This window comes from Sinohyriopsis cumingii, chromosome 5, assembly GCF_028554795.1.
Source record: "Sinohyriopsis cumingii isolate HCF-2022 chromosome 5, ASM2855479v2, whole genome shotgun sequence".
NCBI lineage: Eukaryota > Metazoa > Mollusca > Bivalvia > Unionida > Unionidae > Sinohyriopsis > Sinohyriopsis cumingii.
In genome coordinates this window covers 150,296,541-150,584,898 of record NC_142965.1, presented here as the reverse complement: position 1 = coordinate 150,584,898, position 288,358 = coordinate 150,296,541, and the positions used below count along the sequence as shown (strand labels likewise).

The window sequence follows — 288,358 nt, the reverse complement described above, 5'->3', positions numbered from 1 at the left end:
CCTTCTCTTGTGATAGTGTGTTTTTATGTTGCAGAGGGCACGTTTTGTGTGAAAGTGTGTGTCTATTGCATCCCCTTCTTTTAAATCCTACCCATTCTTTTTTTATAGCATTTTTATATATGTATTTGTGAAAGCATGTGTATAAACACTACATACCCTTTTCGTTGGATACGGACGGAGATGGGTAGATATTAGGTATGTGTGTTTGGATAGTCGATAAAAAATGTAACATTACATTTTCTCTTGCCTCTGTAAGCTGTCGACCATTATATTCCTTTTTCCTTTTAACATTACCATTCAAGTTTTCCCCGTAACAACGTTTGTCCCCATAAAAACTTTTCCCCTATAAAACCATTCCCATTTTAACTTAGGCCCTACATAATTATCATCTGTCTCCTAAGAAGCCGTAGCAATTTAACATAGCACACACACACACACACACACACACACTAACTTTATTATGAATTTGACTTACATTCATTCATTAATAAAATAAACATTTTTTCTATCTTAGAAGAAAGTTATCTTCATAATTTTGGCTACAGTATATCTACCCCACCTCCTTTCCATTGCAACAGAGGAATAAAGTGAAGTAATCAGTGGATGTAACTATTGGTAGGCTGTAACTAACAACGGAAACTCAGCTAACCATACAGGCTATGTGATTTCGTTGTAAACATTCTTTGCAACTCTGATATACACTTGTATATTTGTATTGGTAATATCATATTTGTACCTCTAGCTATGGTCATTTGTTGTCTACTATCACTATCATTTGTCGTTCTTTGTTCCCTATTTTTCTTGAGCAAAATAAATAAAGTTAACATGATTGTCTGCTTGATTCTTTCCATGACCGAAAACAAGAGATTAGATATACGATAATTTTGCCCTTGTATAAGGTACATTTTAAAACACTAAATACTATAGCATAACTCATGCGTGTTCAAGTTTGCTGTTTTTGTTCCAGGTCGCCGAAAGTGGTTAAAGGGCTGATAAATATCTTGAACGAAATGAAGCTATCTAAAAACTTTCTTCAATACTAGTATTTTTGTTTTCGTTTCGTTAGAGAAACACACTTCAATTTAGTTCTATTTCAACAGTCCCGACTCCATCACAGGCCTACCAACTGAAATGTTGGTCCGCGAAATTTGAAAACACGTCGATTTACTCGTGTGAAAAGTAGAATTTATTAGAAAAAAAGACAAGTAAATAAAGTCCGCATAAAATAAACATAACTTTAATTTGTAGAAAACGGTCGATATGTGCTTCCAAGTGTGTGAGACATTTCTGAACATTTGGCCTCTCATTCTAATATCAGTCGACGTTGGAACACCCTACACAAAAAAAGTTATCTATAGGCAGTAAGACGTGGCACCCAAAAACATAAATATTAGCGTGACGTCTTATACTGTAGTACTAATATGGTGCGTTCAGGTGAGCACATCGTAGTCAGACATGGTCGATAATGCGCCAAACTCATTTATTACTGGTAGCTGCCTGTGCTGAGATTTTCCTATTTCTCATGAATACGCATAAACAAAATTTCGTTATCAACATAAAAATTTAACCATATCGTCAATGGAAGTTCGCGTATTGTGCAAGGTCATTACTGACTAACATTGGCAAAGCGTAATAAAATAGTATGGTAGGTTATCTCCCATAGCCTTTGACAATAAGATGTGCCGTTTTCAAAATGTATGTCAATCAATAGTACAGTCGACGCATATACTTGAAGCAGACGATCAGGAAGCGAAGCATTTATGTATCGAGAAATTGTATTGTGAATATTCTGGGCGATTTTAAAAAATGAGTCATAGGCAATGCGCATGCCCCATTAGCTAGTAAAAAAAAAACACAGATGGAAGATTTGAAGGATGTTTTACCTAACTTAAAACTCGTCTTCACAATCATATTCAATACTTGAAAGGGCTAAGATCAACGGCAAAGTCACAGTGCAAAGCAACACTTATTTAGAGTCTTTAACATGTATTATCAGTTGTTGAAAACGAGCACTGAACTGTCTAACATTTTTCAGGGGTGAGTAATCAGTAAAGTTGAACAACTGAACACCAGTCAGAGGAGCGTCCAGTCAAGCGCTCTTTTGGAAACGAAAGTAGGTCGGTATAAAACACTAATTGTCTGAGTGGCTCTTCTTCGGGACCAAAATACATGAAAAAAGGTAAGAAATATCAATCTGCTAGCTTTTTACTTTGTTAATATCAATAGTTTGCTTTTAGATACCATTAACAAAGAAACTAATAAAACTGCCGTTACTGCGTGGAATAGCAGCTTTGTTTGACCATAATTTCTTAGTAGTAAAAGAATATTTATCCACTACCGCAAGCATTCAGTGGCCTATAGACAAACAGCACCCGTCTTCGCCGTAATTTTAGTTTCTGCATTTGTAAAAGTCTGACTAACTAGGAACCATTTGCCTCGAAGACTAATTATTAACGTAAAGTACTTTAGTTTACCAGCCAATTTTTTTTCTAGCACTGGTCTAGCCTATTTAAACTAGATCTATCCCAACTATACGCGTAAAGTTTTATTTGTGAAATATCATAAAATAAATCAGAGAACTTTATTTCATGGTGACATTTTAAACAAAAAACAGTATATATCACTGAAAATGATCCATCGTGTTTTCATTCCAATTTCTACATGTCGTGTTTCGTTTCCAGTTTGTATTTGTTTATCATATCCACTGCATTAATTTAGATCCAACTACTATAAAGGACATAGGCATACAATTTTACATGCGAGACAAAGAAATATACCTATTTATTTCCGCTTAAGCCTTAAAATAAAAAAGAGCTTAATAACGCGAACAACACGACTGAAAATGTCACACGCGTGAAACGACCACATCTTTCTTTACATTGCGTCAAAAACCAAGTGTTTATTGAAGTTGATGGCGATAATACCTTTATTTTCATTACACATTGCGGAAGCCATGTATGCATAGCCTAACAAACAATACTTTAATTTTGGCTTAAGACATGATCTATCGTGGCAGTTTTGTAAGTAGTATATAATATGTGCGTACTTAGATCAAGAGTACTGTTTTTCAAGATTATCTCCTTTCTTTAACCAGTGTAACCATATAGAGCAGACAGTGATCATTTTCACCATGAGTTGTGAGCTACGATATTAGCTTAGCTATGGAAACGAACTTTTGTCTGCATAATATGTTATCTGAAAAATCTTAAAGGAGTGCTTGGCAAAAGGTATACTTGAGGCTCACGATTCCACTTATAACTTACTATATTTGAAGTATATATTATCTTGTTTAGACAAAATGATGGCAGATGAAATCAGATGATAATATTTTCTATACTATTGTACATAAAAATGTTGTCTAATCTATATTTCTACCTGTTCATATAACGTACATGCATGGAGCACATGTGTTAATTTCCCTGGTTGCAATTTATTTTCAGCAACACAATTATGAGAATTTTCCAAACCATAAACTAAAGTACTTATTAATATATGATTGGGAGCCTATGTGTAGATAGCTCTTGCATGGACTGATTACTCACGCGGTTGGTGACTCTGTCTTGACAATCGGACCGAGAGACAGTTAGGGGAACTGCATTACCTTCCGACATGAATACAACTAATGAGCTGCAGGAAGTAGAAGACGTTGTGGGTTAAAATCCCACCTCCGAAGCCAATCACACTAGCGAGCGGGTTCAGGTAGATAAGCGAATTCCAATAAGTTCCTTATCTGTTGAGGAACAAAAATATTTTAGCTGGGCTAGCACCAGTCCAAGACTGGTATTTTTCAAAGATTTTGTTTTCTTGTGGATGACTCCACCAGTAAAATCATATTAGTGTTGCCAGTTACCGCCTGTGAAAGATGTCATTTAATGATGACATATTTCGGTTGCCTACATCACCAAGTGCATAAAATATAAAATTAGAGATAGAAATATACTTATTTATCATGGTTTCGAAAGAACATCCAGTCTACAACCTGTATGAGTCGAACGAGAGATGTTAGTCATATCTTGGGGCGTTAAATTCTTACCAAAAGTCCTTACAACAATGGCTACGTACTAATGGCCGTTTACATTAGGAACAGATGTTAGAAAGTATTGAGCATACGTTGTTTAATATTCAAATACTTTAACAGCATCGTTCCAAGAGAAAATATTGTAGACCATGATAACGGAAATAAGTCAGAAATAGGATAAAAAAAGATCGAGGAAGTAACACGGCAGTCGAATAATTTCGGTGGCGAAATTGGCAAACATAAAAGAACAGTACGTCCAGTACAATATATATATATATATATATATATATATATATATATATATATATATATATATATATATATATATACTGAGACGCGTGAAGAGGAAATGATTACTTCCATGTTCAAGGTTGAAAATTCTTTTTGCAGTAGCCGACGTTCTGTATAATTTTTTGTTGCAACGGAATAAGAAATAAGTCTTATTTGCCAATTCGCGATTGCTGGTTTTCTTTTTTATTGAGGCAGCATAAGGTTGTGCCATTTGTTTATTGCGTCCTTTGTTTTATATATTCGTTTTGTTTATGTCTGACCAAAGGCGTCTAATTACAGGCAGTATTATATATTATGACTAGAAGAACACACCCTGTATTTCATAATTATGAAACGAGTGAGCTAAGGGAAGTAATACACGTCAATAGAAGAAAAAAAAAACATGCAAGCACATAAATTTGTACACAAGCTGTATTGTCATTCCGGAAGATCATGTTTTGGATCATGTGAATGACATCAAGACAGAGAATAAGCTAGAAACTCTCGAAGCAGTAGCACTACAGTAAATAAACAGTAGAGACGAGCAGCAGAGGGGGCGAACAGACCGACCTTAGGAGGGTCCAAAACCCGAAATAAGGCTTCTAACTCAAAAAATATTTCGAGCTGAACATTTGCTTGAAATAAATGATTGTCTAAACAAATTGAGGTCTCCAGTTCATTAGACCATTTGCTTTCCTGATCTGAAAACTCGTGAAATGAACCAACTTGAGGTCATCGCCCCCTCTGCTGCTATTAATCTATCCAAATATTTTATCAAGTCCAATACGATATCTTGTTCTAGGATCGTGCAAAATTTATTGTTATAAACCCGTGCGGAGTAGTTTGCGCTCGTGAAAAGAAGTTTCTGAATTTAATTATATCCATGTCACCGCTGCACCAGGTTTGATGAATATTTCGCAACGTGTGTGTGTCTACGCCATTAAACACAACTAAAATATTACAGTTATCTCTGATCACTTTTGGTATTTGTGTGTATCGTTGAGTAACATAAATAACATCGGTATTTTTAAGTCTACCACGGGAAAAAATCCTAGCTGGATTTGACTGTTTATCTAGCATCACATCATCATACACAACTAAATTATTAATAAATCCGTTTAAAACATCAACGGACGGTGCTTCATCAATATCTGTTATAAACTCTATAACATCATTATTTTCGTCCAGTAATCGCGCGTTTTCGTTAAAATCTTTAAGTACTTCATAACATCGTTGATCATCAGCGGATGGTGCTACCAAATACAACTTATCCCATTTCAACCATCTCATTATCAGATTAAGTAATAATTGCGTCTTACCCGATCCAGATGGTCCTATGATAATCATTCTGATGGAATTCGGTAGTGCAGGATGGTGTTTAACTGGCTCTCGCTGCCGAGTTGCTGAGAAATCAATTATATCCATATATATTATAACATGAATTTATATTGTTTACGCTGTAAAGTTAAAACTCCAACCACTGATTTAGCTACGGTTATAACAAAAAATAAAAAAATAGCGTATGGTGGAAAATGTTCTGTATGCGGTAGAAAGAAATTTTCGTTTTTACCTAATAGGCGCGGTGGTGATATTGCTAATTTGATGTCAAAGTTTCCAGGTGCTCCATGGGCTAAATACAGCGGAGAAAAACATCTACCAGGATATAATTATTGCGGTCCTGGTACTCGACTCGATATCAGGCTTGATAATCAGGATCAACCAAAACCAGGCGAGGAACCAGTAAACGCTATTGATAAAGCTTATCATGTTCATGATGTAGCTTATAAGAGTAAAAATCTACAAGATAGGCATATTGCAGATGTGAAATTAATTCATGCATTAAGTTCCATAAAAAATAAAAATATCAGAGAATCATTAGCTAATTGGTTAGTAAGATCTGCGATGAAAAGTAAATTAGCGCTAGGGGCTGGTAATATATAATGGAATCGATTTATTATTCACCAATTGGATACTGGAAGGGTAAAGCAGCAATTAATAAACTCGCTGATGCAGCAGCGGTTAAACATTCTACTGCTAAAACGTGGTTGTCCAGGCAGGCAATATGGCAAATTTATCTACCACGTCCTAAGCAAATTCGATTTGCACATTTCAGTGTCAGTGTTCCTAATGAAGTTCATCAAGCTGATATTCTGTTTCTACCACATGATACTGTACGTAGAAAAACGTACAAATACGCGCTAACTGTTGTTGATGTTGCAAGTAGATATAAAGAAGCAGAACCGTTAACGACTAAAACAGCTGCTGAAGTAGCCGACGCATTTCAACGAATTTATCAACGAGGTGGTCTGCGATGGCCACAGCTGCTACAGGTTGATCCTGGCAAGGAATTTCTTGGTCCAGTATCATCGTTGATGAAACAACATAATACCAAAATACGACGAGGGCATACTGTAATTCATAGTGATCAGGCAATTGTTGAGCGATTTAATCGAACACTTGCCGAGCGGTTATTTGGATATCAATACGCGAAGGAATTGATTCAGGATAAAAGATCTCGTGAATGGGTGGCAAGATTACCAAATGTGATAGCAGCGTTAAATAATGAAGTAACTCGAACGACCAACATGAAACCTATTAATGCAATTGCAAGCGCGCACATACCTACACAACGACGTGATCTTTCAGTGCAGCCAGTATTAGGTAATATCACCGTAAGGTATTTATATGAGCCCGGCGAACTCGAAGGTGGTAAAAAAAGAGCGACTGATCCTATTTGGAGTGTTACCACACATAAGATATCCACCGTAACTAGATCCTCGGGTAGACCCGCAATCTACAGACTAGATTCGGCTGCTCCTCAACGCGGATTTGTACGTGAACAATTACAAGTAATCCCCACGGATACACAATTACCACCAAAATCACTTAACTATCACCACGACGTCGATTACATTCAAGACAAGTCAACATGATATTTTCTCGTGTATGACCAAGATTGTTATTTTTTCTATCTATGGTAAATTGTCTTGGATCATTTTTCAGATACCGCCATAACATTATACAATTACAACTTGCACAATGATTATTCTATTGTTGTTTCAGCGCATTAATAAAATCAACATCAAGATCAAAATTGCGTTTATTTTTTTTATCACACTGTTTATAAAAAGATAATTTTTTTCTTATTATATCACCGTCAACATCGTCATCACTAATCACTGACGAGTCCATGACGATCCGTCTCAATTGAGATATTTTTCTAACTCGAGACACTGCAAGATAAACCAAGTTCGACCATTCGATGTGATCATCAACGATCCAAACAACTGTATCAGTAATAGTTAATCCCTGAGATGAATGAATCGTCATCGCGTATCCGAGCGTCCACGGGGATTTATCAGCACGTAGAGCATCTTCAACAACATCAACGTCGACTGCAACAATATCATTCAATACAAGATTCTGTTTCCTCCTTGACTCTCCTGGTATATCAACGTCGATATTTTGCCGTCGCGTATCTGCTGATCGATAACATAATGGAACTGACAACGTTGGAAACTTTTCTCGTTGTAACTGAAACAACTCCCGCTGAAGTGTATCACGAACTATCTTTCTACTTGCAACTATCAAATCGTTTGGTCGCCACGTTTGCAGAAAGTCTTTCATGGGTGTTTCTGAAATTATTTCGAGCATTACTTCACACTGTATTTTATTCGGTTGTAGTCTGATTAATTTTTTAAATTCCTTCAACGCTGCATCAAGTGCTCTATGATCATCAGTTATTTCTTCAGCGTGATCAACGAAATTTTTCAGCCAATCATGTGGAGATGGTGCAGCTACAGGTGGTGGTTGACCGTGATCGCCGCACATTATCACGGCAGTATTTCTTGTTAACAACCAATCAAGAAATGTTTTTAATGTTTCTAGCGGCACAGTGCATATTTCATCCCATATTATAATCCTTGGAATGTATTTCTCGCCCATCCTTAAAGATGTCCATGTATCACCCTTCCATCGAAAAAAGCTGTGATAAGTACAGGAATTAACACCGCGTTGTTTCATCTCTCGCGCGAGTCTATGTGTGGGTGTTAGCACGATCATATCTGAATTCTGAAATAGTTCGATAGCTCGAGTGGTTTTACCAGAACCCCCAGGTCCGTTTAGATAAACCGTTTTGTGTCCAGTTATTGGATCGTATACCGATGGTAACAACGAAGTTGTCAACGTTTGATATGTTTTACAGTAAATATCTTTAACCGCAACATCAGCGGATTCGGAATAATCGAGCATATATTCCTTTTTTATTCTCCACGAACCCCACGATGCATAAGTGCCAATGTTTAATTTTTCTAACAGTATTGAATGTTTTTTACTTATATAGAACGAATCAGTAGCAACTCTGACGGCATGCGTAGAAACCTTATTTATCATCGATAATAGATTTATTGAAACATACGCGAGCATCGATGATCTTAAATGAGTATACTGTGGTGACTCACCGTCCATGTAACTCACAATGGTACCTAGTTTATTTCCATTTGACAAGAAAACTGTTTCTCGACTTATAAACGTGTTCTTGTTCGTTGTATCAGCGATTATAAAATCTAACTCAGCGTCGTCCATGATCAATCTTGTACAATGTCGTCTGTGATCATATGCTGCTCCTTGGGTAAATTTGCCAATTATTTTTCTACCAAGATCCTTCGAATCGGCTTCATCCGAATGTGGTAACCAAACTTCGGTTTGTTTTCGATATGATATAATTGCTTCGCTGATCGTCAGCGATATTAACATCATGCAATCAAGCATATACCGTAATAGTACTATTGGTGTCCACATTGTTTCTGAAAAATGTTTTCCAAACCAAACATAACAAATTGCATGGAGTCCTTTAGACATTTCGAATGACTCGATACGAGCAAATCCAGTCAGGTCAAAATCCGGTAATGGTCCATTTATCGATACTCGCGTCATTTCGTGCGTCGGATGACCGAATCGCTCAAAATACACAGAACAATCTCCGTATCCAAGAAAACTTCCCGGATAACACGCAACCATATCAACTGAAATAACATCTCTGTGATCGTATTTAGTATTCCATAGTCCGCCGTGTCCATATTCGACACAACTGGATACTATGTCATTGAGAAAATCAAACCGAGTTGGTTTCCACGAATTTTTCTTTCTAGCAAAATGAGCCGCAACTGACGGAACAGTAAAACAGTTGCTCAATAATTCGTCAGTGTCATCAGTATATTGCAGTGCAAGATTTTTCATTTTCTCGTGAAGAGGATTTGTTCGATAAATAACACCATTTGGTCTCACAAACTGATCAAATTGATTATTTTCTTCCACGCAAGACTGAAATAACCATACTGACACAGGATCGTTTTTACTTATTTCGTTAATAAAATCAAACATGCCTCCATCAGAATTATCTATGGGATAACATTTAACAGTTCAATCTCGTGGAAATATTGTTACTGCGTTAGTCCACGCGTGTGCGTTATGATCAATAATTTCGATCGAATCTCCTTTTGATCTATATTTTGATTCATACAAAATTTCTCCTGTTATCGTCGCTACGGTTATTGGAAATTTTAATTTTTTTCCTAACTCAGCGACATCTTTAATAGACGCACCAGTATCTTTAACTATTTCTCCCCACGTGTTTATTATTTTACGTCTTGTATCCGTTAGACCGTTTCCACGAGTCGAAACGGTAAAATGTTCTGTTACTCGTTCAGCTACACAATTTATTTTTGAAAATTTCATCGGCGCTAGTTTATCAACGCTAGGTTTTTCATTTATCACATAGATTCCATAAATAACCGCGGTCGCAGGATATGCTCGTTCATAATACGGTTTGTCAATGCCAGTCAATAGACCTGGTTTGGAATCTTTACTTAGTACGACAGTTTTTTTATTACCGTGGACAGGATCATATTTGTCACGGATAATCCAATCATTTGTTTCTGTCATCACGACGAATTTTATTCTGAAAAGATACTTGCGATTATCAAGATAGTTAATGATAATTGCTGCTCGTTTGTCGTTCATCATAGCGTTAATGATATTTTTTGTCGCGTATAATCTTGAACGTTGACCATGTATGAGATGCACCATCTGTGTGAAATTCTTTCTTGGCGTCGTGAATTTTATTAATCAAACTTTTATTTTTCGGATCAACCAGATCTCGTACTGGTAAGTCTGGAGATATTCTGTCGAGGTTGAATTTATCCACGCTCCAGGGCTTTATTCGGGATAATCTATCGAATTCGTTCATACTATATTTCAGACAAGTATTTAAATTAAAATATTATGTATACAGTGTCTCAATGCAGATGGCTCATGGTGGGTTCATTGACTCGTTGTAATAAATCCTGTAAAAAGGAATTCTGCGGACAGCACATGCAGTGCGTTAACCGTGGAAGCTTAGGACCAATACCATGTCTGCGATGTAGTACTGGAGTGCGAGGAAAAACATAATTATGTGGAAAGTGCGGTGGTAAACGATACAGAGAGCTTAAAAGATATTATGACAAAAAAAATAATAATAGTGAAAATGCTATAAAATCCGTGAAGGATTATCTAAGTTTTCAGACAAACAATGATTTAAACAAATAATATTATCATATATGGAGCAAAATGAATTTGTCCAACATCCTACAATAACAAACTACGAATCAAATATTGATGGTATGATCAGAAATTGTCGATTGAAAAAACAAGTTGGTTTTATTAATAATCATGGTTATCTCATATTTACTGTTGGGAAGAAACATTATCGCTGTCATCGTTTCACATACGAGTGTTACAACGGATTGATCAAAGACGGTCTTGTGGTCGATCACATTGACGGAAACCCTCAGAACAATAATTTATCCAATCTTCGAGCTGTCACACAAAGCGAGAACTCTGCATGTGGTAATACTGAAAGATGTAAGACAGTTTCTAGAAGGGTGATCAAGGCTACAAATACAGAAACCGGTGAAGTAATTATATTTCGATCGATGTATTCAGCTGGCAAATACTTTGATATTAATACATGTTCAGTACAATTTGTCGCGAAAAATATATACAGATCTGCTTTCTCTAAAGTATATAAACAGAAAATCACCTTTCAATATTGTTAATGAGAATTATTACCTTTATTATTTGGAGTCGCTGTATGTCCCCCTTATACTACTGAATTTTTAATTATGCAAAAGGGAGATTACTTTGTAATATATAGTTTTCTTCGTAAATTTCCGATTTTTATGGTCAGATTAACCATTTACGTCGTAATTAATTACTCGTAGAAGTATATTTATGGTTTCTAACTTACAAAATAGAAATTTCCCATCATACAACATAGCGAGAAACTGAGGTAACTTGACCGTTGTTATTGATCCGCAAGTAGTTGTAGGCAGAACATGCTGCATTTACAATCTGCTTAGAAACCGTTGTCATGCACAAATCGATATGCAGGTGTATTCATACCGCTTAGGACTGATACGCAGGTTTGTATTTGCAGTCTGTTACGAAAAACGCTGTTATAACACAGATATATTCAGAAACCGTTGTTATAATACAGATATATTCAGAAACCGTTATTTTAATGTAGAAACAGTTATTTAAATGTAGAAACTATTCCGCTGTTTTAATTCAGAAATGCTGTAGCTATATATTAACTTCCGAAACATATAGTGTTAGATAAATTCGATAGCTCAATCCGTATCGTATTGGACTGCGACGCTCGCGGTCCAGGATCGAATCCCATGACTGACAATTGGTCGGGTGGTTACGCATATTAGCGATTTTTATCGCTCCGCCAGTCCCTCTCCGCTCTCAGAACCACCCAAACCACATATCACCGGTGGTTAATACATGTTTTGTATTACCTGCGGGTTGATTATTGGGGTAGGTGGTTCTGTTGAGCGGAGAAAATGGCCTCATTCATTCATTTCATTCATTCATTCATTCATCTCATTTCATTCATTCATTCATTTCATTCATTCATTTCATACTTAATAAACCTGCTAAAAGACTCGAATAGAGGTTCATTCATAATATATGTTTGTGCCGTCCTCCTTCTTGGGCCTGTAGACCGTTGTTTGACGGGTTAGAAGCTCTCGTAGAAGGAATATTTCGTGTGCCTGATGAACTTGATAGAATGCGATGGCAAGCTATGAGTTCTTGGTTGTACTGTCTTTCATTTATTGCATACTCACATTTCATAATATATGTTTGTGCTGTCCTTGAAACATCCCGACGAACTCGCTAAACACTCGCTAGGGGTTCTATAGGGACAATTTTTTTATTTTAAATATATATATACTAAATAATGAACTACGAAAATATCAATGATGTAATTGTTGCTATTAAAAAATTGGAAAAAGATGGAATTATTATATCTAATGAACTAAATCCTGAAAAAATAGTTTCTGATTTTGAGATTTTACAAGAACGTAAAAACCAAGGAATACACACACTATCATCTGAATATAAGCTCATGAAACGGATTCAGGCGGCAATGTTTCAGTCGCTAGCTACCGTAGAAGATAATCAGGTGAAGGAATTCGTTCCTCTCTCTGCCGCAGTGGAAAGAATTAGATCGCTGTTATCCCACGAGTACGAGGAAAAGAAAACAATTAGTACTCGCATAAGACTATTAAGAAAAATTATGTTAGCGAGTAACCTAGTTGGTGAAACGATCCAAAGTAATAATTCTGATGAAGATGACTACCTGAACACGTAGATCTTTGATCAGAAATATTATTCTGGGATTATTTTGCAATTTTGATGGGTTAGTTGGTACTTAGATTTATGCAAATCAATCACTTTTGCAATTTTGATGGGCTACTTGGTACTTAGATTTATGCAAATCAATCACTTTTGCAATTTCGATGGGTTAGTTGGTACTCAGATTTATTTCTGAATTATTATTTATTTCTGAATTTGATGGGTTAGTTGGTACTTAGATTTATGCAAATCAATCACTTTTGCAATTTTGATGGGTTAGTTGGTACTTAGATTTATGCTGAATTAATTTATTTGTAATTTTGATGGGTTAGTTGGTACTTAGATTTATGCTGAATTAATTTGTTTATTTACTGAATTAATTTATTTATTTACTGAATTAATTTATTTATTTACTGAATTTATTTATTTATTTACTGAATTAATTTATTTATTTACTGAATTAATTTATTTATTTCTGAATTAATTTATTGTTTTACTGAATTAATTTATTTATTTCTGAATTAATTTATTTATTTCTGAATTAATTTATTTATTTACTGAATTTGTTTTTTTACTGAAATTTAACAAAATTGTACAAATTTCTTAATTTTGAGTACCATTTACCCCATCAAAATAAAGAATTTCTTAATTATTTCACAAAATACAACAAAATTGTACAAATTTCTTAATTTTGAGTACCATTTACCCCATCAAAAACATAAAATTGTAAAAATTTCTTAATTTTGAGTATTTTACAAATTATTTATTTACTGAATTAATTTATTTTTTTTACTGAATTAATTTATTTATTTACTGAATTAATTTGTTTTTTTACTGAAATTTAACAAAATTGTACAAATTTCTTAATTTTGACTACCATTTACCCTATCAAATTTAACAAAATTGTACAAATTTCTTAATTTTACAAATTAATTTTTTATAACTGTTGGTACTCAGATTTATTTATTTATAACTGTTGGTACTCAGATTTATGCAATTTATAACTGTTGGTACTCAGACTTATGTGAAATCAGAAAAAAATAAAAGATGAATTTTTTATTTATTTAAGTTGATCGTCTTTGATGCAGGAGTGTGCTGATCTGATCATCTAACTGTTCTTGTGTTAATAAGAAATTCTCGTTTCCGTGTTCATCAATGGCTAAATTGTTCTGTGTTTTGTGAAAACGCGCGTTTTCAAGTGTATAAAAACCTTCACATTAAGATTTCACATACAGATTTATTACAAGCTCTTCTCCACGTAGGTCAATTAAGCGATTAAGGTGGTCTGTGAGTTTGAAATTTATTCGTGACAAATACTGATTATGTGTGCGTAGATAAACAGGATTGGTTGGTACTTGCACGATCAAATCGCCAGGGGGAACTTGTGGTGTGAACGTGTATAGGATGTATCCTTGTTGAGCCTGATTTGATTTTCCAAGATCTATTTGATAACTGCCTTCGATTACGTCACAAACTAGATTAACCGCGACCGTCGACGTTATATTAACGATTCCCGGAGATATGTGTCTACCGCCGCCGAGTGGATCATTATTATATCTAAGAACAGTTGCTGGTGGAGTTATTTTTTTCCATGCATTAAGTATTTTAGGAAAGAACTCATCAATGACATCATTGACAGATTTTCTTAACTCAACTACACTATACCCGGGAAATTTAAAATTTGGTACATTGGCTTCTGTTAATTTATATTTATCTAACCATTTTTTTGCATTAGATCCTTCAAAAAATTTTAAACTAACCATAGCTTGAACTATTCGGTTATTAAAATATTCCATATCTGATACAAGCTGATTTAATATTTCCACGCGCGTGATGATTTTTTCACGTGATGACGCTGATATGTCAAAAATATGTTCGTTAAAATATTGATTTAGTTGATCTAGTTGTTTTTTACATTCTTGATTGATTTCCTGAAAATATTCAACAATATCACTTTGACGAATACGTAAAGTAGTTATTTCCCCAGGATTTTTAAAAGTCCACATCTCAATATCACCGATGACGACAAATATGCTAAGCAGTGATTTATTTTTTAAATTACGTAGTAGTTCCCGGTATGATGGATTAATTTTATGATATGATTGCCTATCCGTGACATAATCAGACTTTTTCGGTTCTGGTGGTATCTGTGTTATCGGTGGTATATTTCAGGCGATCCTAGTACGGATCTTATCGTGGAATGATAAATATCAACGGCATAATCAGGCGAGTTTATTTCAATCGTCGAGGACAGCGTCGGCTCAGGAACATTAATTGATATTTTGGCTTCTTTTCCTGTTATTGATTTTATTCTACACGCAAATTCATCATTTATTTGTTCGACCTCATAACTACCAGTTGGTATTCAAACAACAACCCAGTCAGGTGTTCCATCGGGTTTGTTTTTATCAGCAAATACAAGCGAATTATTTGCTGGTGTACCATTAAATGATTTTGATCTGATATTTGGCCAGCTGTAATACACTCGTAATTGTGCTAGTGCAATTTCATTCGCGCGAATTGCTGTTGGAAAATTGATGTTAAAATCAGGATTAATCGAGCTTAGCGAGATCATCGTGGTCTTGTGCGGGGTTGTGTTCGTCACGATCTGCTGCAGTAATTCCGTCATTATTGATACTCGTACCTTTAATACCAGCGCAATTGTATACGCTGATCATCATTGAAAACTCAAAATCGGATATAATTCCATCATTGAGACTCGCTGATAACAACGAGGATAACCTCGTGTATGCGACAGTTGCTATGTGTAATTTTATCTTGTAATCGGATAATTTTTCATTCGTGCAAGTACATATTTTTTTTTGCAACGATATTAAGCACACCTGCAATTGTCGTACTTGCACAAACACAAATAGTCACAGCTACTGGTGCCATCATTGTTACCGCGGATAATATTATTCCGCTTCCGGCAACAACAGCGGATACCGAATAAACAACAACGTCGATGATATCCAATCGTCGTTGATACTTTTTTATTTTTACTGTATATTGTTCGACTCGATCTTTCAACGCTGCCTGCCATTCACGCGCTTGATTGTACCTAAATCTTTGAACGTCGATAGCACTCATTATATTTTATGCCGTAACCAATTGAGGTGTTTCAGCTACAAATTCCAAACACCATCAGAAGGATGTTGAGGTTAATTTCTTATCAGCTGCTTCCAGAATAAATATTTCCTCGGTTCCGTTATTTAATATGACAGATACAACCCAGGAAAACTTATCAGTTGAATGACGCCATGGATACGTTGTAAATATTTCAAATTTTTCAGCACTAAACACAGACAGCCTGTACACGCCAGTGACTGTTGCAGTATATTTGATCGTATTATTTTGCTGCGACCATGTTGCAAATCCCGATGATACCGTGTATACGATGTTGGTAATATGCCCGGAAGTTATTCCGGCTGCGATTTTAATCAGACTTTTTATTAATGATCTCAGGAATTCCCGCTACAATGTTTTGCTGTGTTTGTTCGATCGTGTCTAGGTTAGTTTTGATATCAACGAGTTTCATGTCAACGGCGTGCGGAGTGCCAAAGAATTTATCTATGGATTCGTCGGTTTTTTGAAAATTTCTTCGAAATCTTCCAAAAGCGCCTACGTGAACATCATACTCGGTTCGCAGCGTGGATAATTTATTATCTACGATACCATAGCTAATGTCAACATAATTTTTCGTTGCAGCATCTTCACCGGATGTTGGATCTCCTAAAACTACTATTTTATTTCCGTTCATGCTAAGTTCACCTGTCATTGTGACACCGGTATTTTTTACGCGATTAGCAACAACTGCCGTAATTTGATTTCTGATGGTTGTAAACGATATACTTGAATCCCTAATTCTGCCGCTGTCAGTAAACACGGGTATATTATCCGTAACTGCACCAAGTACTCGTCGAATTATATCATTCCATTTGATATTGCTGGTTTTTAGTTTACCATGTCTATCCTGAAAAATAACAACCTCATCTGGGTCAACTTTAGCCAGGTTCATAATATCAGCGAGGTCATCCTTAGTCGCGTACTTCGATAGATCAACGTCGCCGGGATTTTTCTTAACGCGTGAAGAAGATCTTACGTAAATATCAACCATTATAATAAGACCTGTTGTTTAAAACGCTTTAGCGGTTGCTTGTATAATCATGCACGACTTTATGTGGCGGCCTGGATGATTTTGATATAGCGTCAAGTACATTAATTACTTCACGGCCGCATATTGGCGGATCTGTCATTGTTTGTGTGGGTAGCGTTGAATACCAAACTTGCGCGTGAAGTGGTGCAACATACTTGATAAATTCAACAGGTGGAGCTAACCCGTATGAATCAAAATAAACGATTCCACGTGGATCAACCGCGTATGATACCCAATGAGTACCAGGTCCGGAACGTTCGTCGAGATTAATAATACCTGTTTCGAGTTTGTTTGGTTGTTTTGGTAATTGATCTCGCATGAAAACACCTCTAAAGGCTTTTATTTTTAATTGTTTAGCAGCATCAAGTAAATCAAAATTTGATGCTGGAACGTCTAACGTGGAAGCCTTAGACCTCTTCCCCAACGAGATCCTGGCAATCTTAAGCCGCGTCCCTTTTTCTGTATCCACTTCCTGTTGCTTTCTTTAGAGCCATTCCAGCAGCTGTTCCAACAGCACCTAACGCGGCTGCTTTTGCTACGGCTGGCGCGGCAGCAGCTATTAACGCTGGAATAGCCGCGAGGAGTGGAAAAATACCGCCTGTTTTAATTGAGTCTTTAACCGCACCCGCAGAGAGATTGAGTTTGACGCCTGTTTTTGATTGTTTAGCGTCGTTGAAATGTTTAAGCTGGCGTTCTGATAATGATAGTTTATTTTGACCACCCGTGATCTGATCTCGCTTTAGTGATATTTTCATTCCGCAGTTTTTTGCTGAATTTGATTGAAGGTTTTTAATCTGACCGTGAGTCAGACTGACACTAACGTGTTGATATGGCATTTTATGATAATACTTACCACGCTCCAAATGGTGATTAAAGATTTTCCACTGGTGCATCAACGACCCTCATTCGACCACTACCACCTTCAAGTAACATGGCTTTATCGCTGAGCATAACCGCGATTGCTTTGTAGGCGCCGCGAACAAGTGGTGGACCAGCTATATCAGGAGGAGGGTTAGTAACACGAGCTCGAAAGTGTATATCAACGACAGATTGCTTGGATAAATCAAGATGTTCCAACGAAAAGTAATAAATCTGATATAGTGGTGTAAAATCTAACTGTGATATTTGCAGCCCAGTATCTATATTTTGATCACGTCCCATGAATGACATCAAACAATGATATGCACGCGCTACGTGATTTTGATCAAAATTTAGCAATATATCCTCAGCCGGTTCTTGATGTCCATTTATCCGCAAGGAAACTTCATTAACTCCAAGGTTGTCAAATATCATATGCGAGTGTTGCTGATTATTCGTCCGATTATTATTTTGCAGCGCAATAAAAATATGTCGCGGGGCAGAAACGCCTTGTTGTGATGCTATATTCCATGTAAATAAACCATTAACAGAACTTTGAACAGCATCTGTAGTTACTGTTAACCATGATAGCAATGATTTACCGCCTTGATCCATAAAAGATAGTAATTTTTATTCTTCAATGATAGATGGAATCATTACTGGCATCCACAATGAAAGTTTTGATATATTTACTTTACCATCATCATCAACACCAACACCTCGCCAGATTGCATCATTATCATCACCTTTTCTTACAACCATAACTGTGTGTTTAGCTCCAAAGATGACCTTTCTGACATTTCTGCAAAATCCAAAGATGTGAGATAATGGAATTGCACATGAAAAATTTCTATTATTTCCTGACAACGCTGCTTGGCGTGTTGCAAATCCTAGGTTGAAAGTCGCGCTATCGCCTCGTACAATATCAAAAGCAGCAGCTGGTCTGGCTGCGTATTCAGGACCTTCATCAATTGGTTGTGAATCAACTGCAGTATCCCGTGGTGTTCGTATTTTAGCATACCTGATATGATCAGCGTTGTTAGTAATATCCTTGGCAAACATTATTGTTGGACCGGCTGATCTTGTGTAATCATCAGAATATCTCGCTAGACCAATTATTGTTGTAGCAACATCAACATCCTTCTGAATTGATTCAATATTTTTTCCATCAATCATGTATGTGGCGCTCTCAAACAGTGCCATAATCCCGTTCTTGACAAAACCAACACTCAAATTGGCACCATATGCCGTATTATCCCTCTTTACAAGTTCACCTTCTACTTCAATAAACGCCTCAGCGGGCAAGAAATATCTGCTTGTATCATGAACATGTAATTCGATTCTTGCCCGCTGATTTGGTTGTCTTGCGTCATAGGAATAAAATTGATAATCACGCACTGATTCATCTTTGAGGACCGGTGCATCCATGTCAAATGCTGGGTCGGACATGCGTTTAAACATTTTATTGTAATTACCATTTTTCCAAATGGTAATCATCGTCGACGAAGACCGCTTCCTGCTATTAAATTCGCTGTTATATTTCTTTCTGCTTCTTCAGATAATTCCGCTAGTTTTTGATTTGCAGCCTGATTTATTATTTTACTGACATTTGCTGGCATAACCTCAGTACTTGCCATCTTCACTGGTGGTTGTTGTTTTCGTCTTATTAATCGTGCTAGTCTATCTTTGATCGCCGAGAACGCCTTACCAGCAACATTGACAATTGCACCAGGAGCTTTAACACGAATAGCCTCAATAGCCTTCATACCTAATTGTTTTGCAATCGGTATTGCTTTTGGAGCCATCCTTCTAAATAGACCCTGAATAACATCACCAAGTCCATCTCCGTAAATTACTTTGTAATTTGGCAGTCGTGAGTTTACTACCCTGACCATGATCGGTCCACGTTGAGCAGTATGTATAATCATTTTTATATACTGATTAATTAATTGTTTAGTCGCTGTGATAATCATCAGCAATTTCATTAATAAGTGAACGATAAATGCTGCGATCCATAATACCACCTTGAAATAATCTTCGACAAATATCAGATATTTCATTGGTTATTTCTGTTGAGTTATTTCCTGCACGTTTTCCCCCTATAAGAACTTCTAACCGTGACACGTCATTGATGATATTATTAGGACAAACAAAATTATTTTCTCCTGATGCAGTCAAAAAACCACTTCCAGTTGCTCTTTCTTCCTTACTTGTTGTTTCTGTCTTTTTCTTAAATAATTTTAATTCTTCTTCTGATTTTTTAAGTAGCTCTTCAGACTTTTCAGCTTCCGACATCATTCTTCGCTGCTGTGAGAAAAATTGTTGTTGTTCCATGTTTCTTTTTCTCTCTAGATGGTTTCAACATCATCTCTTTCTGCGGTGAAGAAGATTGTTGTTGTTCTATTTGTTGCAGAGGTTGAGGAAGTTGATGCTGAGAGAGTTGTTCTTGTTTTAGTTGTTCCAGTCTCTCTCTATAAAGTCTTTTTACTTCTCTACTAAGACTTTCTTATTCTGAACCTCTAGCTTGTTTTTTGTTGTAATATACGCGATATATCCATTTAATAAAATTATCATCATTTACTTTTCCATGACTGGTTTTTAAAATACCAGATTTATTAAATATACCAAATAATATCATTTCAAGTAATTTTTCTCTTTCAGTATTTCTAATATCTTCAACAACCCCTTCGTTAAATCTTGCAATCAATTCTAAGTTTTCTCCTACTGGTTTGGATTCAGATGCATGTTTTTTCTCACGTCGGCGACTTCAGTACGAAGTTTTCCAATACCTTCAAGTATTTCTTCACCAACAGGTGGAGGTTGAGCTGCAGCTATGTCAGTTGGAAGGTCTCGTAAAATCCTTTTTGTTTTTTTAGTTCTCGCTGCTATTTTTTCAGTCTGCGCTGCAGTTTGTTTTGATACCGGAAGATCTTCCTTGATGACTGTTGTAACTTTCTCAGTAGCTGCAGTAACGGGTTTAAACAGTTTTTTAGTTTCTTCTTCGTACTCAACTTGAGCTTCTTGCTGCGCTTGTAGATTTTTTCTAAATGAATCTCTAACAGGAAGAAATTTTTTAATTGCTTCTAATCGTTCTCGAGCTATCCTTGCAGTATGAGATTCCGGATGTACCATTTTATTATAACATAATGATTTAATTATAGCAGCAGAGGGGGCGATGACCTCAAGTTGGTTCATTTCACGAGTTTTCAGATCAGGAAAGCAAATGGTCTAATTAACTGGAGACCTCAATTTGTTTAGACAATCATTTATTTCAAGCAAATGTTCAGCTCGAAATATTTTTTGAGTTAGAAGCCTTATTTCGGGTTTTGGACCCTCCTAAGGTCGGTCTGTTCGCCCCCTCTGCTGCTAGGCGGCACAGGTACACAAGAGAGGACAGTACGACACCCAGTGCAGGCAAGTAATTTAGAAACTCAGGAGCACGAAAGAATCAACATCAGTGAACAAAGCGAACAGTACAAACGTTATCTTGGTCCCTTTGGCACGTTTACCTGACTGGTCCAGCAACTTCAGCATACACATTTTCTATCTTAGCGCCTTGAGTTGTTGTATGGTCGCCATTTGCTCTTTCTCAAATTTCCAACACTTCTTTGTTATCTCGTCACAGAACCGACCGAACAAAATGGTTCATAACGAGGGCGTCGCGTGGCTTTTGTAGTGGCAAGATCATTACATACTTACTGGAAACGTCATTAGAATTTAACAGGTTTTTGACACCGTCGTTTTCTCTAAAATATTCGCTCGTGTCGATTAGATGAACAAAACTTTAAACATGATTCTTCCTACTTCAGTTAAATGAACTACGGAGGTAAATGTGAAAATATATGTCCAATGGTTTCGTATTTTTTAAATATACTGCATCGATTAGTGACGCTTACATTATACAAAAATGATGAGGTCAAGAAACGTGAGGCATGGTATGCATCTGGAGATATCAGACAAATACTAGTGTTTCATAGATACTGCGGTAGCTTCATTGTCATTCTCTTTCAACACGCCAGAGAAACGAAATGTTTACCGCATTCTGTGAAATATTTGAACTCCCATCCTATTTTAACAAGTTACACATTCGCCTGGCAGCATCTTAGTTGTATACACTTCCACTGTTAAATTTAAAACTGAGATGCAGCATACAACTGATAATCTATGACTAAGAAAGAGTATTTTTTTATCAAATTATATATATATATATATATATATATATATATATATATATATATATATATATATATATATATATATACGTAATTACCACAACAATTTATGTAACTTGGTTAATTGCCAATCCCCTAGGACGTTACTAAAAGAAAGTATCAAAAATATTTTGAACAATCGGGATGAGCGAGTTTAAAAGAAAGTTTAAGGATAAAAATAGCAAAATCTTTTAAATGTTTAGATGCCGCGGCGAATTAAAAAAGAAATTGTGGCCGCCGCGAGTTTCGAACTCGCTACCTCTTGTTTGGCAAGCGTTACTCTTAGAAAGACAAATGTAAGTGTTTATATATAAGATGTTGTGATTCTTACAGCGAATAGCGATGGAATGAAGACAAATAAAGAAGTAATACGTTTAAATCGATTCAGATCTGTTGAAAACATAGTAGAAGTACGTAAAGATTAATATTACTTTATTTTAAAAAAATGATAATGTGATGCTTACATATCTAAATTTGTTCTTATCTCAACTAAAATAGAATACTAATATACACTTTTGGACTGGAAGATATATCTCAATATTTTGCTTTTGAGGCTAATAAGAGTCTTGCAGCCTACAAAGTAGTAATATCGCCAATTTATATACCAAAATTAATCTAAAAAGGATACATACAACAAATATATTTCAAGAGAGGAATAACAAACGTTGTATTTGCCTTATGCAACACTAAGACAATATTGTGTAAGCATTTCACATGATATTTAACATCATAACATAATTATGACATAATTATGTAATAAACAAAGTTCCGTTTAGACAGGAATATGTCACTCTAAATTGTAATAGCAAAATATGACTATAATGCATATTGATCAAAATATTCTTCGATTAATCAGATAAATGTAACCTCAACCTCTTAGTATTTGACAAAGTTCTAATTTCGTCTAAAATATATAATCTGGAAGACAATAGTTTGAATACATTGTAAAATAATGAAAATTTCAGTACGTATCAGAAATATTTTAGTGTCTATAAATGAGTGCTGGTCATTTTCAGTTATATGCTGTTATTATGTATCGTTCCATTATTTTCTTATGCTTGTCCGTCTAACATGCAGTCAAGAAGCATATTGCACAAGGCTATTTTGTTTACTTATCAGACTCTAGCCTGCCTTGAAGAGGTATACACGATGGATTCACTGTTCAATTTGATCGGGTATGTAAAGGCAGGAAATGAAGGGAATGACGCATCTAAGAAACTAACGGCGATAAAGAAATTACTTGAAGAGGGAGAGGTAGTATACACAATCAATTACAAATTTTCAAATCGATCTAAACGAAATATGCAATGTCGCAATGCTAGTAGATTTTTGCAGTGCTCAAGCCAATTGGTGAGAGTCAATTCCAACTAACAATTGCTAAAGTCTAACTGACAATTCTATGTCTGAAGTTTGGTGTCACGTGCACATAACTAATAAAGAGAGGTCTTGCTTACAAAAGCTTAAAGAAGAGAAGTTTTACGCCCTTTACCAATATTATTTTGTGATAAAATCACGTTTTTTTTTAGTCGCTAGCAATTCAAATTACCTGCGTACGTTCTCAAAACTAACCTGCTCAGTAAAGCCTTCTTTTCAAAACGTGCGAGATCAATATTAATTTGCGACAAAAGCTGAGATAATCATTAAAATTACCTAAAACAATAAACGTTTAAGTTCTTTGAAATTGGTGATATAAGCAGTCCGTTTTGGGGGCGCTTGATGAATTAAACTTTGAAAGAGTGACAGCTGTAAGGTGTAGATTGTTTGCATGTGAAGCATGCACAATGGAAAGAATACTGACATACCTCTTTAATACTTTCATGTACTGGCTGATTATTTTATAATTTGTGAATATGGTCATCGTACATGGGCTAAACTACTCAAAATAGTTGTCCCAATGTGCTGAACAATCTGCCTCAGTTAGTCCAAAGTACTGTTATGTATATTTGATTTAATTTAACTGTTTGTTTGTTGGTTATATATATATATATATATATATATATATATATATATATATATATATATATATATATATATATATATATATATATATATATATATATATATATAACTTTTTATTCCATTACATGATATTGTAATGTAATTCTTTTTACTGGATTTTATATTTTCCAGAAATTCGGTTCAGTTTTTCGCAAAACTAATATTGGAACTTTGTATATAATGCTGACCTAGTTCCTGTCCTTATTTCATGATTTGAAGTAAACAACTTTTTACATTGTTTTCTTTTTCTTAGTGTGGGATTTATAGAGTGAAATCCAGGTTGTACTTGGAGTACTAGACTTTAGACATGTAAATAGCTTCAACGTTGTTATTTCGGAATTTAGGTTTTACCGGAATTGCGCAGCACCCAGATTTAATAGTGATGTTTTGAGAAAATATTTCAGTTGGGTTTTAAACACTTAGACGTCAAGGTGTTATTTTCTGTTGTGACCGGTTGGAGTTTAATTTGAATGTTTCTTCAAAATTTTTTGGATTCTAAGAGATTTTTTTTTCTCTGGAAATACATTGTGCTCGGAATTAATTCTTGGACAAAGACAGTTATTGAAATTTACAGAGTTCAAACACCGGAATATTGTTTGATGTGGTTCAGCAAAAAACTGTTTACACTTCAGTACTATACTGACTACAGTATACGTCATCACCTTCCATTTTGGATTTTCCTCGGAACTCGGAACTCAAATTCATTAGAACATTTTATTAAGAGGACTTTTATATTTTAATTCTTAGATTATTCTTGGATTTTTCTTTTGAGTGTTAAAACCGTAAGTTCTTTTTCTCATTATTACCTTGTTTTTCTAGGGAAATAAATTGTTTGTTAAATGCTTCCAAAGCTTGTTGTGTTCACTTTTTCTTGTTACTGTTTATGAGAGCCAAAACACGTAACAGAACTACCTTTAGCAAGTGTTATGAACTAGTTACAGAATATTTACAAATTCAAAAATGTTTTCGGCTGTTTTTACAACTTACATTTAATGTTCACGAAAAAACCAAGCGGAGCTAGCTGGTCTTTGATAAGTGCACATCTGAAGTACGGCCAAATTGTATAATCTGTAACATATATCATCCATATACTAAATTAAGGGGAAATAAAGGTTCTTTTAACAAAACCTCAGATATGTAATTCTTTTTTAAATGGCTAGGATAACTAATAAAAACAAAACTTGGAAAAGTACTTATCTTTAAAATTAAACACCATGCAAAAAGTAGAGCGCAACCATTAAACTTAATTAAGAAATCAGACAATAAAACAAGCGACAATATTCATCGTTAACATTTGATCAAGTAGTTAATTGAATGTATGCAATAATTTGATTAAGTTGTTTCTTTACGCATGAACGAAAACTCTGAAATAAAAGAATGATATTTCCCAAAAGACTTTTTTTACGCCATCTAAAATTATACAGTTATTTTCCTTTATGGATACAGACTATCGCTAAAAGACTTGAGACGGGGTTTACAGCATTGACACAAGCAGTCAGATCCCAGATTGAGGCAAATGATAAGCACGAAAAAGACCTTCAGCACGGACTAGAACGCAGTCAGATTGAAAGGGGTTTTGCTGATGAAGCGTGTGAGGTTGGTATTCAGAAACTATCCACACACACAAAAAAAACACACAAAAAACCCAACCAATAAACCTTCCGGTATCATACGCATTATGCCATCATAGAAAATCCAGTGTATTCTTTATTAAATAGTCAGGATTAAATACGGTCTTCACACTAAAGGAGATTAGAAAGAAATCATAGAGATTCCAGTATAAGATAGGACAGGTCGTAAGCGTACATATTAATGACGTGTCCAAGATATACTAGATCTTGTTCTTGTTAATGGAACACTTACACAGCAAGAGATACAAAGAAATATTTTATCATATTTATAAATCGATTCTTCTGAAGGGCTGTATATACTGGAAGGATCCACTATTAGAAATGAAGCTGGAGAAAATATTGATTTTATGATATATGAGAAAATGTTGGATTATTTCATTTGGCTGTTTCTACATGTTTTGCGATGTTATGTTGCATTTGCTGTAATATAAACATCCTTTTACTTATATTGGCTGCTGATTGTGATTATAATCTGATATATTTTAGAAACACAAACTGGTTATGGCGCAGTTGCAAACTAATTTCCGAATACTACAAAGCAATGAAAGCTCTTCCACAGGAGAAAAAAAAATAAAACGAACATCCACAAAAGAAATGCTTGACAGAAAAAGACTAGAGGAAACGTTACAAACAGGAGAGAAAATGCTTGTAAAGGAAAATTGTAGTCTATATTTTTTTTAAAAAAAGATTAAATAATTAATAAGAGAAATATATGAAAATGGAAAATGTGTGGGCAGGAGAGCAAAAAGGTTATATAATGAAGCCGTTATTTCCACTTAATATCAGGCTATATAAAAAGGATCCAAAAGAAGGAGCTATGAACAGAAATAATAATAATAATAATAATAATAACAATAATAATAATAATGCTTCACGCACATCGGCGGGTAAATATTTTCATAAAGATTTGAGAATTAGTGATATTTAGATGCCTGACTGAAGCTTTGATGGGATTGCGTGTGATCGGTAAGATTTGTTTTCTTTCGTTTATGACAAGAATTCTTCTTAAATTCTTAGTTCCAGTTTATGTTATATTTCGTTCCTTATACGTTCTGTATCAGTAAACCCTGGCCAGACTCTCATTACAAGCATCTAGAGGAACTCTTCTGAATTAGGTGTAGTGGTTCCCTATCTTGAGACTGATTTTCTTACAAATGAAATTCATGCAGTTATTCATTCGTTTTTTTTGATATCTGACATCAAAGTATTTGCCAACATACTGGATGGCACATGTTTTGCATGTTAGAAGATAACTAATATTGGTTGGTTGGCAACTCAACGTTTGACTGATGGTAAATGTAAGTCATGCAGCCGAAGTTATAAAGAATGCTGTCTTCGCAATTGCGTGACTATTTCACCACGGACCCAACAGCAAACTTTTTGTACTCACCCACCCACCCACCCCCCACCATACTGTTACTTTTGTTTCTGGTTGGGCAGGGCTCCCAACACAGCCGGGACCCATAGCATGGCTGTACCTGCTACCACGGCAGTTACGCCACTGGGTCTTCGGCATATGATTGCAGATTAGAGGGCTCTGGTCTTTGCTGTTTTATATTTTGGTATGTGTTCGTTTTGTCTAGTTTAACTTAGCACATGACAATTTGAAGTGTACATTTCGCAATCACTGGGACTTTGAAATATGCCCTTCAAAAGTTCAGAAGGTTCCATCTGGTGAACATATTTCTGTATTATCTGTTGTTAAGTTCGGAATATGTGGCCAGTAAGCAGCCACGAAAGAAAAGCACTTGATTGTTTATTAACAATCGTTCAATCCTTCCATGCATATCATGTATTTGAGGAGGCTTGAAGTAGCTTGAGAGCTAAGGAGTCTAAAGTAAATGACTCCTGGACCTCAATAGTTTCAAAGGTATTTGAGTCGGAATCGTAAACTTTATATTTCAACGTTTTTGTTGTTTTATAAGTTTGAATATTGTATTGATGCATGGGGCAATATATAATCAAGAATCAATTATCATTTCGTATTTAACTAGTTTTAATTTGTATCGTCATTTCGGATTTCAAATCTGAAGACCGATGTTGTATTAATTTCTTTTTGTGAATGAAATTTCCTATTTTGTACAAGAGTCAAAGTCAATAGTACAAATGACATTCGTGACAAAAGGAAGTATGTATCCTTCAGAATCGTCATATGTTCACGACAATATGAATTATATATATATATATATATATATATATATATATATATATATATATATATATATATATATATATATATATATATATATTCGAGAATATACTGGGAGGTATGAGGGACGCTATACAAATGAACAACGACTGGATCAAGAAGTTGCATGAACAGATTGACGAACCTTTCAAACTAGACTCAGCAACAAGGAATAATGCTCTTGAGCAAGAAAAGAGAATGCCAGCACAGTGTATTTCAGAATTAAGAAAAGATTACAAAGCAAATACATCTGGTGAAGATAAAGCTATGGTAAAAATAAGAAAAGACTCTTCAAGCAGAAAGAAGGCTGGTCTAGCGGAGAAGCGCCAAGGTAATCATAACAAGGAACAAATCTGTAACAAAGTTATCATATACTAGATTAATGTATGTAAACGAATTACTCCCCTATTGAGCCTCTTAATGAGACTACCTTCTTAACCCCTACTTATATTTCCCTTCGCCAGGAAGAGAACTGCGCCGATTAGCTGAAATGCAGTTCATGCAAGTCATCTTTAATTTACTACATAATTAGCATGGGTTGAATACGTTAAGAATAGGTGACAACTTTATAAAAGTTATTATACCAATGTTTCTTGACAAATTAGTTCTTTCAGTGTACCATTTCAATATAGATAATATAATGTGTGCAAAACATTTTTATTACCTCTGTGAGTGACCAAACGCTGGTTAGATATACAGCTAATGATTTTGAATAAAGCGGATATTCCGTTTCCTTTGTGGTATATCTAGATTATTAGATGGAACAGAATAAATTTACAATGACACGCAGTGTCTGATATCATGCGTATGACTATATCATACTGAAAGCAAACGTTGGTAGTAGAAAGAAATAGTATTGAAAGAATAATAATAATAATAATATGATAATGATAAACATTATTTCTATTGATAATAGTTATAATTTAATTTGTTCATGACATTTCTTGCAAACTAAACCAAACAGGCCTCACATGCAAACATTCCAAACTATATGCATTTGCTACTGCATATATATATATATATATATATATATATATATATATATATATATATATATATATTAATACAGTGCTTTCCCTGCTATACTGTCCACAAAAACTAGACCTAGTAACGTCTGTTATGAAAAATCTGGATGAAATGCTCATCACCCATCTATCCACACATGGCATCGATTTGAAAATGCAGATCTGCGAATCAGTTCAAGATATACGCGAAGGTATACCACTGATAGTGATTTGTCTACACTCGTCTCGGCTTGGTACAGACGTGACCAATGCACTTAGAGGGATACGAAGTAAGTAGAGTTATGTGACGTGTAAAGTCAGTGGAATGCTCAATGCATTGCAGTATAATTATCTGCTATTAATTTAAAGTATGCAATGGAAATGGTTCATCTTTTTGTTCGTCTTGTTTATACCCTAATAGACTTGTGGACTGGCAACAGCTTGTGTATGGATGATATTACATAGACGAGCATGAGCAGAATTCAACTCTTTTCACATGCTGTCTAATATAATAAAAGGGTGTGAGTGTGATTTGGATGTTTAACGTAGCTTTAACAATTTTTCAGTGATATCGGTACGATGTCTGCAGTGTGACAGTTTATAGTGATGTCTAGCACTGGGGCATCATGCCGCAGACACATGGCATGATGTCCCACCCAATCACATTATCCTGACACCAGGCCAACCAGTCCTAACACTAACCTCATAATGCTGAGCGCCAAGCGAGGCAGCTGCTAGTACCAGTTTTGTAAGTCTTTGATATGACTCAGTCGTGGATAGAACCCACGACCTCCCGCATCCGAGACGGAAGCTCTAACCACTAGGCCACCGGAGCGGTTTATATATAATATATATAATAAAAGGAACTTTTGATTTTAAGATCTCTGTAATATAAATTTTTAAAATTACATAGTAAATGATTAGTGGTTGTATGAAGTCTGTTACATATACAATACTTAGATTTGGTAAGCATACCTTGATATTGAAGTGTTAAGGAGAACAGTCTATGTCTAGGCTTGAGACTCTTCCGAATCTAGATTTACTGGATCGCATAGTCATGATCAAGTGGAAGAAATCACCACATGAATTTCCATTTGACCGACATAAAACTCTGTACTCAACGATATATTTTTTGCTCGAGATGTAACTGGTTTAAGAACTCAATCAACAAAATTAAACTGCATACAAGAAATATTCCCTGTAGAGTAAGCCAGTTTAGATATAAAGGTTGTAAATGCCGCAATTATTATGGAAATCATCAATACCCCCTTAAGGTTCACATACATATGTGGTGACAATTAAGGTATATTTTAAAGGATTTGCGTTAGTCTTACTTGAACAACTGTTCAGCTGCCATAGTGTGTTCCCTACATCAGCTCTAATCCCTGTTAGCACCATATGAAATAGCCATTCTTTCCCGATGCAGGATGTATCGCTTACGTTTAAGAAAAGCTGGTATAACTTAGGTTTAGTTGGATCGCTGGTATATATTATGTATACTATGAAAATTTTAAACAAGACAACATACTTTTGTTTTTACTTATATTTTTTTCGAATTCTTTTAAAACTTCACATATATTTTGTTAGTGTTCAAGCCTACATGTAGTTTTAGCAATTTCTGATTCCTCGTTTTATATTTGTATCATACAAAATCTTAATGCAAGTATGTTGAAACGCTTGGATTACCTTAAATGAAGTATTTTACCCGTTTGTAAATTTAATGAAATTATATTTTATGCAGGCAGTGACTAATAAGTCTTGAATGTCTTATCGTGTTCCTGAGTACATACCTATGTAAACAGATTAGAAAAAGAGGTTAATGACACCAAATTACTCAATATTAATTGCATCTTCCTCTGAATTGCAGTATTTATTTTTAAATGTAAAATTCATCTATTTGCCTGCCTTTCAGCTGGTCCTAATGTTGCTGTAATGGTACTTCATTACAAGGATAGTCATGCCCTACCACACACGAGCAGCGAGAAGATCCTAACGGGCCAAGAATTCCAAAGAGTTGGCGCTATAGTCGACATGGGATTCCTTTCCCAGAAGGGATTTTACACTTGCGATGTAAACAGCAAAGCTATAAAGGCTTTAACGTTGTTTATAACTGGCCACAAAAGCATGTAATAACTGTGCTACATTATTCCTTGCTTGTGCGTTCATAGCAATATATGTCATTGCTGTTAAAGCCATTGTCGAAGTCATGCTCACTTAGTAGGATTAAAGTCAGATGACTGAGTGAACAACCAATAGACTATAAACGTATCTAGTATCTTTGACGCGATAGTGTAAGACCGAAATCTAACAGGAAGTATTCATTCATACAAGTTTGCTATTTGTTTAATTAAACTTTAAACGTTGTCAGTGAGAAAGTACTTTTATTACAGGCTCGAGTAAAGATGTCCATCGTTAATATCAATGTGAAATTAAAGAAGAACTGAAATATTATGTTTAGCATTTTAGTGTTGCCTAGTAGGAATTCGGATAATATACCACAAAGCTTCTGTAGGTAATAAAGCGTTCTAACAGTCGTTTTGCTCTTATCTTGTCTACTATCATGATAGAGTATCATATTTAGTGTAGTCACTTCAAATCGTCATTGATTTTATACTGGTTTCAATAATGTTAAGAGAAACTGTAATGTACACGCCTACTTTACAGTATAGATGTAAGTAGTATACAAGAGGGGAAGGTGTCATTTTTTAGTAATTATCGTTGTCCATAACAATTTCAAGCCTTTTTCAAAACCTAGCTCTGTTGAACAAAAACAAACATGGTGTAATTTGAAAGCATTCTATCAAAGATCCAATTATTTTCTTTTAACACAAGCTGCATCGTTCAGCAACGCTCTGGAAACGCTCTTGAAAGATTAATGTTTCTGTGTAAAACTATATTGACTGTTCAGTAGGGGCCCCGAGTGGCCGAGTGGTCTAAAGCGCTCACCGTTACAAATCACTGCCATCTCACCTCTGTCTGCATGAGTTCGAGTCTCAGGCTCGGCTAACGTTGGTACGTGAGAAAGCCTGTCAGTAGTTTCTCGTGGGTCGGTGGTTCTTCCCGGGGTTTTCCAGGGTTCTTCCTCCACCAATTGTACTGACCGCCATGTATAGCCTATCTTGTGCTGAAAAATGGCGTTAAACCATACAACAACAACAACGACTGTTCAATACCTAAGTACCTACATCAAGTTTTCTTATACACTTCTATCGCGTAATTTGTGAAGTGCCGAGTATAAAATGTACCTACTGTATTAGCCTGTATGTTAGCGGAAGTGACGCTGAAGAGGAACGTCAAAATCTAGAAAGAAATACAATACTCAAAGGGATGTACGGTAGAGAATGGCACAACCAAATGACTATAACCACTGCCGAGAAGGATAGTACTACAGCACTAAATAGCAAAATGTATACGAACAATGCAGATAGACCTTGTGTTTATCCTTTCATACAAGCACAGAAAGGAAAGCCTAAAAATCATTTCTTTAAAAATTAATTATTGTTTTATATATTTCATAATAACTTCTAAACTGCAGTTTATTAAGATGGTAAAAGGGAAACAATTAAGTCCCATTCCATATATGTTCCACATAGCATGCATTAATCTATAATGATTCATGTTCAGTTAGATACCAAGTAGCAGCAAAGAGGGCGAACAGCCTCTCATTGGCTCACTCTCTATTCGTGAAAATAAGCCTTCCTCAATTTGGAAAACAAAATGTTCACAGTGATTGAAGCGAAGAATTTTACCAATCGAGTGCCACGTATGAGACTTCGCCCTCTCTGCTGCTATTAATTAAATTTTTTATCAAGACCGATTCGATATCGTGACCCTGGGTCATGTAAATTTATTGTTATAAATCCATACGGGGTTGACGGAGCTCGACCGAATAAATTTTTAAACTGATTATAATCCATATCACCGTCACACCAGTTCTGATAAATATATAGTAGCGTATGTACACCAACTCCGTTAAACACAGCAAGAATATTACAATTTTCTCTGATTACTGATGGTATTTGTGTAAGTTTTTGAGTAACATAAATCACATCTGTGTTTTTATGTCTTCCGCGCGAGAATATCCGAGCAGGATTGGACTGTTTATCCAACATTAAATCATCGTACACGACTAAATTGTTCACAGACCCGTCAAGATCGTCCACAGACGGTGATTCATCGATATCAGTAATAAATTCAATAACATCCTCGTTGTTTTCATTTAACGACGCTGCGTTTTCATTAAAATCTTTAAGTGCATCATAGCATCTCTGATCATCTACAGACGGAACTACCAAATACAACATATCCCATTTCAACCACCTCATTATCAAATTAAGCAACATTTGCGTCTTATCAGACCCGGACGGTCCATTTATGATCATTCGGATAGAATTTGGTAACGCTGCGTGATGTTTAACCGGCTCTTGTGTTCTTGTCGCTGAGAAATCAATTACATTCATGTTATAGAAATATAATAAATAATATGGATTTATATTGTGTGAAATGTAGGACGCGTACCCCCACATGTGAACTAACAACGTCACAACAAAAAATAACAGGTCAGCAGTTACAGGTAAGTGTGAACAATGTTGTACAAAGAAATTTAGTTTATTTCTGATCCAAACAATATATATATATATATATATATATATATATATATATATATATATATATATATAACGGAGGTGATATTGCCGCCCAGTTAGCCAAACTACCAGGAACTCCGTGGGCTAAGTACCCAGGAGAAAAAACACCTCCCAGGATATAATTACTGTGGCCCTGGAACTCGACTTGCTATCAGACATGATAACCAAGATCAACCAAAACCAGGTGAATATCCAATAAATGCTATAGATAAAGCGTGATATGGTCATGATGTAGCAGATGTGAAATTAATTCACGCGCTAAATTCCATTAAAAAAATAAATCTTTCAAAGAATCATTAGCTAATTGGTTGGTGAGATCTGCAATGAAGGGCAAGCTTGTATTTGGAAACGGTAATTACTCAACTGATTATTATCATAATGGAGTCAATTTATTATTCCCCAAGAGGATAGTGGAGGAGTAGAGCAGCGATTAGTAAACTCGCCTCGGCGTCAGGTGTCAAAAGTTCTGCTGCTGAAAATGGTTAGCCCGACAGGCAATATGGCAAATTTACCTACCGCCTAAAACAATACAATAAGGGCATTTTGATGTCAGCGTCCCTAACGAAATTTATCAGGCTGATATTTTATGTTTTTACCACATGATACTAGACGTCGAGTAACGCAAAAATACGCCTTAACTGTCGTTGATGTTGCAAGTAGATATAAAGAAGCAGAGCCGTTATCAACAAAGACAGCTGCTGAAGTAGCTTCTGCGTTTAAACGAATTTATCAAGGAGGACTCGGACCACAAGGTGGTCTATGATGGACGCAGTTGTTACAGGTTGACCCTGTCAAAGAATTTCAGGGCGCAGTATAATCGCTGATGAAGCAACATGATACCAAAATACGACGAGGACATACTGCAATTCACCGTGATCAGGCAATTGTTGAACGATTTAATCGAACGCTTGCTGAGCGGTTATTTGGATATCAATACGCGAAGGAAATCATTCAAGATACAAGGTCTCGCGAATGGGTTGCAAGATTACCAAGTGTGATAGCTGCGTTAAATAATGAAATTACTCGAACAACTGCCATGAAACCAATTAATGCAATTACAGAAAAAAACATATACCCGTACAACGACGTGATTTTTTCAGCTCAGCCAGTGCTGGGTACTGTTAATGTAAGATATTTATTTGAAACCGGTGAACTTGAAGGTGGTAAAAAAAGAGTAACTGATCCTATCTGGAGTATTAAAACACACAAAATTTTCAGCGTGGTAAGATCCACGGGTAGACCTGCAATCGACAGACTAGATTCAACTGCTCCTCAACGTGGATTTACACGTGAACAATTACAAGTAATTCCTGAAGACACGCAATTACCACCGCGATCATTTAACTAGCGCCGTTACGTCGATTGCACTCGAGACAAGTCAGTATCGTATTTTCACGTATATAACCACGACGGTTATCTTTTCTGTCCACGGTGAATTGTCTTGGATTATTACTCGAGTACTGCCATAACATTACATACTTACAGCTCGCACAGTGATTATTATGCTGGTGCCTCAGCGCGTTGATAAATTCAACATCAATATCAAATTCTCGATTATTATTTTTGTTCCTTTGTTTATAACGGGCTAATTGTTTTTCTTACTATATCGCTGACAGTAACATCACTAATGGATTCTGTAGCGTCTATTGCAACTCTTCGCAGCTGAGATATTCTTCTACCTCGAGACACTGCCAAATAAACTAAATTTGACCGTTCGACACGACCATCTGCAATCCAAACTCGAGTACCCCTGAGATGAGTGAATTGTCATTGCGTATCCTAACACCCACGGGGATTTATCCATACTCAGCGCATCCTCAACAACACTGACATCAACTGCGACAACATGATTTAATACGAGATTATGTCTCCTTGACTCTGTCAAGGGTCCTGGTATATCAACGTTGATATGTTGTCATCGTGTATCAGCTGGTCTATAACACAATGGTACACGTAGATCTGAAAATTTTTCTTTATGCTTTTCAAATAGCCTCTGTTGAAGTGTATCATAAACTATCTTTCTACTTGCCACTATCAAATCATTTGGTCTCCACGTTTTCAGAAAGTCGTTCATTGAAGTTTCTGAAATTATTTTACGCATTATTTCACACTGAATTGTATTCGGTTGTAATCTGATTAATTTCTTAAACTCCCTTAATTCTACATCAATAGATATATGATCGTCAGTTATCTCCTCGTAATAATCCACGCAATTCTTTAGCCACCCGTGCGGAGATAACCCAACAAACGGTCGTGATAGGCCATGATCGCCGCACATCATCACAGCTGTATTTTTCAATAACAGAAAATCGAGAAACATTTGTAATGTATCTAGCGATTCTGTACATATCTCATCCCAAATGATGGTCTTTTGAATATATTTCTCTCCCATTCGATCAGGAGTCCATGCGTCTCCCTTCCATCGAAAAAAGCTATGGTAAGTATATGATTGGACTCCTCGTTCTCTCTTTTCTCTTGCGAGTCTGTGTGTAGGTGTTAAAACAACCATATCATCCGAACTGTGCCGAAATAATCCAATAACTCGCGTTGTTTTACCAGAACTACCTGCTCCGTTTAGATAGACCGTATTGTGTCTGGATACTGGATCATACACAGATGCTGTAGACAATAATTCTAATATCTGATTATTTCTGTAATAAATATATTTGATTTCAACATCTGTCGATTCAGAATAATTATATAACATTTCTTGTTTTATTCTCCATTTACCCCATGATGCATCATGAGCAGTAAATTGAGCCAGTAATTTTGTATATTTTTTTGGGATATAAAACGAACCCGTATAACTCTGACTGCAGTGGTAGGGAATATATTTATCATCGATAATAAATTTATAGAAACATAAGCGAGCATTGAGGATCTTAAATGAGTAACTGAGGTGACTCACCATCAATATAATCAACAATTGTACCTAATCGTGTTCCGTTAGACAAGTAAGCGTTTTCTCGACTTACAAATTTATTTCTCTTCGTTGCATCGGAGATTATAAAATCATATTCAACATCATCCATGATTAATCGTGCATAATGTCGTTTATGATCATATACCTCGCCTTGAGTAAATTTACAGATTATTCTTCTACCGAGATCTTTTGCGGTTTTATCATCAGGTGGTGGTAACCAAACTTCGGTCTGAGAACGGTATGATATAATTCCCTCACTTATAATCAACGATATTAGTATTTTACAATCAAGCATATATCGTGATAAAACTATTGGCGCCCAGCGTTTTTCTGAAAAGTGCCTACCAAACCGAACATAACAGATCAAATGAAGACCTTTAGCAAATTCGAATGATACAATACGAGCGAATCCGGTCAGAGTAAAATCAGGTAATGGTCCATGTATCGACACTCTTGTCATTTCGTTTGTGGGGTGTCCAAATCTTATAAAATATCCAGAACACTCTCCGTAACCAAGAAAACGTCCCGGATAACACGCGACCATATCAACCGAGATAAGGTCACTGTAATTATAGTTAGTATTCCACAATCAATCGTTTTTACTTATTTCGTGAATAAAATCAAACATACCTCCTTGGTAAAATATTACAGTCCGATCTCGTGGAAATACTGTGACTGCGCTGGTCTACGCGTGCGCATCATGATCAATAATTTCAATTGGGGCTCCTCTCGATTTATTCTTTGATTCTTATAAAATCTCTTCAGTTATCGTTGCTACAGTTATTGAAAATTTTAATTTATTTCCTACCTCGGCAACATCATTTATTGTAGCTCCGGTATCCTTGACAAATTCAGCCCATTTGTTTATTTTTTCACGTCGTAGATCCGTTAACCCATTTCTCCGCATCGCGTTTGTAAAATGTTCGATTACTCGTTCGGCTACACAGTTCGGCTTTGAAAATCTCATTGGCGCAATATCATTAATGTTGGGGTTATCATTTAGCTGATAAATTCCGTAAATAACCGCGGTCATAGGATACGCTCGAGCGTAATATGGTCTGTCAATTTCAGTCAGTATTCCTGGCTTGGAATTTTTACTTAGCACAGCGGTTTTTCCATTAGTAAGGACAGGGTCACGTTCGTCACGGATAATCCACCAATCAGAATCTGTTTCTGCTAGCACAATAAACTTTATTCTGAAAAATATCTTTGATCGTTGAGATAATCAATAATCGTTTTTGCCCGCTCATCGTTCATTGTAGCCTCAATAACTTTATCATCAAGTATGACCTTGAATGTCGACCACGTGTGAGATGCCCCATCATCACGAAATTCTTTTTTAGCATTCCGAATATTATTAATCAGATTATTCGTCGGATCAGCCAGTGTTCTCCTCCGCAAGCCAGGAGTTATTCTGTCAAGATCGAATCTGGATTGAGGAAACGACGTTTTCCAGGGCTGGATTGTTGATGATCTCCCAAACTCTTCCATATTATATTTTAAACAAGTATTTAAATTAAAATATTATATATATGATGACTCAAATAAGGAATCAGTGCAAGTATTTGATGATAGTGTCTTTAAGTCCTTGTAAAAAATCCTGCATAAATGAATTCTGCGCACAGCATTTGCAAAGCGTACGACGAGGGAGTCTTGGTCCAAAACCATGCTTATGGTGTGGTGTTGCAGTTAAAGGGAAAACTCATTTGTGTGTGCAGTGTGGTGGTAAAATATACAGAGAACAAAATCGATATTATGATTTTAAAAAATAACAACCCTGACGTTGTCAAGGACTCTGCTCTTGATAGAGTTAAAAGAACCCCTGAAGATTATATAGCTAAATTTGTAAAGACAAATTATAATTTAGACAAATAATATTATATATAAATGGAGCAAAAAGAATTTGTCAGACATCGGATCATCAAAAAGTATGAAGCATCTCGTGATGGTGTAATCAGGAAATGTCGACAAAAAAAGTTCATACTGTTTATAATACCGGTTATCTTAGTTTCAACGTTGGAGGAAAGAGGTACTACTGTCATAGGTTTGTGTACGAATGTCACTGTGGGGTGATCAAAGACGGTCTTGTGATTGACCACATTGACTCTGATCCCAAAAATAACTCTTTACAAAACCTTCAAGCTATTACACAGAGCAAAACTGTTTATTCGGAAATACTGGCAAGTATGAAAAAATAGGAGGAGAGCAGTTAAATAAAAAAATATTAATACCGGTGATGAAATAATATTTGAATCGAGAAATGCAGCTGACAAGTATTTCAGTATCTGCATGACTTCCGAACGACGTGTAGCAGATAAAATCTACAAATCAGCTTTTTCATACAAGCATAAACAATGGATTTCATTTGAATACCTTCCGTTTGTGTTAGATACCTACAACATCCTTAATAAAAACAACGGAGACAACTCTGCCATGGATATGTAACGCGGTTGATAGAGTTATCGTTGTTCCCTTGACACCGTCCTTGATAAAAACAACGGAGAGAGATTTCAAAATACTTGTAAATAAATATTTTTGTGGTTAATTCTGTCCCAAGAGACCATCTCCGGAGTTACACTGGGGAGGTCTTCCTAAAGTCACAAAATCTAACAGTTGAAAAAAAAAAAAATCTGTAATACAATAATGTTAATTTGACAAACGTGTAAGTAAATAAGTACGGTCTGTCGAGCCTGTGTTACACCAGGAAGTACAAACCATAGTATCTACTCAAAGCGTTGACATTTGTCTCCGTTGTTTTCCATCAAGTTCTGTCAGTACAGGTATGTGTAATCGTTTACTTAAGATAAATGGAGTTTTTTTAAGAAACAATATTCTCGTTTTACTGAATCCGTCCGGTTTCCTGGTTCATCTGTATTTTTCTGCCATTATATTTAAGAAAACATAAAAATACAAACAGCAAAAAAGCCACGCCTATCGCGTAACCTATTTTCGAAGTTCCAAGTATTAGTTAGCTTATATACTATAGGACCCGTTTTATTATTGGGAATCCTCTCCTGATTGCTCGATCTTCAACAGATAAACACACCTTCCCGCCATGTCACCACGTTTGCACTCTCCCGGAGTTGATTTCGGGGGAGAATGTGCAAAACTAGAGAATAGTTCCCTTGTGTGTTGTGCTGTCCTTAATTAAAATTGTATATACTACATGTACTGTGCCGTCCTTGTATATAATGCATGTATTGTGCCGTCCTTATTAATTGTATACACTATATGTACTGAGTCGTCCTTGTATACACTACATGTACTGTGCCGTCCTTACTGTAAATATATCTTCTTGAACCTGCTACTATGTCATATGGCAATCTAGGGATTCACGGGAGATTGTGCCGTACTTGTATACGCTACATGTACTATGCCGTCCTCTTGAGCCCGCTAGACTGTTATTTCATAATCGAGGAGATCCCATGGGAGGTTGTGTTTCGTACCCGTTGAGCCTGCTAGAATGTCATATGGCAATCTAGGTGTTCATGGGAGCTTGTGTCGTCCTTAGTGTAAAAAACACCCTAGGAATTAAGATTTAGAATTAAGATTTATGTACTGTACCGTCCTTACTGTAAATAAATCTTCCTGAGCAGGCTAGACTGTTGTTTGACCCTTCTGGACTTGCTAGAATGTCATAGGGCAATCTAGAAGTACACATAAGCGTGTAAAATATTTTTCTTTTAAACATATATTTATTATATAATGATTACGAAAATATCAATGATATTATTTCTGCTATTAAAAAATTAGAAAAAGACGGCATAAATATATGTGATGAACTAAATCCTGAAAAATTTATTTCTGATTTTGAAACATTATAAGAAGGTAAGGAGGAGGGGGATACACGCTACCATCAGAATACCGGTGCGTAAAAAAAATTAAAACGGCGACGTTTCAATCGCTGGCCCCAGTAAAAGAAAATGAGATGAGGGAATTCCTCTCTCTCTCTCTCTCACTCGCATTAATTTTTTTATAGATCAAAACTATCTCGTGAATATGAGGCAAAAACAACAATCAATACTCGCATAAGACAATTAAGAAAAAGTATGTCAGAAACTGTTAGTGGTAATGAAAATTAAAGTTAGACTCATTCGTGGAAATGAAAGTAAAAGTGTGATTCAGATTTTAGTCTTTTTTATACTGATTTTAGTCCATTTGTCAGTATATAAAAAATATCCATCCCAAACGATTTTATCAAGGACAAAGACGGGGATTTTTTTATACTGTTTTTAATGTGTATCACGCGTCAGTGGCATTTTTAAAGTATGTGCTGTTCTTTTTGTCCTTGATAAGGGGAGACAACACAACGATTAAAACTACTCGAAAATCGTAGATTTTTAAGATTAAAAATCATTAAGATTTCACGTATAAATTCAGACTCAGAGTCCCTCCACGAAGGTCAAGCAAGTTGACGGACTGGTCAGTTAGTTTTAAATTTATTCTTGATAATAGTGGATTATGGCATCGTAGACCGGGTTAATTGGTTCTTGCACAGATATCAGGGTGGGGCGTGCGGGGTAAAAGTATACAGAATATATCCTTGCTGTGCTTGATTTGATATTTCTGTGTTTGTCTGATATCTTCCATCAATTACGTCACACACAAGATTGACCGCGATCGTTGAGGTTATATTTACAATTCCCCGAGAAATATGACGGCCCTGTCCGTGTTGTCCATTACTGTATCCGAGAATGTTATCTTGTTGCGGCATTATCTTTTTTCACTCGGCGAGTATTTTAGGAAAAAACTAAACGATGATATTATTGACGGATTTTTTAAAAACTCGTCTGCGTTATACCCGGGAAATTTATAATTCCGTAGATCATCTTCTGTTATCGAATATGCATTTAACATTGTTGTTTATAGAGATCTATGTCATCAGAGTAGTTAATTATTGCCTGAATTACTCTTTGGTTAATATATTCCATATCGGATACGAGCTGATTTAATATTTCAATTTGTTTAATGATTTCCTTGCGTGAACTTGCTTGTAAAGGTGTAGTGGTTGTCTAGGGGTGGGGTTCTTCTTAAAGACTTTAACGAATTCTGAGAAGTTCCCCTGGTCCTTATTCAGAAAGTTAATTCTGGACACTATATTATTTATTGACTAAATATATTTATGGCTACGAGCCCCCAGTCAGCAATGCCGACAGTTAAATTAAAAGAAATACAAAGATGAAATTTAAACAATAACAATTTAATAAATGAAATTTAAAAGAATTTAAAGTAATCAATGTCTCTCTTTCACCCAATGATCCCTTTGATCATCATTTGAGTTCACAGTGTGAGGAGATTTTTCCCTTCTTGAGTGCTACTCATCTAAATCTCTTCGTTCCCTTGTCTTTCTCTCCTTTCGTGATCTCCACTTCCGCTTCCTCTTCTATAATCCTTGTTCCTTGCCGTTATCTTGACTTCCGGTTCCTCTTCTAGTATCCGGAACCCTTGACGGTATCCCTTGAGGTCACCCGAAATTCACTCGGTATCTCTCCCCGTCACCCGAAATTCTCTGAACTTCTCTCGTCCCCCGAAATTCTCTGAAATTCTTTCGTCCCCCGAAAGCTTCCTGTTGAAAGGTATAATGCATTAGCATAGGGTTATAAAAATCTTCCCTCACACTACGTCACTGAACTGAACCATCAGTTTAAGGCGGGACATTTGGGTCGCGCATGCGCACACATCGAAATTCCCATACACTTCCGCCGCTTACAAAAATGGCGCCATAACACAATCACACAAAGGATTCAAATATCTACATACTGAGCCCTATCAGTATATACATACAAAATATTTCAAATATGATTGTACTAAAATATTACTACGATTAGTAATATGACTATCTATATATTTATATATTTATATATATTTCCTACACAAGTGTACCAAATCCACAATATTCACATTCAAATGGTGATAAACGGCAATCCGTTACTCAATGGCAAAATCTATCATTACGTAAACAAATTTCTTGTCTACCAAAATATAACTACGCAAAGAATTACAATATTAATTCTTATAGCGGCTAGCGAGCAATACAATTCTTCACAAATACAAATCGTCCTTTCAAAAGGGCGTAAACGTAATAATCCACGAAATAATATGCACACATATTACTAGCGAAAGAAGAGAACATTTTCGCCTCACAAATAAGGTGTACATAGTAACATTATGAATAATGATGCAACGAATCAACATCGTAATCAATCGTAAACAAAAGTACTAGCTAAAGTCATGAAAAAAATGCAAAATATTAAGGTCATAATTAACTATTCATACTTCAATACAAGTAAAATGTATACATACGACAAATTCTCTTCAATTAACAGCAGTCGTATCAAGCAGAATCAACGTAACATCAAACTTACCTGATCGAAGCTATTTCATGAATTTCCTAAATTCCGCCAATTTTTACGAATGGCTAACGGAGTGTGTGTCACTGCGACTCTTAAACACCAACTGACGAATTTCAGGCTTGTACAAGTCTTATGCCAGTTTCTCGAATCAAGTCCCACCTACAACGCATCCCGATTGGATGGCGACGGACTCTGGTCATTTGATCGAACTGTCAATCATAAAAATGTCAGTCTGTGTGTCCCCATGTACTGTCCAGCCTACCATTGTCGGCTTCCGGCTCTTTGAAGTTGTCTACGTCACGTGTTCCCATGTACAAAGATTCCCGCCAGATTTCCACTCCAGAGCTCAAACAAAGACTGGGTTACGTAAGAGGATTAGCCAACTTAGGTACTTGGAAAAACAAAGCTTACCTGGCTCCACTTACAGACTTATAAATACATGTATAATACAAGGGGTTGGGGTAAAACATCACATTGCTATATAAAAAAGATATTCAGTGAAACTTTGCTGTAGTTTTTTTCATATTTTATGTTCTTGATTAATAATTCTAAACTATCTAATAATTGCATCAGGCGAATAAATATAAATGTATTTTCAGTTGCATCACGTTCATAAAGATACTAAACTGCATGGTTCTTACCCTTAAAGGTAAAACCATTAACCCCCGCTGCATTTTTTATAGTAAGTAAACGATCTTTGTATGATAGGGTAATTTCCCAATATGATTGTTTGTCCGTGGAAAAATCAGCTCGGATTGATTCAGGTATTGGTGGTGGTGCCTATGGGACAACATCAGACCATCCTAGCACTGAGTATTCCGATGACCTGCCAGGCAGGTGCTCCATCTCGTTTATTTTTATTAGCAAATACCAACGAATTATTTGACTGCAGTCTGCCAAACGATCTTGACTGGATATTTGGCCAACTGTAGTATACTCATAACTGCGCAAGAGCAATTTCTTTTACTGGAATCGCGGTTGGAAAATTAATACTGAATTCATGGTTGGTTGAGCTTACTGATATCGTCGTGGTTTTCAGCGGACTTGTATTTGCAGCTATCTGCTGAAGTTGTTGTTGTTGTTGTTGGGTTTAACGCCATTTTTCAGCACACGATAGGCCATACATGGCGGCCAGTATTAAGGGTGGAGGAAGAACCCGGGAAAACCCAGGAAAGAACCACCGACCCACGAGAAGCTGCTGGCAAGCTTTCTCACATGCCCACATTGGCTGAATCCGAGACTCGAACCGACGCAGACAGAGGTGAGATGGCAGTGATCCGTAACGGAGAACGCTTTAGACCACTCGGCAACTCGGGGCCCCATCTGCTGAAGTAGTTCTGTCATTATTTAAACTCCCATTTTTCAAATCATGGTAATGTAAATCAATTACTTCATTGTATGTCTTAACCATTATATTAAATTCAGAATCTGATATCGTCGTATCGTCAAGCCCTGGTGATATCAGCTACGACAATTTAGAATACGCTGTTATTGTCGTGTGTAATTTTACATCATAATCGTGCAATTTTGTGCTCGTAAACGTGGATATCTTTTTCGTGATAATGTTAAAAACCTCAGCAATTGTTGCTGATTATGAAACACATATCGTTGCTACTGTTACCCTTAATGGTGTTAGCGCTGATAACACTACGCCGGTGGACGCAATGAGTGTAGATACCGAGTATACAATGATATCGATGGCAACTACACGTCTTCGGTATTTTTTACTTTCTTTGTATACTTGTCAGTGATGGTTTTTAGTGCTGTTTGCCATTCACGTACTTGATCATATCTAAATGTGTAAACGTCCATTATATTTTATACAGTAACCAATTGAGGCATATCAGCAACAAATTCCAGACACCACCAGTAAGATGTTGCGGTTAATTTCTTATCAGCTGCTTCCAGTATAAATGTCTCTTCCTTCCCGCTATTTAACACAAAAGACACAACCCTGGAAAACTTATTGGTTGAATACCGCCAGCGATGTGTAGTGTATTTACTAAATTTTGCAGCGCTGAACACAGACAACCTGTACACACCAGTGACTTCTGCGGTATGTTTGATAGTATTATTCTGCTGTGACCATGTTGAGAATCCTGATGACACTGTATACCACGTTGGTAATCTGTTTGTGAGGAATTCTAATCAGATTAATTTTGTTAACGATATCAGGAATTCCTTGACATCTTCTAGTGTTTTTTTAATCGTTTCAATGCTCGTCTTGACATCAGAGTTTCATGTCAGCGGTCAACGGAGTACCAAAGAATTCCTCTGCAGTTTCATTAATTTTTCCAAAATCGTGTCGTCTACGAAGATTTGTAAACGTACTTAGGTGAACATCATACTCGGCCCGCAACGTGGATAATTTACCATCTACTGTGTTGTAGCTAACGTCTACATAATTTTTTGTTGCGACATGTTCGTCGGATGTAGGATCTCTTAGCACGACTATTTTATTTCCGTTCATGCTGAGTTCACCTGTCATTGTGTCGCCGGTATTCTTCCAACGATTAGCAACGCTTCTTGCAATTTCATCTCTAATGGTTATAAACTATATACATGAGTCTCTGATTCTACCGCCATCAGTAAACACTGGGATGTTATCCGAGAACTTTACGAATTATATCATTCCATTTGATATTGCTCATTTTCAAAATGCCATATTTATTCAGAAAAACAACAACTTCATCTCGGTCAACCTCAGGTATCAGCGAGTTCGTCTTTAGTCGTGTAATCTGACAAATCTATTTCGTCGAACATTTTTATATACTCTTAGTAGTATCATCGCAGGATTTTCTGTAAATATCTACCATTATTCTTTTCTTTCTGATCTAAATCAATGATTTTTCAAAACTGTTGACTTGTATAATTAGATATGACTCTGTGAGGTGGCAACGATGGCGTCGCTGATACAGCATCAAGTACACCAATTGCTTCACAGCCGCATATTGGTGGATCGGTTAGTGTTTGTGTTGGTAGCGTTGAGTACCAGATTGGCACTCTATGTCTGACTTTGTAAGCAAAGACATAGTGCATAAATTCCTGCGGTGGAGCTAACCCGTACGAGTCAAAATTAATAATTCCACAGGGATCAATCACGTATGCTACCCAATGAGTTCCAGGTCCAGTGTTGTTATCGAGATTAATAATACCGGTTTTAATATTGTTTGGTCATTGTTGTAATTGATCTCGCATAAAAACACATCTAAAAAAATTATTTTTAGTTGCTTAGCAGCATCAAGTAAATCAAAATTTGACATCGGTGAAATTAACGAAGTGTTCCTGGAAGTTTTAGACCCTTTCCTCGATGAGTTCCTGGAAGTCTTAAGCCCTTTCCCATTGCTTTTTTTAATGCCAATGCAGCAGCTGTTCCAACAGCACCTAACGCGGCTGCTTTGGCAATAGCTGGTGTGGCTGCGGCTATTAGCGCTGGTATTGCTGCGAGAAGTGGGAATATCCCGACTGTTTTAGTGGCATTGCTAATGGCACTGGCGGAAAGTTTAAGTCCTATTCCAGTCTTAGATTGTTTAGCTTTATCAAGATGATTGCGCTGATGTTCCGTCAACGACAGTTTATTTTCACCGCCTGTGATTTGATTGTTTTTTAACGTTATTGTGGTTAGTTTATTTTATTGATGCGGATTGAAGTTTTTTAATCTGACCAGGAGTCAGACTGACACTAACATGATGATATGATGACATTTATAAAATACGCATATTTTTAAATCACTGCGCGATTACATGTTTTCTAGTGGTGCACCAAGTTTCATTCGACCATCAGCACCTTCAAGCAACATTGCCTTGTCGCTGAGTATAACTGCGATTGCTCTGTAATCAACACCACCACCTGTATTTACACTCGCTCGAAAGTGAATATCAACACCAGATTGTCTGGATAAATCAAGATGCTCAGGCGAAATAGATCGGATATAGATTTTTAAAATCTAACTGTGATATTTGTAAACCAGTGTCCATGTTTTGATCGCGTCCCGTAAGTGTCATTAACCAATGATATACAGGTGCTATATGAGTTTGTTCATAATTCAGTAGTATGTTTTCTGTCAGTTCTTGTTGTCCGTTGATTCGTAAAGAAACTTCACTAATTCCAAGTCTGTCAAACATCATATGGGAGTGAGTTTTTGAGTTTACTCGATTATAATTCTGAAAAGCAACAAATATATATCTCGATGAAGAAACACCTTGCGAATAAGCTATATGCCATGTAAACTGCCCATTGATGTTAGTTTGCATACTATCCATCGTTACTGTCAACCATGACAGCAATGATTTACTACCTGAATCCATAAAAGACAGTAGTCGCTGTTCTTCAGCGATCGTTGGAGTCATTACTGGCTTCCACAATGAAAGTTTTGTCAGTATTACCCTAGTAGCATCACCAATAGGTCTGCAGATAACGTCGTTGTCGGTAGCCTTTCTTTCAAGAGTAACTGTGTGTTTACCTCCAAAGATAACTTTTCTAACACCTCTACAAAATCCAAAGATGTGAGATAGTGGAATTGCACATGAAAAACTTCTATGACCTCGTCCCAACATTGCTCGGTGCATTAAAAATCCTAGGCTGAATTCTGAATTAGCACCATGAACCACAGGCCACACATCAGCATCAGCGTTATTGTCATTCTTTCTTGGTCGTCTTATATTATATTGTATGTCGCTAGGATGGTCGGAAGTGTCCTTCGCAAACATCATTGTGGGGCCAGCTGAGCTTATATAATCATCAGAGTATCTTGCTAAACCTATCATTGTTGTGGCAACGTCAACATCCTGAATTGTCTGATTGTTGTTTCCATCAATCGAGTATGTAGCTCTGTCAAACAACACCATGATGACAGTATTGACAAAACCAATTCTAACATCATCTGGATATACAGTATCGTCTGTTTTTATAATTTTACCTTCTACCTCAATAAAAGCCTCTGCAGGTAGAAAGTATCTACCTGTATCATGGACTTGTAAATCAATCTTTCCACGTTGATCTGGTAGTCGTGCGTCTTAAGAATAAAACTGATAATCACGTACCGATTCATCCTTGAAAACGTGTGCGTCCATGTCGAATGCTGTGTCGGATATACGTTTGAACATTTTATTATAACTGCATTGATCTAAATTATGGTCACATATGTCTGCCAAACACACGAGGATTACTTCGGGAGACTCCACTTCCTGCTATCAAACTTGAAGCAATATTTTTTCCTGCTTCACCAGCCAACTCTGCCAATTTTTTACTTGTGGCTTGATTTATTATTTTACTGACATTTGCAGGCATTACTTCAGTGCTTGATAATTTCACTGGTTGTGGTCGGACCACTTGTGGTCTGCGTATTAATCGTGCTAATCTATCTTTGATTGCCGAGAATGCTTTATCGGCAACGTCGCTGATTGTACCAGGAGCTTTTTCATGAAAAAGTCATTAGCTTTCATTGAAAATTGTTTTGCTATTGGTGCCGCTTTTGGAGCCAATCTTCTAAATAATCACTGAATAACATCACCAAATCCATCTCCGTAAATCGCACTGTAAACGGGTAGTCATGAGTTTACTACTCTGACCATTACAGGTCTATGTTGAGTGTTGTGTATGATCTTCTTATTTATTATTCATTTATCTAATCAATGTAGTTGTCATGAAAGATTTCATCAATAAGAGATTGATAAACATTAACATCCATGATACCGCATTGAAATAATCATCGACAAATATCAGCTGCTTCATTGGTTATTTCCACGTTTTCCTCCTATGAGAACTTCTAGTCGTTGCATGTCAGAAAGAATATTGTTAGGGCATGGAGTAACAAGCCACTTCCTCGCATAGAAAAACCACTTCCGGTTGCTCCTTCTTCCTCACTTGTTGTTTCCACTTCTTTCTCAAATAGTCTTAAGGGTGATCTTTCTACTTTTGCTTTCTTAAGTAGCTCTTTAGACTTTTCAAGTTCTGACATCAACTTTTGCTGCGATGAAGAAGATTGTTGTTGTTCTATTTGTTGCTGTGGTGGAGGAAGTTGATATGAAGGTTCCTGCTGGGGGGTTGTAGTCTTTGTTGTTACTGAAGTTGTGACTCCAAATAAAATTTATTTATGTCGTTAATATATTCAATGTATACTTCATCATCATTTCTAGCCTGGGGTTTGTTATAATACACGCGATATAGCCATTTAAAATAACTATCAGTATTTATGTTAGTGTACTTAGGTTTTAAAATTTTAGACTTTTGAGGAAAACTATCAAATGCAGCACGAGAAAAATCTTTTTCTTTAACTTTTTCTCTAAATTGTTCAACAACACCTTCTCTAAATTTACTAATCAGTTCAATATTTACTTTTCTTATTTTAGGTTTAGGTGCAAGTTCTTTTTTCACATCGGTGATTTCAGTATGAATATTCTCAAGTATTTCTTTACCTACAGAAGGAGGTTGAACTGCAACTATATCAGTTGGTAGTTTTCGTAAAATCTTTTTTCTTTTTTTTTTTAAGTTCTTTTTGCTATTTTTGCAGTTTGCTGAGTGGTTTGTTTTGATACTGGAAGAAGATCCTCCTTAATGGAAATTGTGACTCCTTCAGTCACTTTTGTAACAGGTCTAAACAATTGTTCTGCACTTTCTGTGAATTCAACTTGAGATTCTTGACGTTCTTGTAGTTTTTGTCTAACAGAATCACGAACAGGACGAAATTTCTGAATTGCCTCTAGTCATTCTCGAGCTAATCTAGCTATATGAGACTCCAATGCTGGTGCCATTTTTTGATATAATTTTATTTAATAATAGCAGCAGAGAGGGCGAATTCTCATACTCGGCTCCCAATCACCGCGATCCCTTTATTTTGCGATTTTTTGCTGTTGCGATTTTCAGGGAAGGCTTATTTTTGCAATTCGAGGGTGAGTCAATTAGAGTCTTCTCGAACCCTGCCGAGTCCAAGGCAAACGCTCTAATCACTAGGCCCCCAATGTGCTTGTCTGTATTGAACTTCCCAGTGTGTCCAAATCCTATAATCTAAAATATCTTCAACGATGAAATTCTTGCCAAGAATTAACAGGCATTACATTTCAGACAGGCTGAGCGACATGCATTAGGTCATAGATTTAACTTCCAGGCAAGCTCCACTACCTAATTACTCTCTGTGCACTGTCACCAAAACACAGAGATGATCAACCATAATGTTCATATTCTGAGAATAAGCAAGTTCATTTATATCAGTGCCAAAAAAGTCTAAATCAAAGTCAATGAACAACCAAAATAAGAAAGTCTAAATCAAAGCCAATGATCAACCAAAATAAGAAAGTCTAAATCAAAGCCAATGATCAACCAAACTAAGAAAGTCTAAATCAAAGCCAATGATCAACCAAAATGAGAAAGTCTATATTAAAGCCAATGATCAACCAAAATAAGAAAGTCTAAATCAAAGCCAATGATCAACCAAAATAAGAAAGTCTAAATCAAAGCCAATGATCAACCAAAATAAGAAAGTCTAAATCAAAGTCACTGATCAACCAAACTAAGAAAGTCTAAATCAAGGTCACTGATCAACCAAACTAAGAAAGTCTAAATCAAGGTCACTGATCAACCAAAATAAGAAAGTCTAAATCAAAGCCAATGATCAACCAAAATAAGAAAGTCTAAATCAAAGCCAATGATCAACCAAACTAAGAAAGTCTAAATCAAAGTCACTGATCAACCAAACTAATAAAGTCTAAATCAAGGTCACTGATCAACCAAACTAAGAAAGTCTAAATCAAGGTCACTGATCAACCAAACTAAGAAAGTCTAAATCAAGGTCACTGATCAACCAATCTAAGAAAGTCTAAATCAAGGTCACTGATCAACCAAAATAAGAAAGTCTAAATCAAAGTCACTGATCAACCAAACTAAGAAAGTCTAAATCAAGGTCACTGATCAACCAATCTAAGAAAGTCTAAATCAAGGTCACTGATCAACCAAAATAAGAAAGTCTAAATCAAGGTCACTGATCAACCAAAATAAGAAAGTCTAAATCAAGGTCACTGATCGACAAACAAAATAAGAATTAAACAATTACTCTATAGATTGGTTGTGACGACATTTGGAGTACATGTACTAATATGGAAGTAAGAGTTGTAACTCAAGTTCAACTTCTTTTCAGCACCCACCGACACTTTAATGTATGCACTGCAGTCTTCTCAGTTTGAATGCCTGTAAGCAGTCGGGCAGGAGAAGTCGTCAAGGGCTGTGCCCGGTCACATCAGGTTGGTCCCTGTTGATCCAGGGATCGCAGTTCCGAAAGTTGTCATCTTAAGCTAATTTTGGAATGTACATGGACTGTGTTTATTGCATATTGTTTAGTATAGATTGGGGAAGAAGAAAGGTTACCATTGGATATAGGCTTCCAACTAACTGTATTTTCTCAGCCTATTCACCTTTTTGTTAGTGTATACTGTATATTTTAATTTAATTTAATTGTTGCTGCCTTGTGCGACTGGCATTGTATTTTGGGTTTTGACTACCTTATACCATATAATTGTTGTGACAATTTGATCACGTGTAATTAGTGTTGCATCCGCTTACTTATATCGCTCGCCTGACTGACCAAACATGGATTATACTCGCATATGGCCAATAGGCTTTGTGTGAGTCAGTAATTCCAGCACCGATGGATTCTTAATTTATTGCACAGGAAGGAAAGACAGCTACACTCCCGTATGCGTTAATGCATGTAACACATGTCATTTAATTAAAAGGTGTACGCCCTGCGCATTACTTTCTCGACGGGTGGAAACAAAGCCATCACCTAGTGAGCTACCCCTATGAAGCACACACCACGTGCTCATTCAGATATTAATAATTTATTACAATTAATCTTTTCGTGTAATTGATAGCTAACCATCTGAGGTCACTCAGTCCTGCCTGCATTATAGCATGGGTCTTGGGCTTCTCTTTGTGTGCATTTCACACTACAGTTAGAACACACGTAAGGGTGAAGAAAACGAGGGAATGTCCAGTTGGAGACTACCAACATCAGCCCATACTTTCTGAAACGCCAGAAAACAAATTCTGCCCAGTTTTACCTAACTGGGGGGGCCCCGAGTGGCCGAGTGGTCTAAAGCGCTCTTCGTTACGGATCACTGCCATCTCACCTCTGTCTGCGGCGGTTCGAGTCTAAGATTCAGCCAATGTGGGTATGTGAGAAAGCTTGCCAGTAGCTTCTCGAGGGTCGGTGGTTCTTTCCGGGGTTTTCCCGGGTTCTTCCTCCACCATTAATACTGGCCGCCATGTATAGCCTATCGTGTGCTGAAAAATGGCGTTAAGCCCCACGACAACAACAACAACCTAACTGGGTGATCCCTAACAACTAAAATCCAGTAAGTTATGAATTTTCTTTACTCCTCATCTTCAAGTTTTGCAATGCACACTGAACATCAGTTTTCCATAATTTCATATTTTAACATCATATTATTTCTCAGTGGTGTAATTATCTTTATGATGCTGATATCAAATAGATGAAATTTGTATTATGAAAGAGTTTAATGAAAAGAGATTTCCAATAGGCCGACAATATAAACCCATACAGTCAGTGATCTTGATCAGTCTGCCGTTGGAAATGTTTCACTCGGCTACTTCTCTTTTTGCCAAATCCTTGGGCAGGCTCATCCAATCATCCAGTCCTATGTGATGCAATCCCAGGCAACTGACGGGATACACAGGTACAGCATGCTCTCACAGTTTGCAGCACTCCATTGGTCTTTTGTTCGCAGGTCCACGAAATGTCTGGTATAATCCAGCTGGTTTGCATTCCTACATGAACTGGATTACATTCGTGGATGAACTGGATGACAGCCGCTTCTTCGCACGATGGATGCCTCCAATATCCGTATCTTCCTACCATTGCAGGTACTCCTATGTTGATAGCTGAATGGCTGGTGTCTGTCTGATCATGAACTGACACATGACTGACTGATCATGGATTATCCTTGCTTTGAGCCATTAGGCCTTGTCTGTGTCATTAATGCCAGTACTCTGGCTTCTCAATTTATTTTCAGGTGGGTATGAGAGACAATTGCCTCTTTTCAAATGGTAAGCATTGCTGTATTTTATTTTCCTCAATCCGACGAATACCGTATGCAGTTTGCTTCAATATTGGAGATGGAAACCTTAAGTGCGCAGAAATATCCAACAGCATTGTATATTTGTCAAGCGTGTCACAAACGGCAAGAATTATCGTGTTCAAAATTACGTTGTTTTAAATCTGTAGACCCATTAAATTCATGTGATTTTTTTTTTCATTTTACTTCTACCACAATCAAATCTATCTATCGTTCATTAGTTCGTTCGCTTGGTCAACAATGTTTCTCGAAAAGAGTGTTGATCTTTTGTATTAAAAGACCCGTCTAATTTGGATCAAATAATAAAACTAGAATGTATCCAATTCAACACACAAATTAGTGATGTAGTACACAATGTGTGAAGTGGTACACGTGTTAAGCGAACAGAAACCATGTGTAATAATGTTTTTGATGATCTCCTGATATACTGTAATTTATCCTGAAATTAATGTTGCTCTATGAGAAAAAAATAAACAAAGTACACCGTTATGAAGAGGTATTTATTCACAGTTAATCTCAGCACGATTGTAAATTGAGTATTCAACACTATAACCTGCCAACCAACCCTCCCTCCTTTTGCATTCACATCGATCCCTTTACTGGTTTTGGCTTTTTTTATAAGTCTCTTGATAACTCGCACGTCACTTATAGTGGGTCGATGTTTTGGGACCCCGATGTGTGCGAGTTATTGAGGGAGAGGTGTATCTATATTATGTTTCTTATCATTAATGATTATAGTTATTAAGGGTTTTAAGTTAATAATATTTTAAATACTAATTTTCCGTAAAGTTTGCACTATTAAAAGTCATTCTTATAATCATAATGCATAGATTTGTTCATGGTTTCAAGGTGGCAAGCTAAACTATTAGCTGAAGTAAACATCATGTGATGTGAATATAAGTCATTTTGACCTAATTCTCCATCAGCTAGTGTAACCCATATTTGGGATATGAATGTGCGACACTGTGTTGCATATTGGTTGTTGTTCTTGTTGTTGTAGGGTTTAATGCCATTTTTCAGCACACAATAGGCTATATATGGCGGCCAGTAATAATGGTGGAGGAAGAACCCGGGAAAACTCCCAAAATAACCACCAACCCACGAGATGCTACTGGCAAGCTTTCTCACATACCCACGTTGGCTGAATCCGAGACTCGAACCCACGCAGACAGAAGTGAGATGGCAGTGATCCGTAATGGACAGCGCTTTAGACCACTCGGCCACTCAGGGCCCCTTGCATATTGGTAATCTAGAAAATAGAATTATTATGTAGAGTCATATTATTAACACTACTACGTCTTGGAAGACATTCAGTTATATTGGCAGAATTTATTCAATGATTTAATTTAATCATTCCTTGGATTGGAATTACAGTCCTTGAAATATTCATATTAATTGGAATAATAGCTGTCACAGAAAATTGGGCACTATTAGTATTGCTACCAACCAGTCTTGGAAGACATTCAGTTATATTGAGATATTGATTTAATTTAATCATTCCTTGGATTGCAATTACAGTCCTCAAAATATTCAGATTAATTGGAATAACAGTTGTCACAGATTTAATTTAATCATTCCTTGGATTGGAATTACAGTGCTTGAAATACTCATATTAACCGGAATAATAGCTGTCATGTAAAACTCATGTATCATTGTTTTTCAAAGTCATACACTCATTAAAGTCCAAGCAAATCTAAAGTTTACATTACAATGCAATCATAGCAATCTGCACTGGATCTTAACTGTAAGAATTAAACCTCAGTAAACCAATCAGCTGTTAACAATTTCTGGCTAAGCTGATGTTATTTTAAATTCGTTATCTGTCAATTAAATTGTTCTTTACTACCACCTGTATAACTTTCTATTTCCTGGAAAAGACATCTGAGAACTATTAAAATGTTATTTATAGAAATAAAAAACACACAAAACAGATCAAATGAAATCTAAGGATAACTGAATAACTTGAGACAAAAAAGTATAAATTATTCATCTTATGAAACCAACAGAAACCTCTGCAAATCTTTCATTAAATACAAACACTAATCTGGATAATAAGCCAATATGTCACAGCTTGTATCTGACATGTAAATTAACAAATGTTGTTCATCTTTTTATTTGTTTATTGATATATTTTTGCTTTGTATTTTGTTGTAGCACCAGTTTTCAGCACTTGGTAACCATTACATTTGCTGGCAGAAGAATGGGAAAAACTCCAGGAATAATCACCGATCTATGGGAAGTTAATAGCGAACTTTATCACACACCCACGTTGGTTGAGCCGAGATCCACAAAGAAGGGGTGAGATATCAGTGATCAACAAAGGCAAGTGCCTTAGACCACCCGTCCAGAGCCCCATCTATTGACAGCGATGTACATCACAGTAACACTATATTTGATATTTATATTCATCAACTTGATTTATGAACAAGTTACATATAATGAGGCTATGGGCAGCATTTTGAACCTATGATGAAATCACTACCTGAAAAACTTTAATCAACCAAGAACAAACTGTTTGCACAATTGCTGCTGACAAAATGACTGCTATGTATTATTTCCAGCTAACACTTATTCAACAATACATATCAGACTTTGTCTTTCACTTACACACACACACACACACACAATCCTATGCACATATTTCCAATACAAAAATATAGTAAGCCAGCGTGTTTTATTTTCTATGCATACTATTTATCACATATGCATTACCCAGACTGTGCAGTATCTTGATCCACTTTTATAAAAATCTAAATATTACAAAAATGCATCCAACAGTCAGCTTTGGTATGTATGTACATAGCATCCAATCCATTAGCTTAACTTGTCCTATGTCATTAACAAAACTTGTCCCATATCAACCTTAAATCAACATGGCAAACCAGGACATAATAAGCAGAAGACCTCCTAACGGGGTGATTCTTCTAATTGTGGTTTTCCCTGTCAGTGCATGATAGTAACAGCTTCCAGAGAAAATGATGATACCACCACTCATCAGTAGACCCACCTGAAATAATAAGAATACAAAATTATGTACAATGAAAGTAAGTTTGTTTCTGATTGGAAAATTTTGTATTGTGGTGAAAATGATAGTTAATTATATTGACCTAAGGTGAGAAGAACCAACTTGATCCGAGTAGCATGGAGCTGATAGAGAACTTCTGACCAGGTTATAGTAGTACTTACCTGATCATAGTATTAATTGATCTGAGTAGTACTGACCTGAGTAGTACTGACCTGATCATAGTATTGTGTGACCTGAGTAGTACTGACCTGAGTAGTACTGACCTGATCATAGTATTGATAGATCTGAGTAGTACTGACCTGAGTAGTACTGACCTGATCATAGTATTGTGACCTGAGTAGTACTGACCTGAGTAGTACTGACCTGATCATAGTATTAATTGATCTGAGTAGTACTGACCTGAGTAGTACTGACCTGATCATAGTATTGATAGATCTGAGTAGTACTGACCTGAGTAGTACTGACCTGATCATAGTATTGATAGATCTGAGTAGTACTGACCTGATCATAGTATTGTGTGACCTGAGTAGTACTGACCTGAGTAGTACTGACCTGATCATAGTATTGATAGATCTGAGTAGTACTGACCTGATCATAGTATTGTGTGACCTGAGTAGTACTGACCTGAGTAGTACTGACCTGATCATAGTATTGATAGATCTGAGTAGTACTGACCTGATCATAGTATTGTGTGACCTGAGTAGTACTGACCTGAGTAGTACTGACCTGATCATAGTATTGATAGATCTGAGTAGTACTGACCTGATCATAGTATTGTGTGACCTGAGTAGTACTGACCTGATCAGAGTACTGTGTGATCTGAGTAGTACTGACCTGATCATAGTAGTGTGACCTGAGTAGTACTGACCTGATCATAGTATTGTGTGATCTGAGTAGTATCATCCTAACCAGACCAGCATTAACCTGATCAGAATAATATTGACCTGATCATTACAGAATTGATCTAACTAGAGTAGCATCGACCTGATCAGAATAGGATCTGACTGGAGCATAATGGAACTCAACAGAGAACTATGGACCTGATTGAGTCGCATGGAACTGATTAGGGTAGTACAGACATGATTAGAGATGCATGAACCTAATTAGAGTAGTATGGACTTGATTAGAGTTGCATGGGCATGATTAGAGCTGTATGGACCTGATTACAGTTGCATGGAACTGATTAGAGTAGTATGGACCTGATTAGAGCTGTATGGATTTACTAGAGTTGCATGGACCTGATTAGAGCTGTATGGATGTGATTAGAGTTGCATGGACCTAATTAGAATTGTATGGATTGACTAGAGTTGCATGGAACTGATTAGAGCTTTATGGATTGACTAGAGTTGCATGGACCTAATTAGAGTTGTATGGATTGACTAGAGTTGCATGGAAGTGATTAGAGCTGTATGGATTGACTAGAGATGCATGGACCTGATTATAGTTGTATGGATTGACTAGAGTTGCATGGAACTGAGTAGAGTTATATGGATTGACTAGAGTTGCATGGACCTAATTAGAATTGTATGGATTGACTAGAGTTGCATGGAACTGATTAGAGCTGCATGGACTTGATTAGAGCTGTATGGATTGACTAGAGTTGCATGGAACTGATTAGAGCTGTATGGATTGACTAGAATTGCATGGAACTGATTAGAGCTGTATGGATTGACGACAGATGCATGGACCTGATTATAGTTGTATGGATTGACTAGAGTTGCATGGAACTGATTAGAGTTGTATGGATTGACTAGAGTTGCATGGAACTGATTATAGTTGTATGGATTGACTAGAGTTGCATGGAACTGAGTAGAGTTATATGGATTGACTAGAGTTGCATGGACCTAATTAGAATTGTATGGATTGACTAGAGTTGCATGGAACTGATTAGAGCTGCATGGACTTGATTAGAGCTGTATGGATTGACAAGAGTTGCATGGAACTGATTAGAGCTGTATGGATTGACTAGAGTTACATGGACCTAATTAGAGTTGTATGGATTGACTAGAGTTGCATGGAACTGATTAGAGTTGTATGGATTGACTAGAGTTGCATGGAACTGATTAGAGTTGTATGGATTAACTAGAGTTGCATGGACCTAATTAGAGTTGTATGGATTGACTAGAGTTGCATGGACCTGATTAGAGTTGTATGGATTGACTAGAGTTGCATGGACCTGATTAGAGCTGTATGGATGTGATTAGAGTTGCATGGAACTGATTAGAGCTGTATGGATTGACTAGAGTTGCATGGACCTAATTAGAGCTGCATGGACTTGATTAGAGCTGTACGGTCAGGATTAGAGCTATATGGACCTAATTAGAGTAGTTTGGACCTGATTAGAATAGTACTGACTTGATGAGACTAGTACTTACTTGATCATCGTAGCATTGACCTGATTATAGTAGTACAGACTTGAATAGGGTTGTATGGACCTGATTTGAGCTGTATGGACCTGATTGGAGTTGTATCAACCTGGTAAGAGTTGCATGGAACTGATATAAGTAGCATTAATCTAATCAGAGTTGAATTGCCTAGATCAGAGTAACACTGGATTGATTACAATAGTACAGACATGCTTACATCATGAATCTAATTAGAACAGTAGTGACCTATCAGGTTAGTATTGACCTAGTCAGAGTGGTATTGACCTAGTCAATGTGGTATTGACCTAGTCAGAGTGGTATTGACCTAGTCAAAGTGGTATTGATGTAGTCAGAGTAGTATTGACCTAGTCAGAGTGGTATTGACATAGAGTGGTAATGACCTATCAGGTTAGTAGTGACCTAGTCAGATTAGTACTGACCTAGTCAGAGTGATATTGACCTATTCAGAGTGATATTGACCTAGTCAGAATGGCATTCACCTAGTCAAAGTAGTATTGACATAGAGTGGTAATGACCTATCAGGTTAGTAGTGACCTAGTCAGATTAGTATTGACCTAGTCAGAGTGGTATTGACCTAGTCAGAGTGGTATTGACCTAGTCAAAGTAGTATTGACATAGAGTGGTAATGACCTATCAGGTTAGTAGTGACCTAGTCAGATTAGTACTGACCTAGTCAGAGTGGTATTGACCTAGTCAGATTAGTATTGACCTAGTCAGAGTGGTATTGACCTAGTCAGAATGGTATTGACCTAGTCAGAGTGGTATTGACCTAGTCAAAGTGGTATTGACCTAGTCAATGTGGTATTGATGTAGTCAGAGTAGTATTGACCTAGTCAGAGTGGTATTGACATAGAGTGGTAATGACCTATCAGGTTAGTAGTGACCTAGTCAGATTAGTACTGACATAGTCAGAGTGGTATTGACCTAGTCAGAGTGATATTGACCTATTCAGAGTGATATTGACATAGTCAGAGTAGTATTGACCTAGTCAGAGTAGCATTGACCTAGTCAGAATGGTTCTGACATAGTCAGAGTGGTATCGACCTAGCCAGAGTGGTACTGACATAGAGTGGTAATGACCTATCAGGTTAGTATTTACCTAGTCAGAGTAGTATTGACCAAGTCATAGTATTGACCTAGTCAGAGTAGTATTGACCTAAGCAGAGTAGTATTGACCTAGTCAGAGTGGCATTGACCTAGTCAGAGTGGCATTGACCTAGTCAGAGTGGCATTGACCTAGTCAGAGTAGTATTGACCTAGTCAGAGTGGCATTGACCTAGTCAGAGTAGTATTGACCTAGTCAGAGTGGTATTGACCTAGTCAGAGTAGTATTGACCTAGTCAGAGTGGTATTGACCTAGTCAGAACGATATTGACATAGAGTGGTATTGACCTAGTCAAAGTGGTATTGACCTAGTCAGAGTGGTATTGACCTAGTCAGAACGATATTGACATAGTCAGAGTAGTATTGACCTAGTCAGAGTGGAACTGACCTAATCAAAGTCATAATGACCTAGTCAGAGTGGTATTGACTTATCACGTTAGTAGTGACTTAGGCAGAGTAGTACTGACCTAAGCAAAGGAGTGTTAACCTCATGAGAAGTACTGACCTGATCAATGTAGCATTGATCAAGACAACTGATGAAGGTGAACTTATTCTCAAATGGATAACAATCTTTGTTTTGTCTGATAACAATGACCTGTTAAAACATGATAAGCCTCATAAATCATCTGTTGTGTCCTTTTCTTGTCAGATATCTCACTAAATTGTCACAGCCTGTATCTGACATGTAAAGCTTGAAAAGAACATCACTGACTAAATTGTCACTGCTTGTATCTGACATGTAAAGCTTGAAAAGAACATCACTGACTAAATTGTCACAGCCTGTATCTGACATGTAAGCTTGAAAAGAACATCACTGACTACATTGTCACAGCTTGTAACAGAGATGTAAAACTTGAAAAGAACATCACCGACTCAGCCAAGTGTCTGGGCTGCTATTTCTCTGATACAAGTAACAACCATAGTACTTTTATCACAAAATGGCACATTGATAACAAAGTGGCAGAGTACTCACTTTACACCTCTAGGGTCTAGGGCTGAACACTAAGCTCCAGCATGTACATGGGACACATCCATGGTGGGCAGTTTCCTCTGATTTCTCAAGATTTTCTTGATGATTAAAGACCACATTAAATATTAGTGTTTATGTAAAGTGGAACTCGATATAGACCACATTAAATATGAGTGTTTATGTAAAGTGGAACTCGATAAAGACCACATTAAATATGAGTGTTTATGTAAAGTGGAACTCGATAAAGACCACACTAAATATGAGTGTTTATGTAAAAAGGAACTCGAAAAAGATAACATTAAATATGAGTGTTTATGTAAAGTGGAACTCGATAAAGACCACACTAAATATGAGTGTTTATGTAAAGTGGAACTCGATAAAGACCACACTAAATATGAGTGTTTATGTAAAGTGGAACTCGATAAAGACCACACTAAATATGAGTGTTTATGTAAAGTGGAACTCGATAAAGACCACACTAAATATGAGTGTTTATGTAAAAAGGAACTCGAAAAAGACCACATTAAATATGAGTGTTTATGTAAAGTGGAACTTGATAAAGACCACATTAAATATGAGTGTTTATGTAAAGTGGAACTCGATAAAGACCACACTAAATATGAGTGCTTATGTAAAGTGGAACTCGATAATGACCACACTAAATATGAGTGTTTATGTAAAGTGGAACTCGAAAAAGATAACATTAAATATGAGTGTTTATGTAAAGTGGAACTTGATAAAGACGACATTAAATATGAGTGTTTATGTAAAGTGGAACTCGATAAAGACCACACTAAATATGAGTGCTTATGTAAAGTGGAACTCGATAATGACCACACTAAATATGAGTGTTTATGTAAAGTGGAACTCGAAAAAGATAACATTAAATATGAGTGTTTATGTAAAGTGGAACTTGATAAAGACCACATTAAATATGAGTGTTTATGTAAAGTGGAACTCGATAAAGACCACACTAAATATGAGTGTTTATGTAAAAAGGAACTCAAAAAAGATAACATTAAATATGAGTGTTTATGTAAAGTGGAACTCGATAAAGACCACACTAAATATGAGTGTTTATGTAAAGTGGAACTCGATAAAGACCACATTAAATATGAGTGTTTATGTAAAGTGGAACTCGATAAAGACCACATTAAATATGAGTGTTTATGTAAAGTGGAACTCGATAAAGACCACACTAAATATGAGTGCTTATGTAAAGTGGAACTCGATAATGACCACACTAAATATGAGTGTTTATGTAAAGTGGAACTCGAAAAAGATAACATTAAATATGAGTGTTTATGTAAAGTGGAACTCGATAAAGACCACATTAAATATGAGTGTTTATGTAAAGTGGAACTCGATAAAGACCACACTAAATATGAGTGTTTATGTAAAAAGGAACTCGAAAAAGATAACATTAAATATGAGTGTTTATGTATAGTGGAACTCGATAAAGACCACATTAACTATGAGTGTTTATGTAAAGTGGAACTCGATAAAGACCACACTAAATATGAGTGCTTATGTAAAGTGGAACTCGATAATGACCACACTAAATATGAGTGTTTATGTAAAGTGGAACTCGAAAAAGATAACATTAAATATGAGTGTTTATGTAAAGTGGAACTCGATAAAGACCACATTAAATATGAGTGTTTATGTAAAGTGGAACTCGATAAAGACCACATTAAATATGAGTGTTTATGTAAAGTGGAACTCGATAAAGACCACACTAAATATGAGTGCTTATGTAAAGTGGAACTCGATAATGACCACACTAAATATGAGTGTTTATGTAAAGTGGAACTCGAAAAAGATAACATTAAATATGAGTGTTTATGTAAAGTGGAACTCGATAAAGACCACATTAAATATGAGTGTTTATGTAAAGTGGAACTCGATAAAGACCACACTAAATATGAGTGTTTATGTAAAAAGGAACTCGAAAAAGATAACATTAAATATGAGTGTTTATGTATAGTGGAACTCGATAAAGACCACATTAACTATGAGTGTTTATGTAAAGTGGAACTCGATAAAGACCACACTAAATATGAGTGCTTATGTAAAGTGGAACTCGATAATGACCACACTAAATATGAGTGTTTATGTAAAGTGGAACTCGAAAAAGATAACATTAAATATGAGTGTTTATGTAAAGTGGAACTCGATAAAGACCACATTAAATATGAGTGTTTATGTAAAGTGGAACTCGATAAAGACCACATTAAATATGAGTGTTTATGTAAAGTGGAACTCGATAAAGACCACATTAACTATGAGTGTTTATGTAAAGTGGAACTCGATAAAGACCACACTAAATATGAGTGTTTATGTAAAGTGGAACTCGATAAAGACCACATTAAATATGAGTGTTTATGTAAAGTGGAACTCGATAAAGACCACATTAACTATGAGTGTTTATGTAAAGTGGAACTCGATAAAGACCACACTAAATATGAGTGTTTATGTAAAGTGGAACTCGATAAAGACCACATTAAATATGAGTGTTTATGTAAAGTGGAACTCGATAAAGACCACATTAAATATGAGTGTTTATGTAAAGTGGAACTCGATAAAGACCACACTAAATATGAGTGTTTATGTAAAGTGGAACTCGATAAAGACCACACTAAATATGAGTGTTTATGTAAAAAGGATCTCGAAAAAGATAACATTAAATATGAGTGTTTATGTAAAGTGGAACTCGATAAAGACCACACTAAATATGAGTGTTTATGTTAAGTGGAACTCAATAAAGACCACACTAAATATGAGTGTTTATGTAAAGTGGAACTCGATAAAGACCACACTAAATATGAGTGTTTATGTAAAAAGGAACTCGAAAAAGACCACATTAAATATGAGTGTTTATGTAAAGTGGAACTCGATAAAGACCACATTAAATATGAGTGTTTATGTAAAGTGGAACTCGATAAAGACCACACTAAATATGAGTGTTTATGTGAAATGGAACTTGATAAAGACCACATTACATACAAATGTTTATGTAAGCTGGAAGAATCTGTTGTGCAACTAATATAAAATAAATAAAATTGAATATTTAAACCAATAGGTAAGCAAACTGCCATGTACATCCGGATGCTTCCTGTCATAAAAACAAATAGATCCAAAAATATTGTATGTTTTGAAAAAAATGAAAATTGAATAAACACGTGTAAGAAAACTTTGACCAATTAGGAAAAAGAAAAAAGCCATTAATCTGATGCAATTCTTTTCTTGCCAATATAAAGAATAGCATTTCTATATGAAATCAGCAAATATATAACAAGGGTCAGTTTCTCTGATAAGATTATACAACACATGCTGGTAATGTTGAGAACGACATTTATCATTTAAATACAGTTTCATGGTGGCATGAGTGGGAATAACCTTGTGGATTTCAATAAGAATGCATAGTTTTATGATGGCATGAGTGGAAACAACCTTGCGGACTTCAATAAGAATGTAGCTTTATGGTGGCATGAGTGGAAACAACCTTGCGGATGTCAATAAGAATGCAGATTTATGGTGGCATGAGTGGAAACAACCTTGTGGACTTCAATAAGAATGTAGTTTTATGGTGGCATGAGTGGAAACAACCTTGCAGACTTCAATAAGAATGCAGTTTTATGGTGGCATGAGTGGAAACAACCTTGTGGACTTCAATAAGAATGCATAGTTTTATGGTGGCATGAGTGGAACCAACCTTGCGGACTTCAATAAGAATGTATAGTTTTATGGTGGCATGAGTGGAAACAACCTTGTGGACTTCAATAAGAATGCATAGTTTTATGGTGACATGAGTGGGAACAACCTTGCGGACTTCAATAAGAATGTAGTGTTATGGTTTATGGTGGCTTGAGTGGAAACAACCTTGTGGACTTCAATAAGAATGTAGTTTTATGGTGGCATGAGTGGAAACAACCTTGCGGACTTCAATAAGAATGTATAGTTTTATGGTGGCATGAGTGGGAACAACCTTGCGGACGTCAATAAGAATGTATAGTTTTATGGTGGCATGAGTGGAAACAACCTTGCGGACTTCAATAAGAATGTATAGTTTTATGGTGCCATGAGTGGAAACAACCTTGCGGACTTCAATAAGAATGCAGTTTTATGATGGCATGAGTGGAAACAACCTTGCAGACTTCAATAAGAATGTAGTTTTATGGTGGCATGAGTGGAACCAACCTTGCGGACTTCAATAAGAATGTATAGTTTTATGGTGGCATGAGTGGAAACAACCTTGTGGACTTCAATAAGAATGCATAGTTTTATGGTGACATGAGTGGGAACAACCTTGCGGACTTCAATAAGAATGTAGTGTTATGGTTTATGGTGGCTTGAGTGGAAACAACCTTGTGGACTTCAATAAGAATGTAGTTTTATGGTGGCATGAGTGGAAACAACCTTGCGGACTTCAATAAGAATGTATAGTTTTATGGTGGCATGAGTGGGAACAACCTTTCGGACGTCAATAAGAATGTATAGTTTTATGGTGGCATGAGTGGAAACAACCTTGCGGACTTCAATAAGAATGTATAGTTTTATGGTGGCATGAGTGGAAACAACCTTGCGGACTTCAATAAGAATGCAGTTTTATGATGGCATGAGTGGAAACAACCTTGCAGACTTCAATAAGAATGTAGTTTTATGGTGGCATGAGTGGAAACAACCTTGCAGACTTCAATAAGAATGTATAGTTTTATGGTGGCATGAGTGGAAACAACCATGCGGACTTCAATAAGAATGCATAGTTTTATGGTGGCATGAGTGGAAACAACCTTGCAGACTTCAATAAGAATGTAGTTTTATGATGGCACGAGTGGAAACAACCTTGTGGACTTCAATAAGAATGAATAGTTTTATGGTGGCATGAGTGGAAACAACCTTGTGGACTTCAATAAGAATGTAGTTTTATGGTGACATGAGTGGGAACAACCTTGCGGACGTCAATAAGAATGTATAGTTTTATGGTGACATGAGTGGGAACAACCTTGGGGACGTCAATAAGAATGTATAGTTTTATGGTGGTTTGAGTGGGAACAACCTTGCGGATTTCAATAAGAATGTATAGTTTTATGGTGGCATGAGTGGAAACAACTTGCAGACTTCAATAAGAATGTAGTTTTATGGTGGCATGAGTGGAAACAACCTTGCGGACTTCAATAAGAATGAATAGTTTTATGGTGGCATGAGTGGAAACAACCTTGCGGACTTCAATAAGAATGCATAGTTTCATGGTGGCATAGTGGGAACAACCTTGTGAACTTCAACAAGAATGTATAGTTTTATGGTGACATGAGTGGAAACAACCTTGCAGACTTCAATAAGAATCTAGTTTTATGGTGGCATGAGTGGAAACAACCTTGCAGATGCCAATAAGAATGTAGTTTTATGGTGACATGAGTGGGAACAACCTTGCGGACATCAATAAGAATGTATAGTTTTATGGTGACATGAGTGGGAACAACCTTGTGGAAGTCAATAAGAATGTATAGTTTTATGGTGGCTTGAGTGGGAACAACCTTGCGGACTTCAATAAGAATGTATAGTTTTATGGTTGCATGAGTGGGAACAACCTTGTTGACTTCAATAAGAATGTATAGTTTTATGATGGCATGAGTGGAAACAACCTTGCGGACTTCAATAAGAATGTAGTTTTATGGTGGTATGAGTGGAAACAACCTTGCGGACTTCAATAAGAATGAATAGTTTTATGGTGGCATGAGTGGAAACAACCTTGCGGACTTCAATAAGAATGCATAGTTTTATGGTGGCATGAGTGGGAACAACCTTGCAAACTTCAATATAAGAATGTAGTTTTATGGTGGCATGAGTGGGAACAACCTTGCGGACGTCAATAAGAATGCATAGTTTTATGGTGGCATGAGTGGGAACAACCTTGCGGACGTCAAAAAGAATGTACAGTTTTATGGTGACACGAGTGGAAACAACCTTGCGGACTTCAATAAGAATGCATAGTTTTATGGTGGCATGAGTGGAAACAACCTTGCGGACTTCAATAAGAATGTAGTTTTATGGTGACATGAGTGGAAACAACCTTGCGAACATCAATAAGAATGCAGTTTTATGGTGGCATGAGTGGAAACAACCTTGCAGACGTCAATAAGAATGTAGTTTTATGGTGACATGAGTGGAAACAACCTTGCGGACGTCAATAAGAATGTATAGTTTTATGGTGGCATGAGTGGGAACAACCTTGTGGACTTCAAAAAGAATGTAGTCTTATGGTGACATGAGTGGAAACAACCTTGCGGATGTCAATAAGAATGTAAAGTGGAATTACACTTCAATGTGTGTTGTTATAGCATGAATTTGGATATGAATTTGCATGGTCACATCAAGAATACTGATTGTTTTGTCACACATCACCTTTACGTCCTGATATTACTCAAAATAATTCTGAATCAATGAAGTTTCATAAAGCTATAGCTTACAGATCATAATTAATGTCTTTATACAGTGATGACAAATTTTCATAAGTGTTTGGCTACCGTAATTCAGATTGCTATTTAAACTGGTAGGTAATAAAATTATTTGTATGCATTTGGGTGGCATTTTGTTTATCCCCACCCACTCATATATGCATTCAATAACCTTCCTTCTATACAACACTTAAATGCTTATAACATGATTAGCAGTTAAAGACCCCACCTATAGCATTATTATTGGAATCCCAAACAGCATTATTATTGGAATCCTCAACAACAGCATTATTATTGGAATCCCAAATAGCATTATTATTGGAATCCTCAACAAAAGCATTATTACTGGAATTCTCAACAACAGCATTATTATTGGGATCCTCAACATCATAGGGATAACCAGCTAAAGCATAACTAAAGGGATCTACAATAACAGCATTAGTATTGGATCCCCAACTCTTTATTACTTATTTCTTTGGAATATATGTGCTTCAAAAGCATTGAAAGTACAAATTACACAGGCATGGGACAGAACTACTACGCTGATGCATGTGCCTAAACTTGAGTTGCCTCCCCTGTCATAGAACTGTACCAACATGATTTGTATCACAATATACCAATACAGTATTAAAAAAATCATAATTTGTAGCCAATTCTAGACAAAAAGATATTAATCATAATTAGTAGCGGATTCTAGACAAAAAATATTTGTAAAATCAGACAAAATATACAAAGCTACAGATGGTTAGATGCAACTTGAATCATACATACTACAGGCACAAAAGATTAGATGACAACGATAATTTTTGGATTATTTTGGATCCATTAAAAAATCAGTAGCATGGACTTGTATTTTAAAAGTTTGAGAATACTAGAGACATACATTAGTGTCTGATATCTACATAAAACTGCATATGTGTTTTGTTCTGAGTAGGCAGAGACTTTGATATGGTGTAGGGATACAATGAGGTATTCAGGCCAAGCATATTTATAAACCACATCATATGAGTTCATCCTCACAAACTTAGAATGAAAGATGAATCCAGTTTTATATTTATTACACATCCCTCTTTTATACTTCTAAAATATTTTTAGTATTACAGTATGAATGAAACTTAAAATTAATTACAATTGATAAAAGTTCAAGTCACTGAAGCTAAAAATATTGTTGCATGGAGGTCAAGAAAGACACAAGTAGTTCCAATAAGGGTGTGTGATAAAGAGATATGAAATGAACAGCTGTATCAAATAAAGGTCAAGCATGTAAGACTAAATGGGCATGAAAGCACCTTATAATGAAGTACACAACACATAATAGTCTTACTACTGGATAATGAAAAACTACTGGATAATGAAAGGGAGATAAATTGCCATAACCACCTTTTATCAGGAACACTGTAATAATAAAGGGAGATAAATGGCCACACCCACCTCATATCAGGAACAGTGTTACAATAAAGGGTATTATAGTGAGGGAGTGCTGTACTTTCATTCCTTGGTAAGAATTTGCAAGCACTGACAAGGACTGTGACTATGAAAAACACTGATATTGTGGGTATTAAGAATCATGCCAGATGGACTTGTTCTGAATTTGAATCATAGCTACATTCATTTATCTAATTTCAGGCAATATAGGAATATTCCAAAACTTACAATATAGGAGGTAAGTTCCCCACCCCAAGTCCATTCCAAATTCCTGTAGAGCAATGTTATGACAACATGAGGGGTTTTAATGAAGATAGGACTTGCAAATATTATGTGTGAGTTTCTAATGCATGGTTTCTTTCTCATCACAAAAGTGTTTTTAAATCAAGTCATCTTTTAGCAATTAGTGCGAATTCATGCATCCTTCAAAAGACACTGTCTATGAATATAAAGTCATTCACCTGGTTGCACATACAAGTCTTTGTGATGCAAAATGGTACACTGGACTCAATTTTAAAAATCAAAAACCAATGTATGTGATGAGTTAGAAAGAGGATCTTCCATGTGTAGACAGGATACTAGGTAAATTTAATTCCTCCGAAATAAAGATATGCAGCTTCTATTTAAGATGCATGAATGTAGGACTGACCAAAATCATGATAAAACCAACGAAATGCAAAAATCAAGACCTATCTTTATCTCTTGAAATCCCTCCAATATTCATAAAAATCCCCTTTTTCGAATGGAAAACAAATTTCCCCACCTATACTTTTAAATGGAGGGAGGAATTTCTCCACTTAAATTTTTAGTTCTAGAATAAAATCAGAATATGAACCATCTACTTGACAAACTGACATATGCTTGAGGTGGCAATGGTCTTACATTTGTGAAAGAAGACATACCAAAAGTGGTTTCTTTGTCAATGGCACGGCTAGCAATGCAGCTGAATGGATTAAATGCATATTATTTCCTACTTCAAATATCTGCAACAGAAAAGAAGAAAAACAATATGAATGTGTCCATTCCTAAGATGTGATTATATATAAAACTCATTATGGTATCAGGCAATGTATAACTATATATCAAACAATTTACGACTATATATCAGGCCAATTATGACTATATGTCAGGCCAGTTATGACTATACATGACTATATATCAAGCAATTTATGACTATATATCAGGACATTTATGACTATACATGACTATATATCAAGACATTTACGACTATATATCAAGCAATTTATGACTATATATCAGGACATTTATGACTATATATCAAGCAATTTATGACTATATATCAAGCAATTTATGACTATATATCAGGACATTTATGACTATACATGACTATATATCAGCAATTTATGACTATATATCAGGACATTTATGACTATATATCAGGCAATGTATAACTATATATCAAGCAATTTATGACTATATCTCAGGCCATTTATGACTATACATGACTATATCTCAGGCCATTTATGACTATACATGACTATATATCAGGCCATTTATGACTATATACCAGGCAATTATGACTCTGGGAAATATATGACTATTTCAGGAAATGTATAACATCATGCAATGCATGACTATATACCAGGCAATGTATGACTATACATTCGGCAATGTATGACTATATATCAGGCAATGTATGACTATGTAAGACTATGTATCAGGGATTGTATGACTTTGTATGACTATATATCAGGCAATATATGACTATATATTAGGCAATGTATGATTCTATGACTATATATCAAGCAATGTATGACTATATATCAGGCAATATATGACTATATATGACTGTATATCAGGCATGACTATATGACACTATATCAGGGAATATATTACTTTAAATCAGGGAATATATTACTATATGTCAGGAAATATATTACTATATATCAGGCAATATATGACTATATATGAATATGTATCAAGCAATATGAGTATATATTAGGCAATATATTACAATATGTCAGGCAATGTATGACTATGTATAACTATATATCAGGCAATGTATGACTATATATCAGGCAATGTATGACTATATATCAGGCAATGTATGACTATATATCAGGCAATGTATGACTATATATCAGGTAATGTATGATTATGTATGACTATATATCTGGCAATGTATGACTATATATCAGGCAATGTATGACTGACTATATCAGGCAATGTATGACTATATATCAGGTAAAATATAACTATAACAGGCAAAGTATGACTATGTATGACTATATATCAGGCAATGAGGCTGTTTTGAACCACAATGAATATGACCTTCTGACCCTAATTCAACAGACCTCTTCCTTATCTTAATTTCAAGCACTTGACAAGGTATGATCACAATACCTGATTAAGAACAAAAATTATAAAGTCAAACCAATTTTTCTTCTTTCAGCTATAATGACCATGACTTTTGATCCCAAAGTCATTAGGTTTCTTACCAAACATGTCAGTCAACCACAAACTTTGGTGAAGATACATGGTTAAGAACTGTCATTTTCAAGCAGAAATCAATTTTTATTCTTTCTCTGACTGTGATATTGACCTTTCACGTGTCGAGCCCCAAAGCAATAAGGATTCTTTCTCACCCAAACTGCATGCCATCCAAAATGCTTGGTCAATGTCTTTGATGTAAGACTAATGTTACTGTGTAGAAACCAGTTCTCTTCTTTCAGTCATTGACCTTGATATTTGACCTTTTTAATCCAGCATTGATTGGTTTATTCCTTACCCAAAGTACAAGTCATCTGTAAAGTCCATGTATGTGACACAGAACTACTGTTACTATTCAGAAACCATTTTCCTTCATTCCTTTAATGGCCTTCACCTTCAACACCAGAATAGATTGGATTCCTTCCTTAACCAAGAACCTGCTTGGCAAAGACTGGTGAAATAAAACTAAGTTATTGTACAGAAAAATTAATGGACAGACAGATAGGGTTATATCTTAATACACTGTGCCAGTTCTAGTATTAGTTCATATTGCCAGTTCTAGTACTAGTTGGTATTATAAGTTCTAGTACTAGTTGGTATTATGAATTCTAGTACTAGTTGGTATTATAAGTTTTAGTACAAGTTGGTATTATAAGTTCTAGTACAAGTTGGTATTATAAGTTCCAGTACTAGTTCATAAGTTCTAGTACTAGTTCATAATATAAGTTCTAGTACTAGTTGGTATTGTAAGTTCTAATACTAGTACAGACAATCCATTCTTTAGTTTATGTTTCAATTTTTTGGATGTCTACAACAAAAATTCTTGGTAACAAGATTATTTTTTACATATGGGTTCATCATAATATAGTATACAAACCTTCTTTAAGTTTTCTGTATCTTCATTTGAGTTTCTTGCAGTAAATGCTGAAAGTAAATCAGTTTTAATTTAAATTTCATATCAAGTATGTAGGAACAGAGCTGTATTAAACCTCTGAATTATTTTGAGAGATATATCAAATTATATATATATATATATATATATATATATATATATATATATATATATATATATATATATATATATATATATTAAAAAAAATTTCTACAGGTATGTTTCCCTATGTTTTGGCAAAGTGATCTTGCTCAATGGTCAAGCCTGTAGAAATTTCAAGATAAACAAGATACTCAAGAAGGCACAATTACTCATCATCAAATATATGCCTCACAGGAAATAAAAGTGCAAATGGCCAAAATGTCTAGATCATCAGGATACGTTTGGTCAAATTTGGTTTTTGTTGTCATTTAGTGGTTTTTCTGTTTTTAGTAACTGTACTTTAATGTAGATCATCATTTGATTAGAATCCTGAAAGACTTTCAAGTACTTTTCTTGAGTAGCTCAAGATAATAACTGTGAAAAGATGAAGTATGATATGAATCTTGATCAGGTGATCTTTAGAATTTCCTATATTTCAAAAAAAAATGTGAGGTATTTCCCTTGCATATATCTTGAGCTGTTTCCCATGTTAATGTTTATTGTGGTATTTCCCTTGCAAACCACACATACCTGATTCTAAAAAATATATGACCAGTACTCTAAGTAAGAATTTGAAACTGGAAGTCCAAGACTTCCACCCTGCTGAATTTTTTGTATCCAGAAGGGAAAACGGGGCTTTTGACACAGAAATATATAAATCGCAGTCCAACAATGTATCAACAATGAATGTGTGTGTGTTTTGTATTTTTTATTCATGACTGAATTGTAGTGACTATCTAATACTAAATTTTGTTTATGTGCATAGGTTCTATTTTAAAGTAGCATGAGTAAGGTTGCATAGAATCTATAAATTGATGCTTACATGTGTTTTATGTTACTAATAATAATATTAGTAGTAAACATGATGACAAGTTTGGGGTTGTTTCCCATTGGACAGGTCAGTCCGGGGGGTTTCTAGAATAGAAGAATTAAGTTATTTCCAATTGGATGGGTTTGGTTATGTATGTTCTTTTACGACGTTGGAGATTTGCAAATTGTCATGTAGTTTACGACGTTGGAGATTTGCAAATTGTCATGTAGGAGTAGTGATAATATGCATGTTTTTACTCTTTTTGCCTGTATATAAGATGCAAGGACTGGACAATTTTCTCATTCTTATTTCTTGTTGTAACATCAAATCTGGAGATATTTTTTGTTGTATTTAGATGTCATTTTTGGGGAAACATTTCTTTTAATTCTTCAACGGGAATAGAAAAATGTTCATTTGACTAGAACATTATTTTGGGACTACTCAAAATTATTCAAAGGTGTTCTGGTCAATGCCATTATGATACGTACATTCAAGAATCTGAAATTCATTTGGAACATTCGATTCTTTTGGACTTTAATAGAACATTTTATGGTCATTTGAATTCCATTCATAACTATTAAGTTCCTCTTACATTTTCATTTTATAACATTGATAATTGTATTGTTCATTGAATTTATTTTTAAATGTTTGATTTTGCTTCTTTCTGTTTCTTAGTTTATGACCACAGTGTCATAACAGAGTGTGTATGCCTGTGTGTGTGTAACATCAAATGAATTCAAAATGTGTTAAAATATTGTGTGTATGCCTGTGTGTGTGTAACATCAAATGAATTCAAAATGTGTTAAAATATTGTGTGTATGCCTGTGTGTGTGTAACATCAAATGAATTCAAAATGTGTTAAAATATTGTGTGTATGCCTGTGTGTGTGTAACATCAAATGAATTCAAAATGTGTTAAAATATTGTGTGTATGCCTGTGTGTGTGTAACATCAAATGAATTCAAAATGTGTTAAAATATTGTGTGTATGCCTTCAATCACGTTTATATGTTTCTCTTTAAAAGAGAATAGGCTGAGTTGGTATGTTCATGCCTTTTAATAGTGCAGAGTTATGTACGACAGAAACATACGAATATGAAACAAATTCTCCAATTTCAGTAAAAAGATTGAATGAACACAAACTCCTCATGTACGATTATCAAGTTGAGCTATAAGTACACATGCTAATTGCTGTCACGGTCCTCTATTCCTGTCAAAAGCTCTATTTTGAATACTCCTGAAATCACACCCTTGGGTCACGATTCTAAAAACACTTGACACAAATATCAAGTGTCATGTTCTCTGTTAGATCTTTTGTTTCATCCAGAATGAGTCCGATAAATTCAACATCCTCGGTGATTTAAAAAATCTACTGATCTCAGTTTGCCCACTTCGCATCAATCTTGACCATGATATATCTTCTCCTCGTGCAGTTGATGCTGACATCCATTTTATCTCTGAAACAACTGACACAACATAATATAACGAGAAAACTGATGTATGTGACAAATTAACACCTGTAAAGGTGATTTACAACTATTGCTTATAATGAATTAACACCTGTAAAGAAAATGTGATTTAAAACACACTTCATACCTTTATTTAATAAATTAAAAATACCATCAATATATTTAGGCCACTGTAAATTACAAATGTACTATATAAAAAAAAAAAAAAATATTAGACTGTAAAAATGCCCAGGCAATTAGACCACCCACACCCACCACACCCACTGGTGACTATAAGTAGATCTGAACCAAAAGTTAGCAATATGGAAAACTTATCATTCCAATCCAGTGATTTCCTCTGTGTTATGAAATCTTCCATTCAGTGTTGAACCCCATTCTATATTTCTTGAGCTCTTTCTTTGGGGAAATCATGCTGTTTAAATCTGGTAACATTAATCCCTAGTCTTTGTTGCGTAGCCGGTAATGGTAATTTAAATTTTCTTTTTTCGGTGGTGTATCCATTTTCCATAAGAATTTACCTAACTTAAAATGTAATGTATGTAACTTTTACAGCTGACAGTGGAAATGACTGAACTATATACATATACACTACTAGTTGATTCCATCTCCAATCATATGATTATGCTGGTACAAAGACAAAACCCACATCAAACAAGCACCAGCAGTCAAGCAAGCCAGGTATAAGAGATACTAGCTACCTGAGTAATTCTCATGGATTAGCTTAATACCCAAGAAGAAGTCAGAACAGGTGCCGTTTAGGTATTACGGCTTTGAAATAGTGAACACAGCATTTTTTTAACAGTTTAATTTTATAAGAAATGCAGGAAACATTAGGCAGTGCAGAACAAGCACAGAGCATAACAGTGAGCTGTCCAGTGTCACGGGCAAAAATTGTAGCTTAGTGAGACCATGATGGAAAATGACCCTGGAGAGATCAGAATCTCATAACCAGATTCATCTCATTATCAAATGGATGCAGAGCAAAATCGTTCAGCGATATGGATGGGGCATTTGTAATTAATTTATATTTTGATTACTACATTTTTGCAGGGAGATCAAATCAGTCATTCTGCAAAAATCAGCTCAACACTTGTAGCCATAAAGACTAGTTTTACCCAATCAAATGACCCCATGACCACTACCAATGCCATCAAGACCATACCCAGTTTTACCAAATCGAATGACCCGATGACAACTACCATAAAGACCATACCCAGTTTTACCCAATCAAACGACCACTACCAATGCCATAAAGACCATACCCAGTTTTACCCAATCAAACGACCACTACCAATGCCATCAAGACCATACCAAGTTTTACCAAATCAAATGACCCGATGACAACTACCAATGCCATAAAGACCATACCCAGTTTTACCCAATCAAACAACCAATACCAATGCCATAAAGACCATACCCAGTTCTACCCAAACAAATGACCCCAAGACCACTACTGCCCAAACTATCAGTGATTCAAGGTGATATTTACTCAAGGATGCCATTTAAATTTGAGATTTACTGAACAGAAAGTAAGCACAACTTCAAAACCTGAAGAATTTATCAGGAAAATATCTCCTCAAACTTTCAGTTTTCTTTATCACTGCCTTTGAAAGGAGTTTAAATGCCAAGTGTGTTAAGTGTGCCTAGTTTTTGAGGATAGCATCTTCAGAACCTGCAAAAGTGTTTTTATGAAGGTGAATAATAAAAATCAAATTTCAAGAAATTGTAATGGAAGAGAGGGGTTGATGGTTATTTTTTAAGCATTTATCAGAACTGATCACATGATTATTCACCTGGCTGTGTTTATACTGTCAGCATGTCAAATCTGATGGTTTGGGGTGAAATAGACATGGCATTGAATAACATAGACATCTGTAACATTTTTTAAAAATTAAGAACATAAATGACAATGAAACAATTTCACAATCATTAGAGGTATTTATCTATTATGTTATTAATCTGTAATGTACTGTTTTTTGTTATAGTGGGCATCAAAACCCATATGCTTGTACATATATAACTGGTAAGTTTCTTCTCAGACCTCTCCAGAAGTACATCATTTGAAGTTTACTAAACAAACGGTGGTGCAAAAAAAACATGCTTTTCCTTCACAAAATCTTAACAAAAAGAATTACTGAGGCAATGCATAATGCCACTAATTTGTATTCATCACAGTAAAATCCTAAATTGCATCAGTGTTCAGGTCCTACTGTGTATTTCTGATAGCTTTGCATTTTAGTTCCATGAAAATGGATGAAAAGAGATCTGTGAATTTCCTGCAATGTGAATTTGAACACCCACATACTTGTTTTAACCTGAGCCATTACATGATGCCATATCAAATATGATATCAGTATCAAATTTAAATGCCTCTAGATGGTTAATTACGTGTTTACTCATTGCATTGTATATTACATGCATTAAGTCTATGCTCATACTCACTGCATATTGGCACAGACAAGACACATGTAATATACATGCCCTTCAAGTTATCCAACTATTGTAGAGACATTAAACTTTCCTATAATCAACAACATATAATACGGAAGTTGAAACAGTAAGTATACATGTATATTTAAAGTGCATCACAGTAAGTATTCATGTATATTTAAAGTGCATCATAGTAAGTATACATGTATATTTAAAGTGCATCACAGTAAGTATACATGTATATTTAAAGTGCATCACAGGAAGTATACAAGTATATTTAAAGTGCATCACAGTAAGTATACATGTATATTTAAAGTGCATCACAGTAAGTATACATGTATATTTAAAGTGCATCACAGTAAGTATACATGTATATTTAAAGTGCATCACAGGAAGTATACATGCATATTTAAAGTGCATCACAGGAAGCATCTGTATATCAACCAAAACATATAATTCGTATCAAAAATCTTAGAAAAGGTTGTTCTATCTCATCTTGTATCTCATCTGAAATCAAACAGTCTTTTTAGCAATGTACAATCTGCATATTGCCCTTGCCACAGTATTGAAACTAATCTTCTAAAAGTAGTTAATGACATTCTCTCTGCTTTGGATAGCGGAAAGATTACAGTCCTCACCCTCCTTGATTTGTCTGCAGCATTTGACACAATAGACCATGATATATTACTTCATCTCCAGCATGTATTTGGCATTCATGATACAGCCTTAGTGTTGTTCAAGTCATACTTGGTCAACAGGACACAAATTGTGTCTGCAAATGGAATACACTCCAGCCCAGTTGATCTATGTTGTGGTGTTCCACAGGGGTCTGTTCTTGGGCCTGTTCTCTTCATTCTATACACTCAGCCACTCTCAAGTGTCACAGATCATCATCCAGTGTCTCACCAATTGTACACTGACGACACCCAAATATACAAACCTAGCCACCCAACTGAAGTTGATGCTACCGTCCAAGGTGTAGAGAGGTGCATTTCTGATGTGAAATCATGGATGACATGTAACAAGCTGCAGATGAATGATGATAAAACTGAGGCCATCCTGATCACAACACAAAGACTTTCTCATTCACATCCTTTACCTCAAACAATAAATATCAGCAACAGCAACATTAAATTCACACAATCAGTACGAAACCTAGGTGTTACTCTGAACAGTACTCTCACATTGAACCAACATGTGATGAACATATGCAAGGCTGCATATCTTGAGCTGAGACGCATCAGCTCAATTCACAAATATCTTTCAGTTTATGTCACTAAAACACTTGGGTGTTCATTAGTACTTTCAAGACTGGACTATTGTAACTCAATTCTGTCTGGTTCATCTCAATATCTGCTCCAGAAACTTCAAAAAGTTCAAAACACAGCTGCTCGGATCATACTTAGAGTACCACGATCAGAGCACACCTCCCCGATGCTATTAACCCTATAATGCATTCCATTCGATCCAGAATCAAACACAAAATTTGTTCTCTGTGCTACGTTTCACTGTCGGACTCTAGTCCAACATCCCTATCTGACCTCACCCATGTGTACACACCAGCAAGATACTTACACTCATCTTCTGACAATCATATACTCATTATCCCACTATGAAAACAAAGCCTTATGGACAGCGTTCTTTTGCATACCAGGGCCCAGCAACATGGAATGAATTGCCCAATGAACTTAGACACAAAGACACAGGGATCACATTCAAGAGGGCTCTCAAAACTCACTTATTTCAACTGCAAGAACATACTTAAAGACTGAATAATGTTTTCTACTTTAAATATTTTCAGCATGTTTTTTAATGTTTTCTAATTTCATGGTGTTTGTTTTTGTAATCATAGCATTATATGTTTTTTTATTTTATAGGTGTTGTCTAATGTTGTAAAGTGCTTAGAGCTTCTAAAGATTAGGCACTATACAAAGTCCTCATTATTATTATTATTATTATTATTTACTGTGCAAATGTATACAAAACATTGCAGAACATAAATGCTGAGCAAATAGTGAGGCAGCTATTAGTGCCATTATTTTAAGTCTTTGGTATGACTTGGACAGGGTTTGAACCCATGATCTCCCATATCCAAGGTGGACACTCTAACCACTAGACCATCAGGGTGTTAAAATTGGTTTGTCCTGAGTGAGTAATGGGAAAAATACATTAATTGGGTTTTCACTAATGAAATTCACTTGATACTTATTCAAAAAATATCTTTTTCAACCAGAGATGAAGGAGTACAATACTGTTTTGAAAATAATGACTTTCAAATATGAAATTAAAAGTAATCAGCTGCCAAAAAATGAGTACATTTGTTAGATCAGGTAAGCACCAGGCATATGAACATCTTTATGCAAATTATATGAAAGTTATATACATAGCAGCCATGCGAATAGTCTTTCCCAGTTAAGGTGCACAGTGGCTGTGGGAATAGAATTGTATTGTGTGTGCTGGACAAGTACATACTTTAACTAGAGTGTGTTTTATGAAGTTCAACTGGACAGGTGTTCTTTTTTTGTCACCTCCATTGAATACAATTATGCTTAATTTAACATTTGTGTTGTCAATTCATTTCATTTGAATAAATTTTAAGTTGCTTTTATTTCATCAAGATATATAATCAACTGATACGTCCATATAGCAACTGGCACTTTCTTGCCCAACATCACACTATTCCAATGAAAACGTTTTATTAAGTAGCAAAGTATATCCCTAATAAAACGTGTAAGTTTTAATATGTTTCGTGTGTGTGTGTGTGTGTGTGTGTGATTTATATTTTTAGCGTAGCTTTATCAGTTTTTCAGTTATATCGCGACGAAGTCTCTGCAGTGTGGCATTTTATAGTGAAGTCTAGCACTTGGACATCATGCCGGCAGACATGTAGCATCATGTCCCATCATCTCAGACCGAAAGTATCGTTCGGGCCGAATCGATCGTTACCAAACTGGCTTGAGGTCCAGCCCTACGATGTAAGACTCCTCCTCTGATATTGTATTCTTTTAGGAGACTAATAAAATAAAAAAAAAAACAAACGAATATCAAGGGCGGCGCCTTAAATAGTATGACTAGTTTGAGGTCGAAATGACCCTGAGAGTGAGACTTAGTAAGGACCGTCCACACTACTGTAGATGTCCTCGCTTTTACCTATTTTGTATTATATATTCATTAAAATTAGTAATACTGTACCATGAGCTCCATACGCTGCCATTATGACAGCTGTAGCACCAGACAACCCGGCCAATATTCTAATGCTGCGGTGGGCCAGCATCTCGGACCGTATGTCGATTTCGGTGATTACCCTCTCGCGAACTTCTTGTCGAAAAATCGGTAGGTAACTACCGATGCCTGAGAAAGCACTGTACACTTGATCCAATATGCTACTCATTTTAAAACAACCACATAGTATGCGATATTAAATCTTCAGGTTAAAATATACTGACAGTCCATTCGATGATCTAGACGGAAAGAAATCAGCACTGTTACGTGTTTTCGGTTTTAAATGAACACACAAAGGGCAGCAACCCGACTAAAGACTCCAAAACACTTCAAGACTATACCAAACTACCACAAGACAGACCCAAAACACCCTCACCTACCCAGGATACATGTATACAATTAAATAAACTCAAACAAAAATAAAAATACAGTGATCGGTTTAATTTTGTATTATAAAATTATCGAATAATATCAGTAGAGTTTGTTTTTTCCCTTGTCGGTAATCGTCAAAGGAAAGACCCCAAAGACATTCCAAAACAACTCAAGACACATCAAATTATATTATGTTTCATAGATGAAATTATTTTATCAATCGAATAGAAAATCGTTTAATTTAATCTTAAGTGCCCATAAATTGAAAATTAAAAACCCAAGAGATGTTTCAGCTGATGATCTAGTCAGCCACAGTAACGAAAGAGTTATAGTTCGTGCGTCTGATTAACGGTACTGAATAAGAGCGTTCTGTTACATGTGGTTTTATGTATAACCAAAATAGGCTGAAAATGAATTAAATGCTCATTTTATTTTCATTTATCCATATACATTCAGGCCACACCGCGAGGATGTGTTCTTTCCATTACCCATTTTTATTGATGTTCTTTGTTGTTGTTGATGTTGTTGTTTTGTTCTTTGGGGTCTTTTTGCCTTCTTTTTTTTATTTTTTTTTTGTGTTAGACACACACACACACACAGATAGATAGATGCTTTTGTCATTGTTTCCTTTCCTTGTTGATATAATTTATCATAACCTCGCCCTCACCCCCCCCCCCAAAAAAAAAAAAAAAAAAAAAACAGCAGTAGTATAGTTGGATGCTTTAGCATCAATGGAAATCCCAGCAGCAGAGGGGGGTGAATCCGACCACTTTTTAGAAGGTTCCAAATACCGAAATAAGCCTTCCTAAAAAAATAAGGGTTTAATGACCTTAAATCTAAATAACTAACTATGTTGACGGTTCTCCGAGAGGAACTCTCAGGGGGTTAGTTCACGCTATTCTCTGACTAAAAACTCATAGCGAAGTATTACAAAACATGAACCAACTCGAGGTCGCGCCCTAGATGCTGCTATAAATTTATCCAAATATTTTATCAAGACCAAATTGATAACGTGACCGTGGGTCATGTAAGTTTATCGTGATAAATCCATGCGGTGATAACTGAGCCTGACTAAATAAATTTCTAAACTTATTTATGTCCATATCACCGCTACACCAGGTCTGATGAATATTTCGTAACGTGTGAGTATCAACTCTGTTAAGCACACCAAGAACATTACAATTATCCCTGATCACTTTAGGAATTTGTGCATACCGCTGGGTTATATAAATCACATCTGTGCTTCTGTGTCTACCTCTGGAAAATATCCTAGCTGGGTTTTATTGTTTATCAAGCATTACATCATCGTAAACAACCAAATTATTAATAAATCCGTCTAAATCATCAACACTTGGTGCTTTATCAATATCGGTTATAAATTCAATAACATCGTCTCCGTTTTCATTTATCAATTTTGCATTTTCATTAAAATCCTTGAGTACATTATAACATCGCTGGTCATCTACAGACGGTGAAAACAAATACAACTCATTATCAAACTGAGTAACAGTTGCGTCTTACCACTTCCAGATGGACCCATGATAATCATTCGGATAGATTTTGGTAGCGCTGCATGATGCTTGACCGGCTCTTGCTTTCTTGTCACAGAAAAAATCAATTACATTCATGTTATGTAAATAAATCATGGATCTATATTGTGTGAAATGCAGGACGTGTACCACAACAAGTGATCTAACAACTATTACAACTATTACAACAAAAAAATAAATAAATCAGCGGTTACAGGTAAGTGTGAACGATGTGGTACAAAGAAATTTAAATTTATTCCCTCACAGTCAGGTGACAAACCAAAGCCAAAGCCAGCGCCGAAGTCAAAGCCAAAGTCAAATTGAAGAAACGAGATATTCATTTTTGCACCACCGAGAATCCCGAAACCAAAGCCAGCATCGTGGAACGTTTTCAATGCAACTTGAAAGAACGCATCTGGAAATATCTTACGCATCAACACACTCTCAAGTACATCGACAATTACCGCACCTGGTCCAAGTGTACAACTAATCTTTCCATGGGATCATCGGATGTGCCCCCCAAGAAGTGACTCCCGACTACGAAGTGACTGTTTTTGAGCGCCTGTTTGGTGGCCGTCCCCGAGAAAGGTGGAGTGTTGGCAGGAGGAGATTGGGTGCGCATTGGCAAAACCAAACGCACTTTTGGCACAGGTTACTTACCCAACTGGACCACCGAATTGTTTCTTGTCACTGGACGAGTGCGTGGCTGTCATCCTGCCGTCTGCAAATTGGAAGACAAGAACGGGAAGTATTAAAAGGAACGTTTTACTTGTCCGGTTTACAACGCGTGACCAAAAAGGAAGACGAAGTGTACGACATTGAACGCATTCTCGAACGAATAACCCGATAAGAGGGTAAACGACGTGTCAGAGAAGTCAAAGTACGTTGGAAAGGTTATCCTCCTAGTTTTGATATTCGGATCAACGCTTCGGAAGCCCTCGACTGTAAAAATAAGTAACCGTCATGCCCATCCACACAGCCTCCACTGTCACTACAATTGAGACCAATCCTTCACCGAATTCTTCTCTGCTAAATCTACAAAAGCAACCCTTGTGGATGTGGTGTGGAGAACGTGTGCCCAAAACGCAAATCGTCTTTTTCTGCCAAGTCTGTGTGGTGTGTTGTGTCATAGGTGTGGTCGTTGCCAATATGAGTTTGCAAAAAGGAGACAAACAATAGTAGTTAAGTGGGATACCGTAGCCTCAATGGGAATTAACATTACAGACACCCCTGGGAACGTATAGCCTCAATGGAAATTTAACATGGAGAAAAATCGTGGGACGATATAGCCTCAAGGGAAATTAACATGGAGAAAAATCGTGGGACGATATAGCCTCAAGAGGAATTGAACATGGGAATAGGGGACTGTATAGCGTCAAAAGGAATTTAAACAGGGTGGGACTGTATAGCGTCAAGGGAAATTGAACATGGGATTTTTTTTTTTAAATTTTTTTAAAAAAGGGGTAGGCAATCGAAAGTCATTCTCTTTTCGAGAAATGTGGGTAGCCCTGAAAAGGGCCTTTGGGTTTTTTCTTCTTCTTCTTCTAACTCCTTAACTTCTTCCACCATCGTCTTATTTTTTCCATCATTCCTTTCTTCTTCTTCTTTTCTGTTTCCGGCATCCAGTCCGGGTGACCCATGGCTCGGAACTTCTCTTGGATTTTCATCCAGTTAGCGTTTAGTTTCTCTAGTTCTTCCTTTTTCTTTCTATTTTCTTCTTCTTTTCTTTCCTTTGATCACTTTTCTTTGATCTTCTTTACCTCTTCGGTCAGCACATTCCTCATTACTTCTTCCGCTTTCTTAAGCTTGTCTAAGCCCCACTTCACAAAAGACCAATCTGTCCATTCTACAATGTCTTCTAAAAAACACCTTACACTCGTCACATAAACTATGGCTTCATTCAACTTGCCCACTTTCACATACGGTGGGTTAATGAAACCTCTGATTCTCTTCTCCTCATCCTCTATCATTTCTTTTACAATATCTATGGCTAAGTGGAGGCTGGTTACTTGTCTTGAGACGAAGTCTTTTGTCACTGCATGCCTCCATTCCTGTTCAAGCCTTTCTGCTACATTCAATCCATCCACCATCCAATACCAACTTCCCATAAGGTTGTTATACAAAGTTGAAGCTGCTGACATCTTCTTGTTTGCTTATTCCGTAGAATGGGCTCCAATGGCAAACACTGTTAGTTTTATAGTTAAAGCGCGGACGTGATGGAAAACATCCCCCTAAAACAAAATTGATCTTACCTATAACATCACCAAACAACGCGCGGACGTTAAGGAAAACATCCCCCTACTTTCTCATTTCATATAATAAAACCCATACTATACTCTCCACATACGCTAAGAAACAATAAACGAACCCATAATCTACTATTCACACTAACTTACGTGAGCAGTTACAAACACAAACACAAACACACAAACACATACACTCACACTATAAAAAAAGAGTCAGTGTTTATATTCACACTACTCTACCTACACACATTGGCAAATTGATTGTTATTTCTTTTCTAGAGTATTGGGTAGCCCTGAAAAGGGCTGGGTTTTTTTTTTTTTTTGAACTTCATGGACACCTGGTTAATGATGGCACCTTCCAGGCCTGGCGCCACATACACATCTTGTTCTCCAGTTGCTTTTTACTTTTTTGGGGGAGAGAGCAGAGGCGGGATAAATAGCTTCAGAATCCCAATGTTCTGTTTCTGGGATTCTGAAATTTCTTCTCTCCTTTTCCCCCTCTTCTTTGTTTCTTCTCTCCTCTTCCTCTTCTTTGTATCTTCTCTCCGCCTCTTCTTTGTATCTTCTCTCCTCCTCTTCTTTGTTTCTTCTTTCCTCCTCCTCTCTCATCCTTCCCTCTTCCACAATGGCTTCCGCGGCCAGTTCGTTCAACAGGCGCCTGGCATATTCCAGATGCACATGAAGTTCCAACAGTTTCGCTAGTCTGGTGTTCATTCTGGTGTTGATCAATCAACAAGGGTAGCCGGACTGACGAGTGACTTTTAATTTATACTAAAAGCGCGGACGTGAAGGAAAACATCCCCCTAAAACATAAAATTGATCTTACCTAGATCATGACCAAACAACGCGCGGACCTAAAAGAAACACTCACTCACTTTTTTATACTACCCATTCCTATTCTAAAAGATTTTTCATTAATCACTTCAATATACTATTCACATACGCAAAGCAATCCAGTCTAACCCAATCTTAATCTACTATCCACACCAACTTACGTGATCACTTACAAACACACAATCCTATACACTAACACATACACTCACACTATTAAAAAGAGTTAGTGTTTATATTCACACTGCTTGGTTTGACACCTGGGGCATTTCAATCCAACTAAGAAACACGAGTGTGTGGTGTGACTATTCCCACTCATGTCTATTAGCCTTTCAGTCAGGTTGTTAAGGACTAGTTAGTCCTACACCTGAGTGGCTAAATTAAAAAGTACTCTTTGAGTACATAAAAGCCTGGGGGATGAGGCTCCTTTTCCTTCCCCCAGGAGTAATTAAAAATCACGCAGTGCGTGAATAAAAAAGTAGTACATGTTCAAAAGAACAAAAACCACTATAATCCAACTAACTAACTAACTCTACCTACACACATTGGCAAATCGATGGTTATTTCTTTTCTAGAGTATTGGGGTAGCCCTGAAAAGGGCTGGTTTTTGTTTTTTTTTTTGTTTGCTATGGCAATCTTTTAGTTTCTAAGAATGCGTCGTCCTCTGAGGATAGACTTTCTGACGATAGGTCTGCTTCTTCTGAAAGAGAAGAAGAACTCTTTGGTGTCGATACGACAATCGACAAAGCCTCTGTCAGGTTCAGGTTCCTGCTGCTGCTGCTGCTGTTGTTATTGTTGTTGCTGTTGCTGCTGTCTCTGAAGTCTGTACTTCTCTGTCCATTCTTCTTTCTCCCTGTTCACTTCTTCTCTGAAGAGCTCTTCTATCAGGTCTTCAGTGACTTTTACCATTCTCACATTCTCTATCTCTTCAGCTTTCGGTATCAGACTGTGTCTGACCCTATGCAAATTCACGTAAGCTTCGTTTAGCTTAGCTAGTTTGGAGCACATCTTCGTAGGAGGATGAGTCGACAATGGATGGTTAGACTGGAAACTACCCCGGTTCTTAAAATCAAAGCGCGGACGTGAAGGAAAATATTCCTCCACGGTTTTCGAGCCGGAACGTTCAATGAGTGACATGAGAGGGATAGTAAGAAGTCAAAGAGCATGAATCAACATTCTTATAGCCAAACAAACGACAAAGGCATTTTTTTTTTCAAAACACAACATTTTTTATTCAAAAATCACTTAACACTAACCAACAACTCTAACATTTTTTAACAATAATCCAACCATATAACATCAAACATTTTTTCTAATGACAAACATTTTTTTCAATTTACAATCTACTTTAAACAGGGCTGACAACGTTGTGAATGAAATTGTGATTTCCACTGTTGGAAGTCATTAGGCCATTGATGGACACTACGTTTCCTAGCTTGAGACAAAAGATAAGCATAATGGTCACAAAACCATCGATCTACTTTCACATCGTTTCTAGAAGAAGAACGAGGATCAAAATGAGTCACTAAATGTTCTAAGGAATAGCCCAGGCTGCGATGATGCAGAAAATACACACAATATTGTCCACACACCAAGGAATCTGTGCCTTGTAATTTCACATTATTGAATCGGGTGGTCTGAGCATTTCTTCTCATAAAGTCGATGATATCGTCTTCCAAAGGAGGGAATCCATACGAATCAAAATATTCCACACATCCTTCTTGAGGAAAGTAAACGGCTACCCAGTGGGTTCCTGGGAGATGACTGTCATCCGTGTTGATCACGTAAGCTTGATGGTCTTGAGGTTTGCGATGAGGGAGTTCATCTTTAGCACAGACTATAGGATTCAAAGAAGCCGTATACGAACTGTGGTTCAAAAGGTAATAAAGTTCCCAGGTATCCATCTTTTGTTTTTTTCTTCTTCACAGGTAATAATATGTCATCAATTCGATCCTGACTTTTTGCTTGAAAATGTCTGACAAATAACCGTTTCTTCGTTTCGTCTCCTCACTTTGATTCAGGAGAGCTTCGATACGATCGATCTCTTGAGTGGTTAATGGTGGACAAGAATGCTCACGCAAGTCTTCATACCACTGATGCAACACGTCTTCGTCCGAGATGAGACTCCAAGCTTCGTCCAGATACTCGTCCAATTTTTCTTCTTGACTCAACATCAGGCATTTATCGTGTTGAATTTGACTGGGATGATCGTTTTGACATCCATAGCAATTTTTCTTGATCAATTCCGTCATTTTTTCCACCAAGTGTTTGGCAAAACCGGAGACTAAATGGGCTTCTTGTTCTGGCCATCGGGACTTCATCATGATAACTTCTTCCACAGCCTCCTCGCATTCTATGTCCAAAGTTTCTCAACTAGGTAAAGAGGGATAACAGTCTTCCATGGCTTCTAATAGTCTAGAATGACTTCTCTCAAACTGTTGATTTCTATGGCATTATCAAATTCGGCATACAGGATGACGTTCACCGTGTCTGGTAGAGCATTAGCAAACTGAAGTTCCACACGAATCTGGCCGGATTTTATAGGGTGGAAATGTCCCTCGTCGCTGCCTTGGTCTGGAGTGAAATCGAAAGCCCACAAAGCATAACCTCCTGCGTAATCTTCGTACGTAATGCCGTGACTGGTGTTGGTCCCTAACTGTCCAGTGGCTTCGTACAGGGACAAGTACGATCTCAAGTAATTCTTCTTCTCAAAGTCAGGTTCGAAAGGTCGGGTACACAAGGTCTTGCCATCGCGACTGACTTCGATCTTGGACACGCCAAAGTGTCGAAAGTGGAAAGGATTTTCAGCGAAGGTTCCGTTGAAGGTTGAATTCTCGACCATACCAAGGATTAAACGTTTGGGTAACTGTCCTTGAAACAAATGATCTTCGATCATGGATCGCTGTCCCCTGGGAATGGTGAAGGTTTTCACTTCCACGCGACGTATCGGATACTTGGCGGTCGTTCTGCTCAACGTCTGACTGATGTCGTTTCCCACTTTGGGTAACACTTCCACGCGTCGTACGTAGAGTTTGGCCTCCTCGATTTTGCTTTTAGGAGTGCCAGCAGCAGTATCAGCCAACAAATGGAAAGCGGCACTGCTGAGATTCAGTCTCAAGCGGATATTTACCCCGTTCAGCAAATATTTCTCTTGCAACCACATGTCCAAATGCAAACGATCCATCAGTTCTAAACTCTTTCCATCTGTGATTTTGTTTCGTCTTTCCTCAAAGCCGTCATTGTCTTTATCTATTAAGTCAAACTTGGTCGCTTCGTCAGGTTCCCATAGCACACAAGCATTGAGATGAGTGTTCTTGGCATCTATTCCGTACGTCAAGAGATTTTCCAGGTAGGCACGATAAGGGTAAGTATCCATGCTGCTGCTGACCAGTTTGTTATTCAAGTACAAGTCCACTGAGCTGAACAAGGAATGCATGAAATTGTTGACGGGAGCTATATTCTCAGTGTCTTCTACTCCACCATTATCCTTATCTAGAACTTTGACTTTCAAGTACAAGTAACTGCTATTCAGATCGATGTAATCTTCGGGCTGTCCCTTGATTTCAAACTCGATGGGAGCGGAGTCTGTCAATGAGGAGACGGGGTGAAATTCCACCCACTGGGATTCTTGCATCGTCATCATCGTGGGGGGCATGGCAAACAGGTCTAGTTACGTCATTGAACAAGCGCAAGATTCTCGGTGCATCATTTTTTCTCTGTGTCTCAATAATCGAAAACGTCTAAGTCTCGGACGGTTCTTCTTTTCTTGGCCTTTCTCGCTTTAGACGTGTGAAGTCTGGTGAAAGGGTGTTTTCTTCGTCGTCTCTTTCTGCCTTGTCCTTGCTGAATGCCTGACTCGGTAGCGTGCAGTGCATTTATAGGTGTTTCTCCGCGACCCAAAATGTCTTTGCCCGTTTGCAGCAAGACATTTTTGCCTGCCCTCATGAAGGCTTCTTTAGGGGTTTTTTATGTCGATGATGACATTTTGGAGAAATTCTTTGCCTTGCGTCAGTGCCGCATCTTTCAAGGCGTGCAATCCGCGTGTCACCATCGGTTTCAACACCGGGGCCACCGAACGAAAGGCCGATTTTAACATATCTCCTAAACCGTGTTCTCGCTGTCGAGCAACCCTTCGGTACACTGGATACATGACTTACGAATCGTGAGAGAACCGTTTTCGAAAATGGAGTTTCACCGTGACTTTTCCTTTGGTGAATGGAATATTTTGTCCCAAATCTCCTTTTATAGTAATGTTGACCGTGTCCAAATACGACTTGCTGACAGGCAAATAGTGAGGATGTACAAATTCGCGGTGGACGTGATAAGTGTTTCCACCTTCCTCGTCAGCGTTCGTGGCAGAATCCACTTTGAAAGGAATGACACGCAGTAACGGTACGGAGGTGTGTCCCACCACGTTGTACTCCACCACATCGGAATACACGAACATCAAATTCAGTCCTTGGTTCAGTTCTACCGGGGTACGAAATAACTTGATAAAAGACTCGTTGTCGTAAATGATTGGTAATTCGTTTTTCTTCATCATGACCATTCTCATGTTCATGTCTCCGCCCAACATGTCAAACAATTCAGGACAAAATAAAATGGACAGGATTTTACTCCCGTCAAATCTCATCGAGAAGCGACGAGCTGCTTTGTGGTATTCCATGGTGACACTTTTTCTGACACTCTCCAAAGCTTTAAGAAACACGCTATTAAACCTGGTGGCTATGGTGTTGACCAAATGTTGACCACTAAAATAATAGCCTGGGAGAACGAACAAGTGGTAGGTCCACTTTTGATTTTGTGTACGGGTTTTCTTCTCATATTTAACATTCTTATCCAAGTACTCTTGCACTTGCTCGTCATGAACTTCCACGTCAAAAAAATTTTGATTGGGAAGGACATTGAGGACTTGGGTCGGGTGAATGATTTCCACTAAAGCCACTTCCCAATGGGCTTCGTGATCTAAGGGGATGGCCTGAGGTAATTTGGCCGTGTAACAGCACAACGTGTTGTGGGGAAACACCTCCATGGAACTGTCACTGGGTAAGGTTAAGTAAAATTGGTTTTGGTGACTCATAATTCCAGAGTTCTGTGGCTGTCCGAGGGGTTACTGGACGTCAGAGGCGTGTCTCCGCCTAAAATGGGGTTCTGGTTGTGATTGTTATTGGAGTGGTGACTGGCACTGGCACTGGACACAAGGTTCCCGTGGTTCCCGTTGGAGGAGAATTTCAGGGAGGGATTGGGAAGCAGGTAACCGATGCAACTGCTCAATAAAATGGTCCACAATTGTTTGTCTCCTTGTTGCAAACTCAAATTGGCAATGGCTGCACCAATGACACAATACACCACGAAGATTTGGCAGAGAAAGACGATTTGCGTTCTAGGCACACGTTCTCCACACCACACCCACAAGGGTTGTTTTTGTAAATCTTGCACAGAAGAACTGGGTGAAGGAGTGGTCGACGTAGCTGCGTATATGTGAAAGGCCATGATGGTCACTTCTTTTTATAGTCGATGACTTGCGAAGCGTCGATCCAAGAATCAAAACTGGGTGGATATCCTTTCCAACGTACTTTGACTTCTTTGACACGTCGTTTGCCCACTTTACGGGTTCTGCGTTCGAGAATGCTTTCGATGTTGTACACGTCGTCTTCTTTTTTGGTGACACGTTGTAACTCGGGCAAATAAAACGTTCCTTTGAGCACTTTTCCGTTCATGTCTTCCAATTTATAGACGGCAGGATCACGGCCATGCACTCGTCCAGTGACACGAAACAATTCGGTCGTCCAGTTAGGTAAGTAACCTTTGTCGAAAGTGCGTTTAGTTTTGCCAATGCGCACCCAATCTCCTACGGTCAACTCTCCACTTTTCTTGGGGACAGCCCTCGTCGGAGACGTACCAAACAGGCGCTCAAACACCAACACTTCGTTCTCATGAGTCACTTCTTGCGGGGCACTTCCGATGCTTCGATGGTAAGATTGGTTGTACGCTTGCACCAGGTGTGGTAAGATGTCGATGTACTTCAGAGTGTGGTGATGCGTAAAATATTTCCACATGCGTTCTTTCAAAGTGCGTTGAAAACGTTCCACGATGCTGGCTTTGGTTTCTGGATTCTCGGTGGTAAAAAAATGAATGTCACGTTTCTTTAATTCTTTTTGGTAAGCTTGGTTCAGAAATTCGGTGCCTTTGTCCGTTTGCCATCGAAGAGGGTGACGACCGCTTTGTTTCAACACTCGTTGCAGGGCTCGCACTAACTCGCTGCTAGATTTGGAAGTCAAGGTTACGACTCAGGCAAATTTGGAAAAGACGTCGATGACACAAAACAAATATTTGTAGCCACGATTGTAGCTGGCCAAATGAGAGACATCGGCTAAATCGGCTTGCCATTGATGATCGATGCGTTCCACTCGGGTGCGACTTCTGGCAAACTTGCGTCGAATGGGTTTGTGTAAAGTGTAGGTAGCTTGTTATTGTAACCATCGTTGCACTTGAGGTAAACGGAGACTTTTCAGTCGAGTTTTGGCAGCACGATACAATTTTTTAACTCCTGCGTAACCTGCAGGATGGGAGGGATCGTAGTAAATGCTGGCTAAGACTTTTTCCATTTTTTGTGTTTGTTTGTGTGTTAATAAGGCACTCACTCTTGGAAGATGCTACTCTTTTTCTCTTGGGGTATTTTTTTGGATTGTAATGCTTTGCGTGTGCGACCGGCAATAGGTGTCGAGGAGGAGGATGTGGGAACAGGGGATATCGGTTCTTGTTTCACTTCTGTCTTCACTTCTGTCTTCACTTTCTTTTTCTCTTGTGATGAAGAAGGGGTGACCATCATCTTTTTAATCCATCCAATTCTGGAGGTAGGTGGTGTTGTTAACTTGCATACTTTTTCTGGTGGAGTTTGAAATCCTTCTTCTTCTTCTTCTCCTTTTTCTGTCTTGGTCACTGGTACTGGTACTGGTACTGGTGATGGTGTTGGACTTTTCATCAAGGTCTTAAAATCTTTCAGAGTGGGTAGAGCTGTTTCGTCTAAAGCTTTCTGGTGAAAGAGTTGCAGTCGTTGCAAGAGTTGATCGTACTTTTGCGATTTTTCTGTTTCGGACAAATCTTGGCGATCCATCAAGGACTGCAATTCGTGTTGTAACTGGGACATCTCGTTCAAATGGGGATTGGGAGGTAAATGCGGGGTGCGTTGTTCTTGCCAACGATGGTATTCCATCCATCGTTTGTAAGGCACTAAAGCTAGTTTTCATCCTTCCATGGGGTTGTCAGGGGTCGATTCTGAGATCTTGGGACTTCCGAGGGTCTTTTTATCTTGCTCCCACCAGTCCTCCCAACATGGTTCCCAAGACTCCTTTCAGTAAGGGACCTAACAAGAGAGGTAAAATGCCTCCACGTTGGACCAACATCTTCTTTTATTGACGAATGGGAATTTTCTTTTGAACCATTTGGCGAAGAACGTGACGATGTTTGCCTAAGCAATGTTTCTGGTGTTTGGATAAAGGGATCGTGCCTTTCAAGACGTTCAAACAACATTCGCACACGGTATCGATGACCTCTTTGGAGGCCGATTGAATGAGTTTTTTTCGTAGAGGTGGAGAAGCTTTGAACAGGACAGATAACACGTCCCCATGTTTGACAAAACGAGGAGGCAGTCCTTTCCATTTATTTCCTTGGGGTTTTCTGGAGGGTGACATCTTCAGGAGCACCAAAACACTGATACCCCGACTTGGTCACAGGCCTTTTTTATACTGGAACGCGTCGCCACTGATTGTCTTTACGTCGTATCAACTTCATGACAGGCATGACACGTGGTGCAGGGGTACGTAACGGACTAAATCGAGCCCGTTCTTGCTTGGACAAATCCAGTAAACTCTGTAACATGCCCGATCTTTCTTGAACTTTGATTTTGGGAGAAGGTACTTTGTGAGCAGCAGCCACTGCCACTAAATTGGAAGGTCCTGCCACTGGGGAAGTTCTTTTTGGGGTCATCAACGGAGAAGTTCTTGGTGTGATCAACGTCTCCAAGTACTCTTCAGTTCTTGGTGTCATCAACGGAGAAGTGGATGAACGTGAGGATGCCGGAGACGCAGTCACTGCCGTGGCAGATCGTGGTTTGCGAGTGTAAGGTTGCGTCCTAGCCGAAGTGCCTCTCTTGCGACTAGTTTTCTTCTGTGGACTTTTCTTTTTCTGGGGACTTTTTCTCTGTTTCTTTTTCTGGGGGCTTCTTTTCTTTTTCCGTGGTGGTGTCTGGTCAGAGGAGGGTCCCGCCACTGGAGAAGTTCTCCTTGGGGACCTGGTCTTTTTCTTCTTCTTCTTGGGGCTTCGTTGGACCTTTTTTTTGGGGAGAATTTTGGGGGCATTAGGATCCCATCTTAAGAGAGAGCGAATGATGACCCCTCCTAGAGTACCGCTCCCTCCAGGTTTCAAAATGATTTGTTTTTTGGTTTGAGTGTCGATGCGGGGATCGGCCAGTTGGACCAAAGCGACTTTGTTTCGATCGAAAAAGCGTTTGGTTTGATGAGGAATCTGAATGATCCCTTGGAGTAATTGACGTGCCGTCATCGTGAACCATCGTAAGACTTCTTTGAGACTAGCTTCTAAGACACGAGCTCGTATTTGTTGATTTTTTTCTCGACTGATGACATACAAGGCACGAATCAATTTGACGGGAAGATGCGACTGAAGGGACGTCATGTTGACGTTGTGTGAGACAGACGAAAAGGGTCTGAGGTTTTTATAGATTTTTTTGTGGAGTGAAATTAAGCCGAGGACGGAGACGTGTACAGGACAGGCCCTCCGTCTTGGCACCAGTGGTGAAACAAGTGGGTACGAAATCGCAAATCCTCGGGGGTCGTAGGTTTCAAATCGACGAGTAAATAGGCGTGTGGAGTTTGAGTGGCATCGTCGTACGCCTGAGTTAGCCAAGGCGTTCCTAACTGTTTGGCTAAGACTTGCACTTGCGATTTATCTCGAGGGCTTTTAAACAAGACCACGTAATGCGCATTGAGACTGATAGTTGCGATGGGCTTTACTTTGTTGAAACAAATTTTGGGTAATGTAAACGACACTGGCATTACGGTGATGCCCTTTGCGCGTGAACCACAGTTTAATTTCTTCTTCGTCTTCTCCTAACATGTCGTCGAAAATGACCAAATGGGTTTGACGGGAGTCAGAGACGATGCCGTCGTCTTCTTTAGGAATGCCTTCCACAAACACGATGGAAACGCCTTGACTTTCTCGCAAGAGGCTGTACGCCGATTGCCACTCTTTGTAACACCACACTATGCGCTGAGGTGGCCGATCGATCAAATGATGTTTATGTTCGATCAAACGTTTGACGAATTCGGTTTTGCCAGAACCGCTAGGTCCAGCAATGAGCATGTTAAAGGGATGGCGAAGATACAGAGCCTCCCAACTGGCACGATCTAAGTGTTCGTCGATGACTTTGACAGTAGAGGAAGAGGGAGCAGAGACAGCAGAGGTAGCCATGGTGTGAGAAATGTCACTTGTGACACGAAAACAAACAAGACAAGAGTTTATATACTTTTTTTCAGAACACGTTTATTGAATGTTTTAAACATGAATACGAAAGACAAAAATACATAAAACACAAATGGTGATGTACAGGAATAAAAAACACATCAAACCTATCAAAGTGGAATATAAACAAGTCTCTGTACAACATGTTTTGGGTAACCAAGATGTCCTAGGGACAGTGTGTAATGTTCTTACAGTCTCTACATGAGGTATTGTCACACAAGTGTCCTCCCGGAATGACCTTTCAGAAATGTCCATGACAGTCCTGTCCTGAAGCGAGTGGTTGTTCTCGGTGACGGGTTCTTCTGACACTGTCACTAACACAGGTTGAAAAGTAACTTTTTTCCTTGAACAACTCTTGTGCATACTTGGCCACTTCTTGGGTCCAAGCCTCAAAACCCCCTTTTTTCCAGTCACGAACATCTGTCTTTTTTTCTGTTGAGGTCGAGAAGTATCCAGATGAAACCGCAAGGCTTTGAGCAAAAGGAGTTTTTCGTGACCATTTAAGGCCATTGGGTGGTAAGTACTGTTCGTAAAGAGTCCACAAAGAATCGGCTGGTAAACGAAATCCCAGAAAACAAGTCACTAAGACACACACCACTTGTCGACCCAAATTGAATGGATACAGTTCTTGTAATAATCGATGGTAATAATCCACGGTTTGAATATGGTCATTGAGTTCCTTCCACGGAATCTGTTCAATCACTTGTGACATAAGCCGTGGCATGGATTCCTGTTTTTATGCTCTCTTTTTTTCGGAAGCAATACACGTACATTCTACCCAGACATCTTCGTTCTCCAGTAGGAAATCTAGAATACTGTAACCTACAGTTCAAACTTCGATTACAAGTTTTCTCTTCCACTAAGCAGATTCCACGTAACATATGTTGGTAATCCTTTAACTCGTCTTCCTCAATGCGTTGCACTAGGTGAATCTCGAAGTAACCAAAATGATGAACATTTCGTTCATTCACTAACTCACTAACAAGGTCTGACCACTGAAACAATTTCTGACGAATCAGTCCTCTTATACCATTCAGGTACCAGTGGTTAAAGATCTGGTGACGTAACGGATGCAATTGTTCTTTACGTTTGACTTGTATTTTCACCAGCTCTCGGTAAATCCTTTCTCTCAACTCTTCAGGCAAGCCCGAAATGTTCTCTTGTAAAGTATCCATAAGTATATACACTGTTTTTGGAATCCTTGGGTGGTGGCCAATAGCCTCGTTTACATTTGTGCCTGATGTAATATCCACTCATAATCAGTCTTCTTGTACTTTGGAACAGAGCATAATTTAAAAACGGTTCAATAACTTTGACTTTGCGTTTCACTTGTATTTTGATCAGTTCTCGGTAAATGCGTTCTCTCAACTCCACAGGCAAAGCACGAATGTTCTCTAGCAAAGTATCCATGAATAGGTCATACTAAATCCTCTTTGGTCTGACACAAGAAATGTACTCTTTGCACAGACATGGTTTTACTTCAGTGTCGAATTTAAATCGTTTAGTCACTAATTTACACATTACAATTCGTTCAGAAGTTTCCTCTTTCACTAAGTTGACATTGTGTACAAGATGTTGGTAATTCGTTAACTCTTCCTCTGGAATTCGATGCAGTAAGTTTACAATGATGTAGTAGATAGAATCGTCCATAACAAACCAATCCATTTTAAAACTAGGGGATCGTTGATCAATGTCTGTCCAATGGAACACTTTCAATTGAATCAGTCCTTGTATAACCTTCAGGTACCAGTGGTTCAAACACCGGTGACGTAACGGATGCAATTGTTCTTTACGTTTCACTTGTATTTTCACCAGCTCTCGGTAAACGCGTTCTCTCAACTCCACAGGCAAAGCACGAATGTTCTCTTGTAAAGTAGCCATGAACAGATTATGGTAAGTTACTTCAATGTCTCGGTCCCACTAAGGGTAAGTAATGACAATTCGGTGACCATCGAGCATGTTCTACGTAGGCCGAATCTTGCGGTTCCCAGTGGTGAAGTGACACACCGCAACTGAAGCACTTGACTTTATCTCCTTCACCCAAGTAGAAAAATCCGGCTCTGGCTAATTCTTCGGGGGTCGGTCCTCCCAGATACTTAGGCCATTTTCCTTTGAACGATTGAAGACGATTTTCAAAGTCGCAGTATTCCGACAAACGCACAGGAAACGAATATTCGTCTTTCACAGGTTCGTTTCGATGAGGGTTGGGTGACATGAACAGGAGTTTGCTCAGGGCTGGATGACATCCGTAGGTGGGTAGACGTGAAGGTGAACATTCCCCTTTAAAACGAAACCCAGTAAAATGTCCAAGAGGACGAGCGGCATCGCTTTCGCTTTCCTCAGGTTTGACACGCACAGCATCACTTTCCATGATAGGGGTAGTGACACTAAAGTTCCCATGATGCTTTACGGCATCGCTAAGGTCACAACGTACAGCATCGTACCCATCGCAAGGCTTACAGTCACATTCCACTTCAGAAGCCCCACACTTGATTTGTGCCTTTCTAAACAACTTGTTTTGTGTTTCTCTGAAATTATTCATCTTGTTCGCTCGGTCTTGGTAGTCCCAATGAACTATCGATCTTGACCATAGCCCCTTTTTATACTAGTCGCAATGCAGTCTCCAGCTTGTACATCTTTCCTTTTTTATGTTTTTTATGTCTTGTTTTGGAAGGTACCGTCTCTAAGGTACCGTCATCATTGTACCGTAATGTCATGGGTGGAAAGGCCATAGAAAGGTAAGGGCAGTGCGGAGACCATCGAGTATGTTCCAGAATAGCTGAATATTTATAGATACATAGATCCATTCGTAACTTCAGGCCACAAGCGAAACATTGAACTTCGTATCCCAATCCTGACTCAGGTCCCAAGTAGACAAATCCTGTTCTAGCTAAAACATGCGAAGAAGGTAATCCTTCCCTATCCGTAGGCCATTTCTGAAACGTGTCCAATCGACGGGCACAATCACAATAGTCAGGTAAGAAGACTGGAAAATGGTAGGGTTTGAACTTGGAGTTCTCATCGGGTTTCTCACTCGATTCTTGCTGTGGCGAAGTCATCCTTCTGGTGGGTGACTATCCTCTTACAACCAATGTTTTATACCAACGTGTCCATACGGCAAAGTAAAGTGGCTGGGTAGTCGCACTCGCTTCTAGTACACGATTTGATAGACTTTTTCCAAGGGCCGACTGACGATGTGGTGAGTGGGTAAACGTACAATCTTGTTGGGTTGATAGGTGGTCACTTTAAAGTGTTCATCTTTTCCAGACTGCAAGGCTTCTTTCAATACCCCAAAGTTCACCACTCGACTGGTACGATAATTCAAAGTCAGTCCTTTCACTTTGCACGTCGTGTGCACTTCTTGTTTGTCCCGGTATTCGTAGCCGTAATTTTTGGGACCGCCACTGACGTAAATTTAGAATCTTGTCGTCGGGATGCTCGTCTGTCCAGGCTCCTAAACGGTCTCCTTCGATGTCAGGGTGCTGTTGACTCGGGTGATGGATGTAAATGCAACTATCCGTGTCAAAGTACAGGACGCGTTCTCCTAACAGTTCTAAAGCTTCGTACAATTTTAAGCGAGCATGAGCTGTCACGTAAGCCGCAATGATGACATTTCCAAAAGGGTCGTCTTGTACAAAGTCCAGATCTTCTTCGTAATTGACCAAGATCAAATCCTCGCGAACGACGTCCACGTGTTTCATGTATTTGGTTTTGTCGTGAATCATCTGGAAGTAGCGAGAAGGTTCTGTCAAATATTCCGTCTTGGGTAAACACGGTCGTTGTGCCATTTTACCCCACAAGCAATTTAACATCACTTTGGCAAACGATCGCCTGCCTTCGTTTTTCTCGATGTGGTCTAAAGAGATCCTTCTTGTTCATAGTATTTCTCTTTGAACTGCATTTGGTCTTCGGGAGTGTGACACCAGGAAGGATAGCCGCTGGCTTCTTGTTTCAGTTTCAAAAAGGCATCCTCGTAGTCGGCGAAAATGCTTTTCTGACTGGGATTACCCTTGTGGTATTGTTGTGTCTTGGGAAAGTGGCAAATTTCGTACACTTCTAACAGTTGGTATCCCATGTCCAGAGCTTTGAACAATTCTACGCTGACCCAGGTTCCCGTCAAGGCACGTTCTTCCTGGGTGTGCTGACAAGGTTGGTCTTGGTTGCACGTTTCGGCACAAGTACGGCACAAGGGAAACATCAGTTTGCCTTGACAATGGTGAGGTAAGACGGGATGGTATAGGTTCGTGGGAGGCAAAACTTTACACTTGATCAAACCTTCGTATTGTCGAATGTTTTTCAGGTCGATGTGTTCCGTGAACAATTGTAGGTGCCCTGCAGGAAAGCGACAATATTTGCACACGTAGGGATACAGCGAACACACGTCCAAGTATTTGATTTCTTCTCCTTTCTCTTCGTCGGCTTGGTACAGCAAACAGGTGGCATTGGTCCTTCTTCCGTACAAACTATCCCTCGGGTTCAGCGGGTCCATCAACTGGTAACTTTCCACGAGGCGTTTAAACTCGGGATCGGTTTTCATACGGTGATCGTACTCGTATTCCCACATTTCCACCACTTGGTATCCTTCCTGTTCCAACTTTAGGCGCCGCTGACAAGTGTCCTGGTACAAGTCTTCCATGGTTCGTTGTAAAAACTGATTTTTAGTGCTACGATCAGGGTAACAGACGGGACATCCGTGAAATAAGCAACCGTTAAACTCGTACACGATCTTGGGGTTTTCTAAGTCTCAGCCATCGACCGAATACGTTCCGATGGTCTTTTCACCCCCTCCGTTGCGGGCATGTTGAATCCACTTGTCTTGTTGCACAAGTAATGTAACCAACGTAGGGCTTTGACCGAGTATTGACGTTTGACAAAGTGGGTCGTTTGAGGACTGATGACAGCCACGGTGTTTTCAGGCATGAATCGTTGTCGATACACTAAGGAACACGCTTTGGCAATGGTGCAAGCTTCTTTCAAAGGATCGACCCCTCCGTGTTCCATGAACAGTTCTCGAAATGTTCCACAGCAACGTCGTAAAATGTCCACGTCGGAACGACAATACTTTAACATTTCTTCCTGAAAGTCGAAAGGGTCCGAGGCGTGAGCCTGGTACCAAGCGTAGAAAGCTTCTCGTTGTTCGGTACGCATGTTGTCGGGGTCGTAATAGTGAGCCTCAGGTAAATGGGGTAGAACGGCGTGCTGATTGGCTTCCGTATTGAAAAAGTGTGGAAAGTACCCTTTAGCCATTTCTGTCATTCCAAACGTTTTAGGCATTCGACTCAAAGGCATGGCCAAATAGCTCATCGAATCTTTAAACTGTACTTGTCCCACTTGCATGAAAATGATTTTGGCTTCGTTCAAAGTCACTTTAGGACGCTCGGTACCTTGTTCCGTATAGTATCTCAAAAGAAACTGTCCATCGTATCCGGAGAAATTGTGAGCCATCACCGTGGCATGACGATGACAATCTCCGTAACGTTCGATGTCCTCTTGGCTCCACGTCTTGTAGATGGGGTCTAAAACCCATCGGGCAAAATCGGCTAACGTGTTCGGTCCACGAAAGATTTTTTCACGCCCTCCGGGAATCTTGCTGCAGTGAGGGCAATGACTGAAGATAGGTTCCTGAATGCACTTCTCGCACGCTCGATGAGCCACGCAGAAATTAGGAATGTGAATGCCGGTCTCTTGCATGCATTCGAAATCGAAAAAGATGAAATTGCCTTAGTTCTTGTGACCGTCCTCTTTCTCTGGTGCGGGTTGGTATTTTTGCACGTAGCATTCGTGTTCCAAGTCCACGATGTGGTGACAAATGTGACATTTTTTCTTTCCTCGACATACGTGTGCCTTGACATTATTGGTAAGTATGCCTTGTCCACACGTAGGGCACAATCTCAGCAGCTGACAAGCACATTTCTGCTGTGAACCTTGCGTCTTCAGATGTTGTTGGTAACAGGTAGGGCTGACAAACGTGCGCAGACAAGTTGAACAAGACACTGGTCCTTCGCTCAGACAGGGTGGAGAGGCCAAACATCCTGAGCATTTCAATCCACAATGCTTGTGTTGCTCTCGATTATTATAACCATAGTCACATTTCTCACAGTAATAACCGTATCCCAGGAATGCAGTGATACTGGTAATGGTATCGAATAGGTCATCGTGATAATAGACATGAATGTATTTTCCATCCTTAAAATCTTGGCCTCGAAACAACAGAGGCCCACGCATTTCTTGAGGATACACTTTCAAGGTGTATCGTGGAGCTAGGACATCTTGCAATGTTTGCATCTCAGGAATGCCACAGGGTTTGTCTTTGGGCAAGTCGGTTTGTTTCAACAGGAGTTCTGCTTCGTTTCGTTGTTTGGCTCGGTCCGGTTGTCGAATAGTTTTCCAGGCTCTTTTCCATTCTGTCGTGTCGTTCTTGTTGGCATAGGTTCGTCCCACCACGATGGCTCGGGCTAAACACATCTGGTCTTGAGAATTGTGAATTTGGACGAGGCTACGCTTATTGCTGCGAAGCTCGTTCACCAATAACATCTTTTTGCGTCTAGTCTCTTGAGGAGGAGAGACGTGGGTCATGTCCGGTGTGGCTTTTCCATCGGTGATGTCAAACTGGTCATTAGATTGTTGCACGTGTTGAATCTTGTCCATGACTTTGGAAGCGGTCAATTCTGCCGGGGTGCTAAACTCGATCCAAACAGGGGATTTCAAACCGTCGTGTTGTATGGAAAGTCTCAAGCGATCGTCTTCTTTGGGTTGACATTGTTGCTTGAGTGTGGTGAGCAAAGAATCCCACACCCCAGTGATGAACACTTCTGCTTTCTCTAACGGTACTTCAGCCTTGAAATCTTTAAACTTCACTGTGTATTTGTAAGCCGTGGTTCTAAATTTTCTAGAGGAGCGCTTTTCCGTCTCTCGAATGGAATAGTATTTTTCAGGGTTGACTAAGGGTGGCGAACTTGGTTTAGAGGGTTCGGATTCTGGTTCACTCATGTCCTCTTCAAAATCACTGGCATGAATTTGTGCCAAGACTTCAGCTCTGGTACGAGGCGATAGATCACGTTTCTGCCTCTTACTTTCTTCTTCTTTCTTCTCGAATGAATAGGATCGTTTCATCTTGAGTGAAAAACGTCAAATGACTCAAGTTTAAACACCATAGACTAATTTATAGTCATGGCAGACCAGCGTATATAAAAGGGTGTGTGTCCTGTCCTTTCACTATTCATTTCACTCTCTAACCGAGCACAACGATGGAAGAGACTAGCCAAATCGAACGTTTCATCAGAGCTTTGCGAGGGGTCATTAGAAAATTCTCTTCAGACCACCCCACGGACTACTCTCCTTCCTTTCGAGATAAAAGTGAAGATACTTGCTATATCTGTCAGAAGAAAGGGCATTGGTCTTCAGAGTGTCCAGACCGTCAAAAAAGAAAAAAAACAGGGGCTAAAAAAGACAAAAGTCAAAATACCTGTTATTATTGTCAAGAAAAAGGACATTGTTCTCCAGATTGCCCAAAAAAGAAACAAGAGGAGTCAGAAGAAAAGAGGGATTCTTCAGAAGAAAAGAGGGATTCTTCGGAAGAAGAGAGGGATTCTTCAGAGGAAGAAAGCAGACAGGTGAAGAAAAAGAAACAGGAGAAGAAAAGAAGAAGGGAAGAAAGTGAGGAGGAAGAAGAGGAAAAGCCTGTGGCGGTGAAGAAATTCAAAAAACAGAGAGACTAAACAAGGAGACAGAAGAAGTCTATAGACTTTATTAAAGTGCTCTGTTGTGAATTGTGAATTGGATTGTAACTATGGATAAAAGAATAAATTAATTATATAAGGTAAGTCTCTTTGAGTTTTGATTTTAAGATAAGAACGTACACTCACGCACTCATATACACGTACTATAGGGGTAAAATGTTTTTTTTGAGTTATTGGCAATTGAAATTGTATTTCTTTTCGAGAGACGTGGGTGGCCCTGAAAAGGGCCTTTTTTGGTGTAGGGGTGAGTTTAAGCAATCAACTTTAACTGCCTTAAGCCTTTGCCACGGCCAATGCCTACTTCTGGACTGCGTACTGTTGATGATGATGATGATTTGGTTGAAATCACTAAGGGTGGTACGGTAGGCTTAGTCACAGGGTTAACGTGTTTAGCTCGGGAAGGTCGTATTCTCTTCGGTCGTAATAAAGAAGTCTGATACATTTGTTTCAGACTTCTTAACTCCGCTAAAATGTCCAACAGTATCGTGACCGTTTGATTTTCACCCTCTTGTTTCTTTACCGCTACTTCTTCTTGTTGTTGTTTTTTTCTTACCTCTTCTTCTTCTTGCTGCTGTTGCTGTAGGAGAAAAGCTTGTTCCGCTTCCTTTTGTCGTTGTATAAATTTCTCCAATTCTTCTTTCTGTCTCTGTCTAAAATTCTCCACTTGCGGTAATGAAGAAGGTAACGAAGGTTCCGGAACAAATTCTTGCGAGGTAAGAAAATCCACAAAATCCCAATTCACCTCTTCTGAAAGTAAGTCCGGGTTCCCTTGGGCGGTCTCCACTGCTGGTGTACCCCAATGAATCGTTTTCTGAGTTTCCGTCATGTTGAATCACTGTCGCATAGATTGACTGAACACAGGCGCTATCGAATCTATATAGACCACGTGACGTCACAAACTGCTCTCTTCGGATTGGATGCGGGATGACTGAATTTTGTAACGCGTGTTTGGATTGGCCAATGAACTCAATCCGTTTCAATCCTTCTCCACCTATAAATAAGCGCAGTTCACTGCATTGATTCACCTGTTCTCGTCGCTTCAAGATGTGGACCACAGTCGAATCATCCACCCTTGTGTCTTCAATGATGTTTAGGACGGACATGCTCATGTATGTCCGGTCCAAGTGGACCGTTGTCGACAAGTCAGACACCAGTCTGTGGATACGAAGAGTGTACGTTGAAAGACAAGGTTGCCTCAAGAGGACATTTATTTATGGCCCTCGAGTAAGACGCAGCTTGAGGACAAGAAGATGCCGCAGATGCCCTTTATGTTAAGGGCATATTAACATAAACCCAAAGGCCCTTTTCAGGGCCACCCACATTTTTCGAAAAGAGAATGACTTTCGATTGCCTACCCTTTTTTAAAAAAATTTTAAAAAAAAAAAATCCCATGTTCAATTTCCCTTGACGCCATACAGTCCCACCCTGTTTAAATTCCTTTTGACGCTATACAGTCCCCTATTCCCATGTTCAATTCCTCTTGAGGCTATACCGTCCCACGATTTTTCTCCATGTTAATTTCCCTTGAGGCTATATCGTCCCACGATTTTTCTCCATGTTAATTTCCCTTGAGGCTATATCGTCCCACGATTTTTCTCCATGTTAATTTCCCTTGAGGCTATATGTTCCCACGATTTTTCTCCATGTTAAATTTCCATTGAGGCTATACGTTCCCAGGGGTGTCTGTAATGTTAATTCCCATTGAGGCTATGGTATCCCACTTAACTACTAACAATTGTGAATCATTTTAGTGAGCAGTCGCATCGGTTACATTCTCCCCAATCCTTCTCTGAAATACTCCTCGAACGGGAACAACTGGAGTCTTGTGTCCAACGTTAGTCACCACTCCAAGAATCAGCACAACAGCAACGTTTTTTTTTTTTTTTTTTTTTTTTTTTTTTTTTTTTTTTTTGTTTTTTTTTTGTTTGACACTCCTCTGACTTCGATTGACCCCTCGCACAGCAACAGAACTCTGGAATTATGAACAACAACAACCAATTTTACTTAACGTTACCCAGTGACAGTTACATGGAGGTGTTTCCCAACAATGCTTTGTTTTGTTACACGACCAAATTACCTCAGGCCATCCAAATAGATCACGAAGCCCATTGGGAAGTGGATTTGGTGGAAATGATTTACCCTACACATATCAAAACACTGAAACACTGAAACTCAGAATACGTTCCAGGTCGAAATCTTGAATGTCCAGTTGCAAGAAGAGACTAATCAAAACGGGTCTTCAGGTGACACAAAGTTAGAAAGTAATTCATCATTCAACATCTACATGTTCAAAATTTTGTCACCCTATTATTTTAGCGGTGAACTTTGGTGGACACAGTTGCTGACAGGTTCGAGGCAGCGTTTGGCACAGCCCTGAACAGAGTCCAAATAAATGGATTAAGATTGAACGTCATCAGGTGGCTCGTCGCCTACGGATGAAATTTCAGGATACTGAAACGTTGTCCATCAGGTTTAATGGTAGTTTGTTTGAAACATCCACATATGGTAGCACAGAATCTGAGCCCGAAGATCAACAGTAATATGGATTTTTACAAGGCTTTGGATCCCCTGTAAAACTGAACCAGTAACTCAATTTGATCTTTGTGTATTCTGATGTGGTGGAGTACAACGTAGTGGGACAAACCTCCGTGCCGTTATTACGTGGCATTCCTTTCAAAAAGTGAATTCTGTCACGACCAATCACCAGGAAGGTGGAAAAACCTATTATGTTCACTGCGAATTCGTACATCCTCACTATTTGCCCGTCAGTAAGTCGTATTTTGACACTTTCAACATTGCTGTAAAAGGAGATCTGGTGCAAAATAGTCCATTCTCCAAAGATAAAGTCACGGTGAGACTCCATTTTCGAAAACGATTTCCTAACGAAATGTAAATCATGTATCCAGTGTACCGAGGCGTCGCTCGAGGACATGGTTTAGGACATGCTAAAATCGGTCTTTCAGTCGGTGGCCCCGGTTTTGAAACCGACGGTGACGCGAGGAATGCACACCTTGAAAATTTTCACTTGGACGCACGGTAAAGAATTTCTCCAAAATGTCATCATCGACAAACAAAACCCAAAATAGCTTTCTTGAGTGCAGGCAAAAATGTCTTGCTTCAAACGGGCTAATACATTTTGGGCCGACAAGAAACTCCTATAAATGGCCTGGACGCCACCGAGTCTTGCATTCCTGCTACCCTTACACCACAGCAAGGACAAGGCAAAAAAAAAAGACGACGAAGACACCCTTCGAGAGGTCTTCATACCCTAGAGCTAGAAAGACCAAGAAAAGAAGAACCGTCCGAAACTTAGACGTTTTTGATTATTAAAAAACAGAGAAAAAAGAAAGAAAATGATGCCGCGAGTTTCTTGCGTATGTTCCAAGTCGGACCTAGATCTGTTTGCCATGACGCCCACCATGATGACGTTGCAAGAATCCCAATGGGTCCAATTTTATCCCATCTCCTCTGTCAAGGACTCAGGATCAGTCCCCATCGAGTTTGAAATCAAATGACAGCTCGAATATTACATTGATCTGAATAGCAGTCGCTTGTACTTGAAAGAGAAGTGATCGACACATCTACGGAAGGTCCCGATATAAAGTACGAAGATAAAGTTACCGCCGCCAGCAATTCATGCATTCTTTGTTCAGTTGAGTGGATTTGTACTTGCATAACAAACTGGTCAGTAGCAGTATGGACACTTACCCTTACCGAGCGTATCTGGACTATCTCTTGACGTACGGAAAAGCTAAGAACACCCATCTTGTGTGGTATGGAAACCTGACACAGCTGGCAAAGTCAACGATTCCGATTTGATTACAGATGAAGAACCAAACCGCAATGTTGGACGAAACAAAATCATAGGACCCAACACATATTTAGAACGGATGGATTGTTTGCATTTAGACATGTGGTTGCAAGAGATGTATGTGCTGATCGGAGTGGATGTTCGCCTGAAACTGAATCTTAGCAGTGCCGCTTTCCATTTGATAGCTGAGTCTGATTATTACAAAACAGTCATTCAAGAAGCCAGATTCTACGTACGACGTGTGGAAGTGCTACCTAAATTGGGAAACTTCTGTCACACTTTGAACAGAACGACCGCCAAGTATCCAATATGACGCGTGGAAGTTAAAAACTTTTACCATTTCCGCTGGACATCAGTCGATGATCGAATATCATCTCTTCCAAGGACAATTACCCAAACGTTTGACCACTGTTATCGTCAAAAGGACAGCCTTCAAAGGAACCTTCGAGGAAAATCCGTTTGAGTTTCAGCACTACAACACGTGCAAGATTGAAGTCCGTCGAGATGGCAAAACCATGTGTACCAGGCTTTGCGAACCTGATTTTAGTGACGAGAAGAAGAATTACTTGAGATCGTACTTGCCTCTGTACGAAGACACGAAAAAGTTAGGAACCAACACCAGTCAGGGCATTACGTACGAGGATTGTGCAGAAGGTCACACTTTGTGGGAATTTGATTTCACTCCAGACCAAGGCAGCGACGAGGGACATTTCCACCCTATAAAATCCGGCCAGATTCGAGTGGAACTTCAGTTTGCAAAGCCAACAACATGGTGAACGTCATCCTGTATGCCGAATTCGATAATACCATAGAAGTCAACAGTTTGAGAGAAGTCATTCTAGATTACTAGTAACTATGGAAGACTCTTATCCTTCTTTGAATAGTGGAGGATCTTTGGAAATGGAATGGAAGGATACCATGGAAACAGAAGCCAAAGACAAAAACGAAGTGGTCATAGTTATGAAGTCAGATGGCCAGAACAAAAACAACATTTAGTCTCCTGTTTTGCCAAACACTGGCAGAAACAATTACGAAATTGATCAAGAAAGATTGCTGGATGTCAAACCGATCATCCTGGTCAACTTCAACACGATACATGTATGATGATGAGTCAAGAAGAAAAATTGGACGAGTATCTGGAGGACGACTGAGTCTCATCTCGGAAGAAGCCGTGTTTCATCAGTGGTGTAAAGACTTGCGTGATCATTCCTCCCCTACACTGAGTGCTCTCGAGATCCGTCGCATCGAATCTCTCTTGGCACAGAGTGCGAAGACGGTGCTAATAGATGTTTAGAAGAATGGATGAAGCAGTACAGACTTCAGAAACAGAGACAAATGAGAACGAAGATCAGCAGCAACAGCAGCAGGAACCAGACAGGTTTTGTCGACTGCCGAGTAGACACAAAAGTGTTCCCTTTCTCTTTCCAAAGAAGCAGCCTTTATTCTGTGGGAAAGTCTGCCGCCAGACGGGGTCGCAATTTTAGACGATGAAAGATTGCCATAACTCCCCGGCTACAAAAACAGCCTTTTTCATGGCTACACCAATACTCTAGAAAAGAAATACTAGTCTAATTGCCAGAATTGGTGTATCTGTGTTTGTCTGTACGTTAAAAACGTAGACGTGTCTATAAGCACTTTGTTTCGTTGTTTTAATTTTAAAAAATTGAATTATGTCCATAAACACTTCGTTTCCCTGTCAAATAGTCTGAATGTGTTTGTGTTTGTAGTTAGTAATTGTAAGTAAAAAAAAGTGAGTGCTTCATTTAGGTCCGCGCGCTCGATGTTTTATTGGGTGATGATATGGGTCATATGAATTTTGGTGTCAGGGAGGATGTTTCCGTTCACGTCCGTGCTTCACAAATATAAAGGGAAGCGTTCGTCAGTCTAGCTACCCATCGCCAACGAGACAACATGAGTAACAAAATTGCTAAATTGCTTGAAGACCAAACGCACCTGGAGTATGCCAGACGTTTACTGGATGAGCTGACTATGGAGGCCATAGCCGAAGAAGGCAGGATAGAGGAGGAGGAAGAGGAAAAAAAAGATGAAGAGAAGAGGACAATAAGAGAGGGATCCTGCCTCACCTCATGCTAAGACCTCTGTGTAAGGTCAAGCCTGAGGTGAGGACGGCTCCACAATCAGTACCAACACCACAGCCACAGCCTCTGCCACCAGTACAAAGACCATTGGTTCGCCAGACTGAAAACTGGGAAGATGAAATAAGGAGGCCACGACATCCACGCATGTGGCATTGGAGAAGACAGAGGGAAGTCTTTCCTATCCCTGAAAGTGAAGACTGGGAGAGTGAAGCCAGTCAAGCCCCTGCCCCCTCCCCGGCTTCACCAGCCACAACCTTAAATTGGGAACATTACTGGACCCGGAGATGTATCTGTGGTGCCAGACCTGGGAGATGCAACCATTATACAGGTGTATTTTGGAGTTTTAAAAAACAGCCCTTCTCAGGGCTAACCAAATGATTAGAAAAGATACTATTCAAGTTGCCAATTTGCGTGAGTGTGGAGAAGTATAATTATAAACACTCACTCATTTACTTGTGTGATGATGTGTGTGTGTGTGTTTGTTTGTATGCGTTCACATACGTTGTGTGGATAGTAGATTTGGGGTTTGTATGCGTGTGTGTACGTGTTTTGGGATAGTAGAGTGTATGTTTGTATGCGTTCGCGTACGTTTGTTTGGATAATATATTTGGGGTTTGTTTTTTCCCTTCCCTTCTGTGTGGATAGTAGTGTGTGTGTGTTTGTGTACGTTCGCATACGTTTGTGTGGATAGTAGATATTGTGTTTATATGCGCTCGCGTACGATTGTGTGGAAAGTAGATATTGTGTTTGTTTTTTCTCCTTTCCATGTGTAGATAATACAGTTGGGGTTTGTTTTTTCCCTTTCCTTCCGTGTGGATAGTAGAGTGTGTTTCTATGCGTTCGCGTACGTTTTGTGGATAGTAGATATTATGTTTGAATGCGTTCGTGTACGTTTGTGTGGATAGTTAATATTTTTCCCCTCTTCCCGTGTGTGAATAGTAAATTTGTGGTTTGTTTTTCTTCCCTTCCGTATGGATATTAGATAATATGTGAAGCGAGTGTAAGAATGTTTTCCATTAAGTCATTTCTTGACAAATATAAAGTCGAGTGTTTGTCATTCACGCCATTCAACATTGAATAGTCTAAGAAAATGGCTTCTTACACAATGGATAAAATTAAAACGTTGCAGGAAGTTGTGAACAATTTGGGGATCATAGAAGAGATGCTGGTTAAACTGGATGGGTATTACTATTCTTATAGCCCACATCGAGTCGAAATGGAAATAAACAATTTGAGAAAGTCAAAGAAAAGTCTAAGGGATCTGATGAAACAAGAAAATGAGTAGAAGGAGGACGAAGAAGATATAATAAGAATGAGAGCCTGGACCAAAAAGAAATGAAAAAGAAGAGGAGAATAATAATAGGAAGAAAGAAGAGGAAGATAAGGAGAAAGACGAGGAGGAAAAGAATGAGAAGAAGAGAAAAAATGTAATGCAAAAATTGAGAAAGTGTAGAAAAAGGAATTAGAAAATGGGAGAAACCCAAACGCTCTTTTCAGGGCCACTCATATGCCTCGAAAAGATATTTATTATCTTTGTCATATATGTGTTTGATGTTCATCAGTCTATGTCTATGTGTTGTATGCGATATATAGGCAAAACAGCCCCCTATAACTACTGAAAGGTGATGCCGACACCCTCGGTGTCGCCGAATATCAAGAGCTGATACCACATCCACAATGGATGCAGTTCAGGCAGCTATCAAAAGAGATCAAGATTTGAGAGCAAGGGAGCAGTTGCAGAAGAAAGGGGTGCGTCGACTGATCTTTTGCGGAGAACCTTGAAGAGACCGGTGGTTACTCCGATGTCGTACAACGGGGTGACAGCCTCCATGGAGAGCATTGATAGATTTTGTCGTTCACTTCGAGATGTGTTCATCCCTAAATTCTTGGACAGAAGAATAAAGTAACTTTATTTAGGTGTTGAACTGATAGGTTAAGCTCAGCAATTGTCGTCAGTACCTGAGAAGAAGTCTTACGGTGAATTAGTTGAGGTTTTGAAACAAAGAATTGCATCACCGAACCAGACCGAGTTATACCGGGTTCAGCTAATGAGTAGAGTTCGGAAGAGCGGAGAAGCGTTACCAGAGCTTACGCAGGCTATAATACGGCTTGTAACGGTAGCTTACTCAGAAGCGAGTTATGTTTTGGTCGACACGTTCGCGAAGGAACAGTTTATTAATGCCCAGAACGATTCCGACATGCGCTTAAAGGTACAACAGGTGAGACTCGCTACGATTAACTATATAGTACAGATTGCTGTCAAGTTAGAGGCGTTTGCTAGAGCTGAGCTACAACGATAGAGAAGGAAAATGCATGTCCGCGGCGTGTAGGCACTGGAAGAAGAACAAGGACCAGCAACCAGAGAACTGAGAGACCAAATCTTGGAGCTGACGAGATTGGTTGCTGAACTTAGGACTGAAACAAAGAGTACCAAGCAAGCGAGACAAGTCCAAGAAATTGAAACCGTGACCAACTTTTTTGATACCGGTGCGGCCAGCTGGGACATTTCAAGAAATATTGCCCTGCTAAGAAGTCATGTAACAATAGTTCGCAACCGACCCCGAAGTCGACGCGTCGCATGAGATACGACAGGAACAAAAAGGCAAAGACACATGAGGAACAAAGCAACGTATCGCTTGGAAACCGATGGTTGGATGCTGATGTTGGGTTGTAGGCACCATTGAAAGGACTGGTGTCGATCTCTTGATTGATAGGGGTGCTACCGTAACTATCATGTCTACAGAAATCTATCTGAGGATGAAACTGAAGAAAAGGCCGAACCTGATTTTTGTGAGAGGGAAAGTCAGTCTTGCAGACGGTAGACCTATGTTGGTCGAGGCGAAGGGACATTTCGAATTAAGCCTATAGTGGGTTATTCGACGACATAAAATGCTGTTTGCTGATATCGCACATGAGGAAATTATTGGCTTACCTTTCCTCAAGTTTAACTCTTGTCGACTCGATGTTGATAAGAGTCGCCTTTCCATTCGCAAGGAGAAATTACCTTGTACGTTAAAGAACAAGTAAGAGGCGCCAGAATAATTGTCGCTGAATAGTGAAAGTCACAGCTATGCATGAAATGATCGTCCAGGAAAATTTGACAAGCTGTCTTCTTCTGCAGTGCCGGAAATTGGAATGGCAGAGCAGTATCAAGTAATTTGCCAGTACGGATACTGAAAGAAACTGCAGATAGCCAGACGCTCTATGCTGGGACAAATATTGCTGTCTTAGAAGTAGTCGGTGAAGTCATCGAGGGGAATGCGACTGTTCGTTGACTGAAAAATAAGGAGTGGCAGCCTCGAGTGCCGACTCGTTTAGAAAAACTGGCTCAGGCATCAAAAGAATCACTCTTTGAATAACATGCAAGATAGGTGGATACGTTTCTCTGCGACTATCAGCCACTCTCTGCTGTATCTGATGCTGATCTTGGAAAAACTACAAAGGCCCGACACAAAATTGAAACAGGGAGCTCAAAACCAATCAAACTACATCCTAAGAAGAGTTTCGATTCATGCCAGACAAGAAATTGAGAACATGTGAACGACATATTGAATAAAGGGATAATTTTACCATCTTCCGTCCATGGTCGTCGCCAATGGTTTTAGAAAAGAAAAAAGACAGCACAGTGAGGTTCTGCGTCGACTAACGTGCCTTGAACGAAGTGACTACGAAAGACGCCTACCCTCTACTGCAGGTCGACGAATCGCTTGATTCGCTATTAGGAGTAACTTGATTCTCGACCTTAAACATCATGACTGGATATTGGCAGTTAGAAATGGAGGCAGAGGATCGGTCGAATACAGCATTCGCAAAATTGGCAAGCTTTATACGAGTTCAGTGTTATGCTGTTCGAGCTCTGTAATGTGCCAGGTACCTTCGAAAGACCGGTGGAGACAGCTCTGTCGGGGCTGCAATGACAAATATGATTGGTGAACGTCGACGACATAATAATCTTCAGACGCACGTTCGAAGAAGTGGTAGATCGTCGGTTACGGGTCTTTGCCAGGATGATGAAAGCTGGTCTGAAGGTCAATCCCAAGAAATATCGTTTGTTCGCAAAGGAAGTCAAGTTCTTGTGACATATTGCCTCGAAGAAGAGGATATGTGCATATCCAGAGAAAGTGTCCCCGTCATCGACTGGAACACTCCAACACCGCAGACAGCTTATTATGATTATGTTCATGTTATCGCCGATTCATAATGAGATTTGCCAATATTGCAGCTGGCTTACACCGACTGACAGAAGAAAGGGAGACCTTTTGTCTGGACTGAGAATTGTCAGTTTTCTTTCGACGAGTTGAGGAGGCATTGACGATGGGCGCTGTATTAACATTCCCAGACCCTGAAAAGCTCGTCATTCTTGACACAGACGCGAGCGACATTGGACTTGGATCTGTCGTGTAGGAAGCGCATGACGGATGCGAGGGGTTTGTAGCATATGCTGGCAGATCGCTAACGAAAGCCGAGAGAATATACTGTCCCAAGAAAAGAGCTCTTGGCGGGCGTATTCTTTGTAAAATATTTCAAGGATTACCTGTATGGAAGACGTTTCTTGTTTTATGACAGGCCACAGCTCACTAAAGTAGTTATTGCATTTGAAAAATCCGGAAGAAACACTCGCAGGATGGATCAAAGCCCTGTCGCAGTATCAGTTTGAGATTCAACATCGTCTCAGATGATTGCATCGTAACGCAGACGCCCCTTGCAGAGGCCCATGTAAGCAATGCGGTTTTCAATTAGAGATACCAACCGAGAGTAAAGAAACAAAATTAATCAGCGATGATCCGGCGACAGACAAGGAATGGAGTGTTACGAACGACATGTCAGTAGCTGAGATACAAATGTCCTGTGGTAGTGACGAACTCTGCTGATGTAAATTGATAATTATACAGTGAAGAATTTTGTTGATCACTGTCCTTGTTTTGTTTGATTTTATTTAACTGTGCACATGTATCTAGGGTAGGTGAGAGTACTTTGGGTCGATGTTGTTGTGGGATAGTCCTGGGGATTAGTCGCTTCCAGCAGCAACTTGCTCTACATTTAAACTGACGAATTGTATTCCTAGTTTCTCTGCAGCTGTATTACATAGAAAAGATTAGACAGAATGTACTAGCAAAATAACATTTGTGTTTCAGCATGTCGAAGAATAACCCATTTTGCTGAGTAAGACTTTTATTGTTCATATAGAAAGTAGGAGAGTATTCATTTGGTATTTCGATAGAAGGAAACGCGAGTAGTGAAGGGGGCGAGATTAGCCTCAATGGGAATTAGCATTACAGACCCCCTTGGGTCAGATTAGCCTCAATGGAAATTTAACATGGAGAAAAATCGTGGGTCAGATTAGCCTCAATGGAAATTTAACATGGAGAAAAAATCGTGGGTCAGATTAGCCTCAATGGAAATTTAACATGGGAATAAATCGTGGGTTAATATACGTACAAAGGGAATTTAACATGGGATTTTTTTTTTTATTTTTTTTAAAAACAAAAAGAAAAAAAAAGGGGGTAGGCAATTGAAAGGCTATCTCTTTTCGAGAAATATGGCTGGCCCTGAAAAGGGCCTTTGGGTTTATGTTAATCTATTCATTAACATAACGGGCACCGCATTGGTCTTCTTCTTGTCCTTAGGCTGCGTCTCACTGTTGGTCCGTAAATCAGCACTCTTTTCAGGCATCCTTGTCTTTCAACGTAGATCCTACGTATCCACAGGCTGGTGTTTGTCCTGTGAACAACGGTCCACTTCGATCGGACATACATGAGCAAGTCTGTCCGAAACATCATGGAAGACACAAGGGTGGATGACTCAACTGTGGTCCACATCTTGAAGCGACGAGAACAGGTGAATCAATGCAGTGAACTGCGCTTATTTATAGGCAGAGGTAGGAAATCTGATTGAGTTCATTCACCAATCCGAACACGCGTTACAAAATTCAGTCAGCCCGCATCCAATCCGAAGAGAGCAGTCTGTGACGTCGCGTAGTCTATATAGATTCGCTAGAACTTGTGTACAGTCAATCTATGCGACAGTGATTCAACATGACGGAAACTCAGAAAACGATCCATTGGGGTGCACCAACAGGGGAGACTGTCCAAGGGAACCCGGACTTACTTTCAGAAGAGGTGAATTGGGATTTTGTGGATTTTCTCTCCTCGCAAGAATTTGTTCCGGAACCTTCGTTACCTTCTTTATTACCGCAAGTGGAGAATTTTAGACAGAGACAGAAAGAAGAATTGGAGAAATTTATACAACGACAAAAGGAAGCGGAACAAGCTTTTCTCCTACAGCAGCAAGAAGAAGAAGAGGTAAGAAAAAAACAACAGCAACAACAGCAAGAAGAAGTAGCAGCAAAGAAACAAGAGGGTGAAAATCAAACGGTCACGGTACTGTTGGACATTTTAGCGGAGTTAAGAAGTCTGAAACAAATGTATCAGACTTCTTTATTACGACCGAAGAGAATACGACCTTCTCGAGCTAAACACGTCAACCCTGTGACTAAGCCTACCGTACCACCCTTGGTGATTTCAACCCAATCATCATCATCAACATTACGCAGTTCAGAAGTAGGCCTTGGCCGTGGCAAAGGCATAAGGAAGTTAAAGTTGATTGGTTAAACTCACCCCTTCACCGAAATAAAAAAGGCCCTTTTCAGGGCCAGCCATATTTCTCGAAAAGAGATAGCCTTTCAATTTGCCAATAACTCAAAAAAAAATATTAAACAGCCCATTTTACCCTTATAGTACGTGTCTGTGTATGAGTGCGTGAGTGTACGTTCTTATTTTAAAATCATAACTCAAAGACATTTACCTTATATCATTAATTTATCCTTTTCTCCATTGTTACAATCCAATTCACAACAGAACATTTTAAAAAAGTTCATTGACTTCTTCTTTTTCCTTGTTTAGTCTCTCTGTTTTTTAAATTTCTTCACTGTCTTTTCCTCATTTTCTTCCCTTTTTCTTTTCTTCTCCTATTTCTTTGCCTCTTGTAAATAGAATTGTCTTCTTTCTTCCTCTTCTTCCTCTGAAGAATCCCTCTCTTCTTCTTCCGAAGAATCCCTGTCTTCTTCTGAAGAATCCTTCTTTTCTTCTGACTCCTCTTGTTTCTTTTTTGGGCAATCTGGAGACCAATGTCCTTTTTCTTTACAATAATAACAGGTATCTTGACTTTTGTCTTTTTTAGTCCCTGTTTTTGTTCTTTTTTGACGGTCTGGACACTCTGAAGACCAATGTCCTTTCTTCTGACAGATATAGCAAGTATCCTGACTTTTATCTCGAAAGGAAGGAGAGTAGTCCGTAGGCTGGTCTGAAGGAATTTTCTAATGACCCCTCGCAAAGCTCTGACGAAACGTTCGATTTGGTTAGTCTCTTCCATCGTTGTGCTCGGCTTGAGACTGAAATGAATAGTGAAAGGACAAGACACACACCCTTTTATATACGCTGGTCTGCCATGACTATAAATTAATCTATGGTGTTTGAACTTGAGTCATTTGACCTTTTTCACTCAAGATGAAACGATCCTATTCATTCGAGAAGAAAGAAGAAGAAAGTAAGAGGCAGAAACGTGATCTATCGCCTCGTACCAGGGCTGAAATCTTGGCACAAATTCATGCCAGTGATTTTGAAGAGGACATGAGTGAACCAGAATTTGAAACCTCTAAACCAAGTTCACCACCCTTAGTCAACCCTGAAAAGTACTATTCAATTCGAGAGACGGAAAAGCGCTCCTCTAGAAAATTTAGAACCACGGCTTACAAATACACGGTGAAGTTTAAAGATTTCAAGGCTGAAGTACCGTTAGAGAAAGCAGAAGTGTTCATCACTGAGGTGTGGGATTCTTTGCTCACTGCACTCAAGCGACAATGTCAACCCAAAGAAGACGATCGCTTGAGACTTTCCATACAACACGACGGTTTGAAATCCCCTGTTTGGATCGAGTTTAGCACCCCTGCAGAATTGACCGCTTCCAAAGTCATGGACAAGATTCAACACGTACAACAATCTAATGATCAGTTTGACATCACCGATGGTAAAGCCACACTGGACATGACCCACGTCTCTCCTCCTCAAGGAACTGGATGCAAAAAGATGTTATTAGTGAACGACCTTCGCAGCACCAAAAAGAGACTCGTCCAAATTAACAACCCTCAAGACCAGATGTGCTTAGCCCGAGCCATCGTGGTGGGACGAACCTATGCCAACAAGAACGAGACGGCAGAATGGAAAAGAGCCTGGAAAACTATTCGACAATCGGACCGAGCCAAACAACGAAACGAAGCAGAACTCCTGTTGCAACAAGCTGGCCTGTCCAAAGACACACCCTGTGGCATTCCTGAAATGCAAAAATTGCAAGATGTCCTAGCTCCACGATACACCTTGAAAGTGCACCCTCAAGAAATGCGTGGGCCTTTGTTGTTTCGAGGTCAAGACTTTAAGGACGGAAAATACATTCATGTTTATTATCACGATGACCATTTCGATACCATTACCAGTATCACCGGATTCCTGGGATACAGTTATTACTGTGAGAAATGTGACCATGGTTATAACAATCGAGAGCAACACAAGCATTGTGGATGGAAATGCTCAGGATGTTTGGCCTCTTCACCCTGTCTGAGCGAAGAACCAGTGCCTTGTTCAACTTCTCTGCGCACGTTTGTCAGCCCTACCTGTTACCAACAACATCTGAAAACGCAAGGTTCACAGAAGAAATGCGCTTGTCAACTGCTGAGATTGTGCTCTACGTGTGAACAAGTCATACGTACCAATAATACCAAGGCACACGTATGTTCAGGAAAGAAAAAATGTCACATTTGTCACCACATCGTGGACTTCGAACACCAATGCTACGTGCAAAAATACCAACCCCCACCAGAGAAAGAGGACGGTCACAAGAAGAAAGGCAATTTCATCTTTTTCGATTTCGAATGCATGCAAGAAACCGGCATTCACATTCCTAATTTGTGCGTGGCTCATCGAGCGTGCGAGAAGTGCATTCAAGAACCTATCTTCAATCATTGCCCTCACTGCAGCAAGATTCCCGGAGGGCGTGAAAAAATCTTTCGGGGGCCGAACACGTTAGCCGATTTTGCCCAATGGGTCTTAGACCCCGTCGACAAGACGTGGAGCCAAGAGGACATCGAACGTTACGGAGATTGTCATCGTCATGCCACGGTGATGGCTCACAATTTCTCCGGATACGATGGACAGTTTCTTTTGAGGTACTATACGGAACAAGGCACCGAGCGTCCTAAAGTCACTTTGAACGGAGCCAAAATCATTTTCATGCAAGTGGGACAAGTACAGTTTAAAGATTCGATGAGCTATTTGGCCATGCCTTTGAGTCGAATGCCTAAAACGTTTGGAATGACAGAAATGGCTAAAGGGTACTTTCCACACTTTTTCAATACGGAAGCCAATCAACATGCCGTTCTACCCCATTTGCCTGAGGCTCACTATTACGACTCCGACAACATGCGTACCGAACAACGAGAAGCTTTCTACGCTTGGTACCAGGCTCACGCCTCGGACCCTTTCGACTTTCAGGAAGAAATGCTAAAGTATTGTCGTTCCGACGTGGACATTTTACGGCGTTGCTTTGGAAAATTTCGAGAACTGTTCATGGAACACGGAGGGGTCGATCCTTTGAAAGAAGCTTGCACCATTGCCAAAGCGTGTTCCTTAGTGTATCGACAACGATTCATGCCTGAAAACACCGTGGCTGTCATCAGTCCTCAAACGACCCACTATGTCAAACGTCAATACTCGGTCAAAGCCCTACGTTGGTTACATTACTTGTGCGACAAGGAAGACAAGTGGATTCAGCATGCTCGCAACGGAGGGGGCGAAAAGACCATCGGAACGTATTCGGTCGATGGCTGGGACTTAGAAAACCCCAAGATCGTGTACGAGTTTAACGGTTGCTTATTTCACGGATGTCCCGTCTGTTACCCTGACCGTGGCACTAAAAATCAGTTTTTGCAACGAACCATGGAAGACTTGTACCAGGACACTTGTCAGCGGCGCCTAAAGTTAGAACAGCAAGGATACCAAGTGGTGGAAATGTGGGAACACGAGTACGATCACCGTATGAAAACCGATCCCGAGTTTAAACGCCTCGTGGAAAGTTACCAGTTCATGGACCCGTTGAACCCGAGGGATAGTTTGTACGGAGGAAGGACCAATGCCACCTGTTTGCTGTACCAAGCCGACGAAGAGAAAGGAGAAGAAATCAAATACTTGGACGTGTGTTCGCTGTATCCCTACGTGTGCAAATATTGTCGCTTTCCTGTAGGGCATCCGCAATTGCTGACGGAACACATCGACCTGAAAAACATTCGACAATACGAAGGCTTGATCAAGTGTAAAGTTTTGCCTCCCACGAACCTATACCATCCCGTCTTACCTCACCATTGTCAAGGCAAACTGATGTTTCCCTTGTGCCGTACTTGTGCCGAAACGTGCAACCAAGACCAACCTTGTCAGCACAGCCAGGAAGAACGGGCCTTGACGGGAACCTGGGTCAGCGTAGAATTAATAAAAGCTCTGGACATGGGATACGAAGTGTTAGAAGTGTACGAAATTTGCCACTTTCCCAAGACACAACAGTACCGCAAGGGTGATCCCAGTCAGAAAGGCATTTTCGCCGACTACGTGGATGCCTTTTTGAAACTGAAGCAAGAAGCCAGCGACTATCCTTCCTGGTGTCACACTCCCGAAGACCAAATAAAATTCAAAGAGAAATACCGGGAACAAGAAGGCATCTCTTTAGACCACATCGAGAAAAACGAAGGCAGGCGATCGTTTGCCAAAGTGATGTTAAATTGCTTGTGGGGTAAAACGTTTGATCGAACATAAACATCATTTGATCGATCGGCCACCTCAACGGATCGTGTGGTGTTACAAAGAGTGGCAATCGGCGTACAGCCTCTTGCGAGAAAGTCAAGGCGATTCCATCGTGTTTGTGGAAGGCATGCCTAAAGAAGACGACGGCATCGTCTCTGACTCCCGTCAAACCCATTTGGTCATTTTCGACGACATGTTAGGAGAAGACGAAGAAGAAATTAAACTGTGGTTCACGCGCAAAGGGCATCACCGTAATGCCAGTGTCGTTTACATTACCCAAAATTTGTTTCAACAAAGTAAAGCCCATCGCACCATCAGTCTCAATGCGCATTACGTGGTCTTGTTAAATCGCAAGTGCAAGTCATAGCCAAACAGTTAGGAACGCCTTGGCTGACTCAGGCCTACGACGATGCCACTCAAATGCCACACGCCTATTTACTCGTCGATTTGAAACCTACGACTCCCGAGGATTTGCGATTTCGTGCCCACTTGTTTCACCACTGGTGCCAAGACGGAGGGCCTGTCCTGTACACGTCTCCGTCCTCGACTTCATTTCACTCCCCATAAAAAAATCTATAAAAACCTCAGACCCTTTTTCGTCTGTCTCACACAGTGTGAACATGTCGTCCCTTCAGTCGCATCTTCCCGTCAAATTGATTCGTGCCTTGTATGGCATCAGTCGAGAAAAAAATCCACAAATACGAGCTCGTGTCTTAGAAACTAGTCTCAAAGAAGTCTTACGATGGTTCACGGTGACGGCACGTCAAATACTCCAAGGAATCATTCAGATTCCTCATCAAACCCAACGCTTTTTCGATCGAAACAAAGTAACTTTGGTCCAACTGGCCGATCCCCGCATCGACACTCAAACCAAAAAACAAATCATTTTGAAACCTGGAGGGAGCGGTACTCTAGGAGGGGTCATCATTCGCTCACTCTTAAGATGGGATCCTAATGCCCCCAAAGTTATCCCCAAGACAAAAGTCCAACGAAGCCCCAAGAAGAAGAAGAAAAAGACCAGGTCCCCAAGAAGAACTTCTCCAGTGGCAGGACCCTCCTCTGACCAGACACCACCCCGGAAAAAGAAAAGAAGCCCCCAGAAAAAGAAACAGAGAAAAAGTCCCCAGGAAAAGAAAAGTCCACAGAAGAAAACTAGTCGCAAGAGAGGCACTTCGGCTAGGACGCAACCTTACACTCGTAAACCACGACCTGCCACGGCAGTGACTGCGTCTTCGGCAACCTCACGTTTATCCACTTCTCCGTTGATGTCACCAGGAACTGAAGAGTACTTGGAGACGTTGATCACACCAAGAACTTCTCCGTTGATGACCCCCAAAAGAACTTCCCCAGTGGCAGGACCCTCCAATTTAGTGGCAGTGGCTGCTGCTCACAAAGTACCTTCTCCCAAAATCAAAGTCCATGAAAGATCGGGCATGTTACAAAGTTTACTGGATTTGTCCAAGCAAGAACTGGCTCGATTTAGTCCGTTGCGTACCCCTGTACGACGTGTCATGCCTGTCCTCAAACTAATACGACGTAAAGACAATCAGTGGCGACGCGTTCCAGTATAAAAAAGGCCTGTGACCAAGTAGGGTATCAGTGTTTTTTTGGTGCTCCTGAAGACTCAAAGATGTCACCCTCCAGAAAACCCCAAGGAAAGAAAAGGAAAGGACTGCCACCACGTTTAGCCAAACATGGGGACATGTTATCTGTCCTGTCCAAAGCTTCTCCACCCCTACGAAAAAAACTCATTCAAACGGCCTCCAAAGAGGTCATCGATACCGTGTGCGAATGTTGTTTGAACGTTTTGAAAGCCACGATCCCTTTGTCCAAACACCAGAAACAATGCTTAAGCAAACATCGTCACGTTCTTCGCCAAATGGTTCAAATGAAAATTCCCATTCGTCAAAAAAAGAAGATGTTAGTGCAACGTGGAGGCATTTTGCCCTTCTTGTTAGGCCCCATACTGAAAGGAGTCTTGGGAACCATGTTGGGAGGACTGGTGGGAGCAAGATAAAAAGGCCTTCGGAAGTCCCAAGATCTCAGAATCGACCCCTGACAACCCATGGAAGGACGAAAACTAGCTTTAGTGCCTTACAAACGATGGATGGAATACCATCGGTGGCAAGAACAACGCACCCCGCATTTACCTCCCAATCCCAATTTCAGCGAAATGTCCCAGTTACAACACGAACTGCAGTCATTCATGGATCGCCAAGATTTGTCCGAAACAGAAAAATCGCAAAAGTACGGTCAACTCTTGCAACGACTGCAACTCTTTCACCAGAAAGCTTTAGACGAAACAGCTCTACCCACTCTGAAAGATTTTAAGACCTTGATGAAAAGTCCAGCACCATCACCAGTACCAGTACCAGTACCACCAGTACCAGTGACCAAGACAGAAAAAGGAAAAGAAGCAGAAGAAGAAGAAGGGTTTCAAACTCCACCAGAAAAAGTATGCAAGTTAACAACACCACCTACCTCCAGAATTGGATGGATTAAAAAGATGATGGCCACCCCTTCTTCATCACAAGAGAAAAAGAAAGTGAAGACAGAAGTGAAGACAGAAGTGAAACAAGAACCGATATCCCCCGCACAGACATCCTCCTCCTTCTCTTCAACACCTATTGCCGGTCGCACACGCAAAGCATTGCAAGTAGTATATGGGGTCGCTTTACGTACAATGGGAATTAGCATTAAAAAACACCTTGGGTCACTTTACGTACAAGGGAAATTTAACATGGAGAAAAATCGTGGGTCACTTTACGTACAAGGGGAATTAACATGGCGAAAAATCGTGGGTCACTTTACGTACAAGGGGAATTAACATGGGAATAAATCGTGGGTCACTTTACGTACAAGGGGAATTTAACATGGGATTTTTTTTTTTAAAAAAAGTTTTTTTTAAATTTAAATTTAAATTTAAATTTTAAAAAGGGGTAGGCAATTCAAAGACTATCTCTTTTCGAGAAATATGGCTGGCCCTGAAAAGGGCCTTTGGGTTTTCTTCTTCTTCTTCTAATTTCTTCTTTTCCTCCACCAACTTCTTATTTTAGCTCCAACACTCTTTCTCTTCTTTTTTTTCTCCTTCTCTTCTTTCTTCTCTTCCTCCTCTTCTTCTTCTTTCTTCCTCTTCTCATTTTCCTCTTCTTTTTCAATTTTTTCGTTCCATGTTCTTATTCTTATCTTTTCCTCTTCATCCTCCTTCTCCTCCTTGATCTCTTTCATGACACCACTAATCTTGTCCTTTGCTTTCCTTAAATTGTTAATTTCCATCTTTACACGATGGGGACTATAGGAATAATGGTCTTCAACGAGTCTTATTAGCATCTGTTCCATTATTCCTAAGTTGTCTAAAACGTCTTGCAAGGTTTGTAATTTGTCCATTTGGTTTGACGCCATCTTCTTCTTTGTATTCTTTGCAGAATGGTTTGAACAACGAATACTGTGGGTTCTTATACGAAAAGCGCGAACGTGAAGGAAAACATCCCCCTAAAACATAGAATGGATCTTACCTAGATGATGACCAACATCGCGCGTACGTGAAGGAAAACATCCCCCTACTTTCTCATTTTATATAATATAACCCTAACTATACTCTCCACATTTGCTAAGAAACCCATAATCTACTATTCACACAAACTTACCTGAGCTCTTACAAACACATACACTTCCACTATTAATAAAGAGTTAGTGTTTATATTCACACTACTCTACCTACACATTGGCAAATTGATGGTTATTTCTTTTCTTGAGTATTGGGTAGCCCTGAAAAGGGCTGTTTTTTTTAAACTTCAGAGACCCCTGGTTAATGGTGGCACCTTCCGGGTCTGGCACCACAGACACAACGTCTACTCCAATCATTAGTCCAATTCACATGACTTGTTTGAAGAGCAGACGGTGGGTGAGTGGCTTCACTATCCCACTCCTCCGTTTGCGGAATAGTGAACACTTCTTCTTCCCTCTGTCTTCTTTGTCTTTCTTGTGATTGTGGTTCAGCTCTCTTTCTTTCATTCTCTTCTTTCATTTTTCTCTCCTTCTCCTCCTGTTCTATTCTCACTTCTTCCACAAGGGCCTCCGCAGTCAGCTCGTTCAGTAGGTATCTGGCATACTCCAGATGCATCTGAAGTTCCATCAATTTAGTCAGTCTTCTGCTCATTTTTACTGTTGATCAATCAACATGGGTAGCTGGACTGCCGAACGAGTTTCAATTTATACTGAAAGCGCGGACGTGATGGAAAACATCCCCTAATAACATAAAATTGATCTTACCTAGATCATGAACAAAAAATAAAACAACGCGCGGACCTAAAAGAAACACTCACTCACTTTTTTATGCTACCCATCACTATTGTAAAATTTTTTTATAAATCACTTCAATAGACTATCCACATACGCAAAGCAATCCAATCTAACCCAAAATATATACCTCTAACAGCCAAAAAAACTAACATCATTTTAATCTACTATCCACACCAACCTATTTTATCACTTACTAACACAAACACACAAACTCATACCCTCACATTCTTTAAGAAAGAGTTAGTGTTTATTTTCACACTACTCTACCTACACACATTGGCAAATTAATAGTTATTTCTTTTCTAGAGTATTGGGTAGCCCTGAAAAGGGCTGTTTTTTGTTTTGCTATGGCATTCTTTTTTAGTTTCTAAGAATGCGATGTCCTCTGAGGATAGACTTTCTGGCGATAGGTCTGCTTCTTCGGAAAGAGAAGAAGAATTCTTTGGTGTCGATACGACAATCGACAAAGCCTCTGTCAGCTTCAGGTTGCTGCTGTTGCTGTTGTTGCTGTTGCTGCTGTTGCTGCTGTCTCTGAAGTCTGTACTTCTCTGTCCATTCTTCTTTCTCCTTGTTCATTTCTTCTCTGAAGAGCTCTTCTATCAGGTCTTCAGTGATTTTTAACATTCTCACATTCTCTATTTCTTCTGGCTTCGGTATCAGACTGTGTCTGACCCTATGCAAATTCACGTAGGCTTCGTTGAGCTTAGCTAGTTTGGAGCACATCTTCTTAGGAGGATGAGTCGACAATGGATGGCTAGACTGGGAACAACCCGGTTCTTAAAGTGAAAGCGCGGACGTGAAGGAAAACATCCCCCACACGGTTTTCGAGCCGCAACGTTCATGAGAGGGATAGTAAGAAATGAAAGAGCATCAATCCAACATTCTTCTAGCTAAACAAACCACAAAGTCATTTTTTCAAAACACAACATTTTTATTCAAAAATCACTTAACACTAAACAACAACATTTTTAACAATAATCCAACACTATAACATCAAACAATTTTTTTCAAATACCAAACATTTTTTCAAATACAATCTACTTTAAACAAGGCTGACAACGTTGTGAATGAAATTGTGATTTCCACTGTTGGAAATCATTAGGCCATTGATGGACACTACGTTTCCTAGCTTGAGACAAAAGATAAGCATAATGGTCACAAAACCATCGATCTACTTTCACATCGTTTCTAGCAGAAGAACGAGGATCGAAATGAGTCACTAAATGTTCTAAGGAATAACCCAGGCTGCGATGATGCAGAAAATACACACAGTACTGTCCACACACCAAGGAATCTGTGCCTTGTAATTTCACGTTATTGAATCGGGTGGTTTGAGCATTTCTTCTCATAAAGTCAATGATATCGTCTTCCAAAGGGGGCAATCCGTACGAATCGAAATATTCCACACATCCTTCTTGAGGAAAGTAGACGGCTACCCAGTGGGTTCCTGGGAGATGACTGTCGTCCGTGTTGATTACGTAAGCTTGATGGTCTTTAGGTTTGCGATGAGGGAGTTCATCTTTAGCACAGACGACGGGATTCCAAGAAGCCGTATACGAACTGTGGTTGAAAAGGTAATACAGTTCCCAGGTATCCATTGATTTCTGTGTTGTTTTTTTTCTTCACAGGTAATAATAAGTGGTCAATTCGATCCTGACTTTTTGCTTGAAAATGTCTGACGAATAAACGGTTATTCGTTCTGTTTCCTCACTCTGATTCAGGAGAGCTTCGATACGATGGATCTCTTGAGTGGTTAATGGTGGACAAGAATGTTCACGCAAGTCTTTATACCACTGGTGCAACACGTCTTTGTTCGAGATGAGGCTCCAAGCTTCGTCCAGATACTCGTCCAATTTTTCTTCTTGACTTAACATCAGGCATTTATCGTGTTGAATTTGACTGGGATGATCGTTTTGACATCCATAGCAATTTTTCTTGATCAATTCCGTCATTTTGTCGACCAAGTGTTTGGCAAAACAGGAGACTAAATGGGCTTCTTGTTCTGGCCATCTCGACTTCATCAAAACTTCTTCGTCTTTGTCTTGAGATTCTTCTCCTTCCACGGTCTCCTCACATTTCATCTCCAAAGTTTCTCCACTAGGTAAAGAGGGATAACAGTCTTCCATGGCTTTCTAATAATCTAGAATGACTTCTCTCAAACTGTTGATTTCTATGGTATTATCGAATTCTGCATACAGGATGACGTTCACTGTCTGTTTCAGTGTTTCTGCAAACTGAAGTTCCACACGAATCTGGCCAGATTTTATAGGGTGGAAATGTCCTTCGTCGCTGCCTTGGTCTGGAGTGAAATCGAAAGCCCACAAAGCATAGCCTCCTGCATAATCGTCATACTCAATGCCGTGACTGGTGTTGGTTCCTAACTGACCGGTGGCTTCGTACAGGGACAAGTACGATCTCAAGTAATTCTTCTCCTCGTCACCAAATTTAGGTTCAAAGGGTCGGGTACACAAGGTCTTGCCATCCCTACTGACTTCGATCTTGGTCACGTTGAAGTGTTGAAAGTTGAATGGATTTTTAGCGATGGCTCCGTTGAAGGCTTCATTATCGACCATACCAAGGATTAAACGCTTGGGTAGCTGTCCTTGAAACAGATGATCTTGGGTTATGGATTGAAGGTTAGCGGGAATGGTGAACGTTTTCACTTCCACGCGTCGGATGGGATACTTGGCGTTCGTTCTGCTCAACGTCTGACTGATGTCGTTTGCCACTTTAGGTAACACTTCTATGCGTCGTACGTAGAGTTTGGCTTCTTGGATTATGCTTTTAGGAGCCTTATCAAGATTAGCAGCCTGCAAATGGAAAGTGGTACTGCTGCGGTTCAGTCTCAAGCGAACATTGACCCCGTTCAGCAAATATTTCTCTTGCAACCACATGTCCAAATGCAAACGATCCATCAGTTCTAAACTTTTCTTGTTTAAGATTTTGGTTTCTCTTGCCTCAAAGCCTTCATTGCTTGGATCTATTGTGTCGAACTTGTCCGGTGTGTCATCTACCCACAGCACACAGGCATTGAGATGACTTGTCTTGGCATCTGTTCCGTACGTCAAGAGATTTTCCAGGTAGGCACGGTAAGGGTATGTATCCATGCTGCTGCTGACCAGTTTGTTATTCAAGTACAAATCCACTGAGCTGAACAAGGAATGCATGAAATTGTTGACGGGAGCTATATTATCATCGTCTTCTACTCCTTTATCCTCTTTTTTTATAACTTGGACTTTCAAGTACAAGTAACTGCTATTCAAATCGATGTAATCTTCGGGCTGTCCTTTGATTTCAAACTCGATGGGAGCGGAATCGGTCAATGAGGAGATGGGATGAAATTCCACCCATTGGGATTCTTGCATGGTCATCATGGTGGGGGGCATGGCAAACAGATCCAGTTCCGTCTTGGAACAGGCGCAAGACTCTCGGTGCATCATTTTGTTTTGTGTTTCAATAATCGAAAACGTCTAAGTCTCGAACGGTTCTTCTTTTCTTGGCCTTTCTCGCTTGAAGTCTGGTGAAAGGGTGTTTTCTTCTTCGTCGTCTCTTTCTGCCTTGTCCTTGCTGAATGCCTGACTCGGTAGCGTGCAGGGCATTTATAGGTGTGTCTCGTCGGCCCAAAATGTCTTTGCCCGTTTGCAGCAAGACATTTTTACCTGCCCTCATGAAGGCTTCTTTAGGGTTTTGTTTGTCGATGATGACATTTTGGAGAAATTCTTTGCCTTGCGTCAGTGCCGCATCTTTCAAGGCGTGCAATCCGCGTGTCACCATCGGTTTCAACACTGGGGCCACCGAACGAAAGGCCGATTTTAACATGTCTCCTAAACCGTGTCCTCGCTGTCGAGCCACCCCTCGGTACACTGGATACATGACTTACGAGTCGTGAGAGAACCGTTTTCGAAAATGGAGTTTCACCGTGACTTTTCCTTTGGTGAATGGAATATCTTGTCCCAGATCTCCTTTTATAGTAATGTTGACCGTGTCCAAATACGACTTGCTGACAGGTAAATAGTGAGGATGGACAAATTCGCGGTGGACGTGGTAAGTGTTTCCACCTTCCTCGTCAGCGTTCGTGGCAGAATCCACTTTGAAAGGAATGACACGCAGTAATGGCACGGAGGTGTGTCCCACCACGTTGTACTCCACCACATCGGAGTACACAAAGATCAAATTCAGTCCTTGGTTCAGTTCTACCGGGAAACGAAAATACCTCGCAAAAGAGTCGTTGTCATGAATGACTGCTAATTCGGGGCTTTTTTTTCGTTCTCCTATCTTCCTCATCTCCGTGTCACCGCCCAATATGTCAAACAATTCAGGACAAAATAAGAAAGACATGAATTTTTTGGACCCCTCAGAAAATTTCATCAGAAAGCGACGAGCTATTTTGTGGTATTCCAGGGTGACACTTTTTTTGAGATGCTCTAAAGCTTTCAGAAACACACCATTAAACCTGGTGGCTATGGTGCTGACCAAATGATCACCACTGAAATAATAGCCTGGGAGAATGGACAAGTTGTAGGTCCACGTTTGAGTTTTGTCATCATAGGTTTTATTGGTATATGTGCCAATCTTATTTAACTCCTCTTGCAATGGTTTGTCATAAACTTCCACCTTAAACCAATTTTGCTGGGCAGTGATATTGTGGACTTGGGTCGGGTGAATCATTTCTACTAAAGCCACTTCCCAATGGGCTTCGTGATCTAAGGGGATGGCTTGAGGTAATTTGGCCGTGTAACAGCACAACTTGTTGTGGGGAAACACCTCCATGGAACTGTCACTGGGTAAGGTTAAGTAAAATTGGTTTTGGTGACTCATAATTCCAGAGTTCTGTGGCTGTCCGAGGGGATATTACTGGATGTCAGAGGCGTGTCTCCGCCCAAAATGGGGTTCTGGTTGTGGTTGTTGTTGGAGTGGTGACTGGCACTGGCACTGGACACAACGTTCCCGTTCGAGGAGAATTTCAGGGAGGGATTGGGAAGCAGGTAACCGATGCAACTGCTCAATAAAATGGTCCACAATTGTTTGTCTCCTTGTTGCAAACTCAAATTGGCGATGGCTGCCCCGATGACACAATACACCACGAAGATTTGGCAGAAAAAGACGATTTGCGTTTTAGGCACACGTTCTCCACACCACACCCACAAGGGTTGTTTTTGTAAATCTTGCACAGAAGAACTAGGGGAAGAAGGACTGGTCGACGTAGCTGCGTCTGCTGCTGTATGAAAGGGCATGATGGTCACTTCTTCTTTTTATAGTCGATGACTTGCGAAGCGTCGATCCAAGAATCGAAACTGGGTGGATATCCTTTCCAACGTACTTTGACTTCTTTGACACGTCGTTTGCCCACTTTACGGGTTCTGCGTTCGAGAATGCTTTCGATGTCGTACACGTCGTCTTCTTTTTTGGTGACACGTTGTAACTCGGGCAAATAAAACGTTCCTTTGAGTACTTCTCCGTTCATGTCTTCCAATTTATAGACGGCAGGATGACGGCCATGCACTCGTCCAGTGACGCGAAACAATTCGGTCGTCCAGTTAGGTAAGTAACCTTTGTCGAAAGTGCGTTTGGTTTTGCCAATGCGCACCCAATCTCCTACGGTCAACTCTCCACTTTTCTTGGGGACAGCCCTCGTCGGGGACGTACCGAACAGGCGCTCGAACACCAGCACTTCGTTGTCGGGAGTCACGTCTTGCGGGGCACGTCCGATGCTTCGATGGTAAGATTGGTTGTACGCTTGCACCAGGTGCGGTAAGATGTCGATGTACTTCAGAGTGTGGTGATGCGTAAAATATTTCCACATGCGTTCTTTCAAAGTGCGTTGAAAACGTTCCACGATGCTGGCTTTGGTTTCGGGATTCTCGGTGGTAAAAAAATGAATGTCACGTTTCTTTAATTCTTTTTGGAAAGCTTGGTTCAGAAATTCGGTGCCTTTGTCCGTTTGCCATCGAAGAGGGCGACGACCACTTTGTTTCAACACCCGTTGCAGGGCTCGCACTAACTCGCTGCTGGATTTGGAAGTCAAGGGCACGACCCAGGCAAATTTGGAAAAGACGTCGATGACACAAAACAAATATTTGTAACCACGATTGTAGCTGGCCAAATGAGAGACATCGGCTAAATCGGCTTGCCATTGATGATCGATGCCTTCCACTCGGGTGCGACTTCTGGCAAACTTGCGTCGAATGGGTTTGTGTAAAGTGTAGGTAGCTTGTTCTTGTAACCATCGTTGCACTTGAGGTAAACGGAGACTTTTCAGTCGCGTTTTGGCAGCACGATACAATTTTTGAACTCCTGCGTAACCTGCAGGATGCGAGGGATCGTAGTAAATGCTGGCTAAGACTTTTTCCATTTTTGTGTTAATAAGTCACCCACTCTTCGGTGATGCTACTTTGGGTGGGTCGAAAGGGTGGTTTGGAAACGGATTTACGTGTCCGATGGGCTACGGGAGTAGAAGTCGAAGGTAGTGGTGGTGGTGGAGGTGGCAATGGAATGGCTTTGGTTTTCTTTTCTTTTTTCGCTTCTGGTTTCCCTTCTTTCTTTTTCACTTCTGTCGAAGGAGGCGTGGACATCATCTTTTTAACCCAAGCTTTCATTTCTTCTCGTTGGGGTGTGGGGGACGGGGTCAATAAGGATGCTGCAATCTTACTCGAAATGGGAGCTGCTGACGGTGTTTGAAACACTTCGCGCATCTCTTCTTCCTCAGGTCTTTGTGGGGTAGCATCTCTGGTGACCCTTGGGGATGGTAGTGGTGGTAATGATGATGATGGTGCTGGACTTTTCATCAAGGTCTTAAAATCTTTTAGAGTGGGTAAAGCTGTTTCGTCTAAAGCTTTCTGGTGAAAGAGTTGCAGTCGTTGCAAGAGTTGACCGTACTTTTGCGATTTTTCTGTTTCGGACAAATCTTGGCGATCCATCAAGGACTGCAATTCGTGTTGTAACTGGGACATCTCGCTCAAATTGGGATTGGGAGGTAAATGCGGGGTGCGTTGTTCTTGCCACCGATGGTATTCCATCCATCGTTTGTAAGGCACTAAAGCTAGTTTTCGTCCTTCCATGGGGTTGTCAGGGGTCGATTCTGAGATCTTGGGACTTCCGAAGACCTTTTTATCTTGCTCCCATCAGTCCTCCCAACATGGTTCCCAAGACTCCTTTTAGTATGGGGCCTAACAAGAGAGGTAAAATGCCTCCACGTTGGACCAACATCTTCTTTTTTTGACGAATGGGAATTTTCTTTTGAACCATTTTCCGAAGAACGTGACGATGTTTGCCTAAGCATTGTTTCTGGTGTTTGGACAAAGGGATCGTGCCTTTCAAAACGTTCAAACAACATTCGCACACGGTATCGATGACCTCTTTGGAGGCTGTTTGAATGAGTTTTTTTCGTAGGGGTGGAGAAGCTTTGGACAGGACAGATAACATGTCCCCATGTTTGGCTAAACGTGGTGGCAGTCCTTTCCTTTTTTTTCCTTGGGGTTTTCTGGAGGGTGACATTTTTTTGCTTGTGGGTTCCGGGACATTCACCGAACAGACACTAACGTCGATGACTTAACGCACACCCTTTTATCTTTTTTTGGGACTATCGCTTTGTCATAAAGGTAACAATGTTTTTCCGAAAATCGCCAAGGAATCCTCCCCTTTGTTGGCGCCTCTTTTTCTTGGAACGACTGTGTCTTTTTTTAGGGTAACGTCGATGCTTGGCTAAGCGCTTTGTCGGATGACGCGTCTGCCTTTGTCTCTTTCTTTTGTGGCTTTTTGGAGGTGACATCTTTTACAAGTTCACTGATACCCCGACTTGGTCACAGGTCTTTTTATACTGGAACGCGTCGCCACTGATTGTCTTTACGTTTTATCAGTTTGAGGACAGGCATGACACGTCGTGCAGGGGTACGCAACGGACTAAATCGAGCCAGTTCTTGCTTGGACAAATCCAGTAAACTTTGTAACATGCCCGATCTTTCTTGGACTTTGATTTTGGGAGAAGGTACTTTGTGAGCAGCAGCCACTGCCACTAAATTGGAGGGTCCTGCCACTGGGGAAGTTCTTTTGGGGGTCATCAACGGAGATGTTCTTGGTGTGATCAACGTCTCCAAGTACTCTTCAGTTCTGGGTGTCATCAACGGAGAAGTGGATGAACGTGAGGATGCCGGAGACGCAGTCACTGCCGTGGCAGGTCGTGGTTTGCGAGTGTAAGGTTGCGTCCTGGCCGAAGTGCCTCTCTTGCGACTAGTTTTCTTCTGTGGACTTTTCTTTTTCTGGGGACTTTTTCTCTGTTTTTTTTTCTGGGGGCTTCTTTTCTTTTTTCGGGGTGGTGTCTGGTAAGAGGAGGGTCCTGCCACTGGAGAAGTTATTCTTCTTGGGGACCTGGTCTTTTTCTTTTTCTTCTTGGGGCTTCGTTGGACTTTTGTCTTGGGGATAACTTTGGGGGCATTAGGATCCCATCTTAAGAGTGAGCGAATGATGACCCCTCCCAGAGTACCGCTCCCTCCAGGTTTCAAAATGATTTGTTTTTTGGTTTGAGTGTCGATGCGGGGATCGGCCAGTTGGACCAAAGCGACTTTGTTTCGATCGAAAAAGCGTTGGGTTTGATGAGGAATCTGAATGATTCCTTGGAGTAATTGACGTGCCGTCACCGTGAACCATCGTAAGACTTCTTTGAGACTAGCTTCTAAGACACGGGCTCGTGTTTGTGGATCTTTTTCTCGACTGATGCCATACAAGGCACGAATCAATTTGACGGGAAGATGCGACTGAAGGGACGTCATGTTCACACTGTGTGAGACAGACGAAAAAGGGTCTGAGGTTTTTATAGATTTTTTGATGGGGAGTGAAATGAAGTCGAGGACGGAGACGTGTACAGGACAGGCCCTCCGTCTTGGCACCAGTGGTGAAACAAGTGGGTACGAAATCGCAAATCCTCGGGGGTCGTAGGTTTCAAATCGACGAGTAAATAGGCGTGTGGCGTTTGAGTGGCATCGTCGTACGCCTGAGTCAGCCAAGGCGTTCCTAACTGTTTGGCTAAGACTTGCACTTGCGATTTATCTCGAGGGCTTTTAAACAAGACCACGTAATGCGCATTGAGACTGATGGTGCGATGGGCTTTACTTTGTTGAAACAAATTTTGGGTGATGTAAACGACACTGGCATTACGGTGATGCCCTTTGCGCGTGAACCACAATTTAATTTCTTCTTCGTCTTCTCCTAACATGTCGTCGAAAATGACCAAATGGGTTTGACGGGAGTCAGAGACGATGCCGTCGTCTTCTTTAGGAATGCCTTCCACAAACACGATGGAATCGCCTTGACTTTCTCGCAAAAGGCTGTACGCCGATTGCCACTCTTTGTAACACCACACGATCCGTTGAGGGGGCCGATCGATCAAATGATGTTTATGTTCGATCAAACGTTTGACGAATTCGGTTTTGCCTGAACCGCTAGGTCCAGCAATGAGCATGTTAAAGGGATGGCGAAGATACAAAGCCTCCCAACTGGCACGATCTAAGTGTTCGTCGATGACTTTGACAGTAGAGGAAGAGGGAGCAGAGACAGTAGAGGTAGCCATGGTATGAGAAATGTCACTTGTGACACGAAAAACAAACAAGACAAGAGTTTATATACTTTTTCAGAACACGTTTATTGAATGTTTCAAATATGAACACGAAAGACAAAAATACATACAACCCAAATAGTGATGTACAGGAATATAAAACACAGCAAAGCGATCAAAGTGGAATATAAACAAGTGTCTGTACAACATGTTTTGGTTAACCAAGATGTCCTAGGGACAGTGTGTAATGTTCTTACAGTCTCTACATGAGGTATTGTCACACAAGTGTCCTCCCGGAATGACCTTTCAGGCATGTCCATGACAGTCCTGTCCTGAAGCGAGTGGTTGTTCTCGGTGACGGGTTCTTCTGGCACCGTCACTAACACAGGTTGAAAAGTAACTTTTTTCCTTGAACAACTCTTGTGCATACTGGGCCACTTCTTGGGTCCAAGCCTCAAAACCCCCCTTTTTCCAATCACGAACATCTGTCCAATGAGGGTGTAAGTCACAAGCTACACACACATCGTCATACACGTCTTGGGTCGCTAAAAGTTGACGAATCTTTTTTTCCTGTTGAGGTCGAGAAGTATCCAGATGAAAACGCAAGGCTTTGAGCAAAAGGAGTTTTTCGTGACCATTTAAAGCCATGGAGGTGGTAAGTACTGATCGTAAAGAGTCCACAAAGAATCGGCTGGTAAACGAAATCCCAGAAAACAAGTCACTAAGACACACACCACTTGTCGTCCAAAATTGAATGGATACAGTTCTTGTAATAATTGATGGTAATGATCCACGGTTTGAATATGGTCATTGAGTTCCTTCCACGGAATCTGTTGGATGACATGTGACATAAACCGTGGCATGGCAGCCTCTTTTTATATTCTCTTTTTTTCGGATGCAATAGACGTACTTTCTAGCCAGAGATCTTCGTTCTCCAGTAGGGAATCTAAATCTTGCATACTGTAACCGAAACGTCAGAGTTCGTTTAGGTGTTTCATCTTCCTCTAAGTAGATTCCACGTAAAATATGTTGGTAATCCTTTAACTTGTCTTCCTCAATGTATTGCTGTAGGTGAATCTCGAAGTAACCATAATCATGAACATGTCGATCATTAGCGACCTCAAAGTTTTGAACAATGTCTGACCATTGAAAGAATTTCTGACGAATCAGTTCTTTTATACCATTCAAGTACCAGTGGTTAAAGATCTGGTGACGTATCGGATGCAATTGTTCTTTACGTTTCACTTGTATTTTCACCAGCTCTCGGTAAATGCGTTCTCTCAACTCCACAGGCAAAGCACGAATGTTCTCTTGTAAAGTATCCATGAATAGGTCATACTAAATCCTCTTTGGTCTGACACAAGAAATGTACTCTTTGCACAAACATGGTTTCACTTCAGTGTCGAATTTAAATCGTTGAGTCACTAATCTACACATGACAATTCGTTCAGAAGTTTCCTCTTTCACCAAGTTGACATTGTGTGAAAGATGATGGTAATTCGTTAACTCTTCCTCTGGAATTCGATGCAATACGTTTACAATGTAGTAGATAGAATCGTCCATACCAAACCATTCCTTTTTATAACCAGGAGGTCGTTGATCAATGTCTGTCCAATGGAACACTTTCAATTGAATCAGTCCTTGTATAGCCTTCAGGTACCAGTGGTTCAAACACCGGTGACGTATCGGATGCAATTGTTCTTTACGTTTCACTTGTATTTTGACCAGCTCTCGGTAAATGCGTTCTCTCAACTCCACAGGCAAAGCACAAATGTTCTCTTGTAAAGTATCCATGAACAGATGATTATGGTAAGAAGTTACTTCAATGTCTCGGTCCCACTAAAGGTAAGTAATGACAATTCGGTGACCATCGAGCATGTTCTACGTAGGCCGAATCTTGCGGTTCCCAGTGGTGAAGTGACACACCGCAACTGAAGCACTTGACTTTATCTCCTTCGCCCAAGTAGAAAAATCCGGCTCTGGCTAATTCTTTGGGGGTCGGTCCTCCCAGATACTTTGGCCATTTTCCTTTGAACGATTGAAGACGATTTTCAAAGTCGCAGTATTCCGACAAACGCACAGGAAACGAATATTCGTTTTTCACAGGTTCGTTTCGATGAGGGTTGAGTGAAATGGGTAGGAGTTTGCTCAGGGCTGGATGACATCCGTAGGGAGGTAAACGTGAAGGTCGACATTCCCCTTTAAAACGAAACCCAGTAAAATGTCCAAGAGGACGAGCAGCATCGCTTTCGCATCCCACAGGTTTGACACGCACAGCATCACTTTCCATGACAGGGGTAGGGGCACTAAAGTTCCCATGATGCTTTACGGCATCGCTCAGGTCACAAGGTACAGCATCGGTCCCATCGCAAGGCTCACAATCGCACTCGTCTGCAAACTCCGTGACGCAATTACAATGGTAACCACATGGACAATCGCAGTTTCCTTCCGGACATTTTCCGTCGCAATGCATGGGTCTTATCCATCCAATCTTTTTCAAAGTATTCATCTTGTTCGCTCGGTCTTGGTAGTCACAATGAACTATCGATCTTGCCTAGGGTTCCTTTTTTATATACAGACCAATACCGACGTGACCGTACGGTAAGGTGAAATGATTGGGAAGTCGAACTCGCTTCTGGTATACAATTTGATAGACTTTTTCCAAGGGCCGACTGACGATGTGGTGAGTGGGTAAACGTACAATTTTGTTCGGTTGGTAGGTGGTCACTTTAAAGTTTCCATCCTCTCCCGATTGCAAGGCTTCTTTCAATACCCCAAAGTTGACCACTCGACTGGTACGATAATTCAGAGTCAGTCCTTTCACTTTGCACGTCGTGTGCACTTCTCCTTGTTTGTCACGGTATTCGTAGCCGTAATTTTTGGGACCGCCACTGACGAAACTTAGAATCTTGTCGTCGGGATGTTCGTCTGTCCAGGCTCCTAAACGGTCTCCTTCGATGTTAGGGTGATGTTGAATAGGGTGATGGATGTAAATGCAACTGTCCGTGTCAAAGTACAGGACGCGTTCCCCTAACAGTTCTAAAGCTTCGTACAATTTTAAGCGAGCATGGGCTGTCACGTAAGCCGCAATGATGACATTTCCAAAAGGGTCGTCTTGTACAAAGTCCAGATCTTCTTCGTAATTGACCAAGATTAAATTCTCTCGAACGACGTCCACGTGTTTCATGTATTTGGTTTTGTCGTGAATCATCTGGAAGTAGCGGGAAGGTTCTGTCAAATATTCCGTCTTGGGTAAACACGGTCGTTGTGCCATTTTACCCCACAAGCAATTTAACATCACTTTGGCAAACGATCGCCTGCCTTCGTTTTTCTCGATGTGGTCTAAAGTGATGCCCTCTTGTTCCCGGTATTTCTCTTTGAATTGTATTTGGTCTTCGGGAGTGTGACACCAGGAAGGATAGCCGCTGGCTTCTTGCTTCAGTTTCAAAAAGGCATCCACGTAGTCGGCGAAAATGCCTTTCTGAGTAGGGTCACCCTTGTGGTACTGTTGTGTCTTAGGAAAGTGGCAAATTTCGTATACTTCTAACAGTTCATATCACATGTCCAGAGCTTTGAACAATTCTACGCTGACCCAGGTTTCCGTCAAGGCCCGTTCTTCCTGGGTGTGCTGACAAGGCTGGTCTTGGTTGCACGTTTCGGCACAAGTACGGCACAAGGGAAACATCAGTTTGCCTTGACAATGGTGAGGTAAGACGGGATGGTATAGGTTCGTGGGAGGCAAAACTTTACACTTGATCAAGCCTTCGTATTGTCGAATGTTTTTCAGGTCGATGTGTTCCGTGAACAATTGCGGGTGCCCTACAGGAAAGCGACAATATTTGCACACGTAGGGATACAGCGAACACACGTCCAAGTATTTGATTTCTTCTCCTTTCTCTTCGTCGGCTTGGTACAGCAAACAGGTGGCATTGGTCCTTCCTCCGTACAAACTATCCCTCGGGTTCAGCGGGTCCATGAACTGGTAACTTTCCACGGCACGTTTAAACTCGGGATCGGTTTTCAAACGGTGATCGTACTCGTGTTCCCACATTTCCACCACTTGGTATCCTTGCTGTTCTAACTTTAGGCGTCTCTGACAAGTGTCCTGGTACAAGTTTTCCATGGTTCGTTGCAAAAACTGATTTTTAGTGCCACGGTCAGGGTAACAAACAGGACATCCGTGAAATAAGCAACCGTTAAACTCGTACACGATCTTGGGGTTTTCTAAGTCCCAGCCATCGACCGAATACGTTCCGATGGTCTTTTCGCCCCCTCCGTTGCGAGCATGCTGAATCCACTTGTCTTCCTTGTCGCACAAGTAATGTAACCAACGTAGGGCTTTGACCGAGTATTGACGTTTGACAAAGTGGGTCGTTTGAGGACTGATGACAGCCACGGTCTTTTCAGGCATGAATCGTTGTCGATACACTAAGGAACACGCTTTGGCAATGGTGCAAGCTTCTTTCAAAGGATCGACCCCTCCGTGTTCCATGAACAGTTCTCGAAATTTTCCACAGCAACGTCGTAAAATGTCCACGTCGGAACGACAATACTTTAGCATTTCTTCCTGAAAGTCGAAAGGGTCCGAGGCGTGAGCCTGGTACCAAGCGTAGAAAGCTTCTCGTTGTTCGGTACGCATGTTGTCGGGGTCGTAATAGTGAGCCTCTGGTAAATGGAGTAGAACGGCGTGTTGATTGGCTTCCGTATTGAAAAAGTGTGGAAAGTACCCTTTAGCCATTTCTGTCATTCCAAACGTTTTAGGCATTCGACTCAAAGGCATGGCCAAATAGCTCATCGAATCTTTAAACTGCACTTGTCCCACTTGCATGAAAATGATTTTGGCTCCGTTCAAAGTGACTTTAGGACGTTCGGTGCCATGTTCCGTATAGTACCTCAAAAGAAACTGTCCATCGTATCCGGAGAAATTGTGAGCCATCACTGTGGCATGGCGATGACAATCTCGGTAACGTTCGATGTCCTCTTTGCTCCACGTCTTGTCGATGGGGTCTAAGACCCATTGGGCAAAATTGGCTAACGTGTTGGGTCCCCGAAAGATTTTTTCACGCCCTCCGGGTATCTTGCTGCAGTGAGGGCAATGACTGAAGATAGGTTCTTGAATGCACTTCTCGCACGCTCGATGAGCCACGCAGAAATTAGGAATGTGAATGCCGGTTTCTTGCATGCATTCGAAATCGAAAAAGATGAAATTGCCTTTCTTCTTGTGACCGTCCTCTTTCTCTGGTGGGAGTTGGTATTTTTGCACGTAACATTGGTGTTCCAAGTCCACGATGTGGTGACAAATGTGACATTTTTTCTTTCCTGAACATACGTGTGCCTTGACACTATTGGTACGTATGCCTTGTCCACACGTAGAGCACAATCTCAGCAGTTGACAAGCGCATTTTTTCTGTGAACCTTGCGTTTTCAGATGTTGTTGGTAACAGGTAGGGCTGACAAACGTGCGCAGACAAGTGGAACAAGGCACTGGTTCCTCGCTCAGACAGGGTGAAGAGGCCAAACATCCTGTGCATTTCGATCCACAATGCTTGTGTTGCTCTCGATTGTTATAACCATGGTCACATTTCTCACAGTAATAAACGTATTTCAGGAATCCGGTGATACTGGTAATGGTATCGAAATGTTCATCGTGATGATAAAGGTGAATGTTTTTTCCGTCCTTAAAGTCTTGGCCTCGAAACAACAGAGGTCCGCGCACTTCTTGAGGGTGCACTTTCAAGGTGTAGCGTGGAGCTAGGGCATCTTGCAATTTTTGCATCTCAGGAATGCCACAGGGTGTGTCTTTGGACAGGCCAGCTTGTTGCAACAGGAGTTCTGCTTCGTTTCGTTGCTTGGCTCGATGGGAACGTTGTATAGTGTTCCAGGTTCTTTTCCATTCTACCGTGTCGTTCTTGTCGGCATAGGTTCGTCCCACCACGATGGCACGGGCTAAACACATCTGGTCATGAGAGTTGTTAATTCGGACGAGACTCTTTTTGGTGTTGCGAAGGTCGTCCACCAATAACATCTTTTTGCGTCCTGTCCCTTGAGGAGGAGAGACGTGGGTCATGTCCAGTGTGGCTTTACCATCGGTGATGTCAAACTGATCATTGGATTGTTGTACGTGTTGAATCTTGTCCATAACTTTGGAAGCAGTCAATTCTGCAGGGGTGCTAAACTCGATCCAAACAGGGGATTTCAAACCGTCGTGTTGTATGGAAAGTCTCAAACGATCGTCTTCTTTGGGTTGACATTGTCGCTTGAGTGCAGTGAGCAAAGAATCCCACACCTCGGTGATGAACACTTCTGCTTTCTCTAACGGCACTTCAGCCTTGAAATCTTTAAACTTCACCGTGTATTTGTAAGCCGTGGTTCTAAATTTTCTAGAGGAGCGCTTTTCCGTCTCTCGAATGGAATAGTAGTTTTCAGGGTTGACTAAGGGTGGCGAACTTGTTTTAGAGGGTTCGGATTCTGGTTCACTCATGTCCTCTTCAAAATCACTGGCATGAATTTGTGCCAAGATTTCAGCCCTGGTACGAGGCGATAGATCACGTTTCTGCCTCTTACTTTCTTCTTCTTTCTTCTCGAATGAATGGGATCGTTTCATCTTGAAAGCAAAAAGTCAAATGACTCAAGTTCAAACACCATAAACTACTTTATAGTCATAGCAGACCAGCGTATATAAAAGGGTGTGTGTCTTGTCCTTTCACTATTCATTTCACTCTCAAGCCGAACACAACGATGGAAGAGACTGACCAGATGGAACGTTTCGTCAGAGCTTTGCGAGGGGTCATTAGAAAATTCTCTTCAGACCAGCCTACGGACTACTCTCCTTCCTTTCGAGATAAAAGTCAAGATACTTGCTATATCTGTCAGAAGAAAGGGCATTGGTCTTCAGAGTGTCCAGACCGTCAAAAAAGAAAGAAAACAGGGGCTAAAAAAGACAAAAGTCAAGATACCTGTTATTATTGTAAAGAAAAAGGACATTGGTCTCCAGATTGCCCAAAAAAGAAACAAGAGGAATCAGAAGAAAAGAGGAATTCTTCAGAAGAAGAGAGGGATTCTTCAGAGGAAGAGAGGGATTCTTCTGAGGAAGAAAGCAGACAGGTGAAGAAAAAGAAACAGGAGAAGAAAAGAAGAAGGGAAGAAAGTGAGGAGGAGGAAGAAGAGGAAAAGAGTGTGACGGTGAAGAAATTCAAAAAAACAGAGAGACTAAATAAGGAGAAAGAAGAAGTCAATTAAATTTTTATTAAAGTGTTATGTTGTGAATTGTGAATTGGATTGTAAATATTTATAAAAGAATAAATGAATGATATAAGGTAAGAGTCTTTGAGTTTTGATTTTAAAATAAGAAGCTACACTCACGCACTCATACACAGACACGTACTATAAGGGTAACATGGGTGAGTTTTTTGAGTTATTGGCAAATTGAAATTGTATTTCTTTTCGAGAAATGTGGGTGGCCCTGAAAAGGGCCTTTTTTCTTCATGGTGTAGGGGTGAGTTTAAGCAATCAATTTTAACTGCCTTAAGCCTTTGCCACGACCAAGGCCTACTTCTGGACTGCGTAATGTTGATGATGATGACAATGATTGGGTTGAAATCACTAAGGGTGGTACGGTAGGCTTAGTCACAGGGTTAACGTGTTTAGCTCGGGAAGGTCGTATTCTCTTCGGTCGTGATAAAGAAGTCTGATACATTTGTTTCAGACTTCTTAACTCAGCTAAAATGTCCAACAGTACCGTGACCGTTTGATTTTCACTCTCTTGTTTCTTTGCTGCTACTTCTTCTTGCTGTTGTTTTTTTCTTACCTCTTCTTCTTCTTGTTGCTGTTGCTGTAGGAGAAAAGCCTGTTCCGCTTCCTTTTGTCGTTGTATAAATTTCTCCAATTCTTCTTTCTGTCTCTGTCTAAAATTCTCCACTTGCGGTAATGAAGAAGGTAACGAAGGTTCAGGAACAAATTCTTGCGAGGAGAGAAAATCCACAAAATCCCAATTCACCTCTTCTGAAAGTAAGTCCGAGTTCCCTTGGGCAGTCTCCCCTGTTGGTGCACCCCAATGGATCGTTTTCTGAGTTTCCGTCATGTTGAATCACTGTCGCATAGATTGACTGCACACAAGCGTTAGCGAATCTATATTGACTACGTGACGTCACAGACTGCTCTCTTCGGATTGGATGCGGGCTGACTGAATTCTGTAACGCGTGTTCGGATTGGTGAATGAACTCAATCCGTTTCAATCCCTCCTGTCCCTATAAATAAGCACCGTTCACTGCATTGATTCACCTATTCTCGTCGCTTCAAGATGTGGACTACAGTTGAGTCATCCACCCTTGTGTCTTCCATGATGTTTCGGACAGACTTGCTTATGTATGTCCGATCGAAGTGGACCGTTGTCCACAGGACAAACACCAGCCTGTGGATACGTAGGATCTACGTCGAAAGACAAGGATGCCTGAAAAGAGTGCTGATGTACGGACCAACAGTAAGACGCAGCCTAAGGAGAAGAAGAAGACCAATGCGGTGCCATTTATGTTAATGAATACATTAACATAAAACCCAAAGGCCCTTTTCAGGGCCAGCCATATTTCTCGAAAAGAGATAGTCTTTGAATTGCCTACCCCTTTTTAAAATTTAAATTTAAATTTAAATTTAAAAAAAACTTTTTTTAAAAAAAAAAATCCCATGTTAAATTCCCCTTGTACGTAAAGTGACCCACGATTTATTCCCATGTTAATTCCCCTTGTACGTAAAGTGACCCACGATTTTTCGCCATGTTAATTCCCCTTGTACGTAAAGTGACCCACGATTTTTCTCCATGTTAAATTTCCCTTGTACGTAAAGTGACCCAAGGTGTTTTTTAATGCTAATTCCCATTGTACGTAAAGCGACCCCATATACTACTATTGCAATCCAAGAAAGTACCCCAAGAGAAAAAGAGTAGCATCCTCCAAGAGTGGGTGTCTTATTAACACACAAACACAAAAAATAAAAAATGGAAAAAGTCTTAGCCAGCATTTACTACGATCCCTCTCATCCTGCAGGTTACGCAGGAGTTCAAAAATTGTATCGTGCTGCCAAAACTCGACTAAAAAGTCTCCGTTTACCTCAAGTGCAACGATGGTTACAAGAACAAGCTACCTACACTTTACACAAACCCATTCGACGCAAGTTTGCCAGAAGTCGTACCCGAGTGGAAGGCATCGATCATCAATGGCAAGCCGATTTAGCCGATGTCTCTCATTTGGCCAGCTACAATCGCGGCTACAAATATTTGTTTTGTGTCATCGACGTCTTTTCCAAATTTGCCTGGGTCGTGCCCTTGACTTCCAAATCGAGCAGCGAGTTAGTGCGAGCCCTGCAACGAGTGTTGAAACAAAGCGGTCGTCACCCTCTTCGATGGCAAACGGACAAAGGCACCGAATTTCTGAACCAAGCTTTCCAAAAAGAATTAAAGAAACGTGACATTCATTTTTTTACCACCGAGAATCCCGAAACCAAAGCCAGCATCGTGGAACGTTTTCAACGCACTTTGAAAGAACGCATGTGGAAATATTTTACGCATCACCACACTCTGAAGTACATCGACATCTTACCGCACCTGGTGCAAGCGTACAACCAATCTTACCATCGAAGCATCGGACGTGCCCCGCAAGACGTGACTCCCGACAACGAAGTGTTGGTGTTTGAGCGCCTGTTTGGTACGTCTCCGACGAGGGCTGTCCCCAAGAAAAGTGGAGAGTTGACCGTAGGAGATTGGGTGCGCATTGGCAAAACCAAACGCACTTTCGACAAAGGTTACTTACCTAACTGGACGACCGAATTGTTTCGTGTCACTGGACGAGTGCATGGCCGTCATCCTGCCGTCTATAAATTGGAAGACATGAACGGAGAAGTGCTCAAAGGAACGTTTTACATACCCGAGTTACAACGTGTCACCAAAAAAGAATACGACGTGTACGACATCGAAAGCATTCTCGAACGCAGAACCCGTAAAGTGGGCAAACGACGTGTCAAAGAAGTCAAAGTACGTTGGAAAGGATATCCACCCAGTTTTGATTCTTGGATCGACGCTTCGCAAGTCATCGACTATAAAAAGAAGTGACCATCATGCCCTTTCACACAGCAGACGCAGCTACGTCGACCACTCCTCCTTCACCTAGTTCTTCTGTGCAAGATTTACAAAAACAACCCTTGTGGGTGTGGTGTGGAGAACGTGTGCCTAAAACGCAAATCGTCTTTTTCTGCCAAATCTTCGTGGTGTATTGTGTCATCGGGGCAGCCATCGCCAATTTGAGTTTGCAACAAGGAGACAAACAATTGTGGACCATTTTATTGAGCAGTTGCATCGGTTACCTGCTTCCCAATCCCTACCTGAAATTCTCCTCGAACGGGAACCACGGGAACCTTGTGTCCAGTGCCAGTGTCAGTCACCACTCCAATCACAATCAGAACCCCATTTTGGGTGGAGACACGCCTCTGACGTCCAGTAATATCCCCTCGGACAGCCACAGAACTCTGGAATTATGAGTCACCAAAACCAATTTTACTTAACCTTACCCAGTGACAGTTCCATGGAGGTGTTTCCCAACAACACGTTGTGCTGTTACACGGCCAAATTACCTCAGGCCATCCCCTTAGATCACGAAGCCCATTGGGAAGTGGCTTTAGTAAAAATGATTCACCCGACCCAAGTCCTCAATGTCCTTCCCAATCAAAATTTTTTTACGGTGGAAGTTAATGACGAGCAATTGCAACAGGAGTTGGATAAGAGAGCCATACTTGACAAGAAAACCTATGATCAAAGCACTAAAACGTGGACCTACCACTTGTTCATTCCCGCAGGCTATTATTTTAGTGGTCATCATTTGGTCAGCGCCATAGCCTCCAAGTTTAATGGCGTGTTTCTGAAAGCTTTTGAGAATGTCAAGAACAAAAGTGTCACCATGGAGTACCACAAAGTAGCTCGTCGCTTCTTAATAAAATTTGAGCGGACTAAAATCATATCCATTTTATTTTGTTCTGAATTGTTTGACATGTTGGGCGGAGACATGAACATGAGAATGACCATACTCAAGAACAACGAATCACCCACCGTTTACGACAACGAGTCTTTTAGCAAGTTATTTCGTACCCCAGTAGAACTGAACCAAGGACTGAATTTGATGTTCGTGTACTCCGATGTGGTGGAGTATAACGTGGTGGGAACACCTCTGTGCCGTTACTGCGTGTCATTACTTTCAAAGTGGATTCTGCCACGAACGCTGACGAGGAAGGTGGAAACACTTACCACGTCCACCGCGAATTTGTCCATCCTCACTATTTGCCCGTCAGCAAGTCGTATTTGGACACGGTCAGCATTGCTATAAAAGGAGATTTGGGACAAAATATTCCATTCACCAAAGGAAAAGTCACGGTGAAACTCCATTTTCGAAAACGGTTCTCTCACGACTCGTAAGTAAGTCATGTATCCAGTGTACCGAGGGGTGACTCGACAGCGAGGACACGGTTTAGGAGATATGTTAAAATCAGCCTTTCGTTCGGTGGCCCCGGTGTTGAAACCGATGGTGACACGCGGATTGCACGCCTTGAAAGATGCGGCACTGACGCAAGGCAAAGAATTTCTCCAAAATGTCATCATCGACAAACAAAACCCCAAAGAAGCCTTCATGAGGGCAGGCAAAAATGTCTTGCTGCAAACGGGTAAAGACATTTTAGGCCGACGAGACACACCTATAAATGCCCTGCACGCTACCGAGTCAGGCATTCAGCAAGGACAAGGCAGAAAGAGACGACGACGAAGAAAACACCCTTTCACCAGACTTCAAGCGAGAAAGGCCAAGAAAAGAAGAACCGTTCGAGACTTAGACGTTTTCGATTATTGAGAAAGAGAACAGAACAAAAAAGAATGATGCACCGAGAGTCTTGCGCTTGTTCCAAGACGGAACTGGATCTGTTTGCCATGCCCCCCACCATGATGACCATGCAAGAATCTCAGTGGGTGGAATTTCACCCCGTCTCCTCACTGACCGATTCCGCTCCCATCGAGTTTGAAATCAAAGGACAGCCCGAAGATTACATCGATCTGAATAGCAGTTACTTGTACTTGAAAGTCAAAGTTCTAGATAAGGATAATGGTGAAGTAACAGACACTGAGAATATAGCTCCCGTCAACAATTTCATGCATTCCTTGTTCAGCTGAGTGGACTTGTACTTGAATAACAAACTAGTCAGCAGCAGCATGGATACTTACCCTTACCGTGCCTACCTGGAAAATCGCTTGACGTACGGAATAGATGCCAAGAACACTCATCTCAATGCTTGTGTGCTGTGGGAACCTGACGAAGCGACCAAGTTTGACAAATTTGACAATGACGGCTTTGAGGAAAGACGAAGCAAAATCCTAAAAGAAAAGAGTTTAGAACTGATGGATCGTTTACATTTGGACATGTGGTTGCAAGAGAAATATTTGCTGAACGGGGTCAATGTCCGCCTGAGACTGAATCTCAGCAGTGCCGCTTTCCATTTGTTGGCTGATGATACTGCTACTAAGACTGGCAATCCTAAAAGCAAAATCGAGGAGGCCAAACTCTACGTACGACGCGTGGAAGTGTTACCCAAAGTAGGTAACGACATCAGTCAAACGTTCAGCAGAACGACCGCCACGTATCCCATACGACGTGTGGAAGTGAAAACGTTCACCATTCCCGCTAGCCATCATTCCATGATTGAAGATCATCTGTTTCAAGGACAGTTACCCAAACGTTTAATCCTTGGTATGGTCCTGAATTCAGCCTTCAACGGAACCTTCGGTGAAAATCCTTTCAACTTTCAACACTTTAAGGTGAAGAAAATCGAAGACAGTCGCGATGGCAAGACCTTGTGTACCCGACCTTACGAACCTGACTTTAGTGACACGAAGATGAATTACTTGAGATCGTACTTGTCCTTGTACGAAGCTACCGGACAGTTAGGAACCAACACCAGTCACGGCATTGAGTACGACGATTACGCAGGAGGCTATGCTTTGTGGGCTTTCGATTTCACTCCAGACCAAGGCAGCGACGAGGGACATTTTCACCCTATAAAATCAGGCCAGATTCGTGTGGAACTTCAGTTTGCAGAACCATTGAACAAGACAGTGAACGTCATCCTGTATGCAGAATTCGATAATACCATAGAAATCAACAGTTTGAGAGAAGTCATTCTAGATTACTAGAAGCCATGGAAGACTGTTATCCCTCTTTACCTAGTGGAGAAACTTTAAAGATGGAATGTGAGGAGACCGTGGAAAAAGAAGAAGTGATCATGATGAAGTCAAGATGGCCAGAACAAGAAGCCCATTTAGTCTCCTGTTTTGCCAAACACTTGGTGGAAAAAATGACGGAATTGATCAAGAAAAATTTTTATGGATGTCAAAACGATCATCCCAGTCAAATTCAACACGATAAATGCCTAATGTTGAGCCAAGAAGAAAAATTGGACGAGTATCTGGACGAAGCTTGGAGTCTCATCTCGGACAAAGACGTGTTGCACCAGTGGTATAAAGACTTGCGTGAACATTCTTGTCCACCATTAACCACTCAAGAGATCCATCGTATCGAAGCTCTCCTGAATCAGAGTGAGGAAACAGAACGAATAACCGTTTATTCGTCAGACATTTTCAAGCAAAAAGTCAGGATCGAATTGACGACTTATTATTACCTGTGAAGAAGAAAAAAAGCACACACAAATCAATGGATACCTGGGAACTTTATTACCTTTTGAACCACAGTTCGTATACGGCTTCTTGGAATCCTGTCGTCTGTGCTAAAGATGAACTCCCTCATCGCAAACCTAAAGACCATCAAGCTTACGTGATCAACACGGACGAAAGTCATCTCCCAGGAACCCACTGGGTAGCCGTCTACTTTCCTCAAGAAGGATGTGTGGAATATTTCGATTCGTACGGATTGCCCCCTTTGGAAGACGATATCATTGACTTTATGAGAAGAAATGCTCAAACCACCCGATTCAATAACGTGAAATTACAAGGCACAGATTTCTTGGTGTGCGGACAGTACTGTGTGTATTTTCTGCATCATCGCAGCCTGGGCTATTCCTTAGAACATTTAGTGACTCATTTTGATCCTCGTTCTTATTCTAGAAACGATGTGAAAGTAGATCGATGGTTTTGTGACCATTATGCTTATCTTTTGTCTCAAGCTAGGAAACGTAGTGTCCATCAATGGCCTAATGATTTCCAACAGTGGAAATCACAACGTTGTCAGCCCTGTTTAAAGTAAATGGTCAATTGAGAAAAATGTTTGTGATTTGAAAAAATTGTTTGATGTTATAGTGTTGGATTATTGTTAAAAAATGTTGTTGTTGGTTAGTGTTAAGTGATTTTTGAATAAAAAATGTTGTGTTTTGAAAAAAATGCCTTTGTGGTTTGTTTAGCTATAAGAATGTTGGATTGATGCTCTTTCATTTCTTACTATCCCTCTCATGACACTCACTGAACGTTGCGACTCGAAAACCGTGTGGGGGATGTTTTCCTTCACGTCCGCGCTTTGACTTTAAGAACCGGGGTTATTTCCAGTCTAACCATCCATTGTCGACTCATCCTCCTAAGAAGATGTGCTCCAAACTAGCTAAGCTCAACGAAGCCTACGTGAATTTGCATAGGGTCAGACACAGTCTGATACCGAAGCCAGAAGAAATAGAGAATGTGAGAATGTTAAAAATCACTGAAGACCTGATAGAAGAGCTCTTCAGAGAAGAAATGAACAGGGAAAAAGAAGAATGGACAGAGAAGTACAGACTTCAGAGACAGCAGCAACAGCAGCAACAGCAGCAACAACAGCAGCAACCTGAAGCTGACAGAGGTTTTGTCGATTGCCGTATCGACACCAAAGAGTTCTTCTTCTCTTTCCGAAGAAGCAGACCTATCGCCAGAAAGTCTATCCTCAGAGGACATCGCATTCTTAGAAACTAAAAAAAGAATGCCATAGCAAACAAAAAATAAAACAGCCCTTTTCAGGGCTACCCAATACTCTTGAAAAGAAATAACGATCGATTTGCCAATGTGTGTAGGTAGAGCAGTGTGAAAATAAACACTAACTCTTTTTTAAAAAATGTGAGGGTATGTGTTTGTGTGTTTGTAAGTGCTTAAGTAAGTTGGTATGAATAGTAGATTAAAATCATGTTTTTTTGGTGTTTGAGGTGTATGTTTGGAGTTAGATTGGATTGCTTTGCGTATGTGGATAGTCTATTGAAGTGATTTATAAAAAAATTTAAAATAGTGATGGGTAGCATAAAAAGTGAGTGAGTGTTTCTTTTAGGTCCGCGCGTTGTTGTTGCTTTTTGGTCATGATCTAAGTAAGATCAATTTTATGTTTTTAGGGGGATGTTTTCCATCACGTCCGCGCTTTCACTATAAATTGAAACTCGCTGGGCAGTCTAGCTACCCTTGTTGATTGATCAACACAAGAATGAATAGCAGAATAGTGAAACTGTTAGAACTCCAGATGCACCTGGAATATGCCAGGCGCATAGTAAATGAACTATCAGCGGAGGCTATCGTAGAAGGAGCAAGAATAAAGAACGAAGAGGAGAGAAGACAGAGGGAAGAGGAGGAAAAAAAACTAGAAGAGAGGATGTCGTACAATATTCCCTAGACAGAGGATTGGGGTGCTGAAGCGAATCATCCCGCCTCTGCACTCTCAAGACAAAAAGTAAAAAGAGACTGCAGTCAAAGATGCGTGTGTGGCGCCAGGCCTGGAAGGTGCAACCATTAGATAGGTGCATCTGGAGTTCAAAAAAAAAAAACAGCCCTTTTAAGGGCTACCCAATACTCTAGAAAAGAAATAACGATCAATTTGCCAATGTGTGTAGGTAGAGTAGTCTGAATATAAACACTAACTCTTTTTAAAAAATGTGAGGGTATGTGTTTGTGTGTTTGTGTTTGTAAGAGCTTAGGTATGTTTGTGTGAATAGTAGATTATGGGTTTCTTAGCGTATGTGAAGAGTATAGTTAGGGTTATATTATATGAAATGAGAAAGTAGGGGGATGTTTTCCTTCACGTCCGCGCGTTGTTGGGTCATGATCTAGGTAAGATCAATTTTATGTTTTTAGGGGATGTTTTCCTTCACGTCCGCGCTTTTCGTATAAGAACCCACAGTATTCGTCGTTCAAACCGTTCTACAGAGAAGATGGCTTCGAACCACCTAGATAAATTTCAAACATTACAAGACGTCCTTGACAATTTGGGCATGATAGAACAAATGCTCGTACGACTCAATGAAGACCACTATTCTTATAGTCCGCATAGAGTAAAAATGGAAATTAACAATTTAAGAAAAGCAAAGGTTATGATCAGTGGTGTCATGAAAGAGATAAAAGAGGAGAAGGAGGATGAAGAGGAAAGAATAAGAATACGCAAATGGAACGAAAAAATTGAAAAAGAAGAAGAAAATGAGAAGAGGAAGAAAGAAGAGGAAGAGGAGGAGAAGAAAAAGAAGAGAAAGAGTGTAGGTGAGAAAATAAGAAGTTGGTGGAGAAAAAGAAGAACTTAGAAGCAGAAGAAAAACCCAAAGGCCCTTTTCAGGGCCAGCCATATTTCTCGAAAAGAGATAGCCTTTCAATTGCCTACCCCTTTTTTTAAATTTAAATTTAATTTAAGTCTAAAAAAAATTTTAAAAAAAATAAAAAAATCCCATGTTCAATTTCCCTTGACGCTATACAGTCCCACCCTGTTTAAATTCCTTTGACGCTAAACCGTCCCAAGATTTTTCTCCATGTTAAATTTCCCTTGAGGCTAATCTGACCCACGATTTTTTCTCCATGTTAAATTTCCATTGAGGCTAATCTGACCCACGATTTTTCTCCATGTTAAATTTCCATTGAGGCTAATCTGACCCAAGGGGGTCTGTAATGCTAATTCCCATTGAGGCTAATCTCGCCCCCTTCACTACTAACGCGTTAAGATGGTTCATAGGAATTTGTTAAAATATATTTATAGTTGAAGCATACTCATTCAGCAACTTACACACATCAAAAAACATAATTAGAAACAAACCGATAGAAACGTCAACTACTTCAAACCTCAAGATATAATTAATCCGTTCTTGCATTTGTTCAGGCAGGTGGTTTGGTTAGTCAAAATAAACTAAATGCAATTATGTCATATTGTACTAGACCCGGATAAATTTACGTCTGTCTTCATTTAAACATATTTTCCATGTACGGAGGTTATATTATGATCTGTCCAACAACGGCATTGGTTATTCATCGGGTAGCATTCTATATTTATACGTTCGACATACGTGCTGCAAACAGTCTTGACGCCCGGTTCCTGTAGATGATAACATTTGATTTACGCAGGTCTTATCCTTTATCTTCCCTTGCAACTTTCTAATTTCGTCATCATATAATTTCTCATAATGAATCTTGGAAAATCTTTTTAATTTATTTCAATGTGTTATTAGTTATAAATCCTCTTCTTTGTTGTTAAAAATAGCAGTATAGAAGGATTTGCATTGCTATCAAAGACATAGGTCTAAAAGGATAAAAACTGAGTAAATCACCTACTAGGAGTTAGCGGTGTGTGATTGCTTAACTACCAGGGATAATGTCGTGTAGAAATTATCAATATCACAGGTTGGTAATTCCTCAAATAAACTCAAAATAAGTGGAATAATTGTGTAATTCGTTACGGTTTATCTCACCTCAACCAGCTATTGTATTACCCTAATTGTTGGCTTCCATAAATATAAAAATATATGCATACTTACAACCTCACTGCATCGCCACCATTCTTTATATCAAGTTCATATGCAGCGGTTTGGAGTGGATTGAATAGAATCTACAAAGTTGGGAGCGGGCAGAGGGGGCAAACTTTGTTTAAAATATTTATAAATAGTGTTGTAACAGGAATCATTAAATATGTTAACGGTATGCATCTTCATGAATTCTGCAAACTCGACATAAATTTAACATTTAATGGGTATTGATTATCCATTTGGATAATTGGAAGCATCTCTATTAATTCTATAGGCTTAGAAGAAAGGAAGAGTGGGGATTCTTAGGTGGGCCGAGATTATTGTCCTCACTAATACTTTAGAAGAGAGGAGATTCCTTGGTGGGTCCAGATTATTGTCCTCGTTAACACTTTAGAAGAGATTGGATTCTTTGGTGGTCCCAGATTAATGTCATCAATGAAACTTTAGAAGAGAATGGATTCATTGGTGGTCCCAGATTATTGTCCTCATCAATACTTTAGAAAAGAGGTGATTCCTTGATTGTCCCAGATTACTGTCGTCTTTTGATAATTTAGAAGATGTGTGATTCCTTGATGGTCTCAGATTATTGTCCTCTTTGATACTTTAGAAGAGAGGGGATTCCTTGGTGGACCCAAATTATTGTCATCATTAATACTTTAGAAGAGAGGGTATTCCTTGATGGTCCCATATTACTGTCCTCATTGATTCTTTAGAAGAGAGGGGATTCCCTGTTGGTCCCAGAAAATTGTTCTCACTTATACTTTAGAAGAGAGGGGATTCCTTGGTGGTCCCAGACTATTGTCCTTATTGATACCTTAGAAGAGAGGGGATTCCTTGGTGGTCCCAGATTATTGTCTTCATTGATACCTTAGAAGAGAGAGGATTCATTTGGTGGTCCCAGAATATAGTCTTCATTGATACTTTAGAAGAGAGGCGATTCCTTGGTGGTCCCATATTATTCTCCTCATTGATACTTTAGAATACAGGGGATTCCTTGATGGTCCTCGATTATTGTCCTCACTGATACTATAGAAGAGAGGAAATTCTTTGGTAGTCCCAGATTATTGTCCTAACAGGTACAGTAAAATATAGGATTCGTAGTTTACCACGTAATCTTCGAGAAATCATTTACAGAGATTTTGTACATATTCAAGAGAAAAACAAAGAATCATTTCACTATTCATCCTCAGACATAATTATGAACAAAACATGGACTTTTGGGATGTGTTTTGAAATGTTATCGTGAGTAGCATTCACGAAGATGTGCTATAAGAGGTAAGTGTCTATGTCTTGATTTTTTTATGTATTTTTTGGGTTGAGTATGGAGAGATTTATGTTTAGTTTAATTTTGATGAGCAGGTCAGGAATGGCATGCAAAATTGAATAATTAAATGTGGGTTACGTAAACATTAACGGAATTCACAGTACCGTTCAGTTAGATTTGAAGGACAGAACAGGACTGTTTTGTTTGTGACTGTTTGAGTTATGTTGAAATAATACGATTTAATTGTTGGAGAAATTCTAGTGAATCAGATTTGTTTATTTGAAACGCAAAATGACACTACATAATGAAGATACGAGCACCATGATAATTCTTTAAGTTATACACATTGTTAATTATAGTCAGAGAGGAATTTCTGATTTACATATTTGATTTAAGCAATCAGTGCTTTGAGGATTAAGTGATTATATTCAATGACTCGATTTCATCGGATTATGTGAAACATTTCAAGGACTTCATTGATAGTCTTTGTTCACGAGATGACATTGAAGTAAAAAAATTTGGATTCATAATTCTATTGAATTCAGTGTTGTCAACGTAACCAATGCCGGATTATCCATTAAGCATACTAAGCAAGTGCATAGGCATGTGTCCAACAGTGGCACCAGAAAAAAAATCAAATTAATTGTTGATAATAAAATTGAATGAATTATATATGACCATTTCGATCTGATGGTACGAGTATTTTGATTTGGAATGATGGCAACACTTGTAATTTCCCAACTTTTAACTTTGAACTGTTTAATTTTCTTTAGTTTTGTATTTTGTTGAGTTTCACATTTTGTGGGGGGGGGGGGGTACCATAATATTTTCAGCGCTAATGGACCTGGAAGGCCCCGACACTGACATTAACGCATAAGCAATATTCTAGCTTCGTTCGGATTAGCAAAGAACACTTCCCGGATTAGTGAGAATTTCATAATACATTATTAGCATTACATTCCAGGAATTCAATAACTCTAAGTTATTTTAAGGAATTTATTTCGCTAAGGAAAAAAAAAATTGCCGATAACAGCACCGTCTGCTACACCCACAAAGATTCACTTACTTTTAAATCTGTTTCACAAAATAAGACTAATACACTAATGGATCCAAATTAGTCCCCTATGTGGAAAATTTTGTTTAGTTTTGCCATACAATATTTGTCAGGAAGCAGTAAGACCAGAACAACTCATCAAACCGCTATTATCCACAAAATGTTTTGTGTTAGTTATTTAAAAATGGTTTATTTGGTAGCATTTTAACTGTTATCGCATTGACAAAATACAGACAAAATATAACAAGTGAATATAACACCGCGTTTCATGATTTTTATAGTCCATATGATTCTCAGTTAAGAACAGAAAAATCTTTCAACTTGACATTTTATTAAAACTAAATGGCAAATTAAAATACTTCACAAAACCAAACTAAAGTAGATCAATAAACTTATCACACTCAGATAATGTAACTAATATTTCAGGTGCCAAAATATCACAACATCCATCATCGTAACGATCGATCTGTAGTATAAGGCACATAGGATATTAATTGTGTCTATCAGAGAAGTCGGTGCACCGATCGTATCAGGTAAGGTAGTTATCGTTCTTGCTTTTTATAGATGTCAGTGTTCAGGTTATTTCCGTTTTGACCGCGCGCCAAAGGATGCTGTTAATTTTTGTCAATTTTGATTTAATATATATGTATTGTTTGTAGACATACATACGTTATTGCAACAATGGAACGTAGGGGCACAGGTTTAGAAGACAACACATGTCCAGTATGTTTGTACGTTCTGATTCAACCAGTCACTATGCCGTGTAAACACGAACTGTGTTTACCTTGTTTCAAAAAGAATGTCAAAGAAGCAAACTTGACTTGTCCTATGTGTAGGATGCGAATTTCGACATGGACTAGAAAGGCTTCCAGGACAAACACGCTGGTCAACGAACTAAGGTGGAACGAGGTGAAGAGATTGTTTCCAGATAAAGTCGAAAGGAGGCTGCAGGGAATAGAGGAGGAAGAAGAAGACGGTAAAACTGGACTTCTGAAACCCTGACCATTAAATTCCTTTAGAGAGTTTTAATATTTTCTTCATTTTATTATGGCTTTATATTTTCCACCCTTGTCAAAACCCTTTTTAGATTATATAGAATGTATTCTGGACCTCAAGAGCCAATGGGATTGTCTATTCACAGGATTCTGACGTTTTATCAATAAAGTATGATGCAATCTTTGACAATACGAAATGATCTTATCTGTACTATAAATTAACACAAGGAGTTCAGGCATGACCCCAACCATCGGCTAGATTCAACTTTTGTCCATCGTCTTTTATCACTTAAGAATTGCAAAAAGAATGAAAAAGCTAGACATCATTCACAAGACAATAACGTACCAATGGGTAACTCTCGGACGACCATTGCATGCATCTGATCTGACGAATTAACCTATATTTTCACCATTACAGTCTTTCTACAGGACTTCATCAGGCAGAAGTAGCTGATTTCACCAGATTCTACCCTGCAGTAAATAATCATTAGGGTCTGTTACTCATACTGACCACAGAGCAGATCAGAGTGTGTTATCTTTTAATACTACCGGGTCCAGCATCTGTCATGGCTTTAATAGTTGAAGTGTGATGACATCATCAACCATCATTTCTAGTATCCTAACTTTACCTAGATATTTCTGTTCAGAAAATTTATATAAAATCAAATGATACAATCTGACATAAAAGACAAGTTAAACATTTTATTTTGTGGAATTACTTTCAAAGTGTTATTCAGCAAAATCAGCTACTACTGCTCGATGGAGTCCTGTGTGACCATAATGGTGAAAATAAAGGTTAATTTGCTGGATTAGGTTCATGTGATGGTTGTCTGAGAGTTATGCATTGGTACTTTTCTGTCTTTTGAATGGATATGTATAGCTTTTTCAGTCTTCTTGCGATTCAGAAACGTTGAAAGACTGTGACAACAGTCGAATCCAGTGGATGGTTGGGGTCACGCATGAACTTCTTGTGTTAATGTATAATACTGATTAGATGATTTCATGTTTTCGGAGATTTAATCATACTTTGTTGATAAAACATCAGACTCCGGTGATATGCTGTACAAAAATGAGCCTATTTGTATTAGTCACACCCGACGCTTGTTCAGCTATTCCTACATGTAAGACTTAGCACATGTTGATATTGTTTAGGTGCTATGTCTTACTATCCAAATAACGGCCTTGTATAGTGTGTTCTAATGTCATTGACATTGGAATGAGTAGTCAAAGTTTCAGGAACATCTCACACACTTGGCAGCCTATATCGACATTTTTCCACTAATTTATGTGTAATTAATAAACTTACTGTGCTGTCTTTATCCTGGTGGAATGAAAATATGACACTAGTAAATGGATGCATTTTCACGTTCCATTGACATACATTTTAATTTGTTGCGATGCGACGGTAGTCGAGGTATGCCAAAGTAAGTTAAAGTAGGTTCATGTTGGGGATCTGTTTCTTGAATGAAATGAACCATTGCTTACAGTTCCAATAGGCATAATATATTTTTTATTCATTTCGTTAAAAAATAATATTTCAGCTTAACCCGATTTTGGCATTCTTGGCTTTAATCGCTTTCCAGCCAACTGAAATGTAGGCCAAAGAAACTTGAAAGCGGGTCCAATTCTTTTGTGAGAATTTGAATTTATTAGAGAAAAGGCATCAGAATAAGTAAAGTCTGACTAAAACATAACTTTACTTTGTAGAAAAGCGTCGTTGTTTTAGTTGTCAGTTGTGTGAATTATTCCTGAAAATTTTACTTTCGTAATGATGTTGGTCGACATCAAAACACACTATACAGCGCTGTTAGTTAGGCTGTAATACCCTGATGCCCAAAACATAAATATCAGCGTCGGGTCTTACATATAGGACTATTGTTCAGCATGTTGTCATAATATATATACATTAAATATACATCTTGTTTAATGCCAGAATTGCTGAATTTCATTGTAGAAATACATGTAAAATAGCATTTACCTTCATCCATATTGGATCATATGCCATATTAGTTTTGGATCATATGCCATATTAGTTTTGGATCATATGCCATATTAGTTCATAGCAATTACTTTTTCAGCCTCATTTGTGTGTGCCATATAAGGACATCGCATCCTTATTTGGAAATATAAACAGATTGTTTTAAATATGGCATTTACTGAATAACATTCCATTGAATATCCAAATATAGTTTAGCAAGCCATTTTTTGAAAATGAATTACGATGGGAATATAGTGTTATTTGTCGTGTTGTACATTTAGCGTACCGGTATACATTGCAGTATAATTTGCCTCACAGAAAAGCTAGTGAAAGAAAGGCTAGTGCCTCACAGAAAAGCTAGTATTTAGTAGCCAGGAGATTCAGGAGCTGGTAGTAGCAACCCCAGATAGTGCCTATTCCTTATCGGTAAACTGGGCGAAAATCGACTTTTTCTTGCACTGTGTGTACTAAATTTGTATTAAAATCAATACTGATAATAACATTTTTATGAAATAAACTTTATTTAAAAGGGCTTTAAATTATCTACAAAAGCATATAAATTTTATTAATATGTACTTTTTATTGTATAGCCATATGATCACGTAATTATCAATCAGTTATCAAAATTGACGGTATCAGTTAATTGCTATTTCCTGTGTGCACGCATTGACATCAGTGTGTTTGATTTGCAAATGCGGGTCACCAAAACCTAATGAATATTAATGAGGCATTCATCACTTGAATGGAGAATGAATGACGTTTCTGAAGGTGATTTGAAAATTTGAATATGATGATCCTGTGCTGAGAAAATAGTCTCTAAAGTATCTCTAAAATTTTTCAAACTCACGAACGTTACATTTACATTTTCACTATATCGTTACAAAATACACATTCTAATCTTTCTTTCGATACCAAATTTGTTTTTCAGAACAAATATTTAAGTACCCGCATTTGATTTCGAAAGTACGCATTTCACCAAGTTGACCTCCATAAGGCATGCGGGCTAAGTCGCCATATTTGTTTCGCGATAAACATAACATTGATGTGAAAAATTGGCGATCACAAGACAAATGCTGTAATTTATTTATTCTGTTGGAATGTTTTGTATCGGTAAGTAATTCTTTTATTTATTTATTAAATATTTTATGAAATATAGCGTAAATTTTATCATAAATGATCGTCCTCATGTTGACATGTATGTAGATTTCACAGCTTTACTCTCAAATTATTTTAGTTTACTTTTCTTCAAAACTTGCATCTAAATACAAATTAATGCCAAATTATTGTATGCAAATGATGTTTTAAACATGTTAATAATAAATTGAAATCTATGTAAACGAAATTCAACCAATAACTCGCAAAGATTTATGGTACGAATAGAGTACGAAAACGTGATTACCGATCGACGTTTCGTACCATGATAAAGTACTGCTCTGCAATTTTAGGTGATGAAATATGCTGTTTTTTTAACAGTACCTAAAACTTTTTTTTTTTTCATTTTCAGTGTAGAAATATGAGTATGGATTTTCCTGGTCCTTACTGCCAAAAAGCAGGAATAAGTGCTGATACAATAGCTTCCAAATCTTGTATAAAAGACAAATTGTCAAATGGAATTGTGATTGAAATTTTCAACTTTTATAAGAAAAATAATCAAACATTTCCTGAATTTTGCAACACCTTAACCTTATTTAATGATGGGTGTCAGTCACTTAACCAATCTAATCTTTCCAACAGATTGAATAGTATACTTGACCAGAAGAAAAAACTTGTAATTAAAAAAAAATGTGCCAGGTGTGAAAAACATTGATAAACTTCTAGGGAAGGAATTCAAGACAGTGCCATTAAAAAATTCATATCATGTGACAGAAAACAGATGCTGCAATGAGAAAGGGTCAGACACAGCATGTCAAAGCAATGAAGTTCAGTTGCCATATATTACTTACAGCTCTAAAAATATTGGCATACAAACTGAAAATGAAACAGAAAACGATGTCACAAAACAGTGGAACATGAAAAAGTATTTGTGCAACAAACAATCAAGAAAACTGTGTGTATTAAAAAACCAGGAAGCTCAATACAGACAAAAATTGGGAGAGGTGTATGACTTTGCACTTGAGCAATGCTTCTGTGAAGTGATAAAATCTATCAAGATTGACAGAAAATTACTGAATCAAGTTATTACTTCTATGTGTAAGTCAATGGTAGGAACTATTCAAAAACAACTCTCAGATTTCTTGCCTGGTGGGCAGTACAGTGAAGCAGCAGATCCAAAGACAATGATGAGGACACAGTTCGCGCAAGTGACCAATCTTGGCTGTGAACACCACTTTGGAGACCTTGATAGCAGTCAGAAGCATAGACAAAATGCCTCCTTGCACCACCACTCCTCCATTCAACTACTCAAGAGAAAGCGCCTCAGAATGAAAGAGTGGTATGAAAGTATGAATCCCACAGAAAAAGAGTCCTTGTGGAAGAGGGCATGCCATGGTGGAAAAGACTTGCGTCTTAAACATAAAGAACACAGAAACGTGTGTGCAATGAAATATTGGACCAAATGAATGAACCGCCACCAAAGAAGGGAAAATGAAATCCGAATGACAATGATGAACTCTATGAAAGTGAAATAGATGAACTCAATACAGTATGTCAATGGTTGCCTGTTGTAGACCAGCTTAAGGAAAATGATTATGTTATCGTTGCATACCAGGATGCTTGGTACCCTGGATGTGTTCATGAAATTAAAAGCAACAATAATAATAATTTGATAGTTAAATTCATGGCACCATGTAGGAAAGCAGGAGTTTTTAAATGGCCCAGCAACGACGATGTTCAGGAGGTTAAGCCTGAATTTGTCCTAGCAACTGGACTGATTCCAGAATGTCTAAATTCTGGACGCCAGTGGGCATTCTCAGAGCATAGAAAATTTGATGAACTGTTTGCAGTGTATGCCAATGATTTCTTCTGAATTAAATGTCTTGTTAAGAAATATGTTGTCCAGCATCTGATTCGTCTGGTCAAAGTAAAATAAAGATTTTAACCCCTTATTTTCTTCCTACATTGAAATCTAGTGGACATAGTTTAATTTATTGTAAATATTTGAATTCTACAGGAAAAATGCAATAAGACTGCCAAGTTTCATGGAGATATCTTTTTTAGATCAAAAGTTATGATGGAAATACTTATTTTATTAAACGTGTTGGGTCTGCGACTTAAATGAATTAAACATGCATTTAAAGAAGGCAAAAATTCACAGAAAAAACAATATTTGCCAAGATTCAAATAGTCATAACTTATGAACTAATCAAAATATTTCAAAAACTAAAACTGTTCTGAAAAGGTCTGAATGAGCTCTATAAGAATCAGTTATTAAAATGCAATTATCAGGGATGGTCGTGGCTTTTAAAAAGCTGTCGCCAAAAAAATTGCCAACCTCAATATTTTGTCGCCAATTTTCAAAAAGTGTCGCCAAAACAAGTAGTGTACATTTGTCCAAGTGTTGATTTAGTCTATTAATGTAACAGGCAATGAAAATTACAAAAGATGGGTTAGTTAATACTTTAATTACAACAAGCATTAACAAAATGTTACCAAGTGTTACATGATCTGTCACGATTTTAGGGCTGCCCACTTGTTGAATGCAGTTTCAAAGTCTAATTTTTCACATCTGTACATGCCGATTCTCATTAAATTCTCTCGAGATGAGATGCAGAGCTTATTTCTGATGTCAGTTTTTATGAGGTTCATCTTACTGAATCCACGTTCACAGTCTACAGTGCTGACAGGTGACACCAGTAGTCTCTCAGCAGCTTCACCCCTTTATGGCTAGCTTCACAAAGCTTGTAGTGAATTGCTTCCTAAATCCCAAGAATGATCACTGAATGCTGTATAAATTTTCTCGACAAGCAAAATAGGATCTCCATTCCCACGAATGAAACTTATTCGGGTCAACACCTGGCAATATTGGACCGTATATATAAGCATAAATTCACACCCAATTTAGGAATTCTTTCACTCCTGTATTTTGAGAAATAAATAATTATTATTAATTATGCAAACTGTTTTTTTTTGGTGCTATTTCTTGTTGCGGAGTTTAAGTCTCTGCAGCCGTAACACGGAATTGATGGCAAAAGGAAAAGATCAATGAGTAAAATGCTGCACTGGCGACAGATATAATTGTGATTGAGATTTTTTCCATTTGCTTTGTATTTATACACAGTGGGTACTTCAAACGTTATCAGTTTTCTATAAAGGTTCAGCGAAACTATTGTATTGGTGTATGTAAAAAAAAAACACAGAAGGATTAGCCATACAATTAATTGTATCTGTTCTATTCGCATCTTCAGAAGTCGGTCAGTTGTAGGTATAGTGCGGTAGCATGATTGACTATCGCAGCATACAGTACTCAGCCCAGATGTCAGCATAAGCAGATTATGATGTAACAATGCACTGTAAAGATGGGGTCGTCAATACGAACAAAGGATCGTTTGTGTAACAGATTGATTCCAATGCATTGCTTAGTCAAGTTTGTGGCTTCCTTTCGTTCTCCCTTTTAATTTATCCAGTCCAAATCCATGATTGTATGTTCAAATTAAATAACCAAAAAGTATGTCGCCAAAAAGATCGCCAGATGGGATATTTTTGTCGCCAATAAGGGAAAAAAATCGCAATTTGCAACATTGGCAAAGCCCAGGACGATCCCTGAATTATGAAGACTTTGTAATTTTGACTGGGGTTGCTACTGGTAGTCAGACCACAAATCAGTATTGACCCCAGCAACCAGACAGAGCAATGAGCCACTGCAGCAGCACTGGTATTTTAAGAGTAAATTGTTTTGCTGATATTAACTTTTGTTACTTACAGGGGCACAGGCATTTCCAAATGTGAGCATAGCAAAACCTGGAGAAATAAGAAGAGAGTATGAAGAAGAGATTAAAAAGGTAACACAATTAAGCCAGATTTTACTTTCGTTTACTTGTACCTTGAGTCTTCAGAGAGTAGAAGTTGCTGAGTGACCTATGGTTAGGCCATTTGCTTGTGTTATCTTCCTGAATATTTCATCATTTCATTATTATCACTTTGTACACGTTTGTTTTTTTTAAAAATAAGTTTTCCTCAAGCTTGGAATATTGGTTTATATGATTCGTATCTGAGATAAGGTTGAATATGGTTGAGAGCTGTACTTTTAAAAGAGCTGGGCTTGTTATCACTCCACATTTCTGATCTGATTGCCAGGCTTGTTATGACTCTTCATTTCTGATTTGATTGCCTGGGCTTGTTATCACTCACCATGCTATATTTCTGATCTGATTGCCTGGGCTTGTTATCACTCACCATGCCATATTTCTGATCTGATTGTCTGGGCTTGTTATCACTCACCATGCCATATTTCTGATCTGATTGCCTGGGTTTGTTATTACTTGCCATGCCTCTTTTCTGATCTGATTTCCTGGGCTTGTTATCACTCACCATGCCATATTTCTGATAATGATTGCCTGGGCTTGTTATCACTCACCATGTTATATTTCTGATAATGATTGCCTGGGCTTGTTATGAATCAGCATGCCATATTTCTGATCTGATTGCCTGGGCTTGTTATCATTCACTAGGACATAGAGCACAATTAATTTTATTATATGTTCTCTACATTTGTTTCTCAGTACTGACCTTTCCACTGAGTGACACTCAATGCAAATCATATGTTAATCTAAAATACCTTCAAAGATGACTTCACGGTGAAGTTCTTGTAAAAAGGGTGACCTGCTCATTTTTGAGCTGCTGGACTGTCAACAGAGCAGCATGTACACAGAACACAGATTTCACTTCCAGATCATCACCAAGGCCTTATTACTCACTGTGCACTGTCGCCAAAATACACACAGACAACAACACCCTGAGCTCATATTATCAAGAATAAACAGTTACCTTTAAATCCCTACCAAAAATGCATTAATAAAACTCTTCTATTACCACCAAAATGAGAGAGGAAATAAATGTTCTAAAAATAGACTAGAACTACATTCACTGAACTGGAAGTACTAATTGTGACCCGATTCCACTAGGCCACATTTCTGATCTGATTGCCTGGGCTTGCTATCACTCACGATGCCACATTTCTGATCTGATTGCCTCTGCTTGTTATCACTCCACATTTCTGATCTGATTGCCTCGGCTTGTTATCACTCACGAGACCACATTTCTGATCTGATTGCCTGGGCTTATTAGCATTCCCGAGGCCACATTTCTGATTTGATTGCCTGGGCTTGTTATCACTCACCATGCCATATTTCTGATATGATTGCCTAGGCTTGTTATCAATCACCATGCCATATTTCTGATCTGACATTGATTAACCCTGGAATATGTAATTATATCCCAAAGATCTTAGATGAGTCAATAATTTTGAAGATCCACGTGTATTTTAATCAAGTTATTTTGCATCGTCTGCTTGATTGAGTTTGTTATCACTCTGAAATATGTATCTTTCACCCAGATTTGATCAAATTTTGAAATAGACTTTTATCATAAAAGACTGTCAGGTCTGATAATTAAGAAAGTATATGTATCTTCATGATATAAAATTACATATAGTACATGACCTGCACAGAAGCTGACCCATATGTCCAGCCAAAATGAAAAATCTTTTCATTCATTGAAAATTGTTTAACAAGTCTTGAAAAAGATGTAAAATTTTAGCTAGTACGACTTGTTTTAGAGGGAACCTTGTAACATGACCGCTTTTGCTTTGGGGAGAAATTTTAGTTTGCAGATTCTGATCTCATCAGGATTTAATATTAGGTCTTGTAATTTTACGTTTTTTGGTCTAGAAAAGTTCTGAACACTTTTTTTAAATTTGTGGCAGGAACCCTGACTACATGTGGTGCTGGGGATTCAGGTTAAGTACATGATCTTGTCTTCAGTGATCTGCAGTAACAATATATACCAGTAGTCAACAAGAAAACTTAAAAATATTCAAGTCTTGACCCAGTCCAGTGGATATGATGACCTATCTTCTTCCAGGCTTTTATTTTTTCCTAAATTATTTGGCTTATCCATGAGTATGTACGGAAATTTATTCAGACTGGCTATTATTGCATGGTTCTTCCTTTACATTCAATCAATAGCGAAGCGAGACGCGAGACTTAGACAAAATGCTGTTGGCAAATTTGGAGTGTTTTTGGGGTTAAACTGCAAATTGATGAAGATTGTAATGAGATTCAGAAGAGTACTGAAGTTCAGGTTGCTAGAACTGATAGTTCTAATGGAACATTAGTCAAATGTAAGAAAGTGACTTAGTGTTTAGAATAAGGTCTTTCTTTGAATTGACAAAATTCTTTCTGACTCTAATAGACCAACAAGAGCTGTATGTCAGTGTTGTAAAGAATTTGGAAAATTAATCTCTAGGACAACCACTGGTTCTTCTCATCTGGACAGTTAGCCACTTCAGGTATGCCAAATATGTGTATGGGGGACTGCAACTTTTCCTGGTCGGACTCCTGGTTTTAAAAGCCTAGCAAGACCTCTGCCCTTGATAGCCTCGGCATCATGGTAGTTGTCTTTGGCTGACCAAACTCTAGGCCAATTTAAGTACATGTACATGTAGCATATAAATAACTATACAGCCATGTGCTACTAGGCTAATGAATAGCAGTGTGATTTGTTTTGTGAAACACGTGTTTGTTGATAATGGGATATAGATTAAACAAGGACTACCATTTTTTATATATACATGTTAGTTGTATTTTCTAATGGGAGTTGACTAATACAGAAATTTACTAACATGATATAATATTCAAATTCATGGATTTTGTCAGTTGTCAGTATACAAGTGTATTTGAGACTAGTTGTCTTCATGTAAATAAATGTTCCATATTTTTCTGTCTGTATCTCTCTCTCTCTGTAAATCCTAGTCACTGGCAACATAATACCTAAACAAAATTCACTTGTATGCGAAATTTCAATTTATTTTCGCTCCCCCTCCCCCCCATCCTATTTAAATATCTGCTTATGTCAACAATATTACCTTGGTCCGGAAGGTGTTAAGATAAACAGATAGAACTGTATTATGAAAATGGCAACATATTTTGAAAATCAGTGACAAAATATTCAGGTTAGTGATTTTTTGGGGCGACAACTTTTTTAAAGCCAGTGCCAACCCAGCATTCTATAATAACAGTCTAAACTTACCCATTCCAAAACAATAGTTCATACTTACCAATTCCATAATAACAGTCCATACTTACTCATTCTATAATAACATTTTATATTTGCCCATTCCATAATAACAGTCCCTGCTAATCCATTCCATAATAATAGTCCTTACTTACCCATTCCATAACAATACTCCATTCTCACACATTCCATAATAACAGTCCCTACTCACCCATTACATTGCAACAGTCCATACTTGCCCAGTCCATATCAACAGTCCATACTTGCCCATTCCATAGCAACAGCCCATACTTGCCCATTCCATAGAAACAGCCCATACTTATCCATTCCATAGCAACAGTCCATACTTACCCATTCCATAGCAACAGTCCATACTTGCCCATTCCATAGCAACAGCCCATACTTGCCCATTCCATAGAAACAGCCCATACTTATCCATTCCATAGCAACAGTCCATACTTGCCCATTCCATAATAAATTAACAGTATAAAGATAATCTTTGTTAAAGTATTGATGCTTATATTGATGATCATTGTAAGAACTTTTTTGGTCAAGCCAAAAATGGTTATCTCATGTTATTGAAACTTTGACACAAAATCTATAAATAATATAGATTTGGAAAATGTTCCAAAATAGTTGAATTCATATTGATGGCATTTGTTCCTGAACATTTTCTTTCCAATTATCTTTCACCAACACAGTTTGTCTGGGCCCCGATTCCAATTATTTCTCACCAAAACAGTGGGTCCATGCAAGAATGGCGTTGGCTTTTTAAAAAATTGTCTCGGAAAAAATTGCCATCCTCAGTATTTTGTCGCCAATTTTCACAAAATGTTGCCATTTACATATCCATTTATCTCAACATCCTGTGGATCAAGGTAATGTTGTTGACATAAGTGGATGTATAGACTAGCGGCAGGAGGGGCTGAATAAAACAGAAATTTTGCATACATGTGACTAAGTTTTATGTAGAGAAAAAAATCTAAATTTTTATTAAATGAAGAAACTACTCTCAAATACACTTGTATATTGACAAGTTACATTTGTGTAATACACTACACTGTTAAATAATATACATGCATACGAAAAATCAATGAATTCGAGTATTTGATCATATGTTAGAAATTTCATATATCAATCAAATCCCTTTAGAAAACACAACAACATATATATATATATATATATATATATATATATATATATATATATATATATATATATATAAATGGTAGTCAATATACCGTTGTCCACAAACATGTTTCACGAAACAATTCACTCTGATATTTATTATCCTGGTACCCCACTCCCTCGATAACTCGCGAACCCACTTATAATGCGGTGTCAGGCATGGATCCCATTTTTTTTAAACCCGAAAATACCTCAAAAAATTATCCCTATTTGTTGAACTTGAAGAAAATTGGTAATGGAAACTTTGATGTATCGCTTGTTTTAGCATTGAAAACGGTAGATAGGACATGGAAATTTTAATAAACACTATGGAATATCAAATTTAAAAATAACTCGTACAATTTTTGTATTTGTTGTATTGCTGTACTGAATTAAAAGCTGGCCTCCTTTATATTATCACCTTAGTTGTATCTTTTGAATAAAAAAAAGGAGGTGGAATAAAAGAAAAGTTAAAAGGCACAAAAATCAGACTTTAAATCATGCGGCCTCGGTCGTATGTCGGGTGAACTCACTTCATTTGATCAATCGAACACTATAATAAACATTATTGTGTTTGTAACAGAAACTACCTTAAATTAACCGACTCCTTCATAACTGATCAAAGATAACAAGGCAAAGCGAAAAGAATACTTCGTAAAATAAACAGCTTGATTTCACAGATCCGGACCAATGTGGGCAAGCAAGTTTCAGAGAATTCTTGAACTGGCATTTACAGATATCCTCAGGGATGATAAGAAATTTAATTATTACTTCCAATGAAATCACGACATTAACATTGTACTAATTGAACAATAAAAATCGAGTTTCAACGTAGACGTGTCACAAAATAAATGTCGCATGTTTTTGAGGGGGAAAAAGGAATCTTGTTTGGTGGTGTATCATCAGTTAGTCTAGTTCCCAAATTGTGGACTACCGATTTGGCAAGATACTATTAAATACCACTATGGGAACCAGACTCATCAAGAAAACAAAAAGCAGTGACATAATACACAGATTTTTTGAGTACACTTGATGGTTGTTCAGACCAGTTGGAACAATTTTTCATATGTTGGATATTTTAAGGAAACTTTTGTTTTATTTTAAACAGAATAGCGAACAACTTCATTAGAAAAAGCACATTATTAAAAATTATTATCAACGTGATTGTAAAATGAGGATTCAGTCATTAAACAGCCCAGTTCTCTAACGTCGCCCCCTCCCCCCCCACAGTTTTCTCGATGTCAAAGTTATTTTTCCCAATTTTTTGAGATCCCTCTGTAACTCGCGCCTTGCTTATAGTGCGATCTGTGTTTGTGGACCCCGTTGTGCATGAGTTATCGAGGGAGAGGTGTAGCATGTGGCTGTATAGTTGTTTATATGCTACATGTACATGTACTTTAAATTAGCCTAGATTTTGTTAAGCCAGAGACAACTACCATGATGGTGAGGCTACCAAAGAGATGAGGCTGTTCATAGGGTAATGGCAACATGTGAACAAATTAAAAAGTTTCACATTCATGTTAGACTTCTATTGATTCAAAATATTGGAACTTTAATTTGGGTTTTAAACCACCATTGGTAGCGATTGTAGCATGAACTAGTTTGTTGCAAACAGGAAACTTTCATTGCACAATAGATATTTTCCAATCACTATGACAAATGAAAAATACTTCTATTTAAATTTGTTGCCAACTTTCTTTGATCAAAGGTCTTCGGCTTGCTTTGATAAAGGTTCATGTGCTATTGAATGTGCCACTAAAGGTGCTCTTTGAAGGACCAAACAAATGGCCGTTTGTTATTGCTGCAGCAACGTCAAATGTAAACCATTGACTGACACATAATTTTGTTCTTCTTTCTTTTGCATAGTATATATACAGAACGATAGATGCTTGAAAGGTAATCAGTTTTCTTTCAACTTTCAGCAAAACTATTTTTTCTGGTACATTTTTCAAAAAGGAAAAAGTAAAAGACATCGTCTGGTAGATTGTATTCATTCATTTCCCGCCTTCTTAGGTGGTCAAATTTAGCTAGTCAGGTATCATGACTATTTGGATTATATTACAGCACAGAGTACTAAAGCCAGACATTAACCTAAGTGGATTATGATATAACAATTCTGTGTTAGGGCAGTTTGTCAATATGAAAAAATAATTTGTTTATGCAAATATTGAGCCCATTGCAGTTTTATTTCGAAGTTTGCGGTTTCCTGTTGTGGTGCCTTTGCATTTCTCAACTCTAAACCCAAGACTGTATATAATTTTTAACAGCCAAAAATGTTTGTGGCCAGTAAGGAACAAAATTGCAATTTGCGACTTTGGCAAAGCCCAGCACGACCCCTGTCCATGCCCTGGTTCCAGTTACATAAGACAATTTCCTTAGCTGCTGCAGCATGTTGTAGATCTAAGATCTAGATTACATTGAGCAAGCAGTTTATAAGTAAACATTGTTGGCTTTGCTGTGATGCAGTCAGTTTATCAGTTTACTTTGTTGGCTTTGTTGTCAAGCAGTCATTTTATCAGTTTACATTGTTGGCTTTTGTTGTCAAGCAGTCATTTTATCAGTTAACATTGTTGGCTTTGTTTTCATGCAGTCAGTTTATCAGTTAACTTTGTTGGCTTTGTTGTCATGCAGCGTAAAGCATTTTATCTCTATTTTATTAAAAAGTCAGTGTGACCTATATAGTGTTTCATCAGTTTGTTTTGTATGTAAGTTTCAGTTTAACATGTTGCAAAAGAAATTATGGCTGTGCATTCATGTATTAGTCGTTTCCCATTACAGATACGTCAGCAGCAGGAGGAGGAGAGAAAGAAGGAAGAGGAGGCAAGTGAGGCACTCATACTTAAACTTCAGGAGGAAGAGATGAGGAAAAGAAAAGAGTTAGAGACTATAGAGAAGACGGATGAAGAACTGGCAAAGGAACTAAGTCAAGTTATGAATGAGGTATAAACATAGCTGCCAACCCTCACGATTTTGGCATGAATTGCACGACTTTTTCAGCGATTCACAGAGTCATGCCGCAAACCAAAAATTAACAAATTCTCCGATTCTCAGTTATTTTAAATCTTTAATTAAAAAAACGATTTCCCATTAAGCGCTAGTTGTGTTATTTGCAGTTGCCGAAACGGTCTGGTACTGCTGGTCGCGATATTAGCAGAACTACAGCCGATTGGTACAGTTGGCTCGGTAGCAAGCATTTGAGCCTATTTTAATCTATATGTATAAGATTAGTTTTACAAATGCTTTTGAGAGAAACTGGGGCCTAACCGGAATTTTGCTCCACACATGCGTCACCAACACCGATTTGAATTACTGTTTGGCATCGCATGTAAGATCTTGAGAATGGCTTCACCACCAAGGGAAAAGAAATGTATTGCTCCTTAAAAAATGAAGGGAAGTTTATTTTGGAGTATACCAAAAACTGGCCATGCATTCTGCCATTAAATATTGATATACATCATGATTTTTGCACACAGAGTACCACAAATTTTAGTATTGGGCATCTTGGCAGAGATGATGTGAGGAAGCACATTGGTTGCAAAAAACACATAGAAGTTGGGAAAATTAAGAATTTCGCAGATTTCAGCTCTGGAATTTTCTAAGCCATCGACGGAAGACTGCTGAAGCATTATTTGTGAGTTTTCTTGTTGAACACGATCTCTCTTTATCAGCTGGAGACCCTGCTCAGGGCTCGGAATTAGTCGTAATCCGCAAGCCCAAGGCTAGCAGATTTCATGTCGGAGTAGTAACTTTCATAATGTTAATAGTCTGATGGGCTAGTAAGTTTCGGTTATCAACAGTTAGCGTTTGTTTACGCTATTCCCTAATAAAGACTTGACTTAGCAGATGTTCTGTAGAATCACAGCAGTGACCATTGTAAACACGGTCATAAAATATTAGCATGAGAAGATGAAGTCAATTTCTGTCTCGGAAAGGTGCTTTTCTATAACAAGAATCCATCCGATTTTGTGCATTTCACTTAACAGCGCAAATTTTGGTCCCGTCATTAACAATGGAAGTTTGGTAATTGATCCTAATTAATCTGATAACGAATTAAATGAAAAAATGATGTGGTATCACACTTTATTCACTCGACCACAGGAACAAACTACAAAGCGCTATACCACACAAAAGAACACGGCAAAAGCTATTCAAAGAAGTTAGTTTGTTTTTTTAAACGCTCCAACAGTCACAAACAGGAAACTACATACTCATAGTTGCCCACCCTCACGAATTTGGCGTGAATTTCAAGACTTTTTCAGCAATTCACAGATTCACTCCGCAAGCCAAAAATTCACAATTTCTCCGATTCTGAGTTATTTAAAATCTTTAATAAAATAACTGATTTCCCATTAAGCGCTAGTCGTGATATTCTCAGGTACTGCTGGTCGTGATATTAGTAGATCTAAAGCCGATTAGTACAGTTGGCCCGGTAGCAAGCATTTTAGCCTATTTTAATCTATATGTATATTAGTTTTACAAATGCTTTTGAGAGAAACTGAGGTCTAACCGGAATTTTGCTTTGCGCATGTGTCACCAACACTGATTTGAGTTACCGTTCAGCATCACATGTAAGATCTTGAAAATGTCTTCACCACCAAGGAGAAAGAAATATATTTTGCTGAAAAAGTGAAGTTTCTACCATTAAACATTGATATTCATCATGCTTTTTGTACTCAGTGTGCCATTGCAGAGACGATGTGAGGAAGCACATTGGTTGCAAAAAAACCATAGAAGTTGGGAAAATTAAGAATTCGCAGATTTCAGCTCTGGAATATTTTAAGCCATCGGCGGAAGACCTGCAAGCTACCTACGCTGAAGCATTATTTGTGAGTTTTCTTGTCAAACACAATCTACCTTTATCAGCTGGAGACCATGCTAATCATTTGTTCCGACAAATGTTCCCGGACTCGAAAATCGCTTCCAAATTTTCCTGTGGAAGAACAAAAGTATTGCAGCTCCTGTGCATTCCTCACAGCAACAGTGACAGCGAAAGAGTATTTTCTCTAGTGAGGAAAAAAAAGACAGACTTCAGGGCACCTTAGCTGCAGAAAATTTGTCAGCAATTTTAGTCACCAAGATCAACCAGCAGGCAAGAAGTCTGAACTGTTTAGAAAACAAATTTACGATCAAGCAGTTGAGGAAGTTCGAGTCTGCCACAGTATCATGTCTTGATAAATAAATATTTCTGCATATATGTAGTGTTTTAGTTTTATATTGTGATCTTGATATAGTGTAGTATTGACAGCCAGAATGGATGGAGTTATTGTCATGGTATTTTTCACGAATTCATGTCCAAATTCACAACCTTTTATCCCTATTTTCACTAACTGTGAGCCTGGAAGGTTGGCAGCTATGCATATTTTACATTTCCATTGAAATAATTATAAGAATTAGATCAGTTTATTACAGTTACATTATTGACACATCCTTTCCATACAACTACATTTTCTATGATGATAAGAATAGTGTTTATATTTTTCCCTTACAAGAATGAACAAATAATTGAATACACGTGGAGATATCCAAGCAGAATGCCGTACATTTGTTTGGGAATTAAAATCTCTGAACATGGGCATCTAAGATTTGAAACTTTTATGCCAATTTATTAATTTCAACAATACATTGAGGTTCGATTAATTAGGAACAATTACCAAACTTACGACTTGATACCATAATTGGATCTGTTAAATACAACGCGATGAGTGTGAGATGGCTTCGTTTAATGGGAACACACCTTTTCCAAGCTGAAACTAGCACTGTCTCCTGATGCTAATATTTTATAACAGTGTTTACAGTATCCACTGCTTTGATCATGCAGAACATCCGCTGAAGTTAAGTCTTTGTTAGAGAGAGGCCATTTAATTGTGGGAGGGGGCAAAGACACATGTTCCATTCCTATTCTTGCTTTAAATAGTTCGCGTCAGCTATACTATAACATCTCGTATTTCAAAACAAGGCACAATTCCCTCCTTATAAGACAGGAAAAATGTGGCATTTGATAGAAGGTGTTCAGCCACTGGATAAAAAGTAAAAGTTGGATGAGAATGATGAGGAATAATTCTTATGATAGGGAAAATGGACAAAAGACAGGGAATGGCTGAATTATGACGAGGAAAGGAATGTTATGTGGTGTAACTGGTGTACGCAATTCGCAAAAAGAAACACACAGAAAACATCTAGTTTTGGTAAACATACATGAAAGCTGCGTGACGTTTTGTGAACAGGACTAGTAAAGATTTGACAGGACTAGTAAATTTCTCAATATGCTAGTCCTTCAGGCTACAAAGAAATTTGTGTTAAATTTGAGCCCTGCTGCTAAACATTTGTTTCAACAAATGTTCCTGGACTTGAAGATCGTTTCCATTCCAAATTTTCCAGTACAAAGATGAAAAGCAAGGCATGTTCAGTAGCAGTTATAAAGTTTTGTATAAATGATAAAAAGTTATAGGGTCAGTATCATAAAAATATGGTATGTCAGGTTACTAAAACCAGATAATTTGGGTTTGTTATTTCTTCTAGACCAGTAGAAATTGTGGGGTTGTCCATCATCCATCTTTCTGTCCATTAGCAAAAGTGTGTTACTGCTGTTCCTCCTGAACTTCATAGATGATTGCCATTAAACTTTACACACAACAAGACGGAAATCTATGGGATGGTCCAAAATGAAAATAGTACAGCTTGGACTTTTATCATGTCCTCTATGTCTTTAAAATATCTAAGAGATGGTTTGAACACTTGGCAGTTAAGTCGAAGAGGTATTCTTATATTGAATCACTGGAAATTCATTTCAGTCAGTACGTCATTATGTCCATCAAAGGAATTTCGTTTTAGCCAGTACACCATTAGGTCCATCAAGGGAATTTTGTTTTAGCCAGTACACCATTAGGCCCATCAAGGGAATTTTGTTTTAGCCAGTACACCATTAGGCCTATCAAGGGAATTTCGTTTTAATCAGTACACCATTAGGCCCATCGCGTACGTGGGAAAGCCAGCCAGTAGCTTCTCGTGGGTCGGTGGTTCTTCCCTGGGTTTTCCAGGGTTCTTCCTCCACCAGTTATACTGGCTGCCATGTATAGCCTATCTTGTGCTGAAAAATGGCGTTAAACCCTAGAACAACAACAACAATTAGGCCCATCAAGGGAATTTCGTTTTAGCCAGTACACCATTAGGCCCATCAAGGGAATTTTGTTTTAGCCAGTACACCATTAGGCCCATTAAGGGAATTTTGTTTTAGCCAGTACTCCATTAGGCCCATCAAGGGAATTTCATTTTAGCCAGTACACCATTAGGCCCATCAAGGGAATTTTTTTCCAGCCATTACACCATTAGGCCTTTCAAGGGAATTTTGTTTTAGCCAGTACACCATTAGGCCCATCAAGGGAATTTCATTTTAGCCAGTACACCGTTAGGCCCATCAAGGGAATTTTGTTTTAGCCAGTACACCATTAGGTCCATTAAAGGAATTTCGTTTTAGCCAGTACATCATTAGGCAGTACACCATTAGGCCTATCAAGGGAATTTTGTTTTAGCCAGTACACCATTAGGCCCATCAAGGGAATTTCGTTTTAGCCAGTACACCATTAGGCCCATCAAGAGAATTTTGTTTTATCCAGTACACCATTAGGCCCATTAAGGGAATTTTGTTTTAGCCAGTACACCATTAGGCCCATCAAGGGAATTTCATTTTAGCCAGTACACCATTAGGCCCATCAAGGGAATTTTTTTCCAGCCATTACACCATTAGGCCTTTCAAGGGAATTTTGTTTTAGCCAGTACACCATTAGGCCCATCAAGGGAATTTCATTTTAGCCAGTACACCGTTAGGCCCATCAAGGGAATTTTGTTTTAGCCAGTACACCATTAGGTCCATTAAAGGAATTTCGTTTTAGCCAGTACATCATTAGGCAGTACACCATTAGGCCTATCAAGGGAATTTTGTTTTAGCCAGTACACCATTAGGCCCATCAAGGGAATTTCGTTTTAGCCAGTACACCATTAGGCCCATCAAGGGAATTTTGTTTTATCCAGTACACCATTAGGCCCATTAAGGGAATTTTGTTTTAGCCAGTACACCATTAGGCCCATCAAGGGAATTTCATTTTAGCCAGTACACCATTAGGCCCATCAAGGGAATTTTTTTCCAGCCATTACACCATTTGGCCTTTCAAGGGAATTTTGTTTTATCCAGTACACCATTAGGCCCATCAAGGGAATTTCATTTTAGCCAGTACACCGTTAGGCCCATCAAGGGAATTTCATTTTAGCCAGTACACCATTAGGCCCATCAAGGAAATTTCGTTTTAGCCAGTACATCATTAGGCAGTACACCATTAGGCCTATCAAGGGAATTTTGTTTTAGCCAGTACACCATTAGGCCCATCAAGGGAATTTCGTTTTAGCCAGTACACCATTAGGTCCATCAAGGGAATTTTGTTTTAGCCAGTACACCATTAGGCCCATCAAGGGAATTTCGTTTTAGCCACTACACCATTAGGCCCATCAAGGGAATTTCGTTTTAGCCAGTACACCATTAGGCCCATCAAGGGAATTTTGTTTTAGCCAGTACACCATTAGGCCCATCAAGGGAGTTTCATTTTAGCCAGTACACCATTAGGTCCATCAAGGGAATTTCGTTTCAGCCAGTACACCATTAGGTCCATCAAGGGAATTTTGTTTTTTCCAGTACACCATTAGGCCCATCAAGGGAATTTCATTTTAGCCAGTACACCATTAGGCCCATCAAGGAAATTTCATTTTAGCCAGTACATCATTAGGCCCATCAAGGGAATTTTGTTTTATCCAGTACACCATTAGGCCTATCAAGGGAATTTCATTTTAGCCATTACACCATGTAGCTATGGCTACAGTAAATATTCTTTATTACGTTATTGGATAAGGCATTGTGATATGGGGGGGTCCACTGATTGTTGGATGTGACTCCATGAGACTGCTATCCTTTCAGCAGTCCACAACAACTCTGTCATGACATGCACGGAGATGGGGGAAACTTATTCTTCTTCAAGCTCTCTCCACTCCATCTTTGATGCATGGATACACACACAAAATTGGGCTGTACTGAATGGATGTATGTATGGTTGTATTTATTAATACATTTGTATGTATGTATATATGTAGGTATGCCAGGCAGTGGAATTTCTGACTGTATTGAAAGGTGGGGTTACATTACTATAAAGAATTTACCTTGGACCATATTTCCAACTGAAATCATGACTAGTTTTCATAAGGGCCCAAACAGTAAATTGATACAGTTACAATCATTATCTTTTCAGGCTGGGACTGATAGTCCTTTTGACTTGCTGTTAAAGGAGTCCAGATTACGTATGACACGAAGTATCTCTACCAGCAGTAACAAATCCAGCAGTGGAACCATTGAAACATTCCTCTCTAAGATGAGAGATGCAGAGAGACGCTCTTCAGAGGCCAAAAGTCCCTATCCATATAAATGCCTGTCACCGACTGATGATGGCAAAATATGTCTGGACAAGGATAAGGTTTACCTCTTTATTTAACACAAGACACTGTACACATTTTAGAATATTTCCCCCCTTTTAGAAATTTTCCTTTTAAAATAGTTTTCATGTTTTAAATTTTTAATTTGCAGAAATTATCATCTCTTGATTGCCAAAATGCTTGAGAAATCAATAGATACACTTGTGCTTCTATTTGTCATCTGGGAATTCATAAGGAAATAATTGAAGAATATAAGAAAAATAGTTCTTAAAAATGTGATTAATGAGTTACCTACAGTGGTATTGTGATTTTGTGTAACAGTACGTTTAGTAATTCAGGGATGGAACCTTTCTTGATTTTGGGCAGTACTTTTTCAATTTTAAAAATCTGAATATTATTTCATGGATATAATTTGATTGGGAAAGGAAGTAACAAAACACAAAGACACCATATGTTGGAGGTTACAGACTAATGGTACTAATTCATTTCCCATAGTAAACCTATGCAAGCACCATGATATTAAAAATTTAGTAACTTCAAATTTCCAAGTCCTCTTTATCAAACTTGTATTTATCAGTATATACAAATCCTTGATGACGGCTTCTGTACAGCGAAAACCGTATGACTTGTGGCATTTTCTGGATCTACAGCAAAAACCGTATGACTTGTGGCTTTTTCTGGATCTACATATGTTTAAAATGTTTGCTTTCAATACTGCACCAAAGAGTCAGGTGCTGATTACAGTAATGAGTGTTTCAAACTTGGGGATTGAGATTTTGTCAATAAAATGATGTGTCTCAGGTTTTTTTCTTCAGTTTTAACTAGGTTGAGCTATGAAAAGATTATTTTTCTTAAAATCTAAATTTCATTGTCAGCCAATCCTGACCAGCCAAATCCATATATGCTCTGTTTTATCTTCACCCATTTCTAGACTGGTTCCCATTTTTCCGTATCATTAGGACCGTGAGAAACACAGAAATTTCTTCGTGCATTTTATTGCATTTTTGAGTTGTGTCTTGCACACTCTTTTAAAATAATTCCTTGGCTTCTATACAATTCAGTTTCATTGAAGGAGGTAAATGGTCATGACTTGTCAGTAAAAATTGGTTCAAATGGAGCTGGTTGGAACAAAAATATGAGTTTTTTTTGTTGATGAAATTGGAGGAACCTAGACTTGCCTAGTGCATGAACTGCAAAGACAAAATTAACTATGGATCAGCTGGGGGAAAAAAAATCAAGCTACAATGAAAAAAGTGTCCCTTAATCATGCTACAATGAAAAAAGTGTCCCTTAATCATGCTACAATGAAAAAGTGTCCCTTAATCATGCTACAATGAAAAAAGTGTCCCTTAATCATGCTATAATGAAAAAAGTGTCCCTTAATCATGCTACAATGAAAAAAGTGTCCCTTAATCATGCTACAATGAAAAAGCACAGGTAGGAAAAATCAGATTTAAAGATGCACAAGCTTCTGTTGATTTTTCACTCACTCATCTATACAAATGGCAGCAATCACCTCACTGCAGATACCCCAGAGTTTGGGCTGACTCCTAAAGCACCAGTAGTGTTGACCAGAGCTAATGTTCCATCAGAAATGGCCTTGACAGCAGAATTCATTGACATTCAAGATTGAAATTTGTTCTTTATTTTGGAACTTGGCTTGTGCATTGGCTCCAAATTGATAAGACCAGCTCAAAAACTTGCATGAGATCCCATAGAACTTTCAGAACTGTCCATGGATCAATAAACAGTTTCAAACAAGCTGAAAGCAGGGGTATCAGCAGATATAATAGTGTACATGTATATTGATACAATAGGTGTATTCATGTACATAAACAAAGTTAAAGATAATAAATGATAAAAATAGTTTTTTATATTTTCTTGCATGTTTTGATGATTTTGAAAGTGTTGTGCATGTTATCAATTCCTTGCGAAATTGAACACTTTACACATAGCCTGTAGATGGAAAATGTTCAGATTTCTTTTGTTTGGCTGGTTCCATTCCATCCCTGCTAATTGTTTGCCTTGTCATCAAGTCCCGAGTTGTAACCAATTTGTCTGTAGCATAGGTATGTGATATATCCAGGTACCAGTGTCTTTTGCACAACTATGCCATGTATTTAAGTTCCATTGTTTATGGCATTACTTATCTCTGGCATAACTATATCCCATGTCTAGACTCAAGCGTTTATGGCATTACTTATCTCTGGCATAACTATCACATGTCCAGACTCCATTGTTTATGGCATTACTTATCTCTGGCATAACTATATCACATGTCCAGACTCCAGTGCCTATGGCATAACACACCTCTGGCTTAACTATTTCACATATCCAGGCATTATTTGAAGGATCATCATCATAATAATAATGTTGTTGTTGTTGTAGGGTTAACGCCATTTTTCAGCACGCGATAGGCTATACATGGCGGCCAGTATTAATGGTGGAGGAAGAACCCAGGAAAGAACCACCGACCCTCGAGAAGCTACTAGCAAGATTTCTCACATATCCACATTGGCCGAATCCGAGACTCGAACCCATGTAGACAGAGGTGAGATGGTAGTGATCCGTAACTGAGAGCGCTTTAGACCACTCGGCCACTCGGGGCCCCTAATAATAATGTAAGAGATGCAGTTTCAAAACCAGAATGAGGTTCAACTGTTCATTTCGAAGTCACTTTAACTGTAAGCAAGGTCAAGACCGTGACTGAATTTCCAGCTATCAAACAATCAGGAATTAGGACAACCTGGTTTTCCATAAAACCAGTCACCTGTATTGAATTCATTATGCTGTTTATTTCTGTCCTGAAACTATAATATGTTTCATAAAATCATGACCTCATTTTAAAGTACAAATCCTCAAAGTACAAAATTATATGTTATTTAGCAAACGATCCTTTCAATCTATAATCGTGAAAAATAACACATAAAATAGATATACATAACAACGGTAAAAGTATATTATCTGCTTCACATTTCAAATACAGTAATACTTGGATCTCATGAGAGTGTTTACATTTCATGTATAATAGCTCTCTGGACAGACCAGTTTTAGGAGACCATTTGTCATTTGAGGACTTTAATTTCTCAAGCACAAATTATTTTTGTTGTATCATTTGACTATTGAGGAAAGACCACCTGTATGGATAGACGCATTTTGTTGGCAGAACTCATAGTCGTGATGAAATTTTTTTATTTTTATAAAGTACTGTGTCACATAGCATGGAGTCTGTATGTTCAGGTCTGTTTAAATAATGGTTAGGACTAATTAGTCAGACCTGCATTATTTTGTCGGATTCTAAGAATGATACCTATCAACGCTTGTATAATATTCATATTGCAGTATTATAAATTATATTGTACACAATAGCCTAGAGAGTACTGAAACTCAACAGAATGCTATGAAACTATACATACTAGGCCCGATTACACAACCATGACCCTGTTATAGTACATTCTAGGCCCTATTGTACAACCATGACCCAGTTATAGTACATACTAGGCCCTATTGTACAATCATGACCCAGTTATAGTACATACTAGGCCCTATTGTAAAATCATGACCCAGTTATAGTACATTCTAGGCCCTATTGTACAACCATGACCCAGTTATAGTACATACTAGGCCCTATTGTACAATCATGACCCAGTTATAGTACATACTAGGCCCTATTGTACAATCATCACCCTGTTACAGTGCATAGTAGGCCCTATTGCACAACCCTGACCCTGTTACAGTACATACTAGGTCCTATTGCAAAACCATGCCCCTGTTACAATACACACTAGGCCCTATTACACAACCACGGCCCTGATAAAGTACACACTAGGCCCTATTGTACAATCATGACCCAGTTATAGTACATTCTAGGCCCTATTGTACAACCATGACCGCGTTATAGTACATACTAGGCCCTATTGTACAATCATGACCCAGTTATAGTACATACTAGGCCCTATTGTACATCCCAGGCCCTGTTACAGTACATACTAGGTCCTATTGTACATCCCAGGCCCTGTTAAAGTACACACTAGGCCCTATTGCACAACCATGACCCTGTTATAATACAAACTAGGCCCTAATGCACAACCATGACCCTGTTACTCATTATTCCCACTATGAAAACAAAGTCATATGGACAGCGTTCTTTTGCATACCAAGGCCCAGCAACGTGGAATGAATTGCCCACTGAACTTAGACACAAAGACACAGTGATCACATTCAAGAGGGCTCTCAAAACTCACTTATTTCGACTGCAAGAACAAACTTAAAAGACCTAATAATGTTTCCTACCTGAAATATTCTCAGCATGTTTTTTTATTTTTTATTTTTTTTTTTTTTAATTTCATGGTGTTTGTTTTTGTAATAATATTATTATAGGTTTTTTATCTTATAGGTGTTGTCTAATGTTGTAAAGCGCTTAGAGCTTCAAAAGATTAGGCGCTATACAAAGTCCTCATTATTATTATTATTATTATTATTACAGTACAAACTAGGCCCTTTTCACAACCAGGGCCCTGTTACAGTACAACCTAGACCCTTTGGCACAACCAGGGCCCTGTTACAGTACAACCTAGACCCTTTTGCACAACCAGGACCCTGTTACAGTACAACCTAGACCCTTTTGCACAACCAGGGTCCTGTTACAACCTAGACCCTTTTGCACAACCAGAGCCCTGTTACAGTACACACAAAGCCCTATTGTACAATCATGACCCTATTACAGTATACACTAGGCCCTATTGCACAACCAGGGCCCTGTTACAGTACAAACTAGGCCCTGTTGCATCAGAATCTTAGTTGGCTCAATGTTGTGTATTACAGTCATGTGAACATGTGCTACGTAGTTGTGACATTACATACCACTATTTCCTCTCAAGGACTAAACACATGGCTCACAGTAAATTTGACACTGTGCAATGTGTTTAATGTTTTTCTTTAGTTTTAAATAGTTTAGCTTGTAACTTGAAGCTCAGGCAGGTATACCAGAATTTTCATATTGCAGTTTATATGGCAAGGTTATAAGACTTATCCATCAGGTGACATGTAATGTGCAGTTCAACATTTTCTCTGCTTGACACCTTTTTGGAAATATTGTGAGGTTTTAGAACTGCATGCATTGAAACAAGCAAAAAATCAAACAAACTATGCTGTTATGAATGATGTAGAAATTTCATTTGGTAGAAATACTGCAAAAACAGGTTTATTGGCGATGTACTACATTTATATGTACCAATGGGATTAATGCTACAGTATACTAATACACCAGTTTATTTGCAATTTACTGTGTGGTGGTGGTGGGCAGCGAGTGGCAGAGTGGTCTTAAGCACTCACCATTACAGATCACAGCCATCTCACCTGTCTGCATGGGTTTGTGTCTCAGATTTGGCCAACGTGGGTATGTGAGAAAGTTTGCCAATAGCTTCTTGTGGGTCAGTGGTTCTTTCCAGGGTTTTCCCAGGTTCTTCCTCCACCATTTATACTGGCTGCCATGTGTAGCCTATCTTGTGCTGAAAAATGGCATTAAACCCTACAACAACTGTGTGGTGGTGTATATACAGTACTGGCAGTATTAATACTAGAGTATACCAAACAGATGTACATATTTATTGGCAGTGTACTGCATTGTAGGTTGTAAAAGTTTGAATGCCATGGTATATTGATATACTGGCTTTTTGGCAGTGTACTCAGATATTTGTACTGGAATGATTCATACTTCATTATACCAATATACTGGCTTTGGCTATGTACTGTGGTATTTCTACTGGCATGATTCATACTTGATTATACCAATATACTGGCTTTGGCTATGTACTGTGGTATTTGTCCTGGCATGATTCATACTTCATTATACCAATATACTGGCTTTGGCTATGTACTGTGGTATTTGTCCTGGCATGATTCATACTTCATTATATCACTATACTGGCTTTGGCTATGTACTGTGGTATTTCTACTGGCATGATTCATACTTCATTATACCAATATACTGGCTTTGGCAGTGTACTTTGGTATTTGTACTCGCATGATTCATACTTCATTATATCACTATACTGGCTTTGGCTATGTACTGTGGTATTTGTACTGGCATGATTCATACTTCATTATACCAATATACTGGCTTTGGCAGTGTACTTTGGTATTTGTACTCGCATGATTCATACTTCATTATACCAATATACTGGCTTTGGCAGTGTACTGTGGTATTTCTACTGGCATGATTCATACTTCATTATATCCCTATACTGGCTTTGGCTATGTACTGTGGTATTTGTACTGGCATGATTCATACTTCATTATACCAATATACTGGCTTTGGCTATGTACAGTGGTATTTGTACTGGCATGATTCATACTTCATTATACCAATATACTGGCTTTGGATATGTACTGTGATATTTGTACTGGCATAATTCATACTTCATTATACCAATATATTAGCTTTGACTATGTACTGTGATATTTGTACTTGCAGGATTCATGCTTCATTATATGAATATATTAGCTTTGGCTATGTACTGTGATATTTGTACTGGCATAATACATTTTACAGTACACCGATTTACAGGTTTACTGCAGTATATGTACCAACATGATACATGCCACAGTAAACTGACATACCTTTGGGGTTTTTGGGGGGGATTGGGGGGCGTGTGCAGTTGTTCAGTGGTGTATGTTATATCTACAGGCAGATTTGCTGTATATACTGTACCACTTTATTGGTAGTGTACTGGTGTATATGTACCAGCACATACAAAGAAAGAATTTATGGTCACTGTATTGATATACTGGTTAAAACACTCCACAGGTATCCCATCCAGTAACTTGTCCTTTCTGACAATGAAGTAAATATATGCCTCAGAGAAAAGCTGAAACCTGTGGTTCTCATAAAATCCATGTGTCAGTTGGGTTAGATTTCCTTGTAAAATCTTACAATCCCCAGAAGTGACTTTGATTTACACTTTCTTCTGATAATAATGACTAAATTGTTTAGCAATATTTTTTAAACTGAATTAGAAATAAATGTAGAATTTAACATCACTGATAAAGATTAGCCAACCTTTTTAAACACTCACGCTTTGAATGCTTGAAGCACTTTAGAATTAAATTGTTTAAACACTCACGCTCTGAATGCTTGACACTTTAGAATTAAATTTTTTTAAACACTTATGCTCTGAATGCTTGAGACACTTTAGAATTAAATTTTTTTAAACACTCACCCTTTGAATGCTTGAGACACTTTAGAATTAATTTTTTTAAAAACATTTGACATGAAGATGATTCTTTATTTGGTGTCTGATTCTGAATAACTGAAATCTTAGTCTTTTTGCGGGTAGTCTTCATGTATTCCCTATTCAACTGTCAGTCTGTCTCCAGACGAATCATTGGCGGAGGTATGTTCATGGTTGTGACATGCTAAAGTTTTGTTTTCATATCAGACTGATAAGGTTTTAGCATACGCAGCCAGGTCGAATATTTGGTGGTTTCTTTTATTCATTGTAATGCTTTATTATTTGAGCATTTGTAGTGAAGAGTAATTCTGCCTTTAAATGGAAAAGATGTAATTTATTGGATTTTGTTTGTTTGTTTTTGAAGCTTCTACAGATAGAAGAAAAGTACCAAAGGGACAAGGTGACACACGAGGACAGGCTGTGTCCTACTTCAGATTTCCCCGATATTGAAGAAAGGTACAGGATCTGGAGGATAGACACATCAGATTCCGATGCAACAGTTGTGTATGATCCCAAAGAAATTCTCAATCAGATGTCTGATGAATTAATGAGTGTTGCTGACAGCAAAACTAACTCTCGAAGTTCTAACAGGGAGGTAAAGAGCACAGAGAGTGGTGGACGATCTGGAAATGAATCTCGGTGCTCAGACATGTCAAATAAAGTTCGCAGTTCAAGTGCTCAGAGCCATGACAGTATTTCTCAAGAAATCAGTCATTTTCGACCCATCCAGGTTTGTCCAAAAACACCACCTAGAAAATTACCAGGTGGGAAGGTTGTTGAAGCTCCGCTCATCAGAACAACACCAAGAAATTGGAATCAAACTGGCCATGGATCTCCATGTGAAACCAACCTCTCTGATATTGATGCAACCAGTCCAATAATGAAAAGAAGACTTTCTGCTCTTGCTGAAGAAAGAAAGTTTCAGGTAATGCAGTAGATCATTGTTATTTGCACACACTTCCATGGGAACAGTGACAGTAGATTATTGTTACATTATTTGCACACAATTCTATGGGAACAGTGACAGTAGATTATTGTTATGTTCTTTGCACACAATTCTATGGGAATAGTGACAGTAGATGATTGTTACGTTATTTGCACACACTTCCATGGGAACAGTGACAGTAGATTATTGTTACATTATTTGCACACACTTCTATGGGAACAGTGACAGTAGATTATTGTTACGTTATTTGCACACGCTTCAATGGGAACAGTGGCAGTAGATTATTGTTACGTTATTTGCACACACTTCCATGGGAACAGTGACAGTAGATTATTGATACGTTATTTGCACACAATTCTATGGGAACAATGACAGTAGATTATTGTTACGTTATTTGCACACGCTTCTATAGGAACAGTGACAGTAGAATATTGTTACATTATTTGCACACAATTCTATGGGAACAATGACAGTAGATTATTGTTACGTTATTTGCACTTGCTTCTATGGGAACAGTGACAGTAAATTATTGTTACGTTTTCTGCACACACTTCCATGGGAACAGTGACAAGTCGTGGAACAACCAAATAGGTAAATCAAAGAGATGCTAGATGCATGTAGAGAACAAAAGGTATTATGTGTCATTGCTTTGAATGAAAATGTTTAAGCCATATGTATTATAGGTTTTTGACAAGTTTGTGAACACTGGCAACGTTTCTTTATAGTCGGAATTTACTTCATATATAAAATGCAAACATGATCATTTCAGTTGTCATAGTAATCAGTAGTATCAGCAATGCCTAACCAAAATAAATTTCAGAACTGGTCGATGGAGTTTTACTTTGTAAAACATGCCAGTTACAACAAAAAAAATGTGTGGGGAGAAGCAATTAATTCTCTGCACATACTGCAAACCACATATTGACAAAGGTCAGACATAATTTTTCTTGGTTTTAAAGCAGAATTCCGCTTTTTTCCTGAGTTGAATCCTATTTTTCTTGATATAGTCCAGTTTTTCTTATCATCTCTGATCTGATTTTTTAAATATGGTCTGTTCAGTCCCATTACGCAATGACCCTTGTAACATATTCATTCCACATATTAGTTAGCCCATGACTTTCGTAAAGAGTATTCTGATTGGTCAGAAGTTTAAATTCATTCAATGAATCTTTGTGTAATGGAAACTGATGGCAATGGAAAGAAGAAGCATGCTTGCAAAAATGGCGTCCAGAGTTGTTGAGAGAGACCATGACATGAGAAGTTTAGATAATGGTTTTAAAAGTGTATGGAAATGGGAATGGCTGGAGTGAAAAGTTGACGGAAATTTACTTGGTCAGTTTAAAAGAAAACTGAATGCTAGAAGACTGACATTTTTGTGACCTCTGCTCTACGGTAATCGTGGTTGGAAAAGTTTGGAACAGCATCTACAAAAGAAGCTGTATACAGAAAAATAGAAGCTCAGAAGGCATCTGGAAAAAGTGCAGTTAATTACATTAAGAAGAAAGTTTTCTTACATGAAAGAACAGATGTAGCTCCGTATCAGAATATGCGCACTGTATGTCGCCAATACAAGCACCTGCTTGAAAGGAAAAAGGCTGTTATTGAGAAGGAAAAGAAACAATTGCACCTTGAGCCAAAAAAGTCTGTCAAAAAGGAAGGCTAAAGAAATCTTCGCCTAAGCCACAAAAAGAGCTCGACTGCCATATCAACAGGTTGTGTCCATTGGAGAAAAAGACAAGTGAATGCATGGGATTATTTTTATATAGTTGATGTACTTGAGTGTTTATTTTACAGATTTGTTGTGAAAAGAGAGAAGTATAATATATTTGCTGCAAAAATTGAGAAAACATTTTGACTTAATTACAATGTGAACACTGACATGCACATGAAATAACTTAAGCACCAATATTATTGGAGAACAAATTCACGTGACAATAAATATTGTGAAATTATTCAAGTCAAGTTGAAATTTTTTGGTAAGTGTGTTAGTTTTTCAAATGATTATTTTGTTATATATTATGATCATAAGTTGCACCAGGAGCAGTTTTGTATGACTGTAAAATGCATTTTTGGCTGGGCCCATTGGACCCCTGGATTGGGGGTGCTGCTCCTTGAGACCCCGTTGGGGGAGGACCCCAAAACCCCACCTTTCAAATTTTCAGCTTTTTTGTGTAGAATACCAAAATCATGTCTGATATGTAGACATGGTTGAGACCATGATTGGCTCAGAGAAAACACCAGGACAATCCAGTCTCCGGTGAGTATAATAATGAACACTTACGACACCTGCATTACCTTCATACCCCCTGGTGAATTTACCTATAACTTGTAGGAACTGCAATGTTGTGTAACAAATAATATTAACAAAGGGGGAAATTTGGGCATATGGAAATTGGAGCCTGGGCTTCTGGAATTGCAGTCAGGGCTTGTGATTTATTTTTAAAGTCACCAGCCCTGGTCCTGTGTGGAAAAAAACTTTGAGCACTGGGTACCACGGGGAAGGTGCAGAAGCATATATTGAGTTATGAAACATCAGCTTGCATGCGGAAACCATAGCATGCATATCATTTACAGGAGAGCAGCAACGGCCACAGTTAGTCTCGCATATCAGACTTTCAGACCGGCTATGTGGATCATTATTTTGTACCCCGTCCCTATCTCAAGAACTGGATAACCAAGATGGCCATGTTCCTTCATGACTGGATTTGGCCATATAACTTGGATTGCATTGGGCCATGACCACAATTGATCATACACCATCAGCCACCAGACAAATGAATTTGTCCAGTTCCCTTACTCTCGTAAAGCTGCTAGGCATATCCTGCGTATGATGCTCAGCTTAGTGCCTCAATATTCAAGAACCCAGTTCATGAACACAGTTATCTGTGCATCAGTCTAACCCACATAGTGCTACTGGCACTCATGGATGAGTCTAACCTGCATAGTGCTGCTAGGCACTTACTGTGGATGATGTCCAGTTTATATAGGCACTCTCATGGATCATTCTAATGCACATAGTACCTCTAGACACTTCCAGCATATGATGTCCATTGGTGCCTCAGTTTCCAAGAGATGTCTCATCACTCGCCATCAAGCCTTTGCATCCATAATGGAGCCTTTATTTAGTGACACCTTGTAAGTAATGGGATCTAACTCATAACATCTGCAAGTGTAGTGAGCCACAATCATTAACATTCTTCTCCATCTACTTCATAGGTAGCACAAGACCCATTAGCTTCGATTGATATATATACATAACACAGCATCAGATGTCTATGGAAGTAATTTCTCGCAGATGCCTTTCCTCAGTTTTCCATTTTGAATACCCATCAGTTCATTTGTAACATCTTGACCTTGGGGTCAGTGTTGCATCTTACATCTGTGGTGATCTTTCAATGGGCAAAAGACTGCTTCAGATGCCTTGAATATCACCAGACATACATGAGGTATGTTTATAGGATGGCTCACTTCATAGAGGCCCGATGTGCTATGGTCATGGCTGTTAGAGATGTCATAATTTTAGGAAACTTCTACTGGGTATCTGTCAATCCATACAATCGGTTACTAGGGCACCCGATCAGAGAGAAATTGTATTAAATGTGAACCTGAGCCCCTTAGTTGTAGCAGTCTATATATTACATGCCATAATAACAGAAAACAGTATGAAAAACGTACATTTATTTTTGTTACTTATCTGGATCTGCGTTTGAAATATTTTGTCACAAATCGGCTAATTCCATGTGGATTAGTAGTTAGTAGGAGAGTATAGACACAAAAGAAATTAATAAATTTGTATGCACAACACTCACTTCAACTAGTCTAGTTGTCCATAGTAACTTTCACAAATAGTTGTGAAGTCTACAAATAATGACTTGCATTGCATCGCTGTCAGATGCTTATTTCAAAAAAAAATGTATGTGCTGTTGATTTGTCCCTTTCCAAATGCAAAATGTTTTTAAGTAAAACAAAATCCCTCTCAAACATTTTTCATTCATTTAACATCCATCAGTCACATCGATAACATCCATTTATTACGATACTGGCGTCATTTATTTTCAGTTTAGACTTGTCTGCTACATATGATATCAAATAGAATGAATCTGTGACACATGGTGTCACAGTCAATAAACCTGTCTGTTTTCTTGGAGTTGTTTCATGTGCATACTTTAAATAGGAAAAAAGAAAATTAGACAGAGTTCTAATGATGAACAGGGGGCATGTATTTTTCCAATTTATTGATCAGTCAAATATGTTCTATATAATAATACAAAAATAAGTTGTAAATGGATGCAGTACATAATTTTTGTCCAATGAGAGGGCAGTATTCCATTCAGTGGGGTTGCACTTTAAGTGGGTGGGATCTTAGCAATGTCAAGCAGTAATGGTCTGGCACTCCTTAATGGAACAATAGTTAGCCAGACTTTGGAAGGCATACAATGTGAAATACCTGAGCTAAGCATCTGTACCAAATTTGTTACACTACGCTAAATCTAAGTCCAAATTATTATTAAAACCTAATGTAGCTTTAACAATTTTTCAGTCATATCACCATGATATCTGCAGTGTGGCAGTTTATATTGATGTCTAGCACTGGGGCATCATGCCGCAGACATGTAGCACCATGTCCCACCCAGTCACATTATCCTGACACCAGGCTGACCATTCCTAACACTAATCTCTGAATGCTGAGCACCTAGCGAGGCAGCTGTTAGTACCATTTTTATAAGTCTTTAGTATGACTTGGCCATGGTTTGAATCTGCGACCTCCTGCATCTGTGCATAATTGTTGCCATTTTGTAATGATGATACTCTACACTGCTTCATAATTGGTGATACTCTATACTGCTCCATAATTGTTGCCATTTTGTAATGATCATACGCATTTACACAGCTCCATAATTGTTGTCATTTTGTGATGATCATACCCATTTACACAGCTCCATAATTGTTGCCATTTTATAATGATCATACCCATTTACACAGCTCCATAATTGTTGCCATTTTGTAATGATCATACCCATTTACACATCTCCATAATTGTTGCCATTTTGTAATGATCATACCCATTTACACTGCTCCATAATTGTTGCCATTTTGTAATGATGATACTCTACACTGCTCCATAATTGATGATACTCTTTATACAGCTCCATTGGATGGCTGACTTCATAGAGGCCCGATGTGCTATGGCCATGGCTGTTAGAGATGTCATAATTTTAGGAAACTTCTACTGGGTATCTGTCAATCCTTACGATCGGTTACTAGGGCACCCAATCAGAGAGAAATTGTATTAAATGTGAACCTGAGCCCCTTAGTTGTAGCAGTCTATATATTACATGCCATAATAACAGAAAACAGTATGAAAAACGTACATTTATTTTTGTTACTTATCTGGATCTGCGTTTGAAATTTTTTGTCACAAATCGGCTAATTCCATGTGGATTAGTAGTTAGTAGGAGAGTATAGACACAAAAGAAATTAATAAATTTGTATGCACAACACTCACTTCAACTAGTCTAGTTGTCCATAGTAACTTTCACAAATAGTTGTGAAGTCTACAAATAATGACTTGCATTGCATCGCTGTCAGATGCTTATTTCAAAAATAATGTGCTGTTGATTTGTCCCTTTCGAAATGCAAAATGTTTTTAAGTAAAACAAAATCCCTCTCAATCATTTTTCATTCATTTAACATCCATCAGTCACATCGATAACACCCATTTATTACGATATCTGGTGTCATTTATTTTCAATTTAGACTAGTCTGCTACATATGATATCAAATAGAATGAATCTGACACATGGTTTCACAGTCAAGAAACCTGTATGTTTTCTTGGAGTTGTTTCATGTGCATACTTTTAATAGAAAAAAAGAAAATTAGACAGAGCTCTAATGATGAACAGGGGGCTTGTATTTTTCCAATTTAATGATCAGTCAAATATGTTCTATATAATAATACAAAAATAAGTTGTAAATGGATGCAGTACGTAATTTTTGGCCAATGAGAGGGCAGTATTCCATTCAGTGGGGTTGCACTTTAAGTGGGTGGGATCTTAGCAATGTCGAGCAGTAATGGTCTGGCACTCCTTAATGGAACAATAGTTAGCCAGACTTTGGAAGGCATACAATGTGAAATACCTGAGCTAAGCATCTGTACCAAATTTGTTACACTATGCTAAATCTAAGTCCAAATTATTATTAAAACCTAATGTAGCTTTAACAATTTTTCAGTCATATCACCATGATATCTGCAGTGTGGCAGTTTATATTGATGTCTAGCACTGGGGCATCATGCCGCAGACATGTAGCACCATGTCCCACCCAGTCACATTATCCTGACACCAGACTGACCATTCCTAACACTAATCTCTGAATGCTGAGCACCTAGCGAGGCAGCTGCTAGTACCATTTTTATAAGTCTTTAGTATGACTTGGCCATGGTTTGAACCTGCGACCTCCTGCATCTGTGCATAATTGTTGCTATTTTGTAATGATGATACTCTACACTGCTCCATAATTGATGATACTCTATGCTGCTCCATAATTGTTGCCATTTTGTAATGATCATACCCATTTACACAGCTCCATAATTGTTGCCATTTTGTAATGATCATACCCATTTACACAGCTCCATAGATGTTGCCATTTTGTAATGATCATACCCATTTACACAGCTCCATAATTGTTGCCATTTTGTAATGATCATACCCATATACACAGCTCCATAATTGTTGCCATTTTGTAATGATCATACCCATATACACAGCTCCATAATTGTTGCCATTTTGTAATGATCATACCCATTTACACAGCTCCATAATTGTTGCCATTTTGTAATGATCATACCCATTTACACAGCTCCATAATTGTTGCCATTTTGTAATGATTATGCTCCTTTACACTGTTCCTTATGATTCATTTTTTAAAACTGTAATTGTGATTCTAAATTCAATTATCATTACGTTGGTATAATTTTGCTGCTAAAATGAGCCCCCATCTATTCTTCACAGCAAATGCTGGCTTACAGAACAGCTATATCTTTACAACTCTCTAACAATACAGTACTCTTTCACAACAAATGCTTTCATTATAACATACTTTTACAAGGCATGTCTGGTCGATGGGCCTCGTTTCATTTTGTGACATGTATGTTGTATTGAATTATCTGGTTGTTTTACTGTTATGTGTTATGCACTGCAGTGCCCATAGGTGGCATTATAATGAGGGAGTACTGTATTACCCTCGCATGAGGTCATCTCACTACTAGTGCATTATGTATTATAATTTTTCTTCATCCGTCAGATGTGGGAGGTCATGGATTGAACCCTGGCCAAGTCATACCAAAGACTTATGAAAATGGTACTAGCATCTGCCTTGCTTGGCACTCAGCATTAAGAAGCTAGTGTTAGGACTAGTCGGCCTAGTTTCAGGATAACATGTCTGGGCAGGACATGATGCTACATGTCTGTGGCATGATGTCCCAGTGCTAGACATCACTATAAACTGCCACACTTCAGACATGATAGCAATATGACTGAATTTTTAAAAAAGATATGTTAAAAATCCAAATCACAGACACACACTCCTTCATCCGATTAAAATTTTGTGTTTCCCAAATTTGAAGGATGGGGGACACTTTACTCAACCCGTGAGACACTGTCCGCAACTCAAAGGATCCTTGGTTCAAAACCATAACATTAATGCTTACTTTGCAACTGGATATGATGCAATAGTACAGTTGATGTCATGTATATGACATAACTTTTTACATACGTATCATAACACTTTGAAGTCTGGTAGAGACTGGAAATAAAATGACATAGGTTGTTTTCATTGAATAATGAAAAAGAAATTGTTCATACAGTTTTATAAATTGCAATAATAGCCCTGTGAAAGAAAACAAGAATGTTAGCAAAAAGAACACTTGACCTTTTTTGAATCTTTGGCAATTTCTGATCAGTCATAAATCAACTGCACGTTTTATTATATGAACAGCCAGTGAGATTTCATTGTTTTATATTGAAAGAACTGGACCTTTAACTGTGTGAATATGTAAGTTTTTTTAAAGTGTTTTCCAAGTGATCATCCATAAGTGCTCAGAGAGCCACAAGTGATCATCCAAAAGTGCTCAGAGAGCCACAAGTGATCATCCAAAAGTGCTTAGAGAGCCACAAGTGATCATCCAGAAGTGCTCAGAGAGCCACAAATGATCATAAGTGATCCTCTGTAAAGCCTATGTTTCTTTTTTAATAGTATGGTACTGGTAGTCTTAAAACATTCACTTTCTATCATCTGTGGAGATCAGAACCCATGATTATTGATTCTTTTGTTAATTTTTTTTTTGTGTTCTTCACCTAGGTTCATAGATTGTCCAAGTCAACAAGCACAGAGAGTATTGATGATGCAGATGATGAAAACAGATATCCAGGAGGTGATCAGCCAAAGGGGCACAACTTGGCCCCTAAGCCATCAGCTGGTGGTAATAGAGTTGTGGACCTTAAGGATATCAGTAACTCTCCCATGCAGAATAAAATTAGTGATGGTGTTGATGGAATTAATGCAAACTCCAGGAAGAAAACAATGGCAAAGAAAAACTTAATTATTCCACTTGAACCTGTATTAATCGATGATTGTGACCCATTAAATGCTGGACTTCCTCATAGCTACACTAAAACAGTGGAATCAGAAACATATAATAAAGACAGTAAGTCCAGAGATGTGTTGCCATCAGAATGTTCTCAACTTAATTCTTCAGTGGAGGAGGATGGGTTAGCAAGACTGCATGTGAAAAATCTAATGAAAGATTTTCATCCAGGGCGACAGAGGAAACAGACTGCTAAAGTTCTGTCAAAAGAATGCAGAAAGGTGAAACCTGGTGCTAATGTTATTTCATCCACTTGCACAAGTCCACAAACCACAATTAAAGATTGGATTTCAAGGACTAGAACTATTGGTCCAGAAGGAGATACAAAGGACCCATCCCCAGATACTTTCAGAAACACAATTTCAACAATAAAAGGCAGAGATATGTATGGTGATATTGTATATAATTGCAGTGCAAAAGAGAAATATCAATCAAAGAAGGGATATTCCTCAAAAGGAGTTGGGACATTGGATAGATTCTTTCAGACTGGTCATTCAGATCCTTCTGAGGGTGGTCCTTCAAAGCGAACAAGAAAACCGCTTCAGTATACAGACTATGTTTATGAAGACGTTAGTCCAAAGAAAAGAACCCCAAAGCATCATGTGAAATTTGAAAGCAGCGATGGGGAGGGTTCTGACAGCAGCAACTCTGACTTTGTCAACCAGAAAAAGCACACACCAAGATCAAAAAAGAAAACAACATCCAACAAACCACACAGTGTGACTACAAAAAGGAACATTTCACTGGCATTAGATTTGAACTCCTCCCAATGTAATAGTAAGAGAAGGAAGGTGGAAAAAGATGTGGACAATTTGGATACGATGCAGGGTATTCAGAGAAAATTTCCAGAGAAGAAAGTAAGGTCATCAATGATTACAGTAGAGACAAAATCTATTGAAGATTTATTTTCCGATGTTGTGCAGGTTTCAGTTTTTAATCAGCCAGACACTGCGTCTAAAGTTGATTTGGAAGAGCAGGACAGAATTTTTGCGCTAGAACTGCAAAGGCAATTTGAACTCGAGGAAAAATTTAAATTGAGTGCTGTCAGATTCAAAGGGTCAGAAGATGCCTATGGACTTCGAAATAGTTGTAGGGAGAGAAAAGTCTCTTGAAGAAGTTATGATTGAACTTTCTTCAAGTTTTAATAATTGTCTTATTTAATGATAGAAATCGGTATGTACTTAGGAATTAAATTCACTATTCACTGAACTGTCCATTAGAAGTGCTTGCCTAACAAAAACTTAAAGGCTGAAGTTTAAACAAATAATTGACTATTGTGCCCAGAGTCAAGGAGCTATCAGAATGTTGGAGATGGGCGACCAGATGTTGATTTCATTTGTCCCAGTGGGCTTCACAGTTTTAATGAACATAACTTGAAAATCCTTAACATAGGAGAACAAATTTAGAAGATTCATAACAAGGAAAATAGATAGCTTGAAACAAAATTTCATTTTAAAAGGCCTTGTAGGGGCTACTAATTGCAAGCTGGCTTTTCAATGGTAGCCATAAAGTTAGAAATCTGTCCTGGAGTCAGAAATTTGTTGGACTTGGTACTATTTTTTTCTCTGTCCAGAGGCGGGGGCCCCGAGTGGTCTAAAAGCGTTTTCCGTTACGGATCACTGCCATCTCACCTCTTTCTGCGTGGGTTCAAGTCTCAGATTCGGCCAATGTGGGTATGTGAGAAAGCTTGCCAGTAGCTTTTCGTGGGTCGGTGGTTCTTTCCGGGGTTTTTCCCTGGTTCTTCCTCCACCATTAATACTGGCTGCCATGTATAGCCTATCATGTGCTGAAAAATGGCATTAATCACTACAACAGCAACAACTGTCCAGATGCAAAAATAGCAGCAATAAATAATATTCCACAATCACTAAAATGGGCATAAAAATTTACCAGGGCAAGGAAAAAAAGTTTTCCCAGCACTTGCCTCAGGGACAAATGGGTTGCAACAGTTATTGATCCCTTTCCTCATTGTACTCAACACTCTACACTTTGCCATTACTGTCATTAAATAACCACAGGTACCTTACGCAAGATTGATACTTAAATAACCACAGGTACCTTACACAAGGTTGATACTTAAATAACCACAGGTACCTTACACAAGGTTGATACTTAAATAACCACAGGTACCTTACACAAGGTTGATACTTAAATAACCACAGGTACCTTACACAAGGTTGATACTTAAATAACCACAGGTACCTTACACAAGGTTGATACTTAAATAACCACAGGTACCTTACACAAGGTTGATACTTAAATAACCACAGGTACCTTACACAAGGTTGATACTTAAATAACCACAGGTACCTTACACAAGGTTGATACTTAAATAACCACAGGTACCTTATACAAGGTTGATACTTAAAAAACCACAGGTACTTTACACAAGGTTGATACTTAAATAACCACAGGTACCTTACACAAGATTGATACTTAAATAACCACAGGTACCTTACACATGGTTAATACTTAAATAACCACAGGTACCTTACACAAGATTGATACTCATTAATCACAGGTGACATACACAAGATTGATATGAAAATAGTCACACGAACCATACACAAGATCGACATGAAAATAATCACAGGTAACTTGCACAAGATTTATACCCTGTAATCACAGGTACCTTATAAAGATGGATACAAAAATTCTCACAGGTAACTTACACAAGATTGATACTAAATAATTACAGGTAACTTAAACAAGATTGATACTAAATAATCACAGGTAACTTGCACAAGATTGATAATAAATATTCAATAGGTTGCTGAAAGTGCCATTAAGAATTAAACAACCAGGGAATAGATCAGGGTTCTTCTTTGATCAGTTTTTTAATAATTTCATTTTTTATTTCATCATGTTTCTTGAACAAGTTACAGATTGCCTGTATGCTATTTTATTTGACCGGAAGTTATCATAATGACATAATTTGACGTTATAGATAGGAATTATTCAGGTAAAATCTGATTTGCTGACATTTCGCGAACATATAATAACATTTTTGCAAAGTTGAAAACAAGGTGTTTAAATTTTCATGCAATATTTTAATGATAATATCAGTTTTAGTTCATTGGTCAAACTGTATGTATATTACTCCGATTTTAAAAATATACATTTATAATCATGCCACAGAGTTTAAACTGCATGCAAATCTGGTTTTCTTGTTGTTTATTGAACATTTTAAAACTGATTTAGAATCATGTTTTCATTTATTTTACTCCCTCAGGATCAGGGCATCTTGCATTGAGGTTGCTCCTTTGTGGGTGTGGTTAAGTCTGTGAACAACTTTGGTAAAAGTGTTTTCAAACATGTGAAGCTCTACGACTTTGGACCCAGTGTCACTTAACATTAGGATTATGATAATCTCACATAGTCCTCATTTCTTAGTACCACACCTGTCTCTAGGTCTCTCCTACTGAGTGGGACTGTGTGTTCAGGACTTTTATTCGGAGACAAATTTTTGTTAAAGATTTTGTTAATGTTTTTGTGCTTAAGTTATATTTTCATTACCTCTTACTCAGCTCACTTCATCTTTGGAATGTCACAAGCTCCCGTTTTTTCAGTACCACTCCTGTTTAAGTTATGCCATTGGATGGAATCAAGAATTACAAAGGAGACACAATTTACTTATTTTTTTGTTTAATTTTGCTCTAACCCTTTTAGCTCAGTGATCTCTTGCCCAATTAACTTCCGTTTTGAGTCCATGTTAGAGGTAAGTGAGGCAGAGCCATCACATTTCTGGTGGAGTCTGCAGTTTGGTGTAATTCTGATTAAAGTTTTCCATTTGTGTATATTTTTCCTTAACTGTTCCGAGTTTCTCATTATACTGGGCATGAATCATTTAAAAGCTAAGACAATTCATTCTGAAATATTTTCACTCACCCATTTTTTTTTTGTAACCTTGCCTTAAAGGCAAGTGATTTTTGGATATGGTGTGCATTGTCCATCCACCAACAATTATTTGTTACCATTTTAGAGTCCATGTTCAAAGTTGGAATACATCACACACCAGGACCAAACTTTGTTAATGCAATGGCTTTCACTTCAAGTAAGGAAGATGCCTGTTGATATCAGAGTCAGAAGGTCAAAGAGATTGTGACTGAAAGGAGAAAAATCGTTTCAGTAAATTAAAATTGGTTCTGTGTCACAGACCTGGACCAATCTCTTTGGATGGCTAGCACTTGGGGTAAGGAAGATGTCTGTCACTTTGGGATGAGAAGAACTTGTTAAGTTTGTTTTTAGCCAAGAGAGTTTAAGGTATGGACCTTCATCCCTAAGGCATCATCTGTTCATGGCTTATATTTCCAGATTGTTCTTGAAAAAAAATTTGTAACAGAATTTGAACATAACTTAATTAGGATTAGGGATGGATGGGCATTACCCAGAAATATCCAGCCTGGCCCATTTGGTCTTGTTGGGTTGGGGTCCCCTGTGCCCTCATGACAGTAGTAAAATTAAAAAATAAAAGAACATTTTATGGTTGACAAAAATGGGGGTAAGTGAGGATACTGGAGAAACTTGACAAAATGGGAGTGAAGAAACCTGACCCAGCAGGGTGGTTCTCTACCTGAAACCAGTACCAGGCAAAATTTCCCTACCTGTCCATATGTAATTATGTCAAATTAGATGGATTGCATTCTGACATGACACTTTTTCAGATTTGTTCAATGATGCCAATCTGCCCTTATATTTGGCCACCATTACCAAAAATAGAAAGAATGACTTTTCTAAAGCCAGAACAAAAGTCATTGAAAGTTGACAGGAAGCATGTGAGCATGAAGGGCTTTTTAAGTGTTATGCCAGATTGCTGGGTAATATGGCATGAAGGGCTTTTAATACATTAACCCCTGGAGGTTTCTGTAGCTTTTGCCTGAAATTGGAGTAGGAAATACATTTTGAAAGCTATTTCTGAATAGATCCAAAAACACCAAATCCCAGGTGATCTTTCAATAACATACTGCCTAGTTGTGTTAGAAACATTGGTTTTCATTGGCTATTTGGCTCACACATGAGCAGAAGGATAATAGTTGGAGTTATTTTTTTTATTTTTTATTTTTTGCTAAATGGAGCCATTATTTTTGTATTGAGACCGGTTTGCCTTAGATCTGAGGCCAAAAAGTCTAAAATCCAGACACAAAATCAGATCCCAACCACGGGCCAATTTTAGGTAGAAAAAAATTGGGTCCAAAAAATTAGGTTTTCCCCTCAGTATTTTGTAGTGCAACTAGAAATTCCAGATTATTTGGTATCAATGAAGAGCTACATCTGTCTACCTTTCTATAATACTTTAGTGTATCATGCATGACCATGACATTAGAGAACTTGGCAATAGGCTACTACCTCCTGCCATGTTAACTCCCCGCTAGCGGTAAATATGTAAGTGTTATGCCAGATTGCTGGGTAATATGGCATTAAGGGCTTTTAAGTGGTATGCCAAACTGCTTGGTAATATGGCATTAAGGGCTTTTAAGTGTTATGCAAGACTGCTTGGTAATATGGTATGAAGGGCTTTTAAGTGCTATGCCAGATTGCTGGGTAATATGACATGAAGGGCTTTAAAGTGTTATGCCAAACTGCTGGGTAATATGGCATTAAGGGCTTTAAAGTGTTATGCCAGATTGCTGGGTAATATGCCATTAAGGGCTTTAAAGTGTTATGCCAAACTGCTGGGTAATATGGCATGAAGGGCCTTCAAGTGTTATGCCAAACTGCTGGGTAATATGGCATGAATGGCTTTTAAGTGTTATGCCAGATTGCTGGGTAATATGGCATGAAGGGCTTTTAAGTGTTATGCCTATTGCTGGTTAATATGGCTGCTGCTACTAAAAATAGAAGAATAAAACTTCTGATGGACTGTTGCTTAACAAAATGTGACAGAAATTATTCTAGATTGAATTCCTTTCACTTTTCTAAAGATTGTGTAAAACCATTGTTAGATATGATAGACGGTACAAAAAAAGAAAAACATTTTTACAACATTATCTCAAAAAAGCATTTTAAAAAGAATTTTGACTAGGTCGGACAGAAACCATTATGGCATAGAGGTCTCTAAAAATTTGAAAAATGATTTTGATGTGGATAAATTAATAAAAATGTTTTGTTTTTATTAAATATGCAATTCATAGCATAGAAAAAGGTCCTAAAGAAAATGTCCCACTCATCCAATGTTTTGATTCCATTTGCCTTAGTTTTAATAAACATGTGATATATTTGAAATTTAGAATATTATATGATTCAAGACTTTCAGTTCCCACTGTTCTCCACTGTCCTATGAGTTACATCCCTTGATGTGGCCAAGATGTAGGACACTTCTGATTAAATTTTTCTTTTAATAAATGTAATAACCCATCACCTGATTCATTTTATCTTTGGGATTTCTATGATATGATATTTCCTTTCATCTTCAACCACAGGGATTTTGCATGATGAGATTTCTCTTCTTTAACCGCTGGAATTTTGCATGATGAGATTTCTCTTCTTTAACCACTGGAATTTTACATGATGAGATTTCCCTTCTTTAACCACTGGAATTTTACATGATGAGATTTCCCTTCTACTTTAACCACAGGGATTTAGCATGATGACATTTCCCTTCTCCATTAACCTCTGGGATTTTACATGACTCTGAGAGTTCCCTTCTTCAACCACTGGGATTTTACATGATCAGATATTTACTTTCTCCTTAACCTTGTTGTCTGGTCATGTCGGGGGTGGGGGGCTAATTGGTTTGAGAGGTAATATTGTTTACATTTTCTCATTTTAGTTAAAATAAAGTCTCTCCCATTCAGTGCATATATAGAATATAATATGTTCACATACTTAATGTCACATGGCAACACTCTTACTTGTGAGCTACATTCTGGGATGGAGCCACTGGGTCTCCATACTTTTCCACATGACACCAACCCAGTTATGGCTACATTCTTGGATGGAGCCACTGGGTCTCCATACATGTCCACGTGGCACCAACCCACATTCTGGGATGATGCCACTGGGTCTCCATACTTGTCCACATGGCACCAACCCACTTATGGCTACATTCTGGGATGGAGCCACTGGGTCTTCATACTTGTCCACTGGGTCTCCATACTTTTCCACATGGCACCAACCCACTTAGGCTACATTCTGGGAAAGCAACCCACTTAGGCTACATTCTGGGATGGTGCCACTGGGTCTCCATACTTGTCCACATGGCACCAACCCACTTATGGCTACATTCTGGGATGGAGCCACTGGGTCTCCATACTTGTCCACTGGGTCTCCATACTTTTCCACATGGCAGCAACCCACTTAGGCTACATTCTGGGATGGAGCCACTGGGTCTCCATACTTTTCAGCATGGAGCAACCCACTTAGGCTACATTCTGGGATGGAGCCACTGGGTCTCCATACTTGTCCACAAGGCACCAACCCACTTATGGTTATATTCTGGGATGGAGCCACTGGGTCTCCATACTTGTCCACATGGCACCAACTCATTTATGGCTACATTCTATGATGGAGCCACAAGGTCTCCATACTTGTCCACTGGGTCTCCATACTTTTCCACATGGAAGCAACCCACTTAGGCTACATTCTGGGATGGAGCCACTTGGTCTCCATACTTGTCCACATGGCACCAACCCACTTATGGTTATATTCTGGGATGGAGCCATTGGGTCTCCATACTTGTCCACATGGCGCCAACCCACTTATGGTTATATTCTGGGATGGAGCCACTGGGTCTCCATATTTGTCCACATGGCACCAACCCACTTATGGCTACATTCTGGGACACATTCAAGTCCAATGTTAGGGACCTATGGAGTCATGGGAACTAAAACATCTTACCCATCCTTGTGACACATTCAAGTCCAATGTTAGGGACCTATGGAGTCATGGGAACTAAAACATCTTACCCATCCTTGTGACACATTCAAGTCCAATGTTAGGGACCTATGGAGTCATGGGAACTAAAACATCTTACCCATCCTTGTGACACATTCAAGTCCAATGTTAGAGACCTATGGAGTCATGGGAACTAAAACATCTTACCCATCCTTGTGACACATTCAAGTCCAATGTTAGGGACCTATGGAGTCATGGGCACTAAAACATCTTACCCATCCTTGTGACACATTCAAGTCCAATGTTAGGGACCTATGGAGTCATGGGAATATAGCTCATGATCTATCGACAGGTCAGCTCAGGGAATACCATGTATTTTGTAAAGCAGATTTCTTTACATTTTTTAAATCATTTAAAAACTTTTGTTCATAAGTTGGTCAAATTGATTAATACAAAATATTCATGTTAGTTGAATAGACAAATTCTTAGAGATTTAACATTGTTTGTGTTACAACACTGGACAACAAATTTTTACAAAAGTCATGTTACTGAAATAAAATTAGTCAATTCTTATCAATTTTTATGTGCTGAACACGAATATGACAGTCAAATTGCAAAATTGGCTCTAGTTTTTTTGTAATCTGCAAGAAATTAATGTTTACATAACGAAATGCATTCCAATAGTAAAAGGTCAACTGTAATAGCCTACCTATAAAAAATCAAGTCATTGACTACATCTTAGATTTCTTCGCCTGTCTCTTGTACAGCTGTTCGGGAGCATCTCTGAGGAGTGTCCAGCAGTAGTCAGCCAGCATTGTAGTGGACCATTTTCCCTGGTATCTTTGTTCCATTGTTGCGATATCTTGATGAAAACGTTCGCCGTGTTCATCACTAACAATACCACAGTTGCTAGGAAAGAAATACAAATGGGAATGAAGGAAGTGAATCTTTAGAGACATATTGCAGCCAAGTTTCTTATACTTCATCAACATGTCTTCTACTAGTTCCTTATAGTTTTCTGCCCTAACATTTCCGAGGAAGTTTGTAGAAACTAGGCGAAAAGCATTCCATGCTTGTTTCGCGTCACCTTCCAGCAAGTTGTTGAACCGGTCATCTTTGAAAAGCTCTCGAATCTGAGGACCCACAAAAACTCCCTCTTTAATCTTTGCTTCGCTGAGTCGAGGGAATTTTTCATGCAGGTATTGGAATGCTGGCAAAGTCCGGTCAATGGCTTTCACGAAGTTCTTCATCAAACCTAGTTTGATGTGAAGGGGTGGTAGCAAGATTTTCTGAGCCTCAACCAGAGCTGGGTGTTGGATATTCTTCTCTCCAATGGCTACATTCTGCCTGTGAGTCCATTCCTTCCTCATGTAGTGCATTTCCCTTGCTCGGCTATCCCACTCGCATAAGAAACACATGTATTTTGTATATCCTTGCTGCAGTCCCATTAAAAGGGCAACTACCTTCAAATCACCACAGAGGTGCCAGCTGTACTTGTTATACTCAATGGAATTCAGTAGCTGCCTTAAGTTGTCGTATGTCTCTTTCATGTGGACAGCATACGCTACTGGAATAGATGGAAGAATGTTTCCATTGTGCAAAAGCACAGCCTTGAGACTCGGTTTCGAAGAGTCCACAAATAGTCTCCATTCTTGTGGGTCATGAGTGATTTTTAAAGCATTCATGAGGCCCTCAATATCGGAACAGAATATCAGATTACTTTCCTTTCTGAAGAAAGGCTCCAATTGCTGGTGGCGCTTTCGATATGCAGTAATTGTGACATCTTCTTCTAGAAGATTCCATTGTTGGAGTCTTGATCCTAGCAATTCTGCCTTGTTCTTTGATAAGTCCAAATCACGAATCAGGTCATTTAGTTCTTCCTGTGTTATTCTGTGTGGGGTTGATGATGCACCACAATGAAAATCTGGATCACTGCATGCTGATGGACCAGGAGAAGAACAGGTCGACTCACATTTGTCTTCGTCAGATGAATCAAGAGAATATTCTGCTGGAGGTTCTGGAATAGGAAGTCCCTCACCATGTGGAACTGGTCTCAATGCAGACGGAATGTTTGGGTAGACTATTCTCGACTTCTTTCGCTTCGTTATTCCGCCGGAAAGAGGAGGAACCAAGCAGAAGTAACAGTCATTTAGGTGGTTGCTTGGCTCTCTCCACACCATTGGGACTGCAAACGGCATTGATGACCTTTTGCAATTCAACCACTGTGAAAGCTGTGTTGTACATGTAGCACAGCATATATGCGGAGCCCAAGGCTTGTCTTGGTCACCAACCTTGCATCCGAAGTAAAGATGATATGCCTTCTTCACTTGAGAATTGATACTTTTCTTCTGGTTGGCAAATGTCACTTCCCCACAAATATAGCAAAAATTGTCCGCGGTATTAACACACTTTCGAGGCATTACTGTTCTTTATTGTACGTAAATGGATAAAATAATAAGTTTTATGTAACAGTAGCTTGAACTGTCTCGCACAACGTCTAAAATATTTTAAATGCTGAACCTATCTGATTGGGCTTTATATAGTACACTGCTTACGTCAGCTTCAGCAGCCGCCTGGCATTAGTATAATAGGCCTACACATGTATAGTACACTGCTGACGTCAACTTACTTCAGCAGCTGCATGGCATTAGTATTGCGTTGCATCAGAAAATGATGCAATCAACTGTGGATGATGTGAGCATGATGGTATTATGCAATGTTACATCATTATTCCGGATGTTGCTGCAGTCCTACTGGAGAAATTTACACAGTGAAACATAGAAAATGAGGTATATGAATATCTTCAAAACGAGAGCCAATACAAATTTTTCACGGTTATATTCGTGTTCGGCACACCAAAATACTACAGATTAGGGCCTTTTCAAGTCAGTAATGATTTCACTGTTGACCAGTGCAATTAGAGAGTTCTGTTTGACAACATTGGAAGAGTTTCTACTGCTCATAAATGTTTAAGAATTAGGCTGGTACACATTGTTTCATAAATGTTTAAGAATTAGGCTGGTACACATTGTTTCATAAATGTTTAAGAATTAGGCTGGTACACATTGTTTCACAAATGCCATATGGCATCGAGACTCTGCTAAAATCCTTAGATAGACGTAAGATTAGATAATCCTTTTGAATTATTGTACATCATATGTGTTAAAGCCTCTTCCATAGGTCAAAAACCTGGGTACTTCAGTATGATATTATTATTGAAGTTATTACCGGGATATACATCTGAGAGAGGCACTGGTATAAAGGCTTGCATTGGCAACATGCACGTTGGAGAGAATGTTGGCATACTTCAGTGAGACTTCCATGTACTGTGATTGAAATTTCTTTGCATGTGGTACTTATGGAAACTGTGCACTATCAAAGGCAGAGTGATGAACATAATGGCTGCTCCCATGTCCTCTAAAAATGAGCTGGACTTAGTCCAAAACTAACTAAAGTGCTAATTAAAATGATGAAAATTAAATTTGCTTTTGTAGATAATACAGTTTCTGAAAGTGCAAATAAATGAATTACAAAATATATAAAAGTAAAAACAATGATTAGCTTTTTTTCCAATTTAATCTTAGGTCCAGGAAGTGAAAATGACGAAGCAGAGCATTCAGACTTTTGGGAGGTGACATAAGGCCAAGCTCCAGGAACCAAATTACACCCATCAGTCATACACCAAAATAAAGGAATTAAAGAGTTATTTTAACAATACCGAAGCTATACAAGGTCTTTTTTAAAATAAATAACACGCATTATCAGTGAGCAAAACCTGGGAAATTATTTTTATATAAAAATCAAAACCCTATGAAAAGTGTGAAATTGAAGAGTGCAACGTATGTACAACCCATTTAACTTGTATATTATGTCACCAAGATATGTTATCTAGAAATATAATGTAATAAATGAAAGAATTGATTGCAATGAATAATCGGTAAAACTGATGTTATGCAAATTCTGTTTCTGCCTTCTGATATTTAAATTTCTAAAGTAGATCTTACCTAATTGAGGATATTTACAGTGTTCTTATTATCTAAGTTTGGGCATTACACTGAATGCATATACCTTTACACTTTTATAATGTACCATATTATACAAATCAAGTTCTGTGGCAATGTTTTAACGATTAATGGATAGATTATTTTGTTGTGAAATTTCTTGATACATTTGCTGCAAAATACATGTAGTAAAGCTGTCATGTTTATTAGATCAATAATGTACATGTACTTGAATTCCTTTATTTCGTTACGTTGTACTCTGAAATAAAATTTTATATCAAGATATTTGTCAGTCATTATCTAGTAGGAAGAAAACAGGCAAGTTAAAAATGGTATGTCTGCCCCAGCCAAAAGGAAGGAGAGATATTGTTTTGTGCTACCCATCCCTCCATTGTCTGTCCATCCATAAAACCACTTTAAGAAAGATAAGCAAAAGAAAATTACAGAATCAACCTGACCAGATTTGCTAATTAGATTCCTTTGGTGCGTCCCAAATCCTAATTAGTTTCTGGTAACTGTGACCGTAGCTTTTAATATCTTTGCACATTTTTTATTTTGCTTTTTGATCTTTGACCTTGGTGACAAAAATTATTTGAGGATGACAACGAAAATTGGGTGTAGGTCACCTCGTGTCTTAGAAAGTCATGCGCACATACACACACCGACATAAGTAGTGTTTTCCTTCGTTTGGAAATCACCCGAAAGTCTCTGACCATAGGCACTCGAGCTAATGCAGTCGGATGCTTTTAGGGAGATATATGTCGTCCCTTTCATGGCAGGAAATGTGCCTGTGCCCGATAAGAGTGGGTCACACCTTCGCGAAGGCAGGGAAGAGCAATGCACGCACTTTTACAGATCTGATGCGGATTCGAGTCCTACACAGATTCTTCCATCGGATTGGATCATCAGTCACCAGACACAGCTCACAACGCAGCGCTGTATAATAAACAGTCTGCGCATAGGAAGTGGGTCAACACGTGATCATCAATTTCTCCATGTTACCAATGAATCCCTGTACATACGGGAATCGGACATTGTTCGTTGGTCAAGGGAAGAAAATTGGATCGGCGATTCTCTTTGAATAACTGTTAAAGTTAGTGTACTTTGGAATAATTCAGGCTGGTGTTCCCTTTTAATCCCTACAGAATTTGAGGACCCCACCATCTATTAATGAATGTTCTTCTCACCCTGTCTCAGTTTACATCATTGATGTTTTTTTCCCATGGTTCCTAAAGTACACTGTACGGGACAGATTGTAGACCTCCATCACCTCCAACCGTGTCCAACAAAAAAAGAGGCGATCCACAATCTTCTAAATCATCGATTACGTTCTCCAAGGAGGATGGATTGAAGGGTCAGTGCCATTGCCCCCCCCCCCCCCCTTTGAACAGTTACACAACGACAAAACCTAATTTTAACCTTTTCTTTGCCTGAGATTGTGGCAAGAAGCATAATTACGTCTCGAGAACAATGCCAGGATGATTTTCATCATTTTGTGATTAGAGTACTGATGTTTTCATCATGTGGTGATTAGAGTACTGGTGTTTTAATCATGTGGTGATTAGTTTGCTGGTGTTTTGTCATGCGGTGATTAGAGTACTGATGTTTTCATCATTTGGTGATTAGATTACTGATGTCTTCACGTGCAGATTAGAGTACTGATGTTTTCCTCATTTGGTGATCAGAGTACTGGTGTTTTATCATGCGGTTATTAGTTTGCTGGTGTTTTGCCATGTGATGATTAGAGTGCTGGTGTTTTATCATGCGACGATTATAGCACTTGTGTTTTATCATGTGGTGATTAGAGTACTGGTTTTTTATCATGTGGTGATTCGAGTGCTGGTGTTTTATCATGTGATTAGAGTACTAGCGTTGTATCGTGTGGTGATTGGAGTACTTGTGTTGTATCATATCATTAGAGAACGTGTTTTCTTCTTGAGGTGATTAGAGTACTGGTGTTTTATCATGTGGTGATTCGAGTACTGGGGTTTTATCATATGATTAGAGTGCTTGTGTTTTCATCATATGGTGATTAGAGTACTTATTTTTTATGGTATGGTGATTAGAGTACTGACGGTTTTTATAATATGGAGGTTAGAATAATGATGAATAGATACCCGATACAAATTTAAAATGATAGGTGTGTGGCAATCTAGGATATAAAATGATAGGTGGGTGGCAATCTAGGATATAGAATCATATGTGGGTGGCGGTCTAGGGATTTTAGCCAATATAAATTTCAGGATACAAGGGTGTGGTGACTTGGGATTTTAAAAATAGTTTTTGAAGAAAAAACTGGAGGGTGTTGAACACTCGACCATTGGAAGTAGTTGACTCCAAAGCACTATAGTGTAATTTGCTTCTCTTAAATTGCCATCATCATAAGTTTAATCATTGTATATACGTGCCAGATTGATGAATATCTGAGTCTGAAGAATATCCGAGTTTGAATGACGAATATCCGAGTTTGAGCAATAAATATCCGAGTCTGAGTGATGAATGTCTCACTTATGAATATCTGAGTCTGAGTAGAGAATATCTGAGTGATGAGTATCTTTGCCTGTGTTGTGAATGTGTGAATCTGTCTGATGAATATCTGAGTTTAGGTAATGAATATCCAAGTCTGATAGATGAATATCGAGTCTGAGTGGCAAATATTTGAGATTCATTAATGAATATCCAAGTCTGATAGATTATTATCTGAGTCTGAGTGATGAATATCCTAGTCTAAGTGGCAAATATCCGAAGCTTAGTAATGAATATCCACGTCTGACAGATGAATACCTGAGTCTGAGTAATGAATATCCAAGTCTGAGTGGTGAATATCCAAGTATGATAGATGAATATCGAGTCTGAGTGGTGAATATCCATGATAGATAAATATCGAGTCTGAGTAATGAATATCCAAGTATGATAGATGAATATCGAGTCTAAGTAATGAATATCCAAGTCTGAGTGGTGAATATCCAAGTATGATAGATGAATACCTAAGTATGAGTAATGAATATCCAAGTCTGATAGATGAATATCGAGTCTGAGTGGTGAATATCCGAGTTTGAGTGATGAATAATAGAACATTCAAAGCAAACACTCGTACTGTGTTCTTATAAATATACTACATGTAGAATTATAATTCCAACACTCGTACCGTGTTTTTATAAATAGACTACATATAGAGTTATAATTCCAACACTCGTACCGTGTTCTTATAAATAGACTACATATAGAGTTATAATTCCAACAATGAATGACCCAAGTCTGGTTAGGTAAGACTGGTTATTCAGGTGTTTTCATTGCAATTACTGTCTTGTTATGTAAGTCTGGTTATCGAGGTCAGTTTTTGCAAGTACTGTCTTGTTATGTAAGTCTGGTTATCGAGGTCAGTTTTTTGCAATAGCTGTCTTGTTATGTAAGTCTGGTGATCGAGGTCAATTTTTTGCAATAGCTGTCTTGTTATGTAAGTCTGGTTATCGAGGTCAAATTGTTGCAATTACTGTCTTCGTCAAGTGTTAACCACTGGATGATCTGTTGAATGACCTAGTGTGTTTGACGCGAGGTATAGCCTTCTACTGATTGGGATTTTAAAAAGAGTTTGGATATTTGGATAATGTATTATTATATTTATTCGATACAATCTCAGGTTTGGTGGCATAGTGTTGCTGTGAAAAGAAATCGTGTAGGGCGTAGATTATTGCTTTTAAAATATAGAGGATATTGTCGGGCGGTGGCCATGGTCTATTTTTATGGAAAATTTGTAGAACAGGAGGGTGGAGTGTCTTAGGGTGTGAATTTTTTCGTCAAGAAAGACTGACTACCACCAAAGAAGCGTCGGTATCTTTCGGATTCTAGTTCGCTGGCACCTCTTCTCTTCTACAGCATATGAAGTAGCATAGTTTATATTCCAGTTGGCATTGGACTTTGAGGATTGGTTTATATGCATATAGTTCATATTTCAGTTGGCACTGGACTTTGAGGATTGGTTTATATGCATATAGTTTATATTTCAGTTGCACTGGACTTTGAGGATTGGTTTATATGCATATAGTTTATATTATATGCATATAGTTTATATTTCAGTTAGCATTGGACTTTGAGGATTGGTTTATATGCATATAGTTTATATTTCAGTTGCACTGGACTTTGAGGATTGGGTTATACCTTTAGTTTATATTTCAGTTGGCATTGAACTTTGAGGATTGGTGTTTATGGCTGCTATTTTTTCTCTCTATTCTTTTGGACACCTTTGCATCTGAAAATTTGTAAGTGGAATTCGTCAATACCAATTTAGCGGATTTCTAAAGATAATCCACACAATTATACTGCACATATAGTTTTTGCTTTAATTTTCAAACATAATCAAAGATAAAGGAAACAGATCTTTTAATATTGCGGACACAGATAATAATCTATGTATGCATGTAACGGTATTCAGGATGGAGCACTGGTCATAGCAGATGCGTGGAAATTGATGTTATCTTTTAATTCATTTGAGTTAGGTTTTAATATAATAATTTGTCTTTTGAATCTCCTTTAGATTATTATATAATAATATTTCCCAGCTGAGTTCATAATCCTCCTTGGATCAGTCAACTAATGCTTGATTTTAATGTATTTATACCTATCCCTGGATGAAACTTAATTTTTATCAATATTTTATGTCTCTCTCTCTTCGAGTAACAAAGACAAATGAGACCTAGTAACATGTCCCTGGAAAGGCAAAACTTGGCGGACAGAATGTCCTGTCCGTCTATCCATCCAGAAAATGTTTTATCAGTTACTATCCATTTCTTCAACCACTCCGGTGGCCTACATGGTTAGATCATCCACTTCAGATGCGGGAAGTCGCAGATTCGAACCCGGGTCGAGTCAAATCAAAGACTTATAAAAATGTTACTAACAGCTGCAATCAGCATTACGATGCTAGTGTTTGGACTGGTCGTCTTAGTGTCAGGATAACCAGACTGGGTGGGAAATGATGTCACGCGTCTGCATCATGATGCCCCAGTGCTCGACATCAATATAAACTGCCACACTGCGGACATCGTAGTGATATGCCTGAACAACTGTTAAAGCTATATTAAAAATGCAAACACACACATTTCTTTCACTTATGTTGTGTACATTATTGTCTATTCCAGTGGATCATGAAGATGACATGAAATCTGTCATCGCTTCTACATACTCATCCGGATTACTGTGAAAGATTTTCTTTTGCGATGGTTTGATTTAGTACTTGTTGTGTATGCTTTGTTTCAGGGTGGATTTTACCGTATGAATAAGAGACCCAAGTGGGACTGCTCAAGCAGTAGGTTGTAGTCAATAAGATCCAAAGGAGTTTCACCTTCTAATTTTGTAAAATTAATCTGGCACTATTTTCAAAACAGTAAACAGCTGTTAGCCATGTGTAATTTTAAAATTATCTAATGACATCTTTGCATAAGTGGTATTAGTGGAAAGCGAGTTGCCAAGAAAATTGGTCAGCTAATTCTATATTACAGGTACAGATAAAATCTCTATGTGAACAGAAGTAATAATAATAATAATAATAATAATAATAATAATAACAATAATAACAATAATGAGGACTTTGTATAGCGCATCATTTTTAGAAGCTGTAAGCGCTTTACAACATTAGACAACACCTATAACAATAAAAACAATGATATTATTACAGAAAAAAAACACCATGAAATTAGAAAACATAAAAACATTCTGTAAATATTTAAGGTAGGCAACATTATTAGGTCTTTAAGTTTGGTCTTGCAGTCGAAATAAGTGAGTTTTAAGAGCACTCTTGAATGGGATCACTGTGTCTTTGTGTCTAAGTTCAGTGGGCAATTCATTCCATGTTGCTGGACCCTGGTATGCAAAAGAACGTTGTCCATACATATCACAGAGAACAAATTTTGTGTTTGATTCTGGACCGAATGGATAGCCAGTATAGGATACAGAGCAGCGGGGAGGTGTGCTCTGATCGTGATACTCGAAGTATGATCCGAGCAGCTGTGTTTTGAACTTTTTGAAGTTTCTGAAGTAGATATTGAGATGAACCAGACATAATTGAGTTACAATAGTCCAGTATTGAAAGTACTAATGAACATACAAGTGTTTTAGTGGCATCAACTGAAAGATATTTGCGAATGGAGCTGATGCGTCTCAGCTCAAGATATGCAGCCTTGCATCTGTTCATGACATGTTGGTGCAACGTGAGAGTACTGTCCAGAGTGACACCTAGGTTTCGTACTGACTGTGTGAATTTAATGTTGGTGTTACTGATATTTATTGCTTGAGGTAAAGGATGTGACTGAGAAAGTCTTTGTGTTGTGATCAGAATGGCCTCAGTTTTATCATCATTCATCTGCAGCTTGTTACATGTCATTCGTGATTTCACAATAGAAATACACCTCTTTACACCTTAGATGGTAGCATCAACTTCAGTTGGGTGGCTAGATTTGTATTTTTGGGTGTCGTCAGCGTACAATTGGTGAGACACTGGATGATGATCTATGACACTTGAGAGCGGCTGTGTGTACAGAATGAAGACAACAGGTCCAAGAACAGACCCCTGTGGTCATCAGTGTTATTTAGACCAGGATTGATATCAGATGATGAGGAAAGAAGGAGCAATGTTGGTTCAATGATCTTACCTTTAATTTGGCTTTATTTGCATGCTATTCACTTTGCAGAATACTTGGGCGTGTATCCACTATTTTGTTGTAGTAGATCCACGAAATTTAAATAGTCAGAAATAAAAGTTTTAGTTTTGGTTGTATGAAAGCATTTTGTCTTCAGCACTGCCCACTTTTATACCCTAAATTTTTTCTTCTTACGACAGCAGAAAACTGTAAAGTTGCAATCTTTGCGTTATATTCTGTATACGATGGAATTGTCAAGCGAATTATACAGAATCTATGTACAGTATGACACTATCAAAGAGTTCTGAATTTCAAAATCCACAGCACATCATACTGTTTTCATACTTTTAGTCCAAATATGAAATTCACATTCAACATACAAATCTTTTTCAGTTACTATACATGAAGCCCTAAATGAAAATGGCGTACCGCTGTCATCCAATATGACTAAGGCAGCAGCCATCTTGAAAATCTTTGTATCACTATGACTGTTTTATGTCCGTAATACAGACTGGGGGTTAAATATGGAAGATTGAAGATTACAGGTCAAATGAGACGGCTCCGGTGGCCTAGTGGTTAGAGCGTCCGCCTCGGAAGCGGGAGGTCGTGGGTTCGATCCGCGGCCGAGTCATACCAAAGACTTACAAAAATGGTACTAACAGCTACCTCGCTTGGCGCTCAGCATTAAGATGTTAGTGTTAGGACTGGTCAGCCTGGTGTCAGGATAATGTGACTGGGTGGGACATCGTGCTACGTGTCTGCGGTATGATGCCCCAGTGCTAGACATCACTAGCGATATGACTGAAAAATTGTTAAAGCTACGTTAAAAATCATAATCACACACACACACACACACAAGTCAAATGAGCATACGTTATCTCTAAACATAAAATACTTAAAATAATATAGCATCTAATATAATTCTGTCCAAATGTGTTGCATGTAACCTGACAATCTATTTTTGCAAACCAATAAATGTAAGTTGTGATGAAAATGCAGTGTAAGAACAAATAAAATATCATCAGGGTTTTGCAAATTAAGCACACAACCAGCAAAGTCTATGATATTTGTTTTTATTTCTCTTTTTTTGCGTACACTGCATTCAATATTATATTTATCCATTGCATGTAATAGTTATAAACAAACGGCTATAGTTTTTTATTCCTTGACACCAATGGGCCCTGATGAATTTGTGACATTCCTGTGTATAAATATACTTTGAGCATTGAGGATAATACAGGTTCTTGATTAACCCATTTTCCTCATGAGTCTGCATTGTTCATGGCAATTATGACTGGAAAATTTGCATGATGTTAGGCATGAATCTGCAGTGTGTATGGTTATTAGGTCTGGAAAACATGTATGATGTTAGACATGAATCTACAGTGTGCATGGTTATTAGGTCTGGAAAACATGTATGATGTTAGACATGAATCTACAGTGTGCATGGTTATTAGGTCTGGAAAACATGTATGATGTTAGACATGAATCTACAGTGTGCATGGTTATTAGGTCTGGAAAACTTGTATGATGTTAGACATGAATCTGCACTGTTCATGGCCATTAGGACGGCAAAACTTGTATGATGTTAGAAATGATAATGCACTGTTCATGGCTATGACCTGAAAACATGTAAAATGTTAGACATGAATCTGCACTTTTTGTGGCCATTATGACTTGAAAACTTGTATGATGTTAGACATTAATCTACACTGTGTGTGGCAATTATGACTGGAAAATTTGTATGATATATAAAAATGCACTGTTCATGGCCATGAACTGAAAACTTAGACATGATACTGCATTGCGTGTGGTCATTATGACTGGAAAACTTGTATGATGTTAGACATGAAGTCTGTACTGTGCATGGCTGTTATGACTGGAAAACTTGTATGATGTTAGACATTAAGTATGTACTGTGTATGGCTGTTATGACTGGAAAACTTGTATGATGTTAGACATTAATCTACACTGTGCATGGCTGTTATGACTGGAAAACATGTATGATGTTGGACATGAAGTCTGTACTGTGTTAGGCTGTTATGACTGGAAAACTTGTATGATGTTAGACATTAAGTCTGTACTGTGTTAGGCTGTTATGACTGGAAAACTTGTATGAATGTTAGACATGAAGTCTGTACTGTGTATGGCTGTTATGACTGGAAAACTTGTATGATGTTAGACATTAATCTACACTGTGCATGGTTATTAGGTCTGGAAAACTTGTATGATGTTAGACATGAATCTGCACTGTTCATGGCCATTAGGACGGCAAAACTTGTATGATGTTAGAAATGATAATGCACTGTTCATGGCTATGACCTGAAAACATGTAAAATGTTAGACATGAATCTGCACTTTTTGTGGCCATTATGACTTGAAAACTTGTATGATGTTAGACATTAATCTACACTGTGTGTGGCAATTATGACTGGAAAATTTGTATGATATATAAAAATGCACTGTTCATGGCCATGAACTGAAAACTTAGACATGATACTGCATTGCGTGTGGTCATTATGACTGGAAAACTTGTATGATGTTAGACATGAAGTCTGTACTGTGCATGGCTGTTATGACTGGAAAACTTGTATGATGTTAGACATTAAGTATGTACTGTGTATGGCTGTTATGACTGGAAAACTTGTATGTGCATGGCTGTTATGACTGGAAAACTTGTATGATGTTAGACATTAAGTCTGTACTGTGTATGGCTGTTATGACTGGAAAACTTGTATGTGCATGGCTGTTATGACTGGAAAACTTGTATGATGTTAGACATTAAGTCTGTACTGTGTATGGCTGTTATGACTGGAAAACTTGTATGATGTTAGACATTAATCTACACTGTGCATGGCTGTTATGACTGGAAAACTTATATGATGTTAGACATTAAGTCTGTACTGTGTTAGGCTGTTATGACTGGAAAACGTGTATCATGTTAGACATTAAGTCTGTACTGTGTATGGCTGTTATGACATTAAAATCACACTTATGTCTATAAGCGTCAATTATTCTTTGACATGTCATTGGTTCAGAAACAAACTGTGAATGCCCTCAAGAGATATGTTGAGACGATGACAAATATGAAAGTCTTGCTTTCATATGGTTAACAATAACATACAAACAGCGAAAACAGATATATGTTTTGCCCGAATGTGTAGTTTACAGTCTGTTGTCTATCAATGTGGTAATGAATATATGATTGAGTAGCCTCAACAGTCATCGCTTCAACATCCACTGAATTTCATTATTTTTCTAGTAGATGGAGAAATTGACTAAAACTCGCCCCGTCAGTATTAAGGAAAAAGCACCACAATACATTCATTAGTCTTGGTTTATAAGACAGATATCAGTTAATGGTTCCAATGCAACATTTTTATAAATCCAACATCTTGCACTGTCGAGGGTAAGCGTTGTATTCCTTCAGAAATGTTTGCAACTTTCAAAAATTCTCCAGCTGAAGTCTTTCATTTTAGAATCATCAGCATACATGATACGGTGCACTAGTATTTCGCCAGTAGCTTGTACTGTATTCCTGTTGCACGTAGAGGAGCCAATTAAGCTCCACCTATGTCGTAGCACCTGGACTGCTGCATGTCAAATGTGCACTGTCCATTACTGATGTACAATGTTCCCATTGGACAATGCTGGACCACTTCTTCACCTTGGACGCACCATATGTATTTGTTGCATATGAAAGGGTGTGGAAAGAATACTCCGTTTCGATTAGGTTTGCACGGGTGAACAGGGTCAACTGCAGAAAAAAAATTGTATCGATTAAGACAGAAGTCACATCAATCCATTATATAGTTTTAAAGTAATTTGTATAGATTAAGGCAGAAGTCTCGTCAATCCATTATGCTGTTTTCAAACACGTGAACAAACACATTGCTCCCATCATTTTACGGCAAGTGAATTAGTACGTGATATCTGAGTTCTAAATGCTTCGATTAATATCTTGTACTAATTTTTGATAATGGTATGAGCTTTAATATTTATATGTAACAGTGAATATATATATATATATATATATATATATATATATATATATATATATATATATATATATATGCACTATATGTTCTTGCTTCATTCAGTCGGGATGAAAACTCTGCCTTAACGATCGCAACAATAGCTAGTTCAAAAACTTATCCGTTCCACATCGAATCGAACACTACACCTTTATCCATTATATTTTAAATCGAACACATCCTGTATCCTTTACACATTAAACTGAACACTACACTGCCTGTATCCATTACATATTAAATCGATCATTACACTTCCTGTATCCATTACACATTAAATTGAACACTAGCTTCCTGTATCTATTACACATTAAATCAAACATTGCACTTCCTGTATCCATTACACTTTAAATCAAACACTGCACTTCCTGTATCCATTACACTTTAAATCAAACACTAAACTTCCTGTATCCATTACACATTAAATCAAACACTGCACTTCCTGTATCCATTACACATTAAATTGAACACTACACTTCCTGTATCACACCTCCAAAACATAATACAGTATACGTACAATTCGCTACTACTTTGCATCTTGAATGTAGAGATTAAAATAAGTTTTGATTTTTATCATTTTTTTAATTTAAACTGCTACTTATAAAGAGGGCAATATCAATGCAAATGGACTGATCAAGGGGTTTGTCCTTACCCACTGCATTGATATGTCAGAAGCCTTCAGCCAGGCCTGTATCAATGGATATAGACTGATCAAGGGGTTTGGTCTTATCCACTGCATTGATAAGCCTTCAGCCAGGCCTGTATCAATGGATATAGACTGATCAAAGGGTTTGGCCTTATCCACTGCATTGATAAGCCTTCAGCCAGGCCTGTATCAATGGATATAGACTGCTCTAGGGGCTTGGCCTTATCCACTGCACTGATATGTCAGAAGCCTTCAGCCATGGCTGTATGAATGGATATAGATTGATCAATGGGTTTGGCCTTATCCACTGCATTGATATGTCAGAAGCCTTCAGCCAGGCCTGTATCAATGGATATAGACTGATCAAGGGGTTTGGCCTTATCCACTGCATTTATATGTCAGAAGCCTTCAGCCAGGCCTGTATCAATGGATATAGACTGATCAAGGGGTTTGGCCTTATCCGCTGCATTGATATGTCAGAAGCCTTCAGCTAGGCCTGTATCAATGGATATAGACTGATCAAGGGGTTTGGCCTTATCCACTGCATTGATATGTCAGAAGCCTTCAGCCAGGCCTGTATCAATGGATATAGACTGCTCTAGGGGCTTGGCCTTATCCACTGCACTGATATGTCAGAAGCCTTCAGCCAGGCCTGTATCAATGGATATAGACTGATCAACGGATTTGGCCTTATCCACTGTATTGATATGTCAGAAGCCTTCAGCCAGGCCTGTATCAATGGATATAGACTGCTCTATGGGCTTGGCCTTATCCACTGCATTGATATGTAGAAGCCTTCAGCCAGGGCTGTATCAATGGATATAGACTGATCAAGGAGTTTGGCCTTATCCACTGCATTGATATGTCAGAAGCCTTCAGCCAGGCCTGTATCAATGGATATAGACTGATCAAGGGGTTTGGCCTCATCCACTGCATTGATATGTCAGAAGCCTTCAGCCAGGGCTGTATCAATGGATATAGACTGCTCTATGCACTTGGCCTTATCCACTGTATTGATATGTCAGAAGCCTTCAGCCAGGCCTGTATCAATGGATATAGACTGATCAAGGGGCTTGGCCTTATCCACTGCATTGATAAGCCTTCAACAAGGTCTGTAACAATGGATATAGACTGATCAAGAGGCTTGGCCTTATCCTCTGCATTGATATGTCAGAAGCCTTCAGCCAGGGCTGTATCAATGGATACAGACTGCTCTATGGGCTTGGCCTTATCCACTGCATTGATGTCAGAAGCCTTCAGCCAGGGCTGTATCAATGGATATAGACTGCTATAGGGGCTTGGCCTTATCCACTGCATTGATATGTCAGAAGCCTTCAGCCAGGCCTGTATCAATGGATATATACTGATCAAGGGGTTTGGCCTTATCCACTGCATTGATATGTCAGAAGCCTTCAGCCAGGTCTGTATCAATGAATATAGACTGATCAAGGGGTTTGGCCTCATCCACTGCATTGATAAGCCTTCAGCCAGGCCTGTATCAATGGATATAGACTGATCAAGGGGCTTGGCCTTATCCACTGCATGGATATGTCAGAAGCCTTCAGCCAGGGCTGTATCAATGGATATAGACTGCTCTAGGGGCTTGGCCTTATCCACTGCATTGATATGTCAGAAGCCTTCAGCCAGGGCTGTATGAATGGATATAGACTGCTATAGGGGCTTGGCCTTATCCACTGCATTGATATGTCAGAAGCCTTCAGCCAGGCCTGTATCAATGGATATAGACTGCTCTAAGGGCTTGGCCTTATCCACTGCATTGATATGTCAGAAGCCTTCAGCCAGGCCTGTATCAATGGATATAGACTGCTCTAAGGGCTTGGCCTTATCCACTGCATTGATATGTCAGAAGCCTTCAGCCAGGCCTGTATCAATGGATATAGACTGCTCTAAGGGCTTGGCCTTATCCACTGTATCCTGGTCATGTCCCGACAGCAGAAAATTTCTAAAACGTCATATCCCTATTGTACGAGTCATTAAAACCATTGTATCTCTTAATATTCATAATATGTAAGTGAAATAAACTGAATTATATTCAGGGAAACTGCACTTTACAAATGCACAAATGCAAATTTCTGTTCTAGTGACGTTTCATCGCATCAACTTATTCATATCTTGTCTCTGTACCTGTTACAAACAGATTGTATGTCAAACTGCGTTGTCCGCTAAGGTAATATTGACATTTTGTATGTCAAATTGCGTTGTCCGCTAAGGTAATATTGCCATTTTGTTCCAAATCAGCTGAAAGAACTGTCTTGATATGGCACAGTAATAACTTCTTAACGTTAATGCATGAAATACGTCATAACAAGGTTATATCCATCACATAGAAATAAAACACGGTGTATTAGGTATTCAACGCTCTTTTTGTCCAAATCATTACACCATTACAAACATCATCAATTTCATCACAGAGACACATAAAGAATGTGGCCCGTTTCAAATCAACGGAAACTATGGACACATTCAAGTTGCATTACATAATGTTTACAAGAAGAGTTATTATCGAGCACTTTTTAATTGTTATAATTTATTTATAGATATGCTCATGTAAAACAGAGAATGTAATTATAGTTGCTGACGTTGAACTCCCGAATTTGAATGGATTGAACCATGTTTATGGATTAGCGTGTGTTGCAGAGAGCTTGGTTGTGATATTATCTAGCTTACAGATCGTTGGAAAATTCATGTCAACATTGTGTTGGCCATGTCACGGATCAACTCTACATACCAAGAGTTTCTGTAGATTCTGGTGTGTCACATCGTCCTGTCGCTTGATTGAAACAAAGTCCCTGGCTGCATTTCTGTACGTACATTCTTGTCCCCTCTATGCAGTGCACATACTTTCGGCAGTCGTGTGGATGGGCCACTAGCTTGTTGTCATTATTCCCAGCACAGAAATTTCCTTAAAGGGATTATAACAACACTGATCATCAATTAAATCTAACATTTTGTGAAAATATTCAAGTAAAAGTCATATTTGCGTCGAACGAAAGAAAGGTTATTTGAGAAATAAAGGCATTAATTATACCAGTATATAACTAACCTGATAATTCCCCCATGTGGTAAAAGTTTTAGAAAGATGTCTTTGATTAAGGCCGGTCTTTTAAGTGCTCTTCTCCTAAAAACACATTTACTTTGCGATATGGATCTATTATTCATGTTATAGGAAGAAAAAAAAACAACCATATTCCCGTCCTTTTTTGTATATAATTTTCTTGGCTGCCACAAAATAAACGATAATCTATTTTATGTACTAACATGTATTACACGAATGGCAATACGACTCACTGTGGTTATGGACAAGTTATAATGGACATGATTGCAATCGATGTACTAAATTTGATACGAGTGGAATCAGTCGTGCCAATAAGTAACATATTTTGTGGTTTGAAGGACATATCTTTGTATTAATTTCTCAAACATGTAAATAAACAAATGTTTAAAGTTATTGTCTCTCGACAGCCTATAACTCACTGTATTGTCAACATGAATTACTTCTCATTTTTCAGTTCCTATTTTAAAAGCTTACTTACCTAATTTTAGTATCAATATTTACCTGGAATAACGTGAATTGTTTCCATGGATACCAAAGTGTGTCCAGAAGGTAATGTGTTTTTATTATCCACTTCACACTTAAGCTCCATGCCGTTTTGTTCCATGGATGGCAAGATGGTGAATGATCGTTCTACAATCTGTGAGCAGTTGAACTCTTCTTCTCTTAGAGTTTGATTGAATGGAAGAACCTGGAACTCTGTCTCGTTCTTGTATTTCACTTTCCACACCAAGTTGCCTTTAGGGTGGCCGACGTTTGCCTTACAGGAAAATAAACCTTGGGTAGGGTGATTTTCTATGACGTCGACAGGCGCAGATATAATAGGTGCCTCTGGTTTCACTGCAAAACCGAATTTGTATGTCTTTGCAATCATCAATTTAGGTATTTTATGTCTTTGCCATCATCAATTTAGATATTTTATGTCTTTGCCATCATCAATTTAGATATTTTATGTCTATTCCGTCATCAGTTTAGATATTTTATGTCTATTGCATCATCAGTTTAGATATTTTATGTCTTTGCCATCATCAATTTAGATATTTTATGTCTTTGCCATCATCAATTTAGATATTTTATGTCTATTGCATCATCAATTTAGATATTTTATGTCTATTCCGTCATCAGTTTAGATATTTTATGTCTTTGCCATCATCAATTTAGATATTTTATGTCTATTGCATCATCAATTTAGATATTTTATGTCTTTGCCATCATCAATTTAGATATTTTATGTCTTTGCCATCATCAATTTAGATATTTTATGTCTATTGCATCATCAATTTGGATATTTTATGTCTATTCCGTCATCAGTTTAGATATTTTATGTCTTTGCCATCATCAATTTAGATATTTTATGTCTTTGCCATCATCAATTTAGATATTTTATGTCTATTGCATCATCAATTTAGATATTTTATGTCTTTGCCATCATCAATTTAGATATTTTATGTCTTTGCTATCATCAATTTAGATATTTTATGTCTTTGCTATCATCAATTTAGATATTTTATGTCTATTGCATCATCAATTTAGATATTTTATGTCTTTGCCATCATCAATTTGGATATTTTATGTCTATTGCATCATCAATTTAGATATGTTATGTCTTTGCCATCATCAATTTAGATATTTTATGTCTATGGCTTCATCAATTTAGAAATTTTATGTCTTTGCCTTCATCAATTTAGGTATTTTATGTCATTGTCATCATCAATTTAGATATTTTATGTCTATTCCATCATCAATTTAGATATTTTATGTCTATGGCTTCATCAATTTAGATATTTTGTGTCTTTGCCATCATCAATTTAGATATTTTATGTCTATTCCGTCATCAGTTTAGATATTTTATGTCTTTGCCATCATCAATTTAGATATTTTATGTCTATTGCATCATCAATTTAGATATTTTATGTCTATTCCATCATCAATTTAGATATTTTATGTCTTTGCCATCATCAATTTAGATATTTTATGTCTATTGCATCATCAATTTAGATATTTTATGTCTTTGCCATCATCAATTTAGATATTTTATGTCTTTGCTATCATCAATTTAGATATTTTATGTCTTTGCCATCATCAATTTAGATATTTTATGTCTTTGCTATCATCAATTTAGATATTTTATGTCTTTGCCATCATCAATTTAGATATTTTATGTCTATTGCATCATCAATTTAGATATTTTATGTCTTTGCCATCATCAATTTGGATATTTTATGTCTATTGCATCATCAATTTAGATATGTTATGTCTTTGCCATCATCAATTTAGATATTTTATGTCTATGGCTTCATCAATTTAGATATTTTATGTCTTTGCCTTCATCAATTTAGGTATTTTATGTCATTGTTATCATCAATTTAGATATTTTATGTCTATTCCATCATCAATTTAGATATTTTATGTCTATGGCTTCATCAATTTAGATATTTTGTGTCTTTGCCATCATCAATTTAGATATTTTATGTCTATTCCGTCATCAGTTTAGATATTTTATGTCTTTGCCATCATCAATTTAGATATGTTATGTCTTTACCATCATCAATTTAGACAGTGTGTGTCTTTGCCATCATCAATTTAGATATTTTATGTCTATTCCGTCATCAGTTTAGATATTTTATGTCTTTGCCATCATCAATTTAGATATTTTGTGTCTTTGCCATCATCAATTTAGATATTTTATGTCTATTCCGTCATCAGTTTAGATATTTTATGTCTTTGCCATCATCTATTTAGATATTTTATGTCTATTGCATCATCAATTTAGATATTTTATGTCTATTCCGTCATCAGTTTAGATATTTTATGTCTTTGCCATCATCTATTTAGATATTTTATGTCTATTGCATCATCAATTTAGATATTTTATGTCTATTCCGTCATCAGTTTAGATATTTTATGTCTTTGCCATCATCTATTTAGATATTTTATGTCTATTCCATCATCAGTTTAGATATTTTGTCTTTGCCATCATCAATTTAGATATTTTATGTCTATGGCATCATCTATTTAGATATTTTATGTCTATTGCATCATCAATCTAAATATTTTATGTCTTTGCCATCATCTATTTAGATATTTTATGTCTATTCCATCATCAGTTTAGATATTTTATGTCTTTGCCATCATCAATTTAGATATTTTATGTCTATGGCATCATCTATTTAGATATTTTATGTCTATTGCATCATCAATCTAAATATTTTATGTCTTTGCCATCATCAATTTAGATATTTTATGTCTATTCCGTTATCAGTTTAGATATTTTATGTCTTTGCCATCATCAATTTAGATATTTTATGTCTATTGCATCATCAATTTAGATATGTTATGTCTTTACCATCATCAATTTAGACAGTGTGTGTCTTTGCCATCATCAATTTAGATATTTTATGTCTATGGCATCATCAATTTAGATATTTTCATTTAAGCTTATAGTATGAGTAAATTAGATGGTGTATGATGAATTAATAATACAGCTAGTTGGTAAATGTTACAGGACCAAAACAGAAAGAAACAAAACTGTTTCTCCTTCAATTCCTCACTTGAAAGGTATCAGAAGCAAATGTAAAATGTCTTTGGTGGTAAAATGTAAATATATTTAACTACTGAAACGAATTTTTCAAGCAGACACGTGGATATGGAGAAAAGGAGCACTTTTGCTATGGTGGGTATGCATTGACAGCCATATTTTTCTCATTTATCATATCTTTATGTTTTGTACAGGTACACGTGAAATTATATGAACATAACCCAAAAAAGGCAGCTTTCATGAGGAATTCTCAGGCAGAGTCAACACGAAAATAAAAGTGTGGAAATAAAATAGATGGCAGTGGGAGGGTAATGGTTACCAACTCCTCTCTGTTGTATAAGAATAATTGAGTGATTTAATGGGGTTTATTTCATAAATTTTAGTAATATCTATATTATATAGTTCACAGTGGCTTTTAATAATTTCTGTAAACCATGCATGTAAATCATTTTATTTATTTCTCAATGATAATGTAGAAGGTAACACTATTTTTTCTGACAGGGCAACCGTTACCTTTCAAGATAATTTCCCCTTCAGCTTCCGGAAGTTCAAAGGGAACATCCGCTGTGCACGTGTACCATCCCTCGTCTTCGCACGTGAGAACATAAATCCACAAGTTTACCTCCACCTCGTATCGGGTAGAAACTATGTCAGCAAATATCCTGTCTTTCATGAAGGTCTCATAAATTGCTGTCCCTACTTTCCTGTCTACAGTAAGGACCTTTGTTTTGTTTCCCTTTGGCCGAATTTTCCATATAGTGATATGGCTCCATTCTCCAAGATGTAGAAGACGACAGCGGATTGACGTTACTCCTTCTTTGAGGAATGCCACAGTACTGGTCATCGTCAAGGCTGTGGAAACATGGATGGCATTTTTTATATTATGTTGTATTTTGTGGTGGTTTTACATGACTTTATAATATTGGCTTCACGGCTATTTCATCATTCTGAATAGCATGACCACGGTATTATTTCTATATGAATATTATTGCACCTTTCGTATCGACCATTTGGTTTTTGGGGTGGGTGGGGTGGGATTGAGATAGGATTTTTTAAATTATTATTAAAAAGCTTGAAAAAACTACGCTTGTTTTGATTTGGGGACAAAAAAATAATTCTAAACCTTTCTTCGTTTCGAGAAAAGCGGGGAGCATATTATTTGCGTTTTCGCTGTTACACTTTAGTTTCCGTTCTTTAAAGACGTTTGACATTAAAAGATGAAACTAGGAATGCCTAGACATCACTATCAAAAGGTGTGTCATGTACCATATTTGGTTCCTACCTTCAAGGTCAAGGTCAAATTTCAATGTTTCAGAGCTGCCTAACTCCCCAAAGCGATTTTTAATAATATTTTAAGTGCCTTGCAGTGCTATAAGCTGGGACAAGATAGTCTTACCTTCAGAATCTATCCTTAACATCCACTTTCACTCGTTTACCGTTTGATGGCATGGGTGTTATCATAACAAAGCTCATTTTCCCTAAACTGTAAACATGCGCCGTGCTAAGATGATTGTCTTGAGGTTTTGATTTAATCTACTACTTTTTTGGTAGTTACGGTACAACTCATATTGTGTTTATTACACTTCATAAGTAGACCAGAATTTAAGTACGACACCAATTGTCTTGTATCTACTATACGTTTATAAGTAGACCAGAATTTAGGTACGATGCCAATCTTCGTGTATCTACTATACGTTTATAAGTAGACCAGAGTTTAGGAAAGATTCCAATCTTTATGTATCTACTATACGTTTATAAATAGACCAGAATTTAAATACGACACCAATCTTCATGTATCTACTATATGTTTATAAGTAGACTAGAATTTAGGTACGAAACCAATCTTCATGTATCTACGATACCAATCTTCATGTATCAACTATACATTTATAAATGGACCAGATTTTAAATACGAAATCAATCTTCATTTATCAACTATACGTTTATATAAAAAAACAGAATTTAAAAACGACACCAATCTTCATGTATCTGTTATACGTTTATAAGTAGACTAGAATTTAGGTACGTTACCAATTTTCATGTATCTAAGATACCACTCTTCATGTATAAACTATACGTTTATAAATAGACCAGAATTTAAATAAGACACCAATCTTCATGTATCTAATATACGTTTATAAGTAGACCAGAGTTTAGGTACGATACCAATCCTCATGTATCTACGATACCAATCTTCATGTATCAACTATACGTTTATAAATAGTCCAGAATTTAAATACGACACCAGTCTTCATGTATCTACTATACGTTTATAAATAGACCAGAATTTAGGTACTACACCAATCTTCATGTATCTACTATACGTCTTTAAGTAGACCAGAATTTAGGCACGATACCAATCTTCATGTATCTACGATACCAATCTTCATGTATCAACTATACTTTTATAAATAGACCACAATTTAGGTACGACACCAATCTTTATGTATCTACTATACGTTTATAAGCAGACCAGAATTTAGGGACGATACCAATCTTCATGTATCATCTATAAGTTTATAAGTAGACTAGAATTTAGGTACGATACCAATCTTCATGTATCTACTATACGTTTATAAGTAGACCAGAATTTAGGTACGACACCAATCTTTATGTATCTACTATACGTTTATTAAGTAGACCAGAATTTAGGTAGGGCTCAAAATGTCTTGTGTCTACTATTCATTTATAGGTTGACCAGACTTTAGGTAAGGCATAAATGGTTTTGTGTCTGCTGTACGTTTATAGGTTGACCAGAATTTAGTTAGAGCACCACACATATTGGGCGTACCACATATTTATAAGTAGGTCATATGTTAGATACGGAACAAATTGTCTTGTGTCTGCTACATATTTATAGGTAGACCAGAATTTGGGTAGGGAATAAATCGTCTTGTGTCTACTGTACATTCATAAAAAGGCCAGATTTAAGGTACGGCACAAAACATATTGGGTCTACCACATATTTATATGTAGGTCATGTTTTAGTTACGCGTCGTCATGAGTCTATTACATATTTATTGGTAGAGCAGATTTTAGGTACGGCATAAATCGTCTAAAAACAACACTTGTACTTTGATTTCCCACCTTTTGTGTTAGTGATGGTCTGGCTGTGACCAATTGTATGTTACCGACTTGATGACGTAGAGATATGAGTGCCTTTTGAACTACCGGCATGTACTGGAAAGCCCACCTTTGTTTGAATGCTAAATCGTCAGCACAACATTTCGGGTTTCCGCACGGATTCCCTCTTTTAACTTGTCTCTAGCGTATATTTGTTCAGAGCATTTTCATTTCTGCTCACTCAGTGAGCCATAAAATCATATAATGTAATTGTCTCAATTTTATCTTCATCTTTTGTGAGGAGGTGCAGATTTTACGAGTTTCGTCACTCTTTCCATTCCATTCTACAACTTTCAATTCATTCAAGGTTAACGGATGCATTTTTTTTATTATTTACAACTACATTTGAAGTTTTCTGTCACACTTTCCTTTCAGTTACTATTACTATAGTTTATTTTGAGATTATGGGATGGAACGTGTTAAACTGATATATCATCACTGGAAGTTTAATCATTTATCACATTGGGGGTCATATGTTAAAGGTCATGCTCAGGGCTCAGTAGTCTAAGTTTTCCGTCACACTGCTATTTCCGCTCTGTAACTTTAGAGTTATTTCAGAATTACAAGCCTTTGTGTACTTACAAATCATTGCTACAAAGTGTGCAATGTATGATATTTGTGGTCCTGTCTTCAATGACAAGGTCATGGATCAGTTAAAAAATAAAAAAAAAAATAAAAAAATAAAAAAAAGTTTTTCATCATATTTTCTGTTCAGGTTTGTTACTTTAGAAATGTATTAGATTACGTGATGAAATACATCGTCAGTAGCAGATTGTCGCATTTCACCTTTGGAAGTCTTATCCTCACGGTGAAGATTCAGTTTATTAAATCCTCAATAACAGTCTCCTTTTCACTCTCTAACTTTAGAGTTACTTGAGTTTTAAGGAGGAAGATTGATCTGTTTATAATCAGTAGTAAGTGTGGCCCTTGAGGGTCCCTGAACCGAGGTGGCGCAATGACTATCGGGCCAGGCTGCTACCAAAAGGGTGCGGGTTTGTCACCTAGCATAACCCTCGTCTTAATAAAAATTTCAGTTCGTAAGAAATATTTTTATTGACTATATCAGACAAATTTTATATTTACTATATCAGACAGTTGGTAAGAAATTCTGTATTTACTGTATCAGACAGTTCGTAAGAAATTTTGTATTGACTATATCAGACAGTTCGTAAGAAATTTTGTATTGACTATATCAGAGAGTTCGTAAGAAAGTTTTTATTGACTATATCAGACATTTTTTTTATTGACTATATCAGACAAATTTTGTATTGACTATGTCAGACAGTTCGTAAATAATTTGTATTGATAAATATCAGACAAATTTTGTATTGACTATATCAGACAGTTCGTAAGAAATTTTGTATTGACTGTATCAGAAAAAATTTGTTATTGACTATATCAGACAAATTTTTTATTGACTATATCAGACAGTTCCGTTCAACTCTCCCTGGACTGTCATGCTATTGTTTCCAACTGTTACATATATGTACACCGATGTCGGGCCTTTCTGCGCATGTAAGGTTTCCGTCACCAATATTGGCTCAAAACGCATACCTAATTCGACAGATTGACGAAAATAAAAAACCGTATTGCTTACCATTTGAAAAGTGGCAATTGTCAACAGAACATTCTGTTCAAAATAATACTAATTTTGGACATGCGGGATACCACACCAGTGTTTTCATGACTCGAGATATGATGGCTTCTTCTGCGATGGCTTTGAAAATGTGTAATGTTTATGCAACTGACTATGGAAATAAAATGCATTACTTTGGACCCTTTCTCTCAACACTTATAACGTATAATTTGTGGAAAAATTTCAGCAGATTTAGAACATATTAACATCCGGGAATTTCTTGAGAATCCGTTCGAGCAGCAAGTGGACATGTTTGATAGCAGGCGATAGGGTAGGTGTGGGACAACTTCTTGCAAAATTAAAAATTTTTGGTTTAAGCTGCAGTATCGTTCTAAGTTAAACATTACTATCTTTTAAAAAATGTATTTATTGGTATGATTCTAAAAGATAAATATTAAATAGGGTTTTCTTGGTTACAAGTTCAAGAGGATCAAAGAGTGGGTTTGAATGTTGATATTAAGAAATCAGATTTTCATAAGCATTTATAATAGAAATTTGTGGGTTTTTTTACACTTTATGAACATCACTTTCCTTATTAAAGAACGACCGTTTTTTATTGATATAAATTGGATTTTAGACCAAAACAACACATGATCCGATGTTTAGAGAAATGACGTATCGTTGCGCAGAATGACACGACGCGCAGAGCAGGCCGACACGGAAATAGTGTAGTGGGATACTTGGGAAAATACATTACACACCCGGCTTGGGAACTTTTAGCGACAAGGCTTTTCAGATCACCCTGGGAACGTTTAGCGACAATGGGGATTTGACATGGGGAATATTGGGCCTGTATACCGACAAGGGAAAGTTGGGTTGTTATACAGCGAAAATAGGAATTGAACAGGTGAGGTGACGTCACGGTACTGGACACCGGTAACAATGTGCCAAGGGTCTGACATGAATACGCTCTGCAGGTGGTAGAGACAAATACAGTATAGATATAGACATATAAAACACATGCATAGATTGACGAACATTAATATATCACACCTAAACTATAAAATCGACTTTAAAAAATTTTGAGGCAAGAGAATATGTTTTAGAAGCAAATCTAAAATATAAAATCGACTAAACATTTTTTAGGCAAGAGAATAAATATCTTTTTGAGACAGTGGAATGACCCTGAAAAGAGTCTTTGGATTTTTGTTAACACCATTCCGTAAACATAGAGGGCATCGCATAGGTCTTTTTCTCTTCCTCAAACTTCTTCTGACTTCTGGACCGTAGATGAGGATTCCCTTGTCCACATAGATTCTTCTTTTCCAAACGCTCGTATCGGTGATCCGGATGATTGTCCATGATGATATGACATACATGGGTATGTCCGTACGGAACAGCATTGTCGATACGAGGGTAGATGATTCAACGTTAGTCCACATCTTGTGACGAGAACAGGTGAAGGGAATGAAGTGAACCGCTGTTGTTTATAGTAGAAGAGCGGATCGAAACGGATTGAGCTTTTCACCAATCCCAATACACTTTACAAACGTTCAGTCACAGTACAAAGTCTGTCTTCCAATCTGAAGAGAGCTGACTGTGACGTCACATCCCCTATATAGATGCGCTAACGTCTGTGAGCGGTGAATCAATGCGACAGAGTTTCAAACATGACGGAAGCTAAGAAGACGATGAACTGGGGGTGCAATGGCCGTGGAGACGAGAAGCGATGGCATAGCAGCGGCTACCAAAGTCAACACAGTCCTACTTTCAGAAGAGACCGATTTTAATTGGGATTTAGTGGATTTTCTCTCTTCTTCGCAAGAATTTGTTCCGGTACCTGCACCTTTTCCACGTTCTCATTCTTTACCACACGTTAAGAATTTTAAACAGAGACAGAAAGAAGAATTGGAGACATTTTTACAGCAGCACAAAGAAGCAGAACAAGCTTTTCTCCTTCAACAGCAACAGCAAAAAGAACAGGCAAAATGAAGGAAACGACAGGAAGAAGAAGCAGCAGAGATGAAACAGGGTCTAGTGAACAGTGACGGCACTCTTAGACATTTTGGCAGAGTTAAAGAGTCTGAAACAAATGTATCAGACTTCTTTAATATGACCCAAGAGAAATAGACCTTCCCGAGCCAAACAGCCCAACCCTAATACTACACCTGAGATACCAACCCTAATGATTTCTACCAAATCATCATCGACAGGAGCAAGTCCAGAATTAGGCCTTGGCCGTGGCAAAGGCTTAAGGCAGTTAAAGTTGATTGCTTCCCGTTCCTGAGTTTGTTGCCTTTATATAAAAAACACCAACGGTCCTTTTTCAGGGCCAGTCACCTCTCTCGAAAAGAGATAGCATTCATTTTGCCAAAATCCATTAAAATTCAAAATCTCTTTTTTGCCCATTATGTACGTGTGTGAGTGAGTGCTTTAGTATAGGTCCATATTCTAAAAAATCAAAACCTAGAGACATTTGCGTTTTCTATCTGGTCTATTCTGGTACAAATTTTAAAATCCTATTCTCAACACTACACTTTAAAATGTTCATAGACTTCTTCTGTGTCTTTGTTCACTCTCTCTGTTGTTTTGAATTTCTTCACTTTCACAGGTTTTTCCTCCTCTTCGTCTTCACTTTCTCAACGTCTTCTTTTCTTCTCTTTTTTCTCTTTCTGGACGTGTCTGGGTTCTTCCTTTTTGGAAGGTACATCTCCTTCTTGTTCTGAACCCCCCTCTCTCTCTCTCTTGCTACTGTTGCTTTTAGGGCATTCTGAAGACCAATGTCCTTTCTCTTGACAATGATAACAGGTATCTGAGTTTTGTCTCTTCTGACACCTGTCCTGCTTTTCTGACGGTCTGGTCACTCTGTAGCCCAACGCCCTTTCTTCTTACAGATATAGCAAGTATCTTGACTTTTACCTCGCAATGAGGGAGAGTAGTCCGTCGGCTTGTCTGAAGGAAACTTTCATATGACACCTCGCAAAGCTCTGATCAGAAGTTTGATCTGTGTGGGCTCTCCCATCGTTCTGGTCGGTTTGAGAGTGAAATGAATGCTGGAAGGGAAGACACTGACCCTTTTATATAGGGAATACTCTGGTTTGACATGGATATAGGGACCCATGCCGTTTAAAATGTAATCATTTGACTTTTTGCAGTCATTATGAAACGATGGCATCATTTCGTGGACAAAGGGAACGAAAGTAAGAAGTAGAAAAGTGATTTATCGCCTCGCACAGTAGCTGAAGTCTTGGCTCAAATTCATGTCAGCAATTTCGAAGATGACACGGGTGAGCCAGAATCCAGACCCAAAGAGTCTACACTCAACCAAAGTTCACCACACAAACCAGTGAACCATCAAAAGCACTAACACATTCGAGAGACGGAAAAGCGCTCCTCTAGAAAATTTAGAACTACGGCTTTCATGTACACGATGAAGTTTAAAGATTTCAAGTACGAAGTACCACTGGAGAAAGCAGAGGGGTTCATCACCGAGGAGTGGGATTCTTTGCTAACCGCACTGAAACGGCAATATGAAGCCAAAGAAGATGATCGCTTGAGACTTTCCATTCATCACGACAGTTTGAAGTCCCCCGTTTGGAACTACTTTAGCAGCCCAGCAGAACTGACACCTTCCAAAGTCATCGACAAGATTCAACAAGTGCAACAATCCATCGACAAGTTTTACATCACCGATGGAAACGCGACATTGTTTATGACCCACGTGTATCTTCTCCATGGGGACAGGACGCAAAAAGGTGTTAATGCTGGACAAACTTCTCAGCACCAAAAATAGTCTCGTCCCAATTAACAACCCTCAAGACCAGATGTGTTTAGCCCGTGTTGTCGTGGTGGGACGAACGTATGCCGACAAGAACGACACAGTAGAATGGAAAAAAAGCTTGGCAAACTATTCAAAAATCGAACAGAGCCAAACAACGGAGAGAAGCAGAACTCGTGTTACAGCAAGCGGGACTATCCAGTAACACACTCAGGGCATTCCTGAAGTGCAAAAATTTCACGATGTCCTGGCTCCACGCTACACCTTGAAAGTACACCCTCAAGAAGTGCGCGGACCGTTGTTGTTTCGAGGCAAAAGATTCAAAGACGGAAAATGCATTCACGTCTACTATACGATGAACGTTTCAATGTCATAACCAGTATCGTCCCATTCCTGGGATACAGCTATTACTGTGAGAAATGTGACTATGGCTATAACAATCGAGTGCAACACAAGCATTGTGGATCGGAATGTGAGGGATGTTTGGCTTCTGAACCCTTTCTTGACGATGGACAAGAACGAGTGCATTGCCCTGCTTATCAGCACACTTTTGTCAGTCCAACTTGCTACCAACAATATGTAAAGACGCAATGTTCATAGCAGAAAAGTGCTTGTCAACTCCTGAGATTGTTCCCTACTTGTGGACAAGGCATACGTACCAATAATGACAGGGCTCACGTATATTCAGGAATGAAAAGATGTCGCATTTGTCACCATAACGCGGACTAGAAACACGAATGATACAGTCAAAGCTACTATTCCAAACATCAAGAAGAAGATGACCAAAAGAAAGACAATTTCATCCTTTTTGATTTCGAACGCATGCAAGAGACTGGCATTCACATTCCTAATTTCTGCGTGGCTCATCGAGCGTGCGAGAAGTGCATCCAAGAGCCTATATTTAGTCACTGTCCTCACTGCAGTAAGATTCCTGGAGAACTTGAAAAAGTCTTTCGGAGACCGGACACGCTAGCCGATTTCGCCCAATGGATCTTAGACCCCATCGAAGAGACGTGGAGTTAAGAAGACATTGAACATTACGGAGATTGTCATCGCCATGCCACGGTAATGGCTCATAATTGCTCGGGGTACGATGGGAAGTTTCTTCTCAGATACTAAATGGAACAAAGTATCGAAAAGTGGCTTTGAACGGGGCAAGTGGGACAAATGCAGTACAAAGATTCGATGAGTTACTTGGCCATGCCTTTGAGACAAATGCCTAAAACGTTTATAATGATAGAAATAGTCTAAGGCTATTTTCCGCACTTTTTCAATACCAAGCCAATCAACACACCGTTCTACTCCATTTGCCTGAGGCTTACTACTACGACCCAGACAACATGCGCATGGAACAACGAGAAGCTTTCTACGCTTGGTACCACACTCACGCCTCGGACCCCTTCGACTTTCAGGAAGAAATATTAAAGTATTTTCGATCCGACGTGGACATTGTACGGCCTTGCTGTGGACAAGTTCGAGAATTGTTCATGGGACACAGAGGGATCGATCATTGAAAGAAGCCTGCACCATTGCCAAAGCGGGTTCTTTAGCATACGTGCCCGAAAACACGCCGGCTGTCATAAACCCTCAACCGACGAACTTTGTGAAACGTCAATACTCGGCCAAAGCCCTACGCTGGTTACATTACTTGGGGGACAAGGAAGACAAATGTGTCCAACATGCCCGAAACAGAGGAGGCGAAAAGACCATAAGAAGGTCTTCGGTGGATGGTTGGGACTTAGAAAACCCCAAGATCGTGTACCAGTTGAACAAGTGCGTATATCACGGATGTTCCTTCTGTTACCCTCAACGTGACACTAAAAATCAGTATTTACAACGGACCATGGAAGACTTGTACCAGGCCACTAGTCAGCGACGCTTTAAGTTAAAACAGCAAGGATACTAAGTGGTTGAAATGTGGGAACACGAGTACGATCACCGTATGAAAACCGATCCTGAGTTTAAAGGCATCGTGAATGGTTACAAGTTGGTGGACCCACTGAACAAACTGGACAGTTTGTACGGAAGACGAACAAATGCATCTGTTTACTGTACCACTCCGACGATGAGAAAGGAGAAGAAATCAAATACTTGGACATGTGTTCGCTGTATCCTTTTATGGCTAAGGAACAACTGAGAGAAATGATTAAAGAAGATAGGAGGAGAAGGGGGATGAAGAGGACATACAGAGGATGAGAGAGTGGAATAACAAAATAGAACAGGAAAAAAAAAAAGAAAGGAAGAAAGAGGAAGAGGAGAAGGAAAAACAGGAGGAGGAAAAAAAAGAATACAACAGAGATAACAAAACTAAGAAGATGGTGGAGAAAACGAAGAAACAAGAAGAACAAGAATAAGAAACTCAAAAGGCCCTTTTTAGGGCCACTCAATTACCTTGAAAAGGTTTGATATCTCGCCTAAAATTTTGTTAGTCGATTTTATATTTTAGGTTTGCCTCCAAAACATTTACTCTCTTGCCAAAAAAAAAATTGTTTAGTCGATTTTATAGTTTAGGTGTGATAGATTGATGTTATCAATCTGTGTATGTGTTATATATATCTATATCTATACTGTATTTGTCTCTACCTACTGTAGAGCGTATTCATGTCAGACCCTTGCCACATTGTTACCTCTGTCCAGTACCGTGACGTCACCTAGCCTGTTCCATTCCTATTATCGCTGTACAACAACCCAACTTTCCCTTGTCGGTATACAGGTCCAATATTCGCCATTTTAAACGTTCCCAAGGGTGTGTGTGTGTGTGTGTGTGTGTGTGTGTGTGTGTGTGTGTGTGTGTGTTCTGTAATGTATTTTCCCATTGTCGCTAATGTATCCCAAAACATTACTCACGGATGTGTATATGATGAAAAATCGATGATGAAACCGGGTATATTGCCTCAAAATGCACATGGGATGCTTTATCTGGGATGTAAAATGACTCCGAAACTATATCGTAGTTTACACACTTGAAACGGTGATTTCTTAAGAAAATGATACCAGTCAAGGTGATGTTAACATATACTATTTTTAAAGGCCTATACTTACTTTAAGGAAATTGTTATTAGCATTATCAGTAAATCACACTGATGTGTAATGTTATGCAAGGTGCGTTACAACTAATTCTCACAAGGTTTTATTTTTCATAGCGATGCCTTATTTGATTTAAAAGAAAAACATAGGTAGATAGATTCTTTAAGAAAACAATTAACAGAAACATCCTACAGTTTTCTTAAGCAGAGATGTGGAAGTATATAGTTTGAATGTGTATGTCTGAGAAGCCTAAGTGTATTTGTGTATTTAGCACAAGTTCAACAAATATCACCTGTCTGTCCACATATTCCAGTCTCCTCGTCGAAGCACAATTCATTGGGACACTGATAGACGTTAAAGGTATCCTCGAGACATTTTATGTATTTCGTACAGGTAAAAGGATGTCTTCTCGTAGTGTTGACAGGGACGGCCTTGCATGTATCACCTGTGTTAATTAAAAAAAGACATTGGAAGTGCTTAAAAATATTCACAAAACATTTGCATGAATAAGTTGCAGTTCTACTTGGAATAGATATGGGGTCGTCCATTAATTATGTCAACAAAAAAGGGGGAGGGGGTTTGAAGAAGTTTGACAATTGTTGACATGGGGGAGGGGGGAGTTCAAGATAAATTGACGTCAACAATGTTATTTGTTACAATAAATTTAATAAATCAAACAATAGGAAATTAGTCGGTGCGTTGGTATGGCACACACTCGCTCGCCCGTCAACAGCCCACCAGTTTAATCCTAAACCAGCTGAGCTCTTGCCAAGGAAGTCTAGGAAGCTTTTTCATGAATTCAAAGTGTTATAGTCAATTTGAAATCTGTTACACAAGTAAAAAAAAATGTATTAAAATTTATTTGTAGACCTTTTAATTTCCATAATTATATTTTTAGCATAAAAGCCAGCGGTATAAAATATTGTTAGTTTGTAGGGGGGGATGGGTAAAATTTTATTAGGGGGGTCACTGAAAGTTTGACAGTTGTTGGAAAGGGGGGAGGGGGGTGTAAAAATTGCCTAAAAATTGTTGACATAATTAATGAATGTCCCCTAAAAGTACAGTGTCATCGTCTAGAGCCTGGATATATTTATTCCTTCTTTATTTATCGTTGCCAAGGAGATGACTAACACTGTAACAATCTGGGAGCAAAATATCTGCACACAACACTTTGTCCGCCATACCCAATCGATTAATGTTATATAACAATGTAATAATAATGTTATAACCAGTATATTAAATATAATAACACTATAACCAGTCTATTAAGATTATACAAGTACGTATGAATATAAGTCCTTTACAGTACACTTGAAGGACGGAACAAACCAAAAATTCAGAAAGACGGGTAGAGAATACGGAAATTTGGAGCAAGACCACGTTTGCAAACGTGGACAGACAAGGAGATGGAAAATGCTGAAAATTACTAGTTACAACATATCATATTTTATTTCTAGAGATGCAGTTCATACATATACCTCTATGAGACAACATACTTACCGGGGAGAACTTTAATTTCACCCACGTCGGATAGATCTTGGAGTGAAGGGACTTTTGTATTGATAACTTGACACTTAAGAAGTGTACCATTTCCTTCTCTGGTAGGTATATAGAGGAGGGAACTTGTGACGAAATTGCTGCAAGTCCCAGACGTGCTTAAGATTTTGCCTTCGAAAGGAATAAAATCAAACGTTCCTTTTGGCTTAATAAGCCATTGTAGTCTTCCTGGAGGATACCCAACATTAGCGGTACAGGTGATTGGCTGTTTTATTTCTCGGTCTTCTACCACCTCAATAGGCAGAGAAAGATGTGGTTTTTGAGGTATGGCTGAAACAGAAAGGAATCTAAATATGTGTATGCGGTACGGGTTACTGGAATTGAAAACATTAAATCGGCAAAGAGTTTATTGTACAGTGCTATTAATCTTTGAGCATTTTCTATTCTGAAAGGTTTTATTCATATTCTTTACAAATTTACATAAGTTTTTAGAAATTCAAAATTGTCGTTTTTTTCTTTTTCTATTTATTATGTAATTTACATACTTGTAAAACATAAGAAAGGTGTTAAATATTCAAGAAAACATTTCAAACAATTAGGTTGATTTAGTTGCACACTGATAAAATACTTAATCCTTCTTTAATGAAATATGTGCGAAACAGTGCCTTCATGCAAATCACGCTCAGACACTATTTTGAAACAAATTATTTCGAATTAGCGGCTACTATCACAAATCTGAGTCACAGTACGCTTCTTTAATTATATTTGTATAACACATTCTGAGCAAAACATGAAGAGCAAACGTAAACATAATCATTTTGAAACAGACCTGTGGGAATGATATGCCGTCAGAATTTACTATACAAACAACCCCTTATTACCAATAGCGATTTAGTACATCACATGATAAATTCTCGAGTTCTGATTGGCTAGCTACATGGGTCAGTTTTAGGACAGTGTGAATTTCATTTTGACTTTGGGATGCTGTACCTAACAATACCAGTTCCGGCAGGCACTGTTACTATATGCTGACGTTATAGGACGTCATATTGCGTCACGTGATTTTCTAAATCTATGTTTACCTTATCCATTGTTGTTTGGTGTGGAACAGGGGATATTGAACAGCGTGAGAAGCAGATACATGTCTTTGATTTATGTTCTCACGAAGAGGATTTTGTCCCACAGAAGAAAACCCTTGATGCCGGTTTAATTGTATATCTCCTCTAATTGGCATTGAAGTCTTTCAGATTCAATTTCAATGTTTACTTTTATAGTGACTCCGATCATAGCCGACCGACATAATGTGCCATAACTGGTCTGATAATGCACTGACCTTGGCTAGAGAATTATGTTTGAGAAACTGAAAGCCTTATATTATTTTGCTTGCGGCTACTTTAAAGCATGACAAGCATTACTCATGTCAATACACTTCATTAATTTATCAAAATAAATGTTCCGATTTATTGAATTCGTGAATAAGGACATTCTTACTCATTGTCCAAATATTTAAATTAGTACCAAAATTAGCGTCCAAATAAATAAAAACTAGCTTCAACAATTGTTGGCTTCTTGCAATATTGTCTGTAATATGCGCCCAAGTTAGCTCTCAGCTTCAATTATCAAACCTGTTTGTAATATGCGTCCAAGTTAGCTCTCAGCTTCAATTATCAAACCTGTCTGTCATATGCGACCAAGTTATTTCATAGCTTCATTTATCAAACCTGCATTCCGCAAAAGGTGAGAATTTCGACTGGGACATAAGAATACTTTTTCAACAATTATCCAGAGTAAGCATATCCTGATAAATCTATTGTTTAGGTCGGAATGTCTTGGAATTGTATATGGGTGAGAATTTTGACTGGGAATTAAGAATACCCTCCTTTATTCCAAAAATTATCAAGGGTTTTATTTTAATCATACCCAGAGAGGTTTAAAGTTTGGAAGAACTATCTTTAGGAATATCTTAGATATGTAGCGGAGAAAATTATGTACAATGCAACACAGTCTGCTGAAGTGCAATAAGAAGAATTCCAAGATCTGTATTTTTTAATTCAGCTAGAAATGAATTTTAGCCAGGCTTATTTCAACGAATATCGTTACAGGAATTGTTATGTACGTTTTTGGTTGGGCTTTTTGCCGGGGGGGGGGGGGGGAAGAGTAGATGACTTGCCCAGAGATGGAATATTTATATGTAGTAAGATATAAGACTCTGCATAGTCATAAATTTGCACTGTCACAGAATATTTCTGCTATTGTCAAGATTATTTTTTTTCTGTTTCTACGTGTAAATCATACTAGTACTTTTGAGATTTTCTTTCCCTTGTCATGTAATACTTATTTGTTCTTTCCCACAATTATATTAATCAATAGCTGGTTGTGGGGTGTTTTAAAATTCTTCTGAAATTAATTCTAAGCTTTGTTTCTTTGTATTCCTAAGACTAGCGCTAATTTCTGGACTCTGTTTACTTTTCTAATGTTGTGGTCATGTACCATTGTTCATTATTCCATATATGTTATACCTAATATGGTTGTTTAGTATATAACATTATAATATACCTAGCTCGTGACTTCCTATGCTAATATATCGCCTTGGATAATCCAGTAAATTCTCCACTGATTGTACGTTGTCGAGCGATAATTCGGTGTTGTTTAGTACGTGCAGGACCCAACACGTTTGCTGCTGTGTGACATAACATCACAGAAGGTTTATGATGACTATACAGTACTAAGTTTAATTTTAGTGAAAAACGTTTTAAATAAAACTTATACTTAATTAATAGAGTACATGAAAATAAATTGAAGTGCTGATAATGTTGGATACTGTAAAATTACGGGGATCTAAAACTGCCCCCATTGTACTTTGGTCTCTTCCACAATAGTCAACATTACAAACACTATAATCTATTATTGCTCAACATTACTAACACCATATTATATGAACGCTTTTCCCAAAATTAACCAGAACACAGTTAATCTTGAAGAAAGAAGTAGTTTGCATTTTTTGAGGAGTAAATCCCAGGCCCCCAAATGTCGCTTGGTCTGTTCAGTGAATTTAAGTCGTATTTTCAGACTAAGTTATTTGCATGAGCATGTCAGCGTGATTTTCCCAATAACGTCATTTGGTATTATGTTCCATGCATTTTCCTTTAGTAATTAAGTGCGTTGGTGGTGACCTATCACTTTGAAAATGGTGCCAATGCACCCGTACTTGTACAGATAAAAGAATCAATTATTAGTTGAAATCAAAATCTAAAAGCATAATGTGGTGTGAGTTTATGTAATGTTGCGTCATGTTACCTAGCAACACGGGTATTGGTTCATGTGTGTACTTCTCACGCAGTGCTTGTGCACAGGAAGTATCGAACATGGAGTATAATGTTTTCATATGTGAGCCGTTCGTTGAAGGTTCCAACAATGCGGCAATATTTACGTCATCGAGAAAACACGTCTTTAAATTACGTGAATAATCCATTGCACGTATTTCAATGTTGAGCATAAGCAACAAATCATCAACTGCCGGTAATTTCAATAAAATATGTCAGGTACAAACAGAAAATATGAAATAGGTAAAACTAGTAGATCGCTAAATCTGCTTGGTATGATGTGGTGTCTTAAGGTGGACATAGCGTGATGTCATGGAAATAGACTGTGTCTCGTGCTCGTTCTTGGTAATTGTAAATTCTGAATACAGAACAACTTCATCGATGGCTGAAGATTTTTATATTCAAACATCAACTAACTTGTTGCGGTAAAGATGCAATTATGAAATCTTTCGTGAAATGAATCTTTGTAGCCGAATAAATCTGTCAACGTTACATATTTTGTCATAGTATACCTTTTCTGAAATCCAAAATTTCTTTACTTTGCATTGAGATATAGACAGTATGGAATAACTTCTTTGAATTCAAATGAGCAAAGCCCAGCATGACTGAGTACAATTTATTCCGTGCGTGTTGCAAGGAAATTAATTCAGTATGCATTTGCCTTACTGACATTTTTAAGAGAGGTTGACATTGATTTTAATGACATTCTTTGTAAATTTGCATAATCAGCTTTATACATTTGTATGAAAATTATTTGTACTTCTCTCTCAACTATGTGTGTTTTCGGCATCGAATCTTTTCTAGGTTTCATTTAGTTAAAGATTGTCCAGATACAATATCAACGTTGCAGGTTCAGTTTGTACACTTCCTGCAACATAAACACAATAAATACATTCACATTTTCTATCACGTTAAAACATTTTGAATGTAGTTGCTAACTGAAGGTAATATACAAGCAAGCTGCTAACATTAATATTTTTCATGTAAGACCTTAATCTATAGCAGCTTGAAATCAGTATTCTTGAGAGTGCTTACGGTCTTCGCCATTATCTTCCTGTTTTACGCATGCTTCTTTTATTGGCAAACAAAGAAGAAAAACGATTAAGTAATTGTAACATGAATCAGATTTGTTTTCTTGGTCGTTAGACATATCCCCCTTTAGATATCTCTAGAAAATCTGAATTTGTATTTTCAATTAAGCAACGATAAAAAACGTATTTTTTTCTCAGAAAGATTATTTACCAGGACCAAGAACGAGCACGAGTCACAAAATATCGCATTTCCATGACATCACGTAATGTCCATCATATAACACACACACGCACACATACACACACACGTACGCATGATACTTACATGGCTTTGCTTGCTATTAGGTTTTACCTATTACATATTTTCTGCTTGTACATGACCCATTTTGCCTGGAAGTACCGGCAGCTGATGGCTTGATACTTTTGTCATAGAAAGAAAATAAGCGCGATGAATGATTCACGTAATTTTATGACGTGTTTTATCGATGACGCAAATCTTGCAACATTCATGGAATCTTCAAGGAACGGCTTACTAAAAAAAAAAAAAAAACACTGTTGTACTCCAAGCTCATGATTCCATATGCACTGCGTGTTCCGTACACAAAACAACCCAAACCTGTGTTACTAGGTAACGTGATCTGACTTCTGATTTCATCTTGCAGTATAGACCTTTGTCTCTCCAACGACGGGTGCATTGGCATTGTTTTCAAAGTGATACGATCACCACCAACGCGCAGAATTACTGAAGGAAAATGCACGGCACTGAAAGTTATTGAGGTCATATATAGGAAACGTTCGGCTCCCTCCAATGCCATGTGACAAATCACTTTTGCAAATGATAAAACTATTCCGATATAATACTTTTTTCTAAAGTCAAAGACTTTATTTATCATGAATTATATCACTATGTTTATACATGTACTATATACAAATATAAAAAAATGTCACTATGCCTTTACATTTACTACAGTCGTTGCTAATATAAAGCGTTTCACGGACAACACGTTCCAGGTGATTCAAGTTATGCCTCATTAATCTTCCAAAGCAATCATGCAAATTTATTTCTTCTATGGTTAAGAATATTGTTAATTGTCACGACAGTTTTGACGGGAACAAGTGTCAGAGAAAACATTAGCTTTATAAATATTAGCGGTGAGAAATAGTTTCATCGTTGGACCAAGCTTGGTCTTTGTTTAATTAATCAAGCACCAGCAATATTACGGACATGCAAAAATGCTTCTCGCCCATACTCCACCCATTATCCTATATTTTTTTTTACAAAAAGCAAATTAATAACTGTTGCGCTTCTTATTAGGAATATTTGTATTTTGATACTGATATGTGCACTTGGTATGTAGGCGTTTAAATAGCTTTTGCGGTAAAATGTCGTCTGATGAAACTAAAATTTTTAATGTTCAAGGCTATGAAATTTATGCCTGTTACTGACGACGATTTTAAAATTCATGCCTTCTATGATCATGATTTTAAAAGTCATGCCTTCAATGATCATGAATTTAAAGGTCATGCCTTCAATGATCATGACTTTAAAGTCATGCATTCAATGATCATGATTTTAATAGTCATGTCTTCCATTATCATGATTTCAAAGGTCATGCCTTCAATGATCATGATTTTAAAGGTCATGCCTTCAATGATCATGATTTAAAGGTCATGTCTTCAATGATAATGATTTTAAAATTCATGTGTCTTCAATGATCATTCTATTTAAAAATCATGCCTTCTAATGCCTCAAAATTGGGTGACCTTCTTGTTAAATATTATAGCATTTGATAGGACTATTTCTCCATGTGTAACCTTCTTGTTCAGTATTATAGCATTTGATAGGACTATTTCTCCATGTGTAACCTTCTTGTTCAATATTATAGCATTTGATAGGACTATTTCTCCATGTGTAACCTTCTTGTTAAATATTATAGCATTTGATAGAACTATTTCTCCATGTGTAACCTTCTTGTTCAATATTATAGCATTTGATAGGACTATTTCTCCATGTGTAACCTTCTTGTTCAATATTATAGCATTTGATAGGACTATTTCTCCATGTGTAACCTTCTTGTTCAATATTACAGCGTTTGATAGCACTGTCTCAATGTATGACCTTCTTGTTAAATATTATAGCATTTGATAGAACTATTTCTCCATGTGTAACCTTCTTGTTCAATATTATAGCATTTGATAGGACTATTTCTCCATGTGTAACCTTCTTGTTCAATATTATAGCATTTGATAGAACTATTTCTCCATGTGTAACCTTCTTGTTCAATATTATAGCATTTGATAGGACTATTTCTCCATGTGTAACCTTCTTGTTCAATATTATAGCATTTGATAGGACTATTTCTCCATGTGTAACCTTCTTGTTCAATATTACAGCGTTTGATAGCACTGTCTCAATGTATGACCTTCTTGTTAAATATTATAGCATTTGATAGGACTATTTCTCCATGTGTAACCTTCTTGTTCAATATTATAGCATTTGATAGGACTATTTCTCCATGTGTAACCTTCTTGTTCAATATTACAGCGTTTGATAGCACTGTCTCAATGTATGACCTTCTTGTTAAATATTATAGCATTTGATAGAACTATTTCTCCATGTGTAACCTTCTTGTTCAATATTATAGCATTTGATAGGACTATTTCTCCATGTGTAACCTTCTTGTTCAATATTATAGCATTTGATAGAACTATTTCTCCATGTGTAACCTTCTTGTTCAATATTATAGCATTTGATAGGACTATTTCTCCATGTGTAACCTTCTTGTTCAATATTATAGCATCTGATAGGACTATTTCTCCATGTGTAACCTTCTTGTTCAATATTACAGCGTTTGATAGCACTGTCTCAATGTATGACCTTCTTGTTAAATATTATAGCATTTGATAGGACTATTTCTCCATGTATAACCTTCTTGTTATATCATTTGATAGCATTATGTCTCTGTGTATAACCTTCTTGTTAAATATTATGTCATTTGATAGCACTATGGTTCCATGTATAACCTTCTTGTTCAATATTATAGTATTTGATAGGACTATTTCTCCATGTATAACCTTCTTGTTCAATATTATATCATTTGATAGCACTATGGTTCCATGTATAACCTTCTTGTTCAATATTATAGTATTTGATAGCACTATCTCCGTGTATGACGGTCTTGTTCAATATTATATCATTTGATAGCACTATGGTTCAATCTATAACCTTCTTTTTCTGTATTTAAGCCCTCGATAGTCCCAGGTACAACAGTTCTCCATTTTCATTATTTCTAGTCGATATTTACTGCCCTAATTGGACATTAAAAGTTGAATCCTGCTGGTTCATCATGTAGTTTATCGGTGACATTTCAATTCAACATTTTCCTTCACTCTAATATAACATAGTGCCCCCAGTCAGCGTCGACCAGTGTCACGTTCGGTATGGGATTTACTGTTTAACTCTCTTTGTTTGAACAGCATGGCTTCTAAACTCCAAGAGAATGCCTTGGTATAACATGAAAACTATTTCCATGTTTAATTATTTATTTCGCACGTGACAACTGTTAAAGATATATTATGATATATACCTTACGACACTTCATCAAATAATTATGCAGATTTATTGTTTTGTGTGACAAAGGGCATTTCTGAACTCATTATTCTCATATTTTTTACCGTTTGTGGTGTCAAAGAAATCCTTGCTTGGTGTGTGATTCATTTGCTGAAAGAGTTTCTTTAAAATGCGACCAAAGATGGGTCATATGAAGATTAATCAACTTTATAGCATTTGAATATCTTCTGACATATGTATACGAGTCGAGCGTCTCATCTTTTAAACTATATGTAATGCAAAAACTAATAATAATAAATTAAAACTTAACGTTTCAGCTTACTACCTTTAATTACAACATTAATGTTCCAGTGGTACATTTTTCTCACAAGTCGAAAATTCAAAACGGTTAACTTTTGGTTAACTTTTCACCCTTATTTTGTCTTTTTAGATTTTAAATCAATTTGCATGACGATACTATTGTCTTACAAATTGTTTAAATTGTAAGGAATACTTCCATACTATTTCAAAATGTAAACATATATGTCCCAAAAATAAGAAGGTTTTTAAAATGTAACCATTTCATGTCCCAGTATTAAATAGATTTTTAAAATGTTAAAATGTCATGTCCCAAAATTGAAAATATTTTTAAAATGTAAAAATGTCATGTACCATATATGAAAAAAAATTTATAATGTTAAAATGTTATGTACCAAATATGAAAAGATTTTTAAAATGTAAAAGTGTAATGACCAAAAATTAGATTTTCAAAATGATAAAATGTCAAGTCCCAAAAATGGAAAGGTTTTTACTATGTAAAAGTTTTATGTCCCAATAAGAAATAGATTTTTAAAATGTAAAAATGTCAAGTCCCAAAAATGGAAATGGTTTTACAATGTAAACATTTCATGTCCCAAAATGAAATAGATTTTTAAAATGAAAAAATGTCAAGTACCAAAAATGAAAAGATTTTGTTTTAAGGCTTGTTTTACTAACGTTGACGTATTTCTTAACTATATTTTATTCTATAACTTAATTATATTTTTATTCTAAAAAGTTATTTCCTCATTTGCCATCATGTGTTCTTCCCTTAAACGATATTTATTTGCATTTAGCTTGTACTTTGATAAGTTTAAAATAAATTTGAAGTTATAACACCTGACATTTTGAGACCAACCAAGCTACCTCTAAAAAGGTATTTAAGCTCAACTTCTGAACCAATGCGTCAAAGTTATGTGTTTTAAATGAAGATATTCAACTTCTGAATCAATTTGTCGAAGTTTTTTAACTGAAGATATACAAGTTCTAAATCAAGATATGGGTGTGTTTTCTTTAATTTAAGATAATCTAGTCATATTCTTTTCACCATTTTTTTTAAAATTACATTTCCTTCGAATGATGTTCATGCTGCAGTACATGTACATTCGTACTGCAGTACATCTACATTCATACTGCAGTACATGTATATTCATGCCACAGTACATGTACATTCATACTGCAGTACATGTACATTCATACTGCAGTGCATGTACATTCATACTGTAGTACATGTACATTCATGCTGCAGTACATGTACATTCATACTGCAGTAAATGTACATTCATGCTGCAGTACATGTACACACATGCTGCAGTACATGTACATTCATTTTATATAAGTTTCTGTTCGTTATCACGATTTCAAAATTTATAAATTAATATAAGAATTAGTGATGTTAGTGAAGTAGGTTGAAAATAGAAAAACTGGAAACGTTACTTATTGCACTTTTCGTTCATAACTCATGGAGGTTTTGCACCTCAGTTTATTATACAAGAACCTGTAAAAAAATACTGAACAAACATGACTTCTCAATAATAAAATGCTTAACGTCCTTTATTTGGATTGGATTCTCATTACGACATATAACACGGCAATGTTTCAAATGTGTTCAGACAGGTAAACACTAGATTTTAAAAAGCTATTTTGTTGTTGTAAATGACAGAGTACGTATTCGTTTCGATTAGGCATGTGTTCGTTTCGATTAGACTGTGTTCTTTTAGATTAGACATGTGTTCGTTTCAATTAGGCATGTGTTCATTAGGACTAGGCACTTGGATGTATCTCTTTCGATTATGTACGTATTCCTTTATATGGTGTGTTGATTTAAAGTATGTGCTTATTTAGATTAAGTATGTATTCTGCTATATTAAATGTGTATTTCGATATATGACTTGCGTATTTATTTCGATTAAGGACGTATTCATTTACATTAAGTATGAATCCCTTCAGGTTAAGTATGCATTTCTTTCGATTAAGTACGTATTCATATATATTAAGTATGCTTTCGTTTACATTAAATAGGTCTTCATTCAGGTTAAGTATGAATTCCTTCAGGTCAAGAAAGTATTTCTTTAGATTAAGTATGTATTCCTTTAGATTAAGTATACATTTCTTTACATTCAGTACGTATTTATTTAGATTAGGTACGTATTACCTTAAATCAATTCATTCCTTTAGATTAAGTTCGTATTTATTAAGATTAGGTACGTATTCCTTTAGATTAAATCATTCCTTTAGATTAAGTACGTATTCATTTTGCTTAGGTATGTAATCCTTACGATTAGGTACGTATTCTTTTAGATAAATGCATTTCTTTAGATTAAGTAGGTATTCCTTTAGATTAAGTACGTATTCATTTGATTCGGTATTTACTCCTTAAGATTAGCTGCGTTTTTCTTTAGATTACGTATTCTTTTAGATTAAGTACGTATTCCTTACGATTAGAATCGTATCGTTTTATACATTCGTTTAGATCAAGTACGTATTCCTTTAGATTAGGTAAGCATTCCTCTAGAATGATGCATTCCTTTAGATTAAGTACGTATTCATTTAGATTAGGTATGTATTCCTTAAGATTTATTCCTTTAAATTAGGTACGTACTCCTTTAGATTAATGTTCATTTAGATTAAGTACGTATTCATTTAGATTCGATGTGGATTTCTTTGATTAAAGCATTCCTTTAGATTACGTATGTATTCCTTTAGATTTGGTATGTATTCCTTTAAATTACGTATGTATTCCATTATATTAGGTACGTATTCCTTTAGACTAGGTAAGTATTCCTTTAGATTAGGTACATATTCTTTTAAATCACGTTTGTATTCCTTTAGATTAGGTACGTATTCTTTAGATTAGGTACATATCCCTTTAGATTAGGTATGTATTCCTTTAGATTGGGTATGTATTCCTTTAGATTAATGCGTTCTTTTGGATTAGGTACGTATTCCGTAATTTAGGTACGTGCTTCTTTAGATAAGGTACATATTCCTTTAGATTAAGTACGTATTTTATTAGATTAGGTACGTATTCCTTTAGATTAATGCATTACTTTAGATTAGGTACGTATTCTTTTCTAATAGGCACATATTCCTTTATATTCGTTGTGTTTTATGTCATTGACAATCAATGCGAAGAGAAATGTCTTCATCCAGTAATTAAATAAATTGTTTTATTTACCAGAGCAACACAGAGTTAGGTATTATACAACTATAAATTGTGTAACACCTTTTCAGTCACAAATCTGATAGTAGTCATATCGTAGTTCACATTTTCTAACAGTACTTTCACTGTTTAATTTAGTATTTATCACATGGTTACATGTACAATGCCCAAGTGTAAAATACAAATGGCAAGGATGTTTATAGCTTGTGTAGTGTCAGATATTATTGATGTGTTGCCCAAGTGGGAATCTAACCATGATATGAGTAATAAATAGTAAATACAATGGTAGATATATATCATAATAATAATTTATGCGAGTTGGGAAATGAGAAAACCCCAAACTTTATGAGAAACACGAGTTCCAAAGAAAATCTCGGTATGCTTAACATTGTGCTGCAGGTGGGTCTTGTCAATGTAAAAACATTGTAATTCACGTAGGCCTTGTCAATATAAAAACATTGTAACGCATGTGGGTCTTGTCAATATAAAAACATTGTAATGCACGTGAGTCTTGTCTATATAAAAACATGTAACGCATGTGGGTCTTCTCAATATAAAGACATTGTAACGCACGTGGGTCTTGTCAATATAAAAACATTGTAATGAAAGTGGGTCTTGTCAATATAAAAATTATGTAATGAACGTGGGTCTTGTCAATATAAAACATTGTTAATGCATGTGGGTCTTGTCGATATAAAACCATTGTAATGAACGTGGGTCTTGTCAATATAAAAACATCGTAACGCATGTGGGTATTGTCATTATAAAAATATTGTAATGAACGTGGGTCTTGTCAATTTAAAACCTTTGTAATGCACGTGGGTCTTGTCAATATAAAAACATTGTAATGAACGTGGGTCTTGTCAATGTAAAAACATTGTAATTGACGTAGGTCTTGTCAATATAGAAACATTGTAATGCATGTGGGTCTTGCCAATATAAAAACATTGTAATGCACGTGAGTCTTGTCAGTATAAAAACATTGTAATGCACTTAGGTCTTGTCAATATAAAACCATTGTAATGCACGTGAGTCTTGTCAATATAAAGACATTGTAACGCACGTGGGTCTTGTCAATATAAAACCATTGTAATGAACGTGGGTCTGGTCAATTTTAAAAACATTGTAATGCACGTGGGTCTTGTCAATATAAAACCTATATAATGAACGTGGGTCTTGTCAATTTAAAAACATTGTAATGCACGTGGGTCTTGTCAATATAAAAACATTATAATTCACGTGAGTCTTGTCAATATAACAATATTGTAATGCACGTGGGTCTTGTCGATATAAAACCATTGTAATGAACGTGGGTCTTGTCAATATAAAAACATTATAATACACGTGGGTCTCGTCAATATAAAAACATTGTAATGCACGTGGGTCTTGTCAATATAAAACCATTGTAATGCACGTAGCTCTTGCAATATAAAAACATTGTAATTCACGTGGGTCTTGTCAATATAAAAACATTGTAATGTACGTGGGTCTTGTCAATATACAAACTTTGTAATGCACGTGGGTCTTGTCAGTTTTAAAATATTGTAATACACATGGGTCTTGTCAATATAAAAACATTGTAATGCACGTAGGTCTTGTCAATATAAAAAAATATTAATGCACGTGGGTCTTGTCTATATAAAAGCATTGTAATGCACGTGGTTCTTGTCAATATAAAAGTACTGTAATGCACGTGGGTCTTGTCAATTTAAAAACGTAATGCATGTGGGTCTTGTCAATATCAAATCATTGTAATATACGTGGGTCTTGACAATATCAAATTAAAAGGGCATTCCTGTATACAGCTGTCAGGACGCAATAACCCCTTAGATTTAGGTTATGATGATACATTTGCGACGATTGACAGATTATAACTGATATCCCAAACACGTTAGAAAATCAACCATGCAAGTATGATTAAGAGGAAAACAACCAGCATTATTTTGGGTCTCGTTTCAAGCAAAGGACAATAACTTGAATATTCAAATCTTAACCTGCGTTGTTGTTTAGATTTATATTTAAATATATATTTGCGTATTTTTTCACGTGAGATTATAGCTAAGAGACGGAATTTTCATTTATCTAAGAATTTCGCTTCATGTCTTAATTTTAACTTTACAACTGTCATATAGCGATGGGCCCTGCCCATTTAAATTGGGCACCCTTATATTGGGGCAGTTGTTGTCTTCCTATTTTCTATTTCCCTCTCCTTCCTTTTTCAAATTTTCAAAATATTTAAATTTGAACAATATTTGTATCAGAGTTTGTGTCCAAAACAATACAAAGTTCTGCAAAGAGAGGTAAAACAAAGCTGATTATGCGGAAATGGGTACAATACTCCATCAAAACACAAGCATTTTATCACGGAAAGTTAAACTTACGACTACTCGTCCAGTTTTGCCCTCACTTTATATATATATATATATATATATATATATATATATATATATATAAAATCAGAAATATTACCTCTTACTTTTAGCTGTCCAGTCGCTGAAATTTCAAATCCAGGGGCGTATACTGTGAAAACGTATTCTCCTTCATTTTGACATGACGCACGTGAAAATTTTAAATTCACTGTCAATATATCCTTGCGATATTGCATATCGATCTTAAGATTTTCAGACACGGTTTCCTCCACAAGAGCCACACCTTTGTATCCGATATCGATAATCAGTCGATGTAATCGAGAGGAGTCGATGTGGTATATTGTAATGTTCCGAAAACTGGGCAAGGGTTTCACACTGCACCGTATATTGGCTTTTGTCATCAGCTCGATTTCTGTACTGGTAACGGATATTTCTGAGAAAGAAAAAAAATGACGGATTAAGAGTGATGCGTTTAAAATCTCCTTTTAAATGAAATGTTCTAATACACAAAACAACCTACGTGTTGTCTTCTTGTTGTCAGAAAGTGACACGGCAAAGCGACGTCGAGATCGTCAGTTCATATCGCCATATCAAACGGGTTACATTTTTTCCTCTGTCTCATAACCAAGCATGAATACATCTTTGTATTCAAAACATACCTCTATTATTATCATCTACGGTTTCAAAATATATTGATTACACAGTGTGAATTTAATTGAAAACAAGTGGGAGTTTATAAACGTTTGATTCTGTGCATTTCAGAATTTCGAATATATAACTATTTTCGGTCTGGGTGTGCGCTAAGGAAATACTCATTGAACATAACCCTAAAACTCAGTCCAGTAGTATTAAATAGTCATGTAATACAATTAATATTAAACATTACATAACAAGTTATAATTTAAATGTTCTGTTACGTATTTTAAAATAAGGAGAAAATGACTAGAGATAATTTCTCACACATATTTTAACATAAGGAGAAAATAACGAGATAATTTCTCACACGTATATTAACATAATGAGAAAATGACTAGAGATAATTTCTCACACGTATTTTAACATCAGGAGAAATGACTAGAGATCATTTCTCACACGTATTTTAACATAAGAAGAAAATGACTAGAGATAATTTCTGACATGTATTTTAACATAAGGAGAAAATGACTAGAGATAGGAAATAGTGGAGTAGAAATATGAAAACCATTATAGTACGTGCAAGATTAATTTATATAATGGGAGTGGGGTGGGTCTTCCATATTTGTCATTCAAAAATCATAATTATAATTTGGAAAGAAAAATTATGCAGCCTTTATGTTCAGTATTTAACAATATAATGACCACAATAACTATATCAGTAAGGACCCAACATAACTAGGCTGCACAAAGACTTCCATGGATTTAAGTAGGTTGTACAAAGACTTCAATGGATTTAAGCAGACTGTATAAAGACTTCAATGGATTTAAGCAGACTGTATAAAGACTTCCATGGATATAAGTAGACTGTACAAAGACTTCCATGGATTTAAGTAGGCTGCACAAAGACTTCAAGGGATATAAGTAGGCGGCACAAAGACTTCCATGGATTTAAGTAGGCTGTACAAAGACTTCCATGGATTTAAGTAGGCTGTACAAAGACTTCAATGGATTTAAGCAGACTGTATAAAGACTTCCATGGATATAAGTAGACTGTACAAAGACTTCCATGGATTTAAGTAGGCTGCACAAAGACTTCAATGGATATAAGTAGGCGTCACAAAGACTTCCATGGATATAAGTAGGCTGCACAAAGACTTCCATGGGTATAAGTAGGCTGCATAAAGACTTCCATGGATTTAAGGAGGCGGCACAAAGACTTCCATGGATTTAAGCAGGCTATACAAAGACTTCCATGGATTTAAATAGGCTGTACAAAGACGTCCATGGATTTAAGGAGACTGTACAAATACTTCCATGGATATAATTAGGCTGCACAAAGACTTGCATGGATTTAAATAGGATGTACAAAGACTTCCATTGATTTAAGCAGGATGTACAAAGACTTCCATGAATATAAGTAGGATGTACAAAGACTTCCATTGATTTAAGTAGGCTGTACAGAGACTTCCATGAATATAAGTAGGATGTACAAAGACTTCTATGGATTTAAGTAGGATGTACAAAGATTTCCATGGATTTAAGCAGGCTATACAAAGACTTCCATGAATATAATCAGGATGTACAAAGACTTCCATGGATATAAGTAGGCTCTAAAAGGACTTCCATGGATTTAAGTAGGCTGTACAAAGACTTCCATGGATATAAGTTGGCTCTAAAAAGACTTCCATGGATTTAAGCAGGCTATACAAAGACTTCCATGGATTTAAATAGGCTGTACAAAGACGTCCTTGGATTTAAGAAGTCTGTAAAAAGACTTCCATGGATTGAGTAGTCTGTACAAAGAATTCCATGGATTTAAGTTGTTGTTGTTGTTGTTGTAGGGCTTAACGCCATTTTTCAGCACACGATAGGCTATACATGGCGGCCAGTATTAATGGTGGAGGAAGAACCCGGGAAAACCCCGGAAATAACCATCGACCCACGACAAGCTACTGGCAAGCTTTTTCACATACCCACATTGGCTGAATCCGAGACTCGAACCCACGCAGACAGAGATGAGATGGCAGTGATCCGTAACGGAGAGCGCTTTAGACCATTCGGCCACTCGGGATCCCCTACATGGATTTAAGCAGGATGTACAAAGACCTCCATGAATATAAGTAGGATGTATAAAGACCTCCATGAATATAAGTAGGATGTATAAAGACTTCCATGGATTTAAGCAGGATGTATAAAGACTTCCATGGATTTAAGCAGGATGTACAAAGACGTCCGTGGATTTAAGTAGGCTGCACAAAGACTTCCATGGATTTAAGCACAAATTGGTTGTCAGTTCAGAGTAGGGATTTTCGAAGTAAGCGGCAAGACCAAGAACAAGCCATAGTTCATGCGGTGCAAATTGTATACCTATTTAAATCCAACATGGATTCGCTGTCATCACTGATTTATCTTAAAATATAAGAAATGGGATGTTGTCCTACGAAGCCTTTGTTTTCCAAGTCATATGTTTGTCAATATATATAGTTATATGAACATTCCAGGACGTTATGCCGCATTACTAGAACAATAGCTCGTGTACACTATTAACACGTACCAATGCAAGTATTACATTATTCATCAGTTTAAGACACGTTTTAGAGGCTGGCTTTCTTCCATTGTTTATATTGCATATACTTTGTCTATTCGGTTCATTTGTAAAATCCTTGTGTAATGTTTAAAGTATCAGAATCAACATAACTGCATAATGAATGGCAATATCACAAAATGAACAAACTGTAATTATACTATTTCTAACTCATTTCAAATCTAACGAACAATCATTTAATAATAATAATAATAATAATAATAATAATAATAATGTACTTATAATGCTTAATATGAAAGTGATTCGCTTTTATCATTTTACAAAAAAATTAATATCCTATAAGACATCACGTAATTAACGAAGGACAGGGATGTATTATACTCTGTATGTGTGTGTGTCATTTTGTGTGTGTGTGTGTGTGTGTGTGTGTGTGTGTGTGTGTGTGTGTAACCCGTATATAATATATGTTGCAAAGAAAACGAGTATTGGTTGATACATGCAAACATAGACATGAAGTGTAAACACGGTAATATTTCAGTGAAATTTAGTTTTATGGGCAAACAAGAGGTGAATGTCCAACTGTTTCTAATATCATGTTTCACTTAATAAACAAGAACAATAATTGTGGTAAACAAACACGATGCTCTCTGCAGGTTGTAATTAAAATGTTAATACTTTTGGCTGACTTCTAATTTTTACGTGCTCTGTATATTACCTCCTAATTAGAATGCATTTTTGTCGTTTCAAAACAAAATGTCATCAGCGCAGTTGATATATTTTAATGCCGTAGCATCATGCATGTCAGAAAACCAACGGAATTAAAAATGAGTGCAGTTATTTGTAGAAAAGACAATGCGAAACGCCCATATAATTTATTATGACACACCACTTTGTTGTCAGCAAGAGATACGCTACTCAAGGAACGTAGTAAAGTTTTGAATGTTTGCATATAAGAGAATCAGCATGACCTAGTTTCACCTGTACATCTAACGTCGTTAAGGTATTGATTGAAATCATCGGTCCACTATTTTTTAGTCATCGATAAAATTTCTGAAATTCAGACTTCACGCGTTTTAAATCAAGTTGAAAATTTCTGGGTGTGAAATATTAACGTATGTGCTGGATTGTTAATTTGATATGAAGCATCATTACAAACTAAAGTAAAGCAAAAAAGTATTTTCATCCTCTAGAATTTTTATAGTCCATTATGATTAGGGTAGGAATAATTTACGCCACAAATCAATATTAACGCCTTTAAATATAGGAAGGGATGTTAGGAAAGGAAACAAAAATACAACTTACCTGGAGCAGGTGAACCTGTTGTTGAAGATTCTGGAAAAGGACAAAAAAAAAAAAGAAATGGAATAAATCTACAATCAGTTCCTTCTGAGTCTATTTATTCTGTTATAAAAGTGTAGACTATACGTGGATCAAAAGGCAAGGTTTGTTAAATACATTAATCGGAGGCAAAGTTTGTTAAATACATGGATCAGGAGACAAGGTTTATTAAATACATGGAGCGGGATGCAAGGTTTGTTAAACACATGGAGCGGGATGCAAGGTTTGTTAAATACGTAGGTCATGGGCAAGGTTTGTTAAATACATTGATCAGGGGCATGAGTTGTTAAATAGATGGATCAGGAGGCAAAGTTTGTTTAGTACATGGATCGGTTGGCATGCTTTGTTAAATATATTTATCAGTGGCAAGGTTTGTAAAATACATGGATCAGGAGACAAGGATCAGGAAGCAAGTTTTGTTAAATACACGGATCAGAAAGCAAGTTTTGTTAAATACACGGATCATGAAGCAATGTTTGTTAAATACATGGATCAGGAAGCAATGTTTGTTAAATACATGGATCAGGAAGCAAGGTTTGTTAAATACATGGATCAGGAAGCAAGGTTTGTTAAATACATGGATCATGAAGCAAGGTTTGTTAAATACATGGATCAGGAAGCAAGGTTTGTTAAATACATGGATCAGGAAACAAGGTTTGTTAAATACACGGATCATGAAGCAAGGTTTGTTAAATACACGGATCATGAAGCAAGGTTTGTTAAATACATGGATCAGGAAGCAAGGTTTGTTAAATACAAGGATCATGAAGCAAGGTTTGTTAAATACATGGATCATGAAGCAAGGTTTGTTAAATACATGGATCAGGAAACAAGGTTTGTTAAATACACGGATCATGAAGCAAGATTTGTTAAATACACGGATCATGAAGCAAGGTTTGTTAAATACATGGATCAGGAAGCAAGGTTTGTTAAATACAAGGATCATGAAGCAAGGTTTGTTAAATAAATGGATCAGGAAGCAAGGTTTGTTAAATACATGGATCAGGAAACAAGGTTTGTTAAATACACGGATCATGAAGCAAGATTTGTTAAATACACGGATCATGAAGCAAGGTTTGTTAAATAAATGGATCAGGAAGCAAGGTTTGTTAAATACATGGATCAGGAAGCAAGGCTTTGAAGATTTATAAACAATACGTGAATCAGAAAGCACATTTTTTGAAGACTGCATACGAATATAAATCATGAGGCATGGTTGTTGATATTGTGAAATATATGTGAATCACAAATCGAGATTTTAGAAAATGTATTTTGTTGTTTCGGGTTTAGCGCCATTTCCAGCACACGGTAGGTAATAAGGTCTCCAGATATTGTATGTCATACAAAAGTAAGAAGACAACAGTTTTAAAGATTTTATGAGATATTCGTACCAGAAGGCAAGGTCCAAAAGAGTGTATATAATAAGAAACCATGGAGGTTTTGGAAGATTAGGCGTACCAGTATTGTGTGTACATTTAACTCATATGTATGAAATGTAATTATATATCATGGTGTTAGTAAATTTGATTCCACATTAAATCAAAGATTACTTCGTACTTGAGGATTTATTAATATCGGATCATAATTGTGGTGCAAATTTAGGTTTTCTAATGTGGGATTTGGACCTGCGTCATGGAAAAAACATTACCTTCGTTTCATTGCGTCGTTCTTTTTTATTTTGCAGTGTTTACTATTTCCTTTATAATTCCCAGTATTGAAACAGCTTTTTGTATATTTGAAAAACATTCCTTCCAAAAACACCAATAATTTTTATGTCTAGTTTCAAATGCAAACAGTAGATCTTTAACTTGCTTGTAAATTTTAAACAACCTCAAAATCCCCATGTTTCCTGAGGTGGAATTATTTGTAAGACTCACAACAGGACAGCCTGTAGTTAGATGTCCATCACGAAAATAAAAGTAAGATCTAGGTTAACTTTCAGCTCAGTCTCTGACATAATTACTCTTTTCTGCCCAATTATCTGAGATAGTTACTCTTTTCCCCTCAAGTCTCTGACCTAGTTACTCTCCCCCCAATGCTCTGACCTAGTTACTATTTTCCCCTCAAGTCTCTGACATAGTTACTCTTTTCACCTCAAGTCTCTGACCTAGTTATTCTTTTCCCCTCAAGTATCTGACCTAGTTACTATTTTCCCCTCAAGTATCTGACCTTGTTACTCTTTTCCCCTCAATAAAGTTTTAGATGTACTCATCTATCAAACTACCCTTCTTTTCAAATGTACAGACGAACAATTATATCCACAACGATGATGCCATTCTACAAAGCATGACCACCAAGAAGCGGAAACAAGAATATATATCACATCCTTATTGGGCTTCAAAATGAAATACGTTCTGGTATCCTGTGTTTCTATTATAAAAACGCTACTGTTTCATTTGACAAAGCATGACCGCACGTTTCAGCCGAAAATGTACGAGTGCGTGTCACGAGCAGGACTGACTAAGAGTATATGATGATACCGTTAAAAAGGCAGCAAAACTAGATACTTTCCTGAAGCTAATAAACCATTACTATCAACATCAATCAATACCTGTGGTCGTTGTTTGCTCACGTTGGTCAATATCAAACATAACGGCATCTGGAGAAAGTGTTGTTTGCGTTTTCGCTTCAACATGACTAACAGTTGACGCTGACGAAGGTGCGTATCTTTGAGACGTCGATTCCAGCTTAAGGGTAACCAGCGTCGTGCTTGAACTTGTCGAAGCAAGACCTGAAAATTGTACAACAGCAATATATATATATATATATATATATATATATATATATATATATATATATATATATATATATATATATACACACACACAGTTGTATTAAATTTTCATGTTACTTACAACATATACAATTATGATGCAAACACAGTTTAATCCGTATGAATATTCTGTATCGATATATAGTGGATCTCAGATGGGTAATGATTTAATATTGAATTTATGAAATGAGTTGAATAATGTCCAGCTTTTGCGAGCCTTGTCTCGTTTCATCAGTTTAATATTAAATCATTACCCATCTGAGATTATGTTTATCACATAGTTTTTATTTCAGTGGAAACTATTTAGATGGGAAGAAGAACGAATAATTTCGTTCATTCTGACAGACGTTGCACCTTTCATTTATTGTGCATAAAATATAGTCCCAAACAAAGTTGAAGATAGTAATAACGTTTAAAATTAAATTATATATTTTTTTACAATCTATAAGTCAAAGAACAAGCGTCCTTCCTAATAAACATAACATTTTGCACAGACAAAATCATTTTACAACACAGAACGTCCCATGCGCTGTCGGATTGTTTGATGCAGTAACCCATTAGACTGCAGTAGACGATCCATGCTTACGTATCCTAAGGTCATTTTCGCAACTAAATATTACATTGTCGCAATATTCGTGTGAAAAAAGGTTTACTGGATAGAGAGATGGGCAAACTTTTAAGTGCAAGTGCCGCATACACAAATTTACACCTTGTCGCGGGCCGCATAGTTCATTATGTAAAATAATTAATATTTGAAATAGCAAAAACAAAAGGTTTTTCTAAATAACATCTAATTAATTTTCAGTTGTTAATATGTTGTTAATATTTGAAAACTTAAACTTCAAAAGAAGCACATTTATTTGATAAACAGAGTAAAATAAACAGAGTCAGTGCGAATGATGACTTGTTCTTAAGCCGCATGAAAACCCTTGGCGGGCCGCATGAAAGCCCTTGGCGGACCGCATGCGGCCCGCGGGCCGTAGTTTGCCCACCCCTGGGATAGATATTTCCCATATTTACTGTAATGTATCTGTGATTGGATATTTGCAGTATTTGACGTGGAACAGCAGACTACAGAATACGTTAACAAATCACATTCTGAGTCGAAACTTCATCACATATTTACCGCGCAAACGTGCAGTAGGTGGATATATTTCTGTCCGTTCTGAGGCCAGTTGATGTAAACCTTCTTCTGTAAACAGAGGTGGGTTTATTTACTTCTGAAAGACTAGGTAACACTTAAACCACGTTTGCATATAGGGTGGATTCCATGCTACAGATATACCGCCTCCCTCAACCGCAAACCCACACAAGCAGTACCCGTAGTTTTGCTTCTTGATGTTATTGTTTTTCTCTTGTACTTTTATGCATTTTTCATGCCATGATATGTTAGCAATTTTGAAACAGACGAGGCCATATTTTCCTAATTCCCTTTCGCGAGTCGATTCGAAAAATGGCGGCCAAATATGTTCATTGAAAACAAAATATTCCAGAAGGCGGGGTGAAAAATGTTCTCACACGATCGAGGCCAATTAGTAAAGAATGCTTCATAATGAGGTCATGAGTTTCTTAGAACCAATCAGAATCACATACGGTGATATGTTAACATGTTATGATATCAAAAATATGAACTACGCACACTATAGGCAAAGTCTGCCGACTATGAGATAACATTTATAATGATATGTAAGAACTTAATCTGTACTTAATCATGTTGCTGAAATTATTACACTCCTTCTAGCGCTGTTTTGGGAAACAGTAATTCATGGTTATAGCTTGCTACTAACCCTGCCAATCACACTTTTTATTGGTGGGGGGGGAGGGCTCTACAGATATTATGAACTTCTGAGAAAGTGGTGGGTGTAAGGTGAAGTTGTTTACATTTGCAACATGCACATTGGAGAGAATGTTGGCATACCTCTATGGTATTTTCATGTACTGTGGCTGAAATTTCATTGGATATTGCACTTGAAGAGATTGTAAATGATCTAAGCACACGGCTAACTAAAATGACTGCTCCCTTTTGCTAAAAAAAAAAAATCAGCCTGAATTAGTCTAAAGTGCACAATTTTAAGCAGTTGTTAAAATAGGGGAAATTAATTTTGCCAGACTAGACAAAAACAGCTTCAGAAAGTGCAATAAATGAATTACCAAATATATATAGCATGACCAATGGAAACAATATGGCCAATGGAAAAGTCAGCAGCTGTTGTCTCGCGAGTGAAAGCAATGTTACATACGGCAGGCACTTTGCACTTCAACAGGATCCCCATGTCAGACAGCCTTACATCGATCCTGTGCAGTTTATTTTTTATTACATTTTACCCATAGCAAAGCTCGTAGTTGTCGTCTCGCGAGAGCGATATCACAATGTTACATAAGACTGGCACGTAGGACCTTCTTATCCGAGAACCTGTGACGAATAGTAGGGTTTACAGATGTTGTATGGTGATAGTGAATTTGCGTGGCGAGAGATTAAATGTTCCCTATACAAAATCTACTACTTATTAGCTAATGATGACAATCTACATCGTCATTCATGCAAAAATGTTAATGCACTGAAGTTTACAAAAATAGCTTGTACCTTTAATATTGGGTTTTTGAGGTAGAGTTGAAACTTTGTACTCTTCATAATATACTGTCATACTGTCGGCATCAATTACAAAATCACCCAACACTGAGGTCGGTACATGGTAGGATTTCTGAGAAGTTTTTTTGGCAAGAATGGCTTGTTTTAGTGAGGACTCGTTTTTCATGAGCGGAATATCGAGAAAATTAGAGGTGAAATACACACGAATGCTGCCATTTCTGAAAAGAAAGCGAAAAACTATATATATATATATATATATATATATATATATATATATATATATATATATATATATATATATATATATATATACAAAAGTCATCGAGTAACGTCAAGCGCACACTAATAGCCATTCTTCTAATAACGGTAGATGATAATATAATCCTGACTTCATCATTCGATCACAACTTAAATTAGAAACTGCGTCAAAAGCTTCCTTTAACCAACCAAAAAACAAAGTGTAGTTGTTTCTTGAGATTCTTGATTTAATATCTTTTTAAGTTTCAACGCTTATATTTTTATATTAAAGTTATTTTAAAATTTGAAGTAATATTTTCTACATAATTTTCCTGCAGCTGTAAGAACTGACTAAATTAGTGGTCCCTCAAAGGGCAGTCTCTCAAAGCATGCGTCTAGATTTACGAGCGGGATGACTCAAATGTTTCAGGAATGATTGATACTCAGATAATATTGTATTCCATTTAACTGCATCAAATAATAATTAATGCTACAATCAAATACTAATTAATGCTTCAATCACTCACCTGCTTCATCTTATACAATGCAAACACTGCATTAATTTGGTTTTCATTGCTTTGCACTTGCTGATGAGTTTCAAACGGAAACGAGCTTTTCATATTGGATGTAAAAGAAAGAGCTAAAGAACACATACACCCATACAGCAAAACTCCAAAGTTACTATTATTCCCCTGTTACTGCGTTGTAAAACCATTGCATACATAATATGTGTAGAAAGAACAACAAATGTTGTTTATAAAAACGGTTAACACAGTTTAGTTAGATCTATCAATCTCAGTGAAATACTCACTCAAGAGCATGAGAGTGGCACCCATAATATGCCTCACGAAAAAGCCCCTTCAGAAAAATTTCGTCTATCTGCAAGAAATATATATATATATATATATATATATATATATATATATATATATATATATATATATATAGAGAGAGAGAGAGAGAGAGAGAGAGAGAGAGAGAGAGAGAGAGCAATGTGATTCGGAAGGAACAATCGTTTCCTCTAAATAGCAATTATATATTTCTAGCGCGTGTGTGTATGTGTATGTTTGTGAATTTTTCGAATAATTGGTTAATTTATATCACGATGCTACCATTTCCATTAAGAAGTTGATGCTCACAACGAATATAATTTATTTTGTTTGTGGATACAACAACGTAAATTTAAATAATGAAACTCATCTTCGGACATCCTTGAATGATATTTAACGGTATACCATAGAGTATCAAATTAACCTTCAGACATTGTGGAATACTATTTTATGGTGTATCACTGAGAATCAATTGCACCTTCATTCATCCTTGAATGATATTTTATGGTATATCATAGAGAATCAATTGCACCTTCATTCATCCTTGAATGATATTTTATGGTATATCATAGAGAATCAATTGCACCTTCATTCATCCTTGAATGATATTTTATGGTATATCATAGAGAATCAATTGCACCTTCAAACATCCATGAATGATATTTTATGGTATATCATAGAAAATCAAGTGCATCTTCAGACATCCTGGATTACTATTTTATGGTGTATCAACATTGCATACTAAATCAGCGAGTAAATACTAATTATACTGCAAACGAAATGTACTCTCTCCACCCCTATACGATAATATATATTTTAAGATAATAATAATAATAATTATTATTATTATTATTATTATTATTATTATTAATTATACTACCAACACTTTGTACAACTAACTCTTGGCTCTCGTTCTATTACCAACACTTTGTCCAACTAACGCTAGACTTTCTGATATCGATGGACCCCTCCGGTGGCCTAGTGGTTAGAGCACTGACTACAAAAATGGTACTAACAGCTGCCTCGCTAAGCGTTCGGCATTAAGAGTTTAGTGGGTTAGTGTTAGGACTGGTCGTCCTGGTGTCAGGAATATGTGACTGGGTGGGACATCACGCTACATGTCTGCGGCATGATGCATCAGAGCTAGACATCACAATAAACTGCCACACTGCAGACATCGTAGCGATATGAGTGAAAATTGTTTAAAGCTACGTTAACGAATCCTAATCACACACACACACACACACACATAATCACACCTTGATATCGATAATGACCGTGAAAAGACCTATATGAAATTGTGTGATACCAGCGAAAGCATATGTATGTTATTAAGTCACAGGTGACACATTTTTGTCGCTTGAACTTGATCGTGCAAATAGTGTTTAGGTAACACTCAGAGAACCTTATATATATATCTATATATATATATATATATATATATATATATATATATATATATATATATATATATACCTCCTCACACAACGGGACAGAAATTGAGTTGTATGCTGCAGTGGAATTGACGAGCATGTCTTCATGGAAATCCCTGTTTAATATACGGAGATGAATGTGTGCTCTTATCATATCTGAAAAAAGAAAATAAAATCTAGTCGTCTCAAGAACAGGACAAACAACAACCTGTCATGTTATGGCTATCATTATGACTACATAAAGTACGGTTTCTTCTTTTCTTTAATGTTCTGATCTGGATAGCATACAACCCTAAAACTGAGTCTGGATTGATTTTTCACAATCAGTCAATCAGAAACAAACCTTTTTTTTTCACACTGCAACCTCATTGTGATTGGTGGAAACGAAGTTCCAAATGAAACTCAAGAATGTTATGATTTCCAAGACCGACCGTTATATATTTAAACTCTGAAATCGAGTCTGAGATTGCGTTTCCAATAACAACCAAGCAAACGTTAGTTTATAAAGCAATGGTAGAAAACAAATTTCAGGAGCAGGCTCCAAAGCGGTATATGATGTCTATGCAAGCATCACTTTGTAGCTGTTGAATCCATCTCCAAACACACCCAAAGAAAAACAGGAAGTGGGTGACTTTTAATAGCATAATTATGATTTTCATGTATTTTCAAATCTTACATATCTGGTTTATAAATGCAGTAAAAAAAATTAAAGATTGCAACCTTCAATAATTACGAAAATTTTGGTATACGACCAACAGATCCTTAAATGTGGCGTAATTTTCTAATTGGTCAGTATTTGACATGACTAAGAAATTTCTACAAAACACGTGCAATTAATCCAGTTTATATTATATTTTATTTTCCTGTAAGTAGATATTTCGATTTCTGTAAGCAACTGTTATATTCTAACTTTGAACCATTTGTTACTTAGTAGGACCACGGGGATGGGAGGATATTGGTTTGTATGAGTAGGACCGCGGGGATGGGAGGACATTGGTCTGTAGGAGTAGGCCCGCGGGGATGGGAGGATATTGGTTTGTATGAATAGGACCACGGGGATGGGAGAACATTGGCCTCTGAGTTGGACCACGGGGATGGGAGGACATTGCTCTATAACAACACCTTTTTATCCCCAAATCAGAATTATGTATCATATAATCAGAATTATGTATCATATAATCAGAATTATGTATCATATAATCAGAATAATGCATCATATAATCAGAAGCATTTTAAACATATTTAACGGAATGATCAAACAAACAGGGCACAAGAAAACTACCGAGGAAATGTTAATCAGTTTTAAGACAATTGCCGAGGAAATGTTAATCAGTTTCAAGAAAATTGCCGAGGAAATGTTAATCAATTTTAAGACAATTGCCGAGGAAATGTTAATCAGTTTTAAGAACATTGCCGAGGAAATGTTAATACAGTGGAGATGCAATATAAGAAAAAAAATGACGAGCGCTATTCTACCGACATTTCTCGACAGACGTGAAACAAAGTGAATTTATTTTTAATGTTACAGGGGAATATTCCTCGGGGCCGATATCTACATTTGTGAAAAATTATCGTTAACCTCCTGTCAATAACAGCACGAAGGGGCAACTCTTCTATTCACAATACCGACCCAAATGAACCCTCTGCTCTGGTCGAATGAATGATAAATCAGTCCTGACAGGTATTCACAACACGTAAATACATAAAACAGTCATGTAAGGACAATGAATGTATGGAATAATTCAAACAAATAAAGGATATATATTTACTATAGATTACTTACTTTATCCTCTCTCTCACTCTCTCTCTCTCTCTCTCTCTCTCTCTCTCTCTCTCTCTCTCTCTCTCTCTCTCTCTCTCCATACATATATGAATAGTTTACTTTATCATCTGTACTATTATTTGTTACAAATAATTATACTACAAAAATTGTATCATCATTAAAATCATAGGAATTTCCCCAGCCATTGGATGATATCTTCGGGAGAAGGAAAGGCTACGGGAGTAAACCCAGACAGAAAATCTGGAGTGGAGCCCCTAAGGCGGCTGGATGTCAACTACGACTTCCTTCCAGCAGCTCCTGCCCCCGAACTGGTGCCAAATGTCATGCTCAGCACTACAGCCTCGCTCCTGAGTTAGTAAACAACACGAAAGCTGGCAGTCTACGGTTATAAGTCCCAACCGATTGGCGTAGGGAAGGGGCGCCACGGATAAGCTTTGACGGTGGAAGGGATCATCGCATCCCACTGGCCGACTACCGCCCGCCTCAAGCCGGGCTGCCTCGGGTCAGTAAGGTGTTGGCCCGCCAACGTCTGCCTGCTCCAGTGGGTGCCTGGAGTTCAGTGTTTTGCTCGGCATGACAAGCAGACAGAAACTCCGTACCGGACAAAGAAACAAGAAACCAACAAAGACTCCAGCTCTTCCATTCGCAAGCTGAAATGTGCGCACCATGTGCACAGGCATCTGTAACAACCTCAGGGAGGTGGACGACACCAGGAAGACGGCCATCATCAACAGAGAGCTCACCAACTAAATGTCGGCATAGCTGCCCTCCATGAAACCAGGCTGGCATTCAGCGGCACCCCCAGAGAGGAAAACTACACATTCTTCTGGAAGGGTCGATAACCTCAGAAGCCCCGCCAGCACGGAGTTGGCTTCGCCATTAAAAATATCCCCCCGGCCTTGGTTGAGTCTCCCTCTGGGGTCACTGAGCGTCTCTTGTCCATCCGCCTTGCCACTGCTGCAGGTCCTGTCAACATCCTCAGTGTCTACGCCACCACCCTCACGTCTTCAAAAGACCAAAAGGATCAGGTCTACAGGCAGCTGGACGAACAGATCAAGCCACTATTTCTCCTCGACGACTTTAATGCCAGAGTATTTGCGGAACACGAGTCATGGCCTACCTGCCTCGGACATCATGGCACTGGAAAGACCAACGAATATGGTCGAAGACTGCTGAAGCTGTGCACCTACCATGACCTGTGCGTTACAAACACCTTCTTCAAGTGTATGCCACAGCACAACATGTCATGAAAACAAACACCACAGGTCTCTTCGCTGGCACCAGTTCGACTTGGTCATCACCACGTGCTCTGTCCTGATCAGCGTCCTCTTCACCAGAAGCTACCACAGTGACGACTGCGACTCCGACCACATCCTTGTGATCAGCAGGGTGCGCATACAGCCATACACGCCACACCACTCCAAACCAAAAGGTCGCCCTTGCATCAGCATTGCGCAGATGTTGGTCCTCTCCAAGATGGAGGAGTATGTGACCGCCTTGTACTAGGCTCTTCAGAACCTGCCAGACCATGATGCCACAGCCAAGTGGAACGTCATGAAGGGTGCCATCTACAGCACAGCCATGTCCACGTTTGGCAAGAAGAAACGGCCCATTCAGGACTGGTTCAACGCACACCTTTCAAGGATGGAACCAATAATCAAGGACAAACGAAAATCTTTCATAGCTTACAAAAATGCCCCAATGAACGGACGCTTGCTGCCCTCAGAAGTTCCCGAAGCACAACCGAATGCATCGCTAAACAGTGCGCGAACGAGTACTGTCAGCAACTGTGTGAAAGAATTCAGCACAGTGCCGAATCTGGAAACATTCAAGGCATGTACAGTGGCATCAAGAAGGCCCTTCAGCAAAAGGGGTCATCCCCCTGAAATCTGACAGGAGAGAAGATCACAGACCGTGAGCAACAGATGGCCAGATGGGTAGAGCACTACTCAGAGCTGTACTCCCGAGAAACGACAGTCACCGTCAAATGTGGGAAACCAACATTGTTTCAGCCTCTGCATGAGCTACTCGGCCTCTGCCGAGAGGAATTAGCAGTCTCCCAAGACATGCGCGATGTCACCATTGTGACCCTTTACAACAACAAGGGCGACCGCAGTAACTGTAACAAGTAAAGAGGGATCTCGCTCCTGAGCATAGTTGGCAAAGTGTACGGCCGCATCCTCCTCAACAGGCTGCATATTCTGGCGGACCGTGTGTACCCGTTATTCCTTTGCGGCTTCAGAGTAGGCAGGTCGACAACATACTCGATCTTCTCCCTTCGTCAACTCAAAGAGAAGAGCAGAGAGCTAGGCCAGCCACTCTACGTGATGTTCATCGACCTCAGCAAGGACTTCGACCTGGTCAGCAGGAAGGGCCTATTTGAACTTCTTAGGAATATCGGCTGCCCCCCCCCCCCCCCCCGAAAAAAAAGACACCGCAGCATGATAATCTCTTTCCATGCCGATATGAATGGAACAGTCCTGTATGATCGATCCTTCTCAGACTCCTTCCCCATCAACAGCAGCGTGAAGCCGAGCTGCGTGCTAGCGCCTTCCCTTTTCGGGAACTTCTTCTCTCTGCTCCAGTCCTACGCCTTTGACTCGTCCACTGATGGTGTATATCTGTACATCTGGTCCGACTAGAGGCTGTTCAACCTGGCACGACTGCGTTCGAAGATCAAAGTGAAGTCATCCTCATCAGGTAGATGCTCTTTGCTGCTGACGCGGATTTTGTGACCCACACCGAGGATGCCCTCCAGAAACTGGGACACCGTTTCGCTGATGACTTCAAGCATTTCGGACTCAACATCAGCCTGAAAAAGACAAACGTCAGCGCGCACGATGCTGGCACTGCCCCATCGATCAAAATCGACGGTATCACCCTGAAAGAAGTCAACAAATTTACTTACCTGGGATCATCTATCAGCAACACTCTCTCGCTCGATGTGAGCTGGACAGAAGGTTTGGAAAGGCAAACACCTTCATGGCCCGACTAACGAAGTGGGTGTGGGAAAACAACGCGTCTGACAGAGCACACCAAGATCCAAGTCTACCAGGCCTGCGTTCACAGCACCCTCATATATGGAAGTGAGACGTGGAGCACCTACATGAAGCAAGAGTGCCGACTCAACTCCTTCCATATACGGTACTTAAAACGCATCCTGAAAATCAGCTGGCAAGGCCGCGCCCCACACAGTGAGATCTTGCAGCGTGCAAGTAAGTATCCCAGCATGTACTCCCTGCTGAGCAAACGCAGCCTTCGATGGCTAAGACACGTCAGACGCATGGAGGATAGGAGGCTGCCAAAGGACATCCTATATGGATAAGTGGCAACTGGCACCAGAAGAGTCGGCTGCCCCTCAATTCGTTTCAAGGAAGTGTGCAAAAGAGGCATGAAGGTATGCGACATTTCACCCGACGGCTGCAAAATGCTGGCCGAGGACAGAGGCATTCGGAGATTGACGGTCCGCAAGGGCACAACAGTCGCTGATGTGAGAAAAGGCCAGTTGTCAGCAGAGAAACGTGACACAAATAAAAGTGTGGCAGCAACCTCAACAACTCAGACCTCCCAATACAACTGCGCCAACTGCAATAGGGACTGTCACTCACGTATAGGCCTGCACATCCACAGCAGACGATGCGAAAAACCCCGAGACAGACAACACTCCAAGGGCGCTACTCGTATTGTCCCCCGAAACTGAGCCGTCAATGATGATTAAAATCCTGAGACGTAAAGATTTTCCTTTCAAACTAGCGAACTTCTTATCTACGTTGGATAAAATCAAGCCTGAGCGATTTTCTCATTTGTATAATTTTTGAAAACTATTATTCTGATAAAAACAGGCATTGCTTAAACTAAAATAGCTTTGTGCTGCTCCACACTAAATAAAATGTTAATTGCGGAACATATGTTTAACGTCATAAGTTTTTGCGTTCTTCGAAATTGCATGACATGAAATTTCGCCTTGAGTACATGAAGCAAATCATGAAAGCTGTAAGTATTTGTGTTTTTTTTTTTTTTGTAAATTCAATTTTACAATGAAATCATTTTTGTAGGCATTGCACTTCCGCTCTTTCTTTTTTTTGTAAGAAAATAAACAAACAATGCAAAAACCACACCAAACGTTGATTTGGATTATTAATTGTTTCTTTAAGTATGTGGTTTTCAGTAAGCACGAGTTCTCGACATAAATTTTGCACTTTGTAGCAGGAACGTGATCAAAAAAAAAAAACAAAAAAAAAAACAGGTATCTCACAAAAAAATAACAAATTCGTAGTATTATCAAAATCAGAAAAAAAACAATCAGATTGAGGTTTTTTTTTACCTCGTATGATTTATGAGGAAAAAGGGGTATGAAGAAACCCGTAAATGTAATTAAAATTATTTTTCTGTGTCGTCAAAGCTGTTTATTGATCAGGGTTAAAGAACCATCAATCGATATAGTTCACGGTTGATTCATTGATTCTAACACCCTACAAGGTTGAGTGCGTTTAGCCACAATAATATCAATAATGTCATCCAGCAGTAAACAAATGATAAATCAATTTTTGTTTAGAAACTACATGATAAGAAAAAACTTTGTGTGTGTATGCCTAAATCTATAACGTTGGAACAAAGAACTCAGCACATTATTAGACCAGCTACTCTCATATGAAAAAATAAATACATGTACATCAAGTCATACTAATAATGATATTAAATGGTAACATAGTTTTTATCTTGTACCAATCTGATTAAAATTTGAAAATCCCTATAAAGCATAACTCGGACATACACTTATATGAACTCATGTAACTTCGGACATACACTGATATGAACTCATGTAACTTCGGACATACACTGATATGAACTCATGTAACTTCGGACATACACTGATATGAACTCATGTAACTTCGTCCTTTCGAGTCACCAATAAAATTATAACTTACATATTTGCGAAGGTGACAAGCGCCACTGGAAACAATGTTTTCAAGACAAATATTTATAACATGAAAAGTGACGCTTTTTCTGATAGGTTATTAAACGTTAGTTCACCGGGAACTCAAAAAGCCCTTAGATCATGAACCATTGTCGGTGTCAGTCAGATCGATATATCATTAGCATATTGTGATTGTGTCAGCCGGATCGATTTATCACGAGCATATCTAAATTGTGTCAGTAAGATCGATTTACCATGAGCATATCTCGATTTGAATTAGATTTAGTCATTGCACAAACTGAGTAAAGAAACAGTAAACACTTAACATGGAGAAAGTAAATTCTATATTGAAAACACTCAAAAACGTTTCAGAACAACAGGAGTATCGTGATGCGGATAATCATTGATAGGGTCACCTCATTGACTCGTGTCTATGACTAGTAATAGTATACAGTTCTTTCAAGCAAAGTGAAAATCAGTATGCAAGTCGTTTGAGAAGAATCATTAATCACCAGTGGTTGACACAATGCAATGTCGTTACCCTTGTCATATCATTGATTGACGAATGCTTTACCGCATATTTCCTTGGCCATTGTAACAATATTGATTAACATTTGCTATACGACATATTTTCAAACTCCTAATTTTCATGAAAATAGTATAAGATAGAAGTCTCAAATAAGAGATTAGGTGGGGGTTTTTTTTGGGTGGGGACAAAAGTGTTTTTAAAAAATAATAATATCAGACTGTTCTTTTTCACCCATGCCGTCTTATTTGTACTTCGTGATTGATAAAAAATCTTACCTATATTGTCCGGACTTGTCGATGAATCTGCAATGTAGGGAGACAAGTTTGCTAGATAACGACGTGTATGCATTACACTCACTAACCATACAGATTTTGTGATAAATATCTAAAGAAAATATCATTACCATAGTTTTCTGTCATATATCAGAAGCTGTATTGCCTATTGTAAGAGGAAATTTTGAAGTAAACCTTTGACAAAGTAATAATGTTTTGTAGCAGTTAGTTGATTTAGATTTTGTTGTTCGCAAAGAACACACGTCAGCCTTCCCAAACATTCAAGTTTTCAGACCATCCTTGATGATGAAGCAGTACATATTGTAGTAAAGCAAGCATGCGAAACAAACCTACATAATTTTCACCTCCTTTGTCGGCAAGTACAAGTCAAAAGGCAATTTGTCACCAAGATATTATGACAGCATGGGCAAGTACAAGTCACAAAGACAATTTGTCACCAAGACATTATGACAGCATGGGCTTTGTTTCGTTGCATGATTGTTTCTTTTTGTTTCACATGTGGTTGTCTATTATTTCAGGAATTGTAGACCATTTAGGCATCAATAGCAACAAAGGAAGAACTTTCGGACAAAGAGAAGGGGCATTGTTTGATTTTCTACGTTCTTAGTGCTCTACTTGGCTTTCCCTGGCTTAGACTGACTATATATTTGAGAATTTGGAGTGCCTTCTGTCCATTTATTCAGCCAGATGATTTTGCCTTTTTTATATCTTGTCTTTATACACACACACACACACACACACGCACACGCACACACAGAGTAATACAGTCTGGCGTTTGTATGAAATGCGTCTCTGTGCATTTCTGTAAGCTGTTATAATAAGGACCTAGCAAGAGAAGATCAGAAAACAACAGAAAGGTATATGCAACGATTAAAAGCTTTACAAGAGTTTCACAGACAGCAAAATCGACTTTCTTTAATGTTCAAGCAAGGAACTCTTACCTTTCTGCCACAAGAAAATAGTAATAACTGCCGCTGCCACTCCAACTATTACGAAAACTACTGTTGCGATCATGGACGTTACAAGACAAGCACGACTCCTTCTTTTCGGAAAAAGTAGATGTGTCTTTGAATTCACAGATTCAGCGTTACTAAGCTTTTCAACAAGAGCTTTCTTTCTTGTATGATTCGACGTGTCTTTACTACCATCGGAATTACTGCTAGTATATCCATTTGTAGGTTTGTTGTCACCGTTCTTTTGTAGATGTGGAGGCATTTTGGCTACGTATATCCTTGGTGGAAGTTTTGGAGGTATGTCGTCTTGTGAACGCATGTGGTTATCTTGGAACAAATTATTGTCTCCATGCGTAGAAGCTTTTCTTTCAAATTCACAATGTCGGATTTTCCTGTCCAAAGGCGCATCATTAGAGAATTTTCGCTTACATGGATCATCTGTGCCATTTTGCTTATAATTTCTGTTTTTTGACCTCGGGTTACTCTTACTCCGGTCTCTAGGAATGTTTCTACAACCAAGATTTTCAGATGTTTTTGTTACGTGATCAGCTCTGTTGAAATTAAAGTCCAAAAGATCCATGCCTATGTCATTAGTTGGATCTGTTGACTGAGAAAACGTCCTTGAAAATCCGTTTTGAATTCCAATAATTCCCTCCTTCTCCGCAGAGTGTCTTAGAGGGTACATCATCCCGTTCGTCTGAAAATATGTGAGACAGTGACAACTACCAATTGTTATCTATTTCCGTGTGTGATAAGACGACGGTGCTGAGCAAAATAAAAAACAAATATACGATGACTACAAGAATTACCTTATATTTTTAAAGCTGTTATTAGCATCCCTTTGTGCATAAATGTATGTAACCGTAAATTTATATTACGTATGTTTGACTTCTTTAAGTCTATGTTCGCAGAGTTGTTTATTAGTGGCATGTGTTGTCCTAAGCTACCTGAATTCCATAGGAAAAGAAACACACTGTTGCTTTATTGTTCATGTTCTTCTTGTTGCTTTTTTGTCGTTGTTGTTGCATATACGTTCTCGGAAGATTTCATGCAGATTATAATATTCGTACTAAAAGTCCGTTTTAAGTCCTTCTATAATCGTACTTCTAATCCTGTCTGAGTTCAAGTCTTGAGATTGCAGTTCAAGCTGCAAGTAGTCATACGATCTTGGTGGACACGCAAGTATTGCAAAATCATGAAAACAGAGAAATTATTTTTTATATTGTTATAATGTGTAGAAATTCCTAAAATCTAATGCTACGTGTGTGTGTATGTGTATGAATGTGTGTGAGTGAGTGAGTGTGTTGATAATAAAGTAATTCTTCTAAGAAATTTAACTTCACAGGAAAGACTCTCTAAGAAATATTTTGGTTTTCACAGTAAAAAGATTTTTTATTCCGTTGCATAGTAACATATTAAAAGTTGATCTTTTATACTGTTGTATAATAACATTTTAATATTTTCCATACACAAAATTACGAAACATTTCCTGTGACTAGCCAAATGTTTATTAAGACAGCTGAAAAGACTTACAAACGAAAATTGCTTTTGTTCATTCGGTCTGTAGTCCCTGTCATTTTCTCGATATCTTTGCTTGTAATCGTAGCGGTCAGCATGCCGATCTCTCTCTGTGTGCCTCTCTGTAGGCCTATGTTGACCTCTTGAAGGCTTACTGGATGTAGGATTCTGCATATTGTGCTAATTGCTTCCTTTGACAGAAGAAACTATAATCTCCTGCTGATTTCTACATCACCTTCGTAGAATAAAAAAAAGGAAAAGAAAAACATTTGGTTCCATATACAAAATATGAATTTGAAAACGATACGCAAAATAAATCAGTTTTAAAGACCAGGTTTACACTCACGTATGTATGTATAGTTATCCATCTCAATAAGTCACCGTCAATCCACATCACACATAAGGTTTATAAACTATCTATTTCACACGCGCATAAAGAGTGTTTCGAAATTTCCTGTTATAATTACACGGACACTCTATTGCATAAGAAATTAAGTACATAATCTGTCTGAATTAGTAACCATTCTATATTATTACTGTTTTCTCTTCTTTCAGTCAAAATAACACAGTTCCTTTTGGTACTTTCCAATCTCATATTCTTTATATTTGCATGAACTTGTCCATCATATAACTTTTTAATACATGTTACATAGACCCTCTGCAGGGTAGTGGAATGCAGAACATTCCAAACGCTCTCTCCTGCATGTCGTAAGCGGCGACTAGTGTAATCAGGAACCGCGGTAGATCATTGGCCAGCGTGCCGGATTTGTTACCAAAAGGGCAAGGGTTCGAATCCTGCTACAAACTTAGTAAATAACAACTTTACGATAATATGCCGTTAAACATGAAACCATATTTAAACTACAAATACTTATGTTCAAGCCTGATCTAGCGATGCGTAGGGTCATGACCTGGCAAAGTGTAACTCATGGGGAATCCAATACATGAATTTGTATTTCCTGGTAATAAATATACAGATAGGATATTACTTTTTCACCTGTGATAGATTTATGTCCCTGGTTAATCGTACACAATCGTCATCATCTTTAGGACGCAGTCAATTTATTTTCAAACTATTTATCTACTTTGATGAGAACTGTTTTATCAGAATCAAATACATATTAAATATATTTATAAAATTAGCATGTACTCACTTTGAATGAAGTTTCATTAGTTAATTGACTAGTATGGCCAAGTTAATACTGTGTACATTATTAGACCAATGAACACCTCAAACCACATGGTAACATCATATGCAATATTCAGACATACAATTATATCTTCAAGGCGTTTTTGTTCTACAAATATAAATAAAATTGTTATATACTTAAGTGTGAACTAAAGAAATTATCCTTATATTTTCACATGTGAAACTAAAAGATTTAAAATCATGCCATGCAAAGCATGATCGTATATGAAAACAGAAGTTATACTGACAAGAACAAAAAATAACAATTTGGGTGTCAGAACAAATAAATAGAATCTGCATCACATTTCAGACATGGAAATTCATTTTTGCTGAAGAAATCTGACTCGACGTGGTTCGCGTCTTTATGACTTTTCCCCCTTACTTCCTTGATAACATTAATAAACCCGATGTGACGCATTGCTGGATCGGAGTTGCTTTGTAGCTATATACGATGAAATAGTTTACACAATGTCAAAAACAGTTTACTGCAACAGATTGCATCGTACCAGTCTACCGCTCTCTTAAGTCACTGATATTTACAACAGATTGCATCGTACCAGTCTACCTAGTTTGATAAATCAACCCCACAAATCTGTGTTGATACTGATAGACGATGTTGTGGGTCTTATGTCACCTGTTCATTAAAATATTAAATTTTTCTGCATGCAAGTCCTTCCGGAACAAACCTGCATACACTTTAGACACGTACCGGTAATTGGTAACAGCCATATCAAGCGCGAAATTCAAAGTGGCCACAGGACAGATTGTTGTGCTATTCCAGGTGGATTTACAAGTCACCCAACATATGATTTGCTCAGGAAATATATTATCTACATGTTACCAAAAGAACTCCTCAGCCGACGGTAGCTGCACAGCCACGAGAAATACCGGTAAGTGTATAAAATATACATTGATGTGTGCAGCCAAATTTGAATGCAGATAATTGCAGCTTTAAATGAATAGGTGATATCAGCCTCTCACCCGAAAATCAATATCATCACGGGTGAAGGGCTGATTTATTGGCCTACAGTCTACCGCTCTCTTATGTAATGGATATGATGAGCCCATGAAAGTGGGGTGGGTGAAGTTAAGAAAGGGGGATGGAGTACTGAAGAGAGTTTCCTAATCTTCTAAGCTTCGATTCCGCAGCAAGTTTGGTATATAGTACAAAAAATAAAATTGTATTTTCCTGCGTAAATACCGGATATATTTCATCTCGCAACTAGTTAAAATATCTCATTTGTTTTGTAAGACTCGATGAAATATATCTGGCATTAACGTAGGGAAAAAAAATCCTGTATGTATTGTTCACTGTACGATTACGTATCTGTACCCTTAGTAAAACAGCTAAACAAATCATGCTGTACGATGACTTATCTGTACCCTTAGTAAGACACAGCTAAACAAATCATGCTGTACGATGATGTATCTGTACCCTTATTAAGACACAGCTAAACAAATCATACTGTACGATGACGTATCTGTACCCTTAGTAAGACACAGCTAAACAAATCATACTGTACGATGATGTATCTGTACCCTTATTAAGACACAGCTAAACAAATCATGCTGTACGATGACTTATCTGTACCCTTAGTAAGACACAGCTAAACAAATCATGCTGTACGATGATGTATCTGTACCCTTATTAAGACACAGCTAAACAAATCATACTGTACTATGACTTATCTGTACCCTTAGTAAGACACAGCTAAACAAATCATACTGTACGATGATGTATCTGTACCCTTAGTAAGACACAGCTAAACAAATCATACTGTACGATAACGTATCTGTAGCCTTAGTAAGACACAGCTGAACAAATCATATAATCTTGACCGGCCATCGTTTAACTTCTGTTGTACAATGGATATTTCATGTCGGCTATTAAACGTATGTTACACGTCTGAAAATGGCCATTTAATGAAAACAGGAGATGAACGCACTTCGTATTTTAGCAATTTACGATAAAAGCTTAAGAAATGGCCAATGACATTGGCCACGAATGGTCCATGACGATTTAAGAATATGATGCCTTTCTAAAAACACGTGATGTAATGACCTTTGTTATCTTGATATTGTGACCATTTGACCTCCAAATCCAAACAGGTACTCTAAATTCAATGGGCAGAATGGGAAATTTTCTGTACTTGTAATAATAATTCATCGATTGGGAGCTGTATATACTGCCAAAATCGAGGAACATTAAATACGGACAACCCAACTAAACTATAACGAATGAACCACTCCACCCCCGCAACCGTGAGTTTTACTTTTGACTTCGTCAGTTTTCGTTCCATCTTGATGTAGTTTTTGCCAACGAGGCAAAAAAAAAAAAATTCATTTTTCTTATTTATCACTATCTGGCTTTGGGTTTATTATACATTTGGACTCGTACTCGTACAATGTTTAAACTGAAGCGAAAGGATGTATACGAAGTGTTAAAATTATGTTTAGATGTGCTCCTTTCAAATTAGTCCTTGTCTATCCCTCACTTTGTATAATTCATGCTGGTTTCTTGTATATATTGGTCATTAATTGCATACACATTTTTCCCATCATGACGAGAAAAAATGTTCTTGACCTCACGAAACTATCAGCCATCTTATTTTGTTAAAATTTCAGGTATATAACTTATTATTCATATGAGGTCTCGTCACCCAATAATATCTGTCCACGAAATTACTTCGCGCATGCTCAAGTCCAAATAAAATTATACCAAGAAGAGTTTTTATTTCTCTTAATATCACCATGACCTTGAAACAATACAGTAAATTGAATAAACATGAATTAGAATAGAATGAGTTGAAACATACTATACCTAGAATCAGTTCACTCGTATATCCGGAATCAGTTAACTCGTATATCCGGAATCAGTCCACTCGTATATCTGGAATTAGTTCACTCGTATATCCTGAATCAGTTCAAGGCATTTATAGTGTTAGAAGACAACTCTTACATCTGGAATCAGTTTACTCGTATATCTGGAATCAGTTCACTCGTATATCTGGAATCAGTTCAAGGCATTTACGATATTAGAAGACAACTCGTATATCTGGAATCAGTTCAAGGCATTTATAGTGTTAGAAGACAACTCGTATATCTGGAATCAGTTCAAAGCATTTACGATATTAGAAGATAACTTGTGTATCTAGAATCAGTTCAAGGCATTTATAGTGTTAGAAGACAACTCTCATATCTGGAATAATTTCGAGGCATTTACAGTGTTAGAAGATAACTTGTGTACCTAGAATCAGTTCAAGGCATGTACGGTATAAGAAGACAACTCGTATATCTTTATCAGTTCAAGGCATTTACGGTATTAGAAGATAACTCGTGTACCTAGACTCAGTTCAAGGCATTTACGGTATTAAAAGACAACTCGTATACCTGGAATCAGTTCGAGGCATTTACAGTATTATAAAATAACTCGTGTACCTAGAATCAGTTCATTCGTATATCTGGAATCAGTTCAAGGCATTTATGATATTAGAAGATATCTCGTGTACCTAAAATCAGTTCAAGGCATTTATAGTGTTAGAAGAGAACTCATATCTGGAATCAGTCCAAGGCATTGACGGTATTAGAAGATAACTTGTGTACCTAGAATCAGTTCAAGGCATTTATAGTGTTAGAAGACAAATCTTATATCTGGAATCAGCTCGAGGTATGTACAGTGTTAGAAGACAAATCGTATATCCATAACCAGTTAAAGGCATTTACAGTGTTATAAGATAACTCTTGTACCTGGAATCAGTTCGAGGCATTTACATTGTTAGAAGACATGTCGTCTATCTAGAACCATCTGAAGGCGTTTACAGTGTTATAAGATAACTCTTGTACCTGGAATCAGTTCGAGGCATTTACATTGTTAGAAGACATGTCGTCTATCTAGAACCATCTGAAGGCGTTTATAGTGTTATAAGATAACTCGTATATCTAGAATCAGTTCAAAACATGCAAAGTTAAGGTGATAAGACAGTTCATATACCTAGAATCTGATCGAGGCATTTACAGGGTCAAAATACAGATCAGATACCTGAAATCGGTTTAAGGCATCTAAGGAGGACAACTCAGTCATTATATCTTTGGTAAAATATTTTGAAGTCCGTCATCTCAATGGCAAATAAATCACCATTGTATTACTTTCCTTTTTTAATTCTTAGGCAAGAGATCACGGAAATTTTAAGGGAAAAAGATGGAAGAACCTATTTTACAGAATGTTAGCCTGGTCGTACAATATTTGTACCAGAATCCCTTATGAATTCCCAAAATACACGTGAAATAAATTGTCAATGCTGTTTTAAAATAACAATGATAAGCTAATCCAAAGGGTATTAATCAAAATGTTTATAACGATTTTCAGCAGATTATAGTGTGGAAAAATATGTTATTGTCCGAAGGGCCACTATAACATGCATGCTCTGTGTGCAGCATCTGCGATTACCATCTCAAACGGAGCTTCAAGAACCACAAGAACAATATCACCACCCATGGGTTTTCGATATGTCAAAAAAGCTCGAAATTAAGCCTGTGTTCAATCTAATAAAGCTGAAAATCGCATTTAAAGATGGTCAAACTTCAATGACGTAGGGCTTGCCTCGTCAAAAATTAGAGCTTGACTACGCTCAGTTGATCGCGTGACAAATGAAAATAGTAATTTAAGGCATAAACGGCATGTGAGTGGGTGTTGGTGCTTTCATCTTAATTAATGTGATCATTTTAGATATGTACAGCTGTTGCCAATGAGATGAAATAGTTTTAATACATAGTAATGTAATCTCCTTAAGGTAAAGCCGTCTTCATATACAGTTTTAGAGCAGTGGATAAAGAAAGCAATTTATTCTGTACAGGACAGTCTCAGGGCAAAGCAAGGATCCCGCGCTCCAATTCACAAAAAAGAAGGCATATTACATACACTACACGCAATCCTATAAAGCCGGGCCTGGTTGTGTAATGGGATGATGGCATGGGCGGGGGGGGGGGGGGCTCGCAAAGTGGTATCGATTGAAACTTGACGTTATAACCTCTCTCTCTCTCTCTCTGCGGGAGGTCGTGGGTTCGATCCCTGGCCGAGTGATACAAAAGACTTACAAAAATGGAACTAACAGCTGTCTCGCTTGGCGCTCAGCATTGAGAGGTTAGTGTTAGGACTGGTCGGCCTGGTGTCAGGATAGTGTGACTGGGTGAGGCATGATGCCCCTGTGCTAGACATCACTATAAACTGTCACGCTGCATATATCGTAGCGATATGACTGAACAATTGTTAAGGCTACGTTAAAAATCCAAATCTCTCTCTCTCTCTCTCTCTCTCTCTCTCTCTCTCTCTCATTGAGAGGATACAAAGATGGTATAAACACATACATAGGCCGATAGATCAGCCCAAACACTTTTAATTATATATTGATTGGCGTACTAACACAGATGTGGAGGCTGATTTATAGGTGTAATACATACTAGTCCCAAAATAAATCTATAGTGAAAGTTTAATGTTAATAAGTGAAGCTGTTTATATACAAGTGTCTGCATTAACAAGTAAGAAACATAAACATAATCCTTCACCATAACAATGTAAGCGATATTCACACCGAGACTAAACAGACAAAATGATTTTGGGATTCTACTATATGATAATCACTGCCGGGATTCTGCTGAGCTGGTTTAAATAATTCTGATAAACAGTGGTTTTAGAGGTCGTTTATTTGATACCTGAAAAAGATATTAAATAAGGAATACAAACTAAAACAAATTCTTAATGTATGATATCCCGCTGAATGCATATGCAGTCCGTGCAATGCATTCCATATAATGCAGTCCGTACAATGCAGTCCATACAATTACAATGTAGTCTATACAATGCAGTCCGTACAATGCAGTCCATACAATTACAATGCAGTCCATGCAATGCAGTCCGTACAATACAGTCCATCCGTACAATGCAGTCCGTACAATGCAGTCCATCAGTCCATACAATGCAGTCCATACAATGCACAGCAAAGAAATGAATAAGCAACAGAACTGTGTGGTTTAATAGTAACAGTCCTCAGAATTAAGCAATATTAACGACAACAACAGTTTCTGGTTATGTAGATAGCATGCACTGCAGTCATGCATTTAGTTCAAGGTCAAAATGACGAAAGTATGTTTTTACGCCTTCACTCTGCACATTAATTTCCAGTAACGACAACTTTATTTATTATATTCAATGCATGTTAATTCCTCCATCACTGTGATTTAAATGCTGCATACATCGAGTGGAAGGTGTGGTACCATCTAGATCATTTAGTACAGCGTTTTCATAATGGTTTAATTTTTTTTCCATATAGGTTGGAAGCATCTAGCTCCAATGTATCTTTTGTATTGCCTTCTATTTCGTAATTCTCCGTGTCCTTGATCAAACTGGTTAGGCCTGTTTAGGCGGGGTTTCCATAAAACACGAGTCTGCTTCTGTGATATGCGTCTCCTCTAATGTTGTCCGACGCTATCTACATTATTCTTGTGCGGTATCAAAAGGAATCTCAAAAACGACGTCGCCTTTCATAAAATCTTGAAGTTTGACTTACATTATATATGCAAGTCCAAATGTTTTGCATGTACTTTGTGGGACACAAAGTTGTGTTCTAGCAGGATCAACACTCATTTTGAATTATCTGGAATTTTTTTATTTTTCTCATATTAACGCAAGAATTTAACTTTAATACATCGTGTTTTACCATTTTTCCAAAGTGACCGAATTTTGCTTCACCGGCTGTCCAAAAGGGGCCTAATCTTGCTCCTACTGTCACATATGACATTTACGAGAAAATGAGAATAATAATAATAATAATAATAATAATAACAATTATTATTATTATTATTATTATTATTATTATTATTTGCGACATCCATGAATAATAGTTGTTATTACCACCTAAATAAGTTTGGATTCTTTGAATATCCCTGCTCATACGTTGATTAAGGCTTGTTTGCTTTCTAAGTACCTTAAAATCTAATATCATGTTTAGGCGGACAGTATTTCTTTTTCTGCCACATGTGATAACTGAAAGTAAACATTACTGATCCCATGTAATCGTCCCCTCAGACGTTTGGTCCATTAAACGGCCAGGAGGATTTCGATCTTTTATACATAATGACCACCTATTGTTTAAATTATAAAATACCCCCTATATATAGTGGAAACGTTTTCTGTCTGCTATCCAGACTTAGTGAAGACCCCTAAAGGTATACTCAGTCTTTTTATCAGAAAATGACCCTATTCCAACCCTAAAGATATTCTCACAGTCTTTATATCAGACAATGACCCCTATACCTACCCTAAAGATATTCTCACAGTCTTTTTATCAGTAAATGACCCTATCCCAACCCTAAAGGTATACTCACAGTCTTTATATAAGAGAATGACCGTACCTCTACCTAAAAGTATACTCACAGCCTTTTAATCAGAGAATGACCCTTATCTCTACCTAAAGGTATACTCCCAGCCTTTTTATCAGAGAATGACCTTATCCCTACCCTAAAAGTATACTCCCTATCCCTACCCTAAAAGTATACTCACAGTCTTTTTATCAGAAAATAACCCATATCTCTACCTAAAGGTATACTCACAGCCTAGTTATCAGAGAATGACCCCTATCTGCCTAAAGGTATACTCATAGCCTTTATAACAGAGGATGACACCTATCTCTAAATAAAGTTATACTCACAGTCTTTTTATCAGAGAATAACCCCTATCTCCACCTAAAGGTATATTCACAGCCTATTTATCAGAGAATGACAATTATCTACCTAAAGGTATACTCACAGCCTTTTTATCAGAGAATGACCCCTATCACAACCCTAAAGGTATACTCACAGTCTTTTTATCAGACAATGACCCCTATTCCTACCCTAAAGGTATACTCACAGTCTTTTCATCAGAGAATGTCCCTTATCTACCTGAAGGTACACCCACAGCCTTTTTATCAGAGAATGACCCTATCCCTACCCTAAAAGTATACTCATAGTCTTTTTATCAGAGAATAACCCCTATCTTTACCTAAAGGTATACTCACAGCCTATTTATCAAAGAATGAACCCTATCAGCCTAAATGTATACTCACAGTCTTTATAACAGAGGATGACCCCTATATCTACCTAAAAGTACACTCATAGCCTTTATAACAGAGAATGACCCCTATCTCTACCTAAAGGTATACTCACAGCCTATTTATCAGAGAATGACCCTTATCTACCTAAAGGTCTACTTACTGCCTTTTTATCAGAGAATGACCCTTATCTGCCTAAAAGTATACTCACAGCCTTTTATCAGAGAATGACCTTTGTCTACCTAAAATTATACTCACATCCTTTTTATCAGAGAATGACCCTTATCTCTACCTAAATGTATACGCACAGCCTTTTTATCAGATAATGACCCTTATCTAATTAAACTTATACTCACAGCCTTTTTATCAGAGAATGGCCCTTATCTACCTAAAGGTACATTCACAGCCTTTTTATCAGAGAATGACTCTATCCCTACCCTAAATGTATACCCACAGCCATTTTATCAGAGAATGACCCTTATCTACCTAAAGGTATACTCACAGCTTTTTATCAGAGAATGACCCTTATCTCTACCTAAAGGTACGCTCACAGCCTTTTTATCAGAGAATGACAGTTATCTGCCTAAGCTTATACTCACAGCCTTTTATAAGAGAATGACCCTATCCCTACCCGAAAGGTATACTCACAGTCTTTTTATCAGAGAATGACCCTTATATATCTAAAGGTATACTCACAGCCTTTTTAGCAGAGAATGACCCTTATCTACCTAAAATTATACTCACAGCCTTTTTATCAGAGAATGACCCTATCCCTACCCTAAAGGTATTTTCACAGCCTTTTCATAAGAGAATGACCCTTATATCTAACTAAAGGTATACTCACAACCTTTTTATCAGAGAATGACCTTATCCCTACACTAAAGTTATACTCACAGCCTTTTTTTTATCAGAGAATGACCCTATCCCTACCATAAAGGTACACTCACAGCCATTTTATCAGAGAATGACCCTATCCCTACACTAAAGTTACACTCACCGCCTTTTTATCAGAGAATGATCCTATCCCTACTCTAAAGGTAAACTCACATCCTTTTCATCAGAGAATGACCCTTGTCTACCTAAAGGTATGCTCACAGCATTTTTATCAGAGAATGACCCTATCCCTACCCTAAAGGTACACTCACAGCCTTTTTATCAGAGAAAGACCCTATCTCTACCTAAAAGGTATACTGGCAAACATTCAGCTTTGAGAAACCCTCAGTATTGTTTTAATACTTTCTACTTATTCACGTGTGACAACTGCCATACCGATATCGTTGTTATTTACAAGGCTTCCGGTGCGTTGGTACTCGTCCTGTGTTTTTCTCGGGTTCTTTTTCAACCAAATATACTGGCCGCTATGTATGGCTGAAAATGGCGTTAAACCGACAAAACCAAAACAGAAAGTGTCCCAAGAGCGCTCTGATTTTACAGCATGCTTTGTTTCCGGTAACAGAGTTGTATCGGGGGCGCTCACCAGTTAGTATGTACTTTTGAGAGAGTGACGTATGTAAGGTGAAGCTGTTTGCATTTAAAACATACACAGTGGAGAGAATGGTGGCATACCTCTGTGCTACTTTAATGTAATGTGGATGATATTTCTTTGGATATTGTACTTTTGGAAATTGTACATGATTTAAACACAGTGCTAACTAAAACGAATGCTCCCTTGTGCTAAAATATCAGCCTGAATTAGTCTAAAGTACACTATCCATAGCAGCTATTAAAATAAGGAAAATGAAATTGCCAGACTAGACAATACCAGCTTCTGAAAGTGCAATGAATGCATTACCAAATATATAAAATGTAAAAAAAGTTATCGGCTTTTTTTAAGATACAATTTACATCTGAAGTTCAGGAAGTGAAAATGACCAAGTAGAGCTAGCAGTTTTTTGAAAGGTGCACATCTGGAGTAAGTCCAAGCTGTATACTCTATAACCCATATTACAACCATCAATCATACATCAAAATAAAAGGAATTAAAGGTTCTTTGAATTATACCTAAGCTAAACAAGGTCGTTTTAAATAGCCAGTATAACCAGTGAGGAAAGCCGGGGAAATTCTTTTTTTTTTTTAAATCCTATTTTATGCAAAATACGAAACTGTAGAGCGCCACCATAATACCTCAGACGTTTTACGACACTCTCATTTACTTACGGCACGTCACCTGCATATTATCCGTCATGATGTAATTGTAACTGCTGACCATTTTATTGAAAGTTATTTTGTCCATCATTTGGCATTACGTTTTCGGACAGGTACATGGAAGCAAAACAGTTATAACAAAATGCTCGGCACATTTCAAATACCCCTCGTTTGTAACTAAAACTTCTGACCAGGTGTGATCTATAGCATGACAAAATGGCCTGTTGGTTAGAAGTTTGGCTGAAATATTCGACTGGGATTTTGGTAAGGTGGCATGCATTCAACGTAGTTTCTTGCCACGAACGAAATAACCTATCTATATATACCAAGTGTACATATGGCCGTACCTATTCCTTGTGTGGACAGGGCCTATTAGAAATGTTAATGTCTTCTATAACTGCCTAGTTAATCTCCTCTACCTTAACAAATCCGACATTGTTCGGGGTCCTCCGGATAAATCCGTACTTATCAGATAATATGGGAAACAATTATTATTATTTTAAAAATTAGTAAAATAGATCTGCAAAGTAACAAAGAAGAAGGTCACTATAACAAAGAAGAAAGTCACTATTACAAAGAAGCAGATCACTATAACAAAGAAGGTCACTATAACAAATCGTCCTTAGTTGTACATGTAATAGCTTCTCTTCAAAACGCGTCGTCTTACGCATTGCAAAGTATATGCATACTTCGTTCGGTAGATATTTATTACATAATGAATTAGGCTAATGTAGGATTACAGACTTTGTCACTGTGATGTATGTATTCTCATAAGAATGCAAATGTGAGACACGAAGAAAGTTGCAAAGGTAACATAATATGATAATTATTTTGACCCCAAAGACAATGTAAATGGTCTAAACAAATTATTTTCCTTATGGCATGCATATATTCATCCACGCATCGGGATTCCTAACAGTATTATAAAAATGGAATTTTGATATAATATTATTTATATACTGTTTTGTGAAACGTCTTAAAGAATGTCATGATCGTAAACTCTATTTTTTTTTATGCCCACTAATCTAATTGGGTGGGAACCGAATACCTCTCTCCATTATGTTGTTTACTTTCACCATAAATTGAAAATTGCCTCAGGAAAGATTGTTTTTACATTCTAAAGTCGTTGTCCCGTTTTCTGGGAAGGAAATACAGAAAATTTACATAAATGACTGACAGCATCAGCCTAACAACACGTAAAACATTTGTTTTTGCAATTTCAAGTTTATGAGAGCGTTCTCTTTCTTATTTTATTTTAAGTCATGATTTTCTCTTAAGCTCTGTCCACGTACGTTCATTGTACGTGTACGTGCGTTATAGTTTTAGTTACTAAACAAAGCATTGGTAATTAAGAACTTCGTTTAGATAGTCTAATCTTTAGCATAATAAACTTTCATACCATATATTCGTATTTATAATCAGCCTAATCATGTACGGATCATGGTATTCCATCAACTTTACTTCTTACCTAAGATACAGGAACGTGATCCTTGGGGTCAGTCTTTGTTTTTACCCATAGATGACTGGCCGTGCAAGATATTTAATTGCTATTGAGTTATAAAAAGAACGCCATTTATAATCATGTGATTGATGTAAACGATCAATATGATGGCAGCTGGTACATATCTTTGCTGCTGGTAAAGGGCTTTCTTCGTGGGAATTCGAATGATTGAAAGAAGTCACACGTGTATGTATGTATGTATGTATGTATGTATGTATGTATGTATGTATGCATGCATGCATGCATGCATGCATGCATGTATGTATGTATGTATGTATGTATGTATGTATGTATGTATGTATGTACGCATTGCATTGTGTAAACCCTCTGTGTGTGTATATATATATATATATATATATACACACACACACACACACACACACACACTCACAGGGTTTACACAATGCAATGCGTACAACGCTGTCCACAGCAGCCGCTGAGTATACCGCCTTATAGTACGATCACCTAATAATGAATTACATAATACATATAATTAACAATGACTTACTGAAATGTGACCTATTTTACCATGCACTCCTTGTAACAGGAGACGCGTTGTAATGAAATGTGATCTACGACCATGCACTCCTTGTAACATCAACCGCGTTATAAAGAAGTGTGTCCATGTCTATGGACGTCTTGTAACAAGAATCGCGTTATAATGAAATGAAATATACGACCATGCACTCCTTGTAACAGCAAGCACGTTATAATGAACGGTCCTTATAGTGAAGGAGTATTGCATCCACACACACACACACACACACACACACACACACATATATATATATATATATATATATATATATATATATATATATATATATATATATATAAGGTTACGTAAACATGTTCCTTCTTTTAAATGAAAGAACTGGTGCTCGTAGCATCCATCGACCAATCAGACAGCTTTTAACGTGATCTGTTGATTATTCATGCCAACTACTCTACTGCATTTGTTCGGAGCACTCTGTACTTTTGTGATAGACCTTTTAGAATTATCTGGGATTTAATTCACAACACTGAAAGTTCCATTTAATTGTCCACTTTCTAATTCTAGAGAAATGAATTATTTGATGCCTTTGATTAAACTTACCGGTTTCGCTTTTCTTGTACATAGTTTACAACCGTAGAGTCGTAACATACTGTATAAAGATTTTTTTCTAAGTAACAGTCTAAATAAATGACACACTTTATATATTACGTACCTTAGTATAGTCATAAACTATCTGAAGAAAATGTATTATCGTTAGCAAAGCCTAAAGATTCGAAAAAAAGTCGCGTCTTATTTCTGTTAGGAAAATTATATTTTCAAGACTGTCTTAAATCGTCAAAAATACGTCGTATTCTACATTTCCTTTTGATTGCAGGGATCTGGATTTATCTCTGTCTCCGGTGTTGACGACTCTGGCATGTTTAATTTTTACTATGTTAACATAACTTATGGCAGTAAACGGGACGATTAACTTCATTCCACGAAGATAGCAGTGCGACGATTTAGCATTTACTTTTACATTTTGCACATTTTGCCTGAAATATCTTTAAACAGACTGAATTGGAGGTTTTAAACCCATTATTTATAATCAATTTCTGAAAGTATTTTTAAAAATCTATTTGTTGCTGAATGTATGCAAAAAATAAAACAACCCGATGCCAGTATATAAGAACATGTAAACACTCGATGCCTTATTTACAACCCAGTTTCAATTATATGAAATTGGTGTCTTAATTTTCAATATCGTCTTATTATCAGATGAGACCGTCTTTTTTCTGGAGCTTAAGGTGTACCTACAGCTACCGAGGAAATTATTTTACAACAAAGGTAGCAGAATTTCTTGTCATCAAACTTGCTTTGATGGACAGCCGGATTTATCTCAGTATCATGAATTAGTGTTATGACTCCTCGACACATATGGTCATATCTCATGAATAAAGTGTTATGTCCCATCAACATTTATGGCCATGTCTTATCTCAATATCATGCATAAAGTGTTATGTCCCCTCGACACTTACGGTCATGTCTTATCTCACTATCATGAATACAATGTTATGTCTCCTCGACACTAATGGCCATGTCTTATCTCAGTATCATGAATAAAGTATTGTCTTCTCGACACATATGGTCATGTCTTATCTCCCTATCATGAATACAATGTTATGTCTCCTCGAGACTGATGGTCATGTCTTATCTCAATATCATGAATAAAGTATTGTCTGCTCGACACTTATAGCCATGTCTTATCTCAATATCATGCATAAAGTGTTATGTCCCCTCGACACATATGGTCATATCTTATCTCAATATCATGAATTAATGGTATGTCCCCTCAACACTTATGGTCATGTCTTATCTCACTATCATGAATAAAATGTTATGACTCCTGACACTTAAGGTCATGTCTTTTCTCATTATCATGAATAAAATGTTATGTCTCCTCGACACTTATGGTCACGTCTTATCTCAATATCGTGAATAAAGTGTTATGTCTCCTCGACACTTATGGTCATGTTTTGTCTCAATATTATGAATTATCTAGTACGTCTCCCCGACACTTATGGTCATATATAATAATAATAATAATAATAATTAATAATAATAATAATAATAATAATAATTAATAATAATAATAATAATTAATAATAATAATTAATAATAATAATAATAATAATAATAATAATAATAATAATAATAATAATTAATAATAATAATAATTAATAATAATAATAATAATAATAATAATAATAATTAATAATAATAATAATAATAATAATAATAATAATTAATAATAATAATAATAATAATAATAATAATAATAATAATAATAATAATAAATATTCATAATGAGTATGTGTATATATCCGAAGAGTTCCAGTTGCTGACTTCATTTATTGGGATCTTTGCTTATCTTTACATACTTAAATATTGCCACAAAACATTTAACATACTACATACAAACAAAGCAAAATCAATATTCACTTTCTACACAAAGTGTAGGATTGGTTTTTGACGTGTAATGCCTTCAGGTAATGCTAAAAGTGTAAGACTATGTATTATGTTAGTTGATATATATTACGCAAATGCACTTGACATTGATAGCCATGCCAAATATTTGACAAATTGTGTTTACATTTCTGATAGAGATGATAATATATGTAGACGTTTTCAAGAAGACGAAGTTTTAATTTTTAAATTTCAGGTAGAGATGCTAATATATCAACGAATGAACGGTAAAGATAGAGGTTTTCGGGAAAATGAAGTTTTATTTTGTCGACTTATTTATTCAAGTTTTGTACTATTCTGAAAACAAAACAGGATTACGATATATTATATAGTTTTCCAAAATGAAGCTCTACAAGAAACCTTTCTATTCTTGATACCGTCTTTTGGTGGATGTGTAAATTTTAATACCGTCTTTGGGTGACAGAACAATGTTCTAATACTGTCTTTGGGTGAAAGTGTAATGTTTTAATAGATTATGCATGGCGTGATGGCAAAATAAACCCCAAAACATAAATTATTCGAAATCGCTTCTGCCTTCTCAGAAGGTAATAATTTTGTTAGAATATATATTTACTTTATAATCTGTGATACTATTTATTAAATGGATAATTCAGCTTGGTAGTACAGTAATACTAATTTACCCGATGCACACATTATGTTTAATTTGTTTTGTGTATTTACACTCTTTAATTCTTACCTTGTTTTCTTTGTTGTATCCAAACTATATCTGCCACATACATTCAGGTCGCAAAACACTACTGTGTCTGTAGTAGATCAAGTTTTAAGCAAAATTTTGACCGAATAAAACTATCCACTATTTATGTCGGCATGAATTATGAGGAAGCATTTTGGTCTTTGGCACCCACAAAATATCCATGAAATCTCCTTTATCAAGCCGAAGAAAAGTCTTAGGTTTTTGGGCACACAAGAATAACACAGATGTGGTGCGGAAAGCGTGATATCCTCTACGAATTAGAAAACGTGAACTTGTCGCTATTGTAAAGGTGTGCGGGTTGACAGTTATGTTCCTTCTGAATAGAGGTTGACACGGTTCCCTTTATGATGGAACAGTTCTGAGTGTCTATGTACACCAAGGCCAGGTAATCAGGAAAACGTATAGCCCTGCGTCATCGCCTGTCAACCACCTGGCTATAAAGACAGGCTCTTGACAGACTTCGTACACTTGTGTACTGTAATGGCGCTACTACAATTACGACTAACACGTGAAGGAAAAGTAAAAACGTTTAAGAAGCTTCCGATCTCTGTAAAGAAGAATTTCGAGGAATCAGCTGATAAACCAAAATTCAACATGTTTTGGAGACACTCAAAATGGCAACTTGATTTTGATTGTAATCCTGTTTCAAAATCCATTATACTGTCAACTAACTGGTCACTAAATAGCGAAGCCTCCGATCATTTCAGAATACTGACGACTCTCTGGTCACAAAAAAGTGAAGCCTCCGATCATTTCAGAATACTGACGACTATTTGGTCACAAAAAAGTGAAGCTTCCGATCATTTCAGAATACTGACGACTATCTGGTCACAACAAAGTGAAGCCTCCGATCATTTCAGAATACTGACGACTATCTGGTCACAAAAAAGTGAAGCATCCGACCATTGCAAAATACTGACAGTTACCTGGTAACTAAAATGCGAAGTCTCCCATATTTGCAAACTACGGGCGTCAGACTAAATGCTACAAAAGAGAAGCCTTCCATCATGATATGATGTTTAATAAAGAATGCATAACGTCGTCGAAATACTCACTAATTGTTCATATCAGACGATTGTACACCAACGATTTATGATGAAAGATGACAGTAGCTGTGATTGTAACGTTTCTGTTTGAATCTTATAGGTAGGATACTACATTGTCGGCCAAATTAGTCATCAATAACAACTGACATACGTGAATATGGTAAACTAAACTGAAAGATAAATGTAGATCTTGCATACGTCTGTCTGTCTGTATGTTTGTCTGTGAAATAAAATATAATAACAGAATAGGGATAAGTGCATTGATGTCAAATAAATTGTAGCAATATTCTTATTGCAAGAAATAGGTTGCGATTTCAGATAATTGATAGTAAACGTACCTGCAAGGAAAAACAAATCCCACATCACAAACACACAATTATAGTCACGTACTGGATTCATAGCTGAACATGTAAACAAGCCTGTATCATCATATTACAAGAAAA

At 37.9% G+C, this 288,358-nt stretch overlaps 4 protein-coding genes and 1 long non-coding RNA gene across 9 annotated transcripts; 3 read left to right on the top strand and 2 right to left on the bottom strand.

The window, feature by feature from the left end:
* Positions 1-1,824: 1,824 nt before the first annotated feature.
* On the top strand, positions 1,825-31,553 carry LOC149800455 (uncharacterized). The gene is made up of 6 exons (XM_089960078.1): positions 1,825-2,179; positions 23,318-23,452; positions 25,643-25,792; positions 28,082-28,346; positions 29,085-29,309; positions 30,932-31,553. Exons 2-6 carry the CDS (start codon positions 23,348-23,350, stop codon positions 31,147-31,149), a joined length of 963 nt encoding a protein of 320 aa, XP_089816204.1. The 5' UTR covers positions 1,825-2,179; positions 23,318-23,347; the 3' UTR covers positions 31,150-31,553.
* A 24,131-nt stretch (positions 31,554-55,684) lies between these two features.
* LOC149800454 (transmembrane protein 256 homolog) lies at positions 55,685-80,106 on the bottom strand. The gene is made up of 4 exons (XM_089960076.1): positions 79,783-80,106; positions 71,727-71,773; positions 69,301-69,381; positions 55,685-56,036 (listed from the first exon to the last, which is right to left on the bottom strand). Exons 1-4 carry the CDS (start codon positions 79,979-79,981, stop codon positions 55,893-55,895), a joined length of 471 nt encoding a protein of 156 aa, XP_089816202.1. The 5' UTR covers positions 79,982-80,106; the 3' UTR covers positions 55,685-55,892.
* A 73,219-nt stretch (positions 80,107-153,325) lies between these two features.
* Positions 153,326-203,461, top strand: LOC149800452 (uncharacterized). Of its 2 annotated transcripts, XR_016421386.1 has the most exons (8): positions 153,326-153,720; positions 160,578-160,654; positions 167,832-167,993; positions 174,344-174,565; positions 182,121-182,681; positions 191,061-192,203; positions 195,329-195,538; positions 202,764-203,461. XR_016421386.1 is itself a non-coding variant. In XM_089960075.1 (7 exons), the coding sequence occupies exons 1-7, from the start codon at positions 153,426-153,428 to the stop codon at positions 202,812-202,814; spliced, it is 2,511 nt and encodes an 836-aa protein (XP_089816201.1). In that variant the 5' UTR covers positions 153,326-153,425; the 3' UTR covers positions 202,815-203,461. The 2 variants fall into 2 exon arrangements, 1 of the variants encoding a protein (XP_089816201.1); XM_089960075.1 differs by lacking the exon at positions 195,329-195,538.
* On the top strand, positions 192,460-195,150 carry LOC149800453 (uncharacterized). The gene is made up of 2 exons (XR_016421387.1): positions 192,460-194,044; positions 194,080-195,150. It is a non-coding gene; the product is annotated as an uncharacterized LOC149800453 (long non-coding RNA).
* Positions 203,462-210,872: 7,411 nt separating the features above from the next.
* LOC149800451 (uncharacterized) lies at positions 210,873-287,318 on the bottom strand. 4 transcript variants are annotated; one of them, XR_016421385.1, is made up of 18 exons: positions 286,852-287,317; positions 274,245-274,430; positions 270,250-270,469; positions 268,705-269,413; positions 267,746-267,772; positions 260,284-260,396; positions 258,789-258,856; positions 257,735-257,958; positions 254,929-255,108; positions 252,342-252,371; positions 247,959-248,291; positions 234,108-234,434; positions 232,900-233,052; positions 221,617-221,955; positions 218,070-218,405; positions 217,242-217,415; positions 212,138-213,572; positions 210,873-211,594 (listed from the first exon to the last, which is right to left on the bottom strand). XR_016421385.1 is itself a non-coding variant. In XM_089960073.1 (17 exons), the coding sequence occupies exons 3-17, from the start codon at positions 270,406-270,408 to the stop codon at positions 213,376-213,378; spliced, it is 3,369 nt and encodes a 1,122-aa protein (XP_089816199.1). In that variant the 5' UTR covers positions 270,409-270,460; positions 274,245-274,430; positions 286,852-287,318; the 3' UTR covers positions 210,873-213,375. The 4 variants fall into 4 exon arrangements, 3 of the variants coding, with proteins under 3 accessions (XP_089816199.1, XP_089816198.1, XP_089816200.1); XM_089960073.1 differs by having other exon boundaries at positions 210,873-213,572; positions 270,250-270,460; positions 286,852-287,318; XM_089960072.1 differs by having other exon boundaries at positions 210,873-213,572.
* Positions 287,319-288,358: the final 1,040 nt, after the last annotated feature.

What these genes read in the sequence shown, in the direction of transcription:
- LOC149800455 (XM_089960078.1), top strand. Translation starts at nt 23,348, where the DNA reads ATGGATTCACTGTTCAATTTGATCGGGTATGTAAAGGCAGGAAATGAA. An exon ending in AATTACTTGAAGAGGGAGAG is followed by an intron (nt 23,453 to 25,642) that starts GTAGTATACACA and finishes TTATGGATACAG; the next exon opens with ACTATCGCTAAAAGACTTGA. An exon ending in TTGCTGATGAAGCGTGTGAG is followed by an intron (nt 25,793 to 28,081) that starts GTTGGTATTCAG and finishes TATATATTCGAG; the next exon opens with AATATACTGGGAGGTATGAG.
- LOC149800454 (XM_089960076.1), bottom strand. Translation starts at nt 79,981, where the DNA reads ATGAGTAGCATATTGGATCAAGTGTACAGTGCTTTCTCAGGCATCGGT. An exon ending in GGCAGCGTATGGAGCTCATG is followed by an intron (nt 71,774 to 79,782) that starts GTACAGTATTAC and finishes ATTTACTTTCAG; the next exon opens with CATTTACTGCAAGAAACTCA. An exon ending in ATACAGAAAACTTAAAGAAG is followed by an intron (nt 69,382 to 71,726) that starts GTTTGTATACTA and finishes TTTCTGTTGCAG; the next exon opens with ATATTTGAAGTAGGAAATAA.
- LOC149800452 (XM_089960075.1), top strand. Translation starts at nt 153,426, where the DNA reads ATGGAACGTAGGGGCACAGGTTTAGAAGACAACACATGTCCAGTATGT. An exon ending in TATGTCTGGACAAGGATAAG is followed by an intron (nt 174,566 to 182,120) that starts GTTTACCTCTTT and finishes TTGTTTTTGAAG; the next exon opens with CTTCTACAGATAGAAGAAAA. An exon ending in GAAAATTTCCAGAGAAGAAA is followed by an intron (nt 192,204 to 202,763) that starts GTAAGGTCATCA and finishes ATTTAATCTTAG; the next exon opens with GTCCAGGAAGTGAAAATGAC.
- LOC149800451 (XM_089960073.1), bottom strand. Translation starts at nt 270,408, where the DNA reads ATGCAGAATCCTACATCCAGTAAGCCTTCAAGAGGTCAACATAGGCCT. An exon ending in GACAAGTCCGGACAATATAG is followed by an intron (nt 260,397 to 267,745) that starts GTAAGATTTTTT and finishes TTCTTTTTTCAG; the next exon opens with ATATGATAAGAGCACACATT. An exon ending in AGGGGAAATTATCTTGAAAG is followed by an intron (nt 218,406 to 221,616) that starts GTAACGGTTGCC and finishes TCGGTTTTGCAG; the next exon opens with TGAAACCAGAGGCACCTATT.